Source organism: Lathamus discolor, chromosome 3 (assembly GCF_037157495.1).
Source record: "Lathamus discolor isolate bLatDis1 chromosome 3, bLatDis1.hap1, whole genome shotgun sequence".
Lineage (NCBI taxonomy): Eukaryota > Metazoa > Chordata > Aves > Psittaciformes > Psittacidae > Lathamus > Lathamus discolor.
Window position 1 is genome coordinate 88,309,605 of NC_088886.1, and position 251,390 is coordinate 88,560,994.

Below are 251,390 nucleotides of genomic sequence, written 5' to 3' on the forward strand. Positions count from 1 at the left end.
CATTGTTATTCCTCAAGTAAAAACAGAAGTGCAGGAAAACATGTACTGACTAGAACCCACAGGAGCACATTAAAAAAAAATAAAGTGTTCTTGTGACTAAAATGAAATACCTTTTGAAAAAATGTCAATGAAAATTATTCTATCAGAGGAGAAAGAAAAGTTACAAAATTTACAAATAAAATGTGTTAATTCAGTAACAACTAAAAATAATTTGAATGTAATATTTATCTGAAAATAATAACCCAGCCCTCAATAACGCTTTATATTCGTTATCGTCAAAATGCCTTGCCAAAGAAATCAGTATCATTATTCTTGCATTAGAGATTGTGAAACTGGAAAATCTCAGAAAACTGCAGATCAGTAGAAAAGCTGGGAAAGGAACTCATATCGCTCATATCCAGTGCAGAGTTTGATTTTAGAACTGACCTTTGAAACAACACAGAACACATAAAAGACCAATTTCTAAATATTCTATAATAACATTACAAACATAGAATCATAGAATCATAGAACAGTTAGGGTTGGAAAGGACCTCAAGATCATCTGGTTCCAACTCCCCTACCATGGGCAGGGACACCTCACACTAAACCATGCCACCCAACACCTCGTCCAACCTGGCCTTGAACACTGCCAGGGATGGAGCACTCACAACCTCCCTGGGCAACCCATTCCAGTGCCTCACCACCCTTACAGTAAAGAACTTCTTCCTTATATCCAATCTAAACTTCCCCTGTTTAAGTTTTAACCCGTTACCCCTTGTCCTGTCACTACAGTCCCTAATGAAGAGTCCCTCCCCAGCATCCCTATAGGCCCCCTTCAGGTACTGGAAGGCTGCTATTAGGTCTCCACGCAGCCTTCTCTTCTCCAGGCTGAAAAGCCCCAACTCTCTCAGCCTGTCTTCATCTGGGAGGTGCTCCAGTCCCCTGATCATCCTCGTGGCCCTCCTCTGGACTTGTTCCAGCAGTTCCATGTCCTTTTTATGTTGAGGACACCAGAACTGCACACAATACTCCAGGTGAGGTCTCACGAGAGCAGAATAGAGGGGCGGGATCACCTCCTTCGACCTGCTGGTCACGCTCCTTTTCATGCAGCCCAGGATACGGTTTGACTATAGTAGATCTTTATAACCCCAAGTTTAATATGTTACTGTTCTCACCACCTAAAAATCAGACACACAGAGAAAAATCTTCTAAGAAAAGGAGGGGAAATACAGGCGTATTAAATAAGTTTTATACTATATGCAAGTTAGTGCCCTTTTCAGACTCCAACAACATATGAGAAGAATCATGACAATCATTAATCAGCTGTGCTCCTCTCTTCATCTGTGGGTTTAATAGTTCCTATAGATATGTCACCATGGACCAAATTCCACTGAGAAATTTGATAATTAACACACAAATCCCTGACAACACATGGTGGGTTTCTATTTCTTTATGGTAATAAGGCAGAAATCTTCTATGCAGGTGCACCAGCAATTCTCCTAGTGCCACAGAGTTAGGAGTCTGCATCCCATAGCAGCATATCTCCAAATGATCTGAACAGAACATGAAATACAAGTGGAGATGCCCTCCTGCATAGGTGGAATAAAATCTTGCACAGGAAAGAAGTCTGCAGCCCATTTTGGCTTTGCGGGATATGCTTGTCCGACCATATCCAAAACAATAATTGTTTCAGAGCTCACTGTGTGATGTAACTGCATAATCAGTTTTTTGATGTGCAGTCTTTTACTACAGGGATCTATTCAGCCCTGCAGGAGAGCACGCAAGGGCCTGGGTCTCTGTGTGCCAGCAGCAGCACCCAGGGAAGGGGTGTCCCACACTGCAAGAATGTGAGCATCCCAGGCTCCCACAGGGACTGTTGTGCAGGTCCCCATGACCTCCCCAGCAGCAATGACTGATGCAGCCATTATCCAGTAGCATGTGCGACTGAGAGCAGCATTTGGCATTTCAACGTCAATGGACTGCACAGCACCTGATTATTTATTTCATGGTCGCGGCAGAAAATGGTGCAGAGAAACAGCATGCACAGCACTTTCAAAGTCAATGGCACCTCAGTTTCTGAGTCAACACAGACAAAAACCAGGCTCCTAAACCTGCCCTTTCTTGAAGGAAATCCTGATTGTATAACTACATACGAAATCATCTTTCCAAAACATAACATGTATTTTTTCCACATCCTGGCAACAAAAAGGGTATTTCCCATCAAAAATCCAGACTTCCGTATTACAGAATCATGAATGCTTTACTGCAAGACACAGTCAATGGGATGGAAGAAGAAATGGACAATTCCCCTCCCATCAAAAAAAGCAGTAAATAAATATCCCAGAAAACATTTCTTCAACCAGCATCAGTTTCATAAGAGCAGCACGTGTTGCAAATGTGTTCACTTTAGCATTTCAATAATGCAGTAATTTGAGATAAATTTAGCACTCCAAAATATCTAAATCTTCACTGTATTCACCTCTTTAGGATTTACAGTAGGCAAAAAAGTATCCCACTGGTCTAGTGATTTGATACAAGTTATGCAGCATATCTTTTTTAGCCAGAGTCTTGGAAACTGTATTAAACTACTTTATACTTCACCATAAACATCGCAGCACCAACACTGCAGGTGCTATCTTGAGATGGGTTAATGTGAAGGTGTTTAACTCTACACGATTCTTTGGGTCCAGCTACAGTGTGCTATTTCCACCACCAGCTCCATTTCCCCATGACTCCTCCATCTCCAATGGTAGCGTGTTAGTGCAAAGGACTGCACATAGCATTGACCGAAACGGAACAGGTTATGGGAATGTGTCAGTTCCGCTGGAGGATGCACAGAGGCAGTTGTATTTAGACACATTTTCTTTTCATGCCAGTGAAGGCTCTTATTCAAAAGGACACACTCATGTATCACTTCCTGACCCTGCTGCTGGGCAGGGTATCCTGCTACAGGGTGGGGCATTAAATTGTTCTAGAAAAACACTGGCTGGCAGCCAGTGGAAATTAAATGTTTTATGGATCACGCTTCCATTCTATCATGATTCATCACCTTCAGCAGCCACAGGTGATGTGTGTATGTGGCATATGCCACACAATATATTTTCTACTACAATAAAATTTGCCTACGAAATATTTTGTCCTTTCTCATGTAGTTAGTCTAGGCTTAGCTAGAGGCAATAGGAGGTTCTAACAGAAGTCTACAGCTATTTCAAAGACAGTTATGAAGATGATGGGGCTAAATATTCCCTTAGTAAAAAATAGTGTAACATGGAACCTAGCAGAGATTAAATCGTCATCTTCAGAGGTTTTCAGGATGCAGCTAGACAAAACTGGGTCTGGCCTGATGGCTATTGTTGTACCTCGAGAGGGATACTGGGCTACATGTCCTTTCCATCAAACATCCACGTGACTCCACAATTTTATGTATCCTCAGTCAATGTTTGTGATTACTCTGGCTCTCTAGCCTGAATCAGAAAGTAATTCTTGTCTTGGACTGTGTTGAAAATCCAGACAATGCAGGTTTAGACACCTGCAAGTGCTACCAAGATACTGCAACATGCATCCTCAGAGTACAACATACTGCTCAATAAATTTAAAGTCAGGGTCTCAGGTGTTAATGTGCAAAGTTTCCGAAACCTTGAACCAGATGAATCAAAATAAAGGAGGTGCTGAAATAAAGATGACAGGCAACACTTTGTTCACCTGACATAGTGGAAAAAGACACAAGCTTCTACAGGCATCAGCCTGGATCTGTGAAATAAATTTCCTTCAGCCAGCCTTGGAGTCATCTTCTGCTCCAGATGAAAAATTGGATTCTTCTTGATTTTCATAACACACATATGCGTTTACAAAGGGAAAAAAATCAACTTCAAACTAAAACCTTCCCTTACATGTTCTTCACTGATGAGGAAGCACAAGAGAAGAAAAAATATGTATGCCACTAGTACAGAGAAGAAGGTATTCTTATACCATAATAATGAACATGACATTAGCATAGGTTTAATAGAGGTTCTTTTTTTACTTTCTATTTAAAATTTAGATTATCTCCTCTTTTATCATGTATTTGTTCATTCTCCCGGCCTGGATGAGGAGATGGGGTTGGAACCCCAACTACAGTACATCTAGTTTTGTATTTATGCGCATATGCAACCTCATTCTTTTCAACCCAGTAATCTTATAACTATGTGCCACTGAATGTGCTTTCTGCAGCTGAATGAACTTTCTTCTAATGCACAAAGACAGAGAGGTGCTTGCTGCTCTCACTGCAGTTGCCAACTGATTTAATTTGAAGACGGATTAGGACCTCTGTGAAAAGCTTACATATAGAGAACCATGTACTGTAAAAATGTAATCCTTCAGGGGGAAAAAAGTCATCTAAAAAATCTTTCAGTGAATAAAGAAAATGCACACTATTGACTTAGGTAATAATTTAACAAGCTTGACAGCTGAAAGTAAATAATTCTTGGACAAAGTTTCTAGGATGAAAGGCTTGACCTGCGCTTGAATCTAAGAGCAGCAAGCTGATTGACCTTATGATACTGTGGTTTCATTTCAGAAGCTGCCCCCCAGCTTTTTTCTGAATTGCATGAATATTTCATGACTAACTGCACATACCATGGCGCACAAAGAGCTAATAGATTAGTAATTTGACCTGCTATTTATTTGAGGTGCCCCAAACATGTAATGAAAGAGACTCTGATTTTTCTTTAGAACAATCGTGAAATAGAATATGGTTGGTTCTAGAAACTTTATCTTTACTTTATCTGAGCTAATTGTAGTGAGTGAAAGAAGCAAAGGGCAGGATAAGAATTCACATCTGGGAATGAGAGGAAATCAGTGAGCAATAGTCAGACATGATAGAGCAGTCTACCTTAATCACTGCAGTAAACCTGGAAACCTGCATTACCTGCATTTAGCTTCTGCTAAACTTCAGCAAAGGATTAAAAAAACCCAGACCAAACTAAACCACCACACCACAAATGCTGAAAGAATGGGTGATGTCGCATTTATACAGTAGCAGTGCAAGAGAGTTCTTCAGCTCCACAATTGTCTTTCCCAGGTTATGAATGTCAGTTAAGATTGATGGGGAAATCTCTTAAGTCACATGCAGAAGTTGCCTGCAAAGCAGTTCTTGGAAATCATCTCTGAAGATCAAATTATGATCAAGGGATCTTGATGGTGAAAAACATGAAGCTGTTAGATAAAGAAAGGCAGGTTTGGACAACTAACTGAGCATAGAATAGAGACGTCATTCATCCCATTCTCTCCTGCCCCTCAGTACAGGAACCACTAAAGGAAGACAACTGAAACAGTAGACTGGCATGGGAGGAAAACATTTACCTGTGAAGCTATTTTATGGATTAGAAACTTACACAAATTCATACGAGTACACTCTGAAACCTGGGTCAGAAGAGAACATTGAACTGAGCCAAAAATTTAAACACAAACCCCAGTGTATTACCCCATTTTTGTAGCTGAAATCCAAGTGTGAAAATTCACTTAGAAGTTCAGACAAGTAGAAATTGACAAAAAAAATCATGGCTGGAAAATGCTGCACTGCAACATTTAGAGACCCACTCGTGCATGAGCACAGACCCAACGCTGATCAGGCACTTTACAGCTTTAGGTACCTATTTTGTGCTCAGAGTGATGTGCTCATTAGGTTATGATAGTTGCACTCCAGCCTGTTGCTCTTCTTAACTGCATGCTTTGATTGTTACGTTGTAGCATTTCAGTTGAGACAGGGATGTGTCGGGCACCCCACATTCAAAATGTATGCAACAGGGTAATGAGTGCATATACAGATTGAAGTTATGAATTTGGTGAATCTAGCCCACACCTACCTTGACAGAATTTATACGATTAATTTTCTGGACATTATTAAAAAAAACAGTAATATTTGTCACCCTCATATAATCTTTCTGCAAAAACAGTGATCAGTCTATGGTATAGAAGCCTTCTACAGTCCCAGAGAAAATTAAGTTCAGGGCTTGTTCCTCCTTCCCCCTCTCCCTCACTTCTGCCCATATTGAGTTTCTTTTGCAAAGGGATATTTACATATTTGCTAAATACACTTTTGGTAACCTGTGCAACACAAGTTCTTTTGTTATCTTCCATTGCTATGGAAGTAATCTCTGAAGTGTCTTTAATCTTAAACCGGAAGCATGGCTTCCCAGATACTGCTGTTGAGGAGGTGAATAGGTTACGAGTGGGAATGAAATCTAGTGAGAAAGCAAATTGCATTACTAGACTTTGCTCTCAAGCACTTCTATTAGCCTGCATGAGAAAGCAGCTGAGGGTATTCAGAAGTAGTCATAGCAAGTAACAATCCTGACACAGTTTGGCTGGTATTTAAATTGTAGGTAAACAAAGAAAAAAAGGACATGGGAATCCCACACCGCTTTGTTTAGTACAGAATAAAACTTAGCACACAGTCCTGGAACTCTCTTCAAATGTGTATGGGAAAGAAATGGTAAGAGGCAGGGAGAGGAGCTATCAGAGTGGGGAATGTGCTGGCTCTACCATCAGGTTCTGGGAATTAAGGAGCTTGTTTTCTGTCTCTTGCCTTACTTATTTCCTGAATGTGGACAAATCATTTCACTACTCCTCCTCTTCTTTTGTTCTGTAAAACTGGTATTATACCATCTCTTGTGTATTTCAAAGGCACAGCATAGTGAAGGAAGGAAGCCAAGGAAAGAAAGAAGTCAGACTGACCCACTCAGCAGATTTGTAAGATGGGGGAAGGTAAAGCTATTTATTCCTGTGCCAGGCTGGTGTGATCCTGTCACTGGCTGGCGCAGAAGGCAGCCAGCTCACATGTACTAACATGCTCGATGCCTCACCAAGCCCATCGGAAACGGCAATACCAACATGATTCATGCACATCTCCAAACACCATATAAAATAGCTAAGGAGAGTATAATAAAAAGTGAAATTGAGGAAAAGCCCCATTCTCAAACTGTCACAAAACAAATTTGCTACAAAATATACATCTCGGGTGAGAAGGGCAATTTTTCTCCCTTTGGGCATTGGAGTATTTAGTCAAAACAATACAAGATTTCTCCTGGAGCAAGCTCTCCTGGACATACGATGACAGCATTGGGGGTCATATTTAGAAAACCTAGATGTCTATCTCAAAACCAGACCATCCACCCTTTTCCATGGATAACACCAGCAGCATGATACCTCAGCAACCCTTGGTGTTCAGTATGATATCTGTGCCTGCCATAAATCAAGCAGGAGTTCAGCTTTCACTGGTGCCATTTCACCTTCGCCCACCAATTCTTTCCTTCTCGCAAAAACTACTGTCTTCCACAGTTTCTGTAACGAAATGTGTGACTAAACAGTGAGTTCCTTCTTAGTCCCAAGGTGTCTCTTGAGCCTCTCTCTCAAGTTGTAACATTTGGCACTTCATCCTTTAAGTGTCTATTTTATACCTGCTGGTCTGGTCTTAAGTATAGGAACGCATCATTAAACCAGGCTCATTTTAGCTGTTAGAAAAACACATAAGTGCACATACATCCAAACTTCCAGAGGACAGTGACCCTCAAAAAAAACCCAGATCAGCTAATCAAACTTAGAGCACACTGCTTCGTTAAGTATTCCTCACTAAAATCCAGGACACCAATGGGTCTGCGCCACAAGAAAGCTTCTGCATTGTCTCAATATACCAGCATGTTTAAGCTGCAACTCAAATCTCTATTGACATTGGTATATGTTTAATTATACAAATGAACCTACATCAGATTATAGCCACAACAGTAACACCATGATAAATAGTAATTAATCCAGAAACTTCCACAGTCCCCATCAGCTATCAGCCTCAAAGTATTCTTCAGATGAGAGTAATGATCCCTTTCTTTGCAGGGAGGAAAACTGAGGTGCTGCAGCATAACACCATTTGTTCAACAAGGAGCAACTGTAGGTCTTGAACATTTCACTGTTATTCCCTAACTTTCTTATTTTCTCTAATGGGTCATTATTCACTCTACAGACAATTTGGAAGCTGGATGGTGCTTCAGTCCTCAGTAGCTTCAAAAGCTTCAAAAGATCCACCATGTACCAAAGAGGCATTCAGTATCTCAGACCTCAGAACTGGCTGAAGTGTAACTCCTGCTGATGAGAGGGCTTTAAAGAGGTGTGTAATAAGTCAACCACATTTCAAAGAACGGGCTCTACTCTTTGGTTCTCAGCTGTTGAGCAGTAAATAAAACTTAACGTATAATGGCAAAACACCTTCCATGGTCATGCTTCCAACTCCTGCTCCAAATAGCCTGGAAAACTGCTAAGAGCAGCCCAAGTGAAGAGAGTGTCAGGATTACTCCAACAAGGTGACCCAGCCATGTGCTTGCCTTTGATCACTCTCACTTCTATTGTTCTGGAAATATGATTGCAGAACAACTTGCCTTTTATCTTCTTCTATTTAATCTGCACTAATGCATCTGCAACATAGCTGAAGCAAGATCACAGCCTACATGTGGATTCTAGATCACCTTGATATACTGCTCCCAAAGCATCAGCATTGATTTCCAAAAGCAGATTTTGATAATACAGGCAGGCAGCAATAGATAGACACAGGGGACATTTTCCAAGTGACTAACAAATTCTGCAGCTCAGTTTCCGTGCAGAGATTTACCAGAAGGCTCCCTAGTACTCATGTCCAACCACTGGTACCACTAACATTATTAACACTGCATCTAAGTTACTTTCAGATAAGAGGGTGATGCGTAGAGCAGCACAGCAGAGGAGAAGGGGGAAAATTAACAGTGCTGGATGTAAGGTGAAACACTAAAACTTTTCCTGCAGTTGTAGCAGACACAACCAACAATTCTTTCAGAGCATCTCTACTTCAGGCAGCATCCTTCATCTGTGACAATTCATCCAATTCACATAGGGAAGGGATGGGGCGATGAGGACATACACTAGTGCAAATAAACAAATCCATGAAATTTGTATCAATCTATCTGGAGAGAGGCAGAGCTGCAGTTTGACTCAGACATGCAAAGAAAGTTTTACATTGTTGGGATTTTTCTTTGGGGTTGTAGATCATTGTCAAAATAAACTCAGATTAGGCCACTACCTACTACTTGGCATTGCTCCAGAGCTCAAGAATTCCATAGGCAGTTTTGCTCTTCTGGCAAAAGCAACACTATGCAATAGGCTGACCTGGGCAGAAGAAAAAGTTATCTTGAGAATCAGCTGGATTGTGAAATGTCACAAACCACACTGTTTCTTAGATCTTGACCTCTCAGTACAAGTGCATAGCAACATGCACAAGCCTGCGTATACGCCCAGTTAAAAAATCCCAAATAAATTATTTCATTACATACACATTTCTCATTGCAAGAGGACAGTAAGAGCACACAGCAGATATTAGCCATATTATTTCATTTACTCCTGCATGATGAGCAGACACAGCAGTGGTGAACATACATTAAAAGTCTATACAACAGGAGAGAACTTGAGCAAATTGGTGTATTTCATAGCACTCAGAATAGCATCCTTTTACACAGATAGCAGTGTTCAACATCTCCAACAGCTGATCTCCACTTTGATAGTATTAGGAGACAGCATTTTCTGAAGAATCAAAATGCATATTTTCCACATTCATTATCCACCCAGAGTTCATGGTCTGAAAATACCAGCCTTTTAAGCAGCACAATGAGATTATTATTTATTTTTTTTAATACATAGAAAAGGCAAAAAGGGACAAGATTGAAATTATATTTCTTGCACTTTTATCATATGGGTACGTTCACATTGTAGAAATGCAGCCTTAGCATTCAATAGAGGTGCTTAGTATCAAGGAAAGGCTCATAAAACTATGTCTGAGCATGTATCACACCCTTATTCCTTCTAACAAGTCAGAGCATCTTTATGACACCCTTTCAGAAGGGCATCCTCAATTCCCTTCAGTAATTTCCTACCTTACATTTAGAATGTCCATTTCCTGCAAGGACAGTCTGATGCTGAATTTTGAGGACATAATGAAGTCATTATGGTTAGGATATCACCACCTACACTTGCATCAGAAATTCACTGCCTTTCAGATGAATATAATGTCAGTTAAATCTCCACTTCTGTACATGAAAGGTGTAGATGAAGTATGTACTGATGCTGAAGAACAAAGCACCTCATTAGATCTCTGAGCACAGTGCACTGCAGTTTGTCATTATCCAATGCATTCCTCGAAAGCCTCTGGGTGGGGGATATGACAATCTTCAGGGCTGCATTGCAGAGAAATATTATCGACATCCAAGCAATACCAGAAACAGGGCATTGCTTAAAATTATTTCTCATTGGCATCTTCTTCAATATCAGAGGTGGAAGGCAAATGGAACAAACAAACAGAAAAGCAGTGGTTAAGTGTAGGAATATTACTTTGGGGTTAATTTATTGATAAAAGCCACTTACGAGCCACTTCTCTGCCTCATCTGGGGCCACAGCCTAATAGATAGCATACTGTAGGATGAATGAATCATGCACCAACATGTTGCAATGTGAATATCTCAATGTTAATACAAAGTTCAAACAAAACAGTAATAGCAAGAGAAAAAATGTTACTCTTGTAGGTTATAAAGCATTTTAATATGACTTCTGTTCAACTGTGACTGTTCTTTAAATGGTAAAATTTTATCTGCTGTATAAGAGGGGTTTCTGAAATGAGGTCTATAGAGTCTTTGTGTATGTATGTATATAGCTACAAAGTGATGTTGATAACTACATCATGGATCAAGACAGTCCTTGATGCTGCAGTGGCAGCAAGATTTCTTGCAGGTGAGCTGAGAGTGGATTCAGGAAATCGGCATTCAGGGACTGAAGCTATTAACCTGAGTCCAGAGTCCCGCAGCTGTGTGTGTTGCAGACTCCTCTATCTCTACCTGCTACGGTGAACTGGAATATATACCTATAAAAGGGTTATTCTAAATGTGCCATGTCACACTTCAAAATCTGGAAACTTGCAAAGCTGTTCTGCTATATATCGATTATCTAGGAGCTGACATGTAGAGGAAACCAGCAGCACTGCAATAAGAGATTAATGCCAGTGCTTTTGCCACAGGAATTCGACAGCTGGGCTTCCTGGATAACCTTGAATAATCTACAATTTCCTGTCCCTCAGCTGTCATGTGGGACAGCACATCTTCCACTTGTAAGGGTGCTGAGAGGCATTAGTGCTCCTGATACTAAGATACTGACAGCCCCACGTGGCCAAGCACAAATGTCATGGGACAGCACAAATACCATGGAAGCACTACAGAATACCCTAGTCCTGCGTGCACAACACAGTACTTACTTGTAAACTACCCCCTCAAATGCTGCTACAATTATTTATCAATCCAGTCTCATTTCTGTCTATTTATTATGCCACTTTATGCTGTGCTCCAGAGGCTTATATATACAAGCAAGCCACAAACATGCTTTGCTTTGGTTTAAATTCTGTTTAATAATCGTTTCCTGATCAGCTTTAAACAAAGCTAATGTCACATACCCATAGACATGTATACACAAAGAAACCACTGTTAACTCTTAACTTTTTTTAAAGGACTGTTTAGTTATTACATATAAGTCAAATTGCTGCAAAAGAAACCCAAGCATCACAAGGCACAGAAAAGCAGAAATCATGGCTTTCTGGCACAGAAAATGCCCACCTTTGAACTATATTTCTTACCAACAGGAGGGTTCAAACAACATCTTTTTCCCTCATGCAGCAAATTTGTGAAACCCTCAGGCGTCTGAAAGTACTGTAGGTCAAGTGGGAAGGACAAGCTAGAGCAAAGGAAGTATTACACGGTGAGGCAGGTGGGCACAAATAACAACCAAGTCCTGCTTCACAAGAGCCTTGCGCATATACTGTGCCTCGAAGCTGGCAAGGAGAGCTCACAGCTCAGCTTGGCAAGAACCGATGCTGAGAACAAGCTGCCTTAGGGCTGGATGCTTCCGGTGTCACAGACTGACAGGCAAGCTTGTCAGGGCACAATGCATTCTCCTAGATCTTGGACCACTCACAACACAAAAGAAGGAGGACCATTTCAGGACACTTCTTTCAAGCATCCCACTGCCACAACAGTTCTTCCCTCTCTGTGTTTTTTGGGGCCAACAAAATGTCAGTCCCTCTCTTGGGCATTGTGACTAACTCATTCATCACTGGCTGAAGTTAATACCATTTCCATAGACATGTGTGACCCAAAGATTTCTCCCCTTGCTTTTTTGTGACACTAGGGGCACAGGAAGAGGATTTCCTAACAATAAGCCAGAAAAACAATTACAGACTGAAGCCAAACAGCAAATCAAACTCTGATCTCCTTTCCCCTGGCCATCTTTTGCCTTTTAATTCTTTTTCGATCAGTAAGCACTGCCAAAACAGACCTTTTCCCTCTTTAAATTTTCTTATTTCTTTGTTTCTGACAGAAGAAATACATCCTTCCTGCAGGAGAACCAAGTCCACTCTTCTATAAATAAAATCCATTTGTGTAGATGGAAGTTCCTTTGAAAAGTTTCCTAACACAACTAACTTTAAAAATGGAAGACTAGAAGAGCCAGAAGCAAAACTGTTTTTTCTTGCAAAAGTATTGAGGATCAAAGTTTTGGGTAAGTTTTCAAAGGAACATTTAGGGAAAATGAAGCCACTACTTTTTTTACTTGGAGCACAGTTGTTGACAAGCATAGGGTTAAACCTATTGGCAACTTAGCAAAGAAGAGTAAAGATCAATTTGCTAAAGTGCACAGTGAAACACTGTTAACCAAATATTGTTCTTTCCTAAATAAATGCTCACATATAAAAACATATCACCTACTGCTGTGCTATGTAAGTAGGTTTTAATACTGAACAGCCCAGTGATTTACAGATGCTTGGGTTACACAAGAGAAAAAGCACAGAGGGCTCTTGTCAGCACTATAGAAGGGCTTGGCAGAAGACTTCAGAAGACAGGGAAACTGCTAAGTATGAGCTAAATATACTGGTAGCCCTTTCATACCATATCTGAGCTGTGAACTACAATTGTGAATTAGTCCAAGTCCATATAAGTCCTTGAATTTTACAGGAAGATTTAGTACCTTACCATTTTAACTTGATCTTAGGTTAGTCCTGATTTTAAATTTTGACTTCGTATTTCACGGGGGGTGGGGGGGAGGGAGACGGGGAAAGGGAATTGCTAATTTCTGATGACAATTGTTCACAAAAAAGCCCCAACTATATAAATGTCTCTTTCTGCTTTGTATGAAGGATTTGATATGTGAAATGCAACTGTCCCAAACTCTGATGAGAAAGCGCAAACTAGACATCTGCAATCGTACATTACAGAAAGGGAAAAAACCCCCACCAGTGTCGTGCACACGCAATAGGTATTCACAGTGAAACAAAAAGAAAATGAATGTCCCTCAGTTTATGGACTGATGATAGGTTTGCCATGATTGTTTTTTCCCCCTGGGAGATTATGTCTCTCAGGAGGTGACATCCACTTAGAGGACAATGAACCACTATTTATATAAACGTCCATCAAAGAAACTCTCTAAACAATTGCAAATATTGACCGACATGCAGCAGATTAATTTGGCTTCACTGTCATCAGGATGTATTGTAGACAGCCATTGTGAAATGGCAGATCTTTTACATTCATACTTGACACACCACAATTGAACGTGGAATTTCCATCAACAACAAAAGAAGCATTTAATAGTCACTTTGCTTCCCGAACAGAGATATATGTCTTCCAAATAATGTAAAGACAAGCAGGATTTTTCCTAACAAGTGCTAACAGAATTTTTTGTCATAATACTAGACATTACCTATGTAAACAGTATAACCCCATGCTAACAAAAGGTTCCTGCTTTCTCTCCACAAGGAATATCTCCAGTAGATCCCGAAACACAAACCTGTGTTCTGCTACACTCATTTAAATATGAAGGGACATCAAGGTCTACAACATACAGAAGCATTTTCCTCAGTTGTAAGAGCTACTTCAATATGGGGTTTGTTTTTATTAATTCAGCAAACCCTTCAATTAAATTGCAAAGCAATTACAACAGTGTCAAAACTGTTAAGAAAGTGTCTGATGTCAGTCCCTGAAACAGGACGAGACAGCACTGAAAGCAGCCTATTGCATCCCACTGCTGCCTCTGAGCTAAAGATGACAAACCTTCCTCACCTTCACAGCTTTGCATGTGGAACTATAGCTTTGCAATCCTGGGACACATGGACATTTGTCAGACACTCTTTAAGACATTCATTGCCTTCACACAGGCAGGAAAGCAGTATTTGGAATAGGATGCAGCAGAATAACTAACACTTGATTTTCAGGAGCATCAAGCAGGTACAGTTTCTTTGACCTCCGTACAGTTTTGGACACTGAACACCTGAAAACAGAACCAAGAAAGGAATTCAGAAAACAAAACCAAATGACCACTTCATCTTGCTCTCACTTAGCTGCACCTTTTTCGGGTCTAGCAGTTCTAGCATTATGCTCTTAATTGGCATCGTGCTCACGTTCCCATCTGAGATTTAAAGGAAGAGAGTGTGTGTGTGTACACTCATGTCAAACAGGAGGATGTAGCAGCAGGAAATTGATAATCAAAACATTTTTATTTCATAATGCATTTCAATTTGTCATCACGACTTGATTTTGAACAAGTTTGAGATGTAAATCCTTGCTTTATTCTACTTACTGCACCCTTTCAAGCGCTCCAGCAGGGGAGAAGCAAAGTTGTTGTGAAGCAGGATAATTAGGGACTTACACTGTAATTGTTAAGAGCACTGAGCACAAAGGCAATACTAAGACAAGCTGTCTGAAGCTTTTTTGGCCATGGGAAGTGGCGTTACCAAGGTAATCACTTTCAAACTGTCCACAGCAAGACTGCTGGGGAACACTGTATTGAAAGGGATGTGTAAGCCAAAGCGTACTTCCTGAAAAAGAGAACACGGGCATTCACTGATAATTTGTAGGACTTCCATGTTTTGTCTTAAATATGTATTTCTAGCTTGCTGAAAGTTGGAAAGCTGAGCTCATTGTGAACATTAAGATCCTTCCTTATCACATCCTGAATCTTGCAGTGGATTTGAAAATCAGATGGGGATAAAGAAAAGTAACTTCAGAATCACTGAGATGCTAACCAAATTAGACAGAGGCAGGTTGAGTACAGCCTATGTATAAATGATTGATGGTGAAAGTGCAAGGACCCATATCTCTCCCACACTGCAGATAAATAAATCTGCAGTACTTGTGCTTTCCTTTGTTAAACCCCTTGTAGCAGCTCTTTAGGTGTCTGCTATTGTTGTGCCTTTAGGAATGCAGCCCACCACTCAGCTGCACTGCCCCTCCATTCGACAAGGATGTGAGCCTGACAGATACTGCACTTAACTCTTGAGACTCACACAGATGCTGTGCTTTTAATCTGGAGATCCACAGCAAAGCCTCTGGTCTCCACCAAGACATCAGTTGTTACACTGATCTGAGGCCTCACCGTGCTAATTGCTGCATGAACAAGTCACAGGAGGCCCAGCTCCTGACCCACGCTATCTAGCTTTTAGATTATCCCACTGTGGAAAGTGGATAAAACCACACACATAATCTGCAGATAGAAGGAGGTGACATGAAAGGAAGGGTGACAGCAATAACGAAAGGGCAGATGCAGGTTTCTTGAGCAGCGGCAACAAGTGCTGCAGCAGCCTGATTTTCACATGGTGGCGTAACATAACCCCTGCCTGCTGGGAGACCTGAATCTGAACACTGCAAGGGGGATGCCAGAGCCTAGAAGCAAATCTGCTGCGCCAGAATCCACATGCCTCAGCTTCCCTGCAAGGAGCAGGAAGGTTTTCAGCACATGGTGTTAATGTGCCTCTTCTTTGCTGAGTTTTCCATCTGCAGATAACCATCAAGCTCATTATCCCAAGTTATAATATGAAAACAAAAAAAAGCACACAAAAAAAGGAAGATGCAGTCTCATTTCAGATGATGTTTAGATTTGTCCATTTTATGTGAATTAAGTCATGTCATAAAATTGTCTCAAGCCTATGTATCCTAACTAAATGTGAATGCCCATGAAAGGAGGGAAGCACATTTTAGACCTGAAAAGCCTTTGTTAAGGACATAAGAGTTGCCATGACCTGTCTCCTCCTAAATTTATCCAGCTGTGAATTCAGCACCCCAAATTATCTCAGCTGCCACTATATCCAATTCTGCATCAAGGGATACTCCTGCGCTTCCAGCATCTTTTTTCAATTTCAGTTCTTTAGAAGTCTACATTTTAAAAAACCCTCACTAGAACTGACCAAGTCTTACAGGTATTTAAAAGATACTTGAATGTCTTCACACATTTAAAAGTCTTCCTTCTTTTGGGGTTTGTTTAGGTTAGGGTTTTTTGTGTGGGGAGGGAGGGCATTGTAGGAGTGTGTATTGAATACAGTTCTTTTTTCATACTTAAGGGGTCCACTCTATCAGATTTCAAGCATAGCAGACACAAGACAGGCTGTAAAATTGCAAGCAGTCCTCATTCTTTATTGACATCTTTCTTGAAAAATGGTAATCCTTTAACCTTGCAACATCATTTCTCAGGGGGCTGATTAAATGAGAAGTCTGTTTTGGTCAATGGTAATTACAGCTGCAGACCTCAAGGTAACCTTTAGTGTGTACATTCCGTCTTGCACACAATGCCAATTAAATGGTTGACTGTCATTCTTTAGGTTCATCTAAAATTACATTCTCTTAGAAAATATTGCCGATACAATTTCCAATACATCTCTTCAAACTGTGATACCCAACTAATATTTATTTCTTCCACATCAAGAAAGGTTAAAAAAAAGTAATCTAAAACTCAATTTATAAAATACCTTTAAAATAAACACAGATTTAAGACATAGGGTGGTTTCAGGTTTTCCCTTCCCTTCATACTGGGGTTGTTTGGGTTAGAGTGGGTTTTCTGTCTGCTGGGGGGGTTGGGTGGGTTTGGTTTGGTTTGGTTTGAGTTTCCTGCCATTTATCTCTCTTTCTGTGTATCTAGCTCTTTCCCTGTTGCTTTTGTTTTAAGCTAAATCTCTTTGAGGTTCAGAAAAGCACTGATATTTCAAATACACAAATAAAGAGCGTCTCAGTATATACAGTCTCCCTCTACCTTATTATCAGTGTTGTTCAATATATCAACACTTATAGGAAAAACTAATTCATGAATTTGTGGCAGAGACAAATTCAAGAACTTAATGCAAGGAAGTTGCTGAAGAGTAACCCAGAGTATCAGCTCACAGAGCATCAGTTTACTGACCTCTGCCTTCCTACATAGGAAAGCCTACAAAGATTGTGTCTGGTTTGCTCTTCGCTATTTGTTTTACATAAGTGAAGTAGTGGAGGTTGATAACACATCTCTTCCAGCTGTTTCCAATAGGAAATCAAAGCGAGGCCCACAGTTTTCCTAACAGCTTCACTTGGCAGTGATTTGAGTACCAATTTCAAATTTCTCATTGTGTTTGTTCTTTAATAACATAATTCTTCAAAGATAAAGCAGATTTAAAATAGCTTGCAGTTAATGTTAGGCTCTACTCAACTGTGTGAGTTTTTGATACCGTTACATTTCTACTCCATTCCCCACTACGCACAAAGAAACATAGTACTTCACAAAAAACAAACTTGTAAGTCAAAACAGGAGTTGGAGCAAAGGGAGCATCATTTCAGAGCACAGCCCTTCTTTCAGGAGCTTACCACAAACAAACATATTTGCCAGCCTCATACAGATTTTCTGTTGATTTCAGTCACACTTGCTCCTGCTGTCCTAACGTAAGAAAAGTCCTTTCCACATCCCTTTCTAGTAATGCCCTTTGCCTAGCTGGTTTTCTGTTACTGTTTCCAATTAGGATAATTACATAGTATGACTTTAGTTTACCTAAATCAACTTCCATGCAGAATATCTTTATTCATATTCTTTTACCTCCACTCATTGCTATAAACTTATGTTTGAAGAATTTTAAAACCTATTATGTAGCACAATATCACATAACCCTGGTTTGGGGGATCATTGCTTAGTGAATGGGAAGTTAATGAAATTTATAGTGATGATCAAAAACAACAGTGTAAAATGTCAAAAAGATTTAAAATGCAAATAGAGAAGATCTAACTGAACAAGACCTTTGGATATTTGACTGTACAATGCTGTTAGCCAAATGTGAGCATGATTGTGAACATGAAATCGTCTTTTCTATTGTGGAAAGAAGCAACTGTCAAGGTTATGGCTTCTTCTTAAACCGCATCCCCCAAGCCCCACCGTCAATGTTTCAGCACCTTTATTTACCATTAACACAGAAAACAAATGAATCTCGAAAACCTCCTTAAGTGCAGAGAAGACAATATGCTACACATACTGTTTGTCAACTTTTGTTCATTTGTTTTAGGGAAAGATGAGACACTCACTCATCATGGATATAGAGTAGCTCATCACCAAATAATGGGAGGGCACTTTCTGTTCAATTTTACTCCCCTTCAGTCATCAATTTCTATTGATTTCAAGTCTTTGCTAAATGAATTTGAAAATTACAATGTAAAAATTGTGCTAAACAATTCTTTGTTTCACTACATGCTGGTTTTCCCAATAAAAGTAATGGGTAAACATAGGCAACTAGAGCACTTGTAAAGTCAGATTTTTTTTTTCATCATATGGCATTTTTTGAACACTCTCAAAGCTCAACTATGAAAGATACAGCCATACCTATAGAGTGCTACAGGTATCAAAGCTACAGTCTTTCCATTGTAAAAATATTTGACTCCCATCATTAGCGGTATATCCTACTGGTGCCAACATTCTGCAGAAAATGATGCTTTTAATTTTACAATAGTTTGTAGTCTGAAATACATCACTGCATATGCATGAAAGCAAACCACCTCTCACTCAGGTTAAATACGTTAATCATCAGTATGTTTAGTCCTGTTCACACATATATATGATTAACATAAAGCATGTTTTCCAACTTACAACATAAGACAAGTTATCATAAAATCAACTGCATTTATATTTCATGTAATACTTAAACTTATGCATATTTCAACTGAAATATCATTACAAATCTGCAAGCCAAAGTAAGCTCTTGTTTGCTCCCATACTAGTTCTAAAAGGTATTCAAGGGAGCAATTTCCTGTGTATTTACACAGATATTCCCAAGTGTTTCGTAATAATCTCCTAACTGCTGAGAAAAGCTGACATCCATGGCATCATTTCCCAGATCGCATCTCCATCATATGACCACAGCAATAAGGATCACCATCAGCTGTGTGGTCATTATGAAGCCCCAGGCTAGAGAAGACTAATGAGTACTGTCCCCATAGGAGGGGGTTGGGAGGGGGGCAGGAGTCCACATGGCCTTTGCAGTGAGCAGCAGGTTTACTCCCTCTCTCCAGCACAAGACAGATACCCATATTCAACCCACAACAGGAGCTGGAGCATGCACTACACAAATTTTAGGAACTGGTATTTCAGCACAAACACAGGAACGTCACACTGGTAATGCATGTTGTCAATGTGCCACTGAACCAGTGACAGAGATGCCATTGCTTTGGAAGCCCTCACAGATTCTGGTTCCCTCCCAGTTCTTCAGAGAATTTATAAGTTTATTAGGGGTTCCCCCCCTCCATTCTCTTCATTAAAATAATCTTACCATGACCAATATACTCTTTTATTAAGAAATGTTTACCCGGGTAAACTGAATTACAACGTGCCACAAAGAGTGGCTACACAAAAAAGTTGTACCAGCGTGCTAAAATGCAACGCGCATTTTCTCAAAAATATGCTGGCCAAAATTTTACACTTTCATTCAAATAAAAATTGTATAGCATATATTAAAAGTTACAAAAATGAGATCTTAATGGAAGTGCCCACACTCTCAATAAAAACCAAAAAGCAAGTTTGATTGCTAATTTATTGCTAATGGCAATATTTACCGCATATTCCTCCATTTCACCTTTCCTTTGGCAGCGCCTCCACAAAGAGGTGGCAAAAAGAAGTAAATATTTCATATCACTTCATGTCTAATAAATCATTTTCTTTGATGAAAAGTGAAATGCACGATGCATAAATCCAGTGATATCACTGCAGCTAGGACACAATGACTGCTCCTCCTCCTTCCAACCAGAGCAGGAGCTCCAGCAGTACTTTCACAGCCTCTCCCATCATGTGGGACTTGACCATGAGGTTCTCAGGATTACACATCTAGAAGCTTTCTAAGCACACGTTATTTGGCAAGAGGTAAAATATCACATCTTGATTACTACTAAAGCAACATGTTGTTACATGAGCCACTGGAAATGTGATGCCTGGTTTCCTACAGATGTGTCCTATTTTTCTTAACCCACTTATCCCTGAGCACTCTGTTCAGCCAGACAAGTGACATATGGGCCATGATGTTTTCACAGCTATATGTGTGTCATCTGACTGGCTAGTGCAGCATGCGTGTGCTCATTGACCAGCTGGCTGATGCCTGGCAGAAGCGACTGGGAGCCAAGATGTAGCTGCCTTTTCTCAGTGGGGAGCACTAATCAGGCTGTTCTCCTGTGCCCAGCTGCTGATTTTTGTTAGATTTGTAGGAACTTAATACATTTGAGGCATCTCATCCCCTGTTAAATTTTGCAGCCAATAAGTTCAAGAGTTACAGTGGACTAAAAGGAAGAAAAGGAGAAATAATCTGATAGATATGTAGTACAAACATGCGTGTTTCTTTGCCATTGCAAATCTGGCTGCACACATGCCATGAGGGTTCAACCCCATACCCCTAGTTAATTTTAAGGGGTTTTTTTCACTTGTACACTTTCTGCTTTCATTAATCAAATGCTATCCATCCTTACTAAACCTTGCCCTGCTATTTTTCCCAGTCTTGAAACTCTCCTTCCTCTGTTAAGAAGCTATGCACAGAGCCAGACTGATGTGGAGTGGATTACCAAAACCATCCTTCACAATACAACTCAAATTCACCAAAATAATACTGGTTTACACAGGAAGTTTTGTACAACCTTCCCTCCGTGACCTGTTGCAGAAACAGAGTGCAGCTGTTTCAGCCTCCAGCTGTAGGTTGTTTGATTTCTATGATAGAATTGCACACACAGTTTCTTTTAGGCAAAACCGTTTAGCCATGTTACACATGCCAAACCCAGCGCATAACTCATATAGATACATACCACAAGCCCAGTGCATAACTTATATAGATACATATTTGATAGAAAGTCCTCACACTTGTGAGGCAAAAATGTTACCAGACACAGCAGGCAGACCAAAAAAAACCCATGAGCCAACAAATCCGTGTCCTAAACTCATAAACTGAAATGACTTCAGCCTTGACAACCTATAGAGATCCTTTCAGGAAAGGCAGAGAAGGCCAGGTGCAGTCAGCGCTTGCATGGGAGGAGTTCCAACTTTCTGTGCCACCATCTGGGCAAGGCCCAGTTCTGCTGCACCGCATTCATTACTCACTGTGTGATGACTATCACAGCAGCTGTGATGGCTGCACAGCATCCAGGCCAAAAAAAGGGGAGAGGGAGACGGTATTATTGCAGTAAGTCATTAGAATTTTATCAACTTTAAAGGATGTATGTGACTCAAAAATGTATCAGCTGTTACGCTCCAACTCCTCCTACAATTTACAATGCCTGCTATGCAGCTGGCATCTTTGGAACATAAAACCAAATTTCACACTGCAACATTTCATCTTCAGAGGACACAGATTACTTCTGTGTCTTCCTATAACAATTTCAGCTGATGCAGCTTGATAGTCTTCATAGGAAATAAGATCTTTGCTTTGAAATTAGAAGCCAGTTGTGAGCATTGATTTTAGAATACAGGAGGTTATTTTACTCTTATCAAGACTGGTAAGGAAGTTGTTTCCCTATAGGGAAACACAATACTGTAGGGTGTTGGATTTCAGACTCCACTGCAGATAAAATTCACATTGGCTGAGGAGAAAAATAAAAGCTTTTTGTCTTATTTTTAAGATCTCCTGAACCCACAAAAAAACATTTATAATTCCTAAAGCATTTCTAACACCACCAGTTCTGCATGCTAGCTGTAAGATAAGAACCTGCATTTCCCCTTGCTGGTATAGTATTGTTTCATCTTGCAAGGCTGCACTAGGGGCACCAGCCATGACAAGCTCTACAGCCCACTGCAGTCATATCTGATCTTGTAGCCCCACAAGACACTGCACTACCTCCTAAGTACACTCACAGTATGTTCCAGGACAACTTGTCCATTTGGTCTTGCAATCGTAGGAAGAAACGGTCCGAATCTGCAAAATCCATTTCCTGACAACAGGCTACAGCTGAATGGTATAAGCTGCTTCATGGTAGGGAAATCTAATCCTACCCTCCCTAATTACTAGAACCAAACACTGCTGCTTCTTATGAAGTCAATGCTGCTTTTCCTTGCTTCTGCCCCAACAACAACCATATAAGGTTGACAAGCCTCAGATGCTAATCTGAGGGCAGATACAGCTTGAGCTCAGAGCAGCTGAGAGAGGAGACAGAAACAAGCTGTGCTTGTGTGACCATGTCACAAATGGAAACACGGTGACACGCACTGAGCCCAAAACCTTCAAGTAAGAAAGGACATTTTCATGAGGCTGTACAAAGGGTTTAACTCACATACATTAGCAGTGATCAGAAGAGGACTGATAACAGCTCAGCAACCCTGTGACAATCAACAGCCAATGCTGCCAGAGATCTGTTAGCCATCTGTCCAGAGAGTTAAAAGTTTAGGGGTGGCACAGATGTCCTGGATGTTTGCAAGTGCATTAGTGCTGTTTCCACCACCTGTCAGTACTGGAAGTGTTCCTGAATTAGCTGCAAGGTTTGAAGAGAGAATTGCATAACCTATGGATGCTATCAACAGGACGTGTACAAGACTCCTATCCCTTCTGTTTCAAGTAGGGCAGTAAGTTCCCTATATCAACAACGTGAATCACCTCATGTGGAGCTCCCTGCTGCATTTCACTGGATCAGGAGATTGCTGGAGGGAAACATTAAAAGTGGCTTAAAACAATTATTCCAGCCCCCTCCAGTATTTTCCTCAGTTACATTCTCACATCCACAGAAGTGATATGTTAGAGAGATGGTTTAGCTATTGAGAACTGGGGATCTGACTTCCTCTCTTACTCTACTTACAGACACATGAACTTCAAATTCTCTTTAAGGAACTTCTGCTTCTGGCAATCACAGAAACTGATTCTGCTTATTGCATGCTGCCTTTTGCTAAATCTTGTTTTCTTGATGGGTGTCTGACCTTGTTTGTGGGCAGATTCTTCTGTGTGAGCAGGCACAACTACAGATGACTGCTAGCAATACTTTCTCTTTATTCATAATTAAACAACTTCATTAAAAAAATATCTAAAATTTCACATGGATTTGGAACATACATGTTCACCAAAATACAGGGTTTTGGTGCTTCTGTAAAAATATACAGGCTCAGGAAAGGAAAAAGGCAGAAGCAGTGAGACAGGTGCCCATTCGTGCTCCCAGTCCTCAGAGGCCCAGACATGTACCCCAGCCAGTCTGCTGCAGGCAGAATCACCTCTGCAGCAGCAGCATCCTCTACCATCAAGGGCCTCCAAAGTGATGAAGAGAAGTTGCAAAGGCGTAGTGTTTTCTGAACTACCACTGTAGTAATAGTACCTAGCTATAAACACAGTATCTGCATTCAGATATTCGGCAGGTGTAAGACAGCTCTTCATACCATGTTCAATGTATAGAAACCATAACACAATGTTCAAGAATTCCAAGTTTTTATACACTTGATAACTGCATATAAACCACTTACTCTCTCCCATCTATAAGCCAACAGAATATTCCATGTTATACTTCAATGTAGATGCAGTCTTTTAACTATGAATCAATCACCTCCACTGTTTGTTGCAAGTATAACAGCAGCGGGATATACAAAAGCCACTTTCATTATGAAAGTATAATATGAAATTCAGTACAGGACACCTTACTGACAACTGCAGATTAATTAATATAACTATGAAAAAGCTCCAGTATGTGTTACAACAGAGATAAATAGAAAATATTTCACTATATCCAAACAGTTGTTTCAGGTTTATATATCAGCAAGGGCTAATTGTACTGCATAAAACAAAGTGACGATGAAAGCTATTTCTTGTTGGTATTTCTACAGAACCCCAAAAAAGGAACCAGAGAATAATCCTCTATGTTCATTTAGGTTTATTATATCTAATAAAATTACTCAGTTAAAAAAAGTTGATTAGACTGTGGACACAGCCAAAGAAAAGTTACGGTGCAACTTCAGGTAACTCTCTTTGCATACTGCATAGGCTGCAAGTCTCTGATTACACTACTGAACCATTGCTTTTCTCCATAACACTTCTTCATTTAGTATTTAAGTGTTCAGTATTTATTTTTATCCTCTACAGCATATAGCTGATTCCTCTGTCACTCACTCCATGTAAACTACTGAATCCAAGTTACACAGGAAGATTTAAATCTGGTATTTCCTAAGCATCTTTCACTCTGCATTTAGTGTATGTTCTTTTCAGATGTGTTTTCCTAACTTGTAAACATAAATAAATAGATACATTCTAGATTCCATTCTATGGAAGCAACAAAAGCCATATTCAGAAAAACCATTTCCCTAAAATTTATGGACATAAATTTTCACCCTCAGGCACAGATTAAACATAGAAAACATCAGTCCAAAAGGTTAAAATCTGACAAAGTTATAAGCATCTGAAAAGTGATCTTTCACATAAAAGCACCAGACAACCTTTGTTTCAAGCAATACCATCAGCTCTAGTGTGAACACTTAAGTATAAACACTGTATGTAGTACTCCTGTATTTTGCACACTTTGAAGACTACTACATGAAGCTCTCATGCTTCATGACCAAAACCAGACACCCAGAAAACCAAAGCATGTGACATAACGAACATCAGTTAACATATGCCTATATCCTATTTGTTGTTAAGAACAAAGTACCTACAAAAGTCTTCTGAGACCTAAAAAGTTCACTTGGTTTTGACCAGAAAGGTAGGTATGCTTGACTTAACTTTAAAAAAATAACGCAATTTTAATTTTTATGTTATTTAAGATATTTAATTTTTAAGAAATCATGTTATCAGTTTCAAGAAACATATCTGCGAACATAAAATTGTGCGCAGTCTACATTTCACAAAAGGTCATCTGCCCATAGCCATTTTTCATAAGTAGTTTCTGTCACATACTTCATTCTTATAATAATGACATTATATAAATGTCTAGTACATAGCTCAAGGCAAACACAAATTCTCTTTGGGCCAATGGAGAGATAAAAGACATCATTCTCAATCTTCCAAACACACTGACATTAATAAAATGTTAATTAAAATCTTTTAAGAGTTAAGTCAGCTTAATCCCAAGAAACCTCCCAAAATGTGGGCAGTTTTTCTAAGTTAAACTTGTCTGTTTCATTTCCACTTCATCCTTCTACATTTAAGCTGAATGTGACGCTTTAGAAACTCTTACATTGCAACAATTTTCCCCTTGTGAGTCTGTCCTTTGCAGAACCACTGGCTGACATGGTTTAGTGCGAGGTGTCCCTGCCTATGTCAGGGGGGTTGGAAGTGCATGACCTTAAGGTCCTTTCCAACACTGACTATTCTATGATTCTTTGATTCTGATGCAAGGACAAAGCCAGCACCAAGGTAGCTAATAGCAACATGTCACACCGAGGGAAAGAATTAAACATCCTGAGGCTCTATAAAAGCAGCCCAAGAATTCCTATTCATACAGTAAATTGGACCGATAGCAAAATACTGGTTTTATGAAATGTTGATCTGCATAATCAGTAAGACAATTTAGAATGGATTTGACAGTCTGCATAATTGACGGGATGAACGTAGAAGATAAAAGACTAGGAACATGTGCTTGCATGGTGTACCATGACTAAAGAACATTTCTTTTGAGGAACAGCATCTTCTGGGCCTAGGAAGCTGATTCATCATGATGTATGAGTCAGGTGCCTGTTACAAAGGCATCATGAACCACTCCTGCACTCTGGCTCACATTCAGATTTCACGCACAGCACGGGAAAAGCATTCTTATGCCATGAGTAAAGCGAGCACTTGCAGCACGCAGCCACTATAACATTTTTATTTTTAAAAAGCCCAAAATAAAATAAAAAAAAAAAGAGAGAACAAAGGGAAAATTTCAGACGAGCTCAGCAATTTTGACTCCTTCACATCAAAATAGTGCTAATAACATGACATTTCTCATTCAAAACAGAAGCAGTTTCTCTGCAAGCTGGCTGGTGTTTAGACAATAACCACCTAACTGTGCTGGCTCAGTGACCCCAGCCTTTGCTCAAATGAGAATACAGCCCAGCCAAGAAGTGCTATGGACGCTTTTCGTTATCCAAAAGGCATACCAGAACATTCTCTGTTTCTACAGGACTCATTCAAATATGACAACACCACTTCCTGGCTACATGAAGGTAAAAGAAATAGGTATTAATATCCTATCAATAAACTATACCACTAAAGTGCAAAACTCAAAGCCATGTATTAAATACTCCCAAATTTAATAATGCTCACATCCATCAAGGGGACTCAACATTTTCAATATATTATAGAGGACTCAGTGTTTTCATATATTATATCCTATCCTAAGATCCCTACTGTCACATAATTGTTTCATAAAATAAAGCTATTTTCTTTATGCTAACCAGCAAGGAAGGGCAAAGTTCTGGAAGAAATAGTGCTATTTCTCTAGGTTCAGATGACAAACGCAACAAACAAAACAATATCATCTTCATTAAAAAACAGGGTCTTGTTTCTCTCCAGGTGCACTCAAGCTATCTTAAATTTCTACCACATTCACCCAGCATTGCAGCTTCTCAGCTTGCACTGCTCTCCCAGCCCATGTGCCTAACTATGCGATGATACAGAGTCCTGACGCAGAGACAAAAGCCAAAGTGCAGAGGATGTGCTCATTGACTTCCTGAACATGACACAGCTAGAAACAAAAAGGAAAAGCACAGCTCTTACATTGCTGCAGAGTAGCAGCCTAGCCCAGCCAACGACCTTGTAACACCCAGAGCAGAGGAACTGGCAGGTACAATAGCACTGCTATTCCCAGACTGGGAAGGCTGTTACTCAAAAAGAGAAAGTCTGATTCAGAAGCAAAATAGAACCCCAGGGAAATTTGTGGCTGAAGTATAGATCAGAAGAAAAAGCAGCTTAAAGAAAGGATTCCTTAAACTTACTTTGCTGCTGAAAATGTAAGTTTGGCAGAAATGCAATAACAGCTACTTGGTGATAGTAGTGTTCTCCCTGAAGAATTATTTTTAAAGTTACATAGTAACACCAGATTATGTTATGCCAAAGACATCACATTTCCTTACAGCATGCCTGCTTCTCCTTCAAACCATTCCCACTTGGGCTTACCATGCCAGGAGATAGCAGTAGTCATTTCTCTCCTCTGTAGAGATGTCCAAAAGACTTTCCCCTTCCCAGAGGGGAAGAGGTAAGTTGCTGCCTAGGAACCTCACAAAACTATTAAGGATGGGCTTCCTCATCTCAATTATTAAAGCGCAAGGTACGGCTTGTAGCAAGTCAGGAGTTCTGCATCCCAGCCTGCAGAGAGTGGGTACCAACAGCTTACTGAGAGTAACAAGCTGTTCAGCGAGTAACCTGCTGCTTTCTTCAAACAAACGGTATAATTGAGGGATGCAAATTGTTCTGCTTCATGTGAAACAGCCTTCAGGAAAGAAACGTTTACAGGAGTTCACTTCCACTTTTGATAAGGCTGCAAGGACATATTTCATTCAATGCAGACAGGCTTGTGTCATTTGTGAACAATGAGAAAACACTGAAGCAGTTAGCAAGACTTTTCCCTACAAGCTTCCCAATAACTGATGCCATTTCTTCAAAATCCTGTCTTTCCTTCTGAATCACAACACAGGGCAATGAGACAGTCTGTGCTTTAAGACTTTCTCTCAGAACATGACCACCACTTCCTCCTCTGGACCACAAAACAAGCCCAAGAGCAAATTTTACTTAACCTCAACAAAACTTACTTTTTCTTTAATCTCTTATTAAGTAAGAGTGTCGCTCTGGAACTGTTACTAGGTTTCATGGTATCAAAGCTAAGTCAGGCATTCTATTTTTCAGGAGTAAAAGCAGATGCCTCTGTATCTGAAATATTTTTGTAAATATAGCCCATCCCTGTGCTTATAAGAGTGGATAACTGAAGGAATATTCTGTTTCCATGAGTTTACTAACAAAGAGGCTATAATTATTAAGATGCAAACACTGTGGATCCTTTGGGTCAAACTGTGACTGTCTCATCAGTCCACAACTGTGAAACACAGATAGTAACAGCTGGCATTTTTATGGCTGAGAAAATATAAGGCATCACTAACGCAGGATATATCCTACACACAGGATATGGTGCTATCTCAATAATGCTTATGCTCACCAATAAATACCTGCTTTATAACTGCTTTGTGTCAGCCGTCCCTTGACCCTTCATCTCTTGCATACAGAGGGCCTTCTGTAGTGAAGTCCAGTGGCTGGTACGCTCCAGCAGTTACTTATCATTAATATGTTTTGCACAGAAAGCTAGTTTTTTGATCCAGAGTTGAGGCTGTCTTTCCTTAGCCACAGTCATCGCTGCCTCTTGCCTTCCAAAGATGACCAAGGGACAAGACAGCAGTCTGTATAGGAGAAGCTGTGTAGGAAATGACTGTTTGGGCTTTCACAAATAGTTTCACTCACCATTACTAATTCTTATCAGGTGACAGCATTAAAACAAACAAAAAGACTTTTTTCACTTAAAGAATAATTAAATTTCTAAGCTTTTAAGCTTCCATGGTATCCTGTGTCAACAGTACAAACGCTTTCAAAAAGTGACTAGACATGTTCTTGAAGGGTAAGTCAATCAGTGGCTAGTAAAACTTAGCAGTTCACATGAAACATCTTATCTGGGATCTTTTTCAGCTGCTCAGTGTTCCAGACTGGAGAACAAAGAAGGGGCAACCTGCAGTTCCCCTACTTTATTTTTATATGCCTTTCCCAATCTGCCACTAGCAATTGCTGGAGAAAGAAGCTATGTAAGCCTTTTCATCCCATGACAATTCCCATGCTAGTCTTCAGCCTTCCTTTCAGTTACTTTTCAGCATCCACAGAAACTTAGAGCTGTTCATGTCTCTATTTCTAGAGGTTACCTAAAGGTCTTCTAAATCTCATTATCCCATATCCACATAGCTCATATGAGAAGCACCCTTTGAGAGCAATTTTAAGTCTTCAGTGCCTTTAGCACAAATAAAACAGACATTAAATTGTTGACTGAGAGAGTACTTCCTTATTAATAGCTGTACCAAGAAATAGGGCCATATTTATGGCTTGCTATATTCATTTGGCACCCCTGCAGTACTGGTACTTCTCCATTCAGATAGTAAGACATGGCATCCCCTGGCCTTCTTCCCCATCAACAGCTAAACACAGCACCTGCACTCTTCAACCACAAAACAATCAGAAACTGCACTGACTGCCTGGGACATGAGTCAATTGGGAATGATGAACCCAGCCAGTGAGACGGAGCTGGCTGCAGGTAGCCTGGGCACAGTGCATCAGGCCTCCAGACATGCAACACAAAATGAACCAGGAAAAAAAGATCCAAAGATAGCATGTGTAGGAAGAGGTTCTTTTAACCTCTGTAAAGCAGGGTCACACTTGATGGATAGCAAACAGAAGAGAAGGGACATAGAAGATGGGGCTGCCTATAGACATGAGTCTGGCACTTCCCTCAATGCTGAACTTGCTGAATCATGAAAATTGCATTAAATATAGAAGGCAAGGAACAAAAGCTGAGCTGCCCAGGAAAAGCAAATGGTTGATAGTTCCACCAGGCTGGTCCCCAACTTTCTCCTCCGGTCACCACCCCTAATCTATCTTTTAGATGAAATCAGATTAAGAGGCTGCAAAAAATCTGTCACCTTGCATAAGCTGCTTTTTTACCTTAGTATCCATACCAAAATGGTTTCTGATTTGCTCCCATAGCTAAACACTCTCAACTGTACCGGAAAATATGATGACACTCCAACTGACACCAGACTGGACCACCCTCAGCCGAACAGACGAATGGTCTGAGTAAGAAAAAGGAAGCCTCCACCACATTTAGTTTTTGGAGATCTGAGGCAAAGAAAAAGGAAGTGGCTTTTTTCCATACTAAATACTTGCCTTACTCAGCAGCAAAATGGACAATCACAGTTCATCTACCCAGATCCCACAATGGCCTTAACCAAAAAATCATACTATTTACACAATGGAGGTTTCTTCCAGTATTCACTGTCCAGTATGGTGAACATATGTATCCTATGCTATCACTACTAAATTTAAGTAGGTTAAATATTAGGAATTTCTGCTTATTAGAAGTAAAAACAAACAAAAGCCAGAAGACAAAGAGATGCTTAGCATCATCATAAATCAAAGGTCTTTCAGTTGCACTTCGGAGTGTGGATACTGGGAAATGCAACTAAGGGTCACTGATGGTCAGAACGTGTTTGTGTTAGAAACACTTCCATTGTTAAGCAAGTACTAACAAGTAAGAATGTGTTACATTAAATAGATTCTGTTAGATATCATAGTAAAAAGGTTTGGACAGAGTTCATACCATATAGGGTTTTTTTCCTCTTTCAAAACTTGCTCTGAGTAACCTGATCTAGCCGTGTATGTCCCTGTTTATTGCAGGGAGGTGGGTTGTACTGTATGGTTTTTAAAGGTCCCTTCCAACTGAAACTGTTCTATGACTGTTCTACTCTCTCTCTACATCCAAACATAAATAGACATGAAAACCACCTTTTACCCAACTGGTGGTCTATCACTATTAGTCCTACATTAGTTTCCACCTTAAGCCTGTGCAGCAGTTTTCTTTCAGTCTCAAACACCGCTTTGCCACTGGTCAGCAATATTGTTCTTTTAATGATTAACTGAATAAATTAGCACCAGTCACAGCTGAATGTTATGGAACAAGTCACTATCACAAAGGCTTTATTTTAAACTATGAGAGCAAACAGTTACTCACAGCTTAGGTGAACACTGGTTAAGAGATAAGAGTGCATGCAGTCCTTTTCTTTTAACAAAATAATAAAAAAGAACAAAACTTGAAAAGCTTTCATCAGCTTTGCTACTTAAAAATCAGTCTTCCAGGGAACAGGCAGCAAGAGATTAAAGCATACCTAAAAATAATCCACATTACTCTAAGGATAATGATCTGCTAATACACACTCCAGCAGCTTCTTAAGGGGAGCTTATTGCTACACACGTCCATCGACATAAGCTCTAACCAAGGCCAGCCTGCACCAAAACAAGACCCACCAAACCCCTTTTGAAAACAGAATAAATAGAGCCGGCTGATCAATATGAAACCTCTGATAAACTATTGCTAACAAAAATAATAAAAATGGGCAATGCAGCTTTGCAAATCTGTTAAAGTAATTGTATTCATCAGTAGCTATTTACAGATGGCCTGCACCTCCCTGCATCTGCCCAGCACAATGTGACACGGTCCCTAACTGATTCCTAGGTGTCAGGATAATGCAGTTTTTAAGAATTAAATTATTACAGAGGGAAGCAGACTGTCCTTGTTGTGTTCGTGCCATGTTTCTGTCTTCAAAACATACAAAATGAAGCCTTCCTGGAAATACCTGAATTTCATCAGCTGGTTGCTCATAGACAACACAGTAGTTATCTGAGCCTTGTTTCGGCTCAGCTCCCATACTGCTGTGTTACACACTGCTCTGCTGCTTCTATTTCTTTTTTTCTTAGTCAGTAAAATGTCAGAGTGTGGATAAAAACTCTAAAACTCTAGACAAGGCAATTTAGCCTTGTTCAACTGGCTGCTAGTTTTGTATGTCTGGAGATGGTACATGTCTTTGCCAATAGCTTGCAGGTTTTTCTGTCTCTGATAAGATGAAGACATTGCTCTGCTGAAGAGCAATTTTCCTTCCTACATTTAAGCATGCCCAACCCGCACATCTTGTCTTTCCTTTAATCTCGATGCAGAGCTGGAAGCTGAAGTTCAAACCAGAACTCTGTCACTCATTTCAGGTCTACACACCGCAGGCAGCTTTCAACCACACAGCAAAAGTTACCACTTGGCAGGCATCTCCTGCCTTCACATGCTGGGAGCGCACTATGGCCGGTGCTTCTCATCTCCTTCCCACTCTTCTCATGCTCCAGTCAACTGCTGCTTGGAGTACACAGCCCTGCAGTCACATGCAGCCCAAGTGAGACATTCTGGCAGCTAGAGACACTAAATGCTAATTTAGTGTCCTTTTCTCTCTTCTTAATGAATAGCTCCAAGATGGGGCACTCTCACTCCTTGCCAATTCTTATGCTGCTAGAGCGAAAAGGTGACAGCCTCTCTCCAGACTGATTATCATTGCCACATACCCAGCTCTGTCATTTGGTATGCTTCACACACTGTCCTCTGATCTGGCAACAGTCCTGGGTACAAGCTAATTTACACCTTCAGTATAATGGCTTTTGTGTCTTCTGGTACTCTGGAATGTATTACATGCAACTGAAACTGAAGTCCAGCAGGCCACTGTCTGCCATCCTCTTGTAAAAAGAACAAAAAATCAGGGACGAGAAAGAGATAATTTGAATTTTTACACAGCTGGTTTTGTTTCCAGTCCTTCCTTAGCCCATGACAGTCTCCTCGCTGTTGAATACTTCTTTCCTGCGTGCCTCTGGAAGCAACCCCAGGAAGGGTACAAATACCAGAGATGCGAGACATGCAGCATTTCAGTTACAGAATAATGCTTCTGAGTATTAAAAAGGTTTTCTTGTTTAGAGTTTGTGCTTGCCTTACTGAAAGAAAAATCCACCCTCAGTTCTGTCACCCCAGAGACACAAAGTGCATGAAGAGTGGGATTTAAAAAGCCTAGTGTCGAAATCTTCAAAACAACCCTTACAGCTCAAACCTGTGTTTCCAAGTCTCAGGAAAAAGCAGTGGTGGGGAAAAAAAAGCCTAATTCTCCCTTCTTCCCTGCCTCTCCCTCAAAAATTTTGCAACACATTTCTCAGACCAAAGTCCTATGCCTCAGGCCTCACAATTGCCTCACTCTGCTTCTTGGACACACCTTGATGTTTACATAATCCCACGTGTGCCAACCGCACACAAAAATGCACTTCTTAAGGGCACCAAGGCTGTTGATTCACTATTAAGACACAATACTCTGTGCACAGTTTATGACAAGTACACTTACACCAGCACACAAAGGGGTCATTACAGCAGAGGGGAGAGCAATGAGGGGCAGCAGGACCACCTCAGCCAAAATGCCAGTCTCTGCCAGGCTAATGAGACCACGAACCTGGGGTGTCGGTGTGCAAGGACAAACATGACCAAGAGAGGAATATAAAGCAGCTGGATTATCTAACATCCTCACATAATTTTACTGCCTTTAGGGATTTATTAAAGCTTTCTCAGTATGCCCTGGAGCCACTGATGCAGCCTTGGGTATCAACAGACTCTCAAACATAGGTCCCAGGGGGAGTTCAGGGTGAAAATGAGACTACAGCCAAAGTGTGAGAGACCTGAAGTGTCCCAGGGTCTTGCACTTAGCTATACAAGAAGCATGACATTAGGTGGAAATAAGCCATACAAGGCCAGAGGAGGAGATGGGCTAACTGAGGCTGGCTGATACCAAAAGAGTCTGAGCAGCAGGATGCTGCAAGGGTTTTTGGTCACTACAGACAGCCCAGGTTGAGCACCCAGGCCATGTCCCAGGTCCACCTGCTTTTCCCTACCTCACCCCACCCTGTGCAGGAATGACTCAGAACTGTTCATTACTCATTCAAATGATCAGGATGATTTTATGGTTGCTTGGGCAGGTTTGCCCTTTGTGGCACAAACACAGCGCTGCGACGTCTGTGGGATCCCAGCCAGCTTCAGGGTATGGGGAAGTGCCTTTGCACATCTGAGCAGTGGAAAAATAAAAGGGAAGAGGAACACCACCTCCAGTGTCTCATCGCTCCAACTCCCCACCCACACATCAGACTAGCTGGGCTCACTAATGCAAGTTACTGGGCTTTAAGAGCAACAGGCATGCTTCTTCCTGCAGAGGAAACATTCTGCTGCTCTTGGTTTCCAGGGTCCCTTTTGCCGGTTCTGAATGGCACAGGCAAGGTATGCAGACTGCAGTTTTTACACACCGAGCTCTAACGAGGACCCTCTATACCATGACCAGCTTTTAACATTATGCACATGCAAAACCATTCCCAACCAGTAAACACAGCAGATCTTTACTGTACTCAGTCCCATGGCCTCTTCTATTCGTGAACAAAACTGGCAGTTACTGCAACAGAGCAGCCAATTTCCACATGACGTTTGATCCCCCTGGGCTGGCTACTTCTTTCCACAAACCCACACAGACCAAACCTAGTGTAGCCAAGGATAATCACGCATAGCTGCACAGCAATGCTGCAGCTAGAAAAGCCAAATTCACAAGGCTGTGGGTTCCTTAGTTTAATAAAGAACCTTAACTTCTTAATGCCCTGTTGTCAGGCACTGTGATGTGCTGCTTAAGCGATAGTGCTTAAATAACAACAACATCATGAAACAAATAGTTTCACTCCTCAGTCTGAACACAGCAAGATACAGGATGTAAATTAAGTGCTCTGAATGACAGCAGTAAGTTAGTGCTTTGAATCTTCGGATTCAAAGATCCAGCTCTTTGAATCCAAAAGGAGGGGCGTCACTAACTGAAAAAAAAACCCATTACTGGACTTCATTAGAGGTGTACGACTCCCAGGGCTGTCAGTGACAGCTGGCTCTGGTCAGGGTGTCTGTAATATTTAACAAAGATTTTCAGTCATTTCCTGGTAAATATCCTCTGCCTACTGACCATGTAGGAAGATACCAGATCTTAACAGGAAGCCTAGCTGTGCTGTCATACTCCATTTTTAATAATAGAAAAGCACATCATTTCCAAATAGAGAACTCTTCAGCAGCACTCTCAAAAAAACCCGGCATTTTTCTATTCTTTTCTTTTTCCTTTAAATGGTAGCATTTTAGACACTATCACCTGATCACAATGTGATTCTCCAACTTTCCTATTGTTATTAATGCCTACATTAGTCCTAGGATTCCTTATAATGAGTTTACTACACGTTTTGTCGGTTTTGTTTGCTAAGTAAGGTGGTAGCTAGGCTGAGTGTCAGACAGCAATGAAGACAGATGATCTAATGGTTTACTTTGGGTTCTATCCTTACAAACTGGAAAAAAAAAAAAAAAGAAAAGAGAGATATAAGGTCACTGAATGAACTGGCTGGAACAGATTTGACGACACAGCCCTTCCAGCGCCTGAGACCTTCAACAGAGTTCAGTATTTGGCTCCACAGTTACATCTTTGTTTACAGCCCAGACATTCTGGGACTCTCCTCTGTAACCCCATGTGAGTCTGGGTGCTGGTATGTGGGGCAAGACAGAGCCTGCTAGTGGTTAAGCCTGAGAGGCAAGAGAGAGCTTGAATGAGACTGTGCTGGAGTCAGCCCCAACATGCTTGAAGACCCTGCCAGTGCAGCACACAGAGCTTCTGTTTCCATGACTCAGTGCTTCACCCACTTCTGGGCAGGGTCTCTGAGCAACACAGGGTGGAGGCAAGCCGTTTAAACTAGATACAGATGAGGACAAAGACAAAGAGGTGCTGCAGCACCAACAAGATGTCTGTGGCAGAGTTGGTAAGCACTAGCACAGCTAACTGGTAGCAAGCAAGAGAGAAACCGCTGTAAGTAGTTTGAAAGCTGTTCTCCTGGGAACTGTTAGTTTACAAGACCCATCAGTGGTGGTGGAGTACAGTAAAAGCAAAACTAAGAAAAACAGCAAGCATTTCTGCAGAATTAGGAAGGGGACAACATGTTAGCAAACATGTAAGAAGCAGCCTCAGGTAATCAGGCAATAGGGGTTTTTTGCAATCTTTTTCTTTCACAGCCTAGGGAAAGAGGTTATTACTCCCAGGTTGGCCCTAATCCAGCAACAGAACAACCCCAAAGATACTGGGAATGCCATGGTGTACAATCTGTACATTGTACTCCCAAATCTACAGTGATGCTCCCGAATGGTCAGTGATATCCCCAAATGGCCAAGAATCTGGCCCATAAAAATCAACCACTAAAGACACAACTACACAACTCACCCATATACCAAGGAAAAAATAAAATGTTTCCTAAAAATTAAACATGGGAACCCTTCTTAAGGAATACATACATCCAGCATCTCCCATCTTGATCGAGAACACACACTTCTCTCAGAGATACAAGTAATTTCAAGTTAGTCAAGTCTCTGTCGTACAGAAGTTATCAACTCTTCTGTTTTTCCAGGCACAACATTACTGCGAATTACAGCAAAGGTGTCCAGGTTTCATTACACTTATAACACAGTTCAGCATTGCTGGCCCTGAGTTTTTGTAGTCTCATGTTGCTGCTTCTCATTCTCTCCCAAGAGCTTTGTTCTCCAACAGTTCCGACTTGACAAACAGCCCCCTCCTCTCTGCCTAATGTGTCACTGGGGAGCTTAGATTATCCATCTCTTGTCTTGAGGTGCATCTTCTGTCCTGCAAAAGAGCTCTGTTTATACAAAAACAATCAGGCTTTATTCACATAAAAAAGACTGTCTTGAGATGAATCTGTATTGTACAATGCAGATTGTTGCATTCTTGCAACATAAGCCACATCTCTGAGTCTTCTGTCCTGCATCCATATGTGGGATGTTTAGTACAATGGCTTCACTGTAATCACACAACTTTGGCACTCTGTTGGGAGAAAAAATGAAGAGAACTTCCAGAATCGTGAAAAGACCAAAGGTTGAAGCCAGGCACTAATGACCTAACAGGCAGAGGTCTAAAAGTCAGCAAACCCCTAACCCTGGAGGACAGCTTTTAGTACACTTGCTGGTTTTGAATGACTGCTGCACCTTTGTTTCTCCTCAGCACCCATTCCGCATTTTTGCGGATCTACAGATTCTATTATTTCTTTAAAGTGTAAAAATTAGGATCCTTGAGCTTTAATGTTTCTCACTCGTTGCTCTTTTGCAATCATGCAGTGACCTAATCTAAGGCTTGCAGGAGCCTTCCAAAAAGCAATGTGAAACTGCAGCAGTTCAGCCAACAGCAGCTGACACTCCTACCCGCACCTCACTCAACCTGGGAAGCAAGCTTATCAACCGCTGAGTACGGCTTCTCAGTTTGAACACTGACTACCAGCAACCAAACAAAACAACAAAGTCTTAGCAGCTAAACAAATAAATGCCAAAGAAAGTCTCCTGAAAGTTAAACTGAAGGGCTCATACAGCACAGAACTAAATATAATGCTACCATTATCTATTTTTAAGCTGTACGGGAAATAGCAAGCTGTTATTTTCTGCTGCATAGCTTTTCCTGTAACATTAAGATGTTAATGTTCTCTGTCTAATATAAAAGGTGTTGATGCTCACTGATAATAAGAGCTGTGAGGTGAAAGATAAAGTTGTCATAGACTCTCTTCTCAGGGTAGCACTAGGGCATTTGAATGACCTCACCTGTAAGTTTCCTGAATGCTCCAATTTTGCAAAACAAACTCCTGATTTTCCAGACAGAAAAAAGAGTTCTGGAGAAATTACTGTTCTAAGTCGTTGTAGCTGAAATCATTAATTATTTTACTATTGGCTTTAAGTCAAGCCACTGTTTTGCCTACATATATGGACACATGCTGTAACATCTTTGATTCCATCGCAGTAACTAAGATGTATTTGAAGTAAACATCAATATGCACAAGAAAAAGGGGAAAAGTGATACATCTATATAATAGAGAAGAGGCCATTTAATTTTATAAAAGGAACTTTTTGAATTAAAGTATTTGTAAAAAACATTACTCTCAAATAACGATGAAGTATGTTTTGGAGGTATAAATCCAGGTAATCAATGTGTACTAGAGAGCTAGAGGAAGTATCAGCTAAGAAGGATAAAACTTCTAAGGAATTTGGCAGATGCAGCCCAAATAGCTAAGAAAGAACAAGTTTAGAGAGTTTCTGCCCCGTGTTGTGACTGGTGCTTAGTCAAAATTGGCAGTAGCTAAACACAGCAAGTATTAGTGAAAGTACTCAAGCTCAACAGCTAAGACAATATTACATCAAGTAGCACAAGAAAGAAGTTAAACATGCAGCCATCCACTCACACACACATCACTCTCAATCTCTTTGATGATTCAGCCAGTATTTAGCATTTAATCTTTGATAAGCAGTGTATAATCTTGCTGCACAATGGTGTAGCCTGTTATTTCTATAAGTCTTCTCCTCTCAGAAGTTTTACACAACCATGAAGCAGTGTTGTGGAAAGCATGCTGGCAGCAATACAAAGATCTCACTGATGTGAAAGCTAAAGCCTTTATTATAAACTGGGTGGTCAGGCTGCCAAGTAATGCTGTTTGTTAATGCTATGCATTACGAAACACTGTTCCTCCATGCATGATCTTTAAATCTAATACTGTGTTTGATGGAGCAAAATGTAATAATAATAATATACAATATTTGAATTAAGTAATCCATAAATTGATAGTTATGCTCTGCTATCCTAAGTGATTCTACTCAAATGTAATTCCCAATTTACAATAGTCAGCGCTAGGGATACAAAACAAGTAGAACTATTGGCACCTATCAAATCAAAACAATTTTCAAATCAGGTGGGGTCCAGTTCTTTGCCTCTGAATGCATCATAAAGATCACACTAGAGATCTGTGGCAGTGCATTGCTCTTGGTTTAATTTTCTTGTATCTCAGAAGAAGTCATAGCATTACGAGGCTAACGCGGATCAGCTACATCTCACACAATGCAGTGCATTTTGCAGAAAACCAACAAGGGGGAGGAAAAGCCTGCGCAACCATCACAAAACCAGGTTTCTTCACCTCCTTTCACCCATCCTTAATGTCCCCATAGTGCACAAGTCCCACTGGCTTTGCTTCACTTGTCCCTGTAGGCCCTGCCAGGACGGACATTGGAGCAGCTAGCACCACCAGTGAGCAGGCAGTGTGGTGCAGAGCCCTCCTCTGCAGCTGTTTTGGTGGGATGGGAGGCTCTCCCGTGGCTCCTGCCCAGCTTATGCATGCATGCAGGGCCAGAAGCAGCCTGTTAGGGAGGTGAGTGCCAGCAGGATGGGGTACCAGCCCTTGTGGCTGGACTCAGCTCACATACCCCTTACCCTAACTCCACTGCTGAAAAAGTATCTTTGCCAAAACTGTGATGAACATGACACACAGGCAGACCAACAAAACCATTTAAGGTCACATCTGCTGTATTCAACATGTTATACAAGAGCAGATTCAAAAACGTACAGAGGATGTAAGCTGTAGACCCTTACACTATGTTCAGGGTGATTTTCCAAAGTCTGATTCTCACAAAAGACCTGATGCTGGAACATTGGAAACATCCCAAGAAATTAAAAGTTTTTCAAGCTCAGGTACTGGACTAATTTAGGAAACAAGCCAGGAAAGGTTTTTAAAGTAACATTTATAAAACTACAGTGCAGCCAAGTGGACACAGATAGAAAGCACTTATCCATTAATTATCTTCTCACAATAGTGATGTTTGTGCAAGAGATGCTGCCATGCTCCAGTGACACAGAGAAAACATGAGCACATCAGACCCATCTGGTAACAGTGTTGTTTTGAAGTTTCAGTTTCATGCAGAAGCAAGCTCAAGGATTGCTCTTCTCCTTGTAAGAGTGCAAATACCTAATGGAAACAGGAAATTAGCCAGGGGTGTTTCTCTTGATGAATGCTGTGTGCAGATTAAAGCCAAACACTATCTTCAGCCAACCTCCTGAAGGAACTGCATTAAGTCTGCAAATGGTTGCTTTTCCCTCTGCAGTTTCTGCAGAGGATCACCTGAGGTTTACCGATACTAGCCTTAAGCATAGTTTAAAGCTGCTTGGCAAACTGCTAAAACTGTTTTTCACATTTTTCATGAAGATTGTTGTGGGTTTTCAGTCATCCATTTTCAGTAGTGCATAATGGGAGGGAGGGAGGAAGGATGCAAAAGTATAGCCACTGTTAATGCAAAAGGCATTTTCTGCCAGGTTTCATAAGTATACAGCTGTACTTTTCATCTTCAAATACCATCACCAGGGAGAAAGACCAAGTTTCCAGAACCTCCTGTTAAAACTGTCAATGGAAACCCCATATTTGTGTATGTGGATGAGCTGAGTATTGTTATATGTTATTGTGTAATTAAGCAACAGATATGATGTACATTTGTTTTCAAAATGTCATGTTACGTTTAACTGCTTCCTCAGCAATTTCCATGAGAATGTGGCCTACCCTTACAGTAAAAAAAAGTAACAGTGTAAGAAAGAATGAATAAGGGAATAGGGCAATGAGATTTTAAGATTAACAGAATTTCAAGAGATGATGCATCACTGAATTCCTGGCTTAACAACAGACACTAGACTTGTGTTATAGACAGTACATCAACTTCATCAGGTGAGCTGCTGTCAAAAAGGAAACGCATGAGAAGCAACAAGAAAACAGCTAGTTGTCAGACATGTCGCCTGAAAAAATGAAGGTCCAATTTATTTACCGCCCTATAGTATGCTTAAGGAACTGGCAGGCAGCACGTCAGGCAATCAGGACAGAAGCTGGCACAGCAGCTTATTCACTTCTCTTCACTAGCAGTTCATCGAGCACATCATACCAGTAATACATTTGTTGAAGCTTGGTATTTCTTTGAAGAATTGCTAATTACAATGCAAGGTTATTATTAAGTCTCTGCAGAGCTCCAAGAAACGTAATGAGTTAACCAGGTCATGCAAACTAAGGATCAAGGAGAACACATTTTCATCTTAAAGACAGATACTCGGAACTTGCTAAATTATCCAATCCCCCCCAGAACAGTGAAGACACTTTTAGAATTCAAAAATATTTAGTGTCTTCTTCACACCTAACAAAAATGAAGATCAATAATAGTACCACAAGCTCTGGTTTAACTTAACAGTGTTTCTGCTTTATGTTTTATGCAATTAAAAGCAAAACACATTGTTTCCCCACCCTGTTTGAGTGACAGTAGGGCTCTCTTCTTCCCATTCCCCCTCCAGAGTAAGGTAAGTTTCACGGTCAACAATATTCCCTTCTCCCCTCCTCAGCTCCCCAGCCATTGTTATAACAACAGAATTTGACATTTATAGGTATGCTAGATGACAGCACAGCTAGTTAGCAGTTAGAGGTATGCTTCCTATCATACCTATTTTACCTTTCCAGAGCTTGCCAGGAAGGACTGACTTCATCGCCGAATGAATGACGGGTGAAACACAGAATTCCCTTGTCCGCCAGGGGCTGGATTGTTCCTGCCAACAGCTGTGCTGGAACAAACCCAGTGGAAATGTGCCACCTCCTGGAAGAAAGCTTTTTTCCTGACACCTTCCTACCCGTTTCTGCTCCTGGATTTTGTCAAGACTGGACCAGCTAACACAGAGGCTGAGAACCTGGTCAGGCAATGTTCCCCACCCTGTTTTTCTTTCCTCAAGTCAAGCTGGATGATGATATGGCACACATCTCTTCTGAACAGAGGTGACAACATCCAAATACCTATTCCCACAGCAAGCTGGATGCTGCTACATCCTGATAACAGCATCACTGCATTCCTGTATTACATAAACACAGAATCAGAAGACCCATGCCAGCAATGCCATACTGTAGGTAAAGGCCCTGGGCCCACATTTCTTATTGCTGCCTTTCCCTAACTATTTACAGGGTGAGATATGCAGAATGAGACGTAGTAAGTAACCTGGACCCACTGAGGCAGGAATGCTCTCTCCTGCCTCATTCCCACCAGAGAATGAGGAAAGGAGAAAAATTGTAACTTCTGGGCAGCTGGCACTCTCACCAAAAAACAGCACTAATTAATCCCCATTCCAGAAGGTTATGTGTAAGCAGGAAGATAAAAGGAAGGCAGCAGCCAAGGGTATGTAAAAAGTATTATGAAGCAAGCATGGAACCCCACATACTGTATGTCTTCAGGTCAATTATTCTTCCAGTATGTGCAACCTCACATTGTTCAAGAACAACTATTCACAGTTCTTCAATTAAAGCACAAAGTCCCATGCTGGTAAGGTAGCCTTTTCCTGTGCTGCAGTGCACCTAGTGATGCAGTACTCTTCCAGCACTAAGACCCATCCAACAGGTTTCTTAATTAGCAGCACTGCAGGATCCTTACAAAACCTGACTACTCCAAGTTCAACAGCCCAGTTACCCATGCATCACATTCCCAGCCCACAGGTAGCTTGCACACGCTATACTGCAACTCCAACCTTTCAGCTCCGGAAGCACTGTAAAAATGCTATGTACGTGGTGATCAGCTTTCATTATTGGATCACTTCACATCAGCCAACGTGAGAGTTGAAAGCCTAGGTCCAAGTCAAGATTTGCAGTCTCTGGATACATATGAGTCCCATTGTTTTGAACACTGCTAGCCCCACTAACAACTCCATCACAGTTTTGCCTTTTATTCAAAGCTACTTCTGATGTCAGTGAACTGACTGACTAAGCAGGCAGTGGTAACAATAGTATGAATCTTGCATATACTAGAGTGGATGATGGCATATGACTCCTTTATAAAAATCCTTTCACACTGGTCATGAAAACCATAGATATAAAAACGCTGACTTGTATTTCTACATAAAACACCCAGAAGGCATAGCTTGCTGGAAAAGAGAAAGAATTTGTCTCCCCCCAAGCAATTTCAATAACAAAAGCATATACAATCATATAGATTTGGGTAGCATGCCCTCATGGACACGAACAAACACGGCTTATATGTTAATTCACTGCTGCACTCCAAGCTTACTTCTGGAGCAGTTCTTAAGAAAGTAAGTTCACATTCACCAACCCCCAAGGAAACACCTCTAGGTGAAAAGGCAGTCATCTGTTGTTTGCAACATAACTACTGTAGTTATTTAGACAGGTCTGGTCTACAGAGCTATTTAAAATAGGATAGACAATACAAGCCTGGAAGCTACCAGATAAACAGCACTGCAGAATGCCGCTAGTATTGCAGCATTCAATTCCGTAAGAAAAGGCAAGTGTGCCACTGATACAAAAATGTAATTCACAGCTCCTGCACTGCAGAAGGGACAGTGAGAAGCAACAAGTTGCTTGGGAAAGTAGTTTCCTCCTCAGGCTTTCTCAGAGGTCTAAATGGCCACATGCATATAAAAAAGTACGAATGAGAACATATGTCTGTTTGTAATCAGCATACAAAACCTCACTGCATAGATTTCCAGGCTCAACAAGCTACCCAAAATGTTATTTTTCCTCATCTCCAATACTATCTAACTTCAAAATATAGGCTATGATTTTCAGAGGTGCTGAAAATCTGACTCAACTGAATATAGTTGCAGTAACTATAAAGAGTTCCTAAGAAAAACATCACTGCCCTAGCCTATGTGTAACAGCATGATCTTGGAATCAGGAATGTTTTATGTTTTCACATACAGTCCCAGCACTAACGTATTGCTCCTTATGCCCTACACTTTTCCCTGCGTATATCCTTGTACAGCATCAGCCACAGTCTTGTTCATCACATAAGTCCATACAGAGTTTTGGGACGCATGTTTTCGGAAGCCAGGGTGTGTGTTTTGTCATCGTAGCTATATTCTGCACCCGCTTCCTTCATAGGTACATTTATTTCACAGAATGCCGCCCTTCTGTTTAAATTAAACCACTTCCACAGGAGGTTACCCTAACAGCCCAAAACCATTATTATTACTTTTATTTTCACACCTTAGTTTATGCGATGCCACCACCACATTCAAGCCCCTAGGTAAAGATTTTTTAATTTGCTTTCTTAGTCAACATGCAAAGCAACTGTAGCAGACTTTAAAAAGTAGGTCCAAAATTAACTTTCTGAATAAATTCTCATTCTAATTTGAGCAACCAAATTGCATGCACATGGAATGAATAACTGACTTAAAACCAAAAAATCTAGTCTTGCCTGTTCCCAATCTTTGGAAGTTATAAAAAATGGAAGCAAGGACAGGCGGCCTGGGTAGAGTACAGGGATGTTGTCCGGGAAGCCAGGGACCAGGATAGGAAGGCTAAGGCCCAGTTAGAATTAAACCTAGCCAGGGATGTTAAGGATAACAGGAAGGGATTCTACAGGTACGTAGCAAACAAAAAACAGACTAGGGACAAAATAGGCCCCCTGAGGAAGCTTTCGGGAGAACTGGCTACACGGGATTTGGAGAAGGCTGAGGTTCTGAATGACTTCTTCGCCTCGGTCTTCACTGGCAAAGGCTCTGACTGCACCACCCAGGTCTTGGAAGGCAGACGCAGGGACTGTGAGAATGAAGACCTTGGGCCCACTGTAGGAGAGGATCTGGTTCGAGACCATCTTCAAAATCTGAACGCGCACAAGTCCGTGGGACCTGATGGAATCCATCCGCGGGTCCTGAAGGAGCTGGCGAATGAAGTTGCTAAGCCACTGGCCATCGTATTTGAAAAATCATGGCAGTCAGGTGAAGTTCCCGATGACTGGAAAAGGGTAAATATAACCCCCATTTTCAAGAAGGGGAAAATGGAAGACCCGGGGAATTACAGACCAGTCAGTCTCACCTCTGTGCCTGGCAAAATCTTGGAGCACATTCTCCTGGACAGCATGCTAAGGCACATGAAAAACAACAAGGTGGTTGGTGACAGCCAGCATGGCTTCACTAAGGGGAAATCCTGCCTGACCAATTTGGTGGCCTTCTATGATGGGGCTACAGAATTGATGGATAAGGGTAAAGCAGTTGATGTCATCTACCTGGACTTGTGCAAAGCATTTGACACTGTCCCACACGACATCCTTCTCTCTAAATTGGAGAGATATCAATTTGATGGATGGACCACTCGGTGGGTAAAGAACTGGCTGGATGGCCGCACACAAAGAGTTGTGTTCAATGGCTCGATGTGCGGCTGGAGACCGGTAATGAATGGTGTCCCTCAGGGATTGGTGTTGGGACCAGTCTTGTTTAACATCTTCATCACTGACACGGACAGTGGGATTGAGTGCGCCCTCAGCAAGTTTGCTGATGACACCAAGCTGTGTGGTCCGGTTGATACGCTAGAGGGAAGGGATGCCATCCAGAGGGACCTTGACACGCTTGTGAGGTGGGCTGATGCCAACCTTATGAAGTTCAACCACAACAAGTGCAAGGTCCTACACCTGGGTCGGAGCAATCCCAGGCACAGCTACAGACTGGGCAAAGAAGAGATTCAGAGCGGCCCTGCAGAGAAGGACTTGGGGGTGCTGGTCGATGAGAAAATGAACATGAGCCGGCAGTGTGCGCTCGCAGCCCAGAAAGCCAACCGTATCCTGGGCTGCATCAAAAGGAGTGTGACCAGCAGGTCGAAGAAGGTGATCCTGCCCCTCTGCTCTTGTGAGACCTCACCTGGAGTATTGTGTGCAGTTCTGGTGTCCTCAACATAAAAAGGACATGGAACTGCTGGAACAAGTCCAGATGAGGGCCACGAGGATGATCAGGGGACTGGAGCACCTCCCGTATGAAGACGGGCTGAGGAAGTTGGGGCTGTTCAGCCTGGAGAAGAGAAGGATGAGTGGAGACCTCATAGCAGCCTTCCAGTATCTGAAGGGGGCCTATAGGGATGCTGGGGAGGGACTCTTCGTCAGGGACTGTAGTGACAGGACAAGGAGTAATGGGTTAAAACTTAAACAGGGGAAGTTTAGATTGGCTATAAGGAGGAAATTCTTTCCTGTTAGGGTGGTGAGGCACTGGAATTGGTTGTCCAGGGAGGTTGTGAGTGCTCCATCCCTGGCGGTGTTCAAGGCCAGGTTGGATGAAGCCTTGTGTGGGATGGTTTAGTGTGAGGTGTCCCTGCCCATGGCAGGGGGGTTGGAACCAGATGATCTTGAGGTCCTTTCCAACCCTAACTATTCTGTGATTCTGTGATTCTATGAGAACTTGGACCTAAAGCAAACAAGCCAAGCAAAACATTCCTCGTTTCCTTTCTTCATCAGACCAGATGCTAATTGGCTGCCCTGCCAGTTAATAAGCATTGGGAATATGAATATGAACGCTGAACCTCCAACTTGCAAAATATCCCACTGAAGAAATGTATCAAGCTTTGCACTGCAGAACAAATGGCTAATCAGGATGCATCAGCATGGAACAGTGGGGACATCCCGTGGCCACTTAGATCCTTTACACTTGAATGTTCCCATTATTATTTTTAATTCATTTGTTCAACTACTTCTGCAAATTAGATCCCAAGTCACTTAATAATGTAAGAGGGCCTGAAGGCAATAGAATTTGCTTAGCTAACTTCCCACCTACCATTTTATGTAATTCCTTCCCAGCAGTTTCTCCGCTATACCTCAGTTTTCAATATCTTCACCCAGGCTATAAAGTTTCCAAGTTCAAAAAAGCTCAGAAGCTTGAGGTGGTCTATGTGGCAACATTAACCCCTGATAGCCATGCATACAAATCAAAAGAAACATTCAAATGTAATTTATTTAGATGTAGACCAATGTTCATAAAAGGCATGTGAATCTCAGATGTAGGCATTCTGCCAACTAGAAATATACTATCAGATGAAATACATGTGTAAAGCACCTGCCAATATTGTAAGCTAAGCACAGGAAAACAAAAGGCCAGTAACTTGTGAATCTGAACACAGCTCCTTTCATTCCCTTTCCTCCAAGGAAGGAACAATTTCAGGATAGATATGTGTGCAGACTATGAGGTTGAGTGCTCCTCAGGCAACTCACTGCCCAAAACTGCCTCTGTTTTCATACTCACATGATGGACTCCAGCCATGCAGCTTGAGTAAAAGGTACCCAGCCAGCTTATGGGACAGCTGTGGCTTCACAAGTCAAGATCATCTCAACTTACTTACATTGATTTCAACACTTTTAAAAACAAAAAGTAAATTAACTTCAAGGACAATTCTTTCTTCTTTGTGTGTGTGTGTGTGGTTTGTATGTGTGTATTTTCCTACTATGGGAGAGAAGATTTTCTTTTAAATTTACATTTTCAATCAATTCACTGTCTGTATTTAAGCTTCCTATGAGGGCTGGGGGTAGCAGTGTCAAATCCTAGAGCATATATGCAAGTGTTCCCATGAAAAGGCTCTGCAGTTTGCACAGCCCACAATTTAAGTCAATTTAGTGTGGCATTCCAGATGGAAATGCAGCCATCTAGGACTTGCCTCAAGTGTGTTGCAGCTGTATAATCCACTTAGGAGGTCTGTTCTTGAGCATATCTTCTATAAAGGAAAACAAACATCCCATCCTTTTAAGCAAGACATTCATGTTTTCCAGCAGGAACAGACCTTGTTATTTGCCAGTCAGAGGAGGTGTCAGTTCAAGCAACATGCTGCAGGAGAAACTGCACTCCATGCCTCAGGCAGTTCACTGGCACTACAAATTAAAACTCATCCAACCACACTGAGGTGAAACAGCACTGTCCACTAAACTGAACCCAAACCCAAACCTTTAAACTAAAACCAAAGCAGTCCAGGTTAGTCTGGTCTCCGTGTTGAACAGTTTGCTTAACCTGTGTTTAGACTGCACAGGTAAAGGTTATACACATGTTACAATAAAAGCAAGAAAAGCACTGTTCTCCACTACCTGTGCAAAACGAGAACTCATAATGACACAAATGATCAACTCAGCCTGAATATGCTCTCACAAAATACGCCTCTCAGCTTCTCTCACACTTGTCATCTACAGCAGCATTAGAAATTACCTAATGATTCATCTTGAAAGTATTTTTCATGCATGCTCTTACTAAAGATTCTTTCCATCTAAATATTCATGCACAAGACACTTTCCACAAAGATTTACTTATGGGCTGAACCCAAGTTTGCTCAAATCCATTATGAAATGGGCTCAAAACCAACTGCTCTGGAATGTATGTGTACCTGCAGCCACCAGTGGCTGGTTTACAATCCCGCATAACACTGTTCAAAAGCTTACTTTCTAGCTGTTCTACTAATACCCTTCTGTAGAGAAAAGGATACAGCCTTTGTCAGTGCTGTTACTTACAATACAGCTGTTAAAGAAAAAAAGATCCTGGAAATGCAAGAGGTGGTCAGAACAGCCTGGAGGGCCCTACTTAAGCACTAGTTCAGATTTCACATCCATGAAGGAGGCAAGAAGGACTGTTTGGGTGTGCTCTGCTTTATTCCCAAAACCCATTTGCCACACATGGAGGATTGCTGCTCTACTGCCTTCACATTCTGCATACAAACCTTCCTTCCCCCTTCTCCCCACATCTGTCACATAATTAGACCCAAGAATGTGCTGCTATCAGACACTCACCCCAATGCATCAGGCTATGCACTTCCTCAGTGTAGTAGAAGGAAACAAATGAGAAACACCTGTGCTAAATAACGTCGGACTAATCCACTATTAAAAGCCACAGTTTGTGCTCTCATCTGCAAAGGTTTCTACTGAAGATTCCTCTGCAGCTCAGCACCTTTCTTCACTGAGAAAGATAATCTGAGGCCAAGTCATGTTAATAAACAACTCTGAAAGGATTTTACGCAGCCTATGTTTCCTATCATGCTTGTATAAGCTGTTCACAACAAGGGGCTAAGAAAGGAAACCTTGGGGAGCCACACACAGGGGCATATTCTTCCCAGAAGAGTTTTGTGGTTTTTGGAATGAAGTAATCTGATGCACAGATGGATGAGACAATAAACAGTTTTAGAGAGGAAAACGATAATGCTGGATTCTGAAACTAAGCACAGCAGGTAGCAAGCATCCAGACTGGTGTTGAAAAGACTCATACAATTCTCTAAAAGCTGATATGCTTAATCCCTCAGAAAAGGAAGATTTAACTGTTACCATTACTCTGGAGTATAACACCTGATCTCATAGGTACAATGCAAGCACCCTTCTCGTGGCTTCATCTGGCACGTGATTTAAACAACCCTATTTTGAAGACTATACCACTCGTTGTATCACCATAAATCCACTGGAAACCATTTCCCACAGCCATGGAAAGAAATCTACTTCTTAACGTGCCACTGCAGTAGAGACTACTGTCCAAGCACTTTTTTGCAACATTATCAGAAATAATGGGCCCATTTCCCAAGATTCACCACATTCCCACTGAAATAAGCAAAATGGTTCAGGCAGATGCGGATCATAATGGACAAAATAGTATTAATTACAGTAGATTAAAAATTAATCTCTTAATGCTGAGTGTGGTTCTCTTCAAGTCAAACTTGAGACAAAACATCATGGAACAGCTTGCTCTGTTGATCCCTAGATGAAATCTATACCATATATAAAGACCAAGGATGCCACCATTTAACTGCTTTCACATTTTTGTCAGATGAAATCTGTTTTAGGAAGAAAATAATAGAAATAATAATAAAAAAATGAAACATACTGAGCAGAAGTTACTGTTGCCACTTCTATGGGTCATATACAAGTGGTCTGTTAAAAAAAAAAAAAAACAAAACACACAAAACAACAAAAAAACTAATACAAACTGGTCAACTGGAGAGCCGGACCATCTTGAAGGCTGATGGTCCTTTCTTGTGGGACCATCTTGAAGGTTGATGGTCCTTTCTTGTGGGACCATCTTGAAGGCTGATGGTCCTTTCTTGTGTTCGTATACGCTGTGTTTAGTATACTCAATAAACAAAATACATCCACAGTCCTAGCAGCATGAGGATGCTTCTAAGGCAGAAGTCAACAACAGAGCCAGCTCATTGTTTTGCAGCCTCTGGCAACAAGGGCTGTGCATTTATAAAAACCTCAATACCAAAACTTAAGAACACTGAGCCGCTCTGCCATGAGAAGGCAAGCGTTTTTCTCCCACGTGCAGCTGAATGACTATGGTCCATAACATAAATATTTTGCATCACCGATACATGTCTTCTCACTGGACATAAATAATAACACATGATCTATTACACCAGACCAAGCAAGACTGCCAGATAGTGATAGCAGGTACACAAAACACTCCTCCTCTCCTCTGAGCTTTACCTCATGCTCCAGTCTCCATGGGTCCTTTCTCATTACCCATCATCTGGACAACATTCATAATTCCCAAACCAGAGATGAAAAACGTGGAACTGAAATTGTTAACACAACATGAGGACACAAAATCATATGAACACAGGGCAGCCTGATGCCGTTATTCTTTTAAACTCCTCGCTAATACCAAGACTGATTCAGAGGAGTGCGTTTTAAAACATCCATGATAATCGAGTTTTCTCTTACCTAGTACAACCCTTCCTCCTTCCATCCTGCTGCCTGATGCCTTCCTTCCCTGCCCCATAACCTGCTCACCTTCACAGCCTGGAGAGTCGTGCCCTTACTTACACACGTTGGTGTTTCAAACAACCACCTTCCTCACAAGCAAAGTCCAAACAAATAATAATAAAATCAGATCTACAAGATCAACCATGGGAATGCGCGCACAAGTAACTCCTCAGTGATCATTCCAGCAGAGCCAGCAACTCCACGCAGGCAAAACAACTGCAAGAACAAAGCCGTCCAAGCAGCTACCATGTGACAGTTCACTTAAATTCATGAGCCCTGTGCTAACTTACGAGAAACAACTTGCATGCAAAAGACTATTGATATAAGCTGAAGCAAACAAAACTATGCCCTTTGCTTTTTGTGTAAATCACCATGCACATGCACGGGGCTGTACAGCACTAAAATAGTTATTCTCATTGAGAAAAAAAAAACCACCCCAAAAACCCCACAAAAACCAACAAAATCCCAAACACCTTTGCCATATAACGAAACAAATTTCAAAGAAAGGCATTTGTATCAAGTCCTCAGAACGAGATAACGTAAGGTAACATGTCCTTTCTCCTTTGTGTTTTGCATGCTTCAAAATGTGACTAACGAAGAGCAGCCGACTGCCCTGATCTCTGCTGCCCACCATTACATGCTGTCTGCCCCTTCCTTCTCCCCCGTGCCAGTCAGTGCGGAAACGGTCGTACAAAGACCTAACTTGGGGCAGCAGTAAACTCGGACCGCGGGTTTTATAAACCAGCTTTCTTTTGCATTGAACACTACCTACGTCTGAGAGAGGCAGCAGCGCAGGTACAGGTACACGAGCTCACAGCTGCAGGCGCCCTGCCCTCTCCCTATCCTCTGTGCGCTCTCCCGGCCCGGCCCCAGGACCCCGCGGGCTCCGCTTGTCCCGGCAGGGCCAGGCGCCAGGTACGGGCGCCAGGCCCTGCCGGTGTCCCCCGGGTTCTCGGCACGTCGCTTCTTGCGGAGGCTGCTCCCGTGCTTAACGCCGAGCGCGCCGCCTCCCGCCGCCCCGCTCCCGGACCACCTGCCGCCGCCGGCGTCTCGGCGGCCCTGCCCGGCCCCGCTCACCTTCGCCTGGCGCCCTCCGCAGCGCCACCGCCCCGCCGGGCACAGACCGACCGGCTCCAGCCGCGCCCCGCTTCAAAGCGACCGCAACGGGGCCGCGGCCGGGGCGAGGCCGCCCCGCGGCAGGGGCGGGACACCCGGTACCGGCACCGGCACCTGCGGCGGGAGGGAACGGCCCTCACAAACACAGCGGTGCAGAGCGGCGGCGAGCGCGGGGGGGGGGGGCTCCTGAGGGGGCACGCGCGGGGTAAGGGCGCCCGACGGGCGGAAGCGAGGAACAAGAGAGCGAGACCCCGAATCAGCCCGGGAGCCGTTTCCCGCGGCCCGGCTGCCCCGAGGGGCTGCCCCCGGCAGAGGGCAGCGCCGCCGCGCCCGCCAGGCACCCGCTCCTTCGGCCGGCGCCGCTCTGGGTGCAGCCGTCCGGCCGCCGGGACGGGGCGGGGGGACGGGCTGCCGCAGGGGGGTGCCTGGCACAGCCGGTCCCGCAGCAACGCGCCGTTAGCGGCTGCCGCGTGGAGGGACGCGCCGTGGGTGCCACTGCCAGCAGCTGCTGTGTGAAATACACACGCGTGCGTGCGTACCCACGGAGTGTCGCCTCTCCGCGCGTAGCAGCGCGGAGGTTCCGCGGGAAAGCCCTGCCGCCCCATCGTGTGGAGAGGTGCTGCTCTCTCGCGATGTGGCCGATCCCCCAGGCCCAGCGCAGCAGTGAGGAACCCCCAGACAGGGTTCCCCCATCTCCGTTTGTCTCTTGCCGTCCTACCGGCGCCCGCCGCGCCAGCGCGGAAATGCCGCTGACGGCGGGACGTAAGCCGCTGGCCTACGGGCGGAGGCACACACCGGGCAGAGAGCTGACAGAGCGTTCGCGGGGGAGGGTCGGACCTCCCCATCGGACCACGCCGGCCAGCGGTGGAGACGGAAGGTGGTATGAGCCATAGGGCAGGGCCAGGGCTGGTGCCGGTCGGTGGCACCGACCTGCCCGGCTCAGGGAGCGACTCCGCGGCTGTTCGTGCGCCCGTCGCCGCTCCCGTCCCGCGCCCTGCGAACCCGCGGGGATACGGCGCGGCCGGGCACCCCATTGGCCGTTGCTAGGTGACGTGCGCCGCGCCACGTGACCGGTGTTAAATGCCGTCCCGGCGACGCGCGGCGCCGCAGAGCCCGTCCCGCTGGCGGCGGCGGGAGCGCGGCTGCCCGCCCCGGCCTGGCCCCGCGGGTGCGGAACGCAGCGCAGCACAACGCGACGCGGAGAGCATGATGGCGCGGCCCTGACCGCCTCTCCCCGGTGGGGACGGCCGCGGGACGGCGGCGGCCCGTGCCCCGGCGGGAGGGGGAGAGGGATGACCGGGGTGCTGGAGAGCCTGGTGCCGGACATGCACGCCAGCCAGATCTCCGCCAGCAGCTACCAGCACGGTGGCTTGCACAAGCCGCAGGAGTCCCCCACGCTGCCCGTCTCCACGGCCACCGACAGCAGCTACTACAACAACCAGCAGCACGGGGCGGCGGGCGCGCCGCCCTACGGCCCGGTGGGCCCCTACCCCTACGCGGGCGGCGGCACCGCCCCTTACTCCGCCAAGGCCGGCTACGACCTGGGCTACGCGGGCGCCTACGGCTCTTACGGGCCCTACGGCAGCAGGACTTCTCCGGCCAACAATGACTCCGGTACGTCCAAGACCAGGGGTGCAGCTCTGGGGAGCTGGCGGGAGCCGGGCGGCCACTCCAGGCCCGGCGGTGAGGCGGTCGGGGCTCGGGACACTGGGTGGACCGGGAGGGCGCGCGTCCCCTGCGGGCCGCCTCGACGGGGTGGGCAGTGATGCCGCGTTGCGGGCAGGGCTCGGGGCGGCGGGAGCGCCTCTCCTCACCGGGGCCGACGTTTCTGCCGTAGCAGAGAAGGAAGACTGCGAGCCAGAAATCAGGATCGTGAACGGGAAGCCGAAGAAAGTGAGGAAGCCCCGAACCATCTACTCCAGCTTCCAGCTGGCGGCTCTGCAGCGGCGCTTCCAGAAAACCCAGTACCTCGCCCTGCCAGAGAGAGCGGAGCTGGCGGCCTCCCTCGGCCTCACCCAGACCCAGGTAGGGCTCTCCCGCCGCCGGGTGCCCCGCCACTCGTCCTCCGCGGGATCGGATGGGGACGGCTGGGGCGGGGGGAGTTGTGGATGCGACCCGCGGCGCCTCGACAGGCCCGGGGTGCCAGTGCGGGGGAAGAGTCCGCTCCGACGAGGCAGCGCCGGGACTGCCCGGGGCTGCGAAAGCTGCTCCTCCCTGCCCCGCCGCGGGCGGCCCCGGCGCCGGGGCGCGCTGGCAAGGCTGCGGCCGCCTGACGCCCCTCTTTCCCGCAGGTGAAGATCTGGTTCCAGAACCGCCGCTCCAAGTTCAAGAAGATGTGGAAGAGCGGCGAGATCCCGGCGGAACCTCCCCCCCGCCGCAGCTCCTCGCCGCCTCCCCCCACCTCGCCTCCCACCTGGGACTTCTCTCCGCACCCGCGCACGGCGGGCGGCACCGCCAGCCCCAGCCCCGCCGCAGCTTTCCTCGGGAGCTACTCGTGGTACCCGCCGGCGCCTGGCGGCCCGGGGCACCTGCCGGCGGCCGCCCCTCTCCAGCAGCCGACGCAGCCTCCGCACCACCACGGCGGCAGCGGCATTTTCTAGGCGCCGCAGAGACTTTAGCCCGAGGGGCCACCGAGGTGCAGCACTGGTGTTTTGGTGAAGCCTGGCTCCGGCCGTCCCGGAGGAGAGGAGCCGGGTGTCCGCGCCCCATCCGTTGCGCCGCCGGCGGCAGACCCCGTGTGCGCTCGGACCCGCGGGGTCAGCCCTCCCGCCGCCAAAATAACCATGCTGCGGAACAAGTACCCAGCTCCACTCCTGCCGTCCTCCTTCCTCCTTCCCGGCTTCTCCATCCAACCACCGGTGCAGAACTTTGGTTAACTTTATTTCTTATTTTTTTAAAGTCGCTAGGTGCCTTTGCGGAAAACCTCACGTTGATGCTGGGGATTAAAGAATAAAATGCTAAAAAAAAAGATAAATAATTTTATATGTAGATTTAAGACGAGAGCCTCCCGTGGATAAGTTATCCTTTTTAGCCGGCATCGAAACCGTCCGGTGAGGGGGCTCGGTCGCAGGCGGCGGTTGAGGGGGGATTTTCGCCCTCGCAGTGCCTCCGGGCGGGTTTCTTGACCCGATGGGGCCTCCTCGGGGAGGGCGCCGAGCCCACCCCTCCGCTCATTCCCCCGTCACCGGCAACCCAGCCACTGGCCCTGTCCTTGCGCCGTCTGATGTATAGAGTCGTGGAAAAAAAAAGGGAAAAAGGAAAAAAAAAATAAGGGGGGTGGTTTTGGTTATTTATTATGGAGAACTTCAACACTCTTTTATGTTTCTTTTACAATAAGCAGAGATTATTTAAATAAATTATTGTTTCCATGGTGCCCGCTCTTAAGTTTCTTTGGGAACGGGGGAGATTGGGGTGTCGATCTGTATCCCGGCGCTCACTGGGGGGGGGGGGGGGGGGGGGTGAAAAGCTGCGAACCCTCTACCCCCTCCCCATCGCAACTGTTGCCGCAAGCCGGCGACCTCCCTCCTTCTTCCTCCCCTCTCCTTCCCGTCTACAGTAAAATCTCGCCCCTGACAGTCTCCTCGGCGAGGCCATGAATCACTCAGCGCTCCCGGCAGCAGCCCAGAGCCGCCCCCCCGCCTGCTGGCGCCAGCCACATTTCGCCCAGGACTGGCTCCTGCCGCCTCCCAGCCGAGCCGGAGGGGTTTGGGGCAGGGCCGTGGCCGGGGACCGGAGTGCTCCTGCAGCCGGTTCCTGGCCGCAGCCCTGCCCCTGGGAAAGGCCGCCTCCCCCTCGCCGCCGGTAGCACCCAGGCCCGGAGCCCGCCTGGGAGCTTTGCTTGGGCCGGAGCTGGTGGGTGCCGCCGAGCACCTCTTGTGGCCCTTCGAGTGCTGGAGGCACCGGCTGGGCCTCTTCGGGATCTGCTTCTGAAGGTCTGGACTCTCCAGTACGTACTCCTCTGGGACGTAGCCCTTCAGGCTTCACCCTTCGTAGCTGAAACCCTCTGGATGTAACCCCCGAGGGCTGGATCCCTCCAGGCTGCACCCCCTCCAAGTTGCACTTCTCCGGGATGGAGAGGGCTGACCTCCCCGGAACGTAGCCCTCTGGGAGACCCCGCACCCCTCCAGGCTGAGCCCCATTCTAGACTGCTCTCCTCGGGAGATGCCTCCGCCCCCCAACCTGTAACCCTGATGGGTGTAAACCTCTGGGCTGCACCCCTGGAGGTCCCAGTGTCTGAAAGAAGAGAGCTGGGAGGGGAGTCTCTGCCCCTTGTCGCACCGAGGGTCCCGCCAGCCTGGCAGGGTGCGGGGGGAAGAGGGACCGGCGCGGAGGATCCCACTGCAGACAAGATGATAAAGTAGCCCAGGCCAGCTCGCCCGGGGCAGGGAATGTGCAGCCCGGCCAGGACTCTGCCGCCAGGCTTTGGCATGAGGAGCCCGGGCAGGGCCGGGGAAGATGTGGGGAGAGCACAGGGGATACGCTGGAGCTGGGGGCCGGGAGGGTGGATTGCTCCTGAGAGCTTGGGAAAAGCTGGGGGGCGAGGGGAGGGGGGGGGGCAGAGGAGCGAAGGAGGAGTGAGGGAAAGAGAGGAAGAGGGGTGGAGGACGAAAGAGGCGGCCGCAAATGAGGCGAGAGGAGGGAGCGGGAGAGACAAAGGGGGAAGCGGCAGCTGCCCGCCTGCTCCGGCACTGCCCCGGTGGCGCGGACGGGGAGGACACCCCAGAGCCGCACCGGGAAACAGCGGCGCCGGCCCGTGCCTCACCTCTTCCCTCCGCCACTCCCTCCGCGGCGACCGCGGACACACACCGCGGCAGCGGCCTCGGCCGCTCGGTCCGGCCGGGGGGAAGGAGCGGCCGGCGGCGAAGCGGGGGAAGCAGCGGGCACGGCTGGGGCGGTGGTCACGGAGTGGGCTGGGTGGGGAAAGGAGTCGGGGCCGCCTCCAGAGACAGGGGCACGCGTGGCGAGGAGCCCACAGCCCCGCGGACTGACAAGGGCTGTGCTCGTAGCAGCGCTCCGTGGCCCTGGGGGGGGGGGGGGTGTGTGTGCGTGTGGGGCGGCTGGGACTCCCCTCTGCCAAATGACAAGTTTTGCTAAACCGCTCGTCCGGGATGCAGGAGAAAACCGTGGGCCCGGGGCACGGCCGGGACGGGGACAGCCAAACCTCCCCCCAGCCCGCCCCATCGTTCCTACAGGCGCTTCTCGCTGCTAAATAAACACACACACACACACACCCCAAACACCTGCCCCTCGTCCCCCCGTCACCTCCCCGCCGTCCCTCCTCGCCCAGGGACTCCGTCCCGGCGCAGCGGTGCGGTGCGGTGCGGAGCGTGGCGCGGCCCCGTGGGGTCGGGCAGCATGCCGACAGCGGCGGGGGGTTCCCGGGGAGGGGGACGTATATCAGAGGTCCGGGAGCGGAGCACCCCGCCCCGGGACGGGAAAGACGGCGGCCCCCCCGCTATTGCCCCCCGCGCCTTCCTTCTCCTGTTTGGTTATTTATTACTTTATTACTTATTTATTCGCATTTATTCACTGCCCTCTATCAGCGGCTCTCCCTGGTCTGCCCGCACCTGGTGTTTATGTGAGTGAGGCTTTTTGAGCTTCACCCCGCAGCATCCTCGCAGCTTCCGCAGCCCTTCCAGGCTCCTCATTTCTCCCGCCGCCCGCAGGGGCTCGGGATGCTGGTCCCAGCATGCGGAGGGGTTGCACACCAGCGCGCCGCACCTCCAGGTGCACACGCATAGATCGGTGCGTGTTTGCAGGCTGCTTTCGCATGCTCTCTTTTCCTGTCCGATAGGACGGGGCGGGCACCGCTCTGAACCAAGTGTCCCGCTCAAGGCGGCAGCTACGCGGGGCTCGGCCGCCCGGGGCCGGGCCGAGCAGCCGAGGGGCTCTCCCAGCGCACCCCCAGCATTCCACGACGGGTTGGGGGCGGGTGGGACTGGGCCGATTCCTCCCCACGTCCCAGCGCCACCGCCCTGCTCTCCCCCCGCGTCGGGCCCGGCCCCAGACACGGGCGGCTGAGGGGGCCAGTCCAGGGGGGCGACCCGGGTAATCGGGGGGCTCCGCGGGCAGCCTGGGCCGGGGGGGGGCCGGGCTGGCAGCCACCAGGCGAGGGGCACCCGGTGCCTTCTCTCACGGGCGGGGCCGGCCGGGCTTGTGCCGTGGGTAGGCAATTTACTCATTTGCCCGGTGAAAAGAAAAAGCACGAGAAATTAAATTAAAGCGGCTCTGGCAAAAGGAGTTATTTGAGGCATGAATGTCTCCCCTAAAGCTGCAGCAATCATGTGGCATTAGACACTTCCGGAATCCTATAGCCAACTTGAAAAATCCCAGACCCCTTTTTTCCCTAATTTTTGCTCTGATCTGTAATTTTATCCACATTTGCACTAGTTTGAGCATTCTGGCTCTCCCATCTGAAAGCCTGCAATTACTATATAATTCTTCGCAATTTCACATGTCCTAATATGGACTGTAATTTTTGCGCAAGACAATTTCCTGCTATTTCAAGCATCAACATTGTCAAAGTTGTATGTACATAATAAATGGGAATATCAATGCATAGTTTTTAGCATAACATCTTGACTCCTCGATAATTATATCCGTTCGGAGCCTACGCAGAATTAGCCTGAATTGCATGGTAACTGCTGCTGCTTTAAAATTTTTAAAAATTACTCATAATTTTCCCAAAGATTACCAAGATCTCGAGTGCACAATGTCATCAGCGTAATGAAGAGTAAACATTTATGCTAATAATCTGCAATTTTTTTCATCAGCTATAAAGACAGAGGCTATATAGCAGAAAATTTCAGTCATATTCTGCAAGAGCAGAGCTGCAAAAAGGCTGCTGCGCTCGCTCGGAGCCATGTGCATCTCGGGGGGATCTCGATCCACATTTGCGCTCTCAGGATATTATTATTGTGATCGGCTTCTTCTTCCTTTCTTTCTTTCTTTCTTTTTTTTTTTTTTCCTTCTCTTTTCCTTTCTCTCCCCTTTCTTTCTCCCTCCCCGATCCTCTCCCCCTGTCTTGCTCGCACACTCTCGCTCCTGTAACTTTCGTAGCAAAAAGCCGCGTCCGGTCCTTTGGTGTGTTGTAAAGCAAAGACTTGTGCCCAGAGCCTCAGGGACTGAGGCGGCAGGTAAGGGGGGCGACACAGGGGCTACGCGAGGGAGCGCAAGGGGCGCGACGTGGACGGGTGCCCCACGCGGGCCGCGGAAGCGGGGGGAAAGCAACTGGCACCGGCTCCGCCGGCCCCGGCTCCCGTAAAACTTCTCCCCGGCGGCGCCGGGGCGAGGGGCGGGAGCGGGGCGCCGGGCAGGGCAGGGGGGATGCCGCGCCGGGAGCCGCGCCGAGCCGCGGAGCGCTGCGCGGGCAGAGCGGCGCCGGGGCGGAGCGGGGGCACTCGCCACCCGGGGCTTCCGCGGGGCCGGGGACTGCCGCCTCCCCGGCGCGATCGTTCTCGGCGGTGGTTCCGCGGTGTGCGTTTGGCCGTTCCTCGCGAAGGGGAGCGTTACTGCCCGGTTCCCAAGCAGGAGCCGGGCGGTGGGCAGGGACGAGGGGGCACCGGCGGCGGGGGGGGGGGGGGGGGGGGGGGGGCACGACCCATGGCGCTTTTTCACCGGCGGGCAGCGGAGGGGGAGCGGAGAGGGAATTTCTTGTCCCTCTGTCAAACGAAGGGAGCGTATTCCGAAGGCAGGCGGGCTCGGGCTCTGATATTTGATTTCCCCCCCCTCTCTAGTTTCAGGGGCCGCTCTGTGCTCTGCAATTAGATTGACACATGTACAACATCCCCAGCCATTCAAGGGGGTTCGCAGGGACACTCCAAGGGGATTTTTTTTTTCTTTTTCCTTTTTCTTTTTGGGTGGAAGATATTAAAGAGGTATCTGTTGTTTGGCAATTTTGCTAAGTCTGTCTTCATTACTTCAACATTGTGCATTTGCTAATTTGGAAGCCCCTTCCTATTGACAGCTCTGCTCCATACACCTGCAAGCAATTTGCAGAGCTCCAATATAGGAGAATTGCAGAGATGGCAGCTCGCACCTATTTTATGGTGTTTTTTTTTCCCTTCGCTTTTCTCAATGCACAGCAAATTTGGCTTTCAGTGCGTTATCTCTTTTGTTAATGCAAAAAGATTCCCTGGGCGAAAAAATTGCTCATAATTACCAGAGAGATGGGGAAACTGCATTAGAATAAATAAACCTGAAATTACTGTAATTATGTTGTGTTTGATGGGCTCGGCTTGTAATCAAGAAGAGAATACAGTGAAATGATGCTGACCCTCTTGGGTTTGCAGCTGTACGCGCACTTTGGGGTCTTTTTTTGCAAAAAAGAGTCATTTTGATCATCATTAAGCTGTGTGCAACCTATTTCAGAAGTGTTTGAAAATGAGGGGCACTTTTTTATTTTTTTTTTCTCCCCAACAAGGAAAAAATATATCCCAAAATTGCATTTTGCCATTTACAGGCTCATCCATCGGGTTTTGTTTGAGGGGTGACAATTGTTAAAGGTATAATATTCGAAATCAGGATTTAAACATTGTAATGAGGTATTGTTTCAATATAAGCACCTTTGGATTATTCATAGTTTAATTAATATCCTCATTATGAAAATCTTCGAATCAGGTATTTGATGAACTACTTGTCAGCAACAAGGCAGAATTAATTAGGCCTGTATTGAGATTAACATTTTCAAATGTACAATTATAATAGCCTCTAACTCAAGACCGCCTCGCTGAAAGAAAACTAATAATTTCTCTATTTGAACTCTTAGCAAGGCGTTATTGAATTAGGGGAAGCCAATATATCTTTAAAGCGCCCCGAGCTGCTTGACCACCCCATTCCTGTCCGGTCAAAGCAGTCTGGTGTGTGGCTGCAGGCGCCGCAGAAGCTGCGCGGGTCCCGGTGCGCGGCGGGGCCGCAGAGCGGCTCTCGCTCCGCTCGGGGCTGCGGGGTGCTCGGGACAGCGCTGGGGCCGTGAGGCAGCGAGAAATGGAGCTCCGGGAAGTGTTTTCGGGGCCGAACCGCCGTGGGCCGCCGCGCCGCATTTGCACGCCAGCGGGATGCTGCGCTGCCGCGCATCGGCCGTGCGCGGACCCCGCGCTCTGGGCAGGGGGTGCGGGATTCGGGGAGGGTGCGGGTTGCCCCCCGGGTTTCACACTCCGCGGAACCTCAGCGCCGGACCGCGGCCGCCTCCCCTCCGCTCCGCCGCGCTTCACTCTCAGTAGCGCGGGGAGAGGGAACGGCTGAGCCCGGCGCTGGGGTACCCGCTGCGGCCCCCTGGACGGCTCCGTCGTCGAGAGGGTGCGCGGCCCGGCTGGCGGGGCCGGCGCCGTGGCGGTCCGGTCCCGCCCGCGCCCGCCTCCCGGCCAAGGAGCTGCTCCCGGCTTCTCCGCGGAGGGTCCCGTGGCCCATCGCTACCTTCCGCCGCCGGCTGGCTGGGTCCGGTCGGACATAGCCCGGGACCGGGTGCGCGGCCAGGGGCGGCCGTCCCCTTCTCCCGTCTCGCCTCTCGGCTACGGCCCCCGCCGTCCCGCCGCGTAGCGCGGAGGCTGGCCCAGGCCACGAGACAGGGATCACGCGTGTCTCTTTTTCCAAACCATAATTTTACTGTCTCAAAGAAACTTTATAACTTATGTACAAAGATTTGTGTGGTTTTCGGGTTTGTTTTTCTTTTTCTTTCCTTCCCCAGATACAAAGCAATAAGTTAACATTCTCAATATAAAACTAAACTTTGACATATAGAACACTAAACACAGCCGAGCTCAGTTTATCACATCTTCCGAGTTTCACAAGTAAAATGTCAAGATCTCAGTACACAAAGCATCATGTTTTACAGCCACACGAAACGGAAATTATAATAATAATTAAAAAAGGCTAAATTTGTGCAACATGTTTACATAATAATAATATTAATAATAATAATAATGAATAAAATATGTACAGCGAGTAGCTCCTGCACGTCGGTTTGTGCATTTAGACTTCGGGCCATCTTTGCGCGGAGAAGCCTGGCCGGGGCTGCGCGGGTGCTCCCGGCCGCCCGGCGGGACACCCCCGCCCGCCGTCGCCGCCCCCGGGGCTCTCGTTCCGTTCTCCGCGCCTTGCTTCACCTCGGCACCGCGCTCGGCATCTGCTGCGGCTCCACTTCCGAGCACCAAACAACGCGCCCGTATTCCCTTTGTTAAATACGCGAGAGATGCAAATCATTGGGCGCCAACCCCTCCACGGCAGCGAAGTAGAAAAGTTGCTGTAAAAGTTAAAAATCGCGCCTTCTTTCGAGGTGGTCTATTGGGAGGAGGGGGAGTCGGGGACCGAGTGTGGTTTTGTTTGAAGTAAACGGTGCGTCCGTCCGAGCAGTGCACTCAGCAAGCTGAGTTTGTTTCTGGCGCTCTCATAGTGGTAATTTAAATCAATAAATAAACCCCCTGTCTTCCCATTTTAACAACAACAAAAAATATACAGATGGAGAGTGAAAGGTACAGAAAACGCCGAGGGAAAGAAGCTCTGGACATTGTACAGCTTCCTCCCCCCTTGCAATTGAAGAGACCGTCAGATCGGAGTAGCAAATAAATGACCTACATTTCAACAGACACAGACAGACAGACAGGACAGAGGAGAGGGCTTCCCCCCTCCCGAACATCTTTTCCCGATTGTCCCACAAAGCCGCGGCCGCCGCTCGCGGTGCTCTCGGGCTGGTGCGCGGTCGGTGCCCGGGGCCGCCCGGCAGCTGTCAGCGCTGGGAACCGGCCGCATCGCAGCTGTGCGCTCCCGCACCGGGCTGCGGGGCAGCGTCCCGGCGGCCGGACGGGCAAGAGACCTCCTGCTTGGTTGTTTGCTTGGGTTTCCTTTGTGTTTTTGTCCTCTCTCTCTTTCCCTCTGTTATTATTTTTTTTCCTCATTTTCCCCTTTCCTTTTATTTTTTTCTTAATTTCTCTTTTTTTAATTTTTTTTTAATCATTTTTTCCATAATGATTGCGAATCTTTTCGGAACCGATGGTGCTTGCGGTAGGGGAAAACGCGTTTATAATCACATCAGCTGCGGCTGCTGCATAGCTTCTTGGTGGGCTGAAGGATACCACGACGTGTAGCTGGGGATGTAGGTGCCCGGGGTCCCCGATGAGGCCTTACCGGAGGCGGAGGTGGTATTCCACACCGGGGGCACCGGTGGCGAGCTGCCGGAGAGAGCCCTGCCGTTGGTCAAGGCGCTGCTCTCCAGAGCGGCCCCTCCTTGCTTCATCAGTTTCTTGAATTTGGAGCGCTTGTTCTGAAACCAAATCTTCACCTGCGAATGGGAACGGGCCAGAGCTCAGCATCCCTCAGTATGGTCCAGCATCCTTCTCCCCGACACCGTCCCCGCCAGGGTCCAATGGACCCAACACCCGGCGGCCGCCCGGATTCTCCCCCTTATCTCCCAGTGGTTGCTGCGCCCGCTGCCATTCCGTGATGCTAAACCACCCGGTAAGACCCTCCCGCCCGCCCCGTCGCTGAGGAGCAGCCGGCGCCGGGGAGGCCCCTCTGGGGCCTTTGCGGCACCGGCTGCTCCTTCGCGTAGGGGCGGGTGTCGCGTTGGGCCCTGTTGTGACCCGTCTGCATCACGCGTGGGGACAGGGAGAGGACAAGGGAGAGGGGCCGTCACTATCGGAGCTATACCTGGGTCTGGGTGAGTCCCAGGGATGCTGCGAGCTCGGCTCTTTCGGGGAGAGCCAGGTACTGAGTTTGCTGGAACCTCCTGTTCAAAGCCTGTAGCTGCAAACTGGAATAAATAGTCCTGGGTTTGCGTATTTTTTTCCCTTTCCCATTAAAGCGAACTTCCCCTCCTTCCACCACAGTGCTTTTCTCGGATTCGGCCCCTACAAACAACAAGCGATGCAGAATAAATAATAATAATAATAATGGCAGAAATAGTAATAACAGCAGTAGCAGCAGCAGCAATAGCAACAATAACAGCAGCAACATCAACAATAACAATAATGAGAAGGAAGAAAAGTGAAGCTCGACTAACGCTAACAAAGGCTCCGGGCTATTATGGCAGCGCAGGCTTCTTCCCAGAGAAAGTTTGCTATTTTTACAGGCTGCAGTTTAGGTTTAATTACCCTTAATTGCATACATTGTTTATAGCGCTACGCAATAAATAATTACGAAGACTAATACGTGCACATCTGGGTTGATTTCTTTTCCAGCCAGGCATTGTGTGCTCTGTGTACTGCTCCCCTGTGATCCTCAGCCTCTCCTCACTCATATTTTGTAATTTAATTTCATTCCCCCCCCCCCCCCGATAGATTTTGTTGTGGTTTTTTTTAAATATACGAGCACCCTCCCTCCCTCTTTGCCTTCCCTCCCCTTCCCCCCCCCCCCCCCTCCCCAAAGCCGAGTGCACCTACCTGTCTCCTCTAACCGGGTCTGAGTCAGGCTGGAGCTGTTGGGGTAGGACTGCACTGAACTGATGTAGGGGTTGCTGGAGTGGCTGCTGACCGAGTTCACATAGGGGTAGCCCAGCGGTCGGGAGAAGGACGAAGCTGTGCTGTACGAGCTGTCAGGCTGAGAGTGGCCCGCGGAGTGTAAACAGTGCATGGAATAGTGTCCGTGGGACATGGGAGAAGGAGACATTTGCTGGCTGGGCGGCCCAAACTCCATAAAGACAGCCTTCCCTGAGACGGGGCTATTTAGACTCTCTGGCATGGTAGTCATGGTCATTTCTTGTCGCTTGGTCTGTGTGTGTGTTCTCTCTTCAGCTTGCCTTTTTGGGGTCTGTTGTGTTTCTCAGGACAGGAAAGAACCCAATTTAAGCGGAACAGGGTTTTTCACTTTCCATTCATAAGAAAATGGAGTTTGTCTCTTTGAAAAGTCTAAGCATGATGCTGTAGATCTACACAAACTCGCCTAAAAGCTTTGACTCAGCCAAGCCTATGAATATTCATGAGCTGGCGGAGCTGATTGGTCCTCCGTCTTGCATAATCGCTTTGGATTGGTCCAAGGCGCTCGGGGCTCGCCCGGACCCCGGTGAGCGCGGAGAGCCGGGCTGCCAGCGCCGCGCGTCCCCGCGCGCCGGCCGCACGCCCCGACGGCACCGCCGGCTCGGCTCCGGTCGGGTCGGCGGCCTCCGCTACGCTGGCTCCGCGGCACCGCGCCGCGGCCGGAGCAGGCACCGGAGCCGCTTGGGCTCCCTGCTCCCATCGCGGGCCGCCCGCTCCCGCCGGAGGCGGCTGAGGGCGCCCCGCCGGAGCTCGGCAGGAGGCAGCGCGCCGCTCTCCGCCCTTCTCCTTCGCCCCTCTCCGCGCAGGAGGCGCGGAGAGGACGGCAGCCGCGCTCCACCAGCCCCGGCGGGCTGAGGGCCCACCTTGCGAGACCCGCAGACAAAGCGGTTGTCCCCTTGCCTGCCCGTCCGCGCAGGCTCCGCGGGCACGCAGGGGCTCTCCGCCCCGGCTCAGGGCCGCCCGGTTGTTGCCGTTATTGTCCTTAAAGAGAAAAAAAGGGAAAAATTCCAAGGAAACAAAACTCGCTCTGTTCGGCCAAACGGCGCATTTGAGCTTAAAATGAAAACTTCCGCCTGCGTTAGCAGTAAATGAGGTGGGACTTAGGAGATCCTCCCCAGAAAGCCCACGATGAATCCCAAATTACTTTGTTAGATAATTAGAAAGTGTTGATAATTATTTCTTTCATAATTCAGCGGTGTGACTGTAACAGGAAAATGATCTTGTGAAAGTTCACACGTGCAGATGTATTAGTTACTGATTCATTTGATTAAATGCTAGTCTCAAGTGCTCTGATCCACAGCTGAAGGCGGCCCCATTAGCATAACACTGATGTTTAATTTTCATACGCATAATTAGCCATATATTTAACACTAATAGCAACACGCAGCCTTCCAGCATTAAACAGCCTGGGATTTGATCTGGCCTGGGCTGAACTTTCCCGGTTGCACCTAGGCTGTCTAGGGTGCGCAGTTATCACGGCACCGCATCTATGTAATCAAGCGCGTTTTGGCGAAGGGGGAGCACCAATAAAAGGGAGCACTCAAAACAAATCGCGGGGCTGATGCCGTTGAATGTGGCAGTCCCGGACGGCCTTCCACCGCCACCGGGGCTGGGGCACCCCGGCAGCGCCCTCATACCGGGCTCGGGCTCCACCGGGCAGCGCCGGTCCTTGGAGCAACCGTCGCAGGGCTGCGCAAAACCTGACAGGACCGAGCCCCTCCGCTCCTGCTCACCACCCCCCCACCCCCCCTTTCATTAGCGCTCTGTCGGTTTAATTGCCCGTTTCCTAACGCCTCTTTTACTTCCTCTCCCCCTCCTTTTGTTTCCCTTTTTATTTTTTTGCCCGCGATGTAAAGTTCATTCTCACGCAGCGGCCGCGGCTCGGAGAGGGAAGGGGCGGCAGCGGTGTGTCCCCGCACGGACCCCTCCGGCAGCCGACTATGGCCCCCGGCCATGTAAGTGACCACCCGCTGCGTGTCTGCGCGTTCTCCGAGGGGGGACGGGGCGCCCCGGCAGCTCCGGCGCCTCCGCCGGCCTCGGGTCCGGCGGCTGCGGAGATGGGAAGCTGCTCTGTGCGCACCGGTTTTGCCGCCACCTCCTCCGGTTGTCCGGGCGCTGGCAGGTCTCGGGGCGCACCATAATTCTGCCGGCCCCTCCAAAACCCCGCGGACCGGACGGCGCGGTTCTGCTCACACCCGTCCTCCGTGCAACGCCGGCCCCGGGAAGCACGGCTTAGGCGGGCACGGAGGGGCCGCTGGATGCCCCAACCCCTCGGGAGCGACCGCCCCGTCGGGGCTCCTGCCGTGCTTGCCCGCAGGGGTTCCTGTGTGAAAGGCTTGTGCGAGGCGCCGGCTGTCCCCGCGTAGCTGAGGCATCCCTTCAGTCTCATTCATAATTAGGATTACAAACGTGCGCCATCGATGCCAGCGCCTGGCTGCCACCGCTCCACCGCGGCCGGTAAAAGAAGCAATCCCGTCAGTTACTGAGGGATTCAGATCAAACAAGGACTTCCCGGAGCTGCCAGCAGCCTCCTTAACATCGGGCAGCGGGGGGGTTCCTTGCCCCTAGCTGCCCCGTTCCCGCTTCACCCCAAGCCGCGGCAGGGGACGGGGCAAGCTCAGCACCTGCGGTGCCATCCAGGGGCTCTCGGAGTGGCCAGCCTCCGGGAGCTGCCCCTGCTGTGTCGCCAGGACGCGAGGGACCCCCAGGTCCTCCCAGCGCCCTGGGGTCTCCGAGAGTAAAATACTCCCTTCCCCGTCGGCCGGGCAGTGCTGGGGGTCCCTCGCCTCCCGCGGCTCAGAGCGCTGTTTAACCTCTGTGTATTTGTAAACTTGTTGGCTGCATCGTTTGTTTTTACAGGTTTTAAGGCCTTCCAAGCTCCTCTCGGGGAGGACGGAGCTGAGCGGCTGCCCCGCGGTGTTAGCCGTGTTCTGGTGGGGTCCTGCTTTTTGAAAAGATGCTGTTAGGAACTATTAGAGCTGACAGCTCGCTGTACTCGAGTGAAAACAAACAGCAGCGTAATGCTGTAAGAAAGGGGCTTATTTCTACCCTGAACCACCGAGGGACCCGGTGCAGAGCAGCCCCAGTCGCCTACATGTGGCAATCTCGGCACAGGACAGCATCTGCCTACAATTAAGGGCAAGTTATTGCACCTCTGCTGCCGCGGATCTGGGGCATTTCTCGATGTCCCTTACTGATCTCCAAAGCTAGCCCACATTTCAAAGGACCGGATCCTGTTCCAGGAGCCTCTCAATACCAAGGCCAGAGCCGTCCGACTCGGTGGGGCGGTCAGTAACCGGCTAATTGCAAACGACCTCCCCCACACCGCCCGCAAGCCGGGGGCAGCACCACAGGGAGCGCGGGGCCGAGTGCGACCCACGGCTCATGAGGAGCATCAGCTCCAAACTCCATCCAGGAGCCGGAGCACCCTTCAGACCGCAAACTCCTCTGTTTCTGTTAAACGCTTTCACTGCGGAGTGCCTCTCCCTTAACTAACGTGGGCACCGCAGAGCAGTGATTACCCGAAACCCGCTAATTCTTCAAGCAGGGCAATTATTGATCTCCAGAGAGGCACGCTTCGCATCTCATTTTTAATCACTTTTTTCTTTGTGCTGTGCAAAGAGAAATTAGCCGAGGCAGGAAGGAGGGGAGGGGGCTGCTATTGGGAAGGCTGTGGGAGAAGAGGCAGCTGCCACTCCTGCCACCCTTGGGAAACTTTTTTCCACCCTAGTAGAAGTTACAGCCTGGGAAACAGCACTGTGCCAATCGCAGTGCAGGCAAATTGACCCTGTATCTTAGCTATAAAGCAAAAATCCTATGCTCCCCTGTCTTCTCAGCTGCACAGAGACAGTGTCATCTGATACATGTTTGTCCCACACAGGATTTGGAAGAGAGGGGACCCGCTCTCTGCCCCTCACCCCAAATAACCCAAACCTTTTGCACTCGGAGGCTGTGCATGGCTGCTTCCAGGGTCACAAACAAGCCAAGGGACTTTATTAAATCCTCACCAGCTAACACACGGAAAGGTCTGTGTCAGGAGCCAACCTCTCCATCTGCTTTTTCTGTCCTCTGCTGTGAGTTCTGCAGCACTCATTCTTCACAGAAACTACAGAAATCCTCCTCTCTTCCGAGTGAAACTGGAAATCCCAGAAGCACAGTGAGTCCCTCCACTCCTTAGGCTTCTTCCACCAGTTTAGACAGTATTTCTGCTCCTTCTGAGGTAATCACAATGGTATGTTCAAACTGTGCTGATCTGAAATGCACATTTAGCAGTTATTAGGGGACAAATGCATCCACCATGTCCATAACACCCAGCTTTGGTGGGTTTTTTTTGGCCGTCATTGATCAGTTCTACAGCTTTAGGAAAGATCAAAAAAATTAAATCAGGCACCTTTTATTGTCTACAGAAATTGCAGTCCATTTATCCTTCAGAATCTTAAATTCGGGGGATCCTTCCATTATTATCGGCTCTGTAGCAAAAAAAAAACCAAGATGTATTCTAAAGTTAGTTGTGTGGAGTGTGAAGCAAGAAAGAAAGGTGGGTGGGGGGGAGGGGGTCCCAGCAGGTAGCTCCCCTTCTGCACAGGTCCTGCTCCCCCGGGCTGACCCTCCCTTGCAACACTAAAATGGGAACTAAAGAGAAAGACATCAAGGTAGGAAGTTGCCCATTCCTCTTTTGTAAAAGCAGGGAATTTTAATCAAGCTTTAATTAAGACCCCGTGGATAATAACCAAAGCACCAACCACACTTATAAACAGCAGATAGTTTTAAATACGTGAATTTTTTAAACAGGCTTAAAATGTTCATTAAATCAGCAAAACAACAATTTTCTTATTTCCCTCTAATTGCCATTTAGCCACACGGTGCGAGAGAGGGGTTTTCCCCGGCGGCTCTCCGTGATTGGTACCTTGCTGGCTCAGCCCGCGGCCCCAGAGCCCAGCCGCAGCCCCACCGGGCAGCGGGCGAGTATGAGCCACCCCGGGCTGATGCTCCCCGGTACACCGACAGCTGCGGGGACACAGACCCATCCTATCCATCCTTCCCACCCTTCTCATCCCCCACAGCCCAAGGGGGGCGGCAGAGCCTCTGCCTTGCCAAAAATAAGCTTCCAAAATGTCATTTAGGAGGATTTATAATAACCATTTCATTTTCTAAATGTTTCACTCAATCGGTTCTTCAATGCATTAAAAAAAAAAAAAAAAAGATATTTTAATCTTCTGCTTCCTACGGGGTCAGCGTCGCCGACATTCCCCTATCTGCACGGGTATTTCGATATCCCAATAAAGAAGCTGTCCAGATCTGGGCTGCTCTGTGTGTGCTTTCTGAAAAAAACCCGTAGCAGAGAGTTACTAACCTATTGTGAACGCCATTCCCTCTTCCATTAGCAAATCGCTGTCATTGGCTACAAAAGAAAATAAAAACGCGGTTACGACTGTTGGGGTTTTGGTTGGGTTTTTTTTTCCTTTTTAATAGACACAAACAGCACCTGGTTTAACCCCCTTTTTTGGCTCGCAAGTACCGCGCACGCCGGTCCCCGCTACGAACCGCAGCATCCGCCGAAAGTGATCCCACCTCGGCGGCAGTGGGACCACCCGAAAGCGACTCCGCCCAGGCCGGGTCCGGGAGCTTCAACTTTTCGGCCGAGATTTTTTTTTGCCCCGTAACAAACTTTGCTGGCATGGTTCGGGCGCTGGGGGGGATGCCGGGGTACGGGCGGTGGTGCAAGGGTATGGAGGTGCGGGGCCACTGGACACGGCGGATGCCGCCCGGAACGGGGGTCAGAGGCGTTCCGCGGGGCTCCGCTGCCCCAACGACTTCGTTAACGAGCGATCTGTCCTCAAAAATACCCGCGCGACGCTCAGAAAAGGAGGCCGGGTCTGCCTGCCAGTACCCAGCGTGGAACGGCCCCCCCCCCGGGGAGCCCCGCCGGGACCGGCAGCGTGCCTGGGTGAGGAGGGGGGTTCTGCTCGTTTTACCCCCTCTCCTGGAGCCGTTCCATCGCCGGCGGCAGAGCGAGCGCAGGCGGCAGTGGGGCTGCTTACCGTGGTGCCACACCTCGGGGTGCCCGTGGAAGTACGACCCGATGCCGTGGCCGACGAAGAACGGGCAGACCTGGAAGCCGCCCTTCAGCGCCACGGAGCTGCGGGGGCAAAGAGGACACCGTGAGGGAGTGTGGCCAGACCACCCTTCTGCCAGCCCCGGGTCTTGCCACCACACTGGTATCAGCAGCAGCATCACCCAGGTCCCATCCCCTGCAGTGGTTCACCACCTTGTGCCTGCCCCAAAAGACAGTAGCCGTCGGACCTAGCACCGGTGAGCCATTGTTAGGTTTCAGAGTGAACATGCCTGCCAGCAGAGGCTCGTAGCTTCTGTGTCAGCCCTGCTGCCTATGCAAGGCGGCAGCATATCATGTCCCTATCTGGTGCTGGGTAACCTTTCCCACAAGCACATTGGGAACTCATTTTAACCTGGGACAGCTAAATGGCAGCCAAGTCACGCAGCTGAGGCTCCAGCACACCACCAAACTGCAGCCTCTGCCTCTGCCAAGCCCTCCCTGTGTGCACAGTCCATGCTGGGTTGTGTACTCACTGTCTGCACTGGGTTTTCTGCAGAAAAAGAGGTTCTCGCTGCCAATAGGGAGAGTTTAGAGCCCTACTGCTTCCTTTTTGGAATACTACAAATATTCTGTACCAAAATGTATTGAAACTCCAGCAAATCTATTATTGATAATGAACCCATCACCAAACCCATCAGTAGCAAAATGAAAGAGTCATAGTTATCAGTTCTGCATGGGAGTTCTGTCCTGTTCTCCAGGGCCTGCCACAGGTAGGAACATCTCTGAGGGCTGCCTGCAGGAACACGGTCAGGCACTAATCCCTGCCCATGTCAGGAAATTCCTATCCCGATCCCTAAAAAAGGTATGTGGGGTGTCCTCTGGCTGCTGGGCTACCCCATGTCTGCAGGCTTCACTCCTGGATTCTGCCTTTACAGCAGTTCATGGGATGCCCTAAGGGCTCAGCCAGGAAGGCTGCCACATCCAAAACAGAAACGCGCAGAGGTCTGGGGAGACCCAGAGGTGGATTAGAAGTGACAAGGAGGCTATCCCTGTCCCTGCATATGATCCCCATACCATTTCTAAAATCAAACAGGAAGTCACTTAGCCTAAAAGATTTCATCTATAACATTAAAATCAAACTTGTTTTAAATCAAACTTGAAGTTTTAAAAACTTCAGGTTTGCCTATATTTAACCGTAACATGTTTTCTCAGCTTGACTACAGGTGGAAAAGCAGAAAAGTTAAGAAACTCAAACAAAAGTGTAAGCTCTCACAGAAATTAAAGCATGTTAAACCCTACAGGGAGGCTCTCACTCAGGTGCAAAGTGGCCTCAACTTGCTGTATGCAGTAATTCCTTGGCACACCAGGCTTCACAGACCCTGCAGTGCTGGCTCCAGTGCCTGTGGGTCACCATCACAGAATTTAATGCCACTGCAATTGAGGGACATGGCGCTCCACTACAGCAAAATGGCAATGAGAGAGGAGTCGGGTCAATGGTTAATAATGCTGCAGCGTTCAGACCTTAAGAGCACATTCTAACAGGATTTGTATATTAGCTTTTACCCACCCATTGCCCTGATACAAAGACCCATCACATTTCATTCATTAACTCTAGAGAAAATGGAATGTCAATTTTAGCTGCCTCCAAACTCCTAAGTATTGGCAAAGAGGGTTACCAATAAGGCTAGAAGTCTGGCTTCATTTGGTTGTACACAAAGCCATCTATACGGAAAAAAAGTAATCAAAGTTTATGCAGCAAAAAGTCCTCCTTAGAGATGGAAAACTTTCTCCCCTGCCTTTCTAACACATTGGCCACATCTGGGTCAGAGACTTGGCCTGCTGGCTATGACAATACTGAAGGCCAAGGAAGAAGCACAGGGAATGGAGTCAGAAAGCCAAATTACTCAGAAACATACACAAAATGAAACGGCTGGTCTCCGGTGACCAAGCTCAGAGCAATGCAGATAATGAGTCCCATATGGGTGAAGCAATTCTCTGAAGAGAGATGGGAGAAGCCATCCATGCAACATGTGATAAGCTTTTCTTTCACCTTCTTCTGCAAGCCTTTTTGCAAGAGGACAAACAATCCCACTGACTACTCAGCTTTGCCGATGTCCTTACATGGCATTCCTGACCACTGAAAAAGCACGCTTGGTTTATGAGATGTTTTGTATTATTACAGGATTTCCCCCCCAGAAATACCCATCTTCTATAGCAAGACAGAAAGCTCTTTTCTGTGCAGCTATTCTTCCAGGCACCATGGCTACATACTCTCTGTGGGCAGGGGAAGCTCTCGCCCCAGCACTCAGCTGCTGCTCAGGAGGGTGGCAGTGGCAGCAGCAGCTGCGTGCTGAGCACCGGGTGCAAGAGCACCGAGGTACACAGAAGGCAGTGTTAAAACAGCATCCTGTCCTCAGATGGTGAAAGAAGTGGTTCTCATGCATTTCAACAGCAAATTCTGCCACTTTCTTGCCAAACAGCTTGAAAACAACTCTGTTGGCACCAATACTTCAGTGGTTGCTGTCTGTGATCAAAATAAGGGATCTTGGAGCTCACAGGGCTTTGACATTGGCGCTGACAGACATCTGTGCCCCTCCTCCTTCCCACTTAATAACGTCTACATAGAGAGCTTGGGTATTCTTTACATAAAATGCAACGTGGTCAATGAACCTGAAGTGACACACAGAAAACCTGTGGAGAAAATAAGCTGCAGGTATGAAACTCAGCCACGTTCAATCTGGCTTTAGCATCTGCATGCGCTTCAGAATCACCTCATAGGGAATTTCAGTCCACAACTACTATCTTTACTTTGGAGTATTTAAAAATCCTAGTGAGCTCATTCATCCTTGTGGAGTTACAGTAAAACACCCAGCTTTCATAAAAACCCAAAGCTACTAACCCCAGCTACAACTTGCAAAAGCAATCCTGCAAATGTACACATTGGCTCTAAGTGCTGCCAGGAGGACTGTGAAACAGCTCCGAGAAGAGTGAATTGAACTGTTAATCTTGGTCAGCCTCTTCAGCCTCCAGGATTCCCAGGCTGTGGAATCTGATTAAAAATCAAGATGCCATGAGTGGCTAATTTTTGCACAAGTTCTGCCATTTGCTGCTGACAACAGCTCAACATTTCGGTTTCACTGTTTCACTGCCCAGCTCAGGACTTTTCTTTCTGTGGGTAAAGAAAGTGTGGGCCTTTCTTTCCAGCTCTCCCTGGAAGGCAGCCTTACAAGATTGCAGGCCCAGCTCCATGTGCTGCACCTAGCAGACAGGCAGCATAAGATCAGGCATCCAGAGGAGTCCTGACTGCAAGTAGGAAAGCAGTGAAGGTGAAGGCAGGATTTGGCATGGCTGAGCTGGGCTACCTGGCATCTGCCGTGGGAAAGGAGACATGCACCGCTGGGTGGATGCGCCAGTCTGCCAGTTCCCCTTGGCTGCTGAATCACTTCCAGAGCAAAGGCTGGGCAGTAGAGCCACGCCACACCAACAGCATCAGGGGGGGAAAAAAGGTTCTTCAAAATAACCATTGTCAAAAATATCCATTGACACATTTACCATCACACAGTTTACTCTTTGAGCCATGTTGCACACCTGGGCAGAGATGAATTGGGCAGGATTAAAAGCATAATCATTTAATGAGCCCACTATTTGATTTTATGTTTTGCTGCCATGTGTTCCAGCCCAGTGGCTGTGGAGTCAAGAGTACCTGCAGTGCTGCTCCTCTTCTGCTGATGGCAAAGCCAGGCAAAGTATCTGGCATTGGGATGGACTGGCAGCAGTCAAGCTGGTAAAGGAACATCAGTGAGGGCCAGGTTGTCCACCTAAAACCATAGGCAGAGCTCTTGTATGGTGGTATCATGCTTCTGAGAAGGGACAGAGACAGGAGAGCTGGGTGCCCACTCCCTTCTGAGTATCCTCTTCCCATGTTGCCAGACAACAGTTAATTCTCCGAAAGGAGGGATGAGTCTGGAGACGTGCATCACTGTCCTGCCAGCAGTCCAACAGGGAAATTGCCACAAAGCCACAACAGGCAGGACTGACTCTTACAAAGCTCTCCTTGATACTCTGCAGCCTCCTCTGAAAGGAGCTCTTGGGTTATAAATCCCTCCTGCTAAGAAGCTGAAAAGCAGGTTTAAAGAATTTCCTTAGGGGGCTGGCCCTGTACAGATAGCCTCTAGGAGCATCTACAGGATAATGGGCAACCCAGCTCCAGAGGGAAAAAACATACATTCAGTCTTAGGACTGAAACCCCATTTTTTGGGGGAGGGGAGAAAACCAACCCAAACCTGAATTTTCTTTCCTTTTTACCAAATATTGTAATTTTCCTCAAGGCAAATCTGGTACAGTATTCTAAGCCCTCAGGAAACAAAGTGAAACAAATCCTGTTTTTATCATTGACAGAAACCACTTTGGGCTCTTTGATGGTATAAGGGAAGAATTTTGCTGATCAGACAAGATGGCACAGACAGCTTTGCTACTTGGGCTGAACATCCTGGTGAATTGATTCCTTCCCAGGTAGGGCTGCTTGCCCTACAGTGCCAGCTTCTCTCCCCAGGGATAAAACAGTCTTGCAGAGAGAACAGCATGACATGAATGGCTGAAATTGCTAAACCTGTCTTACACTTTTGGGCACTTGGGAACACACTTGGGAAACACTGAATGAGATGAGACCTATGATAATTGTTTTCTTATCTAGGCATTTTATTTTTTTTAATTAGAAGTAATTGTGTTTTTCTTATCTATATTGTTAGCAAAATGACCACTGAATGGCATATTTGCCTTTTTTTTTTCCTTTCTTAATTCTTGAAAACAGAATCAGTCTAAATGAGATTTCCTCCTGATAAAAATACCCATTTTGAATAGTGCCATATTATCCAATTTAAGAAACTACAAAATTCTACTGGGAAAATATTAAAGTATTTTTCTCTTAAACAATAATATTAGACTGAGGGAATGCACAAGTTCAGGGATTCCCTATAATGACAATAAATGTTGAGGTATAATTAGTAATATTTTTGAAAGCCAACAATTGTTTTTTGAAAGAAAGGTACATTTTAGTTTCAAACTGGAACACAAATTACTGTATTTTTCTTACAATAGTACTGAACTTTTATTTGAGGTTCTCTGTTTCTGAAAGCAGACATGATGGATTGAAATAAAAGATAATTTATTGCAATGCTTACTTTCAAGTGCAGAGAGAAGCAGTGTAATTGTAATTTACAGTAGCTGTCAAGGAAAATCTATCACAGATGACATTAAAATGACTTATTTTGCCTGAGCCACTTATTGTTTAAATGTGCATAATCTGATAGAAACAGATTTTTTTTTAAATCTGCTTTATATTGTTCTAAATTAATATCAAAACATATACTTATGAGTTAAACATTTTAAACCATTTATTAACACTTTCATTACTCCTCTTTTTTTCCTAGGAGTTGGAAATTGGTTTCTTTAATAATCTCACATTTATATATTTAGCTCTCTACACTCACACAACACTTCCACTTACCTAAGCTCACTGTCTAACAAGTAGATTCCAACTAGACTTGTTTCTGTCAGAAAGAGAAATGTCAGAAATGGTAGAAGAAAATGGAACACAGGGCCCAGTTCTGTTTCCAGTGGAGCTGACCACCAGTTTTGCCACCGTCTTCAGTAAGAACAGGTCAGCAAAGAGTCCGATTTTTCTAAGCGAACTAACTCACGAATCCATGTAATCTTTTATTTGCAATTTGTAGGTGATGGGAGAAGGAATCCATGAAACAATGAGTGTCAGCTATCGAGCTTCCACAACAAAGACTATGTTACAATACTGAATGCAAACTCACCTCTGCAATATAATTACTTGGAAATCTATTGTAGAAAGGAAATATTCTGATTATTTGTGTGTTAAGATACGTTCTGCATATCACTTGAGCACCTATCTAGAAATACTGATGAAAGAAACCAAGACACATTTGCATTCTGATGGGCCTAAATGTTTTCAGCTTGTAGGTAGGTGCCTATTCTCAGGTATTTATGGTATCTAACTCTTTCAAAGCTTCAGATTTGTATGTATGTATGCACTATACATGTCTGTCTGCATGCAAATATCAAATCGCAAATAACTGGAAACACACAGCTTCAGCAAAGCAAGGCGATCTTTCAGCAGAGGCAGTGTTAAAGTAGTTCTAAACAAATCAGCACACTGAAACCGCCAACACGATAAATTCCTGAGAAATAAAGTTAATGACCTGCTATTTCATATGTAGTTTTGAACAGCTACTAGCTTTGATTAATCTGCTTTTCAAAGGGGGCACTGACTATATATATTTACACTTTGCAAGTAAACTGACCTCTGTACCAACACAGCAAAAATCCAATGTCACATTCAATTCTGTTCTTTTTTCTTCTTCCTCCTTTTTTTTTTTCTGTCTTTTTTTCTTTCTTTCTTTTTTTTTTTTTTTAATACAGCTAGAATTAATGTAGTGAATCTGTAATGAAATGCATTATCCTGCATGGAGATTTATCAGATTTTCCAACTGAATGCCATGCTTTGCTAGCACTAGCTGGAGTTCACCTGCATGTTGGTGTGGCGTGTGGCTCTTTTTTGTAAAGAGTTAAGTTGAACACAAAAAAAGGGAACAAAGGTCAGCACCCAGCCGCCACTTGAATGTGAGATTTTTCTTTTTATTCCCCTTGATGTATACTAGGCTCTGTGTTATTAGTCTTAATGATGGAAAATTGTAGTGTTGATACAAATCTTTTTTTCAAAGTAGTAGGCGGGAGCTCCATTTGTTAGTAAGTTTTTTTGTGACTAAAAGCCACGGACAGTACATTTATGTAGCAGTAAAAGGCCTAGATGCTCTTTCCATAGCAGAGCTAATTATTCCTACTGTGACCTTACTGATCTACCCTGTTCCTAGTACATCTCATCTGCACGCCTGTTCCTCTGTGTAGATGGTGTCAGAGAATATGAAAAACCCTATAATGAAACCATTTTCATGATGGAGAAAGGCTACTGGAGTTGCACTTGCTACAAAGAGGCTCAATTATATGAGTAATTGTGATAATTTTCTACATTCATAGCCTTCAATGGGGAAAAAAGAATGAGAGCCACAAAGGAAAATTACTTTAACAAGAAAGTACAGAGAGTAAAAATGGAAGAAGAGACAAAAAAGGGGAAAAAAATAACCAGAAAAAAAGTTTAAAAAATAGATCTGGAGGGAGGAATAGCAAGACAGGGAGAACAACAGAAATGCTCAAAAAGCCTATGTGCAGCTGTGTTGCACAATTAAATTGAATTTTTTTTTCTGCAGTTGATGAATGTGACTACTGCAAATGTGCCTCTGTAGTTAGCTATCATTTGTTGTTCCGTGACAGGAAAAGGATAATTACCTCTCAGAGAGAATCAAAGGCTGACATGCCCTTTAGACACAGCCATGAATGCAGAGCTCGATAGAATGCTTGAATAAGAATCCAGTGTTCTGTGCCCCCTTCTACTCAAGAATAAATTTTGTTAAAATGCAAGAGCACCACCAGTAAATTTGTTGAACCCTAGGTGTTCAAAAATATGAGGTGCATCTATCGACTCATCCCATTTGCAAAAATAAAACTACATTTTGAATTCACTTCTATTATATTCATGGACAGTAAGATAGTGAGATATGCATTAAATTTCTTTTCCCAGTAGGGGTCTGATTCAACATTTCCTATGAAAGAACAGAAAGACACTATCCTTTTTCTCCAGGCTAGTTAGCCTATAATTTAAAACTGTCAAAAACACAATTTTATACAAAGTCTTCAATAAAAGCTTCTCAGATATAACCCAAAGAGGTTTTACTAAAGTTTGATTCAGACTCTGTTACAATATTTTTAAAGCTATAAATACATCTAACTGATATTTTGCCGTTCTCTTTTTTCCTTAAAGTATTTGAAGATTTACAAAGAAAAAAAAAAGCAGCATCCTTTCAAGGTGACTAAGCCTTGCAGCTTTTAAGTAATCAGAATGTATTCAATAGCATGTTGGGACCATTAATAGTCCAGACAAGTATTCCTTAATGCAATGTATGTGATATATGTCTATGCTTTTTTTGGCAAACATTTTAAAATAATTCATAGTTACTTTCAAGAAACTAAGCCGTATTTTTATTCAAAGCTGCCAGCAGAAGAGGCATGACGGCGTTTATGTGAAGGCTAGAGGAGATGCAAAATAGGGAAAAATCTCTGAATGTGAGCTCTTTTTTCCCCTGTGACGTTAGCATGCACTGCTCTTTGTAAGATCAAAAGCTCTCGAGTTAAATATTTTTGTACTTTTTAAACAAAGAGACTTATTTATGTTGACTAATTCCTTTGTAACATTCGTTATTGCTATACAACAAAACCAATGGTTTCTAACCTCCTTACATGGTGAGACAGATGTGGTGTAGTTTCACAGACAAATGCAAAATAAACAAAACCCCACGGCAAATTACATCTGTTAATTTAAATCTATCTCGAGAACATCTTTGACTCTTTCTGCAGTTATCTTTGCTGACCCCAGTGTAACTCACTTAAAAAAAAAAAGTCTCTTACCCAAGGACCAACATTACAGCTTGGCAGTTCACATACTGATATCAGACTAAAATGATGGTTTTGAATCATAAAACATGTCATCAGCTTTATACCAAACCACCAATAACCTTTGTCCCACTTGCCAGCCCTCCTTTTACTTGTCAATATAAGGCTTACCTGATTGTGTTTCCAATTACAGAGAAGGGAGCCCCTGGTCTGCAAGCTGCAATTGCTTCATCTCTACATTTCCTGGCAACCTCCACTAACTTTTCACCAGATTTATCCACATTGCCCACCAAAAAGGTTTCAGAAGTGTCACCATGGTAGCCATTGTAATACACCTAAACATATACAGAAATGTAAAGACATTTTCTCATTTTGCATCCAGAAAGATTGTCTCCTTAATTAAATCCATTCTTTCTAGGAACGAGCTATGTAGTGTTAACAGCTAGGCTATGGGTAAGCTGTATTTGTGAGAATGAGACCAGAAAAGCAAAACATTGCAGAGGAGAAAGAAACCAACCAAACAAAAGGCACAGAAGATTGCAAGGTGTGTAAGGATTGCCAATTAAAAATTCAAGAAAAGCAAAAGTTGTGCACTACTGCCCAGCAGCGCACCAGACGATGACACTGCTCAGCTACAGGACATGAGGCTAACTGGGCTGTATGCAAGAAGATGGACAGATGCTGTGCATGGGCTGAAGGGGTTCTTGGGGTCCACTGGGAGCCCACCCACCCAGGACACCTGCTCCTGGGGCTGAGGACCTGCCTGCACACCACAGGGCTGGCTGCTGAGTTCCAGTGTTGGCTGTGGGGACTGGAAGACCCAGCAGCTCTAGCAGGGAGACCCACACCTCTGCAGCCGGCAATCACTGCTGGGGTTTTGAGTGATACTGTGCACAGCTGGGTGAGAGGGGTACCCTGCTACCAACATTCACAGGGAGCCCCATGGAATGTACGGGCCAAACCTACAGCCAGCCTCTGCATGTTTGCTTCAGTCTCAATTTTAAACTACAGTGGGGCATTAACACTGGATTTTACTTCTAGTATCCAGAGCTGAATTTTGAAAGACAATAAATGTACCATTCTGACACCACAAAGTTTCATGTGCTGAAAACATGGCACCCTGCTGAATAAAAACATATTTGTTTTTTCAGACATTTCATAGGCTTTAAACACCAGCTCTCCAGTTCCTCTGCTGGGCGCAGGAAGCCCTGGCTATGCACTATGGAGCTCTGCAACGTGCCATTAAAATGGGGTTTGCAGCTCTGAGGTATGGCAGGCAGGCGCATAATTGTAAGACCAAGCCGAATTACCCTAACGAAAGACAAATTATAATGGTGCACAGTTTTGATCTTATAAAACATTTTTTCTCCTCCTGAACAGTGGGCAACTATCCTTCTAGGACTAGTAACTCACCAAGCTCAAAGCACTGAACTTTTGCCACTGGTGAGCTATTTGTGAAAGACAGGCTCACATTCTTTTTGGTCAATTTCAAACTAGAAAAAAAATCAAAAAAGTAAAAAATTGGCTACAGACAGTTTATGCCAGGGCCAGGTTTGTGTTTAGGGTGAGATGGGAACAAAATGCAGGCAGTTAGGAGCAAGAGGCGTTTAAAAGGTGAGTGCCAGGAAGCATCCAACTGTGTTGCCACCACTCTGGTGGAGAGCGGCTGTGACCTCCTGCTCTACACCTTCCTCTGCCATTCCAGACTGCCAATAAATCTTTTCTCTTTCTTTTTTTCTATTATTAATTTAATGCCCATTGGGCAGGTTATAATCTAGCTAGCTCATATTTAAACTAAACTGGTTCACTTTTAGTGCTAGCAAGTACAACACACAAAACCCCAGCATTAAACATCATCATCCTCCTGAAAAAGAAAATACAGATTTAAAACATAGGAGAGCTTAAAATTAATAGTAATATTTACAGCAGCCAATCAACTGCAATTACAGACTTCTGATGTTAATAAGCTACAACCACAGCAACTGTAACACGCTAATTCCTTAGAAGTCAACGAAAGAACCAAGTTGTAAGAAACATTAACCTGGTAATGGCAGGCTGAAAATTGCACTATGCTATGCTGAGGATTCAGGGATGGATAATGCTATTGTTTCTACACTGAAATGCATTTTAAAGGCCATATGATACCAGCCAATAAAATTTGTATTTCATGTATGAAATTTTACCACCTTAATTGTGCAAAAATGGATTTATTTTCTTCAAATAATTTGTACATAGCATGAAGTTTTTACACTCAATAACCAGAACATTATTTAGTCATTTTATAGAGCCTGTACACAATTATAAACAATTTGTTGTGCAGTATTTACTTTGATTTTTAGTCTGTCCACCTGTCAAATGTCCCAGATTTGCTCATTAAAAATAAGCTAAAAGATCAGTTAGCGGTGCTGAAAAGCAATCTTTTTTTCTTCAGCTATTTTGGAACTGAGCAATTATCAAACACAGCACAGTTCAGTTTCAAATGATAAAAAGATCTTACAAAGATAATCAGAAATTCCCATCCTTGCAGGAGTCTTCACGTTCACAGAAACTTCAAGATTTATTAAATTTTACAAGGCTAAACAGAAAACAAATAAAAATGTGCAATCAAAAAGATCACTAACATTTAGTCAGACTTTGTAAAGCAGAGTGAGCAGGATATGCACTAATATAAAAATATTTCATTTAGTTTATCATGGAAAGTGTCTGTTATATATATATATGTATATATATGGCACCATTATTACCCTAAAAGATAAAAAAATAAAATTAACCTTAATGAGATACAAAGAAATCAGCTGTTAAATCCTTGGCTGTTGGAAACTGATTTAGACTAATAAAATGAGCCAAGGTACACCAGTTCACCAAAGTAAAAATGTAGGCCAAAAATACACTTTCAAAATGATAAATCACACTGTGCAAACCTGATATTGTCAGAAATCCACAATTAGAATGTATGGAGATGGGAAAGAATTTAGAAAGATCAAAAAAACAACCAAAGCAAACCCAGTTCTAGATCACACGTGCGGATACCATGGGAAAAAAGTCACTGACCCTAATTTTTATAGAAAAAATATTTTAGCTTGAATCTCATGCTCAGAGGTAGGTCTGCTGCAGATTTCTTCCACTTCTGCCAGTATGAAATTGGGACCCATGGAAAACAGTATCAAGTTACCAAAAGTTCCCTTAATGATTAAAAATGCTCGTTCTTATGAGATGTTACTCCCTTGTATGTGACATATTATTGCAAAGCAACAGTGGGATTCAAAAGATATCTGTGTTCATATTAAAAATAAATTGCACTTTGGGAAAATAAAACCATGCACAGTAAAAAGAAAAAAAGCTTCTGCAAGAGACAGCTTTTATTTTTAAAATATATATATATAAATGAAATGAGAATTAGGCTTCCATTTTCCATATTTTCTTGCTCCTAAGAAAATCCAGCTGGTGTTTATTTAAATAGCTATAATTGACCATTCTCTGGAAATATTAAGTCATAGTTATATCACACTATTTCTGTTTCTGTGCAAAAGATTCAGGGCTTTTATACCAGAAATGGAACACAACACTACCTTCAGGGATTTTAATAAATGTAGGGAACACTGCTAGCAAAAGAGTTGCTGTCCAAATAGACTGATATACACAGGCCAATGTAGCCTCTAATGACAGAGTAAGATAATGTCAGGCCCCACTCAAAATCAGCAGGAAGAGGAAGATCAATCTTGGCAGAGTGAAGGAAAAATGCTGGCTTTCTTCATGTTAGCTCATCTCATACATATCTATCTTCAGCTGCTGCCCAGTACTGTGGTGCTCTGCATTAACTACACAGTGGATCAATAACAATTACACCTTCTCAAAAACATGACACATAGCAGGATTGGGTTGACATTTCACTTAGGCCAACATTGATCTCAGTGCATCTGATTCCAGTCCTAAATTCAAGTCAGGCCTGGGTCTAGCTGGAATAAACACACAGTTAAAAACAAAAAAGGAAACCAGCTGCTTGTGCCTTGGCTCAGAAGTAAACAGCACATCCATCTGTGCCTCCCTCATCTTCAATCCACTATTCTTCCTGTTGCTACTAGTGATTCTAAAGTTCATCAAAGACTATTTTTTTATATGAATTACTCACCGTGACATCAATATTGATAATATCTCCATCCTGAAGAGGTCGACTGAAACATAAACAGAAAAAAAGAAATACAGTGACAGACGGTTCCCAACAAAGGGGATATAAGAATAAACACCTAATGACACATACATAAAAAATCAGGGGGTAGATATTTTGTGATGGAGGAAGGCTGAGGCAAAAAGAATAACCATTTTTAATGTTCAGCTCTCACTACTTAGAGAACAAGCGCAGCTGAATATAAAATAATGAGAAACGACTACCAGAAAAACATATCAACATCTCAAAAATCTGCCATTATATTATTCTTTTTCTCTCACTAGGGTTCATATTTTACTTTCTGAGTAGCTGAATGTGTTGCAAATAATAATAAAAAACACCCAACAACAACACATAAATTCAAATATATTTATTCCTGCCCCTGTACTTATTTTGCTGGAGGGAAAGAAAATAAATCTGACTGTTCTTGGTTTTTTTTTCCACACACCAATTTCTAAAGGCATTATGCTTTTTTCAGTTTTTTTTAAGTTTCTTCACAAACAGGATATTTTTTCCTATTTCACATTAATTTCTATAACATCTATCAGCATCATATGGTAACGATATGCATCTGCAATACATTTGTATATGACATTTAGTTAAGCTGAAATATGTTCGATGTTAAACATAATTTATTAATTTCAGTTTAACATTTTCATTCCCGGTGGTAGAATGTATATTATTGGGGAAATACCTGTCAGGAATACCATGACATACCACGTTGTTTACAGAAGTACAAACAGATTTTGGAAACCCTCCATAGCCCAGAGGTGACGGATAGGCATTCTGACTGATTATTTCATGATGAACAATGGAATCTATTTCTTCAGTTGTCATGCCAACCTAAAATATCAAACATAACATCCTGTTAAAAAAGCAAAGATAGTTTCTCATATTTACAGAATGTGATTGCAGCCAAGTGTTTCAATGAAATCTTGGATGTTTCAAATACACTGCTTTGATACAAAACACTAAACTGCCTTATATACTTTATTGATACGTTGAACCTTCCTTTTTAAAATAGAAAAAGGTTTTATACAAAGTATACAGTAAAATCGAGTACTTAAAGGTTCCTAGAAAACCTGCAATACTGTCTACTTCCTTTCCATTCTTTTTTCCACATCTGATTTCTCAAAGACACCAATTTTCCATGGCACCTTGTTTCAGTAGCTGCTGAAATGTCTGGTTTCAATGCTTTCAGTCATTTAAAACACACTATTACTTTCCCTTTGATTTGTAAAAGAAAGGACCTTAACTCTTGTAACTGCCCAGGACATTCATCATAATGCATTTGTGCATTTTATGAAACTGCTTTCCATGTACGCTGTAATTTTATAAAAGATTTAAATATTTGGCTTCATATTTTGAGGATATTTTACTTAAAGTCACCATAGCCTGGATGATCACAGTGAATCTACAGGCACTTACCCATCATTTTTAGAAATATTCATTTTTATGCTTGACGTTTTCTAGACTGATCTTTTTCTCACAATTTTACGTATTTAAAAAAACCCTCTCATAAATCATTCAGCCATTTTATGAGTATCCATGGAGTGGAAAATGCAAACACTTAAAATAACATTCTTCTCGCTTTTCTTTTGGATCAACTCTGTCTCTGGCATGGTTAGAGCTGAAATTTGAAATTTGGTAGGGAAACCTCCCTCATTGAGAAGAAGTGCATTTGAGGGTTCCTTTGCAAATTGATTTTGATTTGAATGAGTTTTGAGTCTTTGAAAATCATACCTCGTACACATATGAAGATCAGTCTTGGCAGAGGAAAGGAAAAATCACAGTGGCTGTGATTTTGGAGGCCTTTTTAGTAACACAAGGAATATAGGTAGGCTGTGGTGCAGGAGGCATACTTATCCATATATTGAAATATTCAGTGATCATGCACAATGAATAGAGTGGAGTACACTTGTGTGCTGTGCTGAGGATAAAACCAGGCCGATTTTGCTCAGCTTGCATCTTGTTCAGCACAAAAACATGGCCGGGCAGATAAGGAGCAACGATCACACTCAAGACCAGGATTTGGGGTTACTGTGCAACCCCCCTGCTTTGCAGGAGCCATTGCAGCCTCTGCGCTGGAATGGCAGCAGCAGCCACAGTGGGCTGTCTGTATTGGGTACTGCAGCCATCGGTTCTGGATAAATACAGGTTTGTTGCTCCTGCCTTCACTCACCCATCTATCATTTTCAGCCCACAGACAAACTGAACTGTTATGTACCAGACTGGGCGCTGTCTGCTGCTGCTCTGCTCAAGGAATTTGATGTGGCTTTTGGACACTCAGGAGACAGATCTGTGCTCTCTGAATGGCAGGCTTACACTGTGAAAAGTTCTGCCTTTAACAGTATCTCTTTTACTTTTAAAAGAGCTTTTGCTAGCCGGGCAAGGCTGGGGAGGCACCTACTGCACACCTCACCCTTTATTTGGGACTGGGCAATATTATGGTATCTAAGAAATTACTTCCATTTCATAGAAATTCATTGTTTTATTTCAAAATCATTAACTCAAACCTAGAAAATACTGTCATATATAATACCACATTGTATTTTTAAGTCCTGCAGGCAGTGAATGCTAGTACCAAAACAACACTCAGCCTAAACTTCGTCTTTCTGCATCCATGCATTATAATGCACTTTTGTTATATTGGGGAACGTTACTGCCACTAACTAAAGCTGGTTTGGAGGGCTGCATTCAGGGGGGGTTCAACAAGATGACAGGAACAGGTGGAGGGACTGGGCTCTTCAAATAAAACAGCAATGCAGAGTTTACCTTATGAGAACAGCCTAAAAGAGCTTGGTTTGTTTAGCCGGGTGCACTGAAAGCTGTAATAGCTCTATTACTATGTGAAGGGGACAGACTCAAGAAAAGGGAGGAGGCTGTTCAGGTTAAAGAGTGGAGTTGGCACAAGAACAAATGGGTATAAACTGGCCACATGCAACATCAGGCTGGGAAGTAGAAGACTCTTTCTGTCGCAGTGAGGGAGGGTCCTGGCCAAACACTTAACTGGTGTAAAACAGTGCTCACCACCTGTTTCCAGCTGACCTGGGCAGTGGTCTCAGCACCACAACTCCTAATGTCACCTCCCTCCCAGTCCACAGCTCCTGGTCATGTAATTCTTAGCTTATATAAACCTTCTTGCTCCAAAATGTTCATTACATCTATGCAGTATTTTGCTATTATGTATGATTTGGCACATACTATGAACTGCATCATAAGCTATACTGTGCTGCATACATATGCATTTTAAACATGATAACAACCAAAGAGTATTAGTGAAAAACTGTTCGCATTCAAAACACACACTGCGTATACATGATCCTTCAGAAACAAGTACATATAAGCCTATGCAAGATTAAAGATATAGGCAGTTTTGTTATCAGCCACCCAGATCCAGAATTAAACTTCTTGGAAAGTGTGATGACAGCTGAAAGAAAAAATGCATGGTAAACTGATATTTTTTCCCCCCTTTTAAGTTAATGGCATTAACCTGCAGTCCCCATCTATCTCTGCATCTCGTAGCTACTCAACCCATTTTACCCTATCCAGTATGCTATTACACGAAATAACAAGGCAAGGCGAAAAAAGCACTCCTTCATCTGCAAAACCTGGTAATAGACTCCTCCCAGTTCATTTTAACTTGGAGGTATCCCAAAAAGCATACTGTAGAAACATTTCTGGAAACCATGAGGCTTTATTACCAATGCACTCTAGAAAACTGCGTAGAATTTGGCAGCTGTTTTTTCCAATGGGAGCTCTAGGAGTCGCACCTGACCCCACAGGACAGTGAGGGGCCAAAGGATGGATGGGAACACAGGAGGCAACCCAGCCCTTTAAACTTGCATACATGAAAAACTGGAAAGCATGATGTATGAGGAAGATGGGCCATGAAATGAAAGGAAAAAGTGTAGCAAGGGCCTTATGAGAAACTCACATGATTTGGCACAATCCTAATGGAGGGAGATTACAGACTGAGAGACATTACACCTGAGCCAGCAACCCACTCTAAGTACTACATAGGTCCAAAATACAGAAATAATTAAAAAGTCATATTATGGACCGAATCAAAAGTTAACAAATCCTTTATTTTTATCACAATCTAACTTAAAAGTTGGATGCACATTAAGGGAAAGTTAAAAAAAAAAAGGTAGAAAAAAACCCCAAACAAGTGAAAGCATAAAATGTATTCAAGCTGTTATGGGACTTCTGTAATTGTTACCTTCAAGCCCCTTCCAGCCAGAAGCAGGACATGACGGGCCAATTGACAAGCTTGACGAAGCCCTTGAATCTGATCTTCATTTTTAATTTCTATGTCGTCTCCCCAGTCTGGTACAATGCCTGTCGTCACATAGTCTGGCTTCTTTATGTGCTTGGAGAAAAAGGATTGAAAATGAAGATCAGAAAACTGAGCATGACAATGGGATCATTTTCTCAGATACTGCCTCCTGCTTCATGGCAGCTTGCCCTTTCTGTCGTAGTATCGACCTTCCTAAGCCATCAGGGCAAACCCTCAAGGCTGCCTCAGTATTTCTTCCACTGCCCTTTTGAACTTAACATTGCCTGTTACTGCTGACTTGTACAGTCTGTTAGCCTTCCAGTGCTGAAACCCCAGATACTGCAGCTGACTTCCAGCACAGACAGTTGCAAGTTGCAAAACTGTGAGAAAGACTTTAAAACTCTTCATTTTCTTTTGCAAAGAAAGAAGCACATTTTCTACAAAACGCATCGAAACATTGGGACCGATGGGAAGAACATACAGAATTAGGCTCAAAAATAAAACCGATCTAATCCTTAGTTTCTCATTCAGATAAAACTCTGATTAACTTTCACAAGATTGCTTTTTGACTAAGAACCTTAGGATTTAACTTATTTTAATTTGGAAGTTTTTACTTCTTAATCTAGATCATATGCTATGCCCAAATTTCTCCATCTACAACATTATGCTGTGTCAGAGAAAGTGCAATAAACTCTGTTTTTTCCCACACATAAAGTTCTGAAAATTCATTTCTGATTTTTTAAAATCCACAACAGTTTCATGATGTGTATAAATACAACAAACTTATAATAATGGTAACAGAGATGTTAAATGCACAGAGATGCAAATACACTTTCTCCTGGACGTTCCTGGGCTGTTCCACTGGCTGAGGAAGAGTCTCTTCGCCCATCACAGCCAGGCTGATTCTCTACCATGCCAGCTACAGAGTGAGTTTTGCACTGAGTTCACAGGACATAGAATCAGGTTCACAGAATACAGAATCAAACAGCAGAAACCAAAGTGGGCATGTGGGCTGTACACAAGAAGACCATAAACTGGCAGGGTGTAGGGGTAAAGAGTGGTACAGCCAATTAGCTCTAGATGGGTTTTAAATAGGACTACTGTTACTCCTACAGGTATTTAATTTCTACTCTGATAAAAAGTGAAACTATCTTTAGTGGACTTAGGTCAACAGAATTTCAGATTTCCATTTTGTTCAAATTAACAGCATACCGACCCTAACAACACCCTATTGCAGTGGGCTGGGACTTAATTTAGTAAAAACCCCCTCCATTTCCTGGATTAGCAACTCCATAACCATAACCATAGCACCCTCACTTTCCCCTTGGAAGGCACATATCTAGAAACTGTTGAGACCTGACCCTCCTGACCTGCAAGATCTGTTAAGGTAGAAGTCCAAAGCAGCATAGATACAAATGACTATGGATACACTTTCACACCAACATCTTGAAAACAACCATGCTATTTCAGTGTGATTTCTGGCATATTCTGTATGAGGCAGTTACTTTGCCATCAAGTTTTTAGAGTTAAAGAATTGGACTGATTTTTAGACAATCTGAGAACTCTGATCTGTGAAGACAATTTTTCATTATGACAATATATTTCTCCCTCTTTGTCCTTAATGAAGCATTTAAATACAGGAAAAAGAGTTCCACAGTTTCTAAACTTTTGAAAATATCTAAAGCATATAACTCTATGTTCTCCCCTTGCACAGAGCTTCCACAGCCCCTTAGGTGTAGGAGCCCTACATCCTTATCTGCTTTCCTATCTAACAACTTTTAAGTATTTCTGGCCCATGGAAAGACTCTATATTTTGAATAAGAAATCTATAATACGATGAAAAGTAAAATTTAAAAAAGTACTAATACAGATCCTGAAGCACTGTTTAGGACAGTTATTTTGGTTTTCTTTTGCCTGAAGAAAAGATACTAAACAGTTAATCTGCATGCTGTAAATAAATGGGGGGAGGAGGGAAAGGGAAGAAAAAAAAGGAAAAAAAAAAGCAACCAGAAGTTGGACACATTTTAAAATTGCATGAAAAAAGTTCCTTTTGGCTCTAAAGTACATAGAAGTACATGCTGCAAGTAAAAAAAACACTCAGGCACAGTGAAGACAAGCTTAGAATGTGCAGTGGGGTTGTGTGGCAGCTACCAGTAGGTATTGTATGTTCTCTTCCTAAATCTGACATAACCAATTAACAAAACCTTCAGCAAAATATAGATGTTTTTATAACTAGCTTGCTGGAGGTTTATACAGAAAAGGACTCCAATGATCATTAATGATTCCTACTGGCTCTTGGTAGGACCATCTACAGTTGTCCAAAACAAGAATCTGGACCCAGAAGTGTAAAGTGTTGACAGATTATTAAGATATTCCACATTTATACTACCCTAAGTGAACAAGCCCCAAATTTAAACTCCCTAATAACTGTGTTTAACATGGTAGGCAGCTGAAAACTTCTCTCACCACTGCTCCTATTTCAAATACCAGATCAAGCAACAGGACAGTGACCCAAACTCCCAGCTGCTGGAAAATGAATACACTTGATCATACCTGCAGCTGAACTCTACATGACTGAAGAATACATTAGATAATAGAAATTGCAGTACCTTAGGAACTGGGTGAGCTGGAGAAACCATGGCTGGCCAAACTACGCTATAAGCAGTATTTCTTTGTCCCTGAAAGAAGCAGCATCTTTGCTGTTGATTGCTTGACTGTCTGTGCAGGTAGATACGATTGCACAAAGAAAAGAATACATGGCAGCCAGTCACAGAACCTGTTAACAGATAAGTTAAAAATGGTTAACATTGTTTTCTACTACCATGTTACAAGCTGGAAAGGGCAAAAAGAAGGACATCATGTAAAATAAAACAACAGAACTCATGCAGTGGCCAAGGGCAGTTCAAATTGTTCAAGCCTTTTACTGTTAAAGACAGAGCATTAACACCAAGCAGCAATAAGAACAAAAAACCTCCCCAAAGCATACTTTGAAGCTTTACAAAATGCCAGTTCTGTTTTGGCTCAATGCATTAAAAAGCAGTGTAGGTAAATTCCCCCAAGCTTGCAGCCAGAAGTGATGCTCCAACTGACCCCTGCAAGGCTAGAAGCTGTCCTGTTCAAGGTTTGGTGAAATGGTAAATAAGGGACAATAACAAGAAAAGAGAAGGGGAAAAAAAAAAAAGATTTAATATTGATTTCAGACAGTATTTTCAGCTGTACGTTTTCAGAATTGGTCATGGATTTGAGCATGACCAAGTTAATGTTGCCCTTGTCATTTGCGCCAAGACACAAGGAATGGGGTTCAATTTGTCCTGCCTAGGAAGACAACAGAAAAAGCTTTATATTAAAAATAAAAAAAGTTATTTTTAATTTTGGCCAAAGGCAATTGAATAGATTAAAATTTGTAAGTTGAATGAGATTTCCATTTAACTCACGCGGGAATTTGGGATGACAATTCAGCAGTGTTCATTGCTCAAACTTAGCTGTTAGGCAATGAAACATTTTGCCCCTCTCAAAAAAATAAAAAAAAACAACCAAAAACCAAACAAGAGAGAAAAAAGAAAGAGCGGGAAAAAGTGCATTGAGACCCAAAGGTTGTCAGAGTCTTCAAATCCAAAACAATGCATCACAAAAGATGACGCTAGTATTGAAACTGGGAAACATGCTAAATTCAAAAGGATTATTGACACTGCCAATTAAAATACAATTGCACGTAGTGCATATTTCCATTACTTAAACATTCTACAATATAAACAGAGGGTTTTTCTGCAATGAAAGTTTCACATAACAGTTAATCTGCTTCTGAAAAATGTCATCTGTATATATAAATACAAGAGCAAGCCTTTATGGGAAGTGACCCATATGAATAATTACTCTTCAGTAAAACATGTTTTCTTTTAAACAGAAGTAACTAAATACTTTTGTACCACAGAAATTAAGAATTTAATTTACTAAATATTTTGTACTATGCAAGAATGATTTTTTCTTTTTTAGAAGTTTCTTCCATATCTTGTATGTTTTTATTTTGTTGTACCTTCCTTCCTTTCTTTTGGATGCATTTGCCATGGCCAGATACAGAAATCACCCTTCCACATGCACTTTACAGCATTCCGTGTTATACAGGAGATTCAAGTTATACACCTTTTTCGGAGCTACAAAACACAGAATGAATGAAATAACAGTTGCATGAAGATTGCTTTAGAAGTGTTCCCCACTGTCTCTTTGCACACTGATTCATGCCATGTTTAGTTACCAGTATCTGAAAGGCTGTAAATCCTTTTACTCAACACAAGGAAATTTTTACAGGTTTGGTTTTGGGTTTGTTTGGGTTTTTTTAATTGTTGATAAGTAACAAGGCAGAGTTGGAGAGTGAGGCTCAGATCAAGCTCTCAGTGTAACTTGGGTACCCCAATGGAAGTTGCCTACTTCAAAAGGGAAGAGAGTGTCTCCATGGAAGTAGAGCTGCTCAGTTAACAGAGGGCTGGATTGGTTTGGTGGTGTTTTAAATACAGTTTAATCACAACCTCACCTACTGCTTTCCTTAGTGTCTCCTTCACAGGAAGAAAAATCATTGTCCAATTAAATAAAAAAAAAAAAAAAAAAAAAAAAAGAAAGAAAGTGGGCTATCTAACCAGCACAACAAATAAGCGCATCTAAAGAGCCCAAAGCATTGTACAAACTCCCTGGCTGGTCTGCACCCATTTCTGGAAGCTGGAAGCACAGAATCTGCTAGGGGAGCAACTTTTAGGCCCTCAGAAGTAGCAATCAGTCTGCTAGCCTAAGCTGCCTAAGCTGCAGCAGGTCTTTTAGAGAGTGAAGTGGAAGTACCTTGCTCTTACCACAGCTGAAGGTATTATGAATATATTGAAAACCCATGCTCACTGATGTGGTCAGCTGAAGTCCGTGCAGACATGAATATGGGAACATGAATGCTCTCCTTGACACATAGCATGCTGCCTGGGCACCTTGTCTACTGTGTAAAACTTTCATTGGGGAAGGTGCAGGTATGCTTGTCAATTGTTCAACAATAAAGCTCCAGATGTCCAAATACGTGTTCTTAAGTACACTGAACCACTTTATATTCATGGGTGTGTGCCTATCGGCTGTCCCACATTTGGAAGGCATAGCTTTTTATTTGGAATTAAATTTTTGCCTCTGTTCTCCCATAGAGACACTGTAAGTGTTGTCACAAGATAACAGGATAATAAGACACTGTAGTCTGTTGTTATTCTAACTACTCATTATAAACCAGACGAATACAAGAATATCTACTATTTGAACAGGTGAAATGCGACAATAAAATAAATATCACCGTAGTATAACATGACTCCTAAAATACATCACAAGAATTATAAACACAGGACGACTAAACCTTTATTTGAAATATAAAAAATTATAGCAGAAAACATTTTCCTTCAAAGTAAAAATAAAAGGAAATAAAGTGGCATTAAAATATAATGAAAATCTGGACTCCATCCACAGACTTCCTTCCTTAAGAAGGCCTTCCTAATGCCTCCACAGCTCCTTTTATTTTTTAAGCTCCCATATTCACAGCTAATTCGATATAGCAACATCATCAATCATTGGAGACAGGAACAACTGGCTGTATTCTCCAAGTCTGGCTCAGATATTCCCTCCTCCCCATCCCTTACACCTACCAAAGCTTTTCTCAGCGCCGTATTTACTTTTGCAACTCTAGCACTCAAGCACATCCTTTTTGCTAAGCTTTCTGTGTATATTAATTACTGTAAGATGGTTCACACACACAGGATTTATACAGCTTCCAGTGGGAACTGCAGTCACTGGAGAGAGCCCGGAGTTTGAAGCCAGGTAGCCTGGTAACCCATGACCAAAGCCAGGATGCAAAGTTGACCCTTTTACACATTTTTCCTCTCTCTCAACAGAAAGACTATGTCACCTGCCACAAGTAACAGAGTATTTACTAGCAGCTGCAATAAGACGAATCATTACCAGCATTACTGAATCACATCAGCAGATAGGATGTACAGAGCACAGAAAATTACAGACAACTGCTCCTCCGACTTGACAGTGAGTCACACTGTGCAATCTGTATGCATGCATGTCCTGCCGGAGCCGCTGGATTCCTCAGCATTCCTTACAGACCTTAATTTGTATTAATAGTATAAATATGCGCTGTGAGCTTTTGTGAATTACCAGATGAATTTATCTTCTGAGGAAATGACATTTTCTTTTAAACGAGTCAGTCAAAGGGGTTGAATACAAAATTCAAGTATGATGATGGGTGGGAGCATTTTTAAGTGACTGATTTTGTAGCACAATGTGCCCTATATTTATTAGCCTTTTACTCTAGGTCTATTTTAATTGTTATCTGTTCATGCATGCTATACTATATAATGAAATGCTCCCATTTCACTCACAGAGTGGAGAGTTTTTTATGTGTATCTCTATTAATGACCCTTAATTAAGTTGATTTTAGTCATTTGAATGTGATTTTCCTCTGGTCAGGAAGTATTTTTAACAGGAGATGTTGGAAATGAACTCTCACATAAGCCCTTTTCTAATGCTTCTTTTTTAACATTTGCAGCAATTTATCAGCTGTGTTTTCAATGAATGAGGTATGGGGTAGCCATGAAAAAAACTGCTCATCTACATGATTCATCAAACGTGATTGTTAGAAACCATTTTTTTTTTTTTGAGTATTTATTTATGAAAGAGTTCAAATTTCCAAGCAATTAACAAAAATGTTAGCAAAGGATAAACTTCAAGACAGTTCTAAGCTACAATAAATACAAGGGTACATCTGAAAAGAGCCAAGAAATAAAATTAACATTTTTAAAAACGATTTAGTCATAGTATCAACAGAAGCAGAGTACCAAAGTTATTTAGGATTACAAGAATTAACATCTAGTCCCTTTAGGAAATAAAATCAACTTGCTCTTGATAAAGTATATCTTAGTGTATCTGAACAATTAACAACATCAAAAGCATTGTTCTGATAACTACTTTCAAAAGATGTGATTTTTTTTTTTTTTTACTTAAAAAAGAATGACTGTGGAGATTTTCTTCAGATACATGCATCTGACAGTAAAACACTAGAGATTTTAATTTGCCTTGTCAGGTCATTTCAATATTATAATTTTACTTCTTGTGCAAATATTATTTTTGCTGAAACTTCAGAGGACTAAAGTGTAAAGTGAGTTCTTAACAATCACTATGGGTGAATCACTATGGGTATGTGGAATCCAACCAATGCAACTAGGTAAGAATATATAGCTTTTTACTGTTAATTACCAAATGTTCCAATCCAAAATAATGGTTGTGTTTTGAAAGATCATTTACTTGTAATTCTAACTGTCTTTTAAAACACTGACTTTGTAATCCCCGTGTTGCAATGGTACGTCCAAGCTTCAGAAATTGGATGGGAAAGATTAAAGGTTCTCTCCAACTCTGTGTAACCTGTGTAGCAAAAGAGCAGCTCACATTTCACAAGCAATAACCTGTGCATTTGCTTAAAAAAAAGAAAAGGGGGGGGGGGAGGATAAAAAAAAAGAACAACACAGGGAAATGCCTGAGGCAGAAGCTGAAACTGATTGGGCAAAGTAGAAGGACAAGAGCCCTTGAAATTAAACAAAAGCAAATTCATTCTGTTGACAGATGTTGATTACATCAAAGCCACGAAAGAACTTTTTTTCCTTTTCTCTTTTTTTTTCTGTTTTGCAGCTAATACCTCCGAGCTTTCTGTACATTAAGGATGCAGCACCCAGCACAGCCCAACACATAATAATCTTTAAATTTGGTAAAAGTATATTGTAACGAGGTCTTAATGACAGGCTGCTCCAAACAAGAGTGTATTCACATGGTCATGTCTGCATACCCATGCTGGTCATGCCATCATCAGCCCCTTACTTCCAGGGGTTAACTGCTCTGGCAGCCAAATAAAATACAGAGAGCGCTGTGTAATTATGGAGACAGTCAAAGGGCAGACTCTATTTTGAAATCTATTTGCACAGACAAGGTCTTCCAATTTCGCTTACAGGAAACAAGCTGGTAAAGGGGGTCTCCTCCTCTCCAGATGCTTTCCACACGTTTTTCCCACATCAGGAAATCGTGGACATGGACACCATACAGCACTGTTTCCTGGATTGCAGGACTGTGTCATGACAAGGAGAAGAGCAAGCCCATGCTCGTGAGAAATATTTCCTCCTAATTGCCCATATTAGGGGAAAACAAAACCCACAAGGACTACTGAAAAAGGGACTAGCAGCAATTTGTAAACAGGACGCAGCCACAGCTGTCATGATGGTACTGGAGAAGAGAAAACAGAAATGAAAGGGTAAAACCACTCTGGTTTTAATAACATGATTGGGGAAATGAAATATTCATCAGGATAGATATGACTTCAATTACAACAGCAACACATTGGTAAAAACCTCAACAACAGCATGCTTATGACTGTACAAACTGAAACATGGGCCAGTATCTCACAAACATTATATTCTAATTTGGCATTGGTTAATTTAATAATTGAAATTAACTGGAAACTAACGATTGAAGTTGTTTAGTTAATAAAGGTGTTAACAGAATTGCTGTTCTCGTTACCCTCATAAGAGGCAATAAAGCAAAGCAACGGCTGAACACCCACTGATTCCAAGGGAGCAGAAGCAGCCCTTCTGCCAACACCACTGGACTCTTCCATGACACGGAAAAAGTTAAGTTGGCCCTGAGGACCAGTTATGCCCCTGTTAATTACAGTTTTGACCTTATTTCACGGACAGCGGAACCAGACAATTTGTATTTGCTGTACGCCAATACAAATGAGTTTTTTAATTGGCTGCAAATTTGTAAACTATATGGAAGTACATTCTTGTTTGGCTTTACTTATTATTAGTCTAGACCAGCACACTAAAATGATGAATCAGTGCCTTTTGGAATAGTGCCGGTCTTCTAATTCATTATTCACTCAAACTTAGGGCCAACAAAATAGCTGTTCTACAAGTTGGTAAACTGGGAAACCACAGAGAATCAGAACCTCTTCTATTTACAGGAAGGATGACAGCCTAAGGGTACTTCATCTCAATAATAACAACATTCATGTAACGGTGCCCAGGTCATGACAAGCCATGACCCTCCCCACAGCTCCTTCAGGAAGCTGGCTCAGTGCCACCTTTTATCAGCAGCAACCAAGAGTGCAACTTTAACAAACAAGAAAAAAAGGGAAAAATTAATTTTATATCCTTAAAAACCCCTTCAACCAGTTAAGCAGTTGTGTATGTATATATATACACACGCTTAGAGTCACACCAAGGCAATCTAAGAAATTGACTGAGTAAAATTCTGATATCATTAAACAGCACTTTCCCATTTTATTGTACGATTTAAAAAATACTATATCTGAATTGCATTCATTCATATACCAAAGGAAATTAATTGTCAATTACAGAAGTGGTACTGTGTTGTACAGGCTTAACTTTGGGAACAGGACATTGCAGTTCTCCAATTGAGCCTTCCATCCTAGTGTTACTTCTACTGCATTTTCTTTCTCCAGTAGAATAACACAAGTAGAAAATAAAAAGAAAGTGTTGCCTACAGCAGTATCATAACAAAATGAAACAAGTCAGGTACAAAAGCTGACTTAAATATATTAAGAGTTTCACGCACAGTTAATATCAGGGGAATTTAGGCTCCAGATCACGGCATCTGGCAAGTTTCAAGTTCTGTGACTAGCAGGAGAAACATTCCTCTTACGTTACTGCATTCCTATATTGAGTAAATTAATATATCATAAAGAGAATAAATTGGAATGAGAAACATACCTGCTCAGGCTTACATATTTAAATACATCTTTCAATCATTATCTATCTACCTTCAGGTTTTTAAAAAGATTGGAGAAACTACTTTCGCTTGAAAGATTGGTTACCAATTATTTTGATTTTGTAGGGAAGTAAGAACTGTTGGAACAAGTTAGTTTCAAAAATAGCAGTTGTTTCGGATTAAAATAATAAGCTATTCAAGTAGTTCTTACACACATACACAGAATACTGAGTCTTGTTTATATGCACCCACCCACAGCTCTAACATTCATTGAATCCTACTGGGATAAAATCTTTTCAGGTGTGCTGTGAAACAACTGTTTTTCAACTGGCATGTTTATGTCCTATATACATGCCTGATACAGCATTACACATTAAAAATAAATCCTACTTTAAACTCCTAAATTTCTACCTGAAATGGAAAAAACACATCTGAATCACCACAAAAAAACATTTCCCACAGACACCCTTTCAAAGCTGCTGAAATAAGAGTAATTTTTGCTCAGAAAATTTAGGAGTGTTCCTGAACATTGTATCAGGGTTTTCTGCATAGCTTGAGACACAGGAAGATAATAGGCAGGCAGGAGTCTTTTCCCCGCACAGAACATAAGACCAATTGCAATAATTATTTTCAATATACCTGCAGCTGAATCTGTAAGGATCAAGATGATTTCTGAATGGTAAGCCAGTCTTCTCTCAAAAATAATAATAACAATAATAAAAAAGTGTAGGCTGCCAGCAATTTTGTCATGAATACCTTAATAAATTAAGATTACATTACTATTCATCTGGTAAAAATCACAGCTAACAGTGTTTCTTGCCTTGGATTAAATGCTAATTACTTGTATTGTCCTGTTTTCACATGAAAACACAAGTTACATTAGGACAGTGAGTCTTTACTGAGAAAACATGTACGTATCCTTCGCTAGAGTGAAGAGTGTAACATTGGGGAATTCATCCTATAACCTGGACTTCAAAATACATGAGCAGAGAGGTGCAAGAGTTTACAGCTGTTTCTAACAAACTACTGTGGTGGAGGTGGTGGAAATAAGCTCTTTCCCCCCTCTGCCCCCCAAAGATGCTGTGCACAAGGAAGATGTTCCAATCAAGAGCTTGCTGCGGATAACTTGTAGCATCGTGATTAAAACATTTATTTTTAAACCTATCAGTCATTAGTATGTGCTATTAATGTGCAACTTGGAAGCTTATTCATAAATACATGGCATTTGGGTCACTGAATAAATTATAATGATAGGAGTACGGACAGAATTTGGAAGAGTATGGTATAATGTTTGGTAGCTGGTTTACTTTTATTTTTTTTTTCACTTATCTCCTTGTGTAACATTTACAAAGACCTCTTTCTTATCACAGAAGTCCCTGTTTATCAAACAGTGATACAGGAAGAAGTTGTTTACATTTTCAGAAATACCAACATACATCACTTATGACAAAAAACCCCAAGCACTCCATAAGAAATGCTCAATCACTGTCAATCATATGGACTAAAATATACATAAACCAAAGCATGTGGTGTGAACTATATTAGATTCAAACTGAACACAGAATTACAACTATAACAAACAAAACCAAATAATTACAGGTGACTCATAGGCCTATTTACACATCTCACCAAACTGCTGGAAAGGTAGGTAACCATAGAAACCTGACAGCCTAAATTCAGTACTTTAAAATTTGTATTTAGTTAGAAATGTTGAAAATGATGTTTCGATTTAACAAAATCAATAGTTTCAAAGGTTTCATTTTTGCTCTGGTACTTAAATAAATGCTTAAAATGATTTAATCTCTCGGTTACTAATAATTTGCCTTTTAAATTTTATTTTATCCAAGTAAAGATCACAATTTATACTTTGTAATATAAATTGTTAATACTTTTTAATACTGCAAATTAATATTTCTAACATTTCTTTAATGACCGAAATTAAATAATGATGTAAACCAAACACTCCTGCACTTACTATTAAGCGCTTTGCACATAGACTTTTCAAAGCTGCACACTAGCAAAAAAAATTACTCATATTAACCGTTAAAGCTGAAATGTTAATAGCCTTTTCAACTTATAGTTCTTTTTCACTGACAATTACAATTTGCATGGTTTAAAATTCAATACTATGATTAGTACTAATGTCCTACATTTTACTTCATAATCTAAACGAGTAAAATATTATTTTTGTAGTTCACTGGCTCTTATACTTAGGCTGCAATGTTCAGTGTGTATTTCATTATGCAGATGAGCAATGGATGTTGTCTAACATGATTTAAATGGGTCAACAGTATTTTCCTATTCACATTAATCATACAGACAGCCACAAAAAACCTGACAAAACCAAGCCTTGAAAACTAACCTAGGGAATCTCTTTTTATCATTGACTCTTCCCACTGGTTAAACAACAGCAAACATGCTACAGGAGATGGGACCCTCGCAAACTGTGGAGCCGAGGCTGGGCGCTGCTCCTCTCGCTGGTGCTGGCAGTGGGCAGCGCTCCCCAGGCTGCCTGCGGCCCCGTGCCAAGACTGATTCTTGTCCCACAAAGTTCAACGGGAGCTGTGTGTTGACAAACTGAGCAAATTTGAATCGGCAAAATTCGTTCTTGGCACGGGGACATGCAACAGTGCTGAATGCAAAGGCATGCTGCCCGCTGATGCGGTGCTGGCAGACGGGCTGCTCTTGCGTAAATACGCTTGTTGGAAAACTCCCACTAAAGTCAAAGGACACAGGATCAGATCATTTATTGCCAACTGTTTATAAAATACACCAAAATGAAGGGCTCTACTCTCAAGCCATGTAGCCATCATCTATGGCCAATTTCATACACACTATATTGCAAATAAAAAGGCAATTTATAAGTAACATAGCACTTCTGTGGAAAAGGATGCTGTTCTAATAAATGCTAAAAGGAAAGAACATAAGTATAAACACACAGAAAGCAACAGGATGATCAAGTACTAAACATTCAGACCCATTTATATGATAAATCTATCTTTAGGTTTAAAAAACCCCCGAAGTGATCAAGATCGTTTGAAACACAAAAGTTCTGCCATGGCACAAAATCTCTACAAAGGCAGAGATTGCATGTTTAATTATATTACAGTGTAACAGGGCTGGAAAAGCTTGCCTGGGAAACCTCACGCCATGGTTCATACCATTGGGCTGATCCTGCCGGACAATGCAGCAAAAGTCCAAACTTCTTGGGGACAGGATGCATGGGCTGTGAGGCAACGGGCAGGTGGGTAATGGGACTCCTTACCTCCTCCCTTATCAGGGTTGGACAGCCAACAATGGATGGTTAAGCTTTATCAGTGTCTGTGCTCCACATCCATCCTTATGTAGGCACACTGATATCAGCACAGCCAGCGATATTTTACTGGAGGCAGTAACTGTGCAGTGCACAGAGCTAAGGCATCAGCGAGCACTGAGCTGGTGGCTGATTTACAGTAAATTGAACAATAACTACCACTATGACAATTAAGGTAAAGTCTTTGCCATGACCTTTTCTAGGTGCTGGGAACATGGAAGAGAGGTCAGCGTATTTCATGGTGTGACGGCCCATGTCAGGTGAATATCTGGCACACGCATTTCCCCTGCACCCTGTCCCATTGAATGCACGTCATGAGGAGTTAAGACAACAGACATTCCACATCTGCAAGTTTGTAAAGCACATGTTTGGACTGGCTCCAGCCCTGCCCATCTGGCCCTTTGCTTTCCAGTGAGAAAACATCACATTTGGATCCCAAAAGCTAGATGGGGGCCCTGAGTGGTAAGGAAGGACCTCTGGGTTTCTCCACGGCCTCATATCCTGTGGTCAACACCCCAGCTACTTCTGTGGGAGATTTCCTGGAGGAACTGCAAGCAGCACTCATCTTGTTGAAACAAAGATGATCCATCACAAATTACGGCAGCTGCGTAACTCCTAGAGAGAGGATCATGCATCTAGCTGTACTTCAGGCAGTACCTCTCTTGACCTTGCAGGTCTTGACCTTTGCAGGTAGTATCAAATCTTGACCTTGCTCCCAGTCACTTCCCTGATGCACACGTTGCAGGTATCAGTCACCCACATAACACCTCTCTACTTCATATGGCGTACCAAAGACAGGTATGGCAAGGCTCATGACAGCCACTCCCCACACAGGCCGACCTAAAAAAGCAGAATACTTCATTTCTAAACTATCCTCACCACCCTATTCACTCCCTTTGTACAGTTTATCGGATTACTCCACCATTTGATTTTCTAAAATAGAAAAAGCAAAGGGTCTTCACAAGAAATTAGGTCTCCAACTCTTTTTTCTAGACTGAAAAGAGTTTACACAGCTCTTTTCTGCACAGATAGTAAATCTATAAGAAGCAATAAATGTTTTGCTTTCAACAAGATGAAGATAATCTAACTTGCCACCTAAATATGACAGGCATTCCTTCAGACCAGGCTTAGCTACCTTGTCTGCAAAGCTGGGCAGTAATCCATGAAATTCTCCATGGGACATCCCACTTAATTACTAATTTGTAAACTCTGCTTGGAACTTTGAGATGTCTTGTGTGATTTGTCAAACATCCACCCCAACTCTCTTTTTTTGCTACTGTTGTTACAGGTTTGTGCTTTAAATATACAGATTTGCATAGTACTGTGCACTGGAGAAACAGGCTGGTATGGGCAGCAACCTGAGCCCACAGCTGGATCTCCCAGTTGCTCTGACAGGAGCCAGGCTCTTGCAAGTGAGAAATGTTTCAACCATAACATAGCTCACTTATGTGTTTATTTATTCGGGGCTTTGGTTAGATAGAAACAGCTTTGGAGGCAGAAATGACACAAGAAACAAACAAAAAGATACTAGTTGTATAAAAAGAAAAAAAAGTTGCAAAGGCTTCTCATTCAATCTGATACAAAAAAAAAAAAAAAAGGGGCATTTATTACCTCTAAATAAGATTGAACATGACTGGGAAAAAAGACTGCATAGCTTTCTGTGTGTCACACAAGATACAGACACATATTGGGAGATTATGGAAAATGTGAAGTCCATTTCAATCCATCCACATGGCCTACTGCAAATTTTATGGCCCTGGCCACAGCTTTATAAACATTGGGACTCCCAATTCGCATTCACTGAGCAAACAGCTATAGCGACGTTGATTCCAATGTGGCTGATCCCCCTGTAATGGCACAGTCAGCAGAAGCAATGTGCCTCTGCTGTGCCTGCTCATGGTGCTCATGGCAGCCCACCATGACCACTTGTCACACCAGAGGGGACAGGAGAGAATCAGTGTCTCAACCTCAGCCACCCCAGCAGATTATTCTCAGCTGGCTGAACTTCCCGCTGCCAACCTTCCACCAACCTGTTTGCAAACTCCTGCTGGTTCCCACAGCTGAGGATACTTGCACCAAAAGCTGCCGAAATTTGTCTTCCACCTTCCTATTCTATACCAGATTTTGTAAACAGTTTTACAAAGGAGTTATTAGGACAAAACAGACCCTAAATGAGCAAAAGCAAGACTGTCTTTACCAAGCTGGTTTTAGAAACAGACATCTGCATTCTTTGGGTTGCTCTGCAATTAAAGTTTTCCTGGAAAGCATGTATTAGTTAAGGAAAGTACTCTACAACCCAAAACTCTCAGACAACATAACAATCCTACTCAGAAAACCACTGGGACAGAGCTATAGCACCAAGTAATTCTTGCTGGTATAACTTGACCTTTATGAGGAACTAATTTAAGCTTTCTCAGAAGACAACTCTTCTCATGAGCTGAGCTTCTGCCTAATTAGCAGGGTGTGCCAGACCAGGAATGAATCTTTATAAACCCGGACAAGTCACACTATTTATTTCTTTAAAAAACACCCATTTCCTTTACGTCTCTGTCATAAGCCATAAGAAGTATGTTAATAATAATCAGTGCAGAAAAATCAGAAAGCGTTCGCAAAGGTGAGACCTTCCCAGTCACCTCACAGGTGCTAGTTCAGAATGCACATGTCAGTGAAATTAAGCCTTATCACCGCCTACCGTGATGGAACAGTGTGACTCAATTCTCAGACCAACACAGTGTTAAACCAGGACATCTTTGCAAGATGACTACCCACTTTGTCCAGTAGAGAATGACCTCAACAACTCCAGACCAGTTTACAAGCACATTCAAGAGCTACCAACCCAAGCAGCATACAAGTAGATCTGCAGTGACTGCAGCATTTATTATATAAGGCAACTCATTTATGCAACTTGTGAAAAGAGGTTAGGACCTCACTGTTGCTTTTTCCAACTCTTCTCATCACCTGTGTCTGTCAGAAAATCTGAGACTGAACAGCTGGAATTTATGTGAGAAACAGACTATTTCTTTGCCATTTTCTTTCAATGTTATGCCACCTCTGTTGACTGTCATAATGAAAAAAAATACATAAGGTAAGACCTAATTTAAGTTTATGTACATCTAAACATGAAAACAGACAATGTAAGTGCACATGCTCCTTTAAAGAACATCTGATATGCTGTAAGTATTAATTATAAACTTCGATCATGTTCATTACTGCAGTACTCCTTCATGGTTCAAAATGAGCTTGATCTGAAATTGAAACATAGCTTTAAACAAGCATTTTAACCATGAGTACCTGAAAAGAAACATCTTTAAAGTGTAAAAAAGTTGGAGACTATACAGCTGGTTGGAGTGGCTGGTTATTTATCATCTGAACTCGAAAGAGAACAGTGCGACTTTCAAAAACACTCATGAAAGTTTTCTCAGGCTGCATGCTACAAAGTACGCCTGCCAAAAGACCTCTGAAGAGCCCTTTATTCCCCTTTTCTAAGGCTTCCATGCAGCCGGGCAGTTTGTTGAACACTTGGTTTCCAACATTTTCCTCTTTGTTCAGAAATTAAGTAAAGGGAAAAGCATCTACTGAGGCTCTAAAATAAGAACTCCCCAGGGAATAAGTCATTTAATGAAATAAACAAACAAACTTTCCATACTTCATTTCTGTGTCATAAAAAATTTCCAGATTGTTTTCCAGTCAAATGTTTTTAATATGAATGATCTTGAAGGAATTCAAAAAATAAAAAAAATTTCCAGCTTCCTTTGCCCAGGGACATACGTAATAACCGCTTCCAAGGAACAGCCAGTTATCATACAGATAAAGCCCTTTGCCAATAAACTTGTAAATATTATCTTAAACAATTTCTCCAAGATCCTTTTAAAAACACAGCATGATAACGAAATAACTAAAACAAAACAGTGAATTCTGACACTTCTTATCATACCAAACATAGCCACATACTGTATTTTCCTGCCTGAACTACATATGATAAACTACAAGACCTTCACTCTGTGGTATATGAATTTTCAAACCTACTCTCTCACATTTTACTCCTACAGTTAAAACATGAATTCTTTGATTATGTGACATACCTTATAAAGTGAAGGGAACTGCACTGAATTAATTATATATAAGTGTGAATCTATTTAGGATGGGGCGCTTGTTTCTTTCACATCTCTAACCTGATGTCACAGATCACAATACCTGGGGTCAAAGTATTTTATTATCCAAGCTGGACAGACTGTATGGTGCTGATACATAGAATGGTTAGGGTTAGAAATAATAAACAACATGCAGTTGTTTCAACTTGTAATTTCAGAAAACCTGGGATTTTTATTTTTATTTTTTTTCACAAAGCAAGTTCATTATCAATTTGTTGAAGAGCCCTACATGGGAGTTCACATTGCCACTGAAGAATGCTTAGAAAAACCCATGCTCAAACAGCTTGAAGATCAGTGAACCAACAGGTCACAGACAGGGAGGTCTGCTCTCAAACACAGAGCAGCACTGCTGCTTCTGTGGCCGTTTTTGCCAGCCTAACAGGCAGTTCACTCTGACATTTATTGGGAAGCAACCTGAATAGAAGCACCACATCATGCAGCACTGGCAGCAAACACTCAGAGCAGGAGGCTCCTTGGGGCAGTAGAGCAGGAGAAGCCTGGGTGCAGGAATGACCAAAGTGAGGGACGGGCAGATGAAGGGCTGAGGAAACCTGTGCAATGTGGCAAGACTCACCAAGCAGAAGGAGCACAAAGAGCAGGAGCTTTGGTGATAACTGCAGAGACAGTCAGAAAGGTTGGGCAGAGAAAAGTTATGGCAGTTCAGACAGAAGCATGAGAAAGGACAGAAGAAGCATTTGGCAAAACAGAAGAAAGCAGAAGACCTGGGAATCTGGCAAACAGAACCCAGGACATATAAAGAGTAAGAAATGACCAATTAAGAAGAAACCCTTTTAATAGCAACAGAATTTTAAAGTTTTGAAATGGTTCCTTTTAAAAAATCTTGTCTGTTTTCACTCTAGATAATACCGAAGACCAGTGGTGTGACATGAGTGACTTTTCTTAGACGGAAACTAGAACTTGACTTCATACAGTGCCTTTCATATTTGGCGTGCAACAAATTGCTTTAAATACTGGCAGGCAAACAGCCATTATGCACTCAAGAGCTCATACATAATAATACTTAGCATTTTTATAGTGCTTTTCATCCTCGAAGTGCTTTACAAACAACTCATTAATCTCAACCAATGCACCTGCAAGGTAGATAAATATATGCATTGTAGGTGGAGAAAGACACAGAATGTTCAGTGGCTCACCCAAGTCCATGCATACCATCAGCCTCAAAATCCCTAGCTCCTGACTCCTAGTCCCACAAGGGACATGAGTCCCACTCTGTGTTGATATCATGCCTTCTCTTCAGCCAAGCAGCTGCAGAACTTTTACTGTGAGGACCACAGCAGACTAGCAGGAAAGGCTCCCACTTCTGAAGAAGGCGAGTTCTCAAGGACAGCTCTCACCAGGACCACCAAGCCCAGCAAGTGGGAAGTCCACAAGACACTAAGGTAAGATGATGCAGGAAACTGATTTGCAACTGAGCAGTGAGCTGAGAAAGACTCTGCGCTGGAAAAAGCCTCTCTCCCTTATTTGTTTTGCAAACTTCTGTACAGTGTCCAGGGCAGGAGATTTCTAGTTTTTAGACAACAGAAACCTGATGCCTGTGGCCTCCGAGTACTGCTAGGATGCAAACAAACAACTTCAGCTTCACTCCTCAGGCACCCTCTAAGAATCAAAAACTTGGAATGAACTTTGTCTAGCAAAAGCAGTAACTCTCCCTTGCTAGTGACTGGAAAAAAACCCTTAATGCAATTATACCACATGATTGTACTTTTAACTTTTTGAGCATAAAAAGATCTGACAAGATTCTTTCTCATGCATTTTTTTTTTTTAACAAGCAAAAAAATCCCCCCAAACTTACTCAGAAATACCAGGATTGTCAAACCTGAGCAGACAAGAAGCCTGAAAGAAGTGAACGATACAATACCTGTACTGCACTACAGCCGATCCTGTATTTCCTTAGAAGATGAAAAAGAATAATCAGTTGTTACTAATGGCATCTTTATTTCAGATGTTTATTAGTCACTAGATTTAAATAAGTAAATCTGAGCATCCTTATCTGCTCAGTCTTCACATTCTTGAACCCAGAGCTTTACAAGTTCTCCAGCCACTGCAGTTCCTTCCAGGGTAAACATTTATTTTTCTAAACCTGAGCTAAGTCAGACAAACTGTTACAATAACAGAAAAACAAACAATAGTTGGAGGCGAATTTTTCCTCATGTTTTCTTAAGGAAGCAAGAAAAAAGTCTATCTACAAGTAATGGTATAACATGTTAGTTGAGTAAACATGAGCAGTAAAAGATAAATGAAGAACAGCAAAGATGTATGCAGCTAAAACGAGTAACTAATATGTTCCGTTTGCCTCTCCGGTTGACCTGGACATAAAAGCTGCAGTAGGAAGGAAGAAGCAGCTTTTAATTACTCTTCTCCATCTTCATTTTTTAAGTTTACAAAAGGAAAAAACCTCTGTAACACAAACCAAAACAACATGAATAAATAGCTCTTGAGCATTAAACAGAAACTACATGTTCCCCACATTTACAAGAATTTGAAGACAATGATTTCAGTGCTTTAAAGTGGAATTGTGTCTGACTGCCAACTCAATGCTTTTAAAAACAAAAAAGTCAAACTTACAACTCTGATGAAAATAAAGGCATATCAGAGCAAACTAAAAGGTACAGGAAATGCCATTAAATTTAATTACACTGAACACAAACATTCACTCCGCAATCATAAAAAAATTCTAAAAACATTTTTTAGATTAAAAAAAATCCACCTGATAATATTCTGCAGCTAAAATAATAGACAATGTTTATATAGCGCAGCTTTTCCAACAGAATGAAATGGATTAAAGGGAAACATGCAAGAACAGTATTAAAATATGCAACTGTATCCATTAAACTCCGGAAGCATGAAAATGACAGTGGAGTAAAAAACCCCAACAATATAACACTAGTGCTGCAACACTTTTTGCTATTTTGTTTAATAACTTGTCACTTTATTTGTAAGCAATAATCAAGAGATGTCATAGTAACTTCTGTTGCTACCTGTGCTCTTGCTTGTCACTGCTTCTGTTTGCAGTCTAGGATAAAAAGAATCTTTTATCCTAATTATCATCAGACTAATACCGGATTTTAGTTGTGGTGAGGTACCCTACCCATCAGTACAAGGCGATACTATATTAAAAACAACAAAGATACTTCAGAAAGCAGGAGGCCAGGCCTGAATACAGTCTTTCAATTCCCTTGGGAATTGTGGTACTACAGGTCTTGGATTCCTGGGCCGAGAGGATCATGTTCATCAGTTACAGCAGCTCCTCTGGGCCTAAGTCCAGGTAGACTGCTTGTCTAAACTTGATGAAATATAGGCGCCATCAGGTAACAGCAGTGGTCAGGGAGACTCCAGAAATGTGTAACTGAAAACTAAAACATGAAATTAAAACACTGCTGTAGCCACACAGACTCTGTCTACAGGATGCAGTAAGGCAGAGAGTGTAAAACTTACAGACTGCTGCCTGCATATGTTCTCTTGCTTTTTCACATCTCTAACATGAAAGTTAGACCAGACACACAAGTAGATCTTAACAAACACTGATTTTAAATAGAAATACTTCAGAAAGAGACCACAGTGACAAATGCACATGGTTCAAACTGGCACACCACCAAAAAAATGAAGGCAATTGCTTTGTAACCCCCCCCCCCCCCCCGCCTTAATTACTTAAAAACATTTTCAAATTAAATTTTAATGCTAATAAATATTGCTAGATCAACAGCACTGGGATGTGGTGTCTAGAAGCACTGCAAGCTATTCAGGGTTGGCATATCATCACATCAAACTGTCAAAGGCAGCAGGTTTCTTTTGCCAGATGCACATTCCCAAGTGCTACAGGAATGTGCTTATATGGGAGTGGAGGAGAAGGAAGGACAAATGAAAACACACAAAAAAAAAGAGAGGGAAAATTATACAGTCCTGAATGGAGAAGATAATTGTAACTAGGGGTTCTACAGGTGGTTTTAGCACAATAAAGGCCTTTTCAAGAGTGCATACATGACCAAGCACTATAGAATATTTTCTTGGTAGCTTCAACCTTACACTCCAACTCTAGCTATATATATAAACCCACACAAGAAATGAGGGGAAGTATGCCAGACTTGCATGCTAGACTTCCCAAACTTCAGTTTGGTTTCCTTAGAACAGAGAGAGAACACCCACAACACACAATTCCCAAACTCTACAGACATGTGATGAACTGTTTTTATGTATGCCTCAAATCCAGCTTCTCATCCAAGTTGGGTAAATCAGGGCAAAAACCTGAGTAAAAGGAATACAGTATCTAAATCTAGAAAGCCATTTCACATATGTCCACTGTTAAACTCTGTGTTAGCCTAGTATCTTCGGAGCAGCAAGCGTGAGGGCAGCTGCATGCCCCATTTCATCCGGTTGATGCCGTGCTGCCAAGAGACCCTCCACAAATTATTCTGTCAGCACTACAGTTTCTCCATCCATCAGCTCATGCTCATGATTTCAGTCTCTTTTGTCTGCCATAGCTACCTGCGCTGCAAACTCTCAGGGGCAAAAAGTGTTATACTATATGCTCATAAGGCATCTGATCCTGTGATTTTAGATAGTGGAGCTATCTGCTCTAAAAAACAATATAATTCACAATTTGAGGTCCAGAATCTATTTAGGGATGATTCAACTCTCCATTCTTTCTCTTCAAATACTATATATTACAGTAAAGAAGCTTGAAGACAACCAGAGACCTGTGATACACTCTACCACTATCCCTGATGTTTTAAACAATAGAACATGCAAGGACCAAGAAGCCAAAGACTTCCCTTGCAGTTTTATCCTGTACATAGGCTCAACAGGGTCATCTTCTGGTGTAGATTTTAAGAACCTGTACCTTTTATTTATTTTTTAAATTTAGTCACCAGAGAGTGTGAATTGGTATTCTTTATTTCATTGATTTGCTGTACCAGTATAGAAGAGGCTAAATCAGCCATTTGATTCTTTGCAGAGCAACACTAAGATTTGCATGCTGGTATACACTGTGTTTGTGAGCTTGAAGAGACCCACCCCTTCAGTAAGTGACAAAGTTTGCCTTTTGTGCTGCACAAAGCCAGCACTGAACTGCACCTCCGGAATTAAAATCACAGATGTGATTTTCTCTTTCAGACTTTCCACCCTATTATGGTATTATGTTGAGCTTTTGCTTTTATACCTGAAGCCAGGTAAGGAATCACCAGATGAGGACAACAGCCTCTGGCAGGCAACGCAGAAGTTGTGCATGCAAACAGGGAACACTCCTTGTTCACGGACATCCCCACAATTAACTCCGAAGACTGAGAGAACACTGTAAAACCCACTTTGGAAACACGGCTGCAATCAAAATCCCTAAGACAGGGCATCCCACTCCTTTGGTAGAGGCTTTCCCAGAGCTTCCTGGTATTTTCCTTCAGGGTCAATAGCCTACACAAGCAGCTGGACACCAGCTCTTAAAGCAAATTACTATACCAGGGCAGTGACCTGCTTGCAGGTGGTGGAAAAGTATCAGAGCTCTGCAATGGGAATGGAAAGAGAAAGCAGCTCCTTTCTGCCTAGGGAAAGGTCCGGATGAGCTTTAAGGAAAACTCTGCAAAATTAAGTGATACATGTAAAATACATGTTCAATTTCACTTGCAGGATTACAGCTAGGCTTACCTTACTTAACTTCTGGTATCTAAAATTGTACCTGTCCAATATATTTATCGGACTAAGCACTGGCAGATATAGGACGTTGCCTGGGAGCTGACCACCACAGAGCAGAGAAAGCATTCACAAAAGGCTGAAACTAAGTACTCTTCAGGAACCTGTCATGAATTTTGTCTCTACACAGATCTTAGTTGTAACTGCAATGGTGATGCTCCAGCACTAGGTCAATGGCACCTTGCTACAATGAAGAAAGGATTTTTTACGTACTGGAACAAATGTCTATGTGAGTAGATGTGGGTCAGTAAAGCTGTTGATGTGTCAGAAAATGCTAGCAAATAACTAAGAACACTCAGGTAATGCCTAATATCACTTATACAACCACTTAGATGTAACCACACATGAAAACGCTGCTGCTTTATAAGCCACCCTCCCTCCTGCATCAAACCTAACCGGGGAGCTGCTGACCTAACACAGCCTCCATCGTGGTAGCTGGTTTTCAGGTAGATCAACAAGTTGATCCAATTCACACCATGTCTGCTAATGACTTTCCTTCCTTTACAGGCAATGTTAGCTATTGCTGATTGAGAAACCTAACCTCAGGGAGAAACCACACCCTACAAATCCACCCACAGCCAGAAGTGATAAATCTTGTCAGAACAAAGGCACTGTGTGCTGCCAACAATACATTACCTCTCAACTGAAAGAAGAGAACAATTAAACACTTTATTGAAAAGGGAATATTTTTTCTCTCATGCCTCAAACCATGAAAGTGCATGTCTCCCACAGAATTACTCATTGGTGCACTGTTGAAATGGGAATAATTCCTTGTCTGCCCGATTATTTTCAAGACAGGGATAAAACTACCTTAGGATAATTTGAAAAATGTTAAAAGTGTACTACCACCAAATGGTTTGAACTTCCACCGTGCATCATTTGCAGCTGATAATGCTAATGTTAAATTCTGGAGACATGAGTCTGTCTACAAATTAATGGAAAATATGAATTAATATTTTCTTCCAGCTAATTGCTCATATATTGCACAGTGCAGCCAAGCATCACTTGATCTCGAAAACTCTCACCAAAGTTTTCAATCACTTTTTCTATTTGCCAAAAATCCTCAGGATTACAGGACATATGTTATTATCAGTCTAGAATACCAGGAAATGTTTAGCCAGGTCTCCCCGAAACCGTTATCTACATACACTATGGTTAATTTTTTAAAAACATCAGCTTAAAATTATTGGAAGTTACCATAAGTAAGGATTATTTTTTTTTAGCTGTACGTGTCTAAGTTTCTTTTTAATGGTGATGAAGATACAAAGAGATAGTTTCAGCATTCAAATATTAATAGTGCTACAAAGATTTTTATGATTAATTTGTAACATGAGAATAATCTCATATATGTTGATGTTTATGGTTATACACTTATCAAAAGGCAAGCTACAACACATTTTAACAAATAAATGTAACTCCTAATTCAAAACACACCATCAAAACGGGGGAAACAGACTGATGCAGTGGCATGAATCAATCTGTTAAAAAATCTGGCATGCATGCTTTGATTCCAGCAAAAAATCTACCATATTTGAAGCCCTCTGTTAAAGTCTTCATAAAAATTTTGAAAAGTTTGCATTTTATGATACCATGAGCATTATCAAGGGCTGCAAACTAACAAAATGCAAGATAAGGACCATGTGTATCAGAAGCACTGTTTAGTAAAAGCTTCAGTAAAGTTTTTATGGATGACTCAAGAAACAGGACTCTCGTATTAGACAGTCCATGTGTCTAATGCTCTATCTTCAAACCCAAATTCACTCAATTTCTTAAGTTGGGTTGAATGTTTCATTTCAACTCCGATTCCAATGCAGGTTCCTCTTTTGGCAGAATGCACAAACTGCCTAAATATTGATAATGATTAAGATTGCCTGCAAATTACAGTTAAGGTAATGGAAATTAAATGTCCCTAAAATACAGTTTGGTACCTTATTTTTCACGGGGGTGTCCCCTGCTTCCACAAGGACCAGTCGGTACCCTCAGGTCCATTCATGAAACATTTGATGAATTCTGGATAATGAGTAAGTATTTAATGAATAAAAGTAAAATACAAAAATAAAGGAAACTAAGCACACTGGGGGAAAGATGCCTCAACTCATTTGTGATACTGATTTTGCTAACTATTCAGAAAGAGGCCAGATTCCCTGTAGCAGACTGTGTGGGTGAGGAGGTGACATGTCAGCAAGTACAGGTTCCTGCCTACGGAAGAAGTGGGTTAGCAACAGTAACAGGATATCAGAAACTGCTGCAAATAAAGATTCCAGAGAATTAAGACAGTCCTCTTCCCTTGCAGAAGGGGACTTGGTGGAAACAGCAACAGTTTTGGCTAGGTATTATTTGTTAATGTAACTGATTTATCTTTACCATGCTTCTGGAAATCAAAAGGCCAAATGAGATTTGAAGAGACTTACAGCAGGCACTGCATTATTTAACCACCTCCCAGCTGGAGACTCCATAGCATGTTCTGTACACTAACATGAGAGTTCAACACAAACAGTAATTTAAAAATTGCCTACCAGTTTTACCATCTTAAATGGCAAAGCCATGTCTGACCACAAAGAAAAGAACAACATAAAATTATATGTACACAATCTAGCTAAAGGATGTAAACTAAATCACTTCATATTGCCTCAGTCACTTGTCTCAGTAATATTCCTTCAGCTATTAGTCCACTCTCTGCAGCGTCCAAACTACTATTTCCAACTTCTGTTACACTTCAGAATAGTTTGATGATTTTCATACAAATACCCTACTGGAGAACAGTTTATTATTCCTTTGAAATACCCAATTTTGCTGAGACTATGAAGTATAGGCAACACATGACCATGCTTTACCGACAAGACCTGTGACCAGACTTGTGATCTATATGGTCCAAGTAAGAATTTATTTTAATAAAAAAAAAAGGAAAAAAAAGAGAGACTGATTTCTAACAAGACTCAGCACTTGCAGCAAACTTGGAATTGTGAGAATTTGAAGCTCTACTGCAACAAAATAAAACTCTGCCAACATGCCCCTGCTTTTTTTTCTTTTAAAAGGTTTAAAGTCACATTTATGACTCTATTTTATTAACAGAGGGGGAAAGAATAAGAAACTCAGAAAAACTTTGAAAACATTCATTACTAAAAGGTTCTGTATCCACAGAAGTATCCCACAACATCTTACATACTGTGGTGTTGGAGACAGCTATAGCTTCTACCTGAGAGCAAGTTTCCAGGTTTACTGGTACCTGTTTAGGAGCCTGAGTATGAATTCCCAGGTCTGCAAGGGGCTTAACGAGGCAGTGTACAAACAAACGGGCAGTCTGGGAACACAGACTGCATATTTGAGAGCTGTATCATACAGTCAGTCCACAGTGACTTAACTATTAAAGTCTGGCCAATAATAGGTCAGATAGATTATTACAGAATACTTATTCATTGTTAGAGACAGGGAAGCAAGATCAGAAATCAGTTATATCAGTATTTAACAGAGCAAGTAACTCATTTTACAAGACACGTCTTCTCATCAGTTATTTTCCTGTGGCTCAAAGCTCTGAAACTTCATTACAATAAATCAGGGGCTTCTACTCTACGGTAATTTTCCTGCCTAAAATGAATAAATCAGTAAGAGACTACTGTGCCTTAAACCTAAGCTGCATTTGTAGACATGCAGTTCTTTGATGCCTTCTAATTTATTACCAATGAAGTATCACAGATGCAGTTATTGTAATACTTGTCATAATATGTAATTACACCATTTACAAGCCAATCTACCACCATATAACCCCTACTATTTCTAAGTACGAATTGTAACCTGACACACTGTGACATGACACACGAATGCGATGCATCTGTGTTCTGGATGTTTCTTAGTTTTCTTTTACAAAATGCTGAACACAATTCACACTTCTATGCATCACCTGTGCAACTCTTTCAAACACTCTTCAAGCAAGCGTGGCAGCCAAAATGCAGCTCGACCCACTGCAAAGCCATTCTGAAATGCAGTGTTTGAGCATAAACAAGAGTTTCATAAAGGCCACTCATGCTCTTACAAAGCTGTGTACCTTCACCACGGGTTGATAGTGTTGCAATTCTGACACTAGTAAGGCAGAAACTATTCAAATAAATTCCTGATACACCTACCAAAAAGACACAAACTGTCTTTTTAGCTTCCTACCATGTTTAATTCAACTTATTTTTCAAATATAGTAAAGACTTTTTAGGCTAGCCTAAGTCCTGATATGTGGAGTATGTATTTAACCAGTATACAAACTTCCAAGAGTTCTGCTGCTCAAATGCACTTATCTATAGGCACAGTTCCATAATAAAGCAAGATTTCCTTTCATGACTTGTAAAAACAAAACATGAGAAATATGAAAAAAATACCACAAGAGAGCCTACAAAAAAGTCATTTTCATTCACTTTAGGTAGACCAGATTCCTTTAGTGAACAGAAATCTAACTTAAATTACTTCTTTTGGTATTTGCAAATTAAATTATACTGAACTGTCCAATACAGGGAAAATCTGATTTAGTTTAATCAGTCTTGTCTGAATCATGAGTTTTGCTTTTTCAGCTCAAGGGGAGCTGAATAAGGTTTGATGCCTGAAGGGAATGTATGAAGGCTTACCAAGTTTAAATGGCTTGGTTCTTTTAACTGGTTGGCAGACATGAGTTTTCTAGGTGTGGATGGGGCTGGAGGTGGTGGTAGGGCATGGACACATGACCAAAATAATATTTGGAAGAAAAAGGTTGCAGACACACAAATGCCGAAGCAAATAATGAACAGTATGAAGAATCTGCACACTAAATTTTGATTTATTTGAAATTAAAAAAAAAAATTAATTATTTGTATGGTATTATATAGTGAAAAAATGTGACTGGAACTAGATGACCTTAACGTCCTTTACAACTCTAACTATTCTATGATTCCAAGATTCCATTCCACACATGTGAAAGAGTGAAAGTTTTGACAACTGTTAGAAATGAAGCACATAGAAGACTCGGAAGGCAAGATGGCGCAGAGTTCAACTGATGCTCAGATCCCAAGAGTCCAGTCAGATTAAAATTTCCTTATGGATATGAGCCTTCACCACTGAAAAAAATTAACGTGGCACTTCTGCCCTGCAACATTCAAGACTGGCTATGAAGAAAAGGCATTTTACATTTCCCAGTGTTTTTTCAAGACTGTTGGACAGAATAAAAACTAAAAGTACAGTGGAAGATCAGAATCGTAACATGAAAAAACAGACTGAAATTTTGTTATGCCAGCTGCAATACTGTGCTTTAGCTGAAAGCACACAACATTCAGTCTAATGTTCAAGTTAAAGCTAATCTGGGATCACTCTTTCCTGTATTACTACACTAAGTATTTAACAGTCTTTAAATAAATAAATAAATAATCATGCATCTCTCATCGAGATCATTGTGAGGCGTTTCCTTCTGTTCACACATTTAAGATTTTACAATGGGAATTAAAAAGAAACACAGAATGGCAAGGCCCAAAGAACTTCCAATCTTATTTAACGTGGAACAATAAAGCTCTGAGGCAAGGGCTGAGGTAAGTAACGTTGCACCGGTAAGATAACGCATTTTTCAGCCAAGTACAACATCTTGTACAACTGTTCGTGTGTATTATTAAGTCAATAAGACACATGGGAGTGACCGGCTTGTGGAAGGTTAGGCGGTAGAAAAGGTGCTGTGAGGAGGACCTCAAAGTCTGAGGGATAATGGCACCTGGAAAAGCCATTCCGTACGCTGACATGCCAACACGTAAGTTCTGCAGTTGAGCGGGCTGTGAGAAGAAACTTGCGGTGTACTTACGTCCGGTTACTTTTTCTGTCAGACATTTAAGTTGCAAGTGCAACGACTACCGCCACAGAACGACATCACAACCCTGCTGCAGGCTGCCCGCGGGGCGCAGCCTCGGGCCGTGCCTCACCACGACCGGCACAGCGGCTGCTGCCCTGCTCGGGCCGCTGAGGGGACCAGAGCGGCCTCAGCGCCAGGCGAAAGCGAGGCTGAGCAGCTGCGGCTCCCCGGGCCACGCACGCCTCCCTCCCCGGGACAGCCCCCGCTGCCCCCGACAGGCGCGGCGGTCTCCGCCGCCCCTCCGTTCCAAAGCAAGCCCCGTCTCCGCCGCGGCGGCAGGCGGGAGGGCCGGGAAGAGGGCAGGGCAAAGCAAAGCACCGAGTCGGGCCCGCGCCTTCCCACACGCACACCCCTCCCGCGGGGGCAGCGGCGGTGCGCACTCACCTCCGCCCCTCAGCACGCTGACAGCCCTGGGCGCCGCCATCTTGCCCACGTGAGGCCGGGTCACGTGGAGGCGGCGGGCGGCAGGCCGGGCGGGAGCCCCGTGTCCCTCCGGGGGTGTCAGGACGCGGCGAGGACGGCGCCGTCGGGAGCCGCTCTCCCGGAGCTCTGTCCGGCTGACCTCGCAGCCCGGCGGGCTCGGGGCCCGGCCTGGCCGCTCCTCGGCTGCGGCGGCGGGGGGAGCGGGGGGGGGGGAGCGCCCTCTTCCCTCCCTTCCGCGGCGGGGAGCTGAGGGGCTGTGAGCGGAGTGCGGCACCCGCGGGTGGCGGGTGACTGCCTGCAGCTGCCGTTAGCGGTAGGGTACTGTCGGCCCCATTCACCTCGGGGGATGCTGGAATGCCCGTGGATGTGGTCCGCATCCCTCCGTCGGCTCTGTAACGCGGCTGGCAGGTTTGCAGACGGTCCTGCCACCCGCGAGAGACACGGCTGTGACAGCGCTTCGCACAGTGGGACTCAGTCTCAGAGGAAGTGCAGCCATGCTAGTCCATGAGGGCTGGAGCCAGACCACCATTTATTTCCCCTAAAAAAAGAATGTCAAAAAGACTAAACCAAAACTTTTTTTTTGTACTTTTGTGAACTAAAAGATGAACTGCGCTTAATGAACTGTTTGCTGTTGTTTTGCCTAGGCAGAATCTGAAGGTTAAAGCTAGAACCTCCAAACTCCAGTATTTTTCCAGCTGAACTTGTGGTTTCACCTGCACAGACTTCATGCATTTAGAAAAGATCTAAAAGAGGAAAACTTTAAGCCACAGCAGCACCTTTCCAACCTTTTTCAGTATAGGCATCAGCTTACCTTAAAGAAATACCTCAAGACCATCTTACAGGGTGGTGGTGTGGAAGGTTTCATTTGCAGTCAAATAAAAAGCACACTGAGCTTCTCACGTCCATCTACCATTTTTATTTCCCACCATTTTGTTTCCTTGCATGCATTTGACTTGCCTGTCTGAACAATTGAACACAGTCTGAAATTATGTTCTTATCAATTTTGATTGATAAGAGGCTGAGAAACACTGTTACAGGACATAAATCCAGCAGCTGGCAGGCAGAGACTAACCCGAAAGGAATCAAATCACTGAATGAAAGAATGAATACAATGTGTTAGGGTAGTGGTTGCTAGAGCGAAGAAACCAAAACGTTGCAGTAAAACAAGTAGTGTCATTTCCTACATCCTCACACATGTGTAATGATCTTTGTATCCTTACACGCATGCAGGTGCACACACGCAATGGTAACCTGTGAGATAAGTACTTAAATTCTCAAATGGGAACAGAGGCTGACTGTTTATCTCCAGATTTATTTATCTCCTGGCACAGCCATTTGTAGTTTTTAACTTCACATGTACAGATATTCTAATCTAGTTAAGAAGAATAGACTCAAAGCCCATGGCGGATGGGAAGGCTGGTGTTATTTACCCTCTGTACTCTGGAAAAAACTCCCAAAGTGTATGAACTTAGAAGTTACACAGCAAGTATTTCTGCCCTTAAGGAGCAAATTCCAAGAACTCTCTGACTGAAAAACCATTCTGTGATCCTCTCTGTGGTCCTATGCAGACATCGCTAGTGACAGCACATTACCAGCTGCCACAGCATGGTAGGCAGCCTATCATGCAGCTTATATCCAGACCGCATAGTAATTTAATGATCAGTACTTTGTACTGCCTTAGAAAAAAATAAAACAGTCCATGCCTAACAGCTGCATTCTGCACCAACTGAGATGCTGCATCGTCGTTATCCAGCAAGTGGAGAATAACAGGATTTTAGCAGAAGAAAAATAGAAGTAAATGAAGAAACAGCACTGCTAAACTGTCCAGTTACACCCCAGGAGCGTCACTGCCCACTGGTGAGAAGTATGCACGCTTTTAATTTGCAGGTCAGAAATGTGCATGTCTCCACCTTGTTCCCAGTTCCACAACATGGTATGGTCTTTCAGGAGTCTGAATCTCATCAGGCATCATTTTATCTAATTTTCTATCTGGGCAAGGCTTTAGGAGTACAGACAGCCAACCACTGGTTCTCTAACAATGATATACAGCATAAAGCAATCTCACATAAGTAACTACATGTATGCTGGAGTAGGTGTGCTTGAGTATGCCTAAAGAGAACAGCACACTTCACATGAAACTAGCCATGTCTGATGAGCAATGCATCATCTTCTACTGAACTGTCACTAAAAGAAACATAATGCTCTAAGGTAGTAGCATAGTCTCATCTTTCTTATGTGAGTTAGAAAGTATTTCCTACTCAGTGGAATGCAGCCACTTTAAAGAAATTAAAGCGAATGCTTGGTTTTATCTGCAGCCAGAAGACCAGAATTCCATATTGTAACAGTCTGAAAACTGGTTGACGGTATAACAAAATGTAGGAACCAGAGACCGTATTAGCTCTGCTGCCACCACTTTTGTAATTACCTTGTTCTTCAGTGTCAGGTTATTTCACAAGTACTTGTAGTTGTGTGCTATCAGTTAGACTGGACCAATTCCTTTTGCATATCAGAAACCAAGAGTGGATCGATCAAATTACAATCAATTACATTCCAAGAGAACTGTGTAATTTTTGCAGTCACTGGATGAATCCAAAGCCTAACAACCATCATTATTCAGTAGTCTCTAATTTATGCTTAGATGCAGGTTTTCTCCTTCCACTAAGATATAAATAACAGACACAGGTTTCTTAGGAGCTTTATACCAGTAAAATAGAGGTGAATATCTCAGAAGAGGAGATACACCATATCCTAATATAGCAAACCTGAAAAATCATACTCTGCCATGTTTAAGTTCTGTCACCAGAAGAAAATACATCACTTTTCCCTCATGTATATAGCTGCCTTTTGTTCACATTTGGCAAATCCTCTGAAACATTTAAGACAGACAGTGATGTCTCAATCTTTCCTAAGCTTCAGAATGAGAGGCAGCTTTGGAGAAATCACTTTTCAGCCCAGGGTCTTTTGAACACATGTGTGTGTTATGTTCTTCAAGGAGAGTCTGTCACACCCCACCTCACTTATGTTGGTTCTGAGCTGTTGGAGCCGGCATGTTCTAAACGTACAATCTCAACTTTATTTCCACCCAACATTGGTCAGGCTGATTTAAAAATAAGCAAAAGATGTGTTAAGGAAGACATAAAACTAGGCTTTTAGAAGCAAATTTAAAAGCAGCCTGTAAGAGTCTACAAAAAACAGTTATGCCTTATGCATACATGAAATCTTATATAAAGCAATATAGAAATATACTTCTAGTTTAATTACAGCAGCTGGTTACTTCTGGCATGAGGGTTTCCTAAGATTGTCTTAAAAGATGATTTAGTTCCACAGCAGTTTTTTGCTGATGAGGCTGGTGCTGTTTGGGTCCTGCTTTAATCACAGGTGTCTTTTTTTCATCACTGGTGTTCACCCGATTCACAGTGAGATAATTTGGGGTCCTGAAGTTGCAGAAAACCAAAACCTCCTACATCAGTGATACAAAATATATATAATCAAAGGCACACCGAACTGTTACATCACTATCTAGGGAAAGTGAAATGACAAATTCACTGTTGCTATCATATTAAATTCATTCTAGGCAAAGACTTCATCTTTTCCATGAAACTATGAAAGCTTTGAAAACATGAACACCCCATGCAGCTCTGAGGGAGGCTTCACTGGAAGAAAGACAAGCTTTAGAAACAGCAGCTATTGAACATGGAACACCTCCCTTATTGCCATACCATTTAGAAACAAAAAAGGGGATGTCAAGCTCTTCTCATTGATCTAGATTTCCTTTACATTTTCTCTCTTCAGCTCAAACTGTGCAACAACCATAAATGGAGCACATACCTCCTATGAGTGTTTACAGCATTACATGCTCTTTATTTAATAAAGAAAGAAGCTAGTGCCATCCTCAGAAAAAAAAAACCCCAAACCCACCAGTTCACACGACTGCTCCTGCTATATAGATTTTTCTGTAATGGCAAAGAGGGAATTTTGAAACATTCTTCCCAAAGCTTTGTCTTCATCATGTCATTACCTGAGATTCATCATTTTGAATGGAAGCCTTATCTCTGAAATGAGCTTTGAAGAGTGGAAGGAGGACGCTGTTTTTCTACTTTCTGTTTCTCTGCTCTGGAGAATTACAAATACTTTGAACATGGAAATCTGGAAATTGTTCTATTAATGATCCTTTTTATGCTAGCTTGTACCATTATAGGCCTAAAAGAAAGCTCAGACCACAGAGTCTGGAGTCCTGTTTCTTGCAATGCCTGTTACTGAAGGCTTTAGCATAAGGTACAAAGAGCCTAGTAAGCATGATTTAGTTAAAGTTGGTATTTGCATTATTTTTCTTTTTTTCATTGTAAAAAAAGAAAGATTTGAGTGATAGGGAGGGCAAGCCCATTCCTACAATTTTCCCTCAACAGTTACATGCCAGTATCTTGGCAGATAGCACGCCCAGCCTGTGCAGAGCTTGCATCTATTTGTACTGCTTTGTATAATAGGCTTCCATTTTTACTGGTTGCACTAAATTTTTAGCCCCACAATTCCAAATACTGCCTGGTGTGGTTAATAGCATTTGTAAATGAAACATTTTAATAGACAGAAACCAGGGTTCAGTGCAGATCTGTCTGCTCATTTGAGAAAGAACTAGCAGCATCAAATGGATGGAAATACAGAGAGCATGGGAAAAGAAAGCATTCCCAATGACTTTAAGTTGATTTTTTTTGAGAAAACGGAAATATCTGCAACAGTTACTTGTGAGATACAGATTTAAATATTTTACCATGCTGGCTTTTTGTCAACTTCAAGTCCAAATTATCCTAGCAAGCAAGGTTTCACAAAGCAGCAGCATTAGAGAATTTTTTTCAATTTGAAAGCTGAGATTCCAAGTTTTTAGTTGAGAGGCTTATGAATGTAACAGATATTTCTAGTTCTAACAGTTTGATACTGATGAAATTAGGTCAGAACTGACATCGGGAGAACAGGTAAAATGGCAAAATATGCAACATGAGATTTTCAACCCTTCCAGTGTCTGACGGTCATACAATATGATAAAGGAAAAGCATAAAGAGCAACAAAGAGAGACAAAAAGGAATTGAAAAAATGATCTATATAAGCAGACGTAAATCTTTCGTATAGACATTATGGGCTGCTCACCCTCCTGCTGACATTGTGGAGAGAGACAATAGACCAGTCTTGAATTGGCTAAACTGCCACATAGCAGCTTTGTGTGTTTGCTCGTAGGAGGCATGCACATTGACTGCCCAAGACACTGCTTCAGCTACATAGACCTTTATTCCCCGTACTACAGAACTTAAAGCGTCCTTCAAATCCTGCAGCTCCAGGTAGCCTGCTTTCTCAGTTCTGAAACTATAGGTGTTCTGTTGCATTTCTTCAGGTTAATAGTTGTTGAGCTAGAAGTTGTTTCCTAGTATCTGCAGTAGGTAACTTTTAGGTTTCAAAAATACATGAAAGGGATCAGTTTGACCCAGGTTTCTAAACATAAACATTTTTCAGAACTTGATTTACCTCTTGGGACAAAATCTTGGATTAGCACTGCTGACAATAGCCTTGCATGGAAAGAAAATGCTTCTATAGTTGAATAATGTTCACCATTTTAGGTACTCCACTGAATTTTCTTGAAGTAGAATCACTATTGCTGTGACTGGAATTGTAAGTGATGAAGGGCAAACCAGCAGCTTGATGCCAGCAGCATCCACAATGAAAAAATTTAAATATACTTACAGATCTTATGTGCATTCTGAAAAGGATATTCAAATGCACAAAACTCTTTTAAATGCTGTATCAGTACGTTGTGCAAAGTTTCACCTGATGATTGAGTGAAGTGACTGAAGAATCAGTATTTAATCAAAATGCAGAAAAAAAGAGTAAATAACATAAACCTATAGTGTTTGCTCCTATTAGCATGCAATATTTCAAAAGAATAACAGTAGCTTCTTTAGTTTAAGATAAGAAAGCTAGGATAGACTGTATATTTGAACAAAAGTAACTTATATGCAAGATTAGTTTAGCATCATACTGCAACCAAGATCATTCAGCTTCAGCTATCAAATTCCATCTAGAAATAACATCTAGAGTTGAAGAGTTGCTACTAAGCCTCCCTGTTCATTTGTCAGCTCACAAATCCACAAAATTAGATCCCTCCAATATCTAATTGCAATTGTATATAGGCAGCTATTATTAGTTCACAGGTCCTTTCTCAGCATGCAGGTCAGACAACACTAGCAATTGCTATGCTATTTTCTATACTATACTGATAAGTATTTGTTTGAATATAGCAGAAGCTCCCTTTTCTTAATTACATTGCTACAGAAATATAAACAGGAGTTACACCAAACTTAAACTTTTATAAACAGTATTAAGCTTTATTTCATAAATGACTCACTGAACAGCTGGAGTTGCTGCTGTGTGTACTTCAGAGACAAGAATCCTGCAGCTCACTTGTAGGTGAAGTTTATTATCCTGTTGAAAATCATGGAACAAAATATCCAGACTAGCAAGTAAGAAAAGCTAGAGCTTTGTCTAGTAGGACCCACCAAAACCCAAGAGTTGACCAAGTGGTCAACTCTGCCACTAATGCTTAGCCTGTAAAATGTTAGTTCAAACAAACTCACCCCAGAAGCTTGCTGAACTAGGGCATATGATCCCCAAGCATCAGAAGCGTCAGTAGCACTATCACTGTTTTCTAGCTGTTATACATCAGATTACTGCTTCTTTTTCTTTGTCAGTGGTAAGGATAGTCTAGACAACTTCGATCACTTCAGGCAAAGTCTGCATGGCTAGTTTAATTTGCCAATGAGGGTTGTTTCAGAAAGTTGTCTTAATTAACTGTAATGAATTAGAGAGTACTCACATAGTCTCCCCTGACAGCAGTGCGGCAGAAGCTGTAATCTGCTGCAGAATGGCAGGATTCAAAGTTTTCAGATCTTCAAGAAGCTGTTTATGCGTACCTTTGGTGCCAAGAACTAGTAGCAAAAATAGCTCCTGTAAACGAGGTCACATGTTTTGCTGTCCACAGGCACATCCCAACAGCTTAGAACGTTCCCAGACCATACTGGAACGAGAAACCATGCTCAGCCTAAGACTGTACCTTCACCACTAAGGCGGAGGCACTAGCTCACCTCTTTTGGCAGCATCAACATAAAAAGGAAAAAAAAATAATCTGATAGGTTATGAAGAGATTAATCTGCCCTAATCACTGTGTGAAAAAGGTTTCACTATTTAAAGAAATCAGTTTTGGCCTTCTGACTGTTTGTATTCATCTCATACCATCAACTAAATATGGCAACCTTCACAACTCTAGCATCAATCCCACAATTTCTCAGCCCTTTCGGGAGATCTTTATCACCCTGGAGTGATATGAGACACACCTCCTTTCCCTTCCCACATTAGGAATAAATGAACAGATACGCCAGACTCTTCTGCCTTTTTATGGGCCCCTGGACCCGCCCCCCCAAAAAAACTTTTGAAGAGGGGAACAATGTTCAACCTCTAAGTGGGCAAACAGCCCATTAGGCACCATTTTTTCTTAGTCTTTCAGTTTCTTAAAAGGTTTAAGCTTCGAGTGGCAAAAATTCAGGCAGTGTTAGCATAGACTTCCCTTGAAGAACAAAAGGCATCCTGGACTCTGTGCAGAAACAAAATTTAAGCACAGCTCTTCCAGTTCTGCCTTCCCTTGTCTAGCTTATCACTAACACCTGAACAAGTTAATAAGAAACCAAAACCAACCAAAACACAAAACACCACCCTATTCCCCAAATCCTCCAACTTGCCTTCAGGCTTACTGCTACAATCAGAACAGGTCTTCTAAAAATTGTTATTGACTATAATAGATCTGGATACTACAGAAGATGAGTGACATGATACAGACAAGATACCCTAGCCAGAATTAAAATTTCTAAAGAGAATTTAATAGAAAAAAGACCTACAGGTTTGAAACATTTGAAAACATTACCCTTTTCCCCCACAACATACCAGAGGTAGTAGTGAACTGTCAGTCTACAAAGTTTTGAAAGCTGGACCTGAATCCTACTAGGACCATGAAACTTGGTTAATAAATTTCAGTGATCCTTATTCAGATTAAGTCCTCTTCACTACAGGCCAAGATACATGAGTTCTAAAGTCTGAACTACAAGAAGAGACAGCATAATTTATTCATCTGAGAGAGATGAGAGGCTATTTAAGAACTAACCTCAAGTTTGAGAAGTCATGGATAGCAGAATAGTCAAGAAACTACATAAGGGCATTTGCTTCCTACAGACTTGTAATTTCTTACACTAACAGAAGTGCTTTTGGAGTCCTTACAAAGTCTTACCTGTTTCCCAAACTGCAATGTACTGTCCTGAAACCATGAACTGAAAACTTGGGGATTTGAAAAAGAATGTGCTCCAGGCCCTTTAGAGGCTTGAGTAGAACAGGTCTGACAGCAAATGGGAGCCAGATCCTCTTTTAAGAAAGCCTAAAAGCCTGTACTCAGGAACACATGCAAACAAGAGAACCAGTCTTATAACCAGCTCTTACGACACTAAACCGGAGTGCACAAGTACAACAGGATCCAAGTAGAACAACCTAAGGAGGATCAAGTTAGGATAAGTCTGAAAGGTACAGTATTTATATTGCTTAGATTTACGTATTAACTTGCTGTTCAGACATCTGTGAAGCCTTGAGGCAGAACATAAGTCTAACTAAAAGAAAATTCATACAATTGAAGTGATATTATTATCTGTGAATCTACGTGGTTTATTTCAGCAATAAGTGCCCCCAAACCTAAAGTACAACATTTAAAAAATCTACAACACAAAAATAGAAAATATTCGAAATGCACAGAAACACAAGTCACCTTTAATGTGATTAAAACGTCACATGAGATTTTTTTTGCAGTTAAGTGGCAATTAAGGATGTGCTTTACAACACTGTGTAGGAATTTGCATGTTTCCTGTGCAGGCAGGATCCTCATGCTTGTGCAAGTCGTTCTAGGACTCTTCGGTAATCCGAAACAAGTTGTTGGAAGCTCTCTTCTAACTGTTCATGTTGCATGTTTAGGTCTATTTGGTTCAACTGATTCGTCAGCTCCTCTGGTCTTAGACACCTTCTCATCTTGGCGAGTTCTCTCTGCTTTTTCTAAGCAAGCAAACATATAGCAGTTTGAACACAATGATCATCAGGTATATAATTTAATTATATTAATTCAATTTCAGTATATCTTGTTCTTTACTATGTCCTTAATCCTACGTAACACAGTAGGAGTGTTTGACTGGGACATCAATTCAGTTAAATCCTCAGTTTCTGTATTATGAAGTAAAAACAGTTTTTAAGTTTTTCCTTAACCAAACAGATTAGGTCATATTAGACTTCTACTGCTGAAGATGTATGGCATGAAAAACCAGACTGTGGCAACAACCAGGATACTTAGTTCTATGCTGACATTAATCACACCGGTGTCCCATTATGTGGCTGTTTGGCTAATTTCCCCACAACTGACCATCAAAAATTAATTTTAAGCTTCCTCAACACAAACATATAATGAACTGCTACAAATTCGTCAAAAGTTAGAAGGATTGGCAGTAGCAGCCTTGAAATGCAATAAAATTTACAAGCATAAATGTATTTGTACAGCAATAAGATCTTCTTGCTGTGTCACATGTGATATTTTTACCTGTTCCTTAAAAACACCTCAGAATACTTCTGCATTTCCTTTCCCCAGATGTATTTTTATACAGCTGATACCTATTACTGAACTGCTTAGTGCCTTGGTTACTGTCTATTCTTCAGTCTTCCCTCACTTTGCAAAAGCAGAATGTCATTCAACATCTCATTATATAAAAAAAAAACCAAAACCCCAAAACAAGTAAGCATTAGGTATGCCTGGCAATTTATCAATACATCTTTGCATGCCTATGGAATCACAGAGTTCATTAAAACAACAGAATTTCCCCAAGAATTCTATTTCTACCATCAGTTTCAAAAATCAAAGCCCCACGGTACTCTACGTAATTTTACACTTATCTCCCAAAGGAAAATTTGTTTTCTTTCTAAGATTGATGCCGAGGGTCAGGAAGGAGTAGAGATCACAGTAAACTGTAAATGATCAGGATCAGAAAAAAATTTATAATCTCCCACAGAGAGGCAAAGTTCAGTTCAGAAAAGGAGGTCTGATTTAGGTCCTGCCACTCAGCATGACATTGCATTACTCCTGATCATGCAAGTATTTAATTCAGTGCTGGGTTCTCATTTTTGCTAACAGCCTTCGTAAGTCCAACGTGCACAAAGTTTTGCTATACTGGTATAACAGGGTAAATGCCGCTTTAGGAAGGCTTGCAAGCTAACCAAGGTACTTCTTGGTTTCACAAAACATGAAACTTTCCCAACAGGGTTTTGGTTTGCTAAGCAAGTACTTAATTGAAGAGAGTAGCTAACATGCTAGTTATAGCAATAAACCTAGACTTATTTGTGGTCCTTTGATTTTTTTAATGCAAACACCGCTGCCACTAGCAACTAGAATATTTTTTTTTTTATATCTGTATCTCAAAGAGTCAGTTTATGCAACATGGATCAACTATATTGCAGAACCCAAGACACATACTTCATAGGAACTAAGGAAATTACTTTGCACTAAATTTAGTACTTGCCTGAACTTTACTGCTGAAATTATTTTATATTCTATCTGCACACAGTTCTTTGTTGACATAGCTCAATTACTTCTAGCAAGTTGTTTTGTTAAGAGCTAGCTAACCAGTAGAACATGAACCTAAGCTATACCTAATCTGCAGTGTAAACCGCACAGCATTTACCTCTTCAAATTTTTGCCTATTTAAGATATTTTAACCTTTTCAAGAAATTGACATTTCTTCCCCTTTGGCTTACCTGGACATAATGCTAATTGTAGCTAGACAACATAAGCTTTGTAACAATTTCCTGCTGGAATAGGACCGGAAACAGTCAGGAGCCAAACCCAGAATCTTCAGCACTAGTATGTACGAATGTTCTCTGCATCTGTATACATGTCAATTGAACACTGCATAACTAATAGTAGTTGATTGGCAACATAATTGGCATAAACTACATTTATGGAAATGAGAGTAAAATCAAGTATAATTAGCCGTGAAATAAGTAGTAAATGATACTTAAGTCATATACACCTTATAGGGGCCAATCAGTCTTCTTTTAACGTCCAACCGATAGCTTCTGGATTGTTCTGCATCACCCATATCTGTTGCACGCAATCGGAGGATTTCATAAACTCGTCTTGTGTGTTGCTAATGAACAGAAAGGAGAATAAAAACCATGTCTGAATAAAGAGGTCACCCACCAGAAGTCAAAAGTGGAGAAATAATGAAATATTAGAGTAGTTCCTCAGCTTACGGGAAGACAGTCAGAGGCATAGACAAAGACTCTGTCAAACCCATCCTCCTATCTGGTGGGTTAAATGAATAAGCATTCTTTTTTTCCTTCAAAACAATTTTATTCCATGCAGCCAGTGTCTGATCTCAAAGTGTTGTACCAGCAGTAGAAGTGCTTCAAGGATTTGCTGTAAATGAGCAGCATAAAATCCAGAAGCCAGAGTCCAAAACTGCTTCAAACAACTGAAGGCCTGGAAGTAGAGCAACATTTGATATTAAGCAACATTTGACTAAACAGGATCTACTTCTCTAATTTTAGTAAAGCCCTTTACAAGGCCTCTGGAATTCTGAATGAGAATGAAACAACAGTATTTACAAGTTTTCCATTTACTAGGGAAGAAAATGAAAATGAGCAAATGGAAAAACTGAAGCACTTTTGGAAGGAGGATCAGCTAGTATCACATCTGAGAAATACAAAAGTCACATTGCTACTTTATTACTACTGTTGCATCTACATGAAAACAATTCAAGGCCAAGTTTTCTTTTGCTGAGCAATGGAACAAAAATAAGGTGGTTTATTTGTTACATTAGCACATGTCTGGCTACTGCCAGAAAAATCCAAACCCAACTTATTTATCCTTTCACGTTTAAGATATCAGATAGAGAAGGCTGCGGATGTAGTTTCCTTACACAAGCTGGTTGTAATGTGTAAATCCCAAGTCTCCTCTCTATGTTTAAATAATTATTCTACTAATTTGATATCAATATGTCCAACTAAAATGTTTCTGATTTAATACCTTATTTATTTTCAGTTTTTGTTGTGCTTCCACCACCATTTCTTGACTGAAACCTTGCATTAACCTTCCCGGGGAAAAGCAAAGCAAATCTTTACAGAGCTTTACAAGAACAAAGTCTCTTAGCTTCACATAGGTTTCAGATGGATCTTCAGCTAGAAACAAACAAAAAGTAGCTAATATCAGTATTATTTATTTCCTCATCTCTGGTATGTAATTACAAAAAGTTAAGGAAAACAAAGGTAGGTACAACATTCATCAGTACATAAACAACTGTGCTTAATTGGAAGTATTGCTATCAAAGATTTAGATGTTTGGCAGTAGATGTTAAAGAACTTGCAGAAAGAAAAGCTTCCAATATTTTGTGTATGCAGCACTGTACAGTATTAGATATGCATTTCTAAGAGACTGACAACATACATATTTAATCCAATTTAATTCCTTGGGAAAAATATGCTTAAATCCTTTTCCTTGTATGTTCCATCTATTCTATATTTGTCAGTGGTAGAACTACTAGAATACAAACTAATTATGTGGAAAAACTGGTGAAACTATCTTACTATATACAACTGAACTAGCTGAAAGCATGTATTAACCATGAGTTATAAAGGGACCCAAAGCCCAAGCTTATCCAAAATTAAATGGCTAGGAGAACCTAGGCAAAAGCTGATCACAATGTTGAGTGACCTCCATTTTGCTTAAAATTGGTAGAATAACTACTAAAACTGTTCTTTTAGAAAAAAACCAAAGTTGAGAACTGACTTCAGTGAACACGGTCCCACATGCAACTTTGTTCCCACTCATAAACTGTACAGAAGAAAAATGCTTACAACTTTGTGAATGTATTTCTTCCTTACTTAATAGACAGTCTTACTACAAGTAGCAGGGTCAACACTGCCCCCACCACTCATTTTTCCATGGACTAGCATTATAGAATTTATTGCTAAACAGTTTATGTCCCAGATGTGTTTTTCTTTAATTCTGAGGACCACTGTAAATAGTTGAAATTTGCAGTTTAAGGATAATCAAAAGCTAGTAAGTTACCAAGAAGGACTGGGATAGAAGTTGTTGGTGTGTATATGCTGCAATGCACAACTGGCAATTTATTTTTTTTGGATTGGAAAGAGCTTATGATGATTGTATCTGTTAACGTTTTGCGCAGAAGTAGCCTAATCTTGTATGGCAAGTCTTACAGCACTTACTTTGCACAAGAGATTGGAGAAGCTGTACTAAAGTTAATTAATTCCATTAAGAAAGAAGACGCAGTTTCAGTTTCTGCCATCCAGAGGGACCTGGACAGGCTTGAGAAGTGGGGCAGTGCAAACCTCATGAAGTTCAACAAGGCCAAGTACAAGGTCCTGCACCTGGATCAGGGCAATTCCAAGCACAAATACAGGCTGTGTGGAGAAAAGATTGAGAATAGCCCTGACGAGAAGCTCAACATGAACCAGCAGCCCAGAAAGCCAACTATATCACAGGCTGCATCAAGAAGCATAACCAACAGTTTGAGGGAGGGGATTCTCCCCCTCTACTCTGGTGAGACCCTACCGGGAGTACTGTGTTCAGCTCTGTGGCTTCCAACACAAAGATGTGGACCTGTTGGAGTGAGTCCAGAGGAGGCCACAAAGATGCTAAGAGGGCTGGAGCACCTCTCCTATGAAAACAGGCTGAGAGAGCTGGGCTTGCTCAGCCTGGAGGAGGCTCATGTGAGACCTGACAGCAGCCATCCAGTACCTAAAGGGGGCTGACAAGAAAGCTGCAGAGGGACTTTTTACAAGGGTGTGTAGGGATAGGACAAGGGGGAATGGCTTTAAGCTGAAATTGAATAGATTGAGGTTAGATGTAATGAAGAAGTTCTTCACTGTGGGGGTTGTGAGACACTTAAACAGGCCGTCCAGGGAAGCCGTGACTGCCTCACCACTGGAAGTGTCCAAGGCCAGGTTGGATGGGGCTTTGAGCAACATGCTCTAGTGGAAGGTGTCCTGCCCATAGCAGGGGGGTGGAACTAAATGATCTTTAAGGTCCTTTTTGACCCAAACCATTCTGTGATTCCATAACGATGATTCTGTACAGTAGGCATTACCAGTATACATTTCACTTGTGTCAGTTAGAATGACAAACTATAAGCAGAAAAAAAATATCTGTTGTAAACGTGAAACTCCAAAGTATTTTTTTTTTAAAGCATTAGGTCTTTCAAAGAAGTTAAGCCAATTTTCGTTTCTGCTTTTCAGGAAAGTTAAAGTCTTTACTTCACAAGTTTAGGTGCTACATAACTAAATATCCTGACCATATCAAGGTTGTCCACCCTGAATTTTCCACCTAAAAGGAAAATAAATAATTTTGTTAAAACCTTAATTTCCATAAACTTGAGTGCCATGTAGAACACTGCAAGATTTTCCTGTGCTTCATTTCATAAAGAAAAACTTATTTTAGTGCACACTTACTGTGTGCTACAACCCTGTGTTTAAGACACTAAGTCATGAGCATATCATATGATTTATGCAGTACCCTGTTAAGACTGTTTATCCTCAGCTATAAAAGCTTACAAAGATTCATACTATTAAAGGAAAAAGAAAAAAAGTAAATGCATGATGCACATGATTTCCTGTTGCATAAAAGTTATACTTCCTTAGGTTCCTATGAACTGAACCAAAATGATGAGGTAGATTACTTTAGGTTAGGATTATCCTGCAGCAATGCATTATGGAAGCTAGAGTTCTACTGTCTTTGAGTTAGAATGAGCGAGTTATTTCTAAGATTAAGTCGGATACAGCACCTAGAACTGAATGATCAAGTTGTCTTTGAACTGCATTTCTTCCTATACTGGACTTGAAACCACAGCAAATATGTCACTTTTGTAGCCATTTTTTACATTCTATCTTTTTTTATGCACATACAATCTTTTTCTCCTGCACCATTTCCTTAATAACTTTTCATTTCAGGTATTTGTGCATACACCTCTAATATCATGGGTGCCCTGAGCCAGCAATACATGCTCCTGGAGCACAAACTCTCTAGATTTTTACCATCTGTAAAATTTTGACTCATGCACTAATATTAATATGCAATTTTAGTTTGGTGTGTTGCCCCCCCCCCCCAAGTCATGTTTTGCTAATAGAAGTAAGTAGAACAAGGAATTTGACAAAGCTTGATCTCTTGGCAAACTCAGCTGTGTATCTCACAATAAAATGGCTAATTAGCTGGTAATCCGTTCATGCTAGGGATTGAATTTTCCTGGTGTGCTGTTCGCTAAGTAAAGGATTTAAGGAGCTACATTATATACAGTTCTTCTGTAAACCAGGGTTCTATTAATCCTGAACTGAGCTGAAACTAAATCTTCAAAAGGCCATTTAATTCTGACAAGTGAACATGAAAGTTAGTTTGCAGGCTAATACCCTGAGAATGCTACAAGTTGCCTATTAAACAACTGAACAGAGTTAATAATTTAACACAAACCTGTTATATCAAGTACTGTAGGAGAAGACATGTAGTATCTATGAACTGTTTCAAGCAGCTGAGCACCATGGCCTTCTCCTTGGAATGGTGGCAAGATCAGCATCTGACTACAGACAAAGGAATGTATTTTCAGTTTAAACACATGCATTTTCAAACATTATAATGTAAACGACTAAAACAAAAACAGTATTTCATTTTAAGGTACATGTAGCAATCTGCATGTTAAAACATAATTTTTAATGGAGTCTTCAAATCGCTAAATATTCAAAATGTGTTCGAGATTCCATCCGCTTCAAGAAGGGAACAATGAAATAAATCAGTGCATAGCCAGCTAATAATGGGGATTTTTTTAAACAAATCAACACCATTATAAACAAGTATTGGGAACTTCAGCAGTTCCCTCTTCTGAAATAAAAGGCAAGGCACGAGTTACGCCGCCAATTACCTTACACGTGGCCGGGTTTTGTCTGGGTACACATAGTAATTATAGACTGTCATGTAGCCTACGGTCGCAAAGAGCGTAGCTCCATCCTTATTATACTTCTCAAATCTGCAGATAAAACAGAAAGCCAAGCAGGTCAATTACAGTCGCGCTCCCATGCAGTGTCCATTTTCTTTTCCATTCTCCAACTGAATTTTCAGTGTCAGCAAGCTACTCTGTGAGGGCCCAATGGGTACACCTGCTATGTTCTGAATGTACAATTCACTTAATTGGTGTGCAGCAACTTGGATAAATCAGGCCTCTTTACAGCACTTCAGTGCACTTGCCTATTATAAAGATGAATAGGTGGCAAGTAAAAGAAAACACAGGCAAAGCTCATTTTACTGTTTAAGCCTACATTCAAGGCTCTAACGGACAACAGCATTTAATTCAGCTCTATTCTAAAGCTTTGCCAAAGCATAATGGAGGAAAACTCAAGCCTCATAAACAATGGTTTTTCTTTCCTGGGAAAAATATCATTATACTGCTCCAATAATTGGCCAGCCACAATTAAAATGCAGGCTTTGTGGAGGTAATAAGGTCCACTGTTGCTTTAGAACTGTACTTACACTAGAAAGTAGTTCCATCTTTCATCATCTACATCAATAAAGCTAGCAGTTTCAATAAACCACATCAAGAACGTCTGAAGCCTTTCATGATATTCTCGAAAGCCTGGACATGTCATGTCAGCCTAGGGAAAAAGCCAGAAGAAGTCAGGTGAAACCTATCACAGATGTAAGAGGAAAAAACGTATACAAACCCTAATTAAAGTCTCAAGAAAAAAAAAGTATGGTTATAAATATTAATTAACTAGTAAAATAAATGATTATATATTATAATTGAAGCATTACTGAAAGTGTATCACTGCAAAATAATATTTTAGTTGTTCAGCAGCAGAAGTTTAACTCATTTTTCGTACCTTGTATATCTGATACGTTATATTGTCACCAGCTTCCTCATTATGGACAGAATATGTGTGTAGCAGAGTTCCAAAGGGCTTGAAGTTCACCTCCTTCTCCAGAAGAGACACAAAGTCATCTGTGTTTGTGCAAAAGCCAGGAGGTATGATTTCTCTAATTTTACTTTCAACATCATCTGCCTGGAAATTATAAAAGGGGCAAGATCAGTAGAAGATTAGAAAAAGACAGCATTGGTGTCACTCTTGTGCTGTTAAGAAATGACTATAAGAGAGATGCTACAGGCTAACAGTAATTAAAAAAAAAAAGAGGGAAAAGCAGGAAATGAAGAAGCGAGACCTTTTGGTTGTTCTGTAGTAGCCTTCTAATAGGGAACTTTCCTGATAAGATCCAGAAATGTCACAATCCAGCCACTATAAGCATCAAAAAGTTAGTAGTTACAGCATAAGTTCACGCACAATTGTATGTTTAGAGTTACATTTGTCCAAGTAGACCTAAGTGTCAATAGCTATTCTGAAAATGCATCATGCTCAGAAGCTGAGACTTTCTAGACAGCAATTCTCCAGGACTACACTACACAGCCATGTGGAACTCAGGCTCCCAAACAAGCATCAGACAAGAGGTATTAGGTGGTGCAGAACTAAGTGGATGAAAAGAGACAAAGACCAAAAGTGGCAGCTCCCAGACAGAAAAGTGACAGGTAGCACACTCATTCATTCTTATGACTCCCTGCTTGAAATGCCTGCCTATAGGATCAGCTGCAAAACACACTACAAACTCAGAAGACAACATCCCACATTCTAATCAAAGAACATTTTGAAAACAAAATTTTACATAAAATAATAAAAATATACTTAAGGATACTGTCAGCAAATCTGACCTATCAGGAAGACAAAATATTCTGACATCAAAATTAAATTCAGAAATTAAAATTACTTTTTCTCAGATAACCAAAGTGAAAGTTAAAGACTATCAGCTGAGCAGACTTCATAATCCTTTTCAGACCCCAGAAAGACCACTTGATTGAATACATTTACTACTTCTTTTTAACCATGAATATTTGATGAAGTTTCACAATAACGTATTACTGCTTCTCACCAGGCAATAAAACTTAATGAATTGGTCTCAACTTAACAAAACCCTACTCCTCAATACAACTCCTAAAAGCCTGACATTACATTCAACAAAATGAGCTTACATTCAATTCAAACTTTCCTCTGGACAATGAATCCAGGTTTTTACTTAATGGAGTTTGCCGTGAGTTCAGCTGTAATGTTTGTATTGTATCTATTTCCACAAGGACTGACACAAGAACACTTTGTGTTAACTTACTAAGCAGCTCTTTCACACCGTTTACATGCATGATGGGTATTAGTTCAAAACCAAGACCCTTGCTACTTAGCATTCAAAACAGGGAAATTAAGATGCTTAGAACAAAATGCACTACAAAAGGCTAATACAACATGCTACTAATTCCTGTCCTTTCAACCATAGTCCCTTAAGTAGAAGCAATGCACCTGCAAATGAATAGCACTTTAGCATTCAGTTACATTTTTAGTATAGAGAAAGATGGATGTAGTTCAGCACAAACAAGTTTTATTCTTAATGGTTTGGTACTACCAACATTTATATTTATATTTGTAGGAAGAGCTATTAAGCAGTTAAAATACAGCTCTACAATACTTAGTGTAAGAACCCTGTTAAAATGTGTACAATCTTTACATCCATTCCATTCTCCAAACAAAGGCAATGTATTTATTGGAACCTTTCCTATTCTTCTTAGAACAGTATATTCTTTACACTTACTGATTTAGCTGCATTACACAAAACCAGCTTTTTCAGAACCAATGAATTACACAAAAATATTTTTATGGACTGCATTTTAGAAATGCCTCTTTTCTAAACTGTCCGAGTGCATTGTTTACACAGATCTTTAGTCTGAACTGCTGATAAAGCTCTTGGAGACCGCAACCAAAAATCTGTACTGACTTCCATTTTATATACCTGAAAAAGACATGTAAAAATAAACTAGAATTAATATTTCCAAGCATCAGTTCAATAACTCAGACCACGTAGAAGATATCTAAAAATGGGTGAGTATGCAGTATGAAGTATTACATAAAGCTGCTCTCCTCACATTCATAGTTTCTTAATTAGTGATAATAAGGAAGGCAAACTTTCACCTGTTGAAAGCATGCAAGATAACTGATCCGTAACTGGCTGTCACCATGAAAAGTCCTATTTCCCATAAAATAGAAAGAACTGAATCATGAGAACAGAGGCTTAGCAGATAAAGCAGTAGATAATACTTCGTAGCTCTATATGACAACATATTTTCGCCCACTGCCTCCTAAAATTTCTCTCCCCTTGAAATGGGGTCTTACATAATTTAAGAAACTACATTCTTCAGTTACTTTTAGGGTTAAAAAGATTTTCCTTTCTTACAGAGGAAATCCCAGAATCCTCAGTTTTAATGGTAACATAAGTTTAAGTGATCCAATTTTCAGTTAGTAAGGCCTGGAATACTGGAATCTTGCAATATCAACATCATACAAGTAATTTATTTCATTAGTACCTGTACTTTTTAATAGAAAAATTCATTACTTAGTAGGCACTTTCCAAATGCTTCTCTCCAAGGTGCTCATAATCTAAGGAGTGACCAAGATTTGTTTGCTGCCCTTCACTTCTGTAGTTATCTGATATTGGTGAGAGGTTAATTTCTTTTACCGGAGCAAGGCACTCATATCTTGCTAACTGGCATGGATGCACATGATGACAAGTTTCTGTTCAGAAAAACAATCCAATTTACTACTGCAGAAGTGTTAAACATAGGCAAAGCCACTTACAATGAAGCATGCAAACACCCAAATGAAGCCGGTCAAGAGTTGTTGAGCTTATGGCTCATGGAAGTACTGTAACGTATTTACCTTCATAATCAGAATCTAGCGAGGCAATGACTGGGAATGTGGCATAGGCTTGTAACTAAACTTGATTTGTAGTAGGAATACTTACAGGGCAGTGGCTCTCTGTACACTGCATTTGACTCTGGATAATTTTTATATAGAGAGTTTTCTTGTACTAACAGTTAGGACACTTGTATACCATATAGATGCTGTTTCAAAGTAACTTAATTTAAAATAACTATAGAAATATATTTAAAAGCTGAATTTCTCTAACAATTATATGTATTAATTCCAGGGAGGGAGCAATGGAGTGATCAGAAGTATTATACACACACACACACACACACACACACACACACACACACACACACAAAAACCCAAACAAAACCACCCAAAAAAACCCACACACAACCACAAAAACTAAACCAAAAAACAAACCAAGAAAAAAAGCCAGATGAGACACACTTTCATTAATTTTTGTGTAAAGCAAATGTACCAGACCAGCTGCAAAGCAAGATAAATACATCTATAGCAAAGACTGTTTCAGAGGTTAGTGAAAGACTTTCCCCCACCCTGTCATAAAATGCAGATGAAAAGGAAGATGCTTGAACAGCTGCAAATCTCAAAGCAGCAAGCAATTCAGAGGTCAATGCTATTAATATTTACACTAGAAGGCAGCCTCTCTTCAGATATTTGAAAGAATCTACTCCACCCAAGGGATAAATTTTATTTTCATTAAAGGAAGTGACAACTTCTGTTCAAAGCATGATCATACTTGGCTGAGCCTTCCCCATTAGCATGGCTTAGACCCATCTTCAAGATGATATTAAGATGCATAAATACGACTGGAGTTTTGGCTCTTGACATTTCAGGATCTTATCTTTCACCTAATGCTTGAAAAGATCTTGGAGGAAGAAGGAAAAGTGATACTGGGACAAATATTTTTGTCAGTCCCTGGCACAGACTGTATCAGCTACTTTAACAATGGAACCAAACTCACAGTCACAGAACAAAACCACCTGCTGTTGAACAGGCCTGTGCAGGTATTCAGATACAAAACCCTGATCTGTGAATAACTTTGCAGCATTAAAACAAATTTTTCCCTTTTAACCAGTTATGTTAAAGGCAGAAACTGCTGTCCTTTCCTAAACACCATCTATTCACAGCACAAAGATTACCTGCCATGAACAGTGGATAGTCCAAATCTTAGTATAACTATTAAAGGAGCTGAGATCTGTAACCTAACAGCTAACTCAGAATAGTAAATATTAATATGTATTTAAATTAACAACCTGATGTAATGACATCTTGTTTCAATCTCTGCAAAGGCATTAGTATCTTAAGGTGATTAGACTAATGGTAAATTACAAAGGCAGAACAAGATTGATGACCACTGTAACTTTTCTCCTCCTTAGGTTTAGATACAACCATACGAACAGCCTATTCGGATTACATTATTAATACCAAGGGAAGCAAAGGGTGTGCAATTGCATCCTTCTGATTCAGCTGAAGCCTGTAAATACTCTGGGAAGCATATAGAAGCCTTGCTCAAAAAGATCCTCCATCTCAATGTCTTAAACAATTGGAGGAATAACTCAGCATAGGAACCAGGGCTTAAAAGAAGTAAAGATTCCGAGTGATCAAAAAGGTTGCACTGTGTGCTCCGGGCAAGGCAGACCTTATTTACCTTTGAAATTCCACTGGCAAAAGGTTGGACTGTTTGGTTTAAATAGGATTACTACTTTGCCAACAGGCTTTCCTTTTTTCCTGATTTCTAAAAGCCTTCTAAAGATTGAAGAGCATGACCTTCTTCTCCTAAGATATGTTGCCCTAGCCTTAAAAGTATTTCAGGCCTGTCCAGGCACTTAGCCTGATGAACTATGTGTATCCTAATGGAACTTCAGAAAAAGGAAGTGGAAATCTTTAAAAATCATTTAACAACATAATTCAATTTTTTTTTTTCCTTTACAATAGGCCTTTTCTTGAAAATACTTACATGAACTCCAGGGGATTTGAAATTAGGAACTTAAAATACAGCCTGAAGTTATAAATATGTTTACTGTTTAGGTGGGGTTTTTCTATTTAAAAAAGCTACTCTCAGGCAGAGTAATTTCAAGTCTGTGCAAATATACAGACATTTCACACTACAGAGTATTATGACGATTCATCAACAACCACACCAATAGCTCTTTCGGAAAGAAAACAACTCGGTTTTTTCTTCATTATAACTAAGTAAAAGTCAGATTATGCTAAGTTTTCTTAATGCACTGGAGACCACATATAAAATACAGCAGTGCTAGTCCTCCTGGAAACAGTTAACGTGAAAATACAGATTTGCTAAGTTGTGTTTTTTTTTGTGGTACTGGCTTTGGTATTAGCACCTCATGCCTCACTGCACTGTTTGACACAATTTTGATGATTCTGTAGTCAAAGGAAGAACAATGGGAAAAGGTATAGATGAAGTTCAAAGATTTTGTTCAGCTTAACAACAAAGGAAACTTTTGTTTGCTTGCAATGTAAACCACTTCTGAGCGGGCAATTGCTAAACCCAGAATTCTTGTCCATATTCCAACTGAACTTTATCAATAATATTTTAAGTGCAGGTCTGGTTCTTTCTTTACCTCCACACAGTCAAACTTTTCATTAACTTTAGATGTATACTCGATGCGGAAGAGCGTTGACAGGTTACCAGCAATATAGTACAAGAGGATCTTCAGTCCCTTGTAACCAAAAGCAACTTCACTGAGAAAGGAGAAAAGAACAATCAGGAACTCCATATAGAGCAAAATATTCACATCACAGAGCTTACTATTTCTACTAGTTATTTTGCTCCTCTAGTGGAGAAACAGAACATGTTCCTAAACTCTGTAAGGCAGTGTCTGCGCCCTTACTGTGACAGCTCAAGAAAGAATACCCGAAATAGCCAATACTCCATTTACTTTTTTCAGTATCTTAAATTCATTATCATTTATTTACATTATTTAATAAATATAATTTATCAAAACTTAGTTTGCAGTGCCATTTATACTATATATATATCTATACACAGATAAACAGTCATAGCAATGAATGTGGGTTTTGTGGACAGTTTCTATATAGTTATCTAATCTAATTAGAACTGAGTAAATGCAAAAGGCTCAGTGCCAGGTCCTGCACTTGTGTCACAACTCCATGCAATGCTACAGGCTTGGGGAAGAGTGGCTGCAAAGCTGCCCATCAGGAAAGGGCCTGGGGTTGTTGAACACTGCAGCTGAACATGAACCAGCTTGCGTCCAGGTGCCCAAGAAAGCCGACAGCATCCTGACCTATATCAGAAATAGTGTGGCCAGCAGGACTAGGGCACTGATCTTCCCTCTGTACTCAGCACTGGTAAGGCCACACCTCAAATACTGTGTTGAGTTCTGCGCCCCTCACCACAAGACACACACTGAGATGCTGGAGTTGGTTCAAAGAGCAACAAAACTGGTGAAGGGTCTAGAGCACAACTCTTATAAGGAGTGGCTGAGGGAACTGAGGTTGTTTGGCCTAGAGAAAAGGAGGGTCGGGGAGACTTCATCACTGTCTACAACTACCTGAAAGGAGGTTGTAGCAAGCTGGGTGCTGGTCTCCTCTCTCAAGTAGCAAGTGACAGGATGAAAGGAAATGGCTTCAAGGGAAGATTTAAATTGCTTATTGGGAAATTTTTTTTTCACAGAACGGGTTGTTAGGCATTGGAACAGGCTGCCCAGAGAAGCGGTGAAGTCACCATCCCTGGAAGTACTTAGAAGACATGTAGATGTGACACTTGGGGACATAGTTTAGTGGTGGACTTGGCAATGCTAGGTGAACAGCTGGACTCTATGATTTTAACAGCCTTTTCAAACCTCAACAATTCTATACTTTCCCTTATCCCATACACATCTAACTGTTTATAAGTGTACATGCTGAAGAAAGTAAAACCCCAAATTCAATACAGTTAGCATTCAATGACCTAGAATGGCTAGCAATGGCTAGCTATTTAAGTTAATACTTAATCCTGTGTTTTATTCACCAAAAATCCCATGTAATAGTAAAAAATAAATGGATATACTGTTACTAGATATTGGTTTTGGTACACAGTACTGTGAAAATTGCTTGTAAGAACTGATAATTCTTCCTTAAACATCAAAACATGTCATGAACACAATACCACTTGAGTAATTCTGACTGCAAAAATCAGTTATTTTATTGCCTGCTAATCTACCTTAAAAATAGCATGTAAAATGACTACAGCCTCAAACCTTACAAGATAGGCACCAAAGATGCTGTTTAACTATACAGTCATAAAACTGAATTATTCCCATGTTATTTAAAACAGCTTCATATGGTTGGATTTCCTTTTTTCTAACAATTTTGAAGCAACTTCCTCCTCCTAGATCTATTATGTTGATTCTGGATACTTTGACTTACTCGTCTCCAAACACTTGATGGCTGTACTCTGGATTAAACGTTGTGTTGTCATCCTCCAACTCCTCAGGAAAGCGTACTAAGGGGTAAAAAAAACAAGGAAAAGAAAGAGCATGACCAAGTCATCACTTTCAGTTTGTCTATCCACAGATGCTCTGCTAGATGTTCATGCATTCTTCCACTACAGTCAATTTCAATTCCAAACCTACCTATGCTAGGCTAGCATACAAATGAAATAAAGCCACCTTGTGTAATTTGGATGTACATTATTTGATCATTAAGCAGACTAAAACTGAGAAATTGACACAGCTGTATACATGCATATATTTCATATATAATCTCCTGAACCTTACTGTCTTTAACTTCATCTTGAACACCGAGGACACTGTCCACAGCAAGCTAGATAAATCACATAGTCAACATTGCCTTTGCATTCTGCCAGTTTTCTCCTACGTGCAGATGAGAAGATACCACTACAGAGGATTTTCATAGAATCATGAAGGAAAGAAATATTTATTTGCATTTATATCCACATCCAAGTTTTGGAGAATCAGCATGGATACATACAAAACAGCTGCACCCATACTACATTGGTACTTGTACCACTATTATCAAAATAATTAGCAATTTATTTTTTCCCAACTCTACTCTTTTTCCAAAGCCTAGTATTAAACAAGGTTGGGTTTTGTTTTTTTTTTTTTTTCTGGTAATGTAAAAATATTCACTATAATGCCATCTACTCAACCTCAGTAACTTACCAAGCAAACTTTTTATTCATGTTTATGGAGTTACAGCAGTTGCTCCACAGCAGTTGCAATAGATGTGCTTCCATCACAAAATACATTATTTATGATTACCAGAAGAAATTAGAGATTAAACTAGCCTTTCTTCTAAGAAAAGCTTTAGAAGACTGAAAAATGTGATTCACAAACATCTTCTGTGTATTTGCAGTTAGTTAAAAGCTACCTACAATTGGAAGGGATATAACTCTTAAGTTAGTCATCAAAATTATAGCTCAGCCACATTTACACAAACAACTTGAGACAACAGTTACATATTCTTGATGCTGAATGAGTTAATACTGCATTAACATGAGCATGTGTAATTGTAGGAGTTAACACTGCCATTAAAGTTTGGGTTTGTTTTTTTGATTTTTTTTTTTAAGTATGTAGAACATTGAACTACAGCTTCATTGCTGGTTCACTCCGGTAAAATTGGAGACGAAGAAAAGTTATTTCTGGTAATATTAGAAACAAGTTATCCAAAGAGAAAAATGCAAATAAGGAGTGCCCTAGTAACAAGATAAAAGTTTGGCCCTCTCAAAATTAAGAGAATGGTTGCTCCTGTCTTCTCAGGTTTAATTCAGAGATTAACAGATTTGAGACAAAGTTGCAGCAATACGAATAAAAAACCCCAAACAAAATGCACAATGACCACCATAAACCCCAGCCAAACAAAACCACCCACTCCGACTAAACACCCCCCCCTCCAAGCCATTCTGAACTTTCACCATGGAAGAAATTAGGACTCTGAAGAAGACAGTTTACGACTGCTCTTACAGGTATGTGGGAAGTATGTTTTTTAATATATATATATATACACACACATTTTTTAATGGTATAAATTCCATCTTCTCATCTTTTATCTTAACAGAACTTTCATATGGAACATGTATACTCTCTGAAAGAAAAAAAAAAAGCTAAAAATATTAGCAGAATAGGGTAATGGGTACCTTAATTAGAAAACCTCTAGCAGTCTCTCTGAAACCCGATATAAATAGTATCTTGCATTCCTAGACAAAATTCACTCAGATGTCATTATCTTTCTTTCCTTTTGTTACATAAAGGTTGAAGAGAAAAACAAAACATTAGATCTAGTCATACGGCCATTATTTGAAACAATGTTTAAGAGGAATATTTCATAATTACAAGTGGTTTAAAAATGTAAGTATTGTGGTTATAACAACATTTTTGCTCACAAACCACAGGTGATTGTGTATTAAATGATACTTAACTGTATGGAACAGATTGCTAGGCGTAGTTCTGAAAAGTGCTTAACACATTCATTACTTTTATTTTCTTAATGAATTATGATATTTATATTGCTCAAGGGAACAAATGGCTAAAGGGCTGGAAAGATTAACAATTAGTTATGGTAAGCCTTATTCTTCAAGGTATTACTGCTGCACATAAGTTTGAGATATAAGCAAGCTCACCAGGAGCTCATTAATTCTGCCTGTATTCTGGGTGTCCCAGTAAATAAATTAGCTGCAGAGAACCATAAACAGTTCTTGAAAGACTGACTCTTTTTTTCCAGATTTTAACCAATTGTCATTAAAAAGGTCTTGTATAATCCAGATGGGTAGAAGGGGAGCAAAAACCCTAACCGAACACTTTTGAATCTTTACCCTTGCTTTTGGTTTTATTACCCAACTCAAAGAGGAAAGGGAAATATGTTAAAAAATACATAATTAGGTATCTGTAACCCTAAAGAAAAACTGTTGCTATGGTCACCATGAAGAAGATACATACTTAGGACTGTACCATAGCATATGGATTAGAGAATAAAAAGGAAACTAAAAGATAATGAATACTTCAATAAAATAAGAGAAGATATAATTCAACACACTCTCCTGACATGCAAATAAATTGCTGATGACGTTATTACACAGAGACATGACTGAATTTCTATAGCTGCACTGTAACTATAGTATAGCTATACTATAGCTGTAGTAGGCTCAGCAAAACTACATTATATATTTCTATTCTTGTATTTGTATGTTTACATTAGTAATTATTAAAACCTCGGTGGATTTAAGTATAACAGTTTTTTAAGAAGGTACTAAAATATTCCAGCATCAAATGCACAATATTTAAAAAGTGACATTACCTAGTTTCAGCTGAATTGCTTCATTTGTGTTACACTTGTACTCAGCCAGCTTCTTCTCCATAGCAGTAAGCCCTGGAAAAAAAAACCCCACAACCAAACCGAAAATATTTTATGTAAAGAGTCAAGAGGTATATAATCTACGTGTCACTATTATTAAAGAACATATTTTGAAAAAGGTTCTCAAAACCAGAAAAAAAGCCCACACCAAAAACACTAAGCAAGTAGGTTTAAAAAGGCTATAATATGCTACAATGTGTAAAGGGAATACAGATTTATGTCACTTTTTCTGGACCTAGAAACCAGCCCACAAGTATCTCTTTTTCTTTTCTGAGAATGAAGGTGTCCTGGGTTCAGCTGTAACAGTTATTTCTTTCCTCCTAGTAGCTGACGCAATGCTATGTTTTGGCTTTAGTCCGATAACAATGCTGATAACACAACAATGTTTTAGTTGTTGCCAAGTAATGCATACCCTGATCAAGGACTTTTCAGTCGCTCATGCTCTGCCAGCGAGGAGGGGCACAAGAAGCTGCGACAAAGCAGAGACAGGACACCTCACCCAAACTAGCCAAAGGGGTATTCCATACCACAGCACATCATGCCCAGTATGTAAACTGGGGGGAGTCACCTGGAAGGCCCAGATCGCTGCTCAGGTCAGGCTGGGTATTGGTCAGCAGGTGGTCAGAAACTGTACTCTTCCCCCTTGTTATTTCCCTTATTATTATTATTAGTGGTAGGTTTACATTATACTTTAGTTATTGGACTCTTCTTATCTCAACCTGTGGGGCTTACATTCTTTCCATCCTCCTCCCCATCCTGCCCAGAGGAGGGAGGAAAAAGCAGGGGAGTGAGCAAGCAGCTGCATGGTGCTGAGTTACAGGCTGGGCTTAGTCCATGACACAGGGGCATTACATTAAAAATACGTACATGTTCTAAGTTATTACCACCAAAACATACCCAAAAGCTGTAAGTAAAAATTAACAATTCAGTCTAATAGATGTTTCTTTTAAAGAACATGTTAAATAATAAGCTTTCAGGGCTTTTCAAGTCTTTTTCATAAACAGATGTTCATGAACTACAATGGCATGTATACCACCTGCAATTACCTAGTTACCACTTCTCTTCCAGAGCGGATGTGGAAGGAAACAACAAATAAATTGCACCTAGTCTCTTTTTCAAAGCATTATCCATCACAGACGACATGTTTGACTTATTCACGGTATTTTTCCAGCGCTTTACAAAGCTCCCCTTCATTACAGAATTCCCATCAGAAAGCTCTTCCTCTAACTTCAGGTAATAAACTTTAAGTAAAAATGAGTTTGTGGTTTTGATTCCCTCCCACCCCTACTAAACAAGCAGGCATGGAAATATACTCTGCTTTATCACTACTAAGTGGGGGGACCGTGGGCCAGAGGCTGCCTTCCCAGCAGTGGCATGTCCATGACAACAGAGGGGCGGAAAGTCAGCTGCATTCTCCATCAGACACCGGATTCCCCAGTCACCCACCCCCCTCCGCTGCTCCGGCCACCGCCGCCCCGAGGTCGCGCTCCGATTTCTGGCCCTATGTCCCGGTCACAGAGCTTCCATTCGTGGACGGCACCGAGCCCCTTCCAGCGCCCGCATGAGTCAGACAGAGGACAACAGTGCTGGCCGCCCCAGTGCCCCGTTCCCCCTCAGGAGCGGCGGCCGCAGCTCCCAGACGTGTTGCCTCAGGCAGCCAAGCCACAACGCCCCCCGCGATCAGTGTGCCGGCACATGCCAGCTGTCGGAGAGCACTCAGGCAGCCCAGGCCTGGGGGCAGGACAGACCCCGCCACTTACCCGCCATTTCCCAAGAGCGGCGGCGACAGCCGAGTCACCCGGGCAGAACGAATCAACCCGCGCGCCCACTCACCGGAAATGAGCGCACACACATACACTTCCGCTTCCGCCCGCCGAAACGCAGGGAGAAACCAATAGCGGCGCTACATGAGACACGCAGCCCCCGCGCATGCCCAGAGCCCACCTGGCGGGAGCCTGTGAGGACCACCGCAAGCAGTTGCTCATTTGCATAGCTCCGCCCTCAGAGGGCAACGCCGGGAGCGCAGGGCTGGCTCGGTCTTGCGGCGCGCATGCGCAGTGTTCTCGCTTATGCACTCGTTCATGAACGTCGGGGTTACCGCCACCGTTACGCTTCAGCGAACGGGAAAGATCATGGAATCAGCTGAGTTGGAAACGACCTTTAAGATCATCAAGCCCAACTGTTTCCACAGGGCTGTCAAGTCCACCACTAAACCATGTCCCCAAATGCGACATATATATACCTTTTAAATATCTCCAGGACTGGTGATTCAAGCATTTTAGACAGCCTGTTCCAATGCCTGACAACCTTTTCTGTGAAGAAATTTTTCCTAATACCCAATATAAACCTCTCCTGGTGCGGCTTGAGGCCATTATGTCTCGTCCTAATCACTTGTTATTTGGGAAGAGTCTGACACTACAACTTCCTTTCAAGTGGTAGAGGGCAATGAAGTCTCCCCTGAGCCTCCTTTTCTCCAGACTAAACAACCCCAGTTCCCTCAGCCATTCCTCATGACTTGTGCTCAAGGCCCTTCACCAGCTGTATTGCTCTTCTCTGGACCCACTTCACATCCCAGTGTCTATCTTGTAGGGAGGGGCCCAGAACTAAACACATTATTCGAAGTACAGCCTCACCAGTGCCGACTGCAGAGGGAAGATGGAGCTTTACCATCGATAAAAAGAAAAGCCAAGTGCTGAACCACTTGTTACAGCTGCTGCTACAAGGACCATGGAGATTTCTGCTGTTTTAAGGTCTGTTTTCTGGTGTACACTGTTCCTCTGCAGCTAGTATGCACATGGACTTGCTGAACAAGCTGGTTTAGTGGTTTTTAGCAAACCTTTCTGCTGTCAGCTGGCACATTGGCACATATGTATTATGTGAACTCTGAGTTATCTTCAGGAAGTTTTTGTTGACCCGTACCAACAAAAAAAACCAACCAAACAAAAAAAAGTACTGCTTTCTACAGAAAATTGTTTTAAACTTAGAAATGTGAGTCATCGTTCTGTGGCTGCCATTATAAACTCCCAACTACATATAGTAGTTATGAGGTGTAACAGAAGCTGTCCTATTTATGTTTTCTGGCAGCACGCAATGAAAGATCTTGTTGGGCCCTTAAAATAGTAACTCAAGACAAAATATGCATTATTATTTAAGCTAGGTTTTATAAGAATTTATTGTGATTGAACTGTCCAAACGAAGTATAAATTTATTCTTTATTGAGGCTATGGCCTGCATACTTTTTGTTTTAAGGTATAAAACAAGTTGGCATGTTCTACTATTAAAGTATTACAAGCAGCTTCTGTCAGAAATTACTGAATTACAGCCAGAATTGATTACTTTGTGCCTCTGTTTGTTTGTATGAAATACAGGGATACTGCCATTGCAGCCATACTACTCGAATATCATGTACAAACAGTTTCAGCACTTGGTATCACCAGGTGTAGCTTTGCAGACCCTCAAGGGAACGGCTGCATCTGTTAAGCCAGAAATGAGGTTCAGCAGCATTTTAAAAAGCTCATTTTTACGCTACGGAGGTGCTTCCAGCAGCCTCCCAGGCAAGGACCCACAGCCGTGCTCCTGGTGCCTTTCGTGGGGCGGCTGACGCACCGTCCAGCGCCGCCCGCGGTGAGTCCGTGTGGCAGCTAACGGGGGGCGAGCGGGTACCGGCAACATTCCTGCCCGCCCGAGTGCAGGCAGCGCAGGAGGCAGGGCCACGGCTGGTACCGGTGGGCTCCGCTCCGCTCCCCTCCTCCCTGGAGCCCTACGGCGACCGCTGAGGGCATCCAGCTACAGGGACCGGGCTGCGCCGGGCGGGGCAGGGCAGGGTGCTCGTTACCACAGCGCTACGCTAAGGCGGCGGCTGGTGCGGCGGCGCGGCGGGTGGGTAGTGGGCGGGTGGCTCCTCCTCCTTCTCGCCGGGAGCAGCATGGCGGTCAAGGTGACTCTGCCCCTCCGTCGTTTGTGCATAGGAGGAGACGGGTGAACCCCCTGCCTGCCCGCGAGGGGCGGCCGGGGGAAAGGCGGGCGGTGGGAGGGGGCAGCCGCTGCTGCGGGAGCCCCGCGGGGGTCGAGGGGAAGCTGCCGGCGGGGGCGGTGATGGCGGGGAGGCCGCGGGGAAGGGGCAGCGCAGCCAGCTCTGCCTCCGCCTCCTGAGGTGTAAGCGGCTGGAGCGCGGTACGAGGGTGCTGCGGAGCGGACCGCGGGCCGTTATTCGGGGCGCGCGGGCAGTAGCGACTGGGCTCGCCGATGGTAACGGCTGCCGTCGTGCTGGACCGGGGCGCCGCGCCGCTTCCAGTCAGCCCTTGGTCTGACAGCTGTCAGCGGCGCTGGAGCCCCGCAGTGAGCGCGGAGAGGTCATGTTTGCGGTTCGCCCTGTCGGCAAGATAAGGGGGCTGCATTGCTGCCCTTATCAGTGCGCACGGCGGCTTTTATCTGCTCTCAGTCAGTAGCCCGGCCAGCGGAGCATTAACTTCCTTGTCCCCACAGGTGCAGTTAACCAAAAGAGCCGATCCTGCTGACCTACGAAATATTTTTTTGAAGGTAAAAAGAGCTGTCTAATGTTCGATTGACAGACATTTAGTTTTTGCCCTTTCAGCAGTTTGCCACGGCATCATACACATGTCGTACTTGTGGGATGCTTGAAAGTTCACTTTGCAGGCATAGTGTGTTGAAAAGTCCATCAGGTGTTGAGGGGAAACTGCTCCTGACACAAATTGTGATTAACCATTACCAAATGCTAATTGTAAATAATATTCTGAAATATTTTCTAATTTCCTGTAAAGCAACAAATTGTAACCATAACTAATGACTCTTATTTTTTAAAAAAATACACTTTTGCAAGATTCTAAAATATCTTTCTTCCATGGCTGTATGTTTTGGGTTTATATGTGTTCCTCTTACAAATGGATGGACAACTTGTGACAGTTTTAGAACTTAAAATTAATTTACGTATTTCATAATATTATTGCTTGCAGGGCCTTAGAATTAACATACATAAATAGTAACATGAAGCTTTTTCCCCTCTCTTTAATAACAAGCGCAGTCTGAAAGGAAAATCCAGTCAATCCTAAACTTTCATAATAAGGTTTGAATCAGACTGGAATAAGAGCAACTATGTTTTAGGTCCAAGAGTTGTGCCACTAATATCTCCAAAATTACTAAAATACCCTTTTTCCCCCACCACACGTTATGTTAGGTATTGCACAGTATGTTCAAGAAGCTTTCCTCAGTGAAAAAGGAAGGAATATAAAATGAAGTATGAATATTATAAATAATAAATTCTATTGTTTATTTTTTGACATGTATCTTTTGGTCCTACCATACTATTCTGCAGTTTACACATATAATCAGTAGACAGAGATGCCTTTTTGCCTGAGAGAGAGAAGTTATACCACAACCATAATTTTGGTGAATTTTTGCTTTTGCATACTGGATTACACTGGCAACATTGCTGGAGTGCTAGGACTTGGAATGTTGGAATCAAACAGTGAAAGACCAGCATTTAGCTTCTAGTAAAAAAACCCTTAAACTACAGGTACATTTATTGTTGACATGACATTTAGCTTTTGTAGATAAGGAGTACAGCAGAGTATGTTAAAATAAGCAACATGAAAATATGTGTTTAAAAATACATATTTTAAAATGTGTAGTTCTGGAACATCACAACTCTCCCAACTTTCTTTAAGATACTTTTGCATGTTTGCAAAAAGTGAAACATGGTGTCAAAATACTCTGTTCTTGAAAATGCGGGCTTTTTATGATTCTTGACTTCCAGTCAGTAGAAGTGCTTGCTTCTGGAAATAAGTAATTGTTTGAAGTCCTTGATTTTGGTCACACAAGAAAAAGTGGAGAGGAAGAGCACTGGATCTTGAAATTGTCTCTGTGACAATACATGTTTTATTGACCTAAAAAGCAGGCAGTCTGGTTTTAAAACAGCTTTTGGTCTTCTCCATGTCTATTTTGTAATCTTCAAAGAAACATGCAAATCAAGTTGTGGATTGTTTTGTGCTCTGAGGAATGCTCAGGGAAGCTCTCCTGTATCCTCTTGAGTGTCTGAGATTTGCAGAAGATGAAAAGAATCAGCGCAGATACCTCTGTAATAGAAGGAGGGTTTACATTTCTTTTGGATTATATTTGATTATAATTGAGTTTGAAATTGTGTCTTTTGTTTGATAGCAGGGAAACTTAAAAATTATCAGGAGAACCCACTCTTTCCAAGACTTAAGTTGTAGCAAGTCTTGTTAAGAAATAGTGCTAGTGTTGCACACATCAGGGGTCAGATATGTTGTACTCTTTGCATAGCCTGCTGGCCTGTTCTGTGAGCTTCAGCTAAAGGTCGTACATTCCTTCCTAAATTTGGCTTCCCTTGGAAATGGGCTAAGGGAAGATGTGAACTCTAGGCCTCCTTGTCATCCGCCTTATTCATAGAGAGTTCATGTGTCCCCCGTCCATCCAGTTGTATCTCACTGGATACTTGATACATACCTCTCTCTTGAAGTTTCTGAAGCTTGCTATATATTTCATTTTATTATTTTAAACTGTTAAAATACTAACTTTGAATTGTATTCAAGAGATGTGCAATTATTTCTATGTAATCCCGTAACTATGAAATGCAGGCATTGAAATTTAATGTTTGTGCATCCTCAGATTACCTCTCAGGTGTTTGCTAACCACTGACTTCAGTAATAACTGTAAAAGAACAAAATAGAAATTTACTGAAGGATAAAAGAGTTATGTAGAACAACAGTTATCAGATGTCTACATTCTTTTTTCTTAGCAAGATAGTCAGCCCTTGGGGCATATAGTTGAATTATTGGCTGACTGCAGAGTGCAAGTGGAACCTGTTGTTCCAGAAAGGTGGAGAAAGAAACAAAAACAAATTTCCAGTTTTAATACAAGAAACTTCTCCCCCCACCCCCCGCTCGTAGCTTAATTAAAAAACAAAACCAAACCTATTAAGAGGGCCCATGGGTCTCTTGTTTTGGAACTTTTTTCTCCTCTGCCCAGATAAAATCTTTGGGATAGAAGCCCCTGTTACTTTGAAAACTACCCAATTTAAAAAAAAACCAAAACATTATTTCAGAAAGTGTGGCAATACCTAGCACTGTATTATACAGCTAGAATAAGGGGTTTATGTGTTCGTGTTATGTGATGATGTTTAAAAAAAAGGATGCAAATTCATCAAGTGCTTAAATGTGTAGTAAGAATTTTGTGTTATAAGGTAGTACAGTTCAAGACTGAGGAAAATACAGATTTAATTCATGTGTTCTGTTTTATATGCAAATCAATATAAAATTTTCAATTGCCTATTTTTTACTAAAAGATTCTTGACTTAAGTTGTATGGTGAAAGGGTAACTTGAGGACAAATGTAAATACATACCAAGCTACTTTGTCAGGTCTTAATATGTTGGCTCGCTGCCAAGCTCTTTAAAATACCATGACATTCCCATATGGACCTCAATATATCTGTCAGTTAATTATTTTGTCTCAGAAATTTTCTAACAAAACTTCTTCCATACAGTTTTTATTGCTTAAGAAAAAATAAAATCACTTTTTGTAATAAACTTGGACAAATTGCTGTCTGAAGAAAAGAAGATGTTTAGATTATGACTTTGATATGCACTCTACTTGAAGATACGCTCAATTCTCTGCATGTTTGATGGTCCTTCATACATAAAACTTGCTTTGGGTTACATATCTTGCAGCAGAATTGTGCTTCATAGTGCATTTTTTTAGTCACTTGCATATACAATTGAGAATCTTTCCAAGTTAATTGGAAATTTAATTAATAATTAAATAATTAATTAAATTAATTAAATTAAATAATTAATTTTCCAAGTTAAGCCGCAGTTTCATTATATTGTCATTTTGGCAGGGATTCCTGTCCACTGCTTTGTGTTCCTATTTTTGTGGAAATACTCTTTTTTGATTTTTCAGTTAGTTCAATAATCTTGTTTACAGTGCAGTCTTTCAAATAGCTGTCATCACAGATAGAGGGTGAAAGAGGCAGAGATGCTGAGGTGGTGTGAGGGGCTGCTATTGTGGAAGAGGTACGGTAAATGCGTAAGCAGGCATTGATGCAAGCTTCTTTACGCTGAAAACTGTTCTGTGTGTATAGGTCTTCTGTCAATATTCTACTTTCTGTGGGTCCCTGTCAGAGTAAGGCTGTGTCAACTGAATCAAGATACTGTGGTATATAGTGGAAAAGGTACAAATTAAGTTTAAATTCACTGGCATAGATGTTGCACTTTAAGTCTTGGGGGTCATTGCCATTTTTTTTTTCTGCAGAGAATGCTTATATAGTCATCTTTTAATGACTAGAACCTGGAAAGGTAAATTGGATTTTTACAAATAGATTAAGAATCACTACTTTCATTGAAAATCAAAATTCCAATGAAACACCTGAATAGTTTTATAACGTCACTTTCTCAGAATGAAAATAGTTTTATGTGTGTGTTTGAAACTCTGCATCTAAATTGTGTGTAAAAGTAGACTGTACAGTAGAAAGTGAACAGAAGAGCTAGATTTCAAGCTATTAAGTAAGCTTGTTTACAGGTTTTGTGAGCAAAAATGCTGAGAAATAAACCCAGTTGTTAAACTGAATTGGGTCATGGTAGTTTAGGGAACTAGGAACCTCTTGTGAGCTACTATCCTGTGTTTCAGGATGCAAACAGTTTAATTTTGCAATCTGAAAACATAGGCCTTATTTCTAAGATTACTGTCAAATAAACTGTGAGAAATTTTCCCTGCTGCTGTGCTGCTGTAAACAAGATCTCGGGGGCTTGAAGTTCCATAGTATATTTCCCTTTTATTTATCACTTGTGATGCTTTATACTCCTGCCTCTTTAGTATTGACCAGTGTAACTGGACAGCTGAGAGCATAGAATTTACTTTATGGTAAAAAGTTCACTTTAAATTAAATGCTGACCTGTAAAAACCAGTGATTAATGGCTTGAAACAGAAAAGTGATCAGTAAGAATACTGATACAGACATATGGCAGTGGTCTCGGTGTACAAATAATAAAGATGTACTTGGTTATTTTATTTTTAATTAATTTGATTAATATTCAGATTCTAGAATTTAAAATTTGCCCATGATTTTTATTTGAAATTGTTAATAAATTAATTAATTGTTAATTTTATAAAATTATTGTTAATAAAATTAAAATTCAAAATAAAAACATTTGACTCAAGTCCTTTTTGTCTGTGCTTGTGAATGTTTACTTTAAAAAAATGTCAAAACTATTAGTTTCAGGATAAAAAATAATCTGGAAATTTATTTCTCACAAAAAGACAAAAGAAATAATATGTATTTTCCAAACTAATTATTATAAAGACCAGCAACAGTTATTCAGAAGATACCTGCCACTAGAAATTGTAAGAAAATGTTTGTGCTGTGTTTTGACAATGTCCGTGCAAATGGAAAGCTACTGCATAGCTGCAGTATTTAAAAATTTATGCAGTATTTTCTGAAAACCTGTAATTGTCTTTTTTATTAGAAGGTATTGATCATTATGTGAGCACATCTATGAAGGTAATCTGATTGTTGGTGGTATGCAACTAATACTATTAGTTATTACCATTAGTTGCCTTACTATTATGCAGCTAATATAGTGATATCGCCCTTTAATTTCAGACCAGTTATGTGCAGAAAATTGTGCATAAATTTAAGTGATATTCAGTAAAGGTACTAGTTTGGTAATCACTGCTAATTAGCATCTAAATAGATTAATTTTTGTTTATGTGTTTTTATTTTTACTGTAGTATGCCAGTGTTGAGCAAGATGGTGAGCATTACATGACTCCGGAAGATTTTGTACAAAAATACCTAGGACTTCATACAGATCCTCGTTACAATCCTAAAACAGTGCAGCTGTTGGCTGGAGTAGCAGATCAAACTAAGGATGGGTGAGAATTTTGCTTTCCATTATAAGCTTATAATGCACTGGTAAATGTGAGAGTGAAAGAGTTTGATAATTTCATCTTCTAAAATAGATTATAGATTTTATTACACTAAGTTAATTTAGGTAGCAAGTTTTTTGTCAAGTACAATAGACTATAAATTTGAGGAAACTGGGAAAAAATACAGTGTTTAATGTGCGTTTTTTAAATTGGAATTTGTTTTAATGGAGTTTTAACAATCACTACAAACGCAGAGGAAGTTGAACTCCAAATAAGTCTAATGTAGTATGATTGCCTTGAAAAAGTTCTTTCCTGTATTCTCATGTCCATGATTAGATACTATGTAGAGTCTTTAGTAGCTGTAATTAAGCATGAAAATATGGAAATGCTTTCTTATTTCTGTAGTGTGCCATTCAAATCAAACCACTGAGGTCTTTATTTTTAAAGTGCTGGCTATTAGGAAAGAGGGGCACTAATGACTCTATGAAGGAAGAAGGCATTTGTCTAATCAAAAGAAGGTCACACCATGTAAAGTTTTCCCAGCTCTTCTTGCAGATGACATTAGTTGCTAGTAGACAGTTCTCTGAAACTGCTTTACAGAATGTCTGCTCCTCTGAGGTAGCACCCTCTTAATTTGCTTGTCTTCCAAAGAGCCTTTTCTCTTGCTCTATGTAGGCTTCTACTTTTGGCTTCAGACTGTAGCAGGAAAGTGAACACTATTGAGGTGAGGTTAGGATGGATGAGAGAACAGGTCAAGAATAGAGAAGGGAGCGGTTATTTTGTAGAGAGGAGAGAGAAAGCTGATGTTAAAATAGTAAACCTTTGTAAATACATAGGTGTGACTTGTTTTAAATTGAAAGCCCCTCGACAACTATGGATTTGTGAGCCTAAATCTGACCCTTGACATCACTTAAATGTTTTTTTGTTTTCCTGTATTCTGCATTAGAATATTCTAGTAGTTGGCATAGTATCCTGAGAAGCTTGTGCTTTACAAATTAAACTGTATATGCTGCATACATTCTACACTTAATGACAAATGTAGGATCTCCTGTTTTATGTAATGTTACATGATTATTTTTTTATAAAACTGCAGCATTTTCATAGTACGTTTCACATATACGACCTTGTCTTTGCGATACATGGCTGCAGTTTGTTGTATTGTTGTGGATTGAAAAGGCTATTTTGTATATATCTGTTGAAATAATAGTCTAATTGATTACTAGTAAATCAGCGTGTTGAGTATCTTGCTTCTCTGAAATATGTTGGTTATTTTTTGTGGTGTGCATTTCTTCAGAAAATGTCTTTTACAGTAAGAAATCAATTATTTGTTCTATTGCAACAGAACTTTACATTGAGGCATCACTGTTTCATTGCTTTCCATGTGAATAGAAGTTTGTTTGTTTGTTTTTGTTGTTATATTTAAATCTGGGTAATATTTGAAGTGAGATAATCAAACATGGGTAAGTGTGCTTTATCTAATTCTGAACTGGAACAGTGGGAATGGGAATTATTACCATATGGTCTGCAGTGCAAAATGTTTGTCTGAATACGTGTCTGAAACTATTTTCCCAAATATTTTAATCTGTATTTATCTCTAACCTGTATTTCATGTGAAGAATTTGTTACACCCCCATCATCATCATTGATTTATTTATTTGCTTTTACATTTGCATTTCTCCTTTTGTAGTGAGTTGTGATATATCAAAATCCAGACTCTAATTATGTCATCCGCACAGAGTTTAATCTGTAGCATGAATTATTATTGTAATCTTCAACTGAATTCCATAATGCATTACGTCTTTCCAAGGACTTGAAGTTACTTTACGAAGTCCAAGGAAGTACCAGTACTCCTGTTCCATACATACATTTGTAAATTAAATGACAGCCCAACATCACACAGCAAGTCATTGAGAAGCCATGGGTTCTGTTACGAAATTTCATTCCTGTATCTGCTATCATATTCTCTTAGCCTTGCTTGCCCTTCAAATAAATACTCAAAGTGTTCCTGGTAACTTTTCTTTGTTATTTTTTTTTTTTAATTTCATTTACATTTAAGTTTGGTACTTTAGAAAACAAAGAAACTGTTTTGGAGCTGTATGTCTATAGGAATATGTTTTTAAAAAGTTTGGTTTTTCTCTCTTATTTTTTTTCTGGTGGTAACTTGATCCTTACATAACTGTTCCAGAGTACTATTGCCTTCTCCTGTTACAACAGTACAAGACTGGTTTGCCTTAGTGGAACTCTGTAAGGTAGTTCTTAAAACAGATGACTCTTCACTTTCAAAGTGTTTGTTCCTCATTGTTACAAAATCATGTTCTGAAGAATTAATGTGATAAGATCTACACTAGAATTTGACTTAAACTGCTTTGTCTGCTGTCTGGCTGCAATAGGGTTTCACTGATGCTGTAAGCATTCCTGTGTCTTCAGACTGCAGGCACTAGTTTTGAAATTAAGATAAATATCCTCTCCGAATAATGTACTTGCATATGTGTGCCAAACCCAGCTTCCCAATTACGTAAGGTAATTTACATTAGTAGGTATTGCAGTTCTAAAATCAAAGATTTTCTTCTTTCAAGCCTTCAGAATTTCACAGTAGTCATTCAAAATTCTTTATTTTAATTTCTTGTTTCTGGGCACTTTTTTTTTTTTTTAATTTTATTTTTATCAGCATATTGTTCTTAACATTTGGAAATGAGGTCTTAAGCTAAATCCTTAAGAAAGAGTTGATGTTTCACATACTGGAGAGTCACAAAAGAGCTATACTTAATGTCTGAAAGTTGTGTGGGGAAAAAAAAGAGCACAGAGTTGTAGGAAAAAAAGAAAGATATAGAAGAATTGTAAACACATGGCTTTGCTTTGTGTGCTTTTGAAAGGTAACGGTACAGAAGAAGTAAGAGAAAAGGAAATTTTAAAAAATGTTACAGATAAAATGCAAGGTGAGTGATTTGATATTGTTATAGACTCTCTAATGCAGTGGGTTCACTGAATGATACTTGAGTAGCAATTGGGTGGGAAGTTCTATCATTCTGTTTAATCTAGCTCCTGTTATCTCCGTCCTAATGGATAATGGAGGATCACAGGGGATATCCCTGCTCTTAGGCATTGCAAGTTGAATACGTGGAAAGGAAATTGAATGTGTCTTGTCTCCTTTTGCTGTAGGCACTGTTAAAGTGAGTCCTCTGAAGACGGCTTCTTTCAGGTTCAGGCTTCTACGAATGCATTCTGCAGAGATCGTCACTTGATTCTGTCAGTTATAAAGCTTCCTGCTTAGGAATTAATTTGTATGTCAGGTTTTCGCTTGTATGTGAGGTATATTTTGAAATGATAGTATTTCCAGTTATTTTAAAAGGATATTCTGTTTCTTTGATACTAAACCCTTATTTATCACGATCATCCTTTGGATGAAATTGACTTTACATCTGAAGAACTATTCTCACTTCTCTGTTTTTTTGTGGCTAAAGTGTGACAAATTAGTATCATAATTCTGTATTTGCCATATCTTAATTCCTTTGAAAATCACTACATTTTTTCCTGTATTTTCTGCATAATGCTTATATGCAAGAATGTTGACATATGTAACCTCATTTAGAGTATCTCAATTCTGCTTTATGTGTACTCTGACAGAGAAATACTAGGTAAACTAATGGATAGTGTGGTTTGATTTTTCATTTCCCTCACTTCCCCTCCTCCCCCGTAGGTGACAGAATTCGTACTTTGCTCTTTAGCAGTAAGCAGTGTATGCGTGAAGTAATCACTATGAGGTAATGATCTTCTATGAAGTGTACTAAATTCAGATCAATTATGTACATTTTCTAGGAAAATGTACAATATACAATGATACTCTATGTTTTAACAGTATCTAATGAAATAATAATTTCTTTGGTTTATAAAATGCAATTATAATTAGCATTCCCATTGATGATGTATTCGATACTAAAATAGATATCCCATCATTTATTTCTTCAAACTGAGCTAAGGGAGTTGTAACTGGATGAAATATTCTAAGTCATCAAGCTAAGTCCCCTATTTTTACAACGGTAAAAACACACATTGGTTCTAATAAACCAAGTTTGGTGTTAAAACCTGAGGCTTTTGCTTGCAGTATTCTGGACAGGACACAGTATATGCCTGCTCTGAATATCTTTATGGATATGTAAAGTTGTTAATGTGTCAACATTATCCTTTACCTTCTCCTGGGTTACGGCTTATCTTTCTTCCTCTAACATACAGCAGTAGGATCCCTTCTAACTTCCTTGCGGTTTATGGAGGATTAGGGATTCTTTAAAATGTTTTTTTCTATTTAGTCAGAATGAGTTCCTCTAGAAAAGTTAGTTATGATTATCCTAATAAGTTACCTGTACATACATTCAAGTCCGAGTTTTTTATGTGTTAGAACACAAAGCAGCGTTCCAGAGGCATTGTGGGAACCTTACCTGGGGATACTGCTGCTTCCTTATCTGACACAGAAACAGCTTTCCTAGTGCATCCTTAGTTGCATTGTTCTGTATGGTGACTGCCGTGCATACACAGCTCAGAATCTTGAGATCTGCTGTTACACTCAAATCCTTCCCTGCCTTGGTCATGTCTAACTGTCCCTATGTCCAAATGTTTTTATAATTTCTTTCTTTCTTGGCCTCAACTACATGGCATTGTGGTTCGTGTTATATTTGAAGTGTTATATTTTTTTCTATATTCATAGTAAAGTATAACTTCTTTTGAACCTATTTTTTATTTATGTTATATGTTGTTTTAAGAAAACACATATATTGTGTAGTATATTCCTATACTTAAACTATGTTTTCTTTCTTAGCAGAAATAGATATATAAATTAAGATAATGACAGCCCTGTAAATTTCATGGTAGTAGAATTTCTGTGGGATTTTTACATCTTAATTTTTAAATGCTGTCTGCTTACATTTATAATTACATGGTAATACATTGTAGGTGTTTACTCAGAATTGCTTATATTTTGTATATTTTATGGAGTCTCAACATTTTTATGTTAGAATTTTATTTTAATAATTGGATCATATAGTTTTCTAGAGCATCAGGCACAAAATACCATTGGTATTGTGAGTAATTTTTTAAAATCTTTTTAACTTCTGTATTCTCCTTCATAGGTTGATTTCCTTTCAAGAATTTTTGGCATTTGAGTCTGTTTTGTGTACTCCAGATGCAGTATTCATTGTTGCTTTTCAGTTGTTCGACAAGACTGGCAATGGAGAAATAACATTTGGTAAGAATTAAGAAAAACAGTTTAAGAAAGTGATAATAATAGTATAAATCTTAATAGTGGTTCATGACCATTGGTACATAGAAATGCATATTGTGCTGTACTGTATTGGTTGGCTAAGAGTTTTCAAGACTGAAACTTTTTTTTTCTTTCAAGTGATACAAGCCTAAGAAATACACAGAAACAAAATCTGTTTTGCTCTTGTCTTCCTGAATCAAGATTTTTCATGTTTCTGAAGTACTTATAACAATGCTGTTTTGTTTAGTGTCATTCTAAGTAAATTTGTATGTTGTAGACTTTGAGCTCCTTAAGTGCTGAGGGATTTTAAAAATATGTACTGGATCTCTATTCTTCTTTGAGGAATTATCGTTAGATACAGTATGAGCTCTATATACGAATGAAGGAGGTTTAATCTTTAGAATCTCTAGTTTAGTATTCCTTTTCTTGAGGAGTAAATCTTTAATGTTATGAGTGTTAACTTCCAACTAGATAATGTATTTTGAAGAATTAGAAAATATGGCTTCTAAGTTTTGTTACCTTTTTTTTCTTTCCTTAATCACATAAATGAGTCATTGGACAAAATTCTTTAGGCTAACTATACTGCTCTATGATGTTGCTAAATAACTGTTACTAACATTGCAGTTGTAGGAGGACTAGGTTTTATTTTTAAAACTTCTTATATTTTTGGAAATTAGAAAAGCCAATGATACAAATTTTAATAAAGTGGAATGAGAATTAAATGTTATTTCTATTCAAAAGAATAAAGCTGTCAATAGAGAAAACACAAACCATGCTTGGATTTGTAACCACTTGCCGTTTGTACTATTTCGTTCTTATGAAAATTGTTGTAACTTGTTGGGAATAAAGAAAATAAAGGAAGCAAGGATCTTTTTATGGAAACAAACTCCTTGACTTCTGGTGTTTGTTAAATTACATCATTAACTGAAGGGTCAAATACTGAGCAATATGAATACACCTCATCTTGAAAAGAAACTTGGAAGTTAAGTTGAAGTCAGTAAATGCAGTCATTAGGAAGTAGACAAAATATTGCAATCATTATCACCATGTTAATGATGGTGTATTTAATAGTGTCACAAAACAATGATATACACTTTGTAGCTCTCATGAAAGGACTTGAAATAGCTGGTTCTGTAAATGAACAAAAAGTAATTTCAGATTGTATTGGGATTCCTCAATAAGATTGAGGATTGTTATTTTTTATGAACACATCATTATATTAAAGGCTAAAAGTACAACGCAAACAAGAGAAATTGTAAACCAGAAAATTCCATAATTTTTTTCAATATCTTCATCACTGAGTTTTGTGTTGGGTTTTTTTTTTTTTATTTTAATAAGGCTGATAAGTCTTGAGTAGGAAACTTTGAGAGAAACTTAAAATTTACTATTGGTTTCCTGAGTTTACAAGATTATATTGCAATTATTTTTTTATTTAATAGTATGTTATAATACATCAGTGGTACTTATTATTGTGCTACAGTTCTCATGTTTACTGCTGCGTTTTTGTTACTGTTTGTAACATGGCCTACTTATTTTTACTTCAGAGGCATATCATACAAATTAATGCATGTGGGAAAAATGTGAATGATAATATATGACGTGTTCAGAATTTGGTAACTTTGCAATGAATTCCTAAGTCAGTCTTGTCGCCTACAAAGGCTGTTTTGTGAGTTCTGCACTGTTTCATTTTCATGCTACATCAATAGAAAAACACAGTGTTTAATTTCATGTAAAAATGAGAATATATAAAACTAGGTCTTGAAAATTTTAATAAATGATTAGAGATACCCTGAAGTAAGTTTAGCCAATTGGTGTAAGAATTGCTGTCAGACAAGTCATCTCTCTTTTATGAGTGTGCAGTGTATCCAGTCTGCAGATAAACCATGTTGGTTATGAGAGCAAACATGAGTCAAGATGTTCTAGCTCAGATACAATGCTATGTGGATGTGATTGCATTGGTTCCAAAGCTAACTCAAGCCAGTAAGTCTTGGCAGAAGTGACATGGTTTTACTGAGGTTTTTCTGCATTGTGCATTTGGAACAGGGGGTGGAAGTGCTGGAGAGTGGAACACAGAATCAGCTTGGGTCTGTTAGGCCAGTAACTTGAACACAACACTGGCCTCGCTGGGTGTGAGATAATGTCTTAAAATCATTTGGGTATGACTGTGGCATTTTCAAAAGATATCCTGATCTACTAGATTTTCAGTTATCCAGTGAAAGTTGAGTATATTTGTTGATTTTTAGAACTGTCTCTGTATTTGAAAGCAAGATGGTCAGTTGGATTAAAATCTCCTTTTTAGGATTTATTTACTGATGTGGATTCAGACCATACTTGAGCAGTTTATCTTCTTGCAGTCCTCTTGAACCTCAGGCTGCCACTTGTCTCTTCAAAAGTTTAGCTTCTAACTTTCCATTAAGTACAAAATTGTATTATAAAGAATTTATGAGTTGAAAACTGGAAGAAGACAAGAAGTTTATGATTCTTTAGAAACTATTTAGTAGAAATACTTGTCAGCTATGCTATGCTAATTAGTGTCTGTGCCATATCATATGTTAATTGGAATTAGAATCATAGAATAGTTAGGGTTGGAAAGGACCTTAAGATCATCTAGTCCCACCCCCCTGCCATGGGCAGGGACACCTCACACTAAACCATACCACCCAAGGCTTCGTCCAACCTGGCCTTGAACAGTGCCAGGGATGGAGCATTCACAGCCTCACTGGGCAACCCGTTCCAGTGCCTCACCACCCTAACAGGAAAGAACTTCTTCCTTATATCCAATCTAAACTTCCCCTGTTTAAGTTTGAACCCATTACCCCTTGTCCTGTCACTACAGTCCCTAATGAAGAGTCCCTCCCCAGGGACTGGGGAGTTGAAACAGGAAGCCGCCTGTCACTTTAACATCACGTACTTTCTCACGGCTTTGGGACATTTTTCCGGGAGTTTTGGACATCCAGAAATTCTGTGTGAATGACTGCCATAAACATGCAGATAGTATGCTGTGATGTTCATGCAGTAGGTCTATTGCAAAAACATGAAATTGAAACTACTTTGTATGAGTAAACTGGACAGCATGCTCAGCACTCTTTACATGTTTCAGCTGCACTATGCTTGATGTTAGCTTGGTGAATAAAAAGTAATAAAATGACTATTTTAATAACCCGCTGATAAAAGTGACAGTGTAGTTTAAATGACTGTTTAGTCATGGAGGAAAAAGAAAAGTATTTGTTTTCCTGATCAAATGCTTGTAGTACTTCATAAATTATTCCTAGGTGCATATTTTATGGGAAATATATTGCTGGTGAGCCTTTACAGTATTCTTGAACCATAAAATATTTAAAAGCTAAAGCTGATAAAAAAAAGTGTGTGTGTGTGTGGGGTGTTGGTTGGTTGGTTGGTTGGTTTGTGTTTGTTTCATTTTTCATGAATTGTCTTTCTTGTTACGGGTTGCTATCTGTAGCCAGAGAAGACTGATGACTGGTTTGCTTTTTTGATCATTGGATGTAACTGACTAAATTACCTAGTATGAATGAGATATTTAAAAACCGTGCATAAAATTAGTGCTATGGTACTAAGAAGACTTCTTTTTATTGCTATTCTTGCAGGTCTTTTGACCTGAAGCCAGGTTAAAGCAAACGTGAATATTAAATGTGCTCAAGCTATTTCATGTGCTTCGATGTGGAAGCAGATAGTCCTTATTGTGGCTAAAGGTGAAGTGTGTGTAACTATCACTGAAACTTCTCTCAAAAATAGGATGTCTAACTGGAAGTAAAAGGATTCTTTATAATTTATCCCTTTGGCAAGCCATGCGGTGATCTGGACTGTATCACTTTTAATTGGAATGTACAATTTCAAGGCTTTTTCCAGCTGTTCTTTGTAGAATCACCAGAAAGAAGGCCATTCTCTGATAAACTGTGGAATTTAAGAGACACTTTTTTTAGTTAAATACCCATGCTGGTATGGTTAGAAAGATAAAGCTGAAATAATGAGACTTAGAAACCAATTTTACTGCCTTCATGTTCAGGATTCTTCTGTATTCAGGATTTTGTATAATTTTGGGCATAATGGGAAAATATTTATGGAACTGAATACAAGGTTTTTAAAAAACATCCTGCAGCTCAAAATCTCATTAAAAATATTTTGCAGAGTATAATGGCCTCTTCTTTGGAGGCACTGGGGGAGAGTAAGGGAATTGAATGCCTGATAATGCAACTAATGTGAAAATTACTATGATATTGGTGAACTGAAATAATAAACATCAGTGTAATAATTTCAGAAATTGAGAATACAGCAATACTGAAATCTTGTCCATCTATTTTCTTCAACAAATTTTAATCTAGGAGAAAAAGTTCAGATTTCCCTTAATCAGGACATAGAGTTTGAGAACACTGGAAGAAGGTGAGTGAGAACAAGAGAAAGGAGTTGAACATGTGTTATTACAGTTCTTTGCTGTTGAGTGTTATTTTTCAGGAAAAACGGATCACTCCTAGTACTCACTTCCACCATTTCTGAAAGAGCAATTGGATTGAAAATGCTAGGATTTTTATTTAATCTTAAGAGGTCTGTTTTATAAAATATTATTTGCAACTGTAAATGCTGGAAACCTTTTAACATGTAAGCAGAAAAACTGTCATAACCATATGGCTATAGACCTGAGGATATAAGAAAAACACCATGTTTTGATCAAGTGTGCTGTAAACAAGAACTCCTATTTTTCTTGGCTTCCTGGTACCCATATGTTAGTTTCCTGTTTTCAGAATGTCTTTTGCTTAACACATGCAGATAATGTAGGAAACATCACTGTGTGTTATGACTTGCCTTTATCCTCATGTTTTTGTTGGGTTTGTTTGTTTCTGTTTCTTTCCTGTTGTATGATGCTTTCAGGTTTAAAGCACAGTTTTAAACACTTGTGAGCAGTGCAGTATGGGAGCCCCTTATTTTTTTGTAATAAAGTTCAAAACTGTACTTCAGCAAGAGGCGACAGAAAAGAGGAACTCCACATTGAAATTATATATAGTGACAATCTATTGTTATGGCTGTCACTAATATTAACCTTAAACAGAATCACTAATCCTTTTAAAATAAGGGTAGGAGTACAATGTAACTGTTTCTAGTTCAGCTTTCTCACTTTTCCCTGCCATTCCTCATTTTGCTTTATCCTAGTAATTATATTATTTGCATTAGGATTACTCTTCATATACTTCTGCAGCAGGTGCTACAAGAAAAGTCTTTTTGCTTTTAATGGCAATTTTTAATTTTATGTTTGGAAGGGAAAATATGTAAAATTTGCTGTTAGCAGAAATAAGGAAAAGTAGCAACATAGGGAATATTAAAATGCATTATGTATGTTAAGACTGAAATATGTACAAATGGTACTGTAAATGACTGAGTGGACAGATTTTAAAAAGTCCCACAAATTATTAAACAACAAACCATTAGCATACTTAGGCTACTACTTGAAACTATCACATTTATATTTCTGTGTCTCTAAGAAGCATGCCTGATGTTCCATCATTGGTGAAAGGGAATGGTAAACTCTGTTAACAGGTTGGTGGCACTGAATTGCTTGAGGTTTTCACTCTGCTTCTTGCGGAGCTGATTAGTCAAAACAAGTAACAGCCACCTCAAGGCTCACTTGGGCTACCAAGCTCATCCCCACCATGGTCCATCAGCAAGACATCATAGTGTTTATAACGTATTCTTCTGCCTTCTTTGAAATTATTTTCTAAAAATTTTGTTCTCATATCATTTTTCTGAGCCTGATAGGTAACGGTGTTTGAAAGTTGAGCCAGTGATGTATATGCTGCCTCCATATATCTGCTCCAGGCGTCTATAATTTGTTTAAAATTATTGGGTGGGGAAATTCTGAAGTAATCTTGAGAGAATGTGTGTTGCCTTGGAGGTAATGTTCTAGTGCACTAGAGTAGTAGGTTTATTGTTCCTGGGGCTGATGGTAAGTTGAGTATATCATCAGGCTACTGACTTGTATGCCTATCTGAGAAGAAAATGCATTGCTATAAGCCAGGAAAGAAAGTTATCAGCTCAGTAGGAAAGAATTCCACTGCAGAAAGGTGAGCAAAGAGTGGGAAAAGACATTAGTAAATGAGCAACATGTATTGACAGGGACAATGAATGCATTCTGTAGCATGTCAGACTAAAATGAAAGGCTTTAAAAATAATTCGCTGTTTGCCTCCTGCAGAATAGCTCTGTTGGAAATCTGAAGTACTTTGTAGTTTATCTTAATTTGGAAGCATTACTGGGTTTTGACTGAGGGAGATAAAAAAAGGCAAAAAATCCCCAGCATCTGTACCTGAATGTTACGTGTTTTCTTTGTTGTCAGTGCTTTGCTTGTGCTGTGAGAAAAATAAATTAAAAATAAGATACTTGATCATAATTCTGGGTGGTGGAAGTGCAGGTGATAACCACATTATGTATAATTTCTGAAATGTGACTGTCAGTTTGCTGCTTCTCATCACATGAACTGTTGTGGAGATGGCTATTTCCTTTACTATAAGAGAATAGCCAACAAAATTGGATTAAAAAGGTATTCTTGATATATTGTGAAGAAAGAATTGCTGCTCTTGGGTAGAAGTAGTAAATTTTAGAATTTATCTAGCAATGTTTTAGAGTCCTGGATGGCTTTGGAAAATTGTATGTAGAGTTTCAATGGTTTTAACTGTGTCAGTTATTCACAACAGGTGCATGCCTTTGCTCCTGTACACCAAATGCTTCATAAACAAAGTCAACATGGAATTAATTAAGCGTTAGATACAACAGTATATCCTTAAACTCAGACTACTCTAAAACATGCAGTATACATTACTGATTGTAGTTGCCCTTGGAAGAAAAAGGGATAAGGCACCTCAATTTTAGAGAAGCAACAGGCTAATTTGGATACCATTTATTAAAGGTGATGTCACTACTAGAATTTTTCAAGTTTCAATACACTCAACTATTAAATATAAATTTATGAATTAATTTCCCAGCATTGTTATTATGTGCTGAAGAATCTTGATGTGTGATATGTTCATGACTAGTTGTAATAGTTTTTAGGAAGAAAAAGATCAACAGCGTAATAAACCGGTTCTTGGCTGTTAAAGTAGTATATGCTTAAATGCTTGAATGAGAATTATGAAAAGATGAAGGCTTGTCTCATTAAAAATCACTAAAATATCTATCTGTATGAGCAGGTATGAATATTTTCTTATGAGAAAAAAGGCAACCTTTCTTTAAGGTTTTGAAGAAGCAATTATTGGAAACAATTGTAAAGTACAATTTAAATTTTCTGTCTGCTTCAGCATGTTCTTTACTAAGCTTTCATAAGGAGAGTTCTGTGTATTAGAGTCAGTTTTACAGGTGTGTAAGTAGTCACTAGTTGACACTGCTTCTACCTTAATAGCCAAGCCAATAGATACAATTAAGCGGGCCTGTCTTCTTTTGCCTTCCCAATTTAGTGCCATTTTGCTAGCTCAGTGGTGAGCTGCACTGTGTTCGTGTTTGTAGTACGTGAAGGCTCTAGGTAGCTTGGTCAGAAGCTGCAGTGAGTCAGTGGTAGGTGGGGAGTTTAAATTTACATCTCCTGGTTCCTTGATCTCTAGCAGTGATGAATAAATCTACTATAGGCAAAACTTTCAAAGGAAGTATGGCAAAATAAAATATTTTAGTACTATGTATTGGGTGCTTTATCTCACAATTTCTTAACCCTTACCTTGCATATTAATACTGATGAATAGATATAAACAGACAGTTACAAGTAGCACTGTAGTTTTTTTAAGTTTCTTGTTTGCCCAGACTTCTTTAGCATACCTTGCAGTGGAAACTATAAATTGCAGGTTTTTTACTATAGTCTATGTTTGACCTTTAAGTAAGGGTTAAATGACAGTTAAATCACTAACTATAATCTGCCCTTCGAATATGTAATCTCAAACTAACCATGCAGCAGGTGATCTAGCCAAGGAGTCCTACTCGGAATGTCCTTGTTCTGAGATGGATTTGTTCTGAACATTTCCTTTCCTTTCCTCACTGAACAGATAAAACCATGTAATGATTTGACAGGGTTTGATCTAGAACTAGTAGAATGGCTATAGAATTGAAAGAATGAATGAATCAAGCAGTCCTTTAGCACAGAGAAAGCAACACATTTACTCCAAGTAAATAGCTCTTGATGGAGTTATCAAATGCAATGTTTAATTTGGTTATTAGCAGGTTCTAGGTAGGTTGATAAAACCAAATCAATTCAGGTACTTTAAGGTAGATTTTGAAAAGTGTTCAAGTGTTGCGGATAGATACCCAGTTATACTATTTATGTGGTTGGATCGTCTGCACAAAAAGCAGGCTTGTTTTGCAGCATGGCAATGCTGTGTATGAATAATGCATGCTTTTTTTTTTAGAATGAGGTTTTTGACAGAATTCAGATAATACATTTGGCATTGAGATTTCGGTTGTACAGTATACATATGAAGAATTTCATATTCTGAAATGACAGGTTTTTTCTTTACTTCATTAAAAAAAGGACATCTCTATCTTCACTTATCTTAAAACATTTTAATAACTGAGACTACCAATTATGTTTTATAGGATTTGATTTTTGTGCTAAGACCTTATCAAAAGCTTCTAATAAGGTGCTTTCTGCTGAGTTAATGATATGTTTTAGATGTCATTTCTTATACCTATCTTCAATAGACATATTCAGACAGTGTGATTGTAATAATCAAGGTTCAATCAAACCATACTTAGTATGACAAATATTGCATGAGATTGTAATGCAGGTATTCGTGCTCTTGATAAAGGGCTTAATTTGACTCCTAGCAGAGAGCCACTATTGATTTTTGTATCGGAATGCAAAATAGTTCTTATTTGTCATGTATGAGGGAAATTGCTTCTTAATTAAAACTAAATAAAATAGTCACTCCAAGGTTTTATGCAGTAATACAAAAAGTATCACGTTGTGTTGAAAATGTGTTCTTACACAGGTCTGTAAAGGTTCAGTTAGCAATTACTCTTAACAAACTAAACCACTTCCTAAACAGCTGCTTAAAACATCATTTGTATCCTTCCTGGAATGTTTGTAGATTTACTGTACCCCAAAGCTCACTTGTTGTTTTTCCCTCCCCCAAAGCAAATGTCAAAGAAATATTTGAACAAACTATTATTCATCTTCAAATCCCCTTCAACTGGGACTGTGAGTTCATTCGACTGCATTTTGGACATAACAGGAAGAAGCATCTTAACTATTCAGAATTCAGTCAGTTTCTTCAGGTTAGTTATTAACCTTCTTCCAAAGTAGAATTGAAATTCATTTTCATTTCTAATAATACACTAATTTCATTACAAATTCAGAGCTTATTCTGGTACTTCTCCATACCAGTTCTGTAAGCAGTGACTACTCATTGTGCCTTGACTTGAATACCATCCTATAAAAGAATGGAACTAAATACACTGTTTATGAAATTAACCATTTTACTGATTGTTGTTTAACTGGATTGAGGGTCTGCTTTTTCTGTCATGGGAATTTAATAGCAAAACTAACCTCTGCCAGGGAAAGATAGCATCCTACATATAGCAAGTTGTTATTAACCATATAACCTCCCATATAAATGTTTTTGCTTCTTTAACATTTCTTTTAATGTATTTATCCTAATACTTACCCTTTTTTTTTTTTGTCTCTCTCACTGGCATGATTGGGAGTTTGATCTTAAATGCAGCCAGCTTTGCAGGAGGCATATCTTTCCTGAGATGTTGCTGAAGCACCCTCTAGGGACCAGGCTTTAAAGGATTTCACTTAGAACTGGACTTTGTGCTAGGTCAAAAAGTTACAGTAAAAATATAAAACTAATTGAACATTATACTAGAAGGAATTAAAGGAAGACATCAGTTATAAAGGAAGAGAGTAGGAGAAATGTACATTATAATTCATGAGAACGGAGTTTGCAGAATTGTTGGTAATTGCACTGAATTCCATAAATTAACATGAAGTTATATATAGGTTGCAGTTTTCTGTCTAGTGGACCTGAAGAAAAATAGATTATGCACTTCCAGAGCTAGCCTTTGGTACAAAATAGTTTTGTACATAATGTCTTAAAAGTAGTGAGTGATAGATGTGCTTTAATATTATCTGTCATTATTGTCCAGTGTAAAAATAGATCATGGAATCATAGGATAGTTTGGGTTGGAAGAGACCTTTAAAGGTCATCTAGTTCAACCCTCTTGCAATGAGAAGGGGCATCTTCAACAAGATCAGGTTGCTCAGAGCCCTGTCCAACCTGACCTTAAATGTTTCCAGGGATGAAGCATCTTAACCTCTCTGGGCAGCCTTTTCCAGTATTTTACCACCCTCACTGTAAATCTACCCTCCTTTAGTTTAAAACCATTACCTCTTGTCCTACCAAGAAGTCTGTTCCTATCTTTCCTGTAAGTACTCTTTCAGAACTGAAAGATCTCAATAACATCTTCCCAGAGCTTTCTCTTCTCCAGGCTGAGCAAGCCCAGCTCTCTCAGCCTGTTTGCATAGGAGAGGTGCTCCAACCCTTTGATAACTTTTGTGGCCCTCCTCTGGGCTCACTCGAGCAGGTCCATGTCTTTCCTGTACTGACCTGTATCTGGGTCTAGAGCAGATTCTAGAAAAACATGTCTTAACTAAATAGGTTCTGAAGTCTGTATTGTAAATCGAGATACTGGAGTTTGGCACAGACTTTCAAGGCTGCAGTATAACTTGGTGTTACTTTCAAGGAATAAACTGTGTTCTGCCTTTGGTATTATGTATTTTAAGTGATCCCAGGCACAGATTTGGAATACTGGGCAGAAAAAGCTGGATTGCTTTTTTGTGTGGAACCTAACCCAGAACAAAGTGATAAATACCTGTTTTGATTTTATGTTTATTGTTCCAAGATACTCTTATGTAGGATACAGTAACCTTTTGCTGTCTTCATATATTAAAAACCCTTAGTAGGGAAGGGCAGTATGGGCTGTAGTAATATCAATATGTACACGAGTTGGGTATTGTTGTCCCTCATTTTAGATTAGGTTACGTTTCTTGTTTCTTATTTCTTGTGGGGTTTGGATTTGGATCATAGAAGGCTTGTTGCACCCTGATCTAGAAAACCTTGATCTTGAGGTTATAGCGGTTGAGAAATTACTGTGAAGGTGATATAAGCTGGATAGTTTCTCCTCTTCTTATTGTCTGTCAGTACATGGTTATTATTTTTGCTGCTTCTGGAAGTCTGAATGGCAGCTGAATGTGCTTTATGTTTGCTTGAATAGAAGGAAACAACTTTTTCTGGACATAGAATTTACAACCATCATTATTATCTTGAGGTTAGGTTACTGCAGTGTGCTTTATATGAAGGTTTTTACAGATCGTATAGGAGTTTTAAATTGCCTGAAATGAGTGACCATTTCTGACATTATGGGAAGTAGCTGTTGGGGGCACTCTAAATCTGTATTATATAATTTTCACTGTCCTCCTGTTTATTTTCAAATACTTTTCAATGAGTTAGCTTATAATAGCCCAGTCATATTTCATCTTGGATGTGTAGGAGATCAGTTCACTTTGGGTCTTTTAAGATCAATATCAGATGTTTCCCTAGCAGTTAAGTATTTAATAAAGGAATAGATAGCAGACAGGACATGGGTATATGAAGTTTATTTCTAAAATCACTTAGAGAAAGTGTGTATTTCCTTACAGTTGAGTTGGGGCTTTTCCTTGACAGAGGAATGAATTTGTGGTTAAACTCAGAATGTAGACTTCTCATTTTACTTGAGCTGGCATTTAAGTTTAAACTGCAGTTGTGCTGTGGTCTGCATGCACGGACATACTGAGGCATGCTGTAAGAATCTGAAATAAGTGAGATTTTTGTGAACAGCTAAATTATAGAACTTGGTTTTAATCTGCTGTTTCTGAATGTTCATTCTAGGAGCTGCAGTTAGAACATGCAAGACAAGCCTTTGTATTGAAGGACAAAAATAAAAGTGGTATGATAACTGGGTTGGACTTCAATGACATCATGGTTACCCTTCGCTCACATATGCTTACTCCATTTGTGGAAGAAAATTTAGTTTCAGTAAGTGTAAATAAAAGTGCCTTGAATTCAGCATTTAATAGCTGTGGTGTTTTAAGATGTTACTGTTTCTATCCTACTTTGTCTTTTTCTACCTGTTTATCACTGCCTCAGTGCTAGAGATTGTCACCACCATAACAGAGTGGACAGGGTGAAACATGGCAGCATTACTTGGCTGCAGTAGTGGAAAAGTTTGACAGTCTGGTTTACATGTTGGAAAGAGTTTGAGTTAGTCTACTAGACTTTTCACTAAAGCAGGGCAAACTGTACTGGGCACAGAAAGAACATTCATTTAGAACAAAAGCATCTGCTTTTTTATATTTGAATAGATGACATCTCAAAAGGTGGAGACTAATTTCAGTTTTGTCTTTTTATGTATTCTTACATTCTTTTTCAGATCAGAATTCATAAAATCAGTGTGTAGATTCTAGAGGTAGAATGGTTACAGCTGTGATAGTTTGGCAAGATCTGTAGGTAAAGTAATGACGTAAAAGTTATAAACTAACAGTATATAGTATTAAAAGTATGTAAGAATGAACGTTATAAAAATACAAAGGAATATCTTTTTATCTTTCTACTTTACCTATAAACCTTGTGTTGTCTAACTAATAAAATGTACCATCTTGTGTAAAATTTATAGTATCTGCTAACTTTGGACTTTGAAATAGTCACTGCTGTATGTGCTGCAAGAAGTCAGTTAGTGCCTTTATCTGAAGTAACATTTACATTCATTTGTCTATTAGAAATAGAGTATTAGAAAAATAGTGGCACATTTAGTATGTGTATCAGATACATTGAATAATTATCTACTTAAATGAATATTTCCTGATTGTTTCCTAACATTTTTACCAAAAAAGTAGCATCCTGTCTAACAATTCTGCCCTAATGTTTTTATAAAAAATATCTTAAAATTGCAAGAATAGAAAGAGATCTCTAATTCTTTCCTTATTTTTAAAGGTAGCTGGTGGAACCGTTTCACATCAGGTCAGCTTCTCCTATTTCAATGCATTTAATGCCCTTTTGAATAACATGGATATTGTTAGGAAAATCTACAGTAATATAGCAGGTACAAGAAAAGATATTGAAGTCACAAAAGGTAAAGTATGTTTCCTACATTTTATTAGTGTTTTAGTTCTGTCCAGTTTGTAATCTGGTATTGCACATGAGTTAAGGCAAGTTGGAAGCTACAGTAGCAGGCAAGGTTAGGGCTACTATGAAAAGTGTTTAAAGAGTGATTTTCATCCTCACAGGTTAGTAATAATTTTTAGTGAGCTCATTGAGGAGAAGAATTGGGATTCTGGCACAAGCCTTGTTGTCCTTATTAGTTTGAATTATTAACTTGAAGTCAGTATGTTGTTGAGAATTTTATCACTCATTGAAAAATTCCTGGAAAGGGATGCATGGTTGCTCAGAAATAGAAAGGGACTGTGATAGAGTGGGTTAAGTTTGAAAATCCATCATCAGTAATCCCCATGTTGTTTTAGCTGTAGTTACTTTATTCACGATTAAATCATTTTTTGAAAAATTGGAATTATTTATGAATTTTTAGTGCTTACTCGCCTGAGTGATTTTATATGTAGTTTATGTCTGTTAGGACATAGGTAATCTGTGTGCATATGAAAAGTTGCCATATTTCAGTCTTGCTGCAGGCAGGAGTGGATTGCTTTCGTAGTCATTTTATGACAGATTTTATCACCGATTTTATTACCTGTATGGATGGGACCAGCCAAGCCTGTGTGTGGTAAAAAGCATGCCAAGTTTCTTTTTTTTTTTTTTTTCCCCCTGTTCTTTGTTTGGGCTATGTTCATATGTTCTGCATACCTTTATCCTTAAAGAAAAACATAAAATGTGTGTCCTCATCCTCCAAATTGTGCTAACAAATTGCCCAGCAATGTTTTTTGGTGCAGATGCATAAATATATCTTGCTTGGATTTGTGTTGTGGAAAAACAGGAAGTGTGTTTTTACTGCTCAGACTTGTTTACTGCAGCTTGCCAATTATGTCATGAACGTGTCATGTAATTTGGCTAGATGAATGCCTAAGCTTTGGGGTCATTCAGAGCTAGCAGAGAGAGAAATCTGGGCATGATGGGAATAGATGAGTCAGTTGCTCTTAAAACTGTGAATAATGGCCCATTATTCTATTCTATTCTATTTCACAGAACTTCAGAAACAAGAGTCACAAACTGTTTTTATTGGTTTTATTAAGCTTGCTAATAAGAGGATTTTTTGTTGACTTTGATAAATTCTTACCTTAAATCGCAGTTGTGGAGTCAGACTTGCTCTGTGTTGCAAAGGCCTGTTTCAAGATAGATGTTCTAAAGAAATTTTTTTTTCCATTTGCATAATGGATTTTGCTTCTTGGTGATAGATTTCATTTTGATGGTATTGAAGTTATTTGTGAGCATTTAAAGAGGAAATTCGACCAATAATGCAATTACTTTATTTCTCTTTCTCTTTTGAATCTAGAGGAATTTACCCACTCTGCAATCCACTTTGCACAAATTACACCACTGGAAGTAGATATTCTCTACCAACTTGCTGATTTATACAGTGTTACTGGGTAACATAATTAATATTAGCATTTTACAATCATTTTGTTGTTTTCTGTGTGAAAGCTACTAATTTTACCTTAATTTTGAAAAGTTTTGTGTTCCATTGTATTTCAATACCAGTAATTTATTCAATGTAAACTCACTCTGATGTATCCATGGGTTTTGTAGTGAATTGTGTATATCAAACACAATTATTAGTTGTCATATTATAGGTTAACATTTAAAATAGCAAAATATGTCACAGTAGTCCAAAAAGACTACAGTATACTGGTATTATTAACTCTTAAGTATTGGTGATGGTTTGCATGGGTCTTTAACACGTGAAATCTTAGGTAGGAATACATAGAAATAGGTTAATTTGTGTAGTATATCCCTTGTTCCTAGTTATAAAGAACTTGCTTCTGAATAATCCAGGCTCCCTTTATTTCCACTTGCAAGCTATGAGAATGCCCTTCTAATTCCAAGCATTCTTTAATGCAGTATGGCAGACTTCTTAGATGTGCATTCAAGCATCACAAGTGTTTTTTTTTTTAAACTCAAGAGGTATTCTGTGGGATGTGGCAAGGAATACAGTATTTACTGTGTTTGGTGTTTTATCTACCAGTAATTTGTTTTTCTCTGTCCTTTGTAAAGGCGCTTAACTATGGCAGATATAGAGAGAATAGCACCACTGGCTGAAGGTGCATTACCTTACAACTTGGCAGAACTCCAGAGGCAGGTAGGTAGAAAAAGAATAAAATTGTTAAAGTTAAGTGAATGTTTACATATACTTGCATATGACAAATAAGAATAATAAACTTTCGATAGGTTCTGAAACATGCTGTGTGTATTGCTATTAGGATAGAAATTGGGCAGGCAATTGAGTATGCATCTAAACAAGGTATTAAATGTCATATTAGATTGACCTGATGTGCGTCAGGGTAATCTAAAGCACAAATACAGGCTGGGTGGAGAATGGACTGAAGGCAGCCCTGAGAAGAAAGTCTTGGGGAATTGGTTGACCTTGAAACAGTTACAAGCAGATTCAGAAAGGAAGGCATATATACATGATTAATTACATGGTTGCATAATCAAAAAGTACATAGTCCAGTTGCACATAGGTGTTTATTACACAAAACGAACCAAAAAATAGGATCTGATCTTAAAAGTTTCTGATGAGCAATCTTTTGTTTATTTTTGCTGTTAGAATTTAATGAGAAATTTTAATTCCACAGAGCTCTACATTCTGGAGTAAGGTTTACAAGAAAATACAATGGTACTCATCTGAACCAGTGCATTTTGCTGTAAGGATGTCTCCACATCCCTTCTCCCCCTGTAATATACAAAGGGAAGATTCTTAAGATCTTGTATGAGAATATCCCATAGTTCTGACTAAATGCATCTTTGTGTACTCAGTAGATAAATGTGATTTTTCATCCTGAAGGTTCTCACTTTATTACAATGTCTGAACTACTTCAATTCTCTCTCTCTCAGTCTGTGTTAAGAGTTTATGGGGTGCCTATCAAAACATCCAAGGGCCCTGATTCCCAAGTGGGCATTATTCTGCTTTGGGCTGGGTTCTGCTTCCAGCTGCCCACACCTTGCTTGGTACACGGACAGCTGGGCTTCTTAGGAACCAATTGCTGAACAGCCGCATTTTGCAGCTCAGCATTTATGGCAATCTGACACTGGTGATGAGTTGTGTTAAAATGCTGCTCCCGAATTGCAGTGATTCAGCAACTGATTCTTAAGTAGCTCAGCCATCTGGGCTGTTGGGGCAGGAGGACAAGCAGCTGGCAGCAGTACCTTTGTCAGTCATCCCAAGCTACACTGTTTCCCATGAAGTGAAGTTCAGATTCACTGTCCTGGTGATGCCAGAGACAGTACTGCTGCAGAGTGGCCTGAAATAAAGTAGCAGTGTAGTGACAAAAGTCACCCATGCCACATGAATGTCCTGTACTTTCCAGTGGATGAGGGGTCGTAAGAGTCTATCTGAAAATAAAAGCTTGTGTTTATAAAACTTTTTATTTCTCAGCTCAATTCTTATGCATATTGCAGAGGTTCTTTTATGCAGTTAAATCCACTACAAAATCTAGGGTATTAATGACAGGAAAATCTTGAAAGTTCAACTGCTATGATTGAAAAATTGTCCTATATGGAATATAGCAACTCTTCCATACATGGGACTGAGTGTATTTTGGTTAGTGTTATTACAGGTGGATTTGATCATTCAGTTCTCTTTCAAACAGATTAGTCTGAAACGCAGTGTCTGATCTGTTCTTAATGTTATGCTCTATTGTCCTTAGGCGATTAGGCATGTAAGCCAATGAAATAAGTGTTCAAAACCTACTTAGTGGTAACAGTCTTCCTATGGACTTCTGATGACAAGAATAATGGAATGGACTGACACAGAAATGTGTATACATTTATCCAGAAATACTTTTGATGAAGTTTTGTAATTACATTCCCAACTGCCAACTTTGGTTTTAATCAGTGTCTTCATATTCACCTTTATGAATAGGCAAAATACTGACTTGTTCACTGACTTGACACTTCAGAATTACCTTTGTAACTTGACATTGTTACAAGATGAGCTCACTGATTAAAGTTTTGCTCATCAATAGAACAGAATATACTCTTTTCAAACTCCTGGAGTAAGACATTATATTTTTATCATAGTCTACATTCTGTGTTAAGAGAGGACAGCAAAAAAGCAAAGTAGTTTCATTTTCTTTTATTTATAAGGAACAGTCTTTTAATAGACCTTTTCCTAAGTGAACCTTATATTACCTTATTTAACTGTATTGATAAAATGAAAGATGTCCCTTCCTGGAAAAGGGAATGTCATCTCAGAGAGGTCCAGCTGCCCCTGAAAAATGAAACCAAGTCTGTAATCACTTGTGTATGATTTAAAAATTCCTTCTTAAAGGAAAATCTACATTTTTACATAAAGTAATTCTATGTAGGTTTGCTGGAAATGGAAATTAGCCTGCTTTCAACCATGTTTACTTTGTTGTCAATTTTTTTCATTGTGTGAGATTTTCTTAAAGCCTAGCAGCTGAATATCCTATGGGGATGACAGCTACAGTAATTTTCTGTTTATAAATATTCATGATTTGAAAGCTATAGCATTAATTACATTCATTTACATATCCATCTGAACACACAAGTAAACTACAAACTTTGTGAACACTTATTTAATAATATAAAAGTGACGTTTCCTTCAGAGAGAGTTTGATTTTTAACATCCAATGACATATTCAACAAGACTAATGTCTGAATATAATAATTCTGTGATTGAATTTTGATGAGAACTGTGTGGAGTTTAGGAAAAGAATAACCTTAAAACAGCTAAAAAGAAGCAGGTGTGCTATAGCAGGAGAAAATTTTTGTGTAAGGAAGAACCACTTCTAAGCCTTTGTTGGGGTATTATTATTGCGTATGTCTTTTATTTACATCAGTCAAAAGAAATATCTCTGTATTTTAGGATTTTTTGTGTGCGTGTATGGTTATTTTGATTTTATTGTGAACTTTTTGTTTTTAGATAGAAAAATTTAGTGTTTTGAGAATAGTGAGGACATTCATCAGATTTATTGCTTCTGATTGCTTGTAAAGGCAATACATTTGATTTAAGCTTTTATATGCTGGTCCACATATGTGCACTTTATCATTTTGATGCTACCTAGAGTTTCTCAGTTCTTCTCTGTTAAGCTGTGTTGTTGGGAGAGGAAAATGTCATGTGGAAGCAAATGATGTTAGCTGTATCTTTTTCTTTTGTAGAAAACTGTATAAAATATAATTCATGTTTTTTATTGCATGTCATGATTGCAGGTAATGACAGGTGAAGATCTCATCTTAGTCTTATGGACTTTTGTTCTACATTTTGTACATACAGTGTAATATTATGTGATAAAGGCAGGTTTTTGCACATTCAGTGTAATATCAGTCCAGACAAAGTAGCTTACACTGAGGTGCCTGCTGTCTTTCTGTGGGTATTTCACTTTTCAGAGCTTCAGTAACTTGAACTTAACTTAGTTAAGTAGCCTTGCTGAGTTAACTATGAAATGTGGATGTGATAATCTTTGTGAGGAGTTCATAGTGTGCATCAGAGCAAAGCCTTCCATAGCAGTTTGTGGTCTGTATATATTCCAGATGTGCTGTCAGGGGTGCATCTGCTAATGGCACAGGGTGCTTTTAAGAAAAACAGGTTTGTTTTGAGGAGATGGGTTTTAGTATCTGCTTTAAAATGGAATTTAAAACAGTTAATATCTTGGCCAGTAATATAGCCTAGACAAGTTATACTGCATAACAAATTCTTTTCATATCACCTTGTTTGTGTTTGGAAGAAAATTTGGCCCATGTTCCATACTCTGTAGTGCAAGTTTGTGAACACTTACATCTTGCTTATCGGCTACCTTGTTTCTAATAACCATCTAATAATATGAGTCTCTGCAAATATTTTCTGTGCAGGCCTATATTTAATTAGAACACTAATACCTTTATAGTAGTGTGTGTGATTGAAGTGAGGGAGGTCATCATTGTGCCTGTAAATTAGCAATTGCCTGAAAAAGACTTGTGGAGAATATTTTGGGGAATAATTGACTTTTTGCTGTTTTGAAGACATGAAATGTCATGGTTTTGCTGTGTATTAATGTATATGTAACCTTAAAATATATCCCATACTTGATAGATGCTGTCTGTGAAATACTGAATTCCTTTTGAGGTCATGAGTTTTATTTGAGCCAAAAGGGGGAGATAGATGCCACACAAACTTAAAGGCAACAGAATGGAAAGTAGCAAAGTTGATCTGATTTTCTGTCTGCTTTTTCTTGACCATAGTTGTTTTAGTTATACTAGGAATATATAAGGAAGAATATTTTCTGAAAGGAGTATTTGAAAAAAGTGCTTCATTTATTAGGCATAATGGAAGTTATGGAGGAAAAAAAATCGTTACTATATAACATAAAGCTGCCAATTTTCATCAGATTCTTTCTGTACCATTGTAAAAGCCCATTCACAAGCATCTTTGTTTTCCCATGCAGATTTTCAAGCACTTTTTATGTCCTTTATTTTTTTTTTTTTTTTTTTCCCCTCACACAGCAATCTTTTGGAGAGATTGGCAGGCCTATCTGGCTCCAGGTAGCAGAGTCAGCTTACAGGTTCACTTTGGGCTCAGTTGCTGGAGGTGAGTAGTATTTCTGTTTTCAAATTTAGGTTAGTTTAACACTGTCTTGCCAGAATACTTGGTCTCATCTACGATGCATTTCTTAGTTATAAACATGAAGAATTGTAGGGTGGAGCTGCTTCTGGTTATGCCATTCCCTTTCTTTCCTTATTGCTTCTGTTCTAGTATCTCTCCACAGTCCTCTGAAATTACACCAGTAATGAAATTCCTTACTAGTAGTTCAGATTGGTTTTCTTTGTTTTAAGTAACTGTAATTCATTCTTCTTGAGACTTCTTTCTAGACTTCCAGTATTATCCTTTCTTTCTTCCAAAATGTCAAAGATCTTACCAGCTTATATATTCTTTGTATTTAAATAAATATTGTAGAAAATCATCATAAAAATAATATACTACACCAACAATGGTAGTGCAAAAACAATACTCGAATGTTTTCTTGCAGCTGTTGGTGCGACTGCAGTATATCCCATAGACCTGGTGAAAACTCGTATGCAGAATCAGCGCTCCACTGGTTCAGTCATAGGAGAGTTGATGTATAAAAACAGTTTTGACTGCTTTAAAAAGGTTTTGCGTTTTGAAGGCTTTTTTGGTCTTTACAGAGGTAAGTGAATAAAAAATAAATTATACCAAGTCAGGGATTTTCTGCCTCTTTTCTAATACCTCAGCACCTAGTTTCTTAGGGGAAAACCAGGAAAATTGATATAATATACAATTTTGCTTCTGTTTCATAAAACTCAATACATATCTTCCCTTGAGCACTGTTCATCGTAAGGAATTGCTGGAAAAACTGGGCATATTTTTGTTACTGATTTGCTCTGTGCTGCTTAAGTTCTTTAAAGTCCTAATTTCTGAGATGTGAGTGTTGTGGACATGATTGTTATCTCACAAATTGAGGATTGTAACTTTTGGCTGGGGATAAATATCAGAGGGAGATTAGCATGGGAGGAATAAAGGTCCATTTTACTGCAAATATTTTTTGATAAGAGGCAAAAGACAGTAATTTTGAAATGTGTACCTGTCAACTGGATGCCAGTTCTTATAGCTCATATTTTTGCAGGCAGTGGGACTTTTTTTGTCCTGTGAACAAGAATTTGCATTCTGCTGTTTTATTATGTTGCTCTATTTTACTTTAAAATGTCAACAGTGGAACTCATAAAAGTTGTGATAAAAAGAAAAAAAACCAAAAAACAACCAAAAACCCCTCCTCTAAAATACAGGCTAAGAATTCAAAGCAACTTTAATCACTTTTATCAGTTAGACTGAAAGCTATCTTATATCTTTTTTTAGCTCAGAAGATTCTGAAAGGGTTTTTATCACATCAGTAAGGTGACTTACATAGAAGGTCCATGCTAGTTAGTCCTCTGAAATCAATATTTAGTTGAATTCTCTGTTTTTAATTGTCCTTTCACCTAAATAATGATGTGTGCAGTTATCGTAAGGATCATTAAAGTATTTATTAATTGGCACATTTTTGTTCTTTAGTTGGAGAAAGTGACTTCTGTGATGGTCACAGCCTTTTCTTCTGCTTTGCAATGTGTTCTGTCAATGAAGACACTGAACAATGTCCTTTAAGGACAATATCTGGGAATTTTTTCATATGAAAGTCTGTGGATTGTGGCTAAAGAATTCTTTGTAATCTTGCAGGATTTTGCTATGCAAGTGAGTAGAGGAGGAATATGTCAGTGAAAATGTTAATGAAATAGCTGTAATCTCCACAAATAATGTCTTACTGGTGAATTGTTTTCCTTTTTTGTTGCTAAATCCTTTGCAACAGCAAATACTCCATGAGTTACACTTATGAGACTATTTCTACAGTGCTGTTCTATGGTACTGTTTTCTTTCTCTTCCCCCCGACCACATGATTTTGCACAGCAGCTTCTAAAACTGATCATTTTTTGTTTTTATTCTCTAACCTTTCTCAAACACTTTGAAATCAAGGATGATTCCATTAATGAGTTGGAACCAATGCTTTACGCTTGAGAAAAAACGTGCTTGTTTGAGAGCATGTCAGTTTGTTAAGCTATTTAATAATGTGTTTAATAATTGTCTTTAGGATTGTTTAGTGTAAGAAGTTGTTTTGAAAATACTGCAGTTAATGGTCAGCGTGTTACATCTTGGACTGAGACAATTAGATAGTCTGTGGAGTATATTAAAGTAATCAACAGAAATATTTATAGAGTTGGCTAAAGTCCTTCACTCAATGATGCAGGTTCTCTGGCACACTAAATACGTGTGCCCAATGAGTTCAGCTGCATAGAAGGGGGGATTGTCTTGTGTTTTGTCTGATAGTTTTGGGTTTTTAAAGTGTAGGCACTGCAGAGTTGGATTTTCTTTTCATAGTAGATCGAAGATTCAGGTTGGGAGGGCAGCATTTCTTTTGTTATTGTCAACCTTTCTTTGTATTTAATAACTACCTTTCCTCAGCATAGTAAGTCTGTAAATCACATAGAAAGTATTATGTTGGAAGAAAACACTACGCTGAATATATTAACTGCTGCTCTTTCTATTTAGGTACCTTTGCTTTGAGCTTCCTTTTAAGGAAGTAGTATAAAAATTCTGCAGGCTGAGTACTTTTGGTAATTTTGAACATTTAAAAATGAATTTTTAGTTATTATTCTTTTCACTTAATCGGTAGTGGAAAGCTGCATTGTATGAAAATAACAGTTTTATTCCTGTTATCTGATCTCTGATATAATTAGTGGGAGATTTTTGTTAGGTAACTGGAAAACACTTCTGACAAACTGGTATTCTGTAACCATGGAATAACATTTGGAAGTGACCACGTATTAGAAAAATAAGCCCTTTAAGTTTTATGACCTATCCATATGCCAAAAGGATTATGGAGAAAATAGATATAAAAATAAAAGATGCTGTTATGATCTTGCATGTTAGGAAGTTAAGACTGCCATCTACTGATTTTTTTCTTAAACCTATTAGTTCCTAGAAAAGTGTATGTGCTTTTGCCAAATGGCAGTTCATTTTGGTAGTAGCTATTTTTCAAGAGGAAGGTCCTTTTCAAGATAGGTTTCTCTTCACTAAGGCTTCCTCTGGGTGAGATAAAAAATGCTTAATAGTAATAGGGTTTAAAGAAGTTCCTGCTACCATGTTGGACTGAACAAAAGAAAATCCTGTATATGCTTAGTTGACTGGAGCCTTCAGAAAACTCGGGTCAGTGAATCAAGTAGAAGTGAGTTAATCATTTATCAGTCATGTATATCTCACAATTACTCTCCTATTTTAAACAGTGATTGTAAGGTTTATGGGAAAATGATACTAAGTTGCTAAAAAAGTCAAATGAATTCTTATGTAATAGACATATCTAAGGTGTATGTTCAGTCCTTACCTTTTGTAACTTCTGTACAGCAACAGCATTAGGCTTGACTTGGTTCTGGAAGGCAGATCTGGTTACCCTTTTTATTATCATTTTCAACAGAAATCTTAACATAAAATTGGGTTGGTATGAATATGTAGTGCTCTAGTAGCATCACACACTTAAATGACATCCACCTCAAAGGATATCCCATGTGCAGAAAGGCATTTCTGTAGCGCTCTTATAAAATACTAGTTTCTCTATTAGGAAGATAATGTTGCCTTATGATGTCTTTGTTTCTATAGGCTTGTTACCACAGCTGATAGGTGTTGCTCCAGAAAAGGCTATTAAGCTAACTGTACGTACCTTTTTTTTTTTTTTTCTGGCATCCTTTTGTTTGTTAACATAACAGGATTTATTTCCTAAAATGTGTGAAAGATGACCACTTACAAGCACTCTAATACATATGGTTGCAGATGTACTTGATGTCTCTTAGTAAGGAGGAAAAATAACTTCAAATTGTGTGTAATGTATTGTATCGTTACTAGGTTAATGACTTTGTCAGAGACAAATTTACTAAGAAAGATGGTTCCATTCCACTTCCTGCAGAGGTCCTTGCTGGAGGCTGTGTAAGTATCCATCCTGTATTCCCAGGGAAAAATTATTCTTGTTTTCTGTTTGGAAATCTTAGCAAACTTACGAGTTGAGTTCCCTTGGAATTATGTCCTTGATCAACTTCTTTTGGCCCAGTTTCTTTTTCAGTTTCAGCAATGGTTTTATTCACAAAAGGCTAAAGAGAGGGGACCTTTTCTCCCTTTCCATACTTTTGCCTGGGTTGTTTATGGTTAGTTTGGAAAGATACATGCACTTCTTGAGAAAGGATTATAGAGATGATAATTGAGTTTCCTTCAGGGCTACAGCAATTTAAAAGATCTATTTCTTGCTGCAGATTTTAAGAAGGAAAAGAAATACACTCTTCACCTTGCTATATGTGATTTTTTTTGTTAGCAAAAATGTGGAAAAACGGAACGATGTAGTCTTGCTTTTCAGGTAACAGGTATGAGTGAATTTTCTGTTTAAATGACTTTGTACAAAATCCAGCTAACTGCATCCATCAACTAAATACAGCTCAAAAGCATATTGTGTTTTTGTTGAGATTGAGGGCTGTAATTCAGTGGGTCTCTTAGCAATCTGTGGTTTGAATTGATATTGATGATAGATTTCTTCTGGTTTTGCACATTGGCTGGTTTCATTTGTGGGATTCCCCAACAGTTGTTAACCCTATAAAATATTTAAGGCTTGAGTTAGGTTTCTTTTGTAGCAGAAAACACTAATAACTTCCAGTTGAGTAGGCTGACAGGCTGGTATAAAACCTCCTCTGCTTACAAAAAAACTGGGGGCAGAAAGGTTGTTGACCTCTGCAAACTTTTAATTCAAAGAAGCAGCCCTGAAGGGAGGCTGCTTATAGTTCTGCCTGATTGAATTTGGCAGCCTAGTACATGCTTGAGTCTTCACCTGTCAGTGTATAAAGTTTATTTTCTGAGAAATGTGAGAAAGCAGCTGTGATGTATAGCTTGCAGAAGGTGAAACTTCTTCTGGAAAGCTCAATAACACAGAAAGCACATAGAAGGCATTTGTAACTGAAGTGAATATAAGTCATTAGTGTTTTTCTCTGTGCTTAAATTAATAATTAAAATCAAGCATCTGATGATCAGTTTTATTATTTTGTGTTCTTTTTTACTGAAATATATTACTTGGTTGGGGTGAGGCCACCTTTCTTTATTTTTTCTGTATTCCTTCTCTCTCTGTTAATACAAAATGATGGGTTACTGTGTGACTGTTTGGATTTCATTTATTTTTAAATTATTTTCAGCATCTGGATGTGGGTAACAGTTTTTTTTTGGCTTTTCTTTATTGTTTAACACTGAAATATTTTGCTAATAGAATCATAAAACCATAGAATAGTTAGGCTTGGAAAGGACCTTAAGATCATCCAGTTCCAACCCCCCTGCTGTGGGCAGGGACACCTCACACTAAACCATCTCACCCAAGGCTCTGTCCAGCCTGGCCTTGGACACCACCAGGGATGGAGGATTCACAACCTCCTTGGGCAACCCATTCCAGTGCCTCACCACCCTTACAGTAAAGAACTTCTTCCTTATAGCCAATCTAAACTTCCCTTGTTTAAGTTTTAACCCGTAACACCTTGTCCTATCACTACAGTCCCTAATGAAGAGTCCCTTCCCAGCATCTCTGTAGCCCCCCTTCAGGTACTGGAAGGCTGCTATGAGGTCCCCATGCGGCCTTCTCTTCTCCAGGCTGAACAGCCCCAGCTTTCTCAGCCTGTCTTCATCTGGGAGGTGCTCCAGTTCCCTGGTCATCCTTGTGGCCCTCCTCTGGACTTGTTCCAACAGTTGCATGTCCTTTTTATGTTGGGCATACCAGAACTGTACACAATACTCCAAGTGAAGTCTCACTTGGAGACCAGTAGTTCACTCTTAATATAGGCTAAATTCAAAACATGCTTTTAACCTTGTCATAAAATCAGAAGGAGCAGCATTATGCCCTTATATAGTTCTCAGATGTACTTATTACTATCTCTGTTATTTGCCTGTGTTTAGTGCTGAACCTTTTCCTGTTTAAGAGGAATAATGCACTTTTTCATCATTTCTGGCGTGGAACTAGTATTGGATGAGCAAAATGAGCGAGCCATGTTTTCAGCCCTTTTATAGAGATTACAGCAGAAGCCTTCCTGACCTTTGAAGGCCCACCCTCTTGCAAGCTGTACAAAAGCACATTGTGCATGCTACAGTCCTCGACGAAGAGTAAAAAAAATCCTTGTGAGGAAATGGAGACAGCTTGGGCAAGGCTCCAGCAGACCTAGCAGATTCTCCTCTCTGGCTGGCAGTGCCATATCAAAGCTGATGTATGGTGTTACAGTCTTCCAAGACCTGCATGTGAGGACAGGTGAATCCTCTGATACTAAGATAGTAGTGATTTAAGAGAACCTGTGTAGGCTGTTCATTATCTCAGCTCTGGAGTGTCTGTAAGAAGCGCTACGCCATCCAGCAAAGAGGCTACCCATAGGCATGTGCCTCCTTCAGAAACAGTAACTCCAAGTGACTGGATCTCTTGGGCCAAAATCTTACTTCTCAGGCTCCAATTATTCTCAGCTCCTATAAGGTTATGGAATAAACTCCTGTTTCCACTAAGAGGAAATGTCTTAATTCTTGTAGCTGTTAACAAAGATACCGCCCATGCAGTGGCCTGTTTACATGGTCAGCTGCCTGTCTGTTGTGTTTCCTTCCTTACTGCAGGGTAGGGACCTCCCGCAGGCAGCCTGTGCCCTGTGCTCCTTGAAACCTACCTGCTAGCCGCTGGGCAATGTAAATGTCATTGGGAAGTGTAGGGTCTGCTCTGTCAGAGCCCAGATATTCCCAGCTGCTCTCAAGCTGTAGCTATATTTGAGCACTGCAGAACAGCTATGTGGGGCAGCTCAGTTACAGTGGGTCAGGTCATACCTGTCAATGAAAGGGCTCTGGTCCCTGGTGGATGAAACTGATATCTGATCTTCTTACCTTCCTGAGAGTATGCTGGTTTGTTAATCATCAACAGCGCTATCCACACTTATGCATGTTCAGAGCAAGCAATTTCTGTTGCTACTGTTACTGTAATTAATTGAATTACATTTCATTGTAATTCAGTCATTAGCCTGCATTCCTGCCTTTGGAGTTTTCGGCTATCAGTAGCTTTGAGTTGCAGGGAGATTGAGGCTTTGGTAATAATTTCCTGTATCCTGACAGTGGCTGGGGAAGCAGGGAGTGCATACCTGATACAGACAGTGCTTCTCAAAGGAGCTTACATGCATGAGGCATGTGACTGCATCATGAAGGGCAAGGTGCTGTAGGGCAACTCTTTGTCCTCAGTTGGGAAGCAATGTTGAAGTAGACATCTAATGTTACATAAATGATTCATAAATACTGTTACAGTAGGTAAAGATGCTGTGATTTTAAGCTGTAATTTCTCTGAGTTACATGGGAAGAAATGGGCTCTTCCCATAATTCAGTGTGCATGGTGCTTAGCATTTTGAATGGATGAATCCCGTTTGATCAGAAGACATTTCCGATTTGTGCTACAGGAAGGAAGAGGATGTGGGGTGCCAGGCAGAAAGGGTCTAAGAACCCTTCTTGGGGGTGTAAACAGTGCATCTGTTGATGATTAGGGGTTGGGAGGAGTGTGTGTGTGTCTGCACATTAATACACATCAAGGTCCAAATTTACCATTGATTTAAAAACTTTTACATATTTAAACATTAAATGTAAAATTTAGTCTAAATATTTTGGTCATACTTGTAAAAAGAGTTTTCACATATATTTCTACATGTATATACACATACATGCAAACATGTTAATGTAGGCAAATAGGAATGTGTCAAATATTTATTTTTGAAAAAATAATTTAAAATGTCACTGGTTTATTGAACAAACATAAAAATACAGAATTATAGCTGTCAGGCTACTTTGAAATCTTGAAGATACTACTTTTAATATACTTTAAACAGATAAAGTTTAATTCTGCTTCTAATTTTACTGCTTTATCTTGATCTCTGTTGTGGACATTTAAAGTTAGGGATAAAATTATTGTTTAGTAAAAGAGACAGTAAGCTTAATGTAGGTGCATGAACAATGACAGCTTTGCCTTGAGAAAGAAGTGCAAGTTCTTCTGATGTTTTTAAACCAGACTGTTTTAAGTAACATCTTATTTTAGCTGCTTGTAAGGAACATAGTTGTGGTCCAGGATGTGGTGGTTTCAAAAAGGAAGGAAGGAAGGGCCTGAAATAGGCCTCTCCCCCTTTGTAGCATATGCCTTTCGGGTGGAATTGGAAAGGGCAAGAGGTCTCATGTTGCAGGGTCATTTGTGTATTTCCTTCAGCCTTTGGCATGTCATGGGGCGTTTGCTGTGGGATCTCAAACTACATCTTTTCTCTCATAACCTTTGCTGTCAGACTTAGTTCCTTTATTTGCTCCTTGTGGAGTTATTTTACATGACATTAAGGTTAAGTAGACATTTTTATTACTGGCATTTTTTTATGTGTATGAATAACCTCCATTCAGAAACAAATTTGTCAACCTTTTTTAAAGTGTCTGTTGTAATTTATGTGTGAAGAGAGGTTTTTATGGGGGGGGGGGAATCTAGATTTAGTGCACCTTCTCCAAAAGAAGTTCAAGGACTGCAATGTATACTTGTATGTGTATATACATGTGCACGTGTATTTAACATACATAGCTGACAGCTGAAGTAAAATACTTTGAAAAAGAATGATGATGATTGCTAGTGATTGCACAGAAGCATGGAGAATTGCGTTGCAACCCTCCATGCTGCCAGTTCATTTTTATTTGGAGATCCTTTGTGTCATTCTCCTCTACATCCTCTTCTAGGGAGTGCTGTTCCTCTGCTCCCCAGGCAGCACTCGCCCCTGCCTCACCCTTCTGTGTCAGATAGATAGGCAATCCTTTACTTAAAAAACACACACAAATGAAAAATAAGTTACTTTTTTTTTCTTTTTCTTTTGAAGTTCACAATGAAAAATTGAAGGGTTTTTGTGTTGCATAAAATCATAGATTAGTTAAATTTGGACGGGACCTTAAGATCATCTAGTTCCAACCCCCCTGCCATGGGCAGGGACACCTCACACTAAACCATCTCACCCAAGGCTCTGTCCACCCTGGCCTTGAACACCACCAGGGATGGAGAATTCACAACTACCGTGGGCAGCCCATTCCGGTGCCTCACCACCCTTACAGTAAAGAACTTCTTCCTTATATCCAATCTAAACTTCCCCTGTTTAAGTTTTAACCCGTTACCCCTTGTCCTGTCACTACAGTCCTTAATGAAGAGTCCATCCCCAGCATCCCTATAGGCCCCCTTCAGATACTGGAAGGCTGCTATGAGGTCCCCACGCAGCCTTCTCTTCTCCAGGCTGAACAGCCCCAACTTTCTCAGCCCGTCTTCATACAGGAGGTGCTCCAGTTCCCTGATCATCCTCGTGGCCCTCCTCTGGACTTGTTCCATCAGTTCCATGTCCTTTTTATGTTGAGGACACCAGAACTGCACACAATACTCCAGGTGAGGTCTCACAAGAGCAGAGTAGAGGGGCAGGATCACCTCCTTCGACCTGCTGGTCACGCTCCTTTTGATGCAGCCCAGGATACGGTTGGCTTTCTGGGCTGCTAGCGCACACTGAAGCCGGCTCATGTTCATTTTCTCATCGACCAGCACCCCCAAGTCCTTCTCTGCAGGGCCGCTCTGAATCTCTTCTTTGCCCAGTCTGTAGCTGTGCCTGGGATTGCTCCGACCCAGGTGTAGGACCTTGCACTTGTCGTGGTTGAACTTCATAAGGTTGGCATCAGCCCACCTCACAAGCGTGTCAAGGTCCCTCTGGATGGCATCCCTTCCCTCCAGCGCATCAGCCGGACCATACAGCTTGGTGTCATCGGCAAACTTGCTGAGGGCGCACTCAATCCCACTGTCCATTTCACCAACAAAGATGTTGAACAAGACTGGTCCCAACACCGATCCCTGAGGGACACCACTCATTATTGGTCTCCAGCCGGACATTGAGCCATTGAACGCAACACTTTGCATGCAGCCATCCAGCCAGTTCTTTATCCACCGAGTGGTCCATCCATCAAATTGATGTCTCTCCAATTTAGAGAGAAGGATGTCGTGTGGGACAGTGTCAAACGCTTTGCACAAGTCCAGGTAGATGACATCAACTGCTTTACCCTTGTCCATCAGTTCTGTAGCCCCATCATAGAAGGCCACCAAATTGGTCAGGCAGGATTTGCCCTCAGTGAAGCCATGCTGGCTGTCACCAAGCACCTTGTTTTTTATGTGCCTTCCAGGAGAATCTGCTCCAAGATTTTGCCAGGCACAGAGGTGAGACTGACTGGTCTGTAATTCCCTGGGTCTTCCATTTTCCCCCTCTTGAAAATGGGGGTTATATTTCCCTTTTTCCAGTCGTCGGGAACTTCACCTGACTGCCATGATTTTTCAAATATGATGGCCAGTGGCTTAGCAACTTCATTTGCCAGCTCCTTCAGGACCCGTGGATGGATTTCATCAGGTCCCGTGGACTTGTGTACGTTCAGGTTCTTAAGATGGTCTCGAACAGTGGGCCCAAGGTCTTCATTCTCGTCTGCCATCCAAGACTTGGGTGGTGTGATCAGAGCCTTTGCCAGTGAAGACCGAGGCAAAGAAGTCATTCAGAACCTCAGCCTTCTCCAAATCCAGGGTAGCCAGTTCTCCCGAGAGCTTCCAGAGAGGGCCCATGTTGTCCTTAGTCTGTCTTTTATTTGCTATGTAATTATAGAATCCCTTCCTGTTATCTTTCACATCCCTAGCCAAGTTTAATTCTAACTGGGCCTTAGCTTTCCTAACATGGTCCCTAGCTTCCTGGGCAACATCCCTGTATTCTTCCCAGGCCGCCTGTCCTTGTTTCCACCTTTTATAAGCCTCTTTTTGCTTCAGAGTTTCCTCAGCAGCTCCTTATCCATCCAAGGATACGTATTCTGTATTAAAGTTGATGTTCGTCTTAACTGTACTTGTGAAGGACCTTATTCATTCGTGCAACTCCACTGAATTCATTTCCCCTCTAAGTGCGAATTAAATCACTGCTCTGCTGAAAAGTTTGCTGAACTCCAAGTGTAACAGTATGAAAAGTCAAGACTTGACTAGAAGTATATATTGCTAATAGGGAACATTTAATGTGGTATCTCAACACTTGCAGCTCTTTTTGAGAAAGCTGCCTGTTGAAGTTTGCCAACACTGTGAATATTCAAAGTGTAATTAAGAGCTTTTCAAATGGCTTTCTACTGATATGCTAGGGCTTTCGTTATATTTTATTTTGCTCAATAACCACCATCAAGTCATATTTTAATATTATTATTATTATAAGATATAATTCTGTTTTAACTACATACAATTTGTAACATTGTAGATATGATTAGTATTGCTACTGTATTATTAAAATGCATTGTGTTTAGAGTCTTTTCATTTCAGTATCAGAAGAAGGCTATTGATGATTTGTGCAGAAACGGAGTTGCACACCTAGGAGAGGAGAATTTTAATTGCAGGAAGATTGAATTCAGGGTAGAAAATAGAAATGTTTATGAATTGGCCTATTTGTGTTTCTGTAGTGGGTGTTAGGCAAATAGGAAGAGTTATTTCAGCTGCTCTGCAGGATGTGCTAATTTATAACATTAAAAATAAAAAATGGAATATCATATATATGTAAACAAAGGATGCATATTTAATGGGCAGGTAGCTGGTAACTGTCTAGAAGGAATGAATTTCTATCTTAGGGTTTAAATTTAAAGTTACTTGAATTTTTTGTGCGGTGCATTGTGTTATGTAGTAAGAACATTCTGCTTAATGTTTTGTCTACCAAATTATTTTTAAAATGAGGTAAGGAAATTATAAACATTTGAAATTGGTTTTCTGTTTAATGCAATATTTCAAAAACCCTATTGTTGTTTAACAGAACTTGCCAGATGTCAATTTCACAACTTCTATTTAGATGGGAACTTTGCCTAGCAGGACAGCCATTTCATCTTGCATATATAGCTGTGTATGAGCTAGGAAGGAAAAAGTGAGATGAGATGTAAAGACAGAAGAATGGCTTTGGACACAAGTGATGTCAAGTAACTGAGTAAATACAGTGCAGTAAGTCCAAGGAACAGAGAAGATGCAACAAGTTTGCCTCGTCTGAGAGTTCTAGTCATCGTCCCAATGGTTGCAGTAAACGTCCACAAAAATTTCGGTTTTGATTTTCTTTCAGAGAGGTGAAGAAGTGAGGGAATAAAGCAAACATTAACAACATAGACTGATCATTTGTGTGGAAAACATTAAAGACAGTAACTACTGCAGTGGAGGTAATTAATCAAAAGCAGGGGCTGATCTTCCACTGTTTGGGTCAAGATGCTTTAGCAACGCCATAACAATGATGATTTAAAATGTCTACTCTGTGAAGTAATAAACGGGACTTCCAGCAAAGGGATGGGAGTGTGCTCAGTAAAGGTCCAGAGAAGTGTTGGATGCTTGGTCGGTGAAGATTTTGCTGCTTCATGCCCACCATCTCATAGATAGTACCCTGGTGCTTGGTCATTCTCAGTGGGAGCTGTTGAGGTTTGGAGTGCTCCTTTGTCTCAAGTCTGGAATAAATCAAGTCCCCAACTTCTAAGCCATGCTTCAGGGCTGATCTCAAGTTTATTCTGCCTGCTGCTGGAGAGAGGAAGATTGTGCTATAGGCAGAAAAGATTAGATCATTAGTTCATTAGTTCAGAAACAATTAGCAGAAAACACCATGCATGCTGTCCAGGTGCTATAATGGACTATTGATTTAACTTCACAAACACATCCCCAATATTATAGAAGACAATTTATTTCCTGGGCAATTTAGAAGTGGAGAAAAGCTTTAATTGCAGATGTTCTGCATATTTTCCTTCAGTAAAAGTTGATGGGTCAGAGGAATAGATAAGGATTAAGAGGAGCTTTTAGATTGTGAAAGAAATGCTTTTTAAAGTTGGCTGTATTTAAGTGATTATATGCCATAAATTTTAAGGAAGTGGGCTTAATTTTTCAATTAAAGAAGGTGGTTTAGGAATAAGGGGGAAAAGGAAGCTTAGTAAAATCAAGCTGATTTCTGATGAACTTCTCCAGAAGCCAATGCTGTAGCACCTGTAGCAAACCAGGGAGAAATCTAAACATGTCATTTTAAGTAAGTTTATGTGCTTCTGAAACTGAACTGTCAGACTGAATCCTTCTCAAATCTGAAACACATTTCTTTGAAAGTCTTTGGTTAAAGAAGCAGCTGAAGCAGCTCTTCAACGCTATTAAACTAGGAAGTTTGCAAGATAGTCCTTTAGCACTGCTAATAGAGTATTTCCTGCATGTAACATCTGTCATATTCAGCTCAGAGAAAGATATGATTCCTGTTTCTATCTAGCATCATATATTGAAATGTTACTCTTCCTATTTAAATTTTATATTTTGTTTCCACTTAGGACAATTAAAGGCTGCTAAACAAAACCCCAAACACCTTTTTTAATAATTTAAAATTACACCATTAAATGCAAATTTACCTTTTAAACAGCATCACCACTAAATGCAAATAACATGTCTACATGTTGGTGATGGATTATTATTGAATAAACATAAGGTCTTCTTTATATGTGTTTTATATTCTAGTAGCACAAGTCTAGCAATTAGTTTAGTATTTTGTGTAATATCTTAGACTTTTAAACACAGCCATGACTTCTAGAAAGCGGTGTCAAGGAGAAAAGCAGAGATAGGCTGAATTAATCCACTTCTGTGGCCTATAAACATATAAATATAAAGGTTTATTTTGTGCAAACCCACGATTTCTGATTTGGGGTTTTTAGCTTCCTGACAGGTGCTTTATTAAGTGTATCTCATATTTTTACATGAGAATATCAGCCAGTGCAGTGAGAAGTGAAGGCATTCAGCACCTTGCAAAATTCAATCTGTCACCCCATGCTCTAGTAATGCAATTTATTTTCTTTTGGGGTTTGCAGGCAGGAGCTTCCCAGGTCATCTTCACTAATCCTCTGGAGATTGTAAAGATTCGGTTGCAGGTGGCAGGAGAAATTACTACAGGACCCAGAGTCAGTGCCATCTCTGTTATAAAAGATTTGGGCCTTCTTGGCCTTTATAAGGTATGTATTTATTTCTGCTTTGAGTGGCTTCATCATTTTATGTTTTATGCTAAACTTTTCCGTTGTTGAAACAAAGTCTGTTTAAAACAAAGACATCTTTTGAATTTAAAACCAATCTCTTCCCGCAGGGCAGCCCTACAGTGAAAAACTGAAGAAACCCCACTTCTATATTAATGGCAGTGGGATACAAAAAAGTACTCCCCCATGCTATCCTTTGGGCTTTTATGCCAAGCTACAGGGAGTCCTGTATTGCAGACCTGCTGGCTTCTGGCACCGATCATTTCATTTGGTGGGGTTTTGTGGAAAGTTTCTGTAGCTTTTCCCTGTGTGTTTTTCTTACATTTATTTTGAATGTGTTGTTGTCTTTGCAGCAGGATATTCTCTTTGTCTTAATAATTTGATGGCAGTGAAATAGTAGTAGAGTTTAGTAAGATTCAGATTTTAAAGAAGTGGTGGGATTTGTCAATAACAAATTCCACTAAAAAAAAAAAGCCCATATTGTACTGTACTTCAGCAGAATGCCAGTCAGCAGACTCCTTCCCTGCAGGTATACTTACTACCATCATTACAGATCAGATGTAATGGAGCAGAAGCTATTAGTTTTCTTAAACAAGGAAGAGTATTTCTTCCTGCATCTTCTGCCAGTGCAAGGGGTAATACGTAAATTCTGCAGTTGTAGTAGCTGGGCACTTACAAAACATTGTTTTACGTGATCTGTCCATAGACCTGCAATAATGCTATAAAAATGTGCAAATTTACTTCTAGAGCTGAAGCTTTTGTTTTGAATTCAGTAGACAAGATTCAAGGCCATTAAAATTCCTAAATATCACAGGTATTTTGGTACATGGGACAAAGTTACTGTTTCTGTTTGCAGTAATTAATGAATTGAGCTTATTGAAAATGATGCTGTTCTTCAGAATTGCATTCTCATTTGTGAATAACTGTAAGAACTCATTTTGGAGCATAAAGTATCTGTATGAAAATGATTGAAGAAACAAGGTCTGTTTAAACCACGAAGGGTTTGTAATGTGTGCTGTCTGTTAATATAACTGGTGGGGGACTGGCCTCAGGTGGCTCCATTGCATAGAGGCTGATGCTTGGAGTATACCACAAGGGTATTTAGGCAAGGAGTGGCATTTTTGTAACATGCATGTTTTCAGGGTATGCAAAAGATTTTTTTACATGTGATGGCTCATTTGAGCTTTGTATAGAAGGAGTTACTTTAGTTGGTAACAGACTGATGACTGAAGTTACTAAGAGTATTAGATATGTTTTATTCTAAGAATTTCAGTGTTTTTACAGCATGCAAAGTTCTGTTAAGGAACTCTTTAATGCCAGTTTGTGGCTAAGAGCTACTCCTTGCAGTACTATCATGACCATTAGTTTTGTCTTCCTCTATCTTCCACTTACTAAACAGCTCCCATTTTGCAGCAGTTTCCCTCTATTTGCTAACCTTCCAGTGCAGCTTCTTCAGTCAACCAGATGACTATCAGTGGAGACCAGTATGAGGTCTTACAGTATTCACTGATATTTTAGTAGTGCTTTTGTGTTTGGTGGAAAAAATGGCATGCAAAGACTTGTCTTGCTGCTTCTGAGATTGTGGGTTGTTGTCAGCAAGATGTAAGGACAGACCTTTGTCACTTTCTTCATCACACTTGGTTCATACGTAAAAGATATTTATTCTAGGTACTGATGTCAGGATTGATGTCATGTGTTGAGTAAATTAGACACGAACCTTGAATCTTCCTCATTCTTGAAACTTACTTTAGATATATTCTTTTTTCAAGTGCAACCCTACATCTTCTGTTTCCTGAGACATTTATTTGCTGTGTTATTTACCTGGTAGACCAGAAGAGTTGGTACTTGTGAGCTCAGGCTGCTTGCTGGATATCAATTCTAACCTTATTTATGAAATTTATTTGTATTATGTCTCTGTTCTGTGTGACAGGGTGCCAAAGCATGTTTCCTCAGAGACATTCCCTTTTCTGCAATCTACTTTCCTGTTTATGCTCACAGTAAACTGATGCTTGCTGATGAAAATGGCCATGTGGGAGGACTTAATCTCCTTACAGCTGGAGCCATTGCAGGTAATTTTGCAGAATGTTTTCCAGAAGTACTTTTTTTTTTTTTCTTTTAGTGAGTAATGTTTAATATTCATTCAGTAGCCCCATATAAAGGAAGGGTACTGTACCATTGTATCTGATTTAATCTAAATTTGATCACTGTTATCCTTAGTGGGAGGCGATGTAATTTTGATGAGAGCTAATTACATTTGCATAATGTGGATAAACAGCGTAATGCAGCTCAGCAACTTGTAGTCAAATCTGATCTGTCTGTCTCAATAGGGTTTTACTTGTTACTGTGCTCTCAGAGTTGAAGGCTAATTTGAATCTTTGATGAACATAAAATGAGAGATCATAACAGCTAGGAAGAAAATGACTTACTGAGTTTTGGATTCCTGAATAACTGAGAAGAAACTTTGTTCAAATGTAATTGCTAAAACTAGGGCATTAGTTTGTCAAGGAGCTGAAGTTAAAAGTATCATAATCTGAAATTTAAAATATTTTAAGGTTTCTTTTAAAAAATCTGTAGTATAAAGTGAAGAGGCAGCTGTGATAAAAAGCTGTTTTTACTAAGTGGCAACTGATATAAAAATATTAGGTGTAGGAACTGCAGTGGTGGATATATGAAAATGTGGATAGAGGTGGCCAGATTCTGCACAGCCAGGGATTAGATCACTAGGATGAAAACCAGGCATCTGCAGCCTCTCAGTCGCAAATGATTCAGTGTTGGAATCTGTGCAGTTTAGAAACATCACTGGGTTGAACAGACCTTCTGTTACTTGTTACAGTCATAAGGAATCACTGTATATACATCAGTCATGAGCTGTCTGTGTGTAAAGAATGGTTTCCCACACTGGACTTGATACAGAGCTTGGCTGCACCTGCTCTTTGCCAGTTGGTGCGTTCCTTGTGCCAGAGGGAAGGGAGAGACCAGCTAGGACCAGCTAGGAAACGAGTCACAGATCTGTAGCCCTGTTTATTTTCAAGCAACAGAGAGCTACCAGAAACAGCAAATTATTTAGCTTACTGTACTCCTGGAAGCACATATAAATATTATTATTTAACTTGTATCTCATATAAATGGTTTTAATTTTAGATTACAGACTTGACAGCTTCTCTTTGTTTGATTAGTGTTTCTGGGTCACACATACTAAGTGATGAACCCTATTAAAAATGTGTGTAAATCTTGTAGGCCTAGTTTTATAGAGTATAGAGGAACTTGCCTTTTTGAATTGCAAATTTCAAATTCCCAGTTGCTCCATCTATTCCTGTAATGCGTGAGCAGCAGGAAAGAATAGTCTGAACATACCTGCTGTAAAGGAAAATAGCATATGGTTGCTATTAGTGTATGCTTGTAGGCTTAACGACATTGCTTCTGTTTTCCTTTAAAACCTCCTGAATTGCCCTGTGACACTTCAGAGTTCATGATGACCTATGCAGATCAGTGACTTGTTAAAATTTTAGTTCAATTTTAACCAATTGTAAAAGTTCAACAGAAGTCAGAATCAATTGCAAAGTTCTAGTCAGAAGATGGCTCCTCTTTTTAAGAGAATTAAATTTGTACGGTATTCAGAAATACCTCCGATATCACAGCTACGTACTGTGGAGTACACTTCTGAAAACTTTCTCCTTTCCTTTGACTAGAAAGCTGAGAGTGGTGCCTTGGAAGTGGAGATTTGTTCTTCCATCACATTTAGCTAGTATCATACTGTTGGCACTAAGCAGGCTTCTGAAATACCTTCATTGTCCTCAGTCTTTTTATGGCTTGCCTATTGAAGTAAGCAGCATCTATTCTCCTACGGAACAGTGCAAACAGTAGTACAGATGTATTTCTGCAGAACAGATGGTTTAAGTAGTAGTTTTCTTATTAATAGATGCATGTGTGTAGTATTCAATTTCCCAGATCAATCATCCACTTAATTTGCAAAACATGTTGTAGAACTTTAAGAAATGCAATAAGGTTGCACACCTAATTTTTGTTATGGGTATCTATCTCTTATTACAGGTATAACATATGAGTGAACTTAAAAATGCCTCTCATCTTTTTTTGAGACTACTGTTAATGACAGCCCAGTAGAAGGTGTTGAGAGAATTACTGTTGATTAATTATTATTTTCTTTACTATCAGTTATAGCCTTTAAATTTAGAAGAAACTCAGAATGATTATATCAAGCACAACAGTTTATATTGTCATCAAGAGTAAGAGCTTGCATTTTTAGTAAAGCCTAGTTTTTTGGGAAAAACAAAATTTAAAGTTTGTGGTTGCATTTTTCAGAAGTGGTTCCTCTCACAAGCATCTTTGTGCAAATTAAATGTGGTTTTCTTCTAAAAGGTGTGCCTGCTGCTTCTTTGGTAACCCCTGCTGATGTCATCAAGACAAGACTGCAAGTGGCAGCTCGCGCTGGTCAGACAACATACAGTGGAGTTATTGACTGCTTTCGGAAGATTCTAAAGGAAGAAGGTGCTTCGGCTTTTTGGAAGGGAGCTGGAGGTGAGAAACATGCTCTGAATATTAGGGCTGACCCTGGATCTGCAAACTAATAGTTTGCTTTGTTAAGGACTCAAATTAGAGCAGTATTTGCAAGGTCTGATTCAGAAAAAATGTAATGGCTTGTTCAAAATGTTCAGCTTCTCCCCCGAGAAATTCTTTTGTTTGACACTGTGATTTGTAATATTTAACAGCTCGTGTGTTCAGATCTTCGCCCCAGTTTGGTGTTACTTTGGTCACTTACGAACTTCTGCAGAGATGGCTTTATGTCGATTTTGGAGGCCTGTAAGTCAGATACTTGCTTTTTAGCTTGCACAAGAAAGCTGCGAAGTTAAGAAGACTCTTATTTCTTTTCCCCGTGCATGGGACCACTTAAACTTGGTGCCTTAAAGTACTTAAAATTGCAGTATGGAAGAAATCCCCCCATCCTTATGAAATTGAGAGATAATTGCATGCTGCTTCTAAACAGAAGAGATGAAGACCCATCTCATATAATTTTAATACATTAATTTGTATTGCCATTGTAGCAAAATATTTTGTCCATTTACCCCATGTCAGTGGAAGTTAACTGTATTTAACAAAGCTATTGGCAAAAATGTAACTTCAGTTTTGGCCTTGATTTCCCATGAAGCTGTGGTCTGAACTCAACTTTACTTGACATAGAAGTGAAATTAAGGTCGGGTTTAACAGCCTTCCATATTCAAACAAAAGCCTAAAGTATTTAGTCTAGATTTTATAGAGTTATCCAGGCTTAAGAAAACACTTTAAATAAAGGAAAGGCTTTTTTTCTTTTTCTTTCTTCAAACAGCAAACCTTCTGGATCAGAAGCCACCCACAAAACTCGAATTTCAGATCTTCCTCCTGTTAACCCTGAGCACATAGGTGGATACAGACTTGCTACAGCTACATTTGCTGGAATAGAAAACAAATTTGGGTTGTACCTTCCAAAGTTTCGATCTCCTGCCGTCAGCCCAGCTCAACCAAGTAGCAGCTGAATCCTGGAACCTAACAAGTGATGCAGTGGAAAAAATTCACCAGAGTAGGAACAGTATTTTTTCCAGTCAGCTGCATGTTGCTCTAGCTGAACTGAGCTTGCAAATCTAATTACTCCTTTCTGATATTGATACATACCTGCATTTATTTATTTGCACACAAGACTGATTGGAGCTGAGGTTCTATGCCTTATTTTAACCAGCGGCATGAATCTGTAGCCTAGACTTTGCCTTGCACAGCTTGCATTTAATGTTACTGTACATATTGTACATCTTTGTACAGAGACATCATGGCATCTATATCAATACCCATTTATACAACGAGTATTGCAGTTCAAAATAGTTTGAAATGTACAGAATGTTTTGAAGGCATTTTGTTAACAATCGTGACAATAAACTATTTAAAACCACTTCAGTCAGTTCACTGCTTTGTGTTTACAGAAAAGGTGTCCAATTGATTGGGGTTGGTTTTTTCCCCTCCACAGATTATGGATCACAGATTAAAATGTAAAGATTAGATGCACCCATTTAATGAATGTACAGCGCAGGACATAGCCTCTGAAGGAACACATTTCACTGATTACAGCAAAGGCATTAAAAGGCAATGTGCTGGCTTGTAAGTGCAAGAGGAGACAGTAGTTAGATGAGCACATATAGTATTTTATTTTGCAGCACTGCTTTGTTAACAAGGAAATTCTCTTGAAATACAAGGTAATACTAGATGTGTAACAGATCCTACCCCGATGGTAGCATATTTCAAACACAATATTTGCCAGTTATTAGCAGCCTCAGTAAGTTATTCAGGATTTACTGAGTGATTTTTCCCAAACCGAAAACTTTTTATAAAAAAAGTTGAAGGCATTCTCTTTATTTCTAGATTGTTTTACCATTGAATGATTAGGTTATTCTGGAAAATAGACAAGCTTACTTTAATATTCATCTAATACACAAAACTGATTGTTTACAGGTCCAGTTGAGAAGAAAGGAGAGAAGAAACAAAAAGCTTGAACTGTTTCTGGCTTAATGTCTGCCAAAAGTTTATATGGTGTAGTTTTTAAATGCAAAGGTGGTGCAGGAAATAGGGGAGTCTGGGTTTCTACAGCCAGAGGAAAAGTAGTTATAGTACCCCTATTACCAGAGAAGAGAGAGGTGGGTTGCCAGCCTTGCTTACTGAAGTATGACAACCTCCCATCTTTAGTTCTACATGTTTCTCTCGGGGTCAGACATCGCACAGTACAGTGTGTCCCAGCAGTATGAACTGACCTGAGGTTGTTATTTTCTTGCTGAGGTGACAGCAGGCCAACATGAAGAGCTTTAATCAGCATATGAAGAAAGGCCTCCTTAAAAACTGAACACTGCATGTACAGACAAGCCCTCTTTCAGTTCTAGCCTCTAAGCAAGATACAAATTTGGTGCTATTTAGTGAGCTAGAGGTTACAGTATGTTGAACTTGGGAGTTTGATCACTATTCTGCATCATGCCTACATACGTACAAATATGTATGTGTGTATTTTTATATATATAATATATATATATGTGTGTAACACCATTAGAAGGCTTCCTGTCCTTATTTGGACTTATTTTTCCTGTTCAGGTTAAAGCATTGCCTGTTCTGTGCCATTTTCCAGAGACAGGCTTCCCAGGAACTCTCTCCTGTATCTATGTTTTGTTCTGCGCTTTTCTAAGTTGGATACAAAAAAATGGCAGGTACCCACCACTGGCATTTCATCTTAGTCACAGCTTGTTGACTGACTTCATCAAGGCCTTAGGAGACTTTACAATGCAAGACAGCATCTGTATTTCTTCTAGCTCCAAAACTGGACAGTGTGGCTCCCAGGATGATCACTGACAGTACCTAACATCACGGTTGGTCTCCGTGTTGCAGGTATGGGCTTTACATTTTTAACCTGTACTCAACTATTTTGTGAGGGAGGAACACAAGCAGGAATGAATACAGATTAGTACTGAAATGTAATAACTGAATATGACCAAAAGGTCAAGATTATGGAAAACTGATGCCATATGACCTATATCTTTATGCCACAATCCACTGAAAGAAAGCTTTACCTACTGGATTTCTGGTAACAAAGTCTGAAACAAATGTATTTATTAATAAACAAGAAGTAACAATTTAAGTAAAAATAAACAAAAAACCTGCCCAAAGCTAAGAAACCCCAACCAACCATCCAAAACAGCAAGACAAGAATTCTTGTGCCTCAAGGTAAAAAATCATCGCACGGTGTACCTGTTCACATGTTACTCAACTGAACAGATAGCTGGCTGTCATAAGGTTGATATTTACCTTGTATGTCTTCCTCAAAGTGAATGGCATGACTTTTTGTTGAAGGGGGACTTTTGACAAGACAACACCAGTGGAAGCCTAAAATCTATTTCACATTCAAGCCCAGTGAAAAAGAACCTCCTGAAGACAGAACTGCTGCTATTGCTGCCTGAGTCTGTGAGCTGCTCGCAACAAAACTGAGACAAGGAGAAACATTAAAAAAAAAAAACCAAACCCAAAACAATCCAAACCCTAACATGAAAACCAAACTTAAAACACAAACACCATAGAAACAATACTTCTGGACCTAAAGCTGATTATGGAATATCAACCTATTTCCTACTTTTAAGCATATAAAACAGCTCTTCTGGCAAAACAATAAACTTGTAGCAAATTAAGAATACCAGAACCAAACTTAAAGTCCTAAGTTAAAGGCATCAGTACTGGTTTAGTGCCTAATTAGTGCAAGTCAGAATATTCACTTAACCACCTTCCCCCCAACCCAAAAAACCCCCAAACCAAACCAAAATAAACAACCTAAAAAACCCAACCAAACAATATAACGATGTCCCCCATGAACCATAACCCCAAAACTGATCTTGATGGGAAACTTTAGAGAAAGATGTACTCAAAAATATTGACCTAAAAAAGTTTAACAGAAATTGCAACCATTTTGTTTCAAGCCATTGAGAAGTTTTGTTTCAATCAATGCAGAAGTCTTTATTATACTTAATGTGGAAAATTAGTAGCAAGTCTGTAGTTAACAGAATCCTAATCATGCTGTAGAAATTAAGTCAAAACATAGCTCCTTATCCGATGGAAAAAGTCAACTGACAACAGCAGCCTTTTTCCTTTTGTCTGATTGCCAGGGTAGGAAGTGGAGGTTGGGGGTAGAAAACAGCTCTGCTGCATGTAGTAAAATGAAAGCAGCAGCTCCCAGAAACTTCCTACTCTCAAACTACTGAAGGGTCACAGATGATGGGCCAGGGCAGCTGACAAGTGCTCATACAATATTTATTCATGAATCAGTCTCACTTTTTAATGCACCAATTCAAACAAAAGAACTGGGTATTAAATATGTATTTCATTAATTCAGGTCCAATTATCGAGTTTGGAACTACAGACAAATTTTTATTAACATATATTACCCACTACCTTATCCATATATAAACAATGAAACTTACTTGGAACATATGCATGCTTATTATCATGGGTAATTCAAATTAAAGAATGCTTCAGAGATTAACTACCTAATGAAGGCTAGTCTTCGTAATATGGAAAGTTTAGCTTAGAAACAGAACTTTCACTTCTCAGACATACTGTTACAAAGTGGAAATTTCAGAAGCCCAATAGCAAATTTACACCAGGTTAGTGTTTCAGCAAAAGAAGGTCCTTGCAAAGTCAAGGTTAACTGTATTAAAAGTTACACAAACCCAAGTATGTGCTTGTAATTTATATATAAAAAGTGACAATCTGATTTTCAGTAATCTTAATACATTTTCAAAGTCCATAGTTGAATCCATATATCCTTCCCATAAGCTATTACTTGAACTGACACGTGCACTTTGCATCAAATCATTCACCATTCTACCACTGCTGCCTATTGTTATAGATCTACGCCGGTATGCGGGTTGCAGCTTCCTCTTCTGCATCAGCTCTGTTAGCATTTATTTCTGCCAGGGTTCGACCAAACCGAGTCCACTCATCACTGCGAGGAACGGCAATTTGCTGTTGACAAAGAGAATGTTACTTGAACCTACTGATAAACAAGAAGTGAGCTCACTTGGAACAGCAGAGTGCTTGAGTAACATTCAGAAGAGGTTCCAATAGAAAAGCTTATTTTTATGTAGTATAACTTTTTAAATAGTCTGAACATCAAAAGCTCTAACTAATAAAGGAAGCTGAATCTGAGAATCCTGTATTTAAGTATGTAATGATACTATTACAAGCTTGCATGATCAGTCTCCATCCAAGATGGATGCCTCAAAAGGGAAATATTAATGCCACATCCTCATCCAATCAATTAGTTACGTACTACTGCAGTACACAGACTTGCAATAGCCACAGCTTCCCTGTAGGAACAAGGTCAGGACTGCTTCACTGTAAAATGTTTTGCTCTGCACTTCAAGATGTGGTCAGAATTCACACTGTTCACAATACAGGGTATACATACCTCTCCCACGTCATATATAACTATTTGTCCCTCTGAATCACCAACAGCAATCTCTCTCCCAGAATGTGTCCATCTCACGCGGTTCAGAGCAGGGTTACCCTCCACAGTAATGCTTGCAGTTGGCACCTATATCCATTTGAAACACATGGATAAAAATGCATGAGGATTCCATAAGCTACAGGTTACAGAACACTCCTAGTCCCTCAGTGTTGTATCAAAGGAAGTGCCCAACATTTCCACTGACACAGAATATGCAGATCTCAGACTCTCAGTGGCCCTAGGCTGTCACCAGTGACATGACCAAAACAACACATCTTTTGTCCCTTGGCCAAAGTACGGGCATCCTCTATCAGAAAGCACATCTGCACCACACTCTTGTCATGAGACCTGAGGCACTGACAGGCAGGCAATCAGACAGCAAGGAGGAGGCCTGCAATTTCAAGAAAGATTATGACAGAGGGCAGGGATGAAGTCAGCTGCTTTGGCAGGTTGAATCCTATCCAAAGGCTAGAACCAGGTAACTCCTGTTTGAAGCCATAGGCTGGCACATTGCTGCAGAACTGCTCTTCCTTCTAAATGCAGTTTTAAGAAGGTGAAATTTTAAGAACTGAGTATCTGCCAGGTTCTTCCTCTCACCTACCTCCAACAAGTTTAAGTCTCAGAAAAGATTTATAGTATAATTAAGTTTGTAACTCACACCAGAAAACAGAATATTGACTTAAGTCTACCAACAAATTGTAATTTCAATTGTAATAGTATTATTACAGCAAAGGTAATACGGCAACTGGAACAGCAGTGTGGGGGTAAGAGGTTTGCTGACACTGTTCAGCTGTAGGCTGCCAAGGCCATACTTGTGGGAGGTCTATAATCACTTTCATGGATCAGTGTTACACTGACAGATGTTTTGCACTCTTGTTACAGTTAAAACAATTTAATTACCACTGTTACTCATTATGAGGAAACATTTGAGTAACAACCTGTAACCAAAGAACAGTATCTATTACACACAAACTACTGGAACTACAGACTATGTAAGGACAACAACAAAAACCCCAAACCAAAACACTATGCTGAACTTGTGACATTTTTTCCTCCTCTAAGTATACAAACACTTTTCAGCTGCATTTGACTGTTAACCTGACAGGCTCACCTCAGTATCATTGTTGAGATTCCACAGGTCAAGCCTGCCCATCCCATCCACACAGGCAAACAAGGCAGGGTGAGTTGGAGACCACATCACATCATAAACATAATCTGAGTTGTCTTCAAAGGAGTAGAGGGGTTTGTTATTCTGAAAAAAGCAAATGTAACAATGCAATACCCAAACTCTGCCCTTCAAAATTATAAAGCTAATGGGTAAAGCAAAATACAGAACTTCAGCAGCATTATCAGCAATAAGTACAGAGTGATTCACATTTTGACTTAATTTAAAAATATGCCTCTGCAAAAAAGCATTTCCAAATTAATACTATTGTAACTACTATTGTTAAAGGGATGCTTTCCAAAGCATGCAGCCTTTTTGCTAGCTACTACCATAAAACAATCAGTAGCAAACTAATATTGTAAGAGATTGTAAATTCAACGAATTAATAATGTTCTAAATCAAGCCAATGATAATTCAGCATGAGCACTTCAGATTATTACTGGGAGATTCCAACAGCGCTTCCTCTGCTTTGCATCCATCAGAGCATCAAACTAACAGAGAAAGAGGTAATTCTGGCCATGGGAAAGACATATTTCAATCGTGAGCCTCCTGGAGTTTAACTGACATCAGGTTTTGGTGCTGCTCCTTGACCCTCCACAAAATTGTAGCAAAACATTTGCCTTGTGCATAATACAAAGCAACCAATTTTACAACATGATTTACGTTTGATTACATTGTAATAATTAGTGAAACAAAGGGCAAGAGGATGAACAGAATGGATCGCAAGTATACAAATGATGTACAATCTGAAAGCAAAGTTTTATGTTGTTAACTATAGTTTTGCTCGTCAGCTGTCTCCTCTTTGCAGGCCTGCTGCTAGGAACCAAGAGAGCTTCACACGATTTGATCTCAGTTTACTGAAGTTTCTTAAGTAGCTTACATTATAGCACCACCTTGTGTCAAGGACTATGAAGAAAACCACTGAACTATCTAAGTTACCTTAGTTGTCCAAAGCTTTACTGTCCAGTCAAAAGAAGAGGTGACAAAAAGATGTGAGAAGTCTACAGGTCCAACTGCTGCATGGCAGTTGATACCTGTGATTGGTCCCTGGTGTCCTTCAAACATCTCACTGATTCCAGCTTTGCTGTTTTAGAATATATAACCAATGTTAATTTATCTGGAAATCGTACACCTGCAGACAGAGACAGCACTGAAATGCAATTTAAATATAGCCACAAGAAGATTTTGCTGCTTTCTATGGAGGTTACCCCTCTGCAATAGGCTTCATCACCACAGGATCACAGAAGACCATGCTTGAATACGGACCTTAACTTCAGTATCTATTTCCTGCTAACTTTAAGTGCCAAAACGTACCATAGGGAGAAGAGACTCATTCAGCAGGTACCAGTCCACACATTTAACCACATTATTCTCCAAGCAATAGCTAAAACTTCCATTCATGCAAAGAACAAAATCCAGTCCTCAAGAATGAGCACAGAACTCCCACAGGCTTAAGGGAAGTTCCATGTACCTCATGGACACAGTTTGGATATAAACCAGTAACAATATATCCTTAATAGCCTCCTATCAGAAGCGATGAAAAAGAAGGGGAGGGAGGGGGGCAGATGGGAAGGATGTTACACAAAAGTGATACAATTTGGGGTATTTTGGAGTCAAAACACTGTGCGGCAAGGGTGATGTGTATCTGAGATGAAACCTGGACACTCAATTATATTTAAGAAAGCAATTGATAAGATACAGTCAGACAATTTCAAAATAGATTGACCAGCAGGAGAAAAGCTGGCCAATTTAAGATTTGTGCGTGACGTTACTGTACAATTAGCTACAGAACCCATACGAAGTTTGGAATGTTCTGCTACAATTCAGATGAATAAAACTGCAGTGACCTACAGTGCCCTCATCAGCACAAACAACTCCTAGACACTGAAGGCAGCACAGTACCAATTCAATATTCCAACTTCTTCTGGTTTTAATAAAGCTCTGTGCACTGGAAATCATATACAGCTATTTCGAACTCCTTCAAGATAAAGGAGTAAATACACACTATAGATGATTTTAGGAGTGTGCAGAGCACGCAGGGACTCATTCTTTCACTAGATTAATTTCCTTTGAACAATTAAAGTTTGTATTCACCTGCCATGACGACACGCAGTGTACACAGAGCCTTCTTCACTGCCAACAACAAAGTTGTTGACATCTCCAATAGGGAATGACATGCATGTAACAGCCACAGCCTTGGACTGTTTGTGAACCAGCTCCATGCTATCCTGTAGAGAAAATATCAGCAACCAGCTTAAAAAAACCCCACAACATTTTTTCCACAGGTACGGAAATATTTTATCACATACTTATTGAGTTATCAAGTATAATTCTGTGTGTTAGGAAAATGTTTATTAATGCTTTTTAGATTCATTAAAGTTTTACAAAATATTAATCTGGAATAGATATTTTATATATATATATATATTTTTACACACACACACACATATACATACACACACACACACACATATATATATATCTATCTCCAAAGTTATCCTACCTGGGGCTGAGAAAGCATGTCCAGACTCCAAGAGCATATTTTCCCATCAGTTGAGATACTAATCAAATTATGAGCATTCTGCGTCCCAACAACATTTACACAGTACACTGGGTGCTAAGAAATGTAAAATATTATCAGAAAAAAGAATGTCCAAGTAGCAACTAATTCTGGTGTAATATAAACAGCAAAACTTCACCATTTAACAGAGCATAAAAAGACTGACTGCAGTACAGTACAAAGAATACTCCCCTATAAAACTAATATTTGTTTTTCTGACACTCTGATTTTTATGAACAGCCCAGTTCTTCAGTGATAGCATGGGCAAAATACAGACATAAACATGTAAGCATTATCAATCAAGTGCACTGGACAGAGTTTCCTAGAGGTTAAATACATCTCAACAGGGAACAGTCCTTGAAGATATTTCACCCCCTACCGTGTGAGCAGCAGCTGAAAGTGGAGTTCTCTGCACTGGGGTTCTCTTATTGCTGCGATTATCCCACAGCACTATTTGGCCTGAGTATGTGCCACCAACCACCAGATTGGGATGAAATTTTGCAAAGGTAGCTGACATCACCGCTGACTGAAAGGAAAAGAAATCAAACAACAAAATACATAAAATACACAAAAAACTACCCTTTAACAACACTATGCCTAATCTAAAGAAAGTGAGACCAAACAGCAGAATAAGTAATTTGCTTAGATTTATTTGATACACTATTTCACTGTCCAGTTAAGGATTCACAAGCACTTTGTGAACTCTCAGTCTTTTTGGTTTAATTTGCATTTATAAAGTGACATTTTCCTCCTCTATTTCTTTCATACGTCTACATTTGTATTCCTCCTGGTACAGTTTGTTAGCAAGGGAAGGCCCAGTAACCACAAGACTTTAATGACATTTTGCCACATTCTGTGGTCATTTTCTTAGAGAATGTACAAATCCATTTCGATACAATAAAGTTACTTTTTCAGCCTGGGCTTTGACAGTAATCTGACAACACAAGATTAAATTTTGATTCAACTATGTAATTTTCTAGAATCATGGCATTTTGAAAATAAATTGGCTATTTCAGGCTTGGCATAATGGCAGAGATTTGCATGTTTCTACCTTTCAGAAAACTACTAGAAAACCTCCCTTTGCCTGTTTCTTGATTCATATGTTTCTAGTTTTCATCCTTCCTCCATCTCTTCAGGCCATCTTCATTTCATTTCATACAGTAAACTAAGCTCTAGTAGTATACAATCCCACTCAATCTCCTTAAATACAAACCTTCTCTGTGGTTCAACCATTACAGAAGGTTTCTTGTTTTTTAAATAAATTAAGAAAATGAGTTCTCAAACCAGACTGAATTGTGAATGATGTCGGAAATTCTGAAGCAGAATAATGTTCAAAATCTCTAGCTATCAACATCTGTTTGCAAATACATGTGGTTAAAGTGAATGCCAGCCCAATGAAATCATTATGTTGACAAGCATAAGAAAGGTACTTGTCTAAGTTCATCAACATAAAATCTTTAGCCTCCTGAGACAGAATCATACCTGACAGTGAAAGACATACTCTGGGGTAGTTTTCTTGTACTTCATGTTCCATACAAGGGCCACCCCATCAGGCTCATGGGGTGCATCCTCATTGTTGTTGTAAGAGGCTACAAGTAATTCTGGGTACTGTGCAAGTTAAAAAGGAAAAATCTCAAAGTAAGGAAGATGACCAGCTAATAGACCAGACAATCCTAGAACCTTTGTATTCTTTCGCCAAAATAAGGTTAAAAAACCCCATCGAAACCCAAAAGCCACCTTATATTATATATAAATGAGAAACTGCCAGTTAAAGCTGTAATTTGTTTCAAATATAGCTCATTAAAAAAGTAAGTATTAACACACACATTAGGGTCCTGTTATGTCTTTCATCATAACTTGCTTTTAAATGTAAAAGAACTTTTAAGTGAGCACTTTTTAGTGAGGCAACAGTTACCTCTATGAAGTAGTCCCTAAACCAGAAACAAACATGCCAAAGACTTTCTTCATAATACAAACCTTTAGCTACTTTCCACAAAAGACTAACAGGTCTGTTTACTTTTTGCAAATTACAGAGCCTGTAAGGAACACATCCAAAAATACAGCCTGTATCAGCTGTGCTTATCGAGGCGTCAAGCTCACAGAACTAGAAGAATTTACCAAGGTAACTGTTTAACTTACCTGAGATGACCAGTCCAAACAACTGACGACACGATGCTTTGACCAACGTTCATCAAAAAACTGCCTGTTTAAGGACAGTTTTGCTCCGGCTTGGATCTCTCTATAAAGGCAATTAGCAGATACCCATCTTAGATCACTTTCTCAATTTCGAATATTGGACATTCACAGCAAAGTATTCAACATTCACATTACCCTTCTTTGTCTTCTAAGTCTCTGCCACTGTAGTCAAAGAAGATGTTGATTTGCTCAGACAGGGCTCTCTCGACAATCCTTGTAGAGTGGTCAAAGAAACTTAAAAATTCCTCAGAATGCAAAATTTGTTGTTTTTCCTCTTCCGTAAGTTCATGAGGGGCAGCTGGAAAAGAATTAGACAAACATTCTCTGGACCGTGCGCTTTCAGCAGTTCTTTCCAAGAAAGAGAAAACCATAGCAAGAGTATTTATCAGGATGTTGGGAAGTTTGTTCCCTAAACTCCATAGATTTGAAATATGTTTTTACATTTTATATCTTGCTAGCTGATCGTTAAAACATAAATCAAATTAATTTCAACTTAATGGGAAAAAAAGTAAAACACTTATTGATGCATTTCTCTACAGCACACTCAGGATGTCTTCAGGCAAACTGTACCTTCTTCTTCCTCCTCTTTTTTTAAGGTTTTTTCTTCCTCAGGTTCAACTAATGGTTTTGGTGCAACCACATCGTCTTCATCTTCTTCATCTAAGGAGAAACATTATGGTGAGACTGTCAATGTCTTTAAAGAGGAACAGTAACATTCCAGATGAATCTCACACTGATGTAAAATAGTATCACTTAGCTTAAAATGGTTGTATTTGTAAAATGTAGTCCCCAGGATAACATTATCTCAAACCAAAAGATCATCGGAATGATGTTGACACATGGATTTTAGTTGCACTAAATTATGTAGTTGTATAAACTGAAATAAGACACATAAGAAATTGTAAAGAATCCAAAGTGGAAATCTCTCTTACAGCATTTACAATTCCATACAAAACCATGTGGTGGATGCATGTTCTGTGTAACATACTGACACATTAATGCTGCAGAATAAAGAAAAATCAAATGTCTAAAATAGACTACACAGCAGCTGCTTACTTTTGATCTGAAACCATCAGAGTCTAATGGGTCTTTGCATGGCATGAAGATAGCTTACATTAGCTTTCAGGTTGCTATTCTGAGAGGCAAATTTTGCTAAAGATAATAGCAGGGAGATTACATTTTTTCTGTCATTCTAAATGCAAGTCTCATTATCTGTATCATGTTTGGCAATGAGAACTTTACAGTAAAATGTGTTTTCCCTAATTGCAATGAATAACATAAAATGTTAATGCTCAGGAATACTGACAAGGTTTACAGCACTTTCTGCATTTCTACATTTTATTCTTTGAGAACTGGAAACCAGAAAATAACTTTAAATTACTTAGTGTTGTGGAATATGCATTTCCTGGCTTTTCTTCACTCACTTTCTAGGGTAAGCTTCTGAAAAGACTATTTTTATTGGTTAAATAGCTATGTCATCTGTTTATAAGGGAATGGCAGCAGGAGTCTGCTGCATGCCTGATCACTAGTAATGAGAAAGTATTCAACAGGGACTAGGCTTGTTTGTTACAGCCATCCCCCACGTTCAAAGTTACCTAATAAAAAAAGGAAAATAAAAAAATTGAACAAAATAAATCCACACGCACACACACAAAAAAGGGGAAAAAGGAAAAAGGGGTGGTCAAAGGATGGGAACCAGCTGCCAAGCCATGGTCCCAGCAGCCAGGCCAGCTGACTAGATAGCAACAACCAGATGGCACTGCTAGGACTGCGTCTCTCCTACGAGGTGGCAATGGGATGGCACAACATTTTTCTGCCTGACTGCTTCCAATCATGTCTTTCCCCATTGGCAAGCCTGTGCAATTACCAGCACTCCAGGAGGTCTACAGACAAGCCTTTACCCTGCAAACAAAATACAGCTTGTAGGCCATACCAGCTGCCAAACCACACACATAGTGATAGGTTTAAAGAGGTCTGAAAATCTTTCTAACTCCATAGTATAGGCAATAAAAATATAACCGTACCTGCAGGAAAGAAAGCTTTAAATGACACTGTATAATGCACACAATAATACAAACTCCAACTTAATCAAAATGATAATGACGTATGCCAATCCTACATTACTTGAAATTGAGCGATTTTTACGTTCTGACAAGTTTACAGAACTAGGATAAATGGCATGAATGATTTCAATATATGCTCATACTTTTGAACCAAATGGTGAAGGTTAAAATCTTTCCTTTCAAGGGCCTCAATCAGCCACAAAGGAAAACAGTAATCACTGTCTTTTCAGCCAGCCCAACTGCATTTGTCAGCCCTTTCTCCGTCAATGCAGCCAGAGCAATCAACCTGCCAAACATTCAGAATGGAAAAACAATCTGAAAATACAGGGTATAATGCACCTGCCAGTGAAAATGGCCATTTCAAGAAAAGCTAGTGATCTCAGTGACCCTGCTGAGGAGGCGGTGGTGCAAAGGGGAAAGAACGCGTAAAAGAATTCTTAGTGATCTCCACTCTCTTGCACATTGACACTTCCTTACAAAGCATGCCAATTACAGCTTTTGTGCTACTTAAAAAAAATGAAAGCTTTTTGGGGCAAAATAATCACATGGGGAAAGACACCGCTCCTTTTTAGATGGATTCTCATGTACAGCGGAGTGTAATCTGAAAACTGTATAACTTATAGCAATGCTAAAGAATGGAATTCTTAATGTCAAATCACTATAGGTGTGGACACCGATTAATTAAAAAATGTAATACGAGTTAACACATTTTGAGAACAACAAATGTAGCACCACATATCCACATTACAGCTACTTGGATAAAAATCCCCCTCTTGTTTGCCCTGCCAATCAATCCTGCAGATTGAAACTATGCCTTCAAATCCAGAAATTCGGTTTTGGGTCACCCTGGGCACATTATTCTAGCTTTGAAAGTCCCAAATTAGAAATTTCAGCCCAACTTCCCATTAGTCATACTACACTGATTCTAAGTACCATTTTCAGTGACAGGAGTCAAATTCTTGTCAAATGCAGATGGTCAACCCCTTAGTGCTAAGTGACCTTCTAATCTACATATTTTATTCAAAAGATCATATAGTTGATTGCTCCTGCCTTTTAATGTTGAAACATAAATGGCATATATTATAGAGCTCTAAATTCCTTCATAGTACTTTCGCTACACACAGCCAGCTGATATTACTGCATTTAAATGCAGGATACAGCACTTACTTTAATATTCTCAAAGTATCAGGCTTGAAATCGAAACATGTCATCTTACAGATTTATCTGTAACTACACAAATCTAAAACCTTCTCTCTAAAGAGAAGTCATATGCAAACTTTCTCATTAAGGGATCTGGGGAAAAAAAAAAACCAACCCAACACCACAATGAAAAAACAAATAAAACCCAACACAAACCGAAAACCCCACGTGTACAAGCTCTTGACCTCATTATCCAAAACTAGGATGCTTTCTCACAGAAGTTTACAATAAAAAAAGGCTGCACAAAGCTGTTTGACAACAGAAGGGGTAAGACTTTTCTGTTTTAATTACTTCCCTTGTCTTCTCTTTACTTTGCATGTATTTAATAACAGGTCAGGTGCTGGTATGTGCAAGGAATTGGTATAACAATAATATATTACCCAGCAAACACTGAAGAATTGGGCATACTATTTCAGAAAAAGTTCCACATGAGTAAGTCAAGAACACATGATACAGTGGTGTACTGCATTTGTTTCAAGTCAGCATGTGGAAACCTTAAAGGTTCATCCTCTTTACTCATTATTAATGGTACCTACTGGAATTTTATGACACTTCATTCATGAATATACCAAATACAATTTCACAATTCAAAAAAAGGCTATAAGATTTAGAAATAAGTCATAGTAGGGCCATGAAGACAGGAAATGGGACTCCATGTCACATCACCATACGGATGAATATTCATTATAATACACTAAGGGATTAACTCCATGATATTTCTGACAGGTGAACAGGGGATCTAAGGTTACAAACAGAGCAGTAAAGACTGCATAAAAATAGCAGCTACTCTAATAGCTACACATTTCTTGTCAATGAATACTAAAAACCAGTTTAATGAACCACTGAATTTTTACTTCAAGTTAACATCAAAATTGTGATGTATTTTGGCAAGACAGAAGGAAAAGCAGTGCTGTAAATTAGGCTGCACCTAGCAATAACACTATGGAGTGAAGTTCCAGTTGTCTGAGTAATCTGTTGCTGCAGAGTAGGTTAATCAAAGTTAAATCACCTGTGAAATGGCTGGCTTTTGTTAAGCCGAATGTCTTCATATCAAGTTTTCCCATCTATATTTCACTGCACATTTTAAGGCATGTACAGGATAATGCATGAATATATAAGGGTCTGCTATTTCTTTCTAAAATATTAAAATCTAAAAATGCTGCATTCACCATAACAGCATCCAAGAAGCCAATCCTATGCAGCGCATTGTTAGTACTCTAGGTCAGAATTAAAAGGACAAAAATGCTTAATAATTCCATTCTGCATCTTAGAGACAGTAATTCCTCAAAGAGCAAAGCTAATGCAATAATACTATCAGCAGTTAGTTGTGATTACACAAACACAATATTGCAAAGCAGGACTAAATAACAAGTATTCCATTAGCCTAGGAAAAGCCCTAATTGTGACAGCTGAGCAGAGTTATATTCCCCTATATGCCTACCTTTCTCCAGATCAACTACTACAAGAACTCATAACACACCCTCATTGCCACACTGGCAACTAATTTCTTTCCATATGAATCTGAACAATGTTAGCAAATCACAAAGGAAAAGATCAGTGAGTATAGGAGAAACAGCGTATCAGGAACTATAGAGAAAAAAGATTTATCACCAATGATGACAGTACTCTATGTGATGACCAACATGAAGCCTGCAGAACATTGAGACATATACCGGAGTTCACATCTGAATTGTGTCTCTGTTGCTGAAACTGCTCCTGCTGCCTGCTAGAAAGAAATGAGTGTATGAAGGGAACACAATTTCAAATGTATTTTCAGAGAGTAGACCTGAAAATCTGCTGCCTGATAGAACACGCCAAATAGAGGCCAAATAACAGCCCTACTAACCAGCTGACCCACACTAACTAAAACAACATGTTCACCAAAATTGGACAATGAGACAAGTAAGCAGTGGTGTTATATACAGCATCACGGGAAGTGAGAAATGGATTTAGAGAGTAAAGGAGATGACAAAACAAGGATGCTGGGGAATGGGGCACCCTAAACACAGGATGTTCATGTTATGATGGTGACAAAAGTTAAAGTGTATTAATGGCATAGAGACAGATGTTTAGGCTTATTAGTTAAGAAGTAAGGGGGAATAGCACCAAGTATAGCACAACACATTTACCAAGCCAAAATGAAGTTATTTGGTCCCTAAACAGAAAAAAGATGGCCATAGTTACTGTATATGAGAATGACAGAAACTGCTTTGCTATATTCCTCTGAATGATGAACTATTTCATGATTTCTTTTTCTTCCCCCATAATAAGTACAGCTGCTACAGAAGCAGGGGAATTGAAGAGTGAGGCTGGTCAAAATTGAGGAGAAACAAAAAAGTACAAAAGTGTGAAAGAAGAGTACTGAGGACAGATATGCATCAGTATTTTCATCAAAGCAAGAAGTTTGAGAGCACCACAACTGCTACCCCAGCACTATTTCTTATTATGGTTCGCCTTGGACACCTGTATATATGGGACCTTGAGGAAAGGGCAGCTGTGGGTTACACTGACCATACGAAGCCCATAAAACAAGTATTGCAGATTTACCTTCTAAGTCTACTTTGGTTGTGGGCATCTTCCTCCAAGAACTGTGAAACATGTTTATTAACTTCAATTGAGCGACACAATTCAACCTACAGCACAACCTACAGAATAACTGCACACCATACCTGATAAAACTGCTTCTGTTTTCCTTTGTTCAAAAGCACTTCTCCAACAGCATTTTAAAATCGCAGGATAGGATAATCAAGAAAGGTCCAGCTTGTTTCACAAGACAGTGTGAACACTGGATCTAACCTAGCTGAGATGCAACTTGTTGCCATACAAGGGAGCTACTGAATATTAACTGTACGTGTAAATTCAGTTGCAAGCTCAACTTTCAAGTGTACTTTGTAAGATTTTCTCTAGTTCACAGTATACTCACTAAAACAAACAAAAATCAACTTAAAATTGTGAGAAAAAAAAATACCGAGATGGAATATATCCGATTTAAATTTATCTAACTGCACTCTGAAAATTCAGCCTATTGCTCTTGTCAATTGTTTTAAAGAGTTCAAAATTTGCTTCCCAAAAATCAAAATTTGTGACTTTATTTTTTTGGAGGCAGGATGAATCTTTTCCTAAAGAAAACCTGTGTCCCCGTTCAGACATCATCACAAATTGTGAACATAGAGATTAATTATGAACATATTTAGGCAGTTTTAAGACAGACCTTAAGAAGACCCTTGACACTGAAATGATGAAAAAGCATCTCTAAGTGACTTTTGTGAAGTACACATACATAAAATTATGACAGCCCTCAAGAAAACAGTATTATTTTTAAGGTGGAATGGATTAGGAGACAGCATCTGTATTGAGAGAGCTTTCTGGTCAATACAGAAATGTAGATGACCCATCTTTCCCACTCAACTCCAATAAACCTCAACTACAGCCTACGTAAGGAGTATGAAACTAAGATCATACAATCCCAGGCAATTTCCACTGACAGCAGGCAGCAGTAGTAAAACCCTTCAAGCACATAAATTATGAACTAAGTCTTCAGATTCCATAGATAGAGGGGAGGAAAAAATCCTGAGGGAATAGAGAAAGGAAAAGGTAAGGGCATGGGAAAAATGAAAGCAGGAAAACCCCAAATGCCATCTGTGCATGGATACAGATAAAATGAAGAATGGAAAAGAAACAGAGAAAGAGCAGAACCTCTGTTATTCTGATTCAATGAATACCGAAGTTTGAAACATCTGGTTTGTGCTCTGAAGACACACCGATCCCTTACACTGGATATCCACGGGTAACAAAAGAAACTTCTCAGGAGAGTGTTGTTGCAATTTACATTCTTTTCCCTTCTCCCCTTCGCACCCCAACTCTTTTACAGTGTCATCTGCATAGTGCTAAACTTGCCAAAGTGACTTCCAGACACACCCCAGACAAGAGCAGCATATTGATGTAGACTGGAGCAGCAACAACTCTGCACCACTTGTATTCCACTTTACACTCCCCACCACTTGCATTACACTTCCAAGTAAATGATACAGTTTTATGGAAAAAACAGCCTAAGATTTCAGCTGAGTGTTCTCTTAATGTTTTAAAAACTGCTTCTATCTCCTTGCGTAAACACCCAAAAGTTCACATACCAAAGAGTGAGAAAATTATGAATGTAGAATTAGGCCCTAAAACTGGTAGCAAAGAGACATACTCAAAGCCAGTCATATCAAATAACTACGAGATTTTGTAGTAAAACTACATGAAAACTAGGTCAAGATTAGTACTGTTATTTGCAGCAAAATTCAAGTGTTTCAACGTTGAAAACTATATTTATTAGCCAGCTTTGGATAAAATTATTTTCTGGAAAGCAAACAAGTCATGACTGAAAGAAAGCATGTGTTCAGCTGCTGAGAACAGAAATGGCACAGGTTAATAAAGACATTAGTTATATCTTTTAAAACTCAATGTATAAGCTCCAGGTATAAAAATTCAAATTCTTAAAAAGTGCATGGGGTTAACTGTCAGGTTACCTTCAAGTAATTCTTAGGGATGTCACAACTGCAGGATACATCCCACTTATTTATTAGCTAATTAAGCAACTTTGTGTCTAATCTGAACGTTACTAGAAGCAAGAAAATACCATGTGATAGTGGGTTAGTGGGACAGTGATAAGTTAGCCGTTATGAATGTATTTAGGTAGTTTAAAGACAGACCTTAAGACAACCCTTGACAATGAAATGATGGAAAAAACATCTGTAAGTGACTTTTGTGAAGTGCACATACATAAAATTATGATGGCCCTCAAGAAAAAAGTATTCACCTTCCTTTGGCTGAGTCATAACAGGTGTTTGCGTCTCCTTTGTATATGTAACAACTTCTCGAGGAGGAAAATCAACTTGTGTTATTTTGGCCATTCCAAGTTTAACAGGTCCACGTCTAAAAAAAGTTAACAGAGAAATCAGAAAAAACATTCAACATTTATGAATTAATTCACATTTTGTCTAAAATACCCAAGTCACCATGTCACAGCACTGCTTAGCCAAAATCCCGTGGAAATTTAACTCTGAGGAAGTCACATAACTATGACTAATATTTTATTATTATTTAAAATGAGCAGCTATTTATAAATCTGCAACAAAAAGGAAGACCTGCATATATATAAATATCTCAATTTTAGGATATAATTTTAAAGTTTTGCTCTTTGTGGTTGACTAGGATACTGTTAAGTTTATGGCATCCCTATTTTCACTGGAAGAGATCTGCTTACAAGTCACATTTGTACAGAAACAGTACTAGGATTTTAAAACTTAAACCCCCACTTAGGTATTCTGAAGGAAAAAGCATTTCTTAGTCCTTTTAACTTTGCTGCCCTTTTTTGTCTTCATCTAAGATACTATTTTAAATGCAGAGCTGCAAATCTGATCTGAGACTCACACACTAAGTGATTTATCTGTAAGACATTACTTCAGCATAAGACACTGAAAATGTCTCAGCCTTCTGACTTTAGCTTATGGAAGATCCTATAAATGCAGATACAGCTAGTATCAAGCTGCAGTGCGCAATGTAGTTCCAAAACACACAATGACTGATTTTTTCCACACATTAATTCAGTCATTGTAATTTCCTATAGAAGCTAATTTCAGTATGCATTGTAGTAACACTGCAATGTTCCAACAACAATTTACCTATATCAAATTTAACTTCTTATCCACCCCTCTCCTTATATAAAAGCAGATGAAAAAAAAAAAAAAAGAAGAGTAACCCCTTTTGAAATGTTTTGGTGGGCAGAATCATAATTCTTACAGCACAATATGGGCTTTAGGAAGTGCTTATAATATGCTTATAAAAGCTGCAGCACAAGAAAAAAAGGGAGCTACTCTGTTTTAAAAATACAGTTATTCTAAGTTTTGTTTTTTAAAGAAATGACACCTTGAAGTTCATATTTTATCAAAGGAAGACTCAAGAAAAGCACAAATAAGTACTGTTATTAGAAATATGCATCTTACATATAGAAAATTTAGCCATAGAAAACTTTCCCACTGCAAGCAAACTGCACTATGTCTAAGGATAGTGAATTCATGTTATTACAGAACAGTCTTTTAACAACAACTTGAAGTCTTACACTAAAAAAAAAAAAAAAAAAAAAAAGCTCTTATCCATAAGTACATGAAAGAGGGAATATAAGAAATCTATGCAATACCCCAGATCGGAATCAGAGTGGAGCTGAAGAACTGATGGATCAGTATCCCAATGCAGCGTCCTGACACCCCAGGTTGAACAATCATGCAGCATTAGCAAAAAAGGCCAGAGATTAGTAAAGCAAATACACACTATGAAATGCTAGAGTTACAGTAAGCTTATAGTTATTTCGTTGTTCACAAGAAACAAAGCAATGCGACATCAGTTAAGGGAAATTCAGCAAACATTCAGTGCAATAATACATGCAGTAAATACAAAAGTTAAAAAGCAAACACAGAATTCAGAGCTATTAGAAAAGAAATCATTTTAAAAAGATTGAAAGTTAAAGACCTGCAAACAAATACGGCATTTATGAGAGGCAAATAAAAAATATTTTTAATACCAACAAGAACCATTAAAAACTTTCTTTTAATTCCTTTTAAAATCTGTTCAGATTTGTTCATGTCATATGAAGACAGATTTGTTAACATAATGCAATCCTGCCCAGAGCAGTAAATATGTGGAGGAAATCGTCATATTGGTAAAGGAAATGAATCAACACATAAGCCTTGTGGTAGCAGGGCAAAAATGTACTTCCACTGGGATAGAGAACTGCTAGAGTTTCCAAGATGTGACACTGCAGCAATTATGGGTTAAGCACTGCCTTGGGCTTGTAAGTGTCATCTGATTTAGAGCCAACTCCATTTAAGGTATTTGAATCACTTAGAAATAGTGGGCTTTCTATTAATAACACGTTTCAGAGTCATGTATAGTAATGAACAGAATAGATCCATTTCAAGTCACTTCTGATCAGAAGAAATATGAAGGGGAAAATAAATCTTCCCTCTCCCTTCATTGTTAGCCTTCATCCCTTCTCTACACATTTTAATTTAGCCTACTGCCTCCTATCAGGCTTAGAGAGATTTTAAAAACAAGATTATATGAGAGATTAACAGATGAACATATGTGGGTTTTCTGACTTTTTTTAGATGCTATTATATTTTTATAAAAACCATATAATATTTTACTATGATAAGTCAATAAAATGTAATTCTACATTTCATTCCCATGCATGGTAATGTTCTTATAAACCAAGTTCAGAATTCCAAAGGTAAAGTTAATCTCAAAAGCATACAGGCAACGCCAGAGAATCTCCTAAGTATGGGTGTATCATGCACTACCTTGTTCTTGTAGGAACTATGTATTAAAATAATTAGTTATAGTTTAATTAAGAATTACAAATCCATGTGCTTATATCTGGTAAATCATCCTACATAACTGCTACTGCATCTGCAGCAGTAACTTAACAATAAATCTGTAATACATTTCCATATCTTTTGTGCATCAGAAAACACACAATTTAACATTAAATTAATTAGAGTACACTTATTCTTTAGGTCTCTACTATTTTTCTTGACAATGTAGGTTTAAGATTGAAGTTTAATTTGGTGCCTGAAACTTCAAGCTGGATATTGCTTGTGTTGTTTCATATATTAAAAAAAAAAATCCAAACCAAACCACCCTAACCTTCATGTTGCTTCTGCAAAGGACTGCTTGTCTACAGATCCAAATGCTGCATTACCACAGTATTTGTCAAACATTTTCCCACCTTTTTCAGACCCACTTGAGAGAAAGGGAAAAGATTATGAATTTAAAAGGCTCCAAATTTTGTGCCTGCTTAATATATAGCCTTTACTGAGGTAACTGTCATGCTTTCAAAGCATTCCTTTAACTTGCAACAGTTGCTTTGGTTGTACTAGGGCTATAGCCCGCCTTTTAAAATAATTCATGTCAACAAGCAGTACACGTTATAGTTAAACGTTTCTCAGAGATATTCTTTTAAAATAAAGGTAATATTCCCAGATAAAATTAATCTACTATATGCATACCAAAATTGCATACTGTTCCTTTTGCTTCCGGATGTTTGTTACGTCTTAAGTTAAATGAATTTGTCTACAAGCTTCAGTGAACAGGAGTTCCTACTATTGCACATACACCCTAGCTTCTCTGTATCCAGGCTATATCTCTAGAAAGGATTTACTGCATTTAAAATAATTCTATGAAGCATCCACCTAACCCAAAAGTAAACCAACTGTATTAATTTCCAGTTTAAAATGTATATTCTTAACTGAGGAAACGAGAAAAAGAACAGTGTCAAACTGGGTACCAAACTCTTTGCTCATGAAAATAAAGCAAGACAGATGGAAGTAACAGCAGGAACACAGTCTGAACACTACTCTGCTAATTACTAAATAAGTTACTGGCAAGATTCAGAACCATAGAGACAAGATTACATTAACAAAGGAGATCATCTTTGTAATATACAGCTGCAGCATGACAAGAGAACAAATGGCTACAGGCCAGAGAAAATAACCAAACCTGAAATAATGCACTAATATGAAGAGCTTTTTAAGATTATCAAAGATAGCAGAACAACTTGCGTGTTATAACACATATTGATATGAAAGTCACCTTTGAAATACCAGGTATAATGCTAATGGATATCACACATTCCAGATTTTCTTATCAACTTTAAGGTTCTTCAGGGGAAGAATGTTACCTACTGGTCAGAAAATGAGCAAGAGGACTTTAACAGTGACTCTATATAGCCTTCAATTTAGCTATACATTCATACCTCTACACTTTCAAGACGACAATCTTTTCATGATTCCACATCTGGGAAATTGTCAAGAGACAGATTTAGTTTTAAAGCTTGCAAATACACGGAGCTACAGAGGCTTACAATACAAGTTTTCTCAAGGCTTTGCAAGAAGATGTATGCCTACAACATAATGTTACTACGCTTGAGGAACACACAATCAGAGTGCACAACACACCTATGAGGTGAAGACAAATTCAGTACGCAACATGGTGTTCAGTTCAAGATATGCGGCCTATACATATTCTTTCACATTGAACTTGTGTGAATGGAAAGATTTCTTTTCTATTTTATAAAAAAGTAATCATAATTCTTTTTCTTTTAGACACTGAATTTAAATATGAAATGACAATTTAATAAGCAATAATCACAGATCTCAAACAATTTAAAACTTGCTTGGTAGTTAAGGAACAATTATATTGCTTTTTTATTAACATGACAGGTGAACTTCAACTGCATAGTGAATAATCTACGCACAAGATCACACCTAGGCACTGTTAAAATGATTAAAAAAAAGTTTAGGTTGATATCTGCTGACTAAAGTATTCTCTCTATTTTAACTTACAAATATGCACCTTGTAACCTTTGCTCAGGCCATTAAACTCTTGAATGTTTTTACATTAAGATGGTACATACTTATGTATGCATAATCCACATGATTACAAGACGTAACTGCAGTCTTTTTAAAAGAGGTTTCAAAGCAGTGCATTTAGTCTTTCCCCAGAACAACTACTCATATAAGCAGAGAAGTATCCAATAACTGCTTTAGTTACTGTGCTTTAACTAAGCTTTACCCCCAATGCATACTCAATAAATTTTAAGTAAGTGAACTTAATTTGCTGAGAAAATACAAGCTATCAGTGTTAATAGCCAAAACTGCTCTTATTCACAGACTGTGGATGAGAACAACAGAAATGCCATTTGGAGGTAGCGTGTCCCACCTTATCACCATATATCACTACTTTGAATTAGCTGAACAGAAATATTTATCTGACTCCTTATAGAAGACAAAACTCAAACTGCACAAAAAAAAAAAAGGGTCAAACAGATGTAGCAAGTACTAGAACTGGAAAAAACCCAACCCTGTGGCTGCACTAAGATGGTGCTGTGTTTTGGCCAAATGAGAAAGATTTAGTGGTATAGTTGCATTACAGGAATGACTGCAAAGTGAAATCATGAGAAATACTGTTCTGATTAATGGGTGGGGAAACTAAAATCAGAAGCAATTCAATGTTTGTAGACAGAATCTTTTATTAGACCAGCTAGAATAGAGGGGAAAAAAGGAAACAGCCTATCATCCATACACATTCTCCTTTAGAAAAAGCTGGAAGAGCCCAGAAGCTGGACTTCTCCAGTTTTCTATTGTCCTGAGGCATTCATGCTTACAAAAAACATTATAAGACAGACTCAATATCACTTTTAACTTGGAACTTTAAACAACTCCACATTAATCTTGGCAATTGCAAATTAGCAAGTGTAGTTGTATTTCAAATTTTAAAGGACTTGTGTAAAAGTTACTGTTCACAGATTCAGCACTGTAACCTCATGTTATTATAATCAAGTAATTAACCTTGATTTCTTCTAAAACTTAATTATTCAGAATCTGAGTATTAAGCAAAGGAACATGACAAGGAAAGTGACGTACCTAGATCCAACAGCGCCATCACCAGAGTCCTGGCTTCCAGCCTCACTTGGTGTACTCACAGATTTGGAAGACGGAGAGGTAGGAGGAGGGACTAAATAGTGAAACAGACAGGTATCCGCTGTTACTATTCGCAGAGGTTGCACAGCTTAGGATGTTTTAAAATTAATTTAACATGAAGTATTAAAAAAAAAAAGTGATGGCAAACAAAATATACATGGATGAAAATGAACAGTAGAAAGAGAGGGGAAAAGACAATGTTAACAATTCATGCTGGACTTTCATGCAGTTGTTTGGCATTTATGCACTTTGAGCATAAAAAAGACATGGAGGGAAAGACAGTTAAGAGAAAATGAGTTGAAAATATATTTTTAAACTCAACTTCTGACAAATGATGGCATCAATTTTCAAAGGACAATTTCCACTAAACTGCATTACTTAAACATAAATGATAGTTGTTAATATAACTTTGACATCAGTTTTTCTTAAAAATTAGCCACTGAATGTATTTAATTGGTAATGTTGCTTCTAAATATATAATCACCAAAGCGTGATACAAAAGAACTGGCTTTGTCACACAGCACACTTCTGTTCTAGTTTGAATCAAATCGACGTAAATCCTGTGTGTTACAACAAAACGTTTCCAGAGTTAGGTTTTGGGGGATTTTTGTGGGTTTTTTTTCTTTTTACTTGACAAAAAAAAATATAGTAGTGTTATACTGAAACTTTTTCCTAAAAGTCAGTTAATTTTCAGCATGTAGATGAAGACTGCAATTAACATTTAAAAAGCAACATGCTTTTTGGACCCGATACATTAAAGTGAAGGATATAAAGCAATCTGATGCAAACACAAAGTTATTTTGCCATTTTTTCTACTTTTCTTTTTAGAAATAGTGCAATTCATTATTTAATGAAACTTAGGTTTATGCTTAAGAATCAGGGTTTGTGCTGAAGGTCCTTATATACTTCATTTTTCAGCAACATGTAAAGTGTTCATAGAACACATTAACTCCTCAGCAACCCGTAAAATGAACCTGTAATCAACTGAACAGAAGTTCTGTATAAAAATTGGGATCCACTCTGTTAGGGGTCAGGCAAAGGAGAATTCTGAATTTAGATCCGCAATATTTTTGAAGATCACAGGTACATTGTGAATTCTGAAGCACTCTTCCATCCCATCCCATAACAGAGACATGATTCTGGTTGACGAAAAAAGTACACCCTAAGAATTTACAAAACTACAGTGAATTCTTTAATTTATTGAAAATTCATTCCTCCTACAGGAGAGACTTTTATGTAGAACTATACTTCATAAATTTATACTTCCACATAGACTTTATACTTATATCTATAAGAGTGTATATGAGTGTGTATAAATATATACATATATATTCTTCAATCCATCATTACCATTTCCCACATTATTTTTGTGCATTACCAGAAATGACAACATTTTAATGTCACTCTCTCTTAATTCAAGTGACATTAGAAACATATCTCGTTACCATTTATAGAAGTCAGGCAGCACGGCCAAAAGAATCCATTAACTTAGTTTTGATGCTACAGTGCCCTCTCGTGGGCCACACCGTTTTGAAGGAAAGCTTTCTATTAGTGATGCGAAACCTATTTAAAAATCAACAGTCTTAAGAAAAGACCAAGTGAAAATCCACCTACCCCAAAGAAGGATGAAAAAGGATTTTAGTTCACTAACTTATGCCTTCCTATACAACCAGTATGGTAGATATCAAAAGCATACTTACATTGCTAAGTCCCCTTCTCCCATAAGAGAGCTATCTTACTCCAGCAGTTGACAGGAAGTGTGTTCAGAATTTTTGATACAAATTGTTATGAAGGAATCTAATCTCAAGCTACCCACCTGCAGTGACTGTGAAAGCTCAAGTTATCTGCACACCAAGCTGGTCTGCTCTGAGTCAGCTTCAGCTCAGGCATACAATCACTGTACTTATCATACTTGGCCAGTATCCAGTCAGCAGACCAAGTCCAAGGCTAGGCATGCTACCGTGACTACCAAGTAGGACATTTTAGCTTGATTTATAATCCAAATTGGATCTGGGAATCTTGACAGAAAACAGAATGAATTCCCTGCAAATCTATGTACGTGTACGTTGAAATGTGTGGTTAAATAGATGCTCAATGAAATTTAACACAATACTCACAGGGGCGTGCCCCAGTCTTACATGCCAGCACCCCAAAGAGCTTTTCATATAAGTATGCTAAGTCTATGCAACGACTTGCTTTAAGGACTGACTATCCTGTGGTTTTCAGATCTCCCTCACAGGTTTAAAAAGCCACCACCACCAATCATAACCATTTCTGCCAGAGTCTCATCAGTTGCCTGAGTACAACCTCACACAAGAAAGCAACTATCAGTCTGACAAACAAAATCTCTAGCAGGTAAGATCTGATGATTTAAAGTGCTGCACATTAGACCTAACATAGCCCAAATTCTCTAAATAGCATTCTTTAAACTGTAAAAGCAGTTCAAGCTACTAAAAATTACTGTAGTGGCAGTTAGAATGGGAGCCGCTATAATGCTTTTTATGCCAAATTCACTTTTGAACACTTAAGGACTATGAAAAAGCAATTATGAAGATACAGTCACAGATATACCTTATCTGTAACAAATTATTTTTGTTTGCAAACCCAGCTGAAATAGATGCTCATTATTGAGCCAAAATGAAAAAGAAGTTTTAAACTCCTTAGGTTTCAGAGCTAGAGTCAAAAAGTGGAATTTAATTATCACCCTTTTTACTTTAATCTTGCAGAAATATGTGGCTATGTAAAGGAAAAAAGCAACAACCAATATGCTAACCCACCCAAGAGTGGCACAGATATGAATCATAAAACTTAACTACCAAGGATGATATTTAGCCTTGCTATTAATCCAAAGTCAGGTATTTGAGATAAGGAAAATTAGGGTGCAAAGAAGGCAGAAAGGAAATAAGCCAAGTGTGCACAAAACCAGCATAATTAAAATTTGGTATTATGAAAAAGAGAAAGGAAAAAAATACAGATAAATAACATGCAGGGAAAATAAATAAAAAAAAATAGAGCAACAAATACATGATGTTTATGCATTTTAAATAAAAAACTCCAAATAATCCACTAAGTGTAAAACATACAGTTTACAAAATAGTAATGTGTACTGAAGCACATCACTCAACATTTATAACAGAGATCATGCAGGACAAACCCCAGACATGTATACCCCAAAAAACAGTGGCAAGAGAACTTTCATGCCAGCTGTAGAAGTACCACAATCCTAACAAAAAATCAAACCACCAACAACCCCCCCCCCCAAAAAGACACCCAAAAAAACCAACCCCCCAAAACCACCAAACATTTATCTCAAATAAATATTAACATTCCTACCAACAGGAGATTCAGGTGTCAACCCCATGCTCTGAAGTAATGCTTCGGCTTCTCTTCTCTTCTTTTCAAGATCAGATTCTTCTTGTATAGGAAGGACTTCTTTCTTCTGATCAGTCTATAAATAATTCAGTAATTAAGTTAGAGCATTTACCAGATATTAAAAATGGTTTTATTTCTTTTCCGAGATCTCCTAGGAATATTTTTATACTACTGAAATCTATCATCATACAGTTTAGATATTTGACTCTAATAATTCTGTTGATCCTTTCTGTAGGTAGAGCAAGCAACAGACAGGAATCACAGAATTCAGCAGCTTTGGCACTGTCGTGAAAAGGCATATATAACATGCAAAAGGTGTCTTCTCATTTGTCAAAATGACTGGCACCTCGTAAGATCAAGAATACCTCTTTCAAACTAATGTGTGAAAATCGTAAAATGAAAAGACTGAAAGAAAATGTATTGTGTACCTGTGTATAAAAGTATTTAAAAGACACAGTCATATGGTTCTGATTTTGAAATGAAAACAGTGTCAAAGAAAACACTGTAGGGTTAGAATAACAGTAAGAGACACCCCTCTTCGGTCAAGAAGGAATTAGGACACTTGGCTAGACAGAGTACATACTGAAGTGCATAGCAATTCAGAAAATGTCTAAAATGTAAAAGTGAGGATTGTGATAAGTTATTGCATCACATGTGGAATCTCAGAGGCAATACATTCTTAAAAGATCATCACAACATAACCTGGGATATTTCTCTCTCCTTTTTGTCTGAGTCATGTAGCTGGCAGCTGCCCAGGCCTCAGTCATGTGCTGGTGTAGAACACATACAAGATCACAACCAAAACACTAAGTCTTGAAAAAGTATCCCAACTCACCAAAATATTCCAGCAAAAGTTCTTTTACAATGTATAATTTGCATTCAGGAGAAACACAGTAATAAATCACTGACTGTCACATACTTTAGCAGAGAGAAAGCCAGAAGATATTAATAAATCAAGCTAGCTTGTGTATATGCTACACAAGCAGCATACATAACCCTAGCATTGCTCTGAATTTAAAATTCAGGCTAAAAACTAGTCAAAGAGCAGAAGAATTCAGCACATTGTTTATAGAATAATAATACTGACAGTCAGACAATTCCTACGGACATCCTCAGGACTGCACTTCAGAAGTACGTTCTCTGACACCACAACTCACTAAGCAGAGGCTTTGTGCTATACTTTACAGTGATTAATGGTATCCCCCCACATGAGCAGTTCTAGAAATTAAAACTTTATGCAAGTGTAAGATTAAAAACTAAATATAAATCTAACTTGTTATATGGATAATTCTAAAGAAAACAGTAGGTGTTTGCTCTTGTAAGAAAATAGAAGTATTACATTTGCATCAGCAACCAAACATTAAACAGACAGTCCCTGAATAACATGCAGCAAACGGGTATTAAGTTAAACTACCCTTATACTTTGGGGAAGTTAACAGGCAAATTTCAAAGAGAAAATAATTTCTTACTTCTTTCTTCTTTCTTTCCTCCTCCTTTCTTTTCTTCTCTTCTCTGATTTGAGCTAATCGCTGTTTCTTGCGCTCCAACTCCGCCTTCAGTTCACTTTTGTCAGACATGGCTGGAACCCTGAACAACAGAAAGTATATCACCATTTGGTTTTGGTTTGGGATCTTTGTTATTGTTTTTCTCTTAGGTTTTTTTTTTTGTTGTTGTTGCTGATTTGTTAAGATTGCAGCTTTCCTTTAAAGAAGCTACACTAGCTTACCTAAACCAGCACTTCAAAAAGTCTTCAAATAATAATAATAATACCCCCACACACACATTTCCATTTCTGTATTTATTTCACTTAACACATTCTCAGTACTAAATGATGGATTTAAAACAGACAGAACTATGATATGGTGATGGGTCACCCTACATAGTTCTGACAGTGTTTGAAGAAACTGCTTTGAAAGAAACGTTAGGCACTGAAGACGGGATTATCTGATCTTGCTATAGGATTTGGTACAGTTACAGATCCAACTATGAGATTGAAAATAGCAAGGAGAGTAGCAGCACAGCATCTGTATTTTACTTTTCACTTCAACAGCTTAAATATTGACATGCTCTAACTTTGCAGTATGTAAGCTATATATATACATCTTTCTGTATACAGTTGGAGGATTCAAAATATAGATTTATTAAAATATTTAGTAGGATTACTATAAATAACAAGGCAAAGTAAGTAAAAGAGTGGTGGTCAAAAAAACCCCTGCAAAGTAGTGTATTACCAATTCTTCCCCAGCCTTTTTGTACATTGCTGGTAGATCTTTGAAGGCACAAATTCTACAGAAAGCTTTGCTAGATAATTGATTCAATTAAATATAGACAACAAGGTCAACAATAAAAGGGGGGTGGAAAAAAAGCCACTTTGTAACAAAGACCTTAGAACAGAGGTGGGGAAAACTGTGTGACAGGGCTGAGTGAATAAAAGCTTAATTTTACTGTTTTTAAGCAAATCTAAATCCATTAAAAAGGTGCAGAAGTGGTTCTGTAACAGATGAAGGATCTATAAATGTTTTTACACTAATCTTGATAACACAGATACCAGAACAAACAATACTGCTTTTATAATAACATAATGATTCACCAATTCAATATTAAGAATTCCTGCATAGCACATCTAAGCACAGAAAAGGATGCAAAATGATGCAAGCCTCGTACATCTACCCCAAAATAGTTAGTAGTACGCATACTGGGGTAAGTCTATGTATGCCTCCGTGTTGCTTGAAAGCATTTAATAACCGATAAAACACATACACCACCACCCCACCCCCCCATATTTCGGCATTTTTAACTGGCACTCTAGTGTCGCTTTAGAGCGGCTCCGGGAAGGTGCGCTGTCACCACACCATGGCTTCCTGCCCCCACCCGTCCTGCTAACACCACCCGAGGAAAGCAAAGCGGGACAAACGGAACCATCCCCGAGGGAAGGGGAAGGGAGAGGAGAGCACACCGCACCCCACCTTCAGATGACAGCAGCAGTAACCAGGTACCACCAAGCTCAAGTTCCGCACCCAAACCTCCCATGGGCCGCACCGGAGAGGGAACCCTGACAGGACCGTAGCTCACCCTAGGCCCTGGAAAAAGCAGCAGCACCCCACACGCCCACCCACACCCTCTCCCACTTGGAGGGCCGAGCCCAGGCGCGGGCCGCCCCGGTCCCACCCTGTTGCCGCGCCCCTCACTCGACAGGGCGAGGCTGAGCGACGGCGGGTCCCCTTCCACACGGAGGCAGCGGCGCTGAGGCGCTGCGAGACCCCGCGCACCTGCAGCGGGATCACCTGCAACGGGATCTCCTGCAGCTCCAGACACACTCGACCGCACGTCCCGCTCCGCTTCCGCTGCTTCACAAAGGCGCCGGCAGCTGACAAGGCGGTAGCCTACGGCGGGTGCCGAGAGTCAAACCAGCTCTGAAAGCGTTGCGGGATGCGCAGGAACTTACGGGAACTGCGGACGGACACGGAGGCCTATATAGTACCGCGAGGAGCTCACGGGGGCCCGAGCTGACAGGAATTCACAGGGGGAACGACTGAAGCAGCGAGGGGATAGGGCGGTTCCGAAGGCCGAGCTCCGAACCCCTCCCGCGGACCGCCGGCGAAGTGGCTCCGGGAACAACGACGCCCAACATGCAGCACGGCCCGCTGGGCGGGCTTCGCTCGCAGGGCACTAAGGCGGGAGCGTGGCACGGCCGCGCGAGGCATGATGGGAGCTGTAGTCTTTGGGGGATGGGACGGGACACAGCTACCCAGCACCGCCGTGTGTCGGGGCGCGAGGGCGAATGACGGGGCCAGGCTGGGAGAGCGGCGCGCGCGCATGCGCGCCCTGCGTTGGTTCTCTCGCGGCGGTCGCCCGAGGGCGGTGGCCGGCCTCGCAGCAGGCCCTCGCGCGGGCGGCGCTGAGGGGAGCGGGGACGGCGGTGAGGGGGGGCGCGCTGCCCGCTTCGATTCGGCCTCCGGTGAGGAGGCTGGCCGGCCAGCATGATTCTGATCGTAGGCTGAGCAGGCCGGTAGCCACGATCGCTCCAGTGTGCTGAGGGTAAAATGTACAGAAGCCTGTTCAGGCTAGGGACTGAATTACTCGCGCTGCATCTGCTTGGCAGGGATGTTAGCAGGCGGAGTTCAGCTGTCGGGGCGATGCGGTGTTACACATCAGCAGGCGGCTTCACTGCTTGCTGAACGCGGCAAAGCGGTGCCAAACCCACACCGCTCCGGTGAGCGCCGCACGGGAATGAAGTTACACACTTCATTTTGATACAAGTATCGACTGCTAGTAAGGGACTTCGCCGTTCCCCGCTCATCCTGAATTAATGATTATATTGCCACATATATCCTGTGGAAGCATGAAGTCTTCCTACCTTTCTTCGTAACTGCTGAGCTAGTGCTAGTGACTGCTGTCTCAATGAAGTGCTTGCTTCCTCAGGCTGCTGATCTTCCAAAACGGTGCTTACCAAAGCAGAATTAACACGGACAGCTCCTATAGTTGAAGTGCAGCATCTCTTCATAACACTGTATAAAATGAAGTTTTTGAGGTAATAGCTATCAGCTCCAGAGAGGGTTAATTTTTCAGCTATTGCAAGTTGAAATAGTTTATTTAAAGTCACTGGCTTTACAAACATTTATGTCTGGTGAGTATATTTTCTGAACTCCTGCTGACCAGCACTGCAAAAGGACTGCATTTGCAGTCAGCCTCTGTCAGGCACCAATGTTATGTATCAGACTGAACAGGTTGGTGGGTGCTTTGCTGGGATAGCTCCCAGGAGAACTGCAATTGCTGCAGGAATCAGTGTTGATTATTTACATTTCTGTCGTCTTCCATGTGAGATGGGGTTCATACTGTACCTTAAGAAAAATTAGAAAAACTGTGTTGTCTAGACAGCTTCTGATCATTGAATAACCCCCATGCATTTCATAAGAGTATGGGTGTTACCATTCAGAGAAACTGTAAGTGAAACTGTCAAAGAAAATTGTATGATGTGCAGGAAAAGGGGTTGCATTTTCCTTCAGATGAAGATGACAGTAATGAAGTTCCATGAACAGCTGTCGCCTTTGAGTTTATTTGCCAGAATTTTCTAATACCATACAATAATGCATGCACCTCAGAACAGGAATGTATGTTTTATTTCTGTGTTTTACATACGCTTCTTGTTTGGTCATAAAATGCGTATTTTGTATTTGAAGCTTTCCAGTAATATTTTTCAAGTTTACATTTAAAATCATGAATGTAGGAGCCAGATATTTCACATCTGTAATGGATTCAGCTGGTTTAGTTTTGGTAATTGATCTTCAAGGCCGAAGTTTATTTCTTGGTCCTGAACCAACATATATCTGCTGAAGGTTGTGTTACTATTTTTTACGTTAGTCCTTCATTTTAGAACACAGAAACTATAATAGATAATTTTGCAGCACTGACACCCCCATTTTTCTTCAATAGCTATAGTTTTCAATAGTGGGGTCAGTTTAGCAGTGGCACAAACACTGAGAGAATGCTAACTGTGCCAGATACGTTTGTGATTTTTTTAGCAGTCATTGATCTCACAAGTAATATCAGTTTAAATGATCTGATACTGTTTTTCATCAGCTAGAAGGTTCATGAGGTACCTGATGGAAGGACAGGTTTCAGAAAGTGTATGTTTACAAGTGAATGTTTTCTTCTAGCGTCAGCTTCCTGGTGACAGTGTCTTTCATTATAGTGAACCCCAATTTTATAATGTTGTCTAAGAACATGGAGAAGTTACACCGTGAGGTGGACTCTTTCTGCATCTGGGACTGGGAAACCAGCTTGTAAGGGATTTTATGCACCCATTCTATGCATTGGGCCTAGAATGAATGTAGCTTAGTTAAGACACGAACACGAGATTTAACAGTGATTGTGTACCTGCATAAATAGAATTAGTGTATTACTGGGAAGTTATTTTGAAACATGTAAGGGAATTATACATAAGGTCTCTGCTACAGATAGGCGGGAATCCAGTCTAAACAAAAGAAGATACTATTTAATTCAGAAGAGCCTCTCCTTTTGTCTTTTGGCAAACATTAGACTTCCATGCTGCCTGAATCAGAAGAAAGGGTAGACAGCAAAGGCAAGTGCGCCCTCACCTTGCTTTGTCGCCTCTTTGTGCTGCTGCAGAACAGTGACTTTGGAGCATGAGCCCAAGGTCTATGCTGGCAGTGGTAGTTCCCCTCTCAAGTAACTGCCACTGCTGCGCTGTCCTCTCTGGCAGTGAGAGATGGAAAAGGCAGTTGCCCTACCTTTCTCAATTAAAGCTCATTTTAATTTTCTTTCTGTTATCGTATTTGAGGAGAATTAAATGTCCATCTCAGGGGCTTGCTGGAATTGAAATAATCAAGAAGATCTCATTCCATAATATAAAGATATGACTTGTCTTGTATTATTTAATAGTCTATGCTTTTCCCATAGAAAATTTGCTGTGTTGCTAATACAGGTTTCTCTCTTTCTCCTCCCCCTTTCCTATTCCTGCTTGACAGGCGTTTTGTTTTTTTTTTTCTGTTGTGTCAAAATAAGGTCATGGTGAATGATGGGTCCTTTCTGAGATGAGAACACTTCTGCAATCTGGTAACCTTTGCCACAAAACACATGCACTAGTAAATGGTCCAGCACTTGGAGTGATTCACTACTAAGCATTATAGAAAATAAGTTTACCAGTTGAAAAATTCCAAGGCAAGTTTTCCTTCTTCGGTCTGTGGTCTGTGTATGGTATGATCATTTTTCTCTGTTATGTGGTCAAGAGAAGGGATAATGTGAGCTTCTTAAGAGATCCTGTAATGCACCAAAACTTGCAATAGTTACAACAGTTTTAAGAGAGAGCATGAAAACTGCCACGAGATCAGCTGAAAGGAACTATTTGCAGCTGTGTTGTATTCCTGGCTTTATTCTACCATCAGTTTGTGCACCTGTCTCCCATTAACTTTTATGGAAGTTTTGTATATTCATCAAAGGCAGAATATGTTTGAATATTGGAGTTCCTTTTGTATGTTTTATGCAGCGTTACTAGCTGAAAAGATAATAGGATAAGTAAGGAGAGAGGTGTTCACTTTTTTCAGGGGCTTTTTTAAACTTTTAATTAGGAATTCAATGATTTTTCTGTATGTTAAGCAAAAGGGGTATCTCATATAACCTTAAAGTGCATTCTAGACTAGAGTTAATATGAGCAAAGGCACATTAAAATACTAAGTTTTACTAAAAATGAATGCACTTCTCATCCAGTGACATCAAATTATCTCATTCTAGAAATGTGAAATAATTACCCATATCATGTACATCATAATTATTTACAGATGTTGCAAGACAGTTAAAAAGATGAAGTGACAAGACCGCTGGAACTACAATTTAGGATTCCTAGCTTCCAGTCTTCTGTTCTTACCAAAAAGTAATATTTATTCTTCTGCAACTGGTAACTGTAACAGTTACCTTCTCATTTTTTCACATTCAGGGATTAGTTGAGTCACTGACTGACAGCATCAGTCAGTACTAGTCAAGAAAGACTGGTGCCATGGAGTCATTTTACTGCTAAGAGCAATATAAGTAAAGATAGAGTTTGTTCTTTTTTTTGCTCTTTAGTAAGAAACTTGCTAATGTGTTAGAAGAAGGTCTGAAAAATTACATGGAATTAAGCTATAGAGCGAACACATAAAGAGTAATTTTTAATATAAAAAATTTTCCAGAATATCTTCTGCTTTTTAGCTTAGATAAATCTTTACTTTTAGCGTAAGTTGCAAGGCAGTAGATAGTTTGAAATACATTTATTACTATCAGAATCCAAGCTCCTAGGCTGTATTTATAAAACACCTGAGTAGAAAGGAAATGGCACAGTAGATCTCCTGTAACAATTACTACAGCTGTATGGTTTATGCATTCTGCTGGAACATATCACAAGTGGCAGAGCAAATGCAGTAAGAAGGGACAAGATAACAGAAATGTGTTCCATGTTCCAAACAAATCTATAGAGACTTCGTCCAAACTGGAAGTAGCCCTTCTCTGGCTGAATATTAATCAGACAATGACAGAACTTCATTCTCCTTGTCCTTCCATCCATAACAGTGGTATTTAAACCTTATAGCATTTTGAATGTTTGAAAGGGGATTTCCTGTGGATCTTGCAACATCTTTTATGCAAGAAAAGTTCTGTTTTGAAAATCTGGTTGGCTGTTATTGAAGTTGCAGCTAAACTGTATTTGAATTTGGTTCAGATTTTTTTTTATTTCAAAAATGTTAAAATTAATTAGTCTTGTGTGCATTCCTGTGGGAAAAAAAATGTTTTCAATTTAAACCACATATAATGCTCATAAACATTATTTGGATAGCTAAACCCATCTACTTGCTAGTTTAGGGCTAATGTTAGTTTAATTTTATATCCTCCAAACACCCACATTTCCTTTGTTTTATTTATAGATTGATTTCCTCGACAAACACATCATATTATCTTAACCTGTTTGTTGGGTTTACCTTTTTTTTTTTTTTATTTAGGATAAATTTGATCTTTCTATTTTGCTTGAACAAAATTTGACCACATTAATACCCTGTTATTCAATGTATTTGACAAGTGTTTTGGATTATGTTTCCTTGTGAAATAGTCTGACCCGTAGAAGTAGTTTGTTAAAAAAAAACAAAAAAACAACATTTTGAAAGAAATAATCTGTTTAGTTTTGAATAGTACCCAGTTCTCTGCCCTTGATTACACTAGTGCATCTGTGTTAAGACAGAAAAAGGAAAAGCTGAAAAAGGCCTTTTGTAAGGCCTGTAAATGGAATCTAATGTGGGAACTTGTATAGACTTAAATAAAATAAACTTAAAATCATGACAATTGATTTTAAGACTCAAGAGAGCCATAACCCAATGAAACACACATTATATAATGTTAGAAATTTAAAGAGCTGCTACTTTCAGTTTTTTAAAGGCTGAGAGAAGCATACAGTTTCCTGCAAATAAAGTATATATTCCTGGTATGTATGCGTGTAAGTGAAGACTTTACCATTGCTAGATTTTTATCCAATAAATGCTTTTAACCATAGGTGTCATCACCACAGTCTTGACGGTTCAGTGTTCAGTTTTCTGTGGACTGAAATCTGTCATTTCCATCAGGAAGAGTTTTATAAAATAGGAGCCTGTTTGTCTCAGAGAAAGCTGTTTTTGGCTTTGTTTTGTTAAATCTCTTCTACCTGGGTATTTTTAACAGGAGATTAGACAGCTATTTTATGTTGAAGTACAGCAATTCTGCTAAAGCAGGTTGGGCTTGATCTCTGGATGTCCTTTCCAAGTCTGTGTTCCTGTGGTGCTGTGAGTACAAGAAGGAAAAAAAAACATGATGTAATTGTCAAACAGCAATCTGGAATCTTACACAGCTTTAGTGGTTTACAATCAAATTCTGCTTCTTTGAAAACAATAAACAATTAAAAAAATCCGATTCTTCATTCATGCAGAAAAATGTTGTAATAAAATTTAAATTTCATTTCATTATAATAAAATATTAAATGTATGTTTATAGCTGGGGAGTTGCATTTATTTTGCAAGATATATAATATGTTCAGATATTGGAAAAACACATATAATTTGGCAGGTTTTGTTCTGTATTACATATGCAAAGTAGGGTCTAGCCTGTTTAATTTTTAATAATGATATGACAACTATTAAATAACATTATTTCTCTTAGTATTGTATATGCCTGTAATGTTAGCAAGCTCCAACACACATTTACAGATATGTATGTAGGAGCAAAAAGTACTTACAGCTGTTTTTAAAGTCAATGGAAGAATGTGATATTTAAACAATACTCTCATTAATCAAGGCAATGACTTTTTATTTCACTATAATTATAAAATATTACATCTTTTTTTGTTATTCATGGCTCTAAATTCTGTAGTTCAGGCTGTAATTCAGGAGTAAAGAAAAAATCCATTATAGATGCTTGCTTAATTTGTTGTGTATATCCAGACAGCTACTGACCAACTGTTGTAATAAAACAGCCAGTTAGAGTTCAAGATTAAGTAAAAAGTACAGATAAACTAGATTTTATAATTTAATGTTTATCATTATTATTTTCTTATTGATAAATCAAGCTTTTCGTAGAATTTCTTTCTCTGAGATAAAGAAGCTGGTGGCTAGTACACAGGACAGTTAAAAGGGATCCTTTTCCCAGCTTTTGTCCTTGCTCTGGAATTGTGGGGGAAAGTGACTTAGGTCGTGCCTTTTTCACCTTGATACCAAAGGAGGAAAGGTGGTGTTTTGCCACCAGTAGTTTTTGCCACTTGTTCCAAGGTCACGGACATATATTTTCTCTTAATGTCGGTTTCTTAGTGTGTCAGATTAACCATATCTGTTTCAATGGCAATTCTTACAGCCAAAGCTATGTGAACTGAGATTTGAAGGGAAGCTTTTTGAGTGGAAGGCATCGCATATAATTTTGAGTGTTACTAAAATCATATCTGTCTGGCATAGATCATAACTTTTTTACTAACAAAGAAATCAACGACTGAATCATACCTTCATGATTTCTGAGCTTTTCCTCATCTCATAAATTAACAGTTATCCACCCTCATGACAGAAGTGTAAAGTAAGTGTGACAAATGTTATCCAGAATTTTACAGCGGTTAGCTCAAAATCACTCAGAGATATGCAAGTGGCAGTTAAAATTGCCTTTGCAGCTCACTAGTTCCATAATCAGCTCAAAAGGATGTTCTAGTTCTCTTAAATTTCAAATAGTATTTAGAAGTAAACATTTTAAATGACTGCAAATTCTAAATTTGAAAACTTAAAAAATGACCTCTATAGTGGGGAAATTACAATGGGCCATTGTTTGAACTCCTGAAATGTGCTAAAGCAAATTTCAAGTTTATTTCCATTGAGAAGGCATATTACTTTTCATAGAAAATGATCAAAAACATCATAGTGGATATGGTATATTCATAGTAAGAGGTGGGACAGTGAGGGTAAAAGAATTGATTGGACACATACGGTTCAGGGAATTCAGCACTTTTCATTTATGCTGGAAAAAAATGTAAATTATGTCACCCTTGCTTCCTAGTGCAAAGTTATCAGACAGGCATCACTAAGTGATCTCTGTGACATTAAAATGACTGGAATGTTATTTCCCTCTATTTCTTTTCTTTTGGAAATCTTACAATATCTTATTGCAAATGAAACAAAAATCCACATATAATGGTGTAAGAAACAAAGATCTGCTTGTAGTCTCAATGATGGATTATTGCCATTCTATCTCAATGCTAATTGAATTCCACGATGTTTGTATCAAAGCTGCTATGAGACACTTACATATACCTTTCTGCCCCACTGGAAATGTAATCTTTCTATTGAACATTTTGTCCTGGTAAATTCCATCTGCCATAGGAATAGGCTTTTTGCATTTGAATCAAGATGGTTGCTAGGTTGGATCAGATGATATGGTGTACATTCCCCTTGTCTTTAGATGAAATTGATCCTTTACTGTGTTGAACATAAGACTATGAATTTTTTACACCTGCTTATCATATTGTTTCATCTAGATGAATTTTGGAATGCACCACTTTTTGATCTTTGCATATATTGGTGTGACAGTTCTCTTAAAAAACAGTTATTCCTTAGATGATAGTACATTTAAAATACTCAGTTACATTCCTTTTCTAAATAAAACATAATAAGATTACAGTGTTTCATTTATTGATAATGTATTTGCTAATTTTATAGAAATTAATATTTGTTAACATATTAATAACTTTTGCAGCAATAAAGGAATAATTCCAGGTATAATTCCTCAAACTTGATGGAGTAAACCTATTTATTTCTAAATACCTAGAAACTAAACTATATATTCAAAATTTTGTTTATTTTACTCCTAAATAATTCCACTGACTTCAATGAAGAGAGGCACCATAAAACTGAATGGAAGTTGCAGTATGTTTACTTATCTTTAGTGTTAAAACTTTTCATCACTTTTCTTTGCAAATGTGGGTTGTTACTTTTTTTGCAATATAATAAATTATACCAAGTGTCTGTACAAAAAATCTGTATTTTTTTTCCTCTTTTGTTTGACATGTATATATGCTCTAAGCATTTTCACTTCACATCAAGTGTGTAGATTATTTGTGAAAGAAAAAAAGTAGGAAGAAATCTCTGGCTATGGAAGGGATAATGTGAAAGCATAAATAGCAGCTAGTCTCTGCAGGTATGAACCTGTTCTTATTTAAATTGATGGAAATTTTGCTGCTGATGGCAGTCAATGCAGGATCAAGTCCTCTAGTCTTTCTGAAAATCAATTAGATGCGTTCTTCATAGGCTTTCATGCCTTTGAACATCTGTGTCTAAATTACTGTTGGAAGTCAATCAATTAGATATTTGAGTTCATTTTATGAAAATAAATTCCACAATGTTGTGTAAAATGAAAGGAAATGCTTTAATTTACTGCTTTTATTTTTCCAAAGAGATTAAGCTATATCTGTGATTGTCAGATCACCTTGTTTTATTTGCTGAAATGTGTACGACTCAACAGAATGCTGATGTGACTCTGTGTATTTGAATTGTTTCTGCACTGAAAAACAGTGCTGGTACTAGGAAGCTGAGAGATGAGATATTGCTATGTCAGGCATTGTACTGAAATACATTTTAAATAGACTTTTTATATGGTACTGTAGCAATTAAAAATTCTGATTCAGTGTCTGCTAAGAAAATGTTGGAAATCCTTTTAGAAGTTTCTTAATACTAAATTTGTCAGTAATAGTGGATATCCCAATATATATAATCATTAAAGAAAAATAAACAATTTAAAATGTAAAAAGTGTGGCTTATACTGATTTGGATTTATTTTGAATCTTCTATTGTTCACAGGAAATTCAGTGGTGGCTGAAGAGTACATGAAACAAGCTGGCAAATGCTACAGCATAAGGTTTGCATAAAGCTAATTTTTCCATTTTCCCATCGTCATATGCTACCTTTTTGGCTTAATAATCTGTTTCCTTGAAGTGCATTATTGTTAAATGTTGCATTGACCATGAGATCATATAGTCTTGTGTTATGTATTATACTATACTGTGCTGTACTTGCATAGAGAACAGCATATTATTTTTAAATTTGAACTAGTTATATAGCTTTTATAGATTTAAAATTATGTTAACATCTATTTTATGTAATTAAGATACATTTTAATAGAAATATTATAACACAATATATTTATGATCTGATACATTACAATTATGTAATGTATGTAACATTAATACATGCATATAGTATACAGGTTACCTTGTGCATAATTAATATAATAAAGATGTTTAGGTTATTATTAGTTTTATTTAATAAATTCAGGTAGTGAGTCAAATCAAAAGGTGCTCTATTTACCTTATAACTTTAACAGAGGAGACAAACTTCATGAGGAATTTCGAAACAAAATATTTTTTAAACTGATGTTTGAGGAGTTATTATATATTATTTTTAATTAGGAGGCAAATAAATAACAAATTTGAATGGAAATTAGAACCTGTTGATAAATATTTAATAAACCCAATTGTATCTGTATGTATTTGAAACCCTTATCCTCACAAACTACTGAATACATTCTTTTCAAACCAAAAATTGTAAAAATGTGTCTGTTAGTCCGAGAAAAAACATGAAAGTGTTGGTGTAGAGATAATTGTTTTGAGAAGTTATTTTAAGCTAATGAAAAGAAGGTCATAGAATAAAAGTGCCATTTCAACCATATAAACTGTAATAAAATCGGAGTACCTTCTGGCAGGAATAAAGAAGTATTGCAGGGCCTGATATGGCCAGTACGGAATACAGAAATCTATCCAATTGAGTAAACATCAAATGAAGGATTATCCCTACTTGTGAGGAATCCATTCCAGCAAGAAATTGAACCATGGCCTACTGCATCTGAAATTTGCGGAACTCCCTAGAGAGCTAGGGGGGAATCTGCACGTTCTGTCATAGGTACACCAAAGGAAAAAAGAAAGACATCTTTCAGAATACTGATCAGACCGTGGTGTTCTGAGGTTTTAAAAGTACAGCTAGGTTCTCTTCATTATTGCTTTGGATTTGAATGCAAGAAAGAAGTTCTGATTTTCTAAATGTTCTAAAATAAGAATAAAAATACTGTGATATCCTGAAATGGCTTGAAAGGTTAATACAAGGTTCTAAAATGCTACCAAAGGCACAAGCTTGCAATAGTAACAGTTACAACAGGAAAAAAGAAACGACAAGCATTTAAAGAGTAATACTTTATTCCATATTTAGCTAGAAGTGGAAAGAGACTGTCCAAAGCAAATAACAGAGGGACAACCAGATCTGCAAAACTAGGTGTCAGGATGCTGGGAAAGCATTGAGGAAGAAATTTCTGAAGCTGCAGAATAAAAGTGCTAGGTATAAATCTGAAGTGATTGTGTACTGAAGGTCCTGCCAGAATGGTGGTGCTGGAATATATTGATGCAGGAACATCCTACACATATTGCTTATGTCTTAAACAACTTCCAGAACACAATGCTAGATGACTCCAGAGCAAAGAACTTATTAATGGATAATGAGTTGATGAGAGAAAAGATTTTTATATAACTTTGTTAATACAATATAGAAAATAGAACTGCTGAACAAGACAAATTGGGTACTTTTAACAAGATCATTAACTGTGTTAGAGACAACGTCAACAACAAACACATAATGATTTTGTACTTGAAGCCTTGAGCGTAGTAATTTAAAAGCTACATATTTTAACAGTTGTCAGTAAGAGAGGAGATAAGTGAGTATAAAATAATGAAATAATTATTTCTCTTAAAGTGACACTGATTTTTGGTGACCAAATGTTATTACTTTGCGATTTAATTTTATAGCTAAAATGAACACCAAAAACTATAATGACTTCAACAGTCAGTTATGGATGTTCAACAGTTCTAAAAAAAATAAATCCTAAGGCATCTCAAGTAGACACACATAAATGGACACATGCAAAGTCAACAGTCCCCTTTAAAACTGGTCAAACAGCACAACTGTCTTTTACTGGGATACCTGCTTTCTTTGGAAAAGGATCATGTTATGAGATAGTGTCTCTAGACTCAAAAGCTTACATGATTTGTAGAATCAGTACTACAAAAGACTTTACAATGATACCAAATGTTTTTAATTTTGTGTTTTTATTTCTCCTGCCACACATTCAGATAGCAGGCTCACTATAGTGTGCTACACTTCTCATATGATCAGGAAACCTGTGATCTTCATTTTTATTGTTTTAGAAACACAGTGTTGCAGTTCTTACTTAAGCACTGATCCCTGATTGACTTTGCTAATGTAAAAGCTATTTTATCCTAGTCGTCCTTTCCTTATCTTTTTTTTTTTTTTAAGCCTTGCTTGCACTAAAGAATAGTTTTAACTGAATTGAAAGTTAATTCAGTTTTAATTGAACAAGTGCAGATCCCTTTTACAGAATCCAAGTTACTTTAAGATATGTGATTTTAACTTAGGATATGGTTTACTTGAATATTTCTTTCATTGACTCTCCTGGCTAAAGTAGGTCTCAATGTGGACACCTATTCTCACCCACATTCATAGAATCACAGAATGGTGAGGGACCTTAAAGATCATCTGGTTCTAATCCCCTGCCATGGGCAGGGACACCTTCCACTAGACCAGGTTGCTCAAAGCTCCGTCCAAACTGGTCTTGGAACACTTACAGTGATGGGGCAGCCACAGCTTCTCTGGGCAACCTGTTCCAGTGTCTCACAACCCTCATAGTTAAGAATTCTTCCTTATATATAACTAAATCTATCCTCTTTCATTCCCCCTTACCCTATCACTGCATGTGCTTGTAAAAAGTACCTCTCCAGCTTTCTTGTAGGACCCCTTTAGGTACTAGAAGGTTGCTGTCCGGTCTCCCCAGAGCTTTTTCTTCTCTAGGCTGAACATCCCGGCTCTCTCAGCCTCTCTTCATAGGAGAGGTGCTTCAGCTCTCTGAGTGTCTTTGTGGCCTCCTCTTGACTTGCTCCAACAAGTCCGCATCCTTCTTATCTTGGGGGTGCCAGAGCTGAACACAGTACTTCAGGGTATGGTCTCACCAGAGTAGAGTAGAGGGGGAGAATCCCCTCCCTCGACCTGCTGGTCATGGTGCTTTTGATGCAGCTTTTAATGGTTGGCTTTCTGGGCTGCAAGTGCACATTGCTGGGTCATGTTGAGTTTGTCAACCAACACCCCCAAGCCTTTCTTTTCAAGGCTGCTATCATTTTCCACTCAGCCTGTATTTGTACTTGAGATTGCCCCAATCTACATGCCTTGTTGAACCTCATGAGGTTCACACTGGCCCATCTCCCTAGCCTCTCCAGGTTCCTCTGGATGGCAGCCCTTCCCACAAGTGTGTTGACTACACCACACATCTTGGTGCTGCCAGCAAACGTGCTGATGGTGCACTCAATCCCTCTGTCCAAACAGTTCAACAGAGATGTTGAACATTACCAACCCCTGATGAGCGCCACTTGTCACTGGCCTCCCTTTGGGCCTTAGCTGTTAGCCACAACTCTTTGAGTGTGACCATACAGCTAATTCTTTATCCAGCAAGTGGTCTATCTGTCAAATCTGTGTATCTCCAATTTAGAGACAAGGATGTCATGAGGAACAATGTCAAATGCTTTGCACAAGACCAGGTAGATGACATCTTCCCATATCCACTAATGCTGTAACCCTACTGTAGATATTTCTGGTTGTTTGTGTGATCATGTTTTTTTGTGATAATGTTTTTTTTGTTTGCAACTTTCACTGATGTTTCATTAAGTGAATCCATAGAGTATAAGAATGCACACAACTAGCACTATTCTGTTAATTCTGCAAGACTTTGTAGTTTTATTTTTTTTCAGTCCTGTGTCCGGCTGCATAAAGATAGCAAGTTAAGGCTTATAATACACAAAACTGTTCTGAAGAATCAAGATGCTTAAGCACAATATCCCAGCAACCAGAACTGTGCAGAAGAGTCCAGTTAAGATATAGTTAAATATTTTTGTCAACCTTTATTGAACACTGTTGTAAAACTTATAACAGCTAAGAAACATAAACACACATTCGAATCAATGAAAATTAATTAGATAAGCTCTTTGACAGTATATTTGATGTTATTTGATTATATATCCACAAAGGAAGCTTCATGTTTATGCAAGCTAGATTTCTACTAACATATTAATGAATTGTAGCACATTTTTGCCAGTGTTTTCTTACCTAGTGAAACATAAAAGATTTTTCATTTTGTTTATTCTGTAACAAATGGCTGCATGTGTGTGATAACAGTATAATAAACAAGATTGACTTCTGGAATGTTAATGAAAAATCTAATCCAGAAAGTGTGTCTATTTCAAGCAGAGCAGAAGAATTCATAATTCATTCTTTCAGGTGATATGCAGACACTTTTACTGTAGAAATGCAGGCCTAATCCCCTTAGACCTTCCATCATAAAACTCAGTTGAAATCAATACTTCAGACCTTCTGTTACTTAGTGAAAAGCTTTCTTCTTACTATGTTTGTATTACTGACATAAACAGGGGCCCTAGTCAGGAGCAAGGAATTTGCTGTACAGTGGGCTATAGAAACGAAAAGAAAAAAAGATGGTCACCACTGATGGGTCCTGTAATCCAAGTATAAAACAGGTTGAACACAGGTAGGAAGTATAGTATAAAAAAAATTTGAGACAATATTGGCTAGTATGGTAGAGATTTCAATGACTGAAGTACTGCAAGGTTTGGTAAGTGTCAGGGAACAAGAAGTTCTAAGGGAATTGCTGTGGAGAGCTGGCAAAACTGGATCCCAACAGTTTAGACAACTGCTTAAGCAGCTGATTATAAGTCTATTTGTAAGCAACACTTAAATCATGGCAAATTTTTGTATGTCCTGTGTGCGTTTTTTACTACAAATAGAATACTCTTAATTCTTCTTAATTAATTCTTAATAGAATTCTCTTAAACTGGCAGAAGCTAACCCATGCTTAAATATACAGAATCACAGAATCCCAAGGGTTGGAAGGGACCTAAAAAGATCATCCAGTCCAACCCCCCTGCAAGAGCAGGGTAACCTACAGTACATCACACAGGAACTTGTCCAGGCGGGCCTTGAATATCTCCAGTGTAGGAGACTCCACAACCCCCCTGGGCAACCTGTTCCAGTGCTCTGTCACTCTTACAGTAAAGAAGTTCTTCCTGATGTTAACGTGGAACTTCCTATGCTCCAGTTTACACCCATTGCCCCTTGTCCTATCACTGGATATCACTGAAAAAAGCCTAGCTCCATCATCCTGACACCTACCCTTTACATATTTGTAAACATTGATGAGGTCACCCCTCAGTCTCCTCTTCTCCAAGCTAAAGAGACCCAGCTCCCTCAGCCTCTCCTCATAAGGGAGATGTTCCACTCCCTTAATCATCTTTGTGGCTCTGCGCTGGACTCCTTCAAGCAATTCCCTGTCCTTCTTGAATTGAGGGGCCCAGAACTGGACACAATATTCCAGATGCGGCCTCACCAAGGCTGAGTAGAGGGGGAGGAGAACCTCTCTTGACCTACTAACCACTCCCTTTCTAATGCACCCTAAGATGCCATTTGCCTTCTTGGCCACAAGAGCACATTGCTGGCTCATGGTCATCCTCCTATCCACCAGGACCCCCAGGTCCCTTTCCCCTTCACTACTTTCCAGCAGGTCAACCCCCAACCTGTACTGGTACATGGGGTTGTTCTTCCCCAGATGCAAGACTCTACACTTGCCCTTGTTAAATTTCATCAAGTTTCTCCCCGCCCAACTCTCCAGCCTGTCCAGGTCTCGCTGAATGGCAGCACAGTCCTCTGGTGTGTCAGCCACTCCTCCCAGTTTTGTGTCATCAGCAAACTTGCTGAGGGTGCACTCAGTTCCCTCATCCAGGTCATTGATGAAAATATTAAACAGCACCGGTCCCAGCACCGACCCCTGAGGAACTCCACTAGTCACAGACCTCCAGCTAGATTCTGCGCCATTGACCACAACTCTCTGCCTTCTTCCTTTCAACCAGTTCTCGATCCACCTCACTACTTGATCGTCAAGCCCACACTTCCTTAGCTTATCTATGAGGATGCTGTGGGAGACAGTATCAAATGCCTTACTGAAATCAAGAAAAACTACTAAAACCCTGAAGGGCAGTGGTGCAGAGTAGCACTTGGGTATATGGTTTTTAGCATGCAGTAATTTTCCAGTGTAGATACATCTTTGAATAAGCACTATTTGAATTTTATTAACTTCTAAGGCATCAAAAATTACTTCCTGCCTTCCGTTTAGAAGCACAGGCAGTTCCATCAGGGCATACAAAATGATGGCACATAAAACTGCCCTACCAGTTAGTTCATATGAAATAAAAAAGTGTTTCCAAGTCAAGTTTGGGATTAATATTTGGGAAAAAACCTTATTATGTAAACAATAGGCATACTGGGATTCATATGTCTTTGAAATATGGACAGTATTCATAAAACCCTTCTATGCCTTTATTTCAGAGAAAAATGCAGCTGCACGTCAATGTATCAAAAAACTGTTTCAGTGTAAAATGCATGCTGAAATCCAACTTATGTAATTTATAACTTCAGCAGTAAGCAAAAAAAAAAACCCAACTTAAATAATTAGTTGTCTTTGGACCAACAATCTTAAGATGTCCTTCCTAATACAATTAAGAAAAAAAAAAAAACCCAAAAAATCCACAGATGTACTTCCCCCCCCCCTTATTTTTTTTGTTAAATAGCACTTTCTGACAGCTATAATAGTTATATTCTGTGGTTGTAGTTTAACGTTAAATGTAAACATTCAAGCTTCTGATAGTCCATTACTTACACAATGCTGCAATTGTATGAAATAATGGCAACAAGGACTGTGGACACGGGTAAGAGAGTGAACAGTGGCATCTCCAAGTAATTTTCTTAAGGCTTTTTGGTTGTAAAGACAGTAATGGAGCATGGCATTCTGAACTAGACCCCTTCTTTAGTAATTTTACCTGAAAGTCTTAGACTGTTGGCTAGAACACTGCTTGAACTCCTGTCTCCACAGAAGCTAGTGGAAGAACAACTGTAGCAAAGTATATATACTGTTCTGCATGTATGTATGCATATATTTGCATACACTCACACACAGACGCTCAGTAGACACTTTTCAGAAAAACCTTCAGTCTGCAGAATTATGCCATTTCTGAGCTATTTATGTAGTATCTGTCAGGCAGGAGGATACGCATTAAAGAAAAACTTCATGCTTCCAGAATTTCTACAGTCGCCTATGCACTTGGAGGTGACTTATTAGGCCGTTACTAGATGTGTAATTTAATAGTCCAAAATAAAAGACAATTTGATATTTGGTAAAATGAATATGTTTAACATGTTCTATGTATATAGATAGCTTTTCCAAGATGTTAATCCATACATTTGGAATCATGACAAGCTGTAGGCTCAAATACTAGCTTTCAGATATCTTAAATTACCTACTGCCTGGGGCAAAACTTGTCATTTTTTATACACTTCTATGATGTGTAGCCTATTACAAGATTTTAACTTACACATCATAAGAAGCTGTTTTGGGCTTCAGAATGTATGTTTATTTCCTACAAAGTAGCTGGCTTCAGCTAGCCATGTATGCCACACGTGTGATTGTGTGTGTATGTACTTGCGCTGCTGTGTGTTCTTTCTTTCTAAAGGATGTTAAAAGTAGATAGGCAGAGTTCCTTCCTTTAGCTACTCTTCACAGGAATGAATCAGTTAAGCAACATCAGGGATGCAAATATTACATGCTATGCAAAGCTGTCCAATTTTCCTTTTCAAATAACTGTATTATTACAGCAACCTTAGATCAACAAAAAGTGGAAAATTTCTGCTACCAAAAAAATTGTATAAGCCAAGGGAAATATTTTGCTACAAAGGATTGTGAAAGCTAGTCATATATTGAAAAAAAAAACAAACCAACCAAAACTCCCCAAAAATCCAACCTCAAACCCAACAAAAACTAGATACATAGAAGATGTGTAAAAGGAAAAGAAGTGTAATATTTTGCTAGACAAGGAGCTATTGGAATATATGACTTCCCTTAACTTTTGTTCTTTTTCTTCATATTTTTATCAATAGTTTGTTTACTTGTGAAGTACAGTCATGCTTAAGGAGTTTATATCCATAAACTCTGAAGTAACTTGATTTCTTTAATATTCGGAGTGTATAACTAATGTCAGACTTGTGTGACATCTTGTGTGGTAGAGATATGAGACAGCCACAAATGCAGAGGAATTACAGTAGTCCTGTGGTTGGGTCACAAAAATAAGTTTGGGGAAGAGTGACTGGAAAGCTGCCCAGCAGGAAAGAGACCTGGGAGTGCTGGTTGACAGCCAGCTGAACACGAGCCAGCTTGTGCCTAGGTGGCCAGGAAGCCCAAAGGCATCCTGGCTTGTATCAGTTTGACCAGCAGCACTATGACAGTGATCATCCGCTGTACTCAGTACTGGTGAGGCCGCACCTCAAATACTGAGTTCCGTTCAGGGCCTCTCTCTACAAGAGAAACATGGAGGTGCTGAAGAGGGTCCAAAGAGGAGCAGTGAAGCTGGTGAAGGGCTTGGAGCATAAGTCTGGAGGGAACTGGGGTTGTTTGGGCTAGAGAAAAAGCAGCTCAGGGGAAACCTTAATTGCTATCTACAGCTACCTAAAAGGAGGTTGTAGCAAGGTCAGTGTTGGTGTCTTCTCCACAAGTTACAAAGGGTAGAATGAGAGGAAACAGGCTCAAGTTGTGCCAGGGGAGGTTTAGATCAGATATTGGGAAAAATTTCTTCATGGAAAGGGTTGTTGGGCATTGGAACAGGCTGCCAAGGGAAGTGGTTGAGGTCACCATCCCTGGAAGTATTTAAGACATGTAGATACGGCATCTAGGGACATGGTTCAGTGATGGACTTGGCGGTACTAGGTTTGCAGTTAGACTTGATGATCTTAAAGGTCTTTTCCAACCTAAATGATTCTGTGATTCTAGAGTCTAACTTCCAAAAGAAAGATAGATTTTATTGAATTGTGTCAAGTTACAGTCTTATAGATACCCTAGAATTTGGTAGGTTAGTCCGTATCAGGAATTACCACACTAGGGAAAGTTCTAGGAAACTTCTGTTTCTTTTTTGGTGCCTGAATTTTGTATTACAGGGTGAGTTTATTGTAATATGTTGGTAGAGTTTTTGTAACTGGAGTTTCATTAAAACTCCACTTGAAGAAGAATTTCAGTACTTGGAAGTCTTAGTCTAAGAAGCAGTACCTGCCTTGCTCTCTGTCATTTCCTCTAGTATCCTAGAGTACATTTAACTTACACTGTAAGACTTCCCTGCTACTATTTATCAACTGTTTGCTTTGGTATTGTAAGGCAATCATGGCACTCCAAAGCAGTATTTATCTCATAGAGTAGCAATCTCTGGAATGCAGAACAACTGCAGTTGTTCTTCTTACTTCACTTCATTGTCCTTCCATGTCATTCTGAGTTATCCAGAGACTACCTGCCTATATATATAGATAGGGTTGCATATTGCATGGGTATCTCAGTTGCCTTTTTCATTGCAAAACTTTCTGATAAAAATCCATTAAGTCACAAAGAGCAGATAAGCTTGTTTTGTGAGAATATCCATGCTTGTACCTTTGAGTTGAGTAGCATGAAAAATTAATAACATACTCCAAAGCATTTCTAATACATGAGTATTTTTTTGCAGTGCAGAAATCTGTGTGTTCTGAATACAGAAGAAAATACAGCCAAATCAAATGTCAGGAAATACATATGGAACCACAGACTGCAGTGGTGTATCTCTGCTACCCATTTTGTGTGTCTACTAGAAACTGGACTAGCTCCACAATCCAGGTTTCAACTGAATACACAGTTGAACCTGGCAGTGGATGAAGCGAGACCTGCTGGTAGACCGCTGCTGCAGCCTGGCAGAGAAAGAGGAAAATGAGAGAGAATCTAGCAATCAAAAGCTATTTGATGAGTTGTCAAATGAAATTATGTCAAAACAGTCTTTTAGCAGAGATAAGGTTATGTTGGTCCTGAAAAGCAAAACTGAGTGCCCTAAAACTAATGTGGAACAACCTGGTTAACCAGTGACATGTACATAGTTAATTGGTATAGCATCATTTGTCCTCTCTAAATTTCCAGTTGTACAGTTGATTGATACAGATGACAGTGGTGGTGGAAGAAGGCATTATATGCTTTTACGAACTCATGTTTACCTCCTAGGTATTTTAGCCAGTATTAAACAACATGCAGTAGTATTCTTGAAACTATCCTTGCAATATATATTAATCTATATTTTGTTATTAAGTATAGGAGCAATGTGCTTTTCATTTTGCAAAAATAGCTGTATAGGACTCAGTTAATAAAGCAGCAACAGTCTGGAAAGCTGGGAGGCTGCCAGCAAGACTTCTGTTTTTCTGCTTGAAATCCAGTTTGCACATGTATTTTAGAGGTTTGTCTTTTTTTTTTTTCATGTTTTATAGAAAAGCACTATGTTTCTAGGTATTTTCCACTCATGTGGTGTATATATAGTTACATATGCTGTTTCCTTTTCATTGGCACGTTCTCCTTTCTCACTGACTTGTGCTCCAAGTGTAGAATAGAGTTGTGACAAAGAAGTGCTGTCAGCTGCTAGTAGTTTTGACTCAGTCCTGCCCTGAACTGTATGAATGCATGAAATGGCCAAAAGACTGACCTGATATCCTGTTACAAAAGTCAGTTTTATTCCAAACTCTTACAAAACTAAAAAAGGCTTTCTCTTTCAGCTGAAATTAAGAAAATTTCTGTGAGCGCATATATCTCCAAGAAGTCTTAAACCCACCTTTATCATATGTAGGGTAGTTTTATATTGTATTTTGCAGGAGTAAATGTGAACTTGCTCTCCTCTGCACTGAGCGTGCTGGACTCTGTTGGAACATACTGAATCTGATGATAGTTTGAGCTAGTACTGACAAGCCCAAGCTTAAGCTCTTGAAGATTTTAGGTTGGTTATAGCCCTGTATAAAGTTGTCAATTTTGTGAGGTGGGTTTGTCATTTTGAACAGAAGAATGAACATGTTATTCCTTACAGTCTACCTTTTTGACAGACTCCCCATTTAGCTTCAGAAAAAAGATAGGGAGTTGTCTTCATCATAATTATAAATATCTGTATAGAAGAAAGCCAGCTAGTAGTAGAGGATCCTTTAGTTACCATATAAAGCCATAAAACCCAGTGATCAAACTAGAAGGTAGATACAATTAAAATATTAATTAGGTACTTCAAAAAAGTTTTATTTATTAGAATTTGAAACAATACATCTAGGGTAGGAGAAATATTCTATCATCTAAATTCTTTAATTGCCTTTTTTTTTCACTATGCCTGAGGCACTATTTCCAAACTGGTATGGCAATTATTGTGATTTGTAGGAGGTAAAAATAGTTCACAGGAGCTGGACTGATGCCAACCTTATGAAGTTCAACCACGACAAGTGCAGGGTCCTACACCTGGGTCGGAGCAATCCCAGGCACAGCTACAGACTGGGCAAAGAAGAGATTCAGAGCGGCCCTGCAGAGAAGGACTTGGGGGTGCTGGTCGATGAGAAAATGAACATGAGCCGGCAGTGTGCGCTCGCAGCCCAGAAAGCCAACCGTATCCTGGGCTGCATCAAAAGGAGCATGACCAACAGGTCGAAGGAGGTGATCCTGCCCCTCTACTCTGCTCTTGTGAGACCTCACCTGGAGTATTGTGTGCAGTTCTGGTGTCCTCAACATAAAAAGGACATGGAACTGCTGGAACAAGTCCAGAGGAGGGCCACGAGGATGATCAGGGGACTGGAGCACCTCCCGTATGAAGAGAGGCTGAGGAAGTTGGGGCTTTTCAGCCTGGAGAAGAGAAGGCTGCGTGGAGACCTCATAGCAGCCTTCCAGTACCTGAAGGGGGCCTATAGGGATGCTGGGGAGGGACTCTTTGTCAGGGACTGTAGTGACAGGACAAGGGGTAATGGGTTAAAACTTAAACAGGGGAAGTTTAGATTGGATATAAGGAGGAAATTCTTTCCTGTTAGGGTGGTGAGACACTGGAATCGGTTGCCCAGGGAGGTTGTGAGTGCTCCATCCCTGGCAGTGTTCAAGGCCAGGTTGGATGAAGCCTTGTGTTGGATGGTTTAGTGAGAGGTGTCCCTGTCCATGGCAGGGGGGTTGGAACTAGATGATCTTGAGGTCCTTTCCAACCCTAACCATTCTATGATTCTATGATTCTATGACTTTGCACTCTCTGAACTTCCTGTTAAGACCTCTTGACCTGAATTATCGTTAGAAATTTCATTAGCCAACCATGGAAAACAGAGATGGGAGAAATAAAGTACTTGTTGTTCCCATAATGCTCTTCTCCCCATGAAAGAGAAATTAAAGTCAAATGTGACATGGGAGGAGGTAGAAAACCATAAATAAGAAGTTTTGAAACAGTCACTTCATCCTAAAAGGGGGATGTGTGTGTGTGTGTGTAAAGCCCCAAACCAAGTCTCAATTTACCACGTTTTGAAAAGAAAAATAGTTTTGGAAGACACATCAATGCTAATGAGTATGCCATAACCCTTGTGGTAATTTTGTAGCTATGTAGCAGGTTATTAGGTTTCTCTGCAAAATAATCCTGTGTTCAGAGGAGTCCTGGTAGAATGGAAGGTTCACTAAGACTTTTGGTAGTAGCAGTTGCTCAGCTGAACTTCTAAACTCCAGGAAGCCTCTCTATATACCCCAAATTCAAGGCTTTGCTAAAATTTCCATTCAAAAAACACTGATGCTGAACATAATCTTTAGCATATGCAAAAATACTGAGCGATTATTATCAGTGGCTCTAAGATGACACTTCTTTTTCAAGAAATGCCCTTTGAAACTGCTACAGGTGATAACTGAATATCTCAAATATACTATTTTGTAGCAGCAAAATTAGTACTGCAACAGGCACAATTCAACTGAACGATCAGTTATCCTTATATAACCAAATTTCATTACA

General features: G+C 40.3%; 6 protein-coding genes across 17 annotated transcripts; 2 read left to right on the plus strand and 4 right to left on the minus strand.

The window, feature by feature from the left end:
* Window positions 1-52,427: 52,427 nt before the first annotated feature.
* Window positions 52,428-54,190, plus strand: DLX2 (distal-less homeobox 2). Its single transcript, XM_065672764.1, has 3 exons — window positions 52,428-52,960; window positions 53,184-53,371; window positions 53,638-54,190. The coding sequence occupies exons 1-3, from the start codon at window positions 52,639-52,641 to the stop codon at window positions 53,944-53,946; spliced, it is 819 nt and encodes a 272-aa protein (XP_065528836.1). The 5' UTR covers window positions 52,428-52,638; the 3' UTR covers window positions 53,947-54,190.
* An 8,176-nt stretch (window positions 54,191-62,366) lies between these two features.
* On the minus strand, window positions 62,367-64,120 carry DLX1 (distal-less homeobox 1). Its single transcript, XM_065672765.1, has 3 exons — window positions 63,721-64,120; window positions 62,990-63,189; window positions 62,367-62,621 (listed from the first exon to the last, which is right to left on the minus strand). Exons 1-3 carry the CDS (start codon window positions 64,031-64,033, stop codon window positions 62,367-62,369), a joined length of 768 nt encoding a protein of 255 aa, XP_065528837.1. The 5' UTR covers window positions 64,034-64,120.
* Window positions 64,121-67,986: 3,866 nt separating this feature from the next.
* On the minus strand, window positions 67,987-116,114 carry METAP1D (methionyl aminopeptidase type 1D, mitochondrial). Of its 3 annotated transcripts, none has more exons than XM_065670378.1 (10): window positions 116,033-116,114; window positions 89,454-89,620; window positions 86,788-86,937; window positions 83,260-83,408; window positions 82,530-82,572; window positions 78,572-78,735; window positions 69,855-69,952; window positions 69,167-69,214; window positions 68,204-68,282; window positions 67,987-68,065 (listed from the first exon to the last, which is right to left on the minus strand). In XM_065670378.1, exons 1-10 carry the CDS (start codon window positions 116,070-116,072, stop codon window positions 67,987-67,989), a joined length of 1,017 nt encoding a protein of 338 aa, XP_065526450.1. In that variant the 5' UTR covers window positions 116,073-116,114. The 3 variants fall into 3 exon arrangements, with proteins under 3 accessions (XP_065526450.1, XP_065526452.1, XP_065526449.1); XM_065670380.1 differs by lacking the exon at window positions 116,033-116,114 and adding an exon at window positions 115,601-115,849; XM_065670377.1 differs by lacking the exon at window positions 116,033-116,114 and adding an exon at window positions 90,878-90,938.
* An 8,779-nt stretch (window positions 116,115-124,893) lies between these two features.
* On the minus strand, window positions 124,894-145,200 carry HAT1 (histone acetyltransferase 1). Of its 2 annotated transcripts, none has more exons than XM_065670381.1 (11): window positions 145,096-145,200; window positions 143,279-143,350; window positions 140,393-140,468; window positions 138,586-138,706; window positions 133,064-133,243; window positions 132,714-132,835; window positions 132,109-132,213; window positions 131,664-131,770; window positions 128,211-128,362; window positions 127,213-127,329; window positions 124,894-125,194 (listed from the first exon to the last, which is right to left on the minus strand). In XM_065670381.1, the coding sequence occupies exons 1-11, from the start codon at window positions 145,100-145,102 to the stop codon at window positions 125,027-125,029; spliced, it is 1,227 nt and encodes a 408-aa protein (XP_065526453.1). In that variant the 5' UTR covers window positions 145,103-145,200; the 3' UTR covers window positions 124,894-125,026. The 2 variants fall into 2 exon arrangements, with proteins under 2 accessions (XP_065526453.1, XP_065526454.1); XM_065670382.1 differs by lacking the exon at window positions 124,894-125,194 and adding an exon at window positions 126,938-127,066.
* Window positions 145,201-147,222: 2,022 nt separating this feature from the next.
* On the plus strand, window positions 147,223-198,256 carry SLC25A12 (solute carrier family 25 member 12). Of its 5 annotated transcripts, XM_065670390.1 has the most exons (19): window positions 153,152-153,241; window positions 156,109-156,171; window positions 156,395-156,481; window positions 156,933-156,996; window positions 158,356-158,471; window positions 167,606-167,745; window positions 170,400-170,546; window positions 171,501-171,639; window positions 173,011-173,104; window positions 173,730-173,814; window positions 178,176-178,260; window positions 178,700-178,858; window positions 181,873-181,925; window positions 182,116-182,196; window positions 192,163-192,303; window positions 194,252-194,390; window positions 196,699-196,857; window positions 197,049-197,139; window positions 197,663-198,256. In XM_065670390.1, the coding sequence occupies exons 4-19, from the start codon at window positions 156,974-156,976 to the stop codon at window positions 197,847-197,849; spliced, it is 1,839 nt and encodes a 612-aa protein (XP_065526462.1). In that variant the 5' UTR covers window positions 153,152-153,241; window positions 156,109-156,171; window positions 156,395-156,481; window positions 156,933-156,973; the 3' UTR covers window positions 197,850-198,256. The 5 variants fall into 5 exon arrangements, with proteins under 5 accessions (XP_065526458.1, XP_065526462.1, XP_065526459.1 ...); XM_065670386.1 differs by lacking the exons at window positions 156,109-156,171; window positions 156,395-156,481; window positions 156,933-156,996 and adding exons at window positions 147,223-147,272; window positions 147,821-147,874 and having other exon boundaries at window positions 153,099-153,241; XM_065670387.1 differs by lacking the exon at window positions 156,933-156,996 and having other exon boundaries at window positions 156,395-156,544.
* Window positions 198,257-198,485: 229 nt separating this feature from the next.
* On the minus strand, window positions 198,486-229,074 carry DYNC1I2 (dynein cytoplasmic 1 intermediate chain 2). 5 transcript variants are annotated; one of them, XM_065670395.1, is made up of 17 exons: window positions 228,861-229,074; window positions 226,885-227,002; window positions 225,377-225,491; window positions 221,987-222,077; window positions 217,705-217,764; window positions 216,325-216,440; window positions 208,831-208,920; window positions 208,396-208,558; window positions 208,204-208,303; window positions 207,547-207,672; window positions 206,444-206,590; window positions 206,008-206,121; window positions 205,599-205,732; window positions 204,444-204,588; window positions 203,451-203,591; window positions 202,301-202,426; window positions 198,486-201,855 (listed from the first exon to the last, which is right to left on the minus strand). In XM_065670395.1, the coding sequence occupies exons 2-17, from the start codon at window positions 226,990-226,992 to the stop codon at window positions 201,742-201,744; spliced, it is 1,890 nt and encodes a 629-aa protein (XP_065526467.1). In that variant the 5' UTR covers window positions 226,993-227,002; window positions 228,861-229,074; the 3' UTR covers window positions 198,486-201,741. The 5 variants fall into 5 exon arrangements, with proteins under 5 accessions (XP_065526467.1, XP_065526464.1, XP_065526463.1 ...); XM_065670392.1 differs by lacking the exon at window positions 228,861-229,074 and adding an exon at window positions 228,700-228,833; XM_065670391.1 differs by lacking the exon at window positions 228,861-229,074 and adding an exon at window positions 228,685-228,833.
* Between the last annotated feature and the right edge of the window lie 22,316 nt (window positions 229,075-251,390).

What these genes read in the sequence shown, in the direction of transcription:
- DLX2 (XM_065672764.1), top strand. Translation starts at nt 52,639, where the DNA reads ATGACCGGGGTGCTGGAGAGCCTGGTGCCGGACATGCACGCCAGCCAG. An exon ending in TCCGGCCAACAATGACTCCG is followed by an intron (nt 52,961 to 53,183) that starts GTACGTCCAAGA and finishes TTTCTGCCGTAG; the next exon opens with CAGAGAAGGAAGACTGCGAG. An exon ending in TCGGCCTCACCCAGACCCAG is followed by an intron (nt 53,372 to 53,637) that starts GTAGGGCTCTCC and finishes TCTTTCCCGCAG; the next exon opens with GTGAAGATCTGGTTCCAGAA.
- DLX1 (XM_065672765.1), bottom strand. Translation starts at nt 64,033, where the DNA reads ATGACCATGACTACCATGCCAGAGAGTCTAAATAGCCCCGTCTCAGGG. An exon ending in GACCCGGTTAGAGGAGACAG is followed by an intron (nt 63,190 to 63,720) that starts GTAGGTGCACTC and finishes TGTTGTTTGTAG; the next exon opens with GGGCCGAATCCGAGAAAAGC. An exon ending in TGGGACTCACCCAGACCCAG is followed by an intron (nt 62,622 to 62,989) that starts GTATAGCTCCGA and finishes TCCCATTCGCAG; the next exon opens with GTGAAGATTTGGTTTCAGAA.
- METAP1D (XM_065670377.1), bottom strand. Translation starts at nt 90,938, where the DNA reads ATGTGGAAGGGTGATTTCTGTATCTGGCCATGGCAAATGCATCCAAAA. An exon ending in TCCAAAAGAAAGGAAGGAAG is followed by an intron (nt 89,621 to 90,877) that starts GTACAACAAAAT and finishes ATCTGTTAACAG; the next exon opens with GTTCTGTGACTGGCTGCCAT. An exon ending in TTATCAATATTGATGTCACG is followed by an intron (nt 78,736 to 82,529) that starts GTGAGTAATTCA and finishes GTATATGTTTAG; the next exon opens with GTGTATTACAATGGCTACCA.
- HAT1 (XM_065670381.1), bottom strand. An exon ending in AAAAGTTTGACTGTGTGGAG is followed by an intron (nt 133,244 to 138,585) that starts GTAAAGAAAGAA and finishes TATAATTTCCAG; the next exon opens with GCAGATGATGTTGAAAGTAA. An exon ending in GACTGATTGGCCCCTATAAG is followed by an intron (nt 125,195 to 127,212) that starts GTGTATATGACT and finishes TTGCTTGCTTAG; the next exon opens with AAAAAGCAGAGAGAACTCGC.
- SLC25A12 (XM_065670386.1), top strand. An exon ending in TGGCAGAACTCCAGAGGCAG is followed by an intron (nt 173,815 to 178,175) that starts GTAGGTAGAAAA and finishes CCCCTCACACAG; the next exon opens with CAATCTTTTGGAGAGATTGG. An exon ending in TTTGGGCTCAGTTGCTGGAG is followed by an intron (nt 178,261 to 178,699) that starts GTGAGTAGTATT and finishes GTTTTCTTGCAG; the next exon opens with CTGTTGGTGCGACTGCAGTA.
- DYNC1I2 (XM_065670395.1), bottom strand. Translation starts at nt 226,992, where the DNA reads ATGTCTGACAAAAGTGAACTGAAGGCGGAGTTGGAGCGCAAGAAACAG. An exon ending in TTTCAGCTGCTGCTCACACG is followed by an intron (nt 206,122 to 206,443) that starts GTAGGGGGTGAA and finishes TACATTTCTTAG; the next exon opens with CACCCAGTGTACTGTGTAAA. An exon ending in ACTGCGTGTCGTCATGGCAG is followed by an intron (nt 204,589 to 205,598) that starts GTGAATACAAAC and finishes ATTCTAAAACAG; the next exon opens with CAAAGCTGGAATCAGTGAGA.